Source organism: Myxine glutinosa, chromosome 12 (genome assembly GCF_964187855.1).
Source record: "Myxine glutinosa chromosome 12, kmMyxGlut1.1, whole genome shotgun sequence".
NCBI classification, from domain to species: Eukaryota; Metazoa; Chordata; class Myxini; order Myxiniformes; family Myxinidae; genus Myxine; species Myxine glutinosa.
This window is the reverse complement of record NC_136272.1, coordinates 34,215,913-34,504,270: the sequence shown is the minus strand read 5'-3', so window position 1 is coordinate 34,504,270 and position 288,358 is coordinate 34,215,913. Positions and strand designations below refer to the sequence as shown.

Genomic DNA, 288,358 nt, shown 5'->3' with positions numbered 1-288,358 from the left:
GAAAGGGTGAAATGTCGTACATGATCTTATATTATCACATACATCATGAAATACAAGTTTTCCAACAAATTTCAGAATCTTTGACCTTTGAAGGTCACAAAGGTCAAATTTTCAAAGTTGTCAGAATCGAACCGAATTTTCGGTATTGTGTAGCTAGCTAACCTCACAACTGATTATACATTATTTTCTATTTCATTTCGAGGTCAGTAACCTTCGTTTTGACATTTCCGGGCCTCGCCTGTCCGGGCCTGTTTCGGTTACAGTCCGTCCTTTATCATTGAATACCGCTCGCTCGTGAACCATCGTCGTCTCCTGACTTGTATAGATTAATATTGTTTTGTAATAACATTGATATTATACCACTATATTTAGTGTTGCTCGTGCTTTTGTTATTAGGAACGGCCTTGGAAAAACGCCACGATAAAACTATGTTAACACGGATATACACCTCAACGCGCAACCCCCTTGGTGGGGAAAACCCCTTTTGTTGGGGGGAGGGGGATTGTTGTTTAGTTATATCGCCACATCGCCACAACCTACATCGTGTAACCCTTGGTCTCCCTGTCGAGTTTGGTTGAGATTAGATAAGTAACGTTCAAATGTATCATGGTCATATATCGTCAGACACCAAATTGCGCATTTTAGTATGATATCAAATTGAGCCGTTTCAATGGCAATCTGTCGAAAATTGAAGTATTGCACCTATATCATTATCAGTAAATCAGGCATGTCTCACTAAATGTTAAAGATAGAATTACAGAACTGAATTACAGAATTACAGAACTTCATTTCTTTCTCCTTTTATCCCAGGTAGAGGTTACGTATTTCTCCTTTTATACCTAAATTACCTAAAATTTTACCTAAACTAAGATAAAATTCTAATAATAATAATATAATTCATAATATAATAATAATATAATTCTATATATAATATAATATAATATTATTATATTATCTATCTATAATTCCACTAATCTCTGTGTGTATGTTTGTTTGTACGTTTGTTTGTTTGTATGTCTGTGACCGCTGTTTCTCGACAACTACCGGTCCGATATACTTGAAACTTGCCAGGTATATTGCTGGGGACCCGAGGATGTGCCTTTTCAAGGTTTCATATTAATCGGACAATTACTTACCGAGCTATGTCCAAAAAACGATTCAACCAATCAGAGAGCAGCGAGCTATCGCGTGTGCCGAACGTGGCGGACACACTCTGCCTCGGATGGCACATTTGAGAGCGTATTCATTTATTTCACGTTTGCAAACTATGTTGCCGTTAAACTATGTTTTAAAACTAATAAAAACTAATTTGCGATTCATCGTAACTGCGATATACGACCTTCCGGACAGTGAGGACTGCACTTCCGGCATCCAATCACAGAACGCGTTATTGCGTAGGCGTGGGCCGATGTGAGAGCGAGCTGATGCTGAGCCCAGCGCGTGCGCCATTACGGTACGTAATTCGATTTCTTCCGGAGAAAATAATAATTTCTCGATTTCTTATGCGCATTATTTCTCCCAATTCAGTCAGAGCGAAGGGCGGAAGCGAAGAGCGTTGTTTTTTTTTGTTTACGGGCGTACGGGCGGGGGTAGAGTGTACGGGTAGCGTTTTTTTTTTTTTTTGGGCACATTTGAGAGCGTATTCATTTATTTCACGTTGGCAAACTATGTTGCCGCTATGTTGCCGTTAAACTATGTTTTAAAACTAATTAAAACTAATTTGCGATTCTTTCGCTTTCCTGCGCATTTGTGCACGCTATGGCGATTTCTTTACCAAACTCCGCTAGCCGTTAGCTTTGGACCAAACCATTTCATGTAAATAGAGGGGGGGGGGATTGTCACCGTACTCGCAAGCCGTTAGCTTTGGACCAAACCATTGCATGTAAATAGAGGGGGGGGGGGGATATACTTTTAGATATATATATAGTACGGGCATGCCCTAGTATATATAATATATTATAATATATTATAATATATTATAATATATATATATATATATATATATATATATATATATATATATATAATATATATATATATTATATATATATTATATATATATATTAGATTATTATAATATAATATAGATAATAATATAATTCTAAGATAAGATTCTAAGGTAGAGGTTTTTTATACCTAAATTTCTCATGTTAATTAACTAATTTGCATAATCATGAATATTGAGTATTCATTGAAATTACAAATGTTGGTTAAAAATCAGAAACTGTCAACTTCAACACCTCTGAGAAATTATTGAAGAGATTTATTGAAATCAAAATCTGCACCAATGCATTTCCAAATCAAAGGCAATTACAATTATACCCCATTTGGTGCTCTGGATTATGAATAATTAGGGCCAATAAGCAAAATCGAACCCTATGGCCCTGATGACCCTCACAAAACCATCTTCTCCTTCATTTCTTATTCGTTGCATTTAAGTGCTTGCATTGAGTTCTTGGAATAGCAGTTGCTCAATTTGTTACCCAAACTCCACTCACTTATCACAATTGTGCGTGCTCTTGTTAGCTCACCTGGAACGAAGTTCAGGTGAGCTTATGCGATGGCGCGTCGTCCGTCCGTCAGTAAACACTTGAAACTTCTTCTCCGAAACCGCTGTTGGGATTGCGACCAAATTTGGCACAAATGATATTTGTTGTGTTGCGACTAAAGTTTGTTCACGGCATTAAAAAAAATCGGGGTCCAAGGGGGTTTACTGGGGGAGCGGGGTTCAAAGGTTTGACCACCCCAAAATAGGAATTTACTTTTTTTCTCTGAAACTACACACAATATTTCGATGAAACTTCACCACACCCTTCATCACCCGTGATGTACCAATATTTATTCAAGGCATTAAAAAAAATTGGGATCTGAGGAGGTATACATGGGAGGGGGAGGTGGGTTTGCCCCCCAAATAGGTATTTTTTGTTTGTTTAAAGTCTTATGATTATGTTAGTATGATTCTCCATGCTGCCCTGTCTTCGAGCAACCATTGAAATTGGTTTAAAATACCTTTAGTCAGTGCAGTATACTGTTTATTCTACCAGGTGAACGCTAGGGGTATTGCCCCTATGTTTTTTATGGTTCCATAAGACAGTTTCACAATGTATAAAATTGTCATATATTGATCACGTCATCTTTGCAGGTTTTCTACCAACAATAACGTCTGCCGAGAGCTTTTTTCTGTCCCAACTTATGCTTGCTCCGCCACGAGAACTCTTTAAGAAGACGCCACGGCAGCTTTGTACTACAGACCTAACCTCCATTCCTGTCCAACCGATAGACATCAGTGGACTACAGTTGACGTTGGCAGGTCTGTTTTAACGTGGAAATCTACCTCCCTTCTTTGTTTCACCACCTACGTTTTTGTACACACATTGTTAGCCCCCTTTGGACTTGGTCTGAAACGGAGGGCTTATGGATTTGGTCTCGTCCGTGCGTCCGCAACCATATCTCGGAGATGTATGGACCGACTTTGTTCAAACTTGGCACAAAAGACAATACATGTAGGTATACATATGCACATCATTTTGTTTCACGATGTGATCAAAGATGGCTGACTGGTAGACTGGCGGCCATTTTAGTTGTAAAAAAACCCGATATTGGCCACATCCTCAAATATCTCGGACATGCATTTACTGATCTCGTTCAAATTTGGAACACAGATAAAGAATAATGGGTTACATATGCAAGTCTTTTTTTCGAGATCAGATCCAAGATGGCTGAATGGCGGTCATTTTGTTACTTAAACTTGGCCCCATCCATTTCTTGGACATGCATGGACCAATTTTCTTCAAACTTGGCACAAAGACAATACATGAGTATACATATGCAGAAGATTTTGTTTTGTAATCCGACCAAAGATGGCCGACTGGCGGCATTTAACTCCATATAGCAAAATTACTAAAACCACGAGGGTTGTGACATTGTGTCTTTTTCTTCTTGTTTTCCTTTTTTCTTTCAGTTTTCCAACATGTTTGTAATGCTCTCTTTTCAAAGAAACTATCACTTCTTTATTCTTCATGTATGACTGATAATTTATATCTGATTGTATTGATATTTGGGGAATAAAATGTGAAATAGAAGGTGATTATGTATAGTTCCTTTTGTTTGCTCATACCTGTGAAGCTACAATTTTATCCAAAATCACCGTGACGATTATCAGGCCACTGGGTTCAGCATTCAAATGGCATACCCAAGAAGATGTTGAAACTCCAAAGGCAATCGGTATTTTTGCCACTTTCGTAATATTTGTGAGGCTGACAAGATGAAAACTTCATCGCATCCTGAGCTTTAAGGCCACTTGACTCTTGAATGGTTATTTAATATCACTGTATATCTATCTGCTTGTGTTATGAGTGCAAAATATGGCGGACAAACTGTAAATGTTATGTGACACTAAAGGGACGTATCTAGCGTGTATATCCTGACATATGAGCAGATGAAAGAGACTTTGGTGCCTTGATGTCAACATTTGACGAATGAGGATTTTCCCAACTTTGGACCGATGCTGCAAGATCTGATGCTGCACTGCAAGTCTAGGAGCCTCCCATATTCTGCTGAGAATATACTCGTATAATATGTAGGACAAGTTCATGACATTAAGCCTGGTGTTGGCTTAACGGTTAAGGTGGCTGACTCGAGATCTCGGGGACCTGAGTTCAAGCCCCGGTCATGTTATTGAATTAACATCAGGTGGGTTGACTCGGCCTGTCTTCCTTCTGAGGTTGGCAAAATGAGTATCAGCTTACTGGGAAGAATGAGCCATTCGAGTATCCTGCGTCGGAGTGGCGACTCGTCCAGGATTGTGCCCAATAGCCTCGGAAACTGCTGTGGCATCCCTATGCATCTGAATATGCAAAAAGGAGTGCTCTCTCTCTCTCTCTCTCTCTCTCTCTCTCTCTCTCTCTCTCTCTCTCTCTCTCTCTCTCTCTCTGTCTCTCTCTCTCTCTGTCTCTCTGTCTCTCTGTCTCTCTCTCTGTCTCTCTCTCTCTCTCTCTCTCTCTCTCTCTCTGTCTCTCTGTCTCTCTGTCTCTCTGTCTCTCTCTCCTATTCACAAAGCACTTGTGGTTGCTCAATGGTTTGATGAGCATGACATAGATGTTATCCACATGTCATGGCCTTCTCGGTCACTAGATCTGAACCGACCTTTTACAACCATTTCTTGAACAAAAGGGGAAGACCACAATGATCTATTTCCTTGCTGTGTATTGTCTTCCATCTTTGCTTACCCCTTGTGCTCCTTCATCATCATTAAGTTGCTTTCCCTTCTCAATCTCCATATTTCTTTCAGGTAAAGATCAAATCTCTTTACTTGCGGGGAATTATAGGGCTTTATACCCTCACGCCCTTCTGCCCTTCCCCAACCCCCTCCCCCCTTCCTCCATGATATAATAAAAATAGTGAATAGTCCCAAGCGGGACAGGCACTCGTCTCCCAATGGAGGACGGCCGTAATCAGGCGGCAATAGGGGATAAAGAGGGTCTTCAGAGTCTTAAGGGTTGTTTCCCCTCAGCGAGCAGATGTTTTCACATGAAGTCTTGGGTGTCTTAGGGTCTTAAAGGGTATTGTGGGTTATTTCGGGTTATTGGGGTATTTAAAAGGTTTTTCAATATTATGTAATTGATGCATGTACTTGCGTTCTGTACAGACAGATAGACAAGCAGACCCAAATGCAATACCCTCTGTTCAGGTGAGGATAATTAACAGGTTTAAATTAAACAACGAAACATCTCATGAGATGACGGAATCTCGTGATATGTGATGGTCATACAAACATAGAATACATTTTGAGTTAATTAGCTAATTACCTCACCACCAGGATGGAATTTTTTTTGAAGGCCTCCATCAATTTTTGCACATCAATCTCATGAATCGTTATGCCGAGTTTCAAAACGATCCATTGAAACGCCTCATAAGACTAGGGAAAATCGAGAAAATGTTAATGGACCCACTGCCGGAGGGATTAACTGAAGGACATCGCATTATGGCCTTTACAGCTCTTCTCGACTTTGGCGCAGACAAGCTAATAATAGTGCAATCCTCGTCGAGACAAAAAAATGGTAAAATGAATCTATCTGTTCCTGATGAAGTATTACCAGTTTTTTATTTTTAGAGTCTTGTCTTTTGTTTTGCCATGATGTGCAGAGCGGCAGTCAGAGCTGCCAATGCAAGGTAAAGCTAGCGTGCCCAGCGTGTTGGCAGACCCAGACCACGATTCAGCCAACTCGGTGTATGACAGCAAAGCGGCCCACAAAGTCATCGAGGATCTGGTATTGGGATCCAAGCCACCTGTTGAGGGTGAGTCACAGCATCAATTTTCGTTTTTCACATTTATTTTATTTTCATTTTCTGCAACTGTTTGCTTTCCCGAGTCGTTTATTTTTCACGCTGAGGAGGATTAATTTAGATCATTATTATTAGGTCAACACAATTGTAATGAAATAATTGATTGTCCTCTGCGTGGGATTACATTGAAGAATATTTTTAATGCTCGGGAGAGGGAGTCTGACTTTTATGCACAAAGAACATACCAAAATACAAAGGTACTTGAAGTACCTATCAAAAAGTACATCAAAGGAACATCTAAATACAGAACAGTAACCTCATTTCGGCCAGGACCCTTCTCTACCAGTCGCTCTCATTGATTTCTATTTTATAGCCTCGAAAGCGGCCAATTATCTCATCGAGGCCACAGCAGATGTAATGTTTTGAATTATGCCGCAGTAGTCCAAAGGTTGTGTCACGTACAGGCGAGAGGAATTGCATACATCTTGTCGCCCAGGGGGAATCTTGACCTTTCTTTGTATGGACATGCATATATTCAGTTTTAAGGCCATTTTATTAACCAAAATACAATTACTAATTTGCTAACATTATAATTCAAATTCACAACCATTTAAAATGGTACACTATTTCGTTTAGTATTTATGATATAACATTTGTGATATGTGGGTACAAAGGTGCTTGCATTTATCAGTCGAAGACAGAGGCCGCTGTGCTCCAGACGACATCTGCAAACACTCCACGTGAGGAGTAGGCTGGCCTTCACCCCACCCTGCCATCTCGCCAACAGCCCGGCTGGGCCACAACACTCTCAGAGCAGGCTTTATTAACTAAATGAATGAATGAATGAATGAGCGTTTTAAGGCCATTTTTCCCCACTAGACCAGGGGTTAGCCTTGCGGGCCCCATGACAATCATGGTTCCCTGTTTGAGGCAATGTTTTTATGGCCGGATGCCTTTCCTGACGCCAACCCTTAGTCGCCTCTTACAATGCACAGGGATACAGTGTACCTATTCTAAACCGGGGTACACACCGTTATCATTCATCCCAGCAAGCTGGTACTCAATTTTCCGACCTCGGAAGGATGACAGGCTGAGTCAACCCCCCTGGCGTTAATTCGGCGATCGATCGGGATTCGAACCCAGGATCCTAGGATCCCAAGCCGGCACCCTAACCGCTAAGCCAACACCAGGCTAAACTAAACTAAACTAAACCAACTAAATAGTCTCCAATAATTAATCACCTTTATAATTATCCAATTAAAATACATTTCTCCTTTGTAACATGCTTGCTGAGTAAAAACAATGTCGGTGTTTGTTGGTGTGTGTCTGCCTGTACGTGTGGATTAAAATCTTCGACATCTCCTTCCTCTTGTCATGTAATGACAATTAATGAAGAAGATTTTTTCAAAATTTACTTTATCTTTTTAATTCTCATGGATACTTTTTTATTGATTGATGGGCCTGTACTTCACCAGACGTCCTCTGGGTGGGTAGCAGTGACATGTTTTTACCTCATACGCTGCCTCTCCATTGAGATTTCACCCATCGTCGGCTATCCAGATAGTTGTAATGCTCTTTCATCTGAAGGATCTGGCACCTGGTGAAGCCGCTGAATGAGGTCATGTTCCACACTGTCGAAACAGCTGGTAGAAACAGGGTGCAAATGGAGCTGAAAAGCAGGTCTGCCACCACATTGTCCCCTCCAGGTGGGAACTGGAGCTGAAAACCCACTCCGGCGAGGAAGGTTGGACCACTGGTGCATTCAGAGCAGTGTATGGTTTGTACCGCAGAGAGCCACCAGAACTGTGAGGGCTTGATGTGGAGGGAAAGTGGAGGGAAAATGCATGATTATACAGATAAAGTCTTACCCCAGTCCATTCCCAGGGCTCGTCCCTTCAGTGCTGCTGGTGGAGCGGTACCATTGTTGTCGAACACCAGGAACCGCATCAGGTCATGCTGACTGGGAAAGCAACTTCAGTTTCTGATGCTGGCTCCATATGGAGGCGTGGTGGATGGCCGTGATGTTGGACTGAAGCACAGAGATGCTGTTAGCCCAATCACTCTGTGAAGGTGATCACTGTGGACGAATAAGACAGGCCCATGTACATCAACAAATAATACTAAACTGAGTATGGGATGTTGTTGTATTTTAGCAGTTTAAATTAGCAAGGCTGTCAGCAGTTTCTTGCCGAGCATCTTCCAGTTCTTGACCAGCTTTTGCTGCGCTGTAGTTTGCAAAGAGCGTCATCACAAGATTGATATTTTCTGAGATGGTTCTTGGGGCTTGGCATAAGCAAAAGCATGTGAGATGCCACATAACTTCAGCATTGTCTCTTCAGTCATATGACATTGGCACAAGTCCAGCAACTATTCTTATTCACATATTTAGCATGTCGTAGAGAGATAATTAAATATGTATCAATCCCATACAAGCCTTGTCTTTATCCCTATGTGGCTGGTGTGTCTGTATGTGACCATGGTATGTGTGTGATTCTTCATTGATCATCCATAATTGCAAAATAACAATCTAACTATTTTTCTCGTTACCATTCCTTTTATCCATTGGTTCGAAGACCATTCCATCATCCATTTAAAAAAAACACTTGCCCTGCACTTGCCACTGCAAAATGCTCCATCCTATTGGACTTTTATTCACCATCTTAAGCACTCACATGAACCTACCAAAAATTATTTCGTTATTTGGTCAAAACAAACACAGTGTACATAAATCGATGAATTTACATTCCCAAAAAAAACACATGAAATTAACTATTCTTAAGACTAATTAATATGAACATGCAAAATCGCAAAGAAAGTTTCATCATTCTTAATCCCAAAACGCAGGCCCAAGGAGCCGCAATTTCAAAATAAACACACTGCTTGAGCTACAAGGTCATTTCTCCCAATATGTGCAAACGTAAAGTTTTAAAACAATTAAACATTTGCAAAATCTGACATCTTTAAGGTGTAGGTTTTTTTCCAACAAGTGTCTTTGCACACCTGCTTGAGGACTTTAGTCATTCTCCAGCATATTAAAACCCAAATTTCCTGTTTTATTTTCTCTTTTCAGCTAAAAAAACAAACAAAAAAAACTTTTAAGTTAGCAGGTGGTTGCAGATGAGCAAGAAACTAGCAAATTAAGATGCTATTCTGTATAAATGTAAGTAGCATATGCACAAAAGGTAGAATTTCAATCTGCCTTTTTTTTTTTTTTTTACTAATTAATTAACATCTTCCCCAACAAACTTAGAGTCCGTATTGAATCAAAGATAGCAATCTTTATCCCTGCACCGAACATGATACACTAGTTAACAGTACAGAACACATGCATTAGTAGATAGTGTACATTAACATGAATCACAAGGAGATTGATGGACAATGGACAAAGACATGATTTATAGCATTTAAATCGGGGATATCTGGATCAACATCCAATTAATCATAGTTGACTTGTCAAATTCTAAGTTAAAGGTTAAAGTTCCACCATTATTCCACTTTATAGCTGCAAAATGCTAGATTTTAACCACCAGCTCAGACACAGCTCTTCACTTTATCATCTGCATTCCTCCCTCACTTCCAGGCCAAAAAAATTCAAAGCTGTGACCTTCCTCTCATAACAGCCTCACTCGGCTGCATTTTACGCACTGGACTACAGGAATTTAAAAAAAACATTCTACTTGTCAAGCAACAGCAATATATATATACCACCATTTGAGGCCATTTTTCCCCGCAGAGCAGGGATTGGCCTTTTTTGGGCACCGTGGTCCCCTTTTTGAAGCAATGTTTTATGGCCGGATGCCCTTCCTGCCGCCAACCCTGTTAGTCGCCTCTTGCGACACCAAGGAATTACCAGTGAACTGGTACTCGATTTGCCGACCTCAAAGGGATTACAGGCTGAGTCAACCCCCCTTTTTTATTTATTTATAAGGGTTCTGGAAGAACCCGGAACATATAGGCATGCCTTGCGTACAATACCCATTTTAGTGTGTACAAAATTTGAATCTGATAACACAAATTCCATTTTGTGTTCCCAAAATAACTTTGTTTCATTAACATTGTTTAAATGAACTACGTCTTAATCATAGACTGACAATCACAAACTGATGAGGCTGACATGGACCTAATTTTGCACAATCGGTCTACATCGCACCAATTTCATTATTTGTGTCATTTTCCCTCGTATAATCGATTTTTTCTCAACTCCTTAAATTTTTTATCTTTCCTTCAATATGTAATCAATACATTTACTTGCATGGCATAAGCCTTGGTTTTCAATGAACAACCCTGTCTAACCTTGAAGTTCCACGAATTTGCTATTAATTGTGTTTCCTTTGAGAACAACCGAGCAGGAAAATATTATTTTCAAGTCCTTTGCTGAAGGACATAATTTTCCTCATTATTTTAGCTTCTCCCAATGTGAAGGCTGGAACCTGGCCCATTCCAAGTTTGGTAACGTCGTGTAAATGTGGGTGTTGCTGAAAAAGGTGTATGGATGTGTGTTCCATGAAGGAAAATAAGTTTTGCTGTTGCTAGGCGATGGGTGTAGAGCACGCTGCATGTTGAAAGAAGTGCAGTGTTTGGAAGACATGGGAGAAATCAGAAACCATTTTGGAAATGCAGAAAAATCAATGCAGACAAATTGATCAGGATATCAAAAAATCAACATAAGGTCACCTCTCATCAGCATAGCCTTAGTCGTCGTTCGCTCTCCCTTAGTGAAACTCGTGAATCAAAACTCGACGGCATTCCTTGAATTCCCTCCAAAATTCTGGTACTCGGGTGTATGTTCATTGCATTTTATGCAAATTGTGCTGGGGTGGCGGGGGGATGGGGGGGGGGGGGGGGAGGGCAGGGAATAAGTGTATGTGTTTGAGCTGCTCGCACTGTTTCCCAATTACCCGTCCACACCCTTTCAATTCACGTCATATCACCCTCTCAATGTTGAAAGATCACTCAAAATTTAATAATCAACACATACCCCATTTTACATTACATCCTCACCAATATTGAATTGACTTGTCGTCCCACACTCAGTTTGTCCATCAGATTTCATCCACATCTGTCCACAAACTTTTGAGATGCACACATAATCTGTCTACACCTTTCCACAGTGAGATGGGGCTGAGGGGCAGACCAACTGAATACAAAGGAGAACGAAGAGGGTTTTGTTCGCATTTTTGTCTCGAGAAAGATTATCTGATGGCACAGTGTAACAGACAGACAGACAACCAGAGGCGAACCCCAAGCCCTAGAATTTAATCAGATTATCCCCAGATGTTCCAAAGGACACCAGTGTCCACTTCCCCCATACTGGCACAGTCTCATCCACAGTTCGGATTAGCAAGCTTACTCACAAAATGAAATTCAAAAAATCGTTTGTCACTAAAGGCTAAATTTAGTCAACCTCATGCAAGAGAAAACCAGCACCCCACACATACAACATACAGACATGTGTTACGTGTTCCTCCCCGACCTCCTAGTCTCGGTATACCTCCGAACCCCAGGAGGAGTCACGGCAGAAACATATATATTACTTATTATAATATACTAGCAGAAGTACCCGGCATTGCCGGGAGGGGAGGGGAGGGGGAAGAGGAGGGGAGGGGAACGGAGGGGAACGGGGGAGAGGGGGGGAGGGGAGGAGAGGGGGGTAGGGGAGAAGAGGGGGGGGGGAAGTACCCGGCATTCCGTGTATAAACGTGAGGGAGAAGAGGGGGGAGGGGAGGAGAGGGGGGGAGGGATGGGAGAGGAGAGGGGTGGGAGGGGGGAGGGGGAAGGGAAGGGGAGGGGGAAGGGGGAGGGGAGGGGGAAAAGAGAGGGGGAGGGGGAAAAGGGAGGGGGAGGGGAGGATGGAGGGGGGAGGGGGAAGGGGAGGGTCAGTCAACAATGGCGTTGCAGTTCTCATGGTCGGAGAGCAGCACAACAATCGCGACATCGTCCTGAATCTTCGCAACAGCACGAAGCGGATTTTGGAGACTCACCGATCCTGTGACGCCCTCCAGTACCGGCGTTGCCGGGTGGGGGAAGGGAGACCCGTACATTCCCAACCCGTACATTCGCCCTCTCGACTCAAGCTCACTCGGACAAAAGCCTCGCACAAATTACACCGTGAAGGCCCAATGGCCATGTCTATGCCACAAATCAAGTACGTGAGCGAGTCGGGCGCACTGAATTGAAAATATATAGAACGCTCATACTCCGTGAAAAGTGAAGCCAACTGGCGGCGGGGATGGAATAACTCACATTATTTCAACCTGAAAGGTGTTTCACATCGCTCCGGTGGATTTACCTGCCGATGCGCTTATTACTTGGATTTGTCCCAATGGAGCAAGGTGATTAAGAGGTCAAAGGATACCAGAGTCAACGACTCTGAAGTTCAGCTACATCTTAGCTCAGCCGCAGCTAAATACAACACAAACTATACATGAATAGGCTAACAACGGCACGTTAACATTTTTTTTTTTTTTTTTTTACTTTACTTTAAACACTTATCGCAGACTCATGCGGCACACTCAATTGATTGTGCTTATTCGGAACATCACGTGATCGCTCTGAGCGAATCAGCGCGCTGCTCTGCCACCGGTCAGAATCCGTGTATAATATTCCTCGCTGAAAAAAAATCTAGGTGAAACATGCTACTATCTATGCTAAATCATGCTAAATCATGCTAAATGCTAATCATGCTAAAATAAAATCTATGCTACTTGCTGGCGGCAAGGAACATCACGTGATCGCGTCACGAACATCATTCGTGATCACGTCATCATGTGATCGTGATCGTCATCAATGAGCGCGAATGAGCGAATCAGCGCGCTGCTCTGCCACCGATTCAGATTCGCTGAAAAAAAATATGGATCTAAAGATGAAAGAAAAGAAAAAAACCTATGTGGTGTGAATGGCAATGTTCCTTGCTGAAATGTGAAAAAACGCAATCGCTTTTCGCTCTGAAATACGTGCGAACGCGTAACTGAGTTAATGGCGGCAAGGAACATCACGTGATCGCTCTGAGCGAATCAGCGCGCTGCTCTGCCACCGGTCAGATTCGGTGCATAATATTCCTCGCTGAAATGCGCTGAGGTAAAAATATGGTAAAAAAAAATTATGAAATAAATTTTTAGGTCGGCCATGTTCTTCCCAGGCTCAATGGCCATGTCTGTGCCAAATATCAAGTACGTGAGCCTCTCCGTTTAGGAGTCTATCGGTAACATTACACACACACACACACACACACACACACACACACACACACACACACACACACACACACACACACACACACACACATACACATACACACACACACACAAACTGTGTTTTATATACAGGGTGATTGAAAAGTAACTCACTATTTTAAAATACTTATAATTTATTTCTTAACTATAATTTTTACAAGAAATGGATATAAGAAGAAAGCGTATAGCATGAAGTTTTATTTAAAATTCGATATGGGCACCAGAATTCGCCACCAGCTTCTCAAGCCGCCCAGGAACCACGTCAACTGATTTCACCAGGAACTCTTGTGGGATGGAAGACATAACTTCTCGTATTCGCCCTTCAAGTTCTTCCAAAGTTGTTGGTTTGGTACAGTAGACTTGCTCTTTTACCCAACCCCAAAGAAAAAAGTCACATGGTGTTAAGTCAGGGCTCCTGGCTGGCCACTCATACGGACCATGACGACCCATCCATCTCCCAGGGAAGTGTGCATTCAGTCATTCACGAACAACAATAGCAAAATGTGGAGGAGCGCCATCTTTCATGAAAATAAAATCTTCAACATTCTCCGAAGCACTGATAATTGGCCAGATTTCGTCTTGCAGCATGGTGAGGTCCCTTTTGGCATTCATGGTATCGCGAAGAATGAAGGGACCTACAATCATTTCCGAAGTCATTCCACACCACACCGTTACCTTGGGCCGATATTGCGTTTTTTCAGAAATAACACGAGGATCTTCTCCTGCCCAGTAATAGCAGTTGTGACGGTTCACAAACCCACCGATGTGAAATACCGCTTCATCAGACCAGAGGATATTTTTAAAGAGATCAGACCAATCTTCATACCAAGCCAGCATCACTCCCCAAACTCCATGCGAATGTCGCAGTCTTCAGCAGAGAGTGCTTGACAGTAGTGCGGCTTCCAAGCATGCCATTTAAGCTCCTTTTTGAGCACAGTTCGTACTGTGTGAAAGGAGAGCCCACTTTCCCTTGCTGCTTGTCGAATTGACTTTCTTGGGCTATGTGTAAACATTTCTTGAACTGCTTGCACTGTCTCCGGGTCACTGGACTTGGAAGGGCGACCGCTTCTTCGAGTATCAGATACAGATCCTGTAGCCATGAGTTTTGCATGACAATTCTTGATCGTCTTTGCCTCAACTTGAGCATGTGCTCCTTTAATGGTCCTCCACCATCTTTGCACTTGAACAACGGATTTCCAAACTTCGTAATGTGCCGCTAGCTGGGCACGCTCCTGCAGGGTAAGACGTCCAGCCATGTTTGTAGGGCTTCCGAATTTCAAACAAAAAATAATCTGAAAAAAAACCAACACAGATTAAATTCTCATACATTAAGGAACAAACACTAAAAATTTGAGAAAAATATTACAATAAATAAATAATTTCTAAATATTTTAAAATAGGGAGTTACTTTTCAATCACCCTGATTTCACCCTGATATATATTATATAGTATTGTTACGGACACGACTTATTAAGATGTTATGCTGGGCCGAGCGGAATGGCCGCCGTGTTCGCACAAGTTACCCGATTATACTCGAACCTTGGCCGAGTCGCGCTACGCTAAATCAATTGAGGAAAGGACACAGCGGCTGGGTTAAAATGACACGACACCAGGGGTACGGTTCTCAAGACCTCCGGAGGAGGTTATAATATTGCGGAAGGTTAGATTACAAAGACAAGAGAGACAGCATAGAAAGGTGGGCACTTAAACACGGTCTTATCTTAGCCCCGACAGACGACAGATAAACGGGACAAGACTGACTCACACGGGGATTGATGGCAAGGAAAGGCAGGTAATCGATGGCTCAAGGTGCACTCTTGGCTCAGGGACGGAATCGACCCGGTCCGGTCCAGAGATGCGGGAGTTCTCACAGCGCTCGGAAGGTGACGTTCTTTCTCCGTGGCTGAGGCGCATCTGACGTCACGTCCGGTAAGTGGCTGCGTATATCCGGCGGGGAGTGACACGCCCTCGGCTAGTTAGCTCCGCCCCAGATGGAATCGGTCCGCCCTTCTTATTGGGTGCGGGGGGGTTACCGGGCTCCGCCCTTGACGAGGAGCTGACAGTGAGCCCCTTCGTGGTAACCCCGTCGGAGCGCATGGTCAATGGCGGCTAACCAAGCCGGTGTGAGGACGCACACTCCCCGCACGCCGTTGTTGTAGTTGTTGTTTCATGGGGAAGATGGGAGGAGGTATGGGGAGGTCCTAAACTCACTACTGGTGCCATACAATCACATTCTGGTGCAACGAAGAGTCAGAATTAATGGAAACGAGTCCTTAACTGACATAGACTAAGAATAACTAGCAAGAGGTCCGAAAGTTGTCTACGTGAGATGCGGTGGACCTCGGCACGACATTTAATGGGGGAAGAAGGGGGAGGTCGGTTCTACAGAGTGTTGTTTACAGACAGTGGGACTAGGGAATGGGGGATTGGGGATAGTTGGGGAGTATTGGGGAAATAGGGGAATATTTACAAGCGGATATGGAGGCCAAGTCCCATATCCGCAACATTGCACCCTTCTCTACCCTCGGGGCATCCCGACCCGATAAATTTTTACCTATTTTAGTGTGGCACTCAGATGTAGTTCCCTCTACTATTAACTCTACCCTGAGTGCGACAGTTTTACAGATATTCACAAATGAGTAAATATGTCCCCCTGCGACGTTGCACCCTTCTCCTCACAGAAACACACCCACAGGATAACCGAATCACGGAAAGAATTCGCAAACTAAACATACAGCCGGTAGGGAGCATTATTTACACAAGACTACGCTGATATTTACACTACGATCCAGGACCTGTTTTTGGAGGAACACATGCAGATGTTATGCATAGAGAGAGCACGCATGCCAGCATCGATACACCAACCCACGAGTGCCCTGTGGCCTTACGGCCTTTAATAATGTGCAGAGCACCCCTTCCAAGCACCAAAAGCACCACCCCATCATGTACAATCAGCACCATCCGGTGCACCAATAAAGCGTTCATAAATCACCGGTGGTGTCGCAGCCGGCCGATGTTCTGCCGCTGGTCTTGCCTTCGTGTGGTGCACTTGGCTTTCTTACTTCTTTCAAAAATAAAGAAAGGCGCCAACCGCGTCCATTTCTTTATTGTGGCCTCAGGGGGCCAACTATTAGTGGTTCACCTGTATGGCATAGGTGCCACTTTGACCCATAGGTCCATCCACGGGTGGTGCTTGGCCGCAAAAGAACTGCGGTCCATTGTGGGTGGCCACCAAAATTGCGGTCCATATGGTGTATCGATCCAGGCAGCAAGCAGCGAAAGTGCAGGCCCACAACTGCGGAGCCAGCACCTCTCTCTCTCCTCTCTCTCTGCCCCAAAGCCAGATCCTCGGAGGTGGGAGACAAAAGAAGCAGACAAGTGAGTAAGGTGGTAAGGGCGCAAAAGTGCACGCAATACAAGGTGATGCACACTGGGGGAACATGGGAACCAGGTGAGACAGGTACGTTCCTACCGTACGCCCCCCCCCCCCCCACCAGGTAACCTACATGGCCCCTCCCTTACCCCTTACTGTATCCACAAAACACAACACTACCCATAAACATCTATTTTACAAATCAACAAACGTCCCTACTGTCTTCCCCGTTCCTCCCATATACCAAATTCGTCTTCTCTCCCTCCTAACCAATCAAATTTGCCATTTTCAACTCAACATCATAATTTGCCATTTCCAATTCATCATCAGTCCCTCCTAGGGAGGGAGAGATGGAATCACCCCAATGTCTCATCCACGTCGTGATGCGTCTCACAAATCCACACAGCAATTCTCCTTCCTGCAACACAAACAAAGAAAACACAGGTGTGGAGTCATCATCACCACAGGTAAGTGGCTGCGTATGGTGCGACAGGTTCATCAATCCTAACTATTTCCTAAATGACTTTAACAACTTTACATTACCCGGGGTCTTTCTCCTGCCAAACCATTGGCCCTCTTACACTATGGGTTCTAAAAACCAATGCCCATTGACCAAACTGTGGTGCTTTTCAATTTGGGGTCTCACTCCCCCGATTCATCTCCCGGTGCCCTCGCACAATTTCTGGGCTGTGGCGTGTACCTCTCCCAGCGGGTCTACCCACCTGCACACCTCCACCACTGCAGTTGCCTCCGAGCTTACCTGCTCCTTACCCTAACCTAACTACCTGGGGAAGGCCCTCTGGCGCTCTCCCCACTCGGTGCCCTCTCTGGCACTGGGCTACCCGATCCACACCCGGGATCCTCAGGCACCCACTGACACTAACGGCTCCCAGAGCCCACCTGCGGCCTCACCTGGCCGACATCCTCACAGTGGTGGAGTGCCCAACCAACTACACACACTAACAGGCTACACGCCCAGCCATTTCCACAACACTAATGCACCCATCCACAACACCATTCTGCAACCGCACCACAAATGCCAATATCCAACCACAATTTACCTATACCCTCTACCTAACACTTACACTACCCGCCCCGGGTACTCGTGAAAGGGGTCCACTCTTCCCCCATCCACACCTTCGCACCATGCACACCACTCCGTACCACTTACTCCAACTCTCTCCACACACCTGTACCTGCACACCTGTGCTCTCACACCTGGTGCCACCTGCACCCTTCTCTCCCCAAGCGCATTCGCGCTGATCCACAACACTCATTACTCACACACTGCTCCACACAGCATCATCTCATCTAACTACTCCCCTCTGAAACTTGCGCTTCCCAGTCGTCCCTTTAAACTATTGCGCTCCCTCGTCATTATCATCCACACTAAACTACCTGCGTCCCCACTACAGGTATCCTTGTCACTAACTAACCTTAACGTTACCTAATGTCATCTTCGCTAGATCCCTACACACAATATAACCTAACCCACCCGGGCTAGTTTTCACTGCCATACACCCCATAAGCTATTGCGCATTTGCCCCCCCCATTTGTGAGGGATGACAGAGTTGCCATCCCACCACATCGGGCATCTCCCACTACCAATTTTTGCACATCAAATTTCAACAAATTAAAAATTTGCCAATCCCTACCCATCATCTGCCAATCACTACTGCCAATCCCTTGCCAATCATCAAATTTTGTTTTTCTCTAATTTTGGGTCTAAAACACTAACCTCATCACCCAGTCTACTCACTAATGCCTCTCGGTGCGCCAATTCCTGTCCAAAGCCCGGCTTCGTAAAGCCAAGCCATGAATGCGGGTTGTTCTGTGCCAGCGGCTGGATGCGTCCGGCACTCGGTGCAGGGACGGGGGCTTACCCGGGCCGGGATCCCACGCACCATCTCGGCGTGGAGCCATCCAATGTCCCGATCTCGACCTGCCGGAATGCCTCAACAAAAAGTGGTCGCCATGACGACCCTTCCTATCCAGCTGCCCGCTCCACCTAGTGGAGCCTGGACGCGGCCGTTCCACGCGAGGCCCGGCACGCACCGAGGGCCCGATTCGGCTAAAAGTCGACCTAACCTCTAAACCTGTTACCGTCGATGCTTCACCTGGACACTTACACCCCGCAGCCCGTTCCTTGCTCACACATCCAGCCGTTTCCATGCTCCTCGTACCTTTCCTTACACACCCAGGTACACCCATTCCACTCACAGCCTTGGTCACACACCTGACCACCGAACACTTTGGCACACATTCGTTGGTCGCACACCTCACCAACACACCTCTTCGCGCCCCCTCCTCGGTTACTTCCTCTGTGACAATCACAGGTGTGCTCTCATTCGCACACCCAACCACGTGCCTCACTACCAATTCCAGCGTGCATTCCCACTCACGCTCTACCATTCCAGGTGTGCATCCTTTCTCACCTGTCACAACCAACTCACGCTCCTTGTCACTCTCACTACTCTCACCTCCTTTCTTGACAGCGCACTCACCCTTACTCTTGACAGCGCACTCTTTCCTCATGCACCCGTCCGTTACACACCTTTCTCGCACACACTCTCCCGTTACACACCTTTCTCGCGCACACTCTCCCGTTACACCCTCTGTAACACTCACCACAGGTGTGCATTCTTCCTTGCCTTTGACAGCGCACTCTTTCCCCATGCACCTGTCCGTCACACACCTTTCTCGCGCACACTCCTGCGCACACTCTCCCGTCACACCCTCTGTAACACTTACCACACCGCGCTTCCATGTGCTCCCTCGCACACGCGCTACGACCGACTCGCTCTCGCCAGCACCCTCACTCCTTGGCACGCACTTTTTCCTCACACACCCCAGAGTCGGACTTTCTCGCACACCTCCTTTTTCGCACACCAGACCTGTCGCACACTTCACCAACGGCCTCTCACGAACACCCGGGTCCATCTCGACCCCCAAGCTTCTTAAATCCCCTGGCGCATCATACGCACGACCATATTGGTCACCACTTACACCGGGTCCTCTTCCTCTTCGCTTCTCCTCCATCACCTGCGAATCCCTCATCCGGTTAATGAGCACATCATCACGATCCAAACACAGACTTTGGACCAATTCTTTTATCTCCTCTTTTATCTCTTTCTTATCCCCTCTCCGTCGCTTCTTAATTTCGCTCACCCCTTCTTCCACTTCTTCTAATTTCTGCTTCACCTCTTTTATTCCCCGGTACGTCTCCTCAAGCTCGTCCTCCAAGGCTACCTTGACCGTTTCCATGTGCGTCCTCACCTGCCGGTCCTTCGTCTCCATTACCTCTATCACCTCGTCCAACCTCGTTGTCAATCCCTCACGTACCATCTGACATTCCCTCTTCGTCGCTACCAAGTCATTTTTTAGGTCATTTTGTGTCGCTTTTAACCCTCCTATTACCGCAGTGTTCCTTTGTACCTGCTCCACTAACTCCGTCTGTCCCACCGTCAGCTGCTCCACCTCCTGCGTCAGGTCCTCTATGCCCCCTTGTAACTTTACAGTCCCCTTTCTCACCTCCTTCTCCATGTGCTCCTTACAGTGCCTCACCTCCTCGCGCACTCCTCCGACCTCCTCACTCACTCCTCTTCTGATCTCTTCTCCCATCACTTGCATCTCCTGCCCAGATGCCACCCTCATCTGCTCCATTTCCTCCCTGTGAGCATCCAGTTTGGTTTCTACCCCCATTCTGACCCCCTCTATCCGCTGCTCCATTTGTTTAACTTCCCTTTCCGCTTGGTCCCTCATGTCCCTCAATTTGCCTTCCATACTGTTTTCTAACCCCTCTAACCCCTTTTGCATCCCTTCCATTTGATTCTCTTGAGCGGCCATTCTGTTTTCTACCCCCATTAACCCATTTCTCACCTCTTTTATCCCGTTGTCTAACCCCTCAAAATTATTGTCTAACTTCCCAAATTTCTTGTCTAACTTCTCAAAATTATTGTCTAACTTCCCAAATTTCTTGTCTAACCCCTTAAAATTATTGTCTAACCCCTCACCGGTACCCCTCGCTTCGACCCTCATTACCCCCATTTGGCCCTCTAATCGCTCACTATCAGCCCTCATTTGCTCACTCTGAGCATCCATCCGGTTCCCCATTACCCCCATTTGGCCCTCCAATCGCTCACCCTGAGCATCCATCCGGTTCCCCATTACCCCCATTTGGCCCTCCAATCGCTCACCCATTTGTTCCATAAGGGCCCTCATTTGCAACATAAAAAGGTTCGAATCCACCAGGGGCGCTGCCACGGTCGCGGGCGCGGTCGCCGTGACCAGCGAGGCGCCATTTTGTGCGTCTGCTACCCTCGCTGCTTCGCTCTCCTCACGTCCCTCAATTTGGTCCTGGACCGACCCTGCCTCACTCTCCTCTACCGGAACCCAGCCGACTTGGTCTGCCATAGCGCGACTTTCAAAATTCGGGTTTTTATTTTCGTAAAACAAAATCAAATTTCGCCGTTATAATTTCGAGCGCGGGAAACGCGCTCCGGATCGAATTCTACTTCCCAACACCAAAATGTTACCCTAATGGTACAATTGGTGTTCCAAAATTTGGGCCTAATAAATTTAGTCCCAGGTCCGAATTCCACTCCTCGACACCAAATGTTACGGACACGACTTATTAAGATGTTATGCTGGGCCGAGCGGAATGGCCGCCGTGTTCGCACAAGTTACCCGATTATACTCGAACCTTGGCCGAGTCGCGCTACGCTAAATCAATTGAGGAAAGGACACAGCGGCTGGGTTAAAATGACACGACACCAGGGGTACGGTTCTCAAGACCTCCGGAGGAGGTTATAATATTGCGGAAGGTTAGATTACAAAGACAAGAGAGACAGCATAGAAAGGTGGGCACTTAAACACGGTCTTATCTTAGCCCCGACAGACGACAGATAAACGGGACAAGACTGACTCACACGGGGATTGATGGCAAGGAAAGGCAGGTAATCGATGGCTCAAGGTGCACTCTTGGCTCAGGGACGGAATCGACCCGGTCCGGTCCAGAGATGCGGGAGGTCTCACAGGAGTGACACGCCCTCGGCTAGTTAGCTCCGCCCCAGATGGAATCGGTCCGCCCTTCTTATTGGGTGCGGGGGGGGGTTACCGGGCTCCGCCCTTGACGAGGAGCTGACAGTGAGCCCCTTCGTGGTAACCCCGTCGGAGCGCATGGTCAATGGCGGCTAACCAAGCCGGTGTGAGGACGCACACTCCCCGCACGCCGTTGTTGTAGTTGTTTCATGGGGAAGATGGGAGGAGGTATGGGGAGGTCCTAAACTCACTACTGGTGCCATACAATCACATTCTGGTGCAACGAAGAGTCAGAATTAATGGAAACGAGTCCTTAACTGACATAGACTAAGAATAACTAGCAAGAGGTCCGAAAGTTGTCTACGTGAGATGCGGTGGACCTGGGCACGACATTTAATGGGGGAAGAAGGGGGAGGTCGGTTCTACAGAGTGTTGTTTACAGACAGTGGGACTAGGGAATGGGGGATTGGGGATAGTTGGGGAGTATTGGGGAAATAGGGGAATATTTACAAGCGGATATGGAGGCCAAGTCCCATATCCGCAACAGTATATATCACCCTGATATATATTATCAGGGTGATATATACTATCACCCTGATATATATTATATAGTATATATAGATATATTACTTATTATTACTATTATTGTCAAAATCAAGATCTAAACCACACCAATGGTTATCAACAAAAAGAATGTATTAAAAATCACACAGGAATAATGATACAACCATGATAGCCAGCCACCATACAATCAATATCTTAGGATGGTACCATCTGTTAAAGTAATCGAACTCTCACTGTTCCTAGTACATGGAAAGAACCTCTTCAATGTCTCTATAACCTTCAAGGCGAAGTTGATTCGCTCCGGCGATCGTTGGAACAATGTCCGATCAAGAGCAACCGAGGCGTAGACAGTCGAAGCGACACAGAAGTCACGTGGTCCAACACCCAGCAAACTCGCGGGAGCATGGAAAATCTCCAAAGACTCGTGCCGACGTACACGTTTGCCGTTCAATCGGCGAATCGCCGTGTACTCCTCAAAGGCCGCTTTATTTCACAGCCGTCCCCGGCAAACCACCGGAGGATAAGCCCAGCCGACACGACAAAAACCTGTTCCGATGAAGGCAGCGCGTGGGGCGAAATGGCGGACGGCTCTCACTCGAGCCGGAGCTTCTAGGCAAGGATTCTCCAGAATCTCAATGCCGATACCTGACTACGCAGGCTCCACAATACTCAGGCGATATCACCAATCGCATGAGATTCTTTCCAGACTCAAAGTTCCCTCGACGCCGTTCGCTCGACCACGCTCGCAACGGAGCTTCAAGACACATTTCTTCTTCGACCTTTTCCTCACGACCTCTTCTTCTTCGCTCGTCGTTTTCCGGGGCACGATTTCCTGTATCATTTTAAGTTAACCTTTTAAACTTTAGATAGCTGTTCCTGAAGAATAAACCTTTTGAGAATAATAATAATACATAATATCAGAAACATGTCAAGTGGGTGACAACCACAACAGCGGAAGTGATGAATCCGTAACACATGCCCCTAGCACAATACCTGGGACACCCCCCATAAACACATTCCTTGCTCGCGCACGATAAAATCCACACAGAGCATACCTCCTCCAGGCGGAATTATTTATGTTCTGCATCCCACTGGGAGACACCATGCATATGTGCTTATACCAGCAATGGTACCCTGCAACGCACGTTGCAGGGCAACGCAAAGTTGCTTCATGATGAGAATAGGAAAAGGTGGGAGGAAGGGGAGGGTGGAAGGGGAGGGGTTCTGGAGAGCTATAGTTAGTTGTGGGAATGCTATGTGTCATATAATTATTTACTCAAATGCAAAGGCAAACAGGAATGCAAAATCTCAAAACCCAGGGAATTACTAATATTATCATCTAATTCACCATGGGATTATATCCGATTTTTTTTTGAAAGTTGTAAACCCACCTTTTAGCTCCTGCTTGGTTAATGTCATCAATCACGTCCAAGACTTCCCCTTGCTGTTAGCGTGTCAAATGACCTGATTTCTGATTTACCTGGAATAACACCTCGGTGTTAGTCAGCCTCTGACAGGCATTCTCCCTCACGTCAATTGTTACTGTCATTACGCATCGCATTGCGTTTTTTCATTTCCCAAAGCTTTTCCCATCCACATGCAAAGACGTTTAAATCCTAAAATATAATTACAACACAAATGCTAAGAAAACTCGATTTCACGAACCAAAGTATGAAGTAGAACTACATTGAAAAATACGTCTCAAATTCAAACGAGGGTTCTACCATGAATAACACCTCTGACCGCAACCTCATGTTAAATTAGTTCCTCCAGGCATGGGACCAATGTATCTCAACATCCAACATGCTTCGGACCGCACACCCTGCACCCGTACACTCAGACGAGCAAAGAGTGCGTGCTGTTAAACAACACATATCAACAGCTGAAAAGCAAAACAAAAAGTCTACCTCTCTAACCACTTCGCCTCGCTGCACCAGTGGATGCTCCGTCATGCGGCCTTAGTACAAGTCTTTTATGATTTTGACATTCCAAGTCCTACACGTTTTATATCCTCAATGAAACAATCGATCCAACTTCACACCCATTTTTTTTCAGCCAGCTATGGCCGCACGTGATTGGCCACCTCATTCGCTGAAGATGGCTGGGCCCTAGCCATCCTCAAAAGAGGTGAGGTGGGCAATCGTTATCCTCATTATCATAACACAGCTGTTCTCAAATACACTGGTTCTAGCAGTATTAACTAATTCAAAATTTTAAACATTATAACTCATCTCATATCGTTCCAGTATTTCCTTTTATTATCAAATACTTTAAAAACTTTTATTTTAAATTTTCAACTTTTTCAACTGTCGGTCCCCATCTCTGGCACGAGTACAACCTTTCGGCTGTGGACAAACCCGGGTCCCTTTGATGTTATCATCCTTCAGAATGTTTTCATTCCTCCCGTGCGTTAGTTCATTGAGCCCTTACAGCCTCTGGACTGAGCTTGTCTCAAACCATGTCTGTCTGAATGCTAATCGACAAATTGCTAGAACACACACACATAACCGTGTCTTCCCAAAACGAATGTTCTTCATTACAAGTTCAACAATCCTTTTTCGATTCCGATTCGTTTTCAATGTGAAATCTTTGTTTGATAAAATGCATTTTATTCTCTTTAAACTTTTGAATCAAATCATCCCAGTAACATTTTTACTGGTTTCTCAAATGAAAGCAACAATTTTGGGCTCTCAGTTATTTTTGTCTTTCCTGACACGAGTCATCTATGAGTCGTCTCGAGGTACGTTGTTATATGCATGTTCTCAGTCAGCCGCTCCAATTAACCCTGGCTTGATGGTGCACACATCACACCAGGGCATCACAGCGTCTGCGGACACTGTTTCTGACTGTTTTTTTTCATTACATCACCGATGTTTTTTCTTCTTCATTTAAATATACAACAACAACAACAAAACAACAGGCATTTTAAGGCCATTTTCCCTGCAAGAGCGGGGGTTAGCCGTCGGTTAGTTAGCCGGTTAGTCTTCATTTAAATATCTGAAACTGAAATCACACTTCGTCATACTTTATCCTGATTCTGATGCAGTTTTCTCTGCCTATGCCTACTATGGGTTTGAACATCGGTCTCACTAAAGACATTGTCAAAAAGACTATCGGTCTCATTGACTTTTCTATTATTGAGGCAATGTCCAATAACTTGCCTGTGATTTGAAACAAAACCCAAAGCTTTTTACTTCAGACCTACATTGTCCTGGGATGTTTTCACTCCCATTTCTTTTTCATACATGAAGTGCACGCAAGTACCTCTCATTGGTCTACTACTTCACTCTCCTTTCTCGAATGGTTTTCCATGTCACTTCATGGAGGCAAAATAACTTCACAATATAACAATGGATCCAAGTTTACAATTTACAAATACTGCACACAAACACACGTGCCAACCAATGACTACAAGATACAGGGAAAACAGTTATTCAAACAACGAGTACACACACCTAGTTTAAAACACTTTATCCAAACACTTTAAAACACTTTATCCTGGTGTGTACCCCGATTTAGAATAGGTACACCGTATCCCTGCGCATCGTAAGAGGCGACCAAGGGTTGGCGTCAGGAAGGGCATCCGGCCATAAAAACATTGCCTCAAACAGGGAACCATGATTGTCATGGGGCCCGCAAGGCTAACCCCCGCTCTAGCGGGGAAAATGGCCTTAAAACGGTCATTCATTCATTCATTCATTCATTCATTTCATTCATCCAAACAATGAACACACAACCACTTATTTTACGTCAGATTCGAGAACATCAAATTTCAATACGTTTCTGTTCTGGCTTCAAGGCGAAGCATCAATTCCCAATTGTATCAATCAGCACAATTTATAATTTTCCAGCTAACAACTTCAAGCAACACAACTTATCCACTCCACTCACACCTTGTGAGGAGTCAACAACTTGATTGTCTGATCAGGACAATATCTCAATCGATGAGAACCACCGCAACAGCACCACGGTAAATCAACTCGTACACCAGCATGAAACCGCACAAAATCAACTGTTCAACACATACTCAAACTTTACACATACCAACAATGACCAACGAGCACGAGCATTAAATCGCTTCACATTTTTGGGCGACGTTGCTCTTGGGGCTGGAGGAGGGCACAGCACATGACAGTGAAGTCCACATGTGGATTCGAAAGGTCCCTCGCCTGTTTACATAAGATTTGAGCGCTTGAGTTCACAATCGCTGATTGCTGGAACCTCCATCTCCAGCCGGTGAGCGTCAGTCGCCCCACGTTAGGCGCCATTAATTGAGGAGGATTAATTTTGATCATTATTATTAGGTCAACACAATTATAATGAAATAATCGATTGTCCTCTGCATGGGTTTACATTGAATAATATTTTTAATGATCGGGAGAGGGAGTCTGACTTTTATACACAAAGAACATACCAAAATACAAGGTACTTGAAGTAAGTACCTATCAAAAAGTACATCAAAGGAACATCCAAATACAGAACAGTAACCTCATTTCGGCCAGGACACTTCTCTACCAGTCGCTCAGTGATTTCGATTTTATAGCCTCGAAAGCGGCCGATTATCTCATCATCAAGGCCACAGCAGATGTAATGTTTTGAATTATGCCGCAGTACTCCAAAGCCTGGTGTTGGCTTAGTGGTTAGGGTGCTGGCTTGGGATCCTGGGATCCTGGGTTCGAATCCCGGTCGATCGCTGAATTAACGCCAGGGGGGTTGACTCAGCCTGTCATCCTTCCGAGGTCGGCAAATTGAGTACCAGCTTGCTGGGATGAATGATCTCGGTGTGTACCCGGATTCAGAATAGGTACACCGTATCCCTGCGCATCGTAAGAGCGTGACCAAGGGTTGGCGTCAGGAAGGGCATCCGGCCATAAAAACATTGCCTCAAACAGGGAACCATGATTGTCATGGGTCCCGCAAGGCTAGCTAACCCCTGCTCTGGTGGGGAAAATGGCCTTAAAACGATCATTCAGTCCAAAGGTTGCATCACGTATGGGCGAGAGGAATTGCAGACATCTTGTCGCCCAGGGGGCATCTTGACCTTTCTTTGTATGGACATGCATATATTCAGTTTTAAGGCCATTTTAGTAACCAAAATACAATTACTAATTTGCTAACATTATAATTCAAATTCACAACCATTTAAAATGGTACACTATTTCGTTTAGCATTTATGATGTAACATTTGTGAGATGTGGGTACAAAGGTGCTTGCATTTGTCAGTCGAGGACAGAGACCCCTGTGCTCCAGACATCTCCTGCAAACACTCCAAGTGAGGAGTTGGCTGGCCTTCACCCCACCCTGCCATCTCACCAACAGCACGGCTGGGGCACAACACTCTCAGAGCAGGATTTATTAACTAAATAGTCTCCAATAATTAATCACCTTCATAATTATCCAATTAAAATACATTTCTCCTTTGTTAACATCCTTACTGAGTAAAAAGTGTGTGTTAGTTAGTTGGTTGGTTAGTTGGTTAGTTAGTTGGTTGGTTAGTTAGTTCGTTGGTTAGTTGGTTGGTTCGTTGGTTGGTTAGTTAGTTGGTTGGTTAGTTGGTTGGTTAGTTGGTTGGTTAGTTGGTTGGTTAGTTAGTTGGTTAGTTAGTTGGTTGGTTGGTTAGTTAGTTGGTTCATTGGTTAGTTAGTTAGTTGGTTGGTTGGTTGGTCGGTTGGTTGGTTGGTTGGTCAGTTAGTTCGTTGGTTGGTTGGTCAGTTAGTTAGTTGGTTCGTTGGTTAGTTAGTTAGTTAGTTGGTTGGTTGGTTGGTTGGTTGGTTGGTTGGTTGGTTGGTTGGTTCGTTGGTTGGTTGGTTAACATCTTCGACAACGCATATAAAACGAAAATATTTGGCAGGGGCAGAGCTTGGACTGCACATGCGTGTTTGATCCACATTTGCTGTGCAAAGCTATTTTCACCTGGGGCAGGTCAACGTGACAATAAGAGCGTTCAATTCTTAATCAAATTGACATTAAAATGTAAAATGGAAATATTTCTTTTTTATTAGCACATGTATTTATGACCTTGCTTATTTATGATGGGGCACCTGCCTATCTATCTATCTTACAAAATATACCTTTTAATGCCAGCAACAAGAAAACATTTTTCCAGCACAAGTAGACCTCATGTCTGGAGTTCAATACTATAGCACATTTGTTAAATTAAAAGTCAAAAGTTGTGCATAATTAACTGTCGCTTGCAGGATTTTTAGTCAAAGTTAGATAAGCCTTCACAAATCCAGCTTTGATTAGTTCCCGTTTTAATTTAGTTTGTCATCTTAGTTCATATGCAGCCAAGAATCATTGCTGGGCGCACCGTTGTACCGCTGATGCAGTGTCACCTGCAGGTTAGCAGAAATTTGTAATTTGGCCAGGGTGTCGGCGATAACTCACCTGCTCTTTGTGAAAGGCACCGTGGGACATGTATTTTCCACCAACCAATGCCAGCAGATGGAACACAGTTTATCGAGGGATGGCGCAGTCTTTAATGCCTTGTCATACCCGTGAAACACCAGGATGGCATTTTATGGCCGAGTCGGGATTCTACCTGAGGCTAGACATCGTAGAGGCGAGGGTGCACGCCTCTCGGCCATCCTGCCAACCCGTTGGTGAATCTTGCTCGGTTTTATTAGGGTAAAAATTTTTTTTTATTTCTCGTAAGCACACATAAATTATTCCCATTGGTACATTGGCTCGAAGAAAGGAAACAAAAAATCCAAAAATAAATCTATAAGAAAGAAAACCAAAAATTCAAAAATTAACTAAACCTATAGATTTTCTGAAAGGTTTCTTTTTTTTTTTTTGACAATTTCTTAGCATAGATGTTCTAAAAATTTTTGCCTATGGCATGTCATTTGGAAACTTTCTATATATCTGGAAATTGTGGTAAAGATGGAATTGATAACCTCTACTTATAAAAACTGATGTGAGCAATATTTGTTTTAAATCCGATATGTATATACTGGTATATATAATGACTTAATTTAGTGTCTTTAGTCTTCACCTCGATTTTGCCTCTCAGGCCACCTGTGTCCTGAACTCATCCGTCTTGCACCCCCACTGCACATGTGCGAAGATGAGTTGGCATGGCTCAGCCCAGTTGAGCCAGAACACAATGTACGCTGGGACAGCACTGTTTGCGTGCACAGTAGCGCTGGCCTTGAGATAAAACGCCTCATGGCCAAGGCCTTTAAAAGTCCCCTGACAGTCACTCAACAGAAGCAGGTGAGCTCCAGCATCCTTTTGTACAAACATTTCGAAATCGCAGTGATTTAGACTATCGACACGTGTGTCCATCAGAAGGCACTTTGTCCATCATTGTCTGTCGTGCAGTATGGAGGTACCCATGTACATCATGAAGGCTTCACCTCAAAAGTCTTCACTGACTGACGTTGAAGGATGCTCACTCAAGTGCTTGCAATGTAGTTTGACAGTAGCTGTTGGTGCTTATCATTACCAATAATGGCTATGATATAACAACCAACACCAATGAAATTGACTGCCCCCATTAAACTGGTGATAATATCATGAGCAACCAAACAAAACGTCAAAAAGATCATTTCACATTCATGCTGCAGGATTTCCCATCTTCAAAAATATTATTCAACAAGAGCAATTTGTTAATCACTGAATTTTGCATAACGTTATCTGGAAAGCAATGTTTTCATGGGATTTATGTATATTTAGCGGAAAAATAACATCACGGACTATTTGTGAGCAGATTAGAACAATTTTTGACGAAGCACATTTGATAATCTGTTGGTCTAATTTATTAAGGAATGTTCCATAGCACCGTTACTATGTTGGTGATATTATCATTAAGTTGATTGCTGTATTCTGTTCTAAAAACAACACTGCGCAACGGTGGATTGCGACCTGGCTGTTATTTCTTCGGGAACTGTTAATTGAGCTTGTTTTCCTTGGCCTTCCGTTGTTCCTTGGCATGCTGGTTGAAGGGCCCACATGCCATGGCTGTTCTGGAAGTCGGCTGTGTTCAATCTCGCCGACACTGACTTCCCTCCTCCGGCTCTTCCTACTGCTCCAGATCTCCATATACTGCATCTCTGTATTCAGAGCAGTATCATTCATTAATTGGCTCACTTCCTAATTTTGCTAATCATCATGTAATGGTACCCGAAAAAGGCCAACCCCTGCTCTGCAGGGAAAAATGGCCTCTAAAGGTGGTTCTAGGCTTATTTAATCCTATGTCTGCTTTTAATTTTGTTTCTGCTCCAAGGTTTATGATCTTTAAAAAATTTAATTTCCACTTTTTTTGTTATAAATCCTCTTACCTACTGTTACATTTTAAAAATATTAACACCACAGGGTGAGGGTAGAGTCTAAAATCTGGAAAGGGCCACTGGGTGAAAAAGCAAAGATAGCCGATGGGAAATTGTGATGATTAAATGAGATCGAGACAACTGATTTGATGGCTAGACAAATTAGGATCACTAATCGGTCAGGCAGCCTTAGCTTTGACCTGATCTAGAATACCAATGATTGGAGGAGTGCCACCCCAGACATGGGAGCAGTATTCCATCGCCAATGTGATTTGAGTGAGTAGTTGATGAGCACTGAAGTATTTGTCTTGTTCTTTTGTGTGTAGCACAAGGCTATGGGGTAGTATCATTGTATGAGGGTGCGTCTCTGCCTCTGATGCAATTCCCACTGTAGAGTAAGGCAGGAATTTGGAATTTGGCCATGGTGTGGGCGATAGCTCGCCTACTCTTAAGAAAGGACACCATGGGATCTTTGCTGGGAGACGGGACGCCCAGTTGTTTAACATCCATCCGTGGGAAAGCACACGCATTAATGAATCGCCCTGCCTGTGAAACACTGCGATGACAGTTTATAGCTTGGTTGGGATTCAAACCAAGGCTAGTCAGCTTAGAGGTGAGTATGCGTACCTCTAGGCCTAGGCCATCCTGTCAGCCCAAAGTATTTGTGAGCTCTGAAGAAGAAACCAAGTTTCCTTGAGGCAGATTTGACGATGTTGAAGATGAGGGTGCCAGGAGACATTTATGGAGATGATCACACTGAGCATGTTTAAGTTTACCATTCCACTGAATGTTTATGATGCTATCTTCATCATTGTACCATACGCTTGAATTAGAGTGTCTGTGTTGCCGAAGCAGTTCCTGGGTAAAGGTTATGCTCGGTAATTTGCCATTGCCTTTCCAGCTGTCGTGGTGCAGAATTTTTTTCAAGGTGCTGGCGATAGCTTACATACTCTGTGAAGGCAATATGGGATCGCTAATGTCCACCACCTAATTCTAGCAGATGGGAACACTCAATTTAACATCCATCCGAGTGACCGTGCACTTTATTGTGCAACATCCAGCCTGTGAAGCACCAACCTGACAGATACCTCTTCACTCAGAGCGCATTGACATCTCGTCTCTCCTGCTCCCTCATTGGAGGCCGGGTGTTGACTTGGCTATGACGCAGCATGCCTGGTCCCCACCCCTCACGTCCCTCGGGTTTGATCTGTCCTTTGAAGCATTGTTCAAATACTTAGAGGGGGAGTAAAGGGGGCGAATGGGAGGCGGGGCTTGAAGAGAAACTAAGCCATGTAAAAGATGAAAAACAAAGGGGTTAGTGGGAGGAAAAGGGCTAGCCTGAATGATTATTATCACAACAAGCTAATCATAGGAATTTACGAGATACACTACCCAGGCACTAATGAGGAGAAAATTTATTTCTTTTATTGTTTTTTATTCATTTATTTATGCTGAAGGACCAGTCACAGACTGTATAGTCCTCATCGAGGCCAGTCCTTAAATAAAAGAGCTGCATTGATAGAAAAATGAAGAAAGAGAGAATAGTCGTGTATTTGAGGAAGAAAAAATCTGCTTTTTGAAAAGGAAAGATCATATTTGGAAAGACATGAGAAGGTAAAGAGGTCCAGAGTTTGGCAGTGGAGGGGAAGAAACAAACATAGCCCACCCTTGAGTTGCCAATGGCCACACAATAATCATGTGATGTGGTGGCTTGTCGAGTATTCCGTGGTCTCGCTAATGGTGGAGGTACACATGCAGCAAGTTCTTGGGAGCAGAAACTAAAGTAATATCTGTAGGAAAGAGGGCCAAGCTTGCAGCGTAATTCTAGCAGGTTGAGTTTTGAGATCAGATTGGGAGAGTTGATAAGTCGGATTCCTTTGGATTCAATTCTGTCCAGGAAGTATGTGGAGCTAGAACCTCCCCAGATATGAGAGCAGCACTCTATACAAGGACGAATTGATCATTTACATAGTTGAAGCAACTGTTGGGAGGAGAAGAATCTTTGACATCTGAACAGGACTCCTAGGTTCTTCGAGGCAGACTTAGTTATCTGTGTCATGTGTGGATTCCAGGATAAATTTTATGTTAGGGTAATACCTAGTAGAAATATTTTTTTTCAATACATAGTAGGTTTATTGAATCACATGGTGTAATTGTGGATCCTCCAAAGGAGGTTGGAGAGTTTAGAGGAGTTTTAGAGAGAGAGATAGGAAGAAATTGAGTTTTGGAAGCATTTAACTTAACCTGATTACATTTGCTGCACTGGGAAATGTTGTCCAAGCCTGAATTTAAAGAGGTGGCTGTGATCAAATGAGATGTAGATCGAGTGAGAGAATATGGGGCAGATGGGAAAAACATGGAGGAATGTAATGTCGAGTCATCAGCATATGAGTGCATTTGGTTATTTGTAGAAGAAATGTCATTGATAAAAAGAAGGAAGAGTGTTGAAGACAGGACAGAACCCTGAGGGACACCGCTGTTCATCGGGAAGGAGGAAGATGTTGAACCATCAACAATTACAGAGATAGAGTGGTCGGAGAGAAAGCTCGTTATGAGAAAGCAGAGTGAAGGAGGAAAGCCGAAAGAGGGAAGCTTGGATATCAGACCCCGATGCCAAACTCTGTCAAAGGCTTTTGGGATACAATGCCGACAACAAAGGATTCCCCAAAGTCTCTCAGAGAAGAGGCTCAAACATTCGTAATGTAAGAAAGGATATCACCAGCAGATCTTGCCTTGCGAGAAAGCCATGTTGATGGTCAGATAGAAGCATGAGATTCAAGAAACTTGAGGAAATGGTTATTGAGAAGACATTGAAAGACTTTGGAAATAGTAGAAGTCAGAGCGATAGGACAGTAGATGGAAGGGTTTGAACGATCACCCTTCTTTAAAATAGGCTGCACTAAGGCATGTTTCCAGGAAAGAGGAAAAGTTGGGGTTTTTAAACAAAAACAAACAAGCAAGCACGGGTGCAAGTTCTGAAGTGCACTCCTTCAAGACACGGAGGAATGCCATCTTGTCCGTATGCCTTGCTTGTGTCCAGAGAGGGGAGGACTTTTTGACTGCATGAAAAGAGATTATAGGGAGGGGTATAGGATTGGTGAGGGTGCTTCAGAGGGAGATCGAATGTTAGTCATCCATTGTGGAATTTGAGGAGAAAAGAGAACCAAAAAGATTTGCCTTATCAGTCGGAGAGACAGCGATAGTATCATCGAAATGGAAAAGTGAAGGAAAGGTAGAGCGACAGAAGTTGTTGGTGACACTTTTAGCCAAGGACCAGAAAGATCTATTAGTGGAAGAAGATGAGAGTTTGTCACATTTCTTTTGGATAAAGGAATGCTTGGCCTCACAAATAACATGTTTTCAAACATTTCTGGCAGATATGAAAGCTGAATGTGAGTCTGAGGAAGAAGTTTTTCCATGTCTGATATGCCGCATCTCCTGCACAAATGGCCGCAGAGCAAGGAATTATGACAGCCCCTTAAGAAATACTTCATTCCTTTTATAAATCAGATGCTGTGAGTGATCATTGCTTTTGCATTTAACTAATCTTTAAATTCTCTGGAGTATTCTTAGTAATTTGACGATGCAGATTTTTATTTTAGTATAATCCAAAGTATTGTATATAGGCTATATATAAACGTTTCTGTCTCCATATCTTTGTAAACATTATTGGTTTGTAAATCTAGTGTTTGTAAATTGGTCATCATGCATAATGCACCGCAGCATGAGGAGAGTTGGAATAGTGTGGTAAAGCTCATTAGTGGGAATGAGAGAGACCGTGACGTGGTGGTTGGCAGCAGACATAATAGCCTGTAGGGAAGAGCTCAAGACAAGACTGTTCCATAGGCGAGAAGAAAAAGCTCCACAGGCCAGTGTGATAGAATAGAGGTGGGTATTGAATGTACACTTGGGCAGAGAAACAAGGCAAAGATTTTTGCAGAGCTCTTTCAACCAGGAGGAGCACAAACCGCATGGAGAAATGAGAGGACAGGAGGTGCAAAACCAGAATAGAGCCAGTAATCCATCTTAAGGCCACCAACCTGCATACTACCGTTATGCTTCTGGATGTGAGATTCCATTGACACAGAAGGGCTTAGATTGTACAATCTCATGTTGGAGAAAGGGGGTGGGGCAAGACTGGAAGCAGTAGCACCAGACCACAGTGGGGGAGCATGTCTAACCCTAACACTCCAAATGAAGACCCTGTGGCATTATGGTTGGAAGCTTTAAGTGCAGGAAGTTTGCAGTTCCATTCCGGTTTCGTACTGTTTCCTTATTTGACGCTGCTCAGCATTGGGAGGATAAGAGCACGAATAAACCCTTTGGGTTAGCATCACTTGGAGAAGGAGATTTCTCCCTCAAAGTGCCCTGCTGGTTGCGGAAAGAAAAGCGCTGCAACTACATCCAGTAGTGTAGTTTAGTACGTAACTTCCCCTGAGGTCAATGGCCGTGCTTGTCTGGTTTTGTACACCGTTATATGCTCAGGACGGTAAAGTAAGAGCTTGGTCCTGTGAAGAATTCTGATGTAGTGGCAGGCATTTTATGCCAGCTTGACGATATGATCTGTCCAGGTACTCGAGACTAACTCTTCCAGAGGCTGAGCACTGAAAAATATTGGGGCATTTACCTGTGGTCCATTGTGGAGTAACAGTGAGAATGTGGCTTTTCGTTGCACTAAAAGGTATTCCAGGGAGATGACCAGTTGTTTATTTCCTCCAGTTTGCCAGAAAGAAAGATGTCCTTGAAGGATAGCAAGAACAGGATTGGTCCCAGAACATTACCTCTAAAAGTCAGGTATTCGGATGTCATTCCAACCAAAGTAACCGCACTACTTGCGACCACACAGGAAATCGGATAGCCAGTAGTATATGGTGATATGCATGGCCATTACTATAAAGGATGTATAACAAAGAACCCTGAATACCATTTGCTGAGAGTTTGGGAATGTATGTGGAGTACTTGATAGAATCAAATGCAGGAAAGGTGTCTACTTGGATAGCCCTCGCTTGAGACCTCGTTTGGGATTGAGAACAGCCATCCATTGCTGATGCAGAATTTCTCTATCATATGTTTGTTGAAGCTGAAAATGAAAGTTTACCCCGCCCTGAGAAACTAGGTGGGGCTGATGTTTCGGGCACTATAATTTGTTGGAGCCAAAGGATAATGCCGGAAGTGTCAGCCTCACCTTATTTCCCACAGTGGTAAACTTGTGCTTTCTCAACTTCTTTTTAGCGAAAATCCATCGTTGATGCATTCCATCACTCGTCTTTACCAATATTACTAAGCCGGGTGTTGCCTTAGCGGTTAAGGTGGCTGGCTTTAGATCTTAGAGCCTTGAGTTTGAGCCCCTATCGTGCCTCTGAAATAATACCAGGTGGGTTGATTCAGCCTGTCATCCTTCCAAGGTCGGCAAAATGATTACCAGCTTAATGGAAACTTGGGCACCATCAGCGGCACAGTCACGCTTCCAGAATATGATGCAACTCGCAGCCACTGGCTGCATCGGAAACAACAGCAACCAGGTTTACTACTTATTATCTTGAAGAAGCACACTTATCTGAATGACTCTACTGTAATAAATCCAGAAATGGTCACCAAGCTGAGTATTTGTTGATTCAAAACATTTAAATGAAAGTCAGAAATCATGGTAGATGCTGATATTCCTCATGTTAAGACTTTGACTATCATTAATGATTTCTTGGATACATCCAAGGTGTCTGCAAGATGGATCACGATAAACCACTGATTTTTAACGCATAGCCTGTTGGGCAAAGCCGTCGATAACAGCGTTTGTGTGTATGTATGTATTGTTACGTTTGAGTGGGTAAATGAAGAAATACCTGAAGAAACTTCAGAATGTGTAGATGAGCATGCTCCGAGTGTCGTGAAGAAGAAGAAGAACCCATCTTGATGTACATAAGTAGAGTCGAATGTCTGGTTAAGTGTTTTGGCGTCTCCACACGGAAGAGTGGAGTTGTACGATCAAAGGGAGGCGCAAAGCGCCCCTCCCTTTATATAAGGGATCTTTTCTCTGTATGCAGCTTTTACATGGGGACTGAAAATGCGTTTCTCGGCTTCTTTTGGATGAAATTGGCTGCAAATTTCAGAAGTAAATGCTTTGTGCGATCAGGTAATATGTTCCAAATTTCAGCAATGTCCGTTTATGCATTCTCGAGTTATATTTAGGAAACCCTCTAAATCACGTTTGTGTCTGTCCGTCCATCCGTCTGTCCATCCGTCCGCCCAAAATGTGTTGGCACTCATATCTCAAGGACTATACATCGAAACTTGGAATATATTTCAGCCAATAGGTCTAGTTAATGGCTTTCAAAACAAATTCCACCTAAGTGCAATAGTTTTTCCTTTAAAATTAAATATATATATACATAAATATATAAAAATATATACACACTTGAAACTCTTCAAAATGTTATTACACAAAACCTAATGTGCTGGCCCAATGGCCTAATGGATAAAACATCAGACTCCCAAGCTGGGAATTGTGTGTTTGAATCCTGTCCGGGTTGAATATTCTTTCCCCTTACTTTTTCAAGTATTTTATATCTTTTTTAATAATGCACATCTTGTACAATGAGCAAATTAATTTTGTTCGTATTTAAAGCATAATTATTCTTGAATCCGAATTTCAGCGTCATTATGAGTATTGTTAAAGTCGACATCATGTGCTTGTTGAAGTGGACATCTCTCTGGCCATTCCCAGAGAGCCTCTTCAGAGCCGACGAGTCTGGCATTTCACTCAGGCCGACTGGCACGGCTGCAAGCAGCCATCAATCATCTGGACTGGTCTCCCATCTCTACTGCCTCTGACATCAATTCTTCCTGGGAATTCTTCCAAAGCAAACTGCTCTCTCTCATGCACAGATTTATCCCATCTCATCTTCAGTTGTCCTACCCTTCCTCCCGTCTATGGTACACTGAATCTTGTGGTGAGGCAGTTGCCCTGAAACAACTTGCCTTTGCCTCTTGGAAGGCAAATCCAACTGAAGGCAATCTCAGTTCCTTCCACCAAGCTTGGCACAAGTGTGTGTCTACCCTCAGGAGTGCCAGGAATCACTATCTCTCCACATTCAAGAATGAGTTCTCAAACCTGTCTCCTTCCTCCAAATCCTGGTGGCGTCTGGTCAAATCCGTTTCTGGTGTTTGTTCCCCCTCCATCCCCTCCCTCACCTCAAATGGCCACACAGTTGACACCGCACGTGACAAAGCCGAATGCCTCAACTCTGTGTTTGCCTCTAAATCTTGTGTCCCAAACCCATCTCTCTGTTCTCACCTTACCCAGTCGAACCCAACTGCTCCTGGACTCTGTGTCCTTCTCTCCTGACAAGGTGGAGGAGTTTTTGTCAAACCTCAACTCTGATTCTGCAACTGGACCAGATGGCATCAGCCCACGGGTCCTAAGATCCTGCTCTGCCGCTCTATCTCACCCTCTCTCTGTTCTTTTCACCCTCTTTTGCTCAAGGTTATCTGCCAGCATCTTGGAAATCAGCAAACATTACCGCTTTACACAAAAAAGGTGCAAAAACAGATCCTTGCAACTGCAGACCAATCGGCCTGCTCCCAATTATCAGCAAAGTCATGGAATCCATCATTGTTTCAGATATCAAATCCTTCCTCTTCTCCAATGGCTTGATCTCCGATCATCAATTTGGATTCAGACCAAGTCATTCTACTCTGGACATGTTGTTTCTGCTGTCTCAACAATGGATGGAGGTACTCAATGCCAAACAGGAAATCAGAGCCTTCTCCCTTGACATATCACGTGCCTTCGATACGGTCTGGCACCCAGCTCTGATCACCAAACTCTCCTCCTATGGTATCCATGGAAATCTCCACGCTTGGCTTGCAGAGTTCCTCTCTGGTCGTAGTCAACTTGTGGCCCTGAATGGATTTCTCTCATCTCCCCATCCTGTTCTGGCTGGAGTTCCCCAAGGTAGTGTTCTGGGCCCTGTGCTTTTTCTGGTCTTCATCAATGATCTCTCCGACTCTGTGGAAAATCCTCTCTATCTCTTTGCTGATGACTCCACTCTGCCGCTCCATTCCTCATCCCTCAGATCGGCAGCCTGCAGCCTCCTCACTCTCTGCAGACCTGGACAAAATTACAGACTGGTCAAACAAGTGGAACATGTCTTTCAATCCTGACAAATCTCACACTCTTACTAGGTCTCTCCGAAAAGACCGACTGGAAAACCCTCCCATCTACTTTCGCAACAATCCTCTCCAAGAAGTTCTGTCGCTCAAGCTTTTGGGTCTCACTATCTGCCATGATCTTTCTTGGGTAACCTAATTTCCAAGTTGGCCTCCAAAGCCAGTCGCCGACTGGGCATCCTCCGCCGTGCGAAGTCCTTCCTTGGCACACCTGAGCTCACCACATACAAGGCTTTCATCCGCAGCTCAATGGAATACTGTTCCCCCCTCTGGGCCGGTGCTCCTGCCTCACACCTAGCTCGGCTTCACGCTATTGAAGCCAAAGCTTTCAGAATCATTAGAATCTCCTGCGATGAAGCTAACTCTGAGCTCTCTCTGTGCTCTGTCCCCCAAATATTCCTACAAGTCGCACAAGATCTGCCAGCAACCCTCTTATGGTTAAACTGCCAAAATCTCGGCTCTCTGCTCACCTTCACTCTTTCATTCCCCTTTTCTCCCGCCTCTGGAACAAACTCCCCCACTCCCTTCAATCCTACTCCTCCCTCCAGGTCTTTAAAACAGCTGTTCACCACCATCTCTTATTTCCCCCCATTGAAAAACCTTGATGTTTTCTACCCCCGCTAATTCACCCCAGATACACTTTTCGAAATTCCAACTTCTTTCCTGGAAGTCCTTGCAGTGTCCATATGTTTTATACCTCTCCCACCTCCCCCAAGCCCTCTTCCTCCCACAGTTCTCTCGATGTCCTTGCTCTCAAATGTTGTGTTTGTGTCCTTCCCCCTCTCTCCCCATCTTGTCTACCGCTCCCCTTATTTTGTGTTTTATGTCTGGCAGAGGGGCCAGACGGAAGCCTCTCCTCGGTGAAAGACACATAAAAGCCCGCTTGGAGTTTGCAAAAAAGCACCTAAAGGGCTCTCGTACTGTGAGAAACAAGATTCTGTGGGCTTTTATGTGTCTTTCACTGAGGAGAGGCTTCCGTCTGGCCACTCTGCCATAAAGCCCAGATCGGTGGAGTGTTGCAGTGATGGTTGTCCTTCTGGAAGATTCTCCCATCTCCACACAGGATCTCTGGAGCTCAGCCAGTGACCATCGGGTTCTTGGTCACCTCTCTTACCAAGGCCCTTCTCCCCCAATTGCTCAGTTTGGCCAGGTGGCCAGCTCTAGGAAGAGTCCTGGTTGTTCCAAACTTCTTCCATTTAAGAATTATGGAGGCCACTGTGCTCTTGGGAACCTTCAATGCAGCAGAAATGTTTTTGTCGGCTTCCCCAGATCTGTGCCTCGACACAATCCTGTCTCTGAGCTCTGCAGGCAGTTCCTTCGACCTCATGGTTTGGTTTTTGCTCTGATATGTTAGGTAGGAACTCTAGAAAAGTTCATATAAAGGGCCGCCCTACATCTGGCAAATAAAATGCATTTACTTCTTCATGCAGTTGTATGAATCAAATTGGTGCCCCTTTATATGAACCTTTGTAAAGCATTACTTGGTTCCTCAGAACACAAGGGTTGAATGAATGAGTTCCTTATAGTCAGACGACTTCTATATTTATTCGCATAAACTTGAAGGGATAAATGGAAAAGGTACATTGATGCTAAGTGACAAACCTGAACGTTTGATCTTGTGGCTATGTTGTTTGAATACCTAATTTTACAAACTATTTGGCTCCCTATTGCATCTGTTAAGCTCTTGTCCTTAACCCGGGCTGATGGCCACAGTTTGTGAGGTTATCTGTGACGTATTATGCTACTTGTATTAATACCTATGTGGTTATGTTGACTTGTGCGTTGTCTTCCTTTCCTTTTCTTTGTAATGGCGATGACATGACGTGACATTACTTGTTCTACTGCCTGCAGGTCCTTAATGAACTGGAAAAGGATCCTAAGTTAGTATATCACATCGGACTTGCGCCAAGCAAGTTACCAGACCTGGTGGAAAACAATCCTCTGGTGGCCATTGAAATGCTCCTGAAATTGATGCAGTCAAGTCAGATCACAGAGTATTTTTCCATCCTTGTCAACATGGACATGTCCCTGCACTCCATGGAAGTGGTCAACAGGTATAAACATTGCCTCATGGGCAACTTGGAAAAAGGGAAATGAAGAAGAGGTAGTCGATGTAGTCGATGCCCATCATCCCAAATGCATGCCAGATTTTTTTTATCGGAAGGTAGGATCAATAGATAAAATGTATCGGATATGAAGTTAATTGTAAAAAGAGAAGTACTCCATCGTTTCTTTTTAAGGGCATGCCAGAATGTTACTGGTGACTAGTTTTACAAGCGTACAGTGTTCTACTTCAAAATCCGTCGGTGTTGAAGCCCAACGTAAATTGTTTTTGAAAAAGCTTCCAAAAAGTCAAATGCGAAGTTGAAGGGGCAAATCTCGAATGATAACACAACATACCTGCTTGCCATGTCAGCATTGCGAACACACAGATGCTTATTGTGTTAAGGATCATCTCGATCAACCTCATACAATGGGAGCTACTGATACTAAAATCTACTCTGGGTTTTCTTTCAATACCATGTGTCATTGGCTTTGTTTTTTGTTGCAATACAAAGAACATGCAAACATAACATTTGTTGGAATGTAACCAAACCATTTTGGACCAAGATGTTTGGGAATTGTGGGTTTAGAGGGGGAGGAGGAGGGTTAGGGTGGGGTTGCCTGTAGTCGATGCCCATCTGAAAAATCGAGGAAGGAGTACATTGATATTAAATAGGCAACTTTTAAAATGATGTATAAATGCTCGGCGAGGCCTTTTGTGCATGCGCTTTGTGTTTAGTGATTTGGCTCTGCTCGCTGGGCACTTTTAACCAGCCGTTGCTAGCACGGAATCTGTGATTGAAATCGTCTTTTAAACAGAATTTTCAGCATTTAGACGAAGGAGTGGCAATTTCAAAATGGTTAACCATAATTGTAAGTCTGGTGTTGGCTTGATTGTTAAGGTGGCTGGCTTAAAGCCCCCGTCATGCCATTGAATTAACACCAGGTGGTTTGACTCGGCCTGTCATCCTTCCTTTAGAGGCCATTTTTCCCCACAAGCGGGGGTTGGCCTTTTTCGGGAACTGTTGTTGTTTTTCGGTCCCCTTTTTGAAGCAATGTTTTACGGCCGGATGCCCTTCCTGACGCCAACCCTTTTTGCCGCCTTTAACGACAAGCAGGGAATTACCAGTGAACTGGTACTCAATTAGCCGACCTCGGAAGGATGACAGGCTGAGTCAACCCCCCTGGCGTTAATTCAGCGATTGACCGGGATTCGAACCCAGGATCCTAGGATCCTAAGCCGGCACCCTAGCCGCTAGCCCAACACCAGGGTTTTCGAAGTCGGAAAATTGAGTAACAGCTTACTGGGATGAATGAGCCATTCAGATATCCTGCATTGGAGTGGCGATCCATCCAGGATTGTGCCCAAGAGCCAAGGAAACTGCTTAGGCAGCCCTATGCATCTGAAGATGCAAAAGGATGGTTGTGTTATTCTTCTTAACGATAACTGTCTGTTCCTAAATGTAAATCAGACTCAAGGAAATGTAGGAATACGAGAAATATCTGTGAATGCGAGGTGTCGGGTTCATACCATTTCCTGTTAGTACAAGCAAGTAGCAGCAGCAGTGTATATGATACAGATGCACACACAAGGAAGGATACTTTTCCTTTTAGTAATAGATGCAAAAATCTAGTATCATTTAGCTTGTGGCCACTGAACAAAACAAACAATCTATAACAGCCCTCACAACAAACAATCTATTTATAACACCCCTCACAGACAATCTATTTATAACAGCCCTAACACCAAACAATCTATTTATAGCACCCCTCACAACAAACAATCTATTTATAATACCCCTCACAACAAACAATCTATTTATAACAGCCCTCACAACAAACAATCTATTTATAACAGCCCTCACACGAACAATCTATTTATAACAGCCCTCAAAGATCTCATAACTCCATCTACCACCCTCCCTCCCCCTTTCCCAATATGATTAATGGTGAATATTTTAAACTTACCCTTTATATTCACAAGCCCCAGATGAGTCCTTCCCGTCGGTGTTCAGAAGCATCTTATACAGATACACATTCTATTCACTGGCAGTGATCCATGGTGGGTTTGTGTTGCACACGCCCGTCCACTCGGGCCTTGCACCGATCCACATGGTCGGAAGTTTGCAGTACGGGCAGCGGCCCAAAGTTCAGTCTTTCGTTGTGCAGAGGCACAGCACTTTTTCTCAGGTACTTTTCCAAGTATTTTCGACTTATTTTAGAGCTTTGTGAGACATTTCAGGTAACAATACTTATCCTGGACACATGATCCACTTTCTTTCGCCTCGATCACTCAAGTTCCCTGAGGTTTCTGCAGATGTGCACTTGGCTTTCTGAGGCGAATTATGTCATTTTGAAAGTCGCTTATTGACAAAGGAAAAAGGGAAGATACACATGTACCCACTCCACTGCCTGATATTTTCGACCATACCTCAGCATGCACATGTGGCCCATTACACGCATATTCCGACCTGTAACTGTCCCCAGGCACCTGATTATGTATTGTTGCTGCCTCAGTCTTTATCTGTTTCTAGGAGGGCAGCTGGCCTTGCAGCCACCACTCTTCCTGGCAAGTTATCCCACTTGCTAATTGCTCTCTCTTTTAATCTTGGTTCTCTAGTTTATTGCTCTCTAGTTTAAACAACCAAATTCCTGTGTAATGGACGTGTAGGGAAATTTACTCTAATGATGATTAATTTGGGTTTGTTGGTCGTTGTGGGCTCTGTCCCTGTATGCTCGATTCCATTTTTACCCTCTGTTTGTCTGTCTGTCTGTCTGTCTTTGTGCGCACAGAATAAATATGATTTTTTCTGCAACCGTTGGTCAGATTGACACGAAATTTTCACCAAAGGTGCGCCTACTCCTGTAGAATTTTTTTAAATGATAATTATGGCGTCATAGGTCATGTGGTATGGGCGCCATCTTGGAAAAAACGAAAAACTTTGCACCTCCATGTCTCTGAAAGTGCTGCATAGAAAAAAATTCGAGACGGCTCATTGTAAAGAACTCTCCATGGGGAATAACATATATTCACTAGAACGGCACTCAGCATAAAGCATACCTCCACCTGGTTGGCCATATCACTCAATGGTGAAGAATCACTTAAAAAATTATACTGGCTGGATCCGGATCCGAATCTTCACCAAAATTGAATCGATTCTTCCTTGTCTCACACACAACCTGTCCACCAAGTGATGTCATCGGTTCCTCCATTGCGACGTCATAATTCGACAAATACAAAACTTCATCCGATCAAGATGAAATTTCTTGAGTGTCATCTCTGGATAAATTGGTGGAGAAAAAAAATAAATGATGACGTCATTGGTTACGTGGTTCGGCTGCCATATTTGTTTGAACACAAAAGCCTTAAACACTAAAAACACGTCCTGGCGAGGGTCTGCGATCGCTGATTGCTCTTTCTTGTTATTTATGTAAAGCTCACTTTATTCTGGTGTTGGGGTCATTGCCTCTTCCTCTTTGCTAGATTGACTACTGCTGTTGACCTGCCACCAGAGTTCATTCACTTGTACATCTCTAACTGCATTTCCACTTGTGAAAACATAAAGGACAAATACATGCAGGTGAGTAAGCACCATTTTACCTTATAAGTGGAAGATTACAAAAACACGCTAATGCTGAGATTGTGCAGATGCATCATTTGTCTAACTGGATAATCCAGACATTTCCTGCTTGGCTTGATATATTTGGAGATGAGATGGGGTGGGTCAGGGTGGAAGAATTGTTATTTGTCTCCACTTCCATGATGCGATGTGCAGTAACAATAATATTGCAGTGCCTTGCTTACTTGAATAAGTTGGTTTTATTTGTTGACCGTTTTTTTTTTGTATACATATTCAAGGCTTGTGGAAGAGCTGGAACACAGAACGGATCAGGGTGCAACATAACAAAAGGAACAGCAGAATGAGTAGGCATGGAGGGAGAAAATAGGTGGAGACGGACAAACGGGTAATAGGTAACGATGATAGATAGGGTAGAACGCAAGGGGTGGACAACATGGACACAAAAGCAACATTTTGGGAGGGTGGGAGGTGGTTTAAATGGGTGTAGAAAATATTATGGATTGGTTGATGAATGATTTGAGATTGTGTTGACCAGCTGTCTTGAAGATGGTGGTGGAGTTGGAACTTGTGTAAGAGATTGAACATGGAAGATATGGATCTGAACAGTCAGGAGTGGAGGAAATGCAACAACACAGTGGGGTAGAGGAACACAACAGGGAAACACTTTGAGGTAGAATGTGCAAATGGAAGAATGCTGAATGCACACTCAAACAGCAGGAATGGTGCTGAAAGAAGAGGAAGGGGAAACCGGGATTGAAACAAATGATAGGGGTGTAGAGCATGAAGCAGATGGAAAGAGACCAGGAAGGAGACTGGCAGCCACTGGGTGTGTTGGACTAGCCACTGGGAGAGCTTTCAGTGTCTTGAACTTCTAGGCATTGCCCTAAGCCATGACCTCTCCTGGGCCGATGACATAGGAAAGTTGACTCCCAATGCCTGCCACAGAGTGGGCATCCTCTGTTGTTCCAAGTCATTCCATGACAAATCATAATTACTCATCGACAAGGCCTTTCATTGTAGCTCATTGTTGTACTTTTCTCCTCTATAGGCTGGTGCCACAGCTTCATGGCTGTCTCTCGTGGATGTTGTATCTAATGGTCTTACCATTATTGACATCTATGATGAGGCGGAAGCACAAGGCATATTTGGTGGCCTTTTTGTTTTCCCAAACTCTCTTCTCGTCCAGTTCCCTCTACTCATTCAGCCCTGTGACCCTCTGCTGCTGCCCCAGGGCTCCCTCATTCCTCCTGTAACCCACACTTGATTACACACTCCAAATCAATGTTCACTACACACCTTCACTCTTTTTTTTTCTTTCTTTTTTTTTCTATTTTCTCTCCCCATTTGTGAAACAGCCTTCTGGAGGCAGTTCATTTGCAGTCTTCTCTCCAGGGCTGCAAGCAGACAGAGCACCACAATTTCATGTCACCCCTAGTACAATACCTACCCTTGATCTGTCTTCGCACCGTTAACCCTACGCATAAGCATCGTGATCGGGGCAGGACGGGGCCACCGCCCTGAGCGCGAATGTGGATCGGGCGCCAAATGACCAAAAAAAAAAAAAATCCCCCTTTTAAGGCCATTTTCCCTGCTAGAGCGGGGGTTAGCCTTGCGGGCCCCATGACAATCATCATGGTTCCCTTTTTGAGGCTGCTTTTATGGCCGGATGCCCTTCCTGACGCCAACCCTTAAGTCACCTCTTCCGACACACAGGGATACGGTGTAACTATTTGCACCAAATGACACCCCCCCAAAAATTTCCATTTGGTTGTATATAAAAGTTATGCATTCTGTAATACGGAGACCGCCCATAGGCTGAAGGGATGGAGGGTTATAATTGTTGAACAGTTGTTTCGTGTAAATCTGATCCAGATCTCATGCTGTATGGGCCCAATTAGCAACTGGCAGGATCATGTGTCAAGCTAGTTTCTTCCTTGTCTGCCTCTCTTTTCCTTCCGATGTCTTGGATTGGAATCCCCACTTTCCTATAAATTCGCACTCTTTATAATGTGTGCGGCCTTCCGAGGATAATTGTAATCGGTACTCTTTCTTAAAATTTACTCTTTCACCGTAGAGTTTCCTTAAGCCCGGAATGTACACATGAGATATGCCATGACGTATGGTTATGACAAGCGTGTGAGTCTTATCCTTAGAAAGTGATATTGCCCAGAAAATTAATTTTTATGACGATCTGAATGTTTTTGCCACACTTAAAGCAAGGAGAGTGATTTGTACATACTAAGTGAATAGCTAAAGTAACTGAGAGACTAAATCGATGCCCAAACTATGCCACTGTCTGTCAATATACCAGGCAGGTTGATGTTGGTGTTTCATACGTAGCCTGTGGCTGCTGGTTGTATCATTTTCTGGAAGGGCAGCTGTGCCACCGATGCAGTGCCCTTGTTACCAGTAAGTTGGTACTCATATTTCGGACCTCGGAAGGATGACAGGCTGAGTCAACCCACCGGGTGTTATTTCAACAGCATGACAGCGGCTCAAACTCAAGACTCTAAGATCTTATAGACGGGTCAATATACTGCCTGACCCCAAAAAAATTGCAAATTTTTGTTTTATGCTTATTTCTAGTCGTTTATGAAGTGGAAGACAACATATTAAAAGTTGGACAATTTTGACGCATGGGAAAGTCCCTCAGTGACGTCAGAAAACAAGATGGCTGCCGGCAGATAAAACGTAAAAAAATTGACTGATAATAATCATCAGACCACTAACAATTTAAAGTTAATTTTGCACCAATATTTGTATTATGATCGTTGCTGGTAGTTTATGCAGTGCTAATCCTGAGACCATTCGCAATTTAAAGTAAATATTTGCACAAATATATGTTCTTTGATTGTTTCTGCCAGTCTATGACATGGAAAGCAACATATAAAAAATTGGACAATTTTGACACATGTGGAAGTACCATATGCCTTCTAGTCTTCGATTCCAGTTTCATCGTCCTCCTCCTCCTCCTCTATGTCTGGTTCAACACTCATATTGTCACAGTTGCTGTCCTGGCAATGTCCACATGCACTGGTGCACTCTAATCCATGCTTCCTACATGAACACCTTAGTGTTTTGCACCCCCCTGAACAGTTGCAGTGAATCATCTGAAGTAGTATGTCTGGAGCAGGGCTTTTGTCTGTCATCACTGGAACAAGTTTTCCTCCTTCTACCTTCCATCCCCACTCCGTTGGCTCCATTCCACAACAAAGGCCCATCCATTCCATTACCTGGTAATAGGTCCGCAGAGAATGAAACTTGCAGGCAGCGGATGTGGGTGGCAGTCTTTCAGGAGTGACAAATGCCTTAGCCCTTGCAACCTTTTTGCAGAGAATGTTGTATCTGATCGATGCCAATGAGTCGTTCTGATTTGCTTTAAACAATGCCACCATTGCTCTGCAGCCTGCAGTTTCAATAACATCCTGACTCTGCTGTGGTTTACAGAACACCTTTGAGCTGTCTATCAGTTCCTTTTCTTTCTTGATGATTCTTTGAAACCCTGACTTCTTTCCAATCCCAAAGACACGAGACGTTGCGTCACAGCCAGTTAATGCATGAAGGAACAATATATCTCTGCAGGCTGCATTTCCAAGTATCTGCTGAAGGACTTTGATATTGTAGACATTTGATTTTGCCGTGTCAGAACGGAAATAGAGTTCAATGCAGTTTGTCTCCACCATATAGAAGAGCAGGAGGAGAAGGAGATCTGTATCTTCTCCAATGAGGGTTGTAGATCTGGAAGCCGCATTTGCGACGGCCGCTTTTGCAATCTCAACATCAGCATCTCCCTCTGCTTGGATCACCTCACAGCCTTCCTTGTGCAACACCTCTATAATCAACAGTATCATTGCCTGCTTGTTTGACTCATTCGACAGAAAGTCCTCCTTTTTCCCAACAAATTTTGTTGACTCCGTAATGTTAACCTTGGTGGCATTCTTGTTTCTATTCCGACGTTGATGAGAACAGTCCTTTGTGCTTGGCCCAGCCTCATAACCATCAAACACAACAGTAGCTTTGCCATAGTGTCGTACTGTAAATGAGGCATATTCATCTGCAATGGAACTGTAGGTGAATCCCTCTGTCCACTTTAAGCGGTGAATAAGTGATCCCCCGTCAAGAACATAGTGATCTGTTCCTGGAACTGTCTGGTTGACAGCATTGTCAGATTTGGTTGTAGCATAATTCCTTATTGCCTCCGCCAACTGTGGTTTATCTGGCTGGCGCAGGATGTTTTTTGCCTCAAAAAGAGACATTGGGTATGGGCAGAGTTCATATTTCATCACTTCACCTATCTGGAGATCTCCCGTCTGTGACACCACTAAGAACCTCTGGAATAGTAACGCTGGATCTATTGTGCGGTCCTCAGCAACTTTGACTGCCCTGCTGAATGCAAGTGTCTTGGCTTTAGAACTCCTTTTGTGTGAATAGGAGTAAGCTGGGTGATCATCCATCTTCTTGACAATGTCACTACCTACTTTGAATAGGTCATGAACATTGACATCCTCATTTGCAGTAACCCCTGTGATGATATTGCGCAATGACTTGTCATCAGAAAATGGTGTGAAGCTGTCCAGTTTTTCGGCAACTTTGCCACGATCAGCTTCATCTCGACTCACCCTGGATGTTGTCAACTCCTTATGTTGTTCACTTGTTGAGTAGCTACTCGAGGTCAGTTCTTGCATAGCAAGGTTGTAGGAGGACGATATGGTTGAAGACAGAGTCCAAACTGCTCTCTGGTGCTCTGACATCCCACTTCCTCGAGTCAGCCCCCCTTGGCTTTTCAGTGAGCGCATTAATGTCTGTTCTATCACAAGATCAGAGCCTAGGCCAGCCCAGTATTGGTCACTGCGCCGGATTACATGATAACCAGATTGGAACTTCTGATGAACCTCAGGGTTGTCATCCTCTAACGCAAGCATCTTCTCGAGATAGAGTCGAGCTGACTTCAGGTAATTGGGATGGCCAGCAGCTGCAAATATCGGCAAGCAAGCTGATATGGCTTGGAGATGCATCTCCCAGGACCCCGTCCGATCAGCTGCCACAAGTGCCCTTGCAATTCCCAACATACGCTGGTAGTTGATCCAAAGTGCACTGGTTTTCGAGTCCTTTGCAAGTTTATTCCTTTCCTGATTCAATCTATTGTCAATGAAATGAATGCACTCTGATTGCAACACAGACTCTATAGTGTCACTTTCGACAGTCTCCAGGGAAATGTACAGTCGCTCCAGTTCTGCCACTTGTTCTTGAAACCCAGGGTCAACTTCCACAATCTTGCCAACAACCTGACGTGTAAGACACTGATCCACAAGCAAATGGCCACGAAAAGCACGTTGCACCGCCTTCCCACTCAGCATGTGCACAACAGCATTTTGACCATACACTGTTTCCAGGATCTCTTTCAGTCCACTTCCATCCATCAAACTTCCAATGGCACCCAACAAATTCATTAATGTGTGGAAGCTCCCAAGCAGTAGCACTGCATTATGGATTGGGTTATCAGCAGGAAGAGCATTCACTATCTCAGAGGCCTTCCAAAACAGCGGTTGGTCAAATGTGATGATTGCTGGCATGTTGTGTTTTGATGCAAGTTTGCTCAGGTAATCAAGAGTTGACAAGATGCAGGTTTTGTCACCTGGGTTCATATCAATCATTGGGAGAAACTGTATTGAGGCTTTCCCTGGGTGATCACACTCCTCATGCAGAAAGTGCATCATGCCTTGCCAATTTGGTGCACTCTTTTCGAAGCAAAATGACATCTCCCATAATATGTCAATTGGGCGATCACAAATTGATAACAAAGGGAGGGGCTGAAATTTGAGGTTGCGGTTGACGTGCTCTGCATAGCGGTAATCTATTATATTGATCTTCATCAGTTCGACGAGCTTCCTGTCAGACATTTTCTTTCTAGATATGATGTGGCTAGATTGACGCCCTGGTGTAATAGCTGCTATCATGCCCATCCCATGAAAGGTACCCTTTCCATCCAACGTTATGATGTTGTGGTCCACATTGTCTCCAGCAAATAACAAGGATGTATCAAGAATGTCGGTGTCACCTCCAAACACATCCGGAGCAAGAGAAGAGGCTGCATTTACTTCAAACCGTTGCACTTCGGAGTAAGATGAGGAAAAGCCAAAGGTTGATAGACTATCTATCAAGAAACGAGACCTATACAAGTGATGCATTTGCACTGCAAGACCAAGCTGCAATGGTGCAATTACAGCCCTTGGACGCACTGCTTGGATGACTGCTTGTCCAATACCAGCAACCTCCCTAGATGTATCTTTCCCGACCAAAAGATGCTGCAGCAAGAATCGCAGGCTAGTTGGGACATACCCCAATGCAGCAGTAAGGCTTAGGTCTGCAGTAGTTGGGTATGTATCCCCATGTGGTGCAACTGTTGTTTTTATGTCACTTTTTATTAGTTTTGCAGCAGTCTGAAGAATTGCACGTTTTTGTGCTTCTTCATCATCTTCTCGTGGTGCATTGTAGTGGTCACGGAGGATCTGGGACATTTTTTCTCTGAATGTCACAATGTCTTTTAAGCCTCTACCCTCTGCCATGAATATAGATTCACCATATCGTTTTTTAAGCTGTTCCTTCATGTATTGGTTCCCATATGCATTGGATTCACTATCGCCCAGGTATTGTTCCATTCTAGCCACGAGGTCTGTAATTGTTAACTGTTCCTCATCATTGTCTTCAAGAAAAGAGCACACCTTATCGAAAGCCTCATTCTGGTCACTGTCCTTAGGCCTTCCCATTTTTCGTCTCTTGTTTGACTCAGTCGGCTTGAACCGTTGTGGAATGTCTCACATTGTGCGGAAATTAATGTTGCAGGACTTGTGGTACACACAGTCAGCTGCATGGAGATCACCCTCAAAATATTCAATGCGGCCTTGAACAGCAAGGGCCCATTCATCGCTCCTTGTTTTGCAATGAACTGATATAGTTTTAACAAATGCGTCAGTCTTCACGTAGCCAAAACTGGCTGTTTCTGCATGGCCTCGCTTTGGGCCCTCTTCCTTAACTTCAGTGCCGCAGAAAAGGCAATGTGTTTTACTGTCATATGGTCCCAGGGAAATGCGAGCACTCCTCTTGACTGATGGACCTGATTCCGCATGATCCTTCTTGGTTAAAGCAATGTCCTTTTTGTTTATGTGATTCACTCGGCATGATTTGTGAACACTGGTACCAGCTAGAATTCTGATGTCAACACCCCTTTCGGCACTTGCACGGTTGATGCCTTCTGCTCCTTTCTCACGAACTGATACTGTTTCCTCACAGTCCAATCCCCTTTGGCATAAAGGGCAGGTCTCTTTACCATATAAAGAGTTCATTTTCTATCTCTGAAAATACAAAAATGAGATCTTTTAGAAGCATGCAGTCAATTTACATTGGCCATATACATTGAATGCCATCAGAGCATTCTCCGCCCCTGAAACTGAGATATTTATGTAAGATATATATTAGGAGGAAACGTACTATGGAATAATCTGCATAGTGGTCATCCCATTGCTTTCTGCATCTGAAATGAATTATATACAAGGGCTCTGTTGCTTAGTCACAAGGTGCACCAGGAAAAGATATGTATAGTCCAGAAGAAAAACATACTGATAGAACCCCCCCCCCCCCCTTCCCCCAATCAACTGGTCCCATTCCTATTAAATAAATATGCATCCCCACAACTCTAGAACCTGGAAAATAAATACCATCATACACTACAGTTGTAGGAGTACAAAATACATGTAGAATATATGGGGCAATTGTATGCATAGGCCTACCTGTCTTTTTGCTACTGCCTTGGCCTTGGTTGTATTGTACTGTATCTCCTTGGTTGTATTGTATTGTATCTCCAATGTTTACCATACAACGTTGTCCAATTGAGTCCTAATTAGGTGTAATTGACTCATTCATGTGGAGTTGTTACTCAGTCAAGCTGCACAACTACCAGTGAGGAATTAGGTCATTAGCCTACATGCTGGGAGGTCATATTGTTAAAGACATGTGTCAGGTAGCAGATGTAAACATTGTTAAAGACACGAAACAAGTGTTATAAAATGTTGCCTTTGCAGCTGGTCTCAGTGGAACAAATTAATTTATATAAACAAAAAGAAACAAAAATAAAAAACCAAAGACGTTTTCGACGTAGTGAATCGTGCATGGTTTTGTGACATTTTTATCATGTCAAAATTTTTTACTTTCCCATGGTCCATTTGTGTCCAACTTTTGATATGTTCCTAAGTAAGTCTTAAAATATAAGGAAATGCAATAAAACTAAAATTTGCAATTTTTTGGGGGTACGGCTGTTCTGGTTGTATATTGACCCGTCTATTAAGGCAGCCACCTTGACTGTTAAGCCAAGAGCAGGCTTTACCAGATAGGTAAACGAGCGTGATTTGGTGGTGTGTCGTTGTAAATGAAACCAAAAATATATGGTCCTGTTCAATTGCCTGAATGCTAATGATGAACCGGAAGTGACGTATGGTGAAGAAGATTCGCCTTAACGGCGATCATTGGGGCTGAAGTTCCGTGTTCATTACTGTCAAGAAAATACAAGAGTAAAAACGAATTGCAAATTAAAAGTTTTAACGTTTTATTTATATGTTGTTCTCTGAACCTTTTCTTTTGGTTATAATCTCTATTCTTTAGGTTTGAAGTCTTCTGAAATGTTTTCCATTTAAGGTAGGATATTCTAAATTTCGTTAACAGCTTCTGTGGGACTCTGCTGCTGAGCCCGTCGGGGAAGCTGAGAAGCTCTTTCATGTGGCCTCCCCAATATAAATTCGTGATTATGCCAGTGCCTGTGGGGTGCTAGTATTGACCTTTGGCCCTGGGTGCCGCAAACCCTACCTAACCTTTCCCTATTTTAGTTCCTCAGCTCAACCTTAACCTTTAACAAGTTAGTCAACCTGTGTTGCTCTATTCCTCTCCCTCGCTTCTTTTCCAGTTCATTGATTTTTTTTTTTCTTTAACTTTGGCCATACTACTCCACTGTCACTGCATTATCTTTTCACTCGATGCTACCTTGTTCTTCCTTCTTGAGCCTACCAGTCATCTGTGGAGACCTTGAATTAAAAAAAAAATCCTATCTGGAAGTCGGTGGTACTTCCTATGTTAGTTGGGATGGCACGGGCACACCATAATTTATACAGTCGGACCTCACCATTCGCGGTCCCAACATTCGCGGACCCCGCGTATTCGCGGTTCAGAACATGTGACCTGCTTTTACATTCACGCCTTTTTGTATTCGCAGTAAAAAAAAAAAAATTAACATCAGAACTGGTCTCCTATATCCACCACTGCTGATATCAATTCAGCCTGGGAATTCTTCCACATAAACGTGATCTCTTACACACAGATTCATCCTATTCACCCATCCTCCTGCTCTTGGTACTCTGAATCATGTGTTAAGGCAGTTGCTTTAAAACAACTTGCATTCTCCTCCTACAAGACAAATCCAACTGAAGGCAACCTCTGATCATTGCACAAAACTCGGTGTGTGTCTGTGTCTGTATGTGTATCTGTGTGTCTGTGTGTGTGCTTGTCGACTCCCTCGAGAGCCAGAAAACAACATGTGTCCATCTCAAGAATGAGCTTTCAAAACTTGTCTCCCTCCTCTACAACCAGGTGGTGCCTTGTCAAGACTTGCACCCTCTGCCCTCTCCGTGCTTTGTCCCCCTCAGGTATCTGCAGGACGCATGCCGTCCAGCAACAACCCCCTCCTCGTGAAGCTGCTTAAATCCAGAACCACTGCTCACCTCCACTCATTTATTCCTTTTCTTCCCACCTGTAGAACCACCATCTATACTCTTCAATGTCATCCTTCCCTCCAGGTCTTCAAGACAGCTGTTCACACCATTTCAAGTCATCCCTCATCCAAATTAATATTTTCTACACCTGTTAAACCACCCCAACCCTCCAAAAAGTGAAAAAAAACCAGCTACATAGAAGGATATAAATACTTCTTCAGTTACTTTTTGAAAGATTCAACTGTTTTTATATTTCTCGTTGAAAATGGAAGTTTGTTCCAAAACCTTGAGGCAATTGATTGATAGGAACTATAGGCTGTATTTTGGGGAATTTATGTGCAACAAGGGAAGGAGCTGCTGTAGAACAAAGCGAGTATTTATTGGGTTGCCGGACAAGGTCATTTGCATCAGTCAGAGCTTTCCAGTATGAATCCCATTGTAGTCGCTGGATCAATGGAGAACTTTTCATGATCAATTAATTTGTACCTTCACAGAACAAACACCTTTTGCAAGTGCTGGTCTTGTTCAGTTCAACTCGTTGTACCATGGAGTGATTGGTGTTGGTTTTGGTCAATATGACATGATTGTACGGGAGTCGCCATCCTTAGCTATCACAAGATTGAGGGTCAAGAATAGGCCCTAAGCGATACCAGTTGTTCAGAGTTCAAGGAAGCCAAAACTCTGTTGAACCTTCTCACCTCTGACTTTGTCGGGCAGTCAACATGGAGGTCGAAATCACCCATGACAATCGGTCTCCCTGGCAGCAGGTCCGTTGTTGAGTGACAGCTGAGTGACTCCTCCAGAGAATCTGTCGACTTCAATGGTCTATAAATGACCAAAACATTGACTTCTCCTTTGGAGATTAGAGCATACTCTAATCTAGTTGATGGTAGAATTTTAGTCCTCAGTCTAAGCTTGTATGAGGCCTACCCATATACTAAGGTCTTATTGTCCCCCTACCGGTGTACACCATAGGGGACTATAGGTTTGCACTCCGTCAGTCTGTCAGTCTGTCAGTCTGTCAGTCTGTCCGTCTGTCAGTCCGTCACGCAAAGAACAGCTTTCCGGACTTTTTTCCTAAACTCTTAATGCTAATGATTTCAAACTTGGTACATGGTTTCGTCATGATAAGTTACAGATCAAGCTCGAACTTCACGACGTTTCGATCATTTTTGACAAAGTTATGGCACTTCGAACTTTGGTAATTTCCCCAACAGTTTTCCGGACTATAATTTGGAGTGCGGTAAGTCATAATACTGTCTTCTATGACATTGCTACCCAATTCCGATAGGGGACATGTATTGCAGCGCAATACTCAGAATGCTTGTTCACACAGACTTATGAGGAACACAGGACAATTGCAAGAGGAGAAAGATAGATGAGTGAAGATGAGGGCTTCCCTTGATAGGTACCATGTAGGCAGGTAGCCCTGCGGTTCATGTTGCGGTTGAAATGACTCATACCTGCATAGATACTGCAGCACAACTACCACTCTGGACTCTGCAATGATATTGTATATGATATTGTATATGATATTGTATATGTGTTCATGTCATGAATGATGCTCGTTGATACATGGACCTGGGATGGTTTTCTTTGTTTGTTTTTTTCAGAATCGCCTGGTGCGCCTTGTTTGCGTCTTTCTGCAGTCCTTGATTCGAAACAAAATCATCAATGTGCAGGACCTGTTCATTGAGGTACAAGCCTTCTGCATTGAGTTCAGTCGTATTCGCGAGGCTGCTGGCCTTTTTCGTCTCCTAAAAACTCTGGAGAGCAGCGAGGGGCAGGCTGAGAGTAAGACGATAGCAAAGTGATGCAATATTGCATATTGGGAGTATGTGGCAAGACGACTCAAAAGTGATGCAATCCTGCATCCCGTGGACAGATGTATTTACATTGTTATATATTTTTTGTGACCTGAAATGTTTTAACACCTTATGCCCGATATGAATAAAATGAAAGGAATGAAGGTTTGTTTGTCGGTGAAGGTGCTTTATACGATGCGATGAGCATTTTATTGTGAGCCATGTTCGGGGCATTTGCTTCAAAGACAATTCGTCAATGATTGGTCCATTAATTGTTTTTGCCTTACGTAGATACAAAAAAGTCGCAGCTGATTCCATATTTTTGGAATTGGGAATCACAAGCAAGCAACCTTGAGAGCAGAAAATTATCAAATTCTTCCTCTTTCATCTGCGGCACATGGCTGCAGGTCGCATCATTTGCTGGGAGTGTGCATATGTTGCTGATGCAATGCCCCCCTGTAAGGTAGAGCAGGAATTTGGAATTTGTTCATGGTGCTGGCGATGCCTGGTCAAATCTTTGCACAGAACGGTGTGGGATCTTTAACGTCCACCGACGAATGCTGGTAGATGGGACGCCCAGTTTAATGTCCGTTCGAAGGATGGCACCCACATTGTTGAATCGGCCTGCCTGTGAAACACCGGGATGACAGTTTAGAGCTGGGCCAATATTTGAACCCAGGGTAGACTGCTGAGGTGAGTGTGCATACCTCTACGCTATCCTGTCAATCCAGTTATCAAATGGATTGAGTGCAACAATATAGGAGAAAATGAATGAGGTTGTCTTGTCTTTTGCATTAAAAGTGTTCCGTCTGCCTCCACACTACCAGTACTTTCAGTAGTGTTGAGAAACAGATAACTGATGGTATTTGTGATTTACTTAAGCCGATGCGATGCATACCTGATATACTCTAAAATGCATACCTGATATACTCCATGGTATCGGAAAATGGGATGATTATGTCATTGAATGATTTTTCCTCTTTTTATTTTTCTTTTTTAGAATGATGTCTGAGGTTGATGAGTTTGTCTTTACTTGGAGAAAGTGGACTTTGTCACATGAATGTATTATTTATGTTGCACTTCTTCTTAACCATCCCTGCCACATGTTTATCATGTTTGCCACACTTGATGCATTCACCACCTCCATGTGCATCATGTACCAGTTTAGAAACTCCCCTAGCTGTAAACATTTGCAAGTTTCTCTTCTGTGCTGTTATCAACGAGTTTCATTTTAAAAGCTTGTTATAACCTCCATTATGACGTTGAATTATTGATGCACTCATCATTGGTGAAACACTCTAAGTGTGGGAACAGGTGAGAAATGGCACCAACGAATTTACGAATGTCAATTTGGCCAAATTATATTTGGAATCACTTTTACATTTTGTATTTCCCATGTGAGTAAAGGAAGGGAAGACTGGTAAATGAAGATGCTGTAATTTCTGATTGAATACAAATCGATGGCCTTACTGTTTTGTACTCCTCCTGTTCCGATCTATTCCCTCGGGTCTTTTCATCCAATCCTTGTTTACCTTTTAAAACGCAGGCCCACTCGTAACCTCTTGCATTTATTAGTCCCCTACCGGTGTACACCGGAGGGGACTATAGGTTTGCACGCCGTCCCTCCGTCTGTCCATCCGTCAGCCCGTCAGCCCATCACGCAAAGAACAGTTTTCCGTACTTTTTTCTAAACTCTTAATGCTAATGATTTCAAACTTGGCACATCGTTTCCTCATGATAAGTTACAGATCAAGTTCGAACTTCACGACGTTTCGATCATTTTTGACAAAGTTATGGCACTTTGAACTTTGGGAATTCTGATAATTCTGATGATCCTTAACTCAGTGCCATTTTAAGTTTTAATTTCCTTTAAAAAAGATTTTCTCTGCAATAATAGGACCGATTGAGATCAAATTTTCACCATAGGAGGGACTCGGTCTGGAGAATATTTTAATGGTAATTATGACGTCACAGGTCACGTGGTTCGGGCGCCATATTGTTTTTCGTGAAAACACGAAACCCCCTTTTTCTCTGCAACGGCTGAACAGATCGAGGCCAAACTTTGCAGGCAGAATCGCATACCCATGACGAACAAAAAAGTCAGTGAGCATGACGTCATGCGTCACATGGTTTCAGAGTTATGACGTTTTTAAGCATGAACCTTTAAAACCGAGCCCCTCCCTCATTTTTGATCCAATCGAGGGGAAACCACAGATCTGTTCCGCATGTCAGTCTACTAAAATGTCCTTTTGGAATTTGCGATAGCTCACATGGTTTGGCAGATATCGTTAATTAAACGAAAATATTTAAAAAATGGATATCTCTTGAATCGCTTTATTGATCGACGTGAAACTTCATACTATAGTAGGTCATGAAGAGTAACAAGTGTGCAAAATTTCAAGATGATTGGATGTACGGTCTGGAAGCTAGAAGTTGTTATTGCGTGAAGAATAAGAGACGTCAAGTGTGCGGATTTAATTATTTATCACATGTACAGACGGAAAGCATCGTTGGACACGACTTGTCGCGGTCATTTTAACCTCAAATAAAATTCTAATTTAAGATTTGTCAATAGCTGAGGTATATTAACAAACGAATAAACAGATTTGGTCAAATTCTGACTTTTTTAACTCGATCGCATTTGACAGTTGTGACGAGCTGAGGAAGAAAAAACCTCACATTGGCTTCTCCAATGTGCCATAAAAAAAATGGATATCTCTTGAATCGCTAGTACCTCAGACCGTGAGTTGGTAATAATTTATATAATTCACACAGTGCAATACGTGCAGGCCGCTCCACGGAGCGACCTTGCGGGTTTATCAACGAGGCGAGGCGTGACACACGTGTCTCAGCATACCTCAGATCAAGTTTGAAAACCAGCATCAACCGTGCATGAATTTGCATATTCGATCATTTTTGACAAAGTTATGGCACTTTGAACTTTGGTAGGGGACATGTATTGCAGCGCAATACTCAGAATGCTTGTTCTTCTGTTCTTCTTGGGGAACCTCGTATTGGAACGGTGCTGGGTCTCCCTAACAGATGACTCAAGACCACAGGAGATAGACTACCAGGATGTGAATGGAGGCATTTCAGTTGCACCACCAGCGGTGGGTTTATAATTAAATGATCAGGTCTGTTGTGCCGAAGCTCAGCGTCTGTTTGGTTCAATGATTATTTAATTGCATCAGCGGCTCAAAACCAAAGCAAGAGGTATTAAAAACACTAATTTAATCATGATTTTTTGAGGGTGCCACAGTAATCAACAGTGAAAGAAAACAAATTGCAAGAACTGACAGCTAGTTTATTTATTAGGCAGATGGATTTGATGCCTACATGTGAACTGAGGTCTTATTCACAAAGACTCGTGTGAGGAACACAAGACAAATGCAAGAGATTGAGAATGAGGGCTTCTCTTGAAGTGCCTGAGAGGAACCTTGTCTGCGAGTGACCCCGCAGTTTGTGCCATAGTGACTGGTACTGCAGCTGGAGTGCCATTGGCACTCTGCACTCTCCACAGTTGGCCCTTGCCTATTGCTGGAACTGAACCCTGACTGGCACCCACCTTCAATTGGAATTGTAACTGTCTGTGCTGCAATCTTGACTCGTACTGCAACAGGCTGAAACCAGGTCATTTGGCTTCTCTACCAGCTTGTGTCATACTTCCTGACGCTTCACACTCCGTTCTCTCTGCTCTCCTCTTCTTGCTGTGTCCTTGCCCTCGTTAGACTAGCCTAGAAATACCCCTTTCCATTTATTCCCTTCCAATCTGGTCCAGCTCTTCCACGAGCCTCAATTACACATATATGAAAAAGATAACTATTGGAACAGCTGCCATCAGGTTAAGTGTGCTCTTGGGTTCTTATGTGATATTTATTTTGCTTCCTTGTTCTCCATCCCCATTATTAAACCTGTTTCTAAAGTATTTTCTGTGCATTTTGAGCCACCGGATCATCCTCCAGCATAATCCAATTCCTCTCGGAACCATGTGCATGCACTTAAATTGATTAATCCTAACTGCACACCACACTGTGAACTCAGTCATCTGTGCAGGACTCCTCCGCTTGGGAGTTAATCTCCGGCAATCTCGCATTACCTTTTGGGGAGATCGAGTCCGTTATAAAATATATATACTACATGACCAAAAGTATGTGGACACTCCTAATTAGTGGATTTGGCTGTTTCAGCCACACCCATTGCTGACAGGTGTATACATAATCAAGCACACAGCCATGCAATCTCCATAGACAAACATTGGCAGTAGAATGGGCCGCACTGAAGAGCTCAGTGACAACATGGCACTGTCATAGGATGCCACCTTTCCAATAAGTCAGTTCGTCAAATTTCTGCCATGCTTGAGCTGCCCTGGTCAACTGGAAGTGCTGTTATTGTGAAGTGGAAACGTCTCGGAGCAACAACAGCTCAGCCGTGAAGTGGTAGGCCACACAAGCTCACAGAACGGGACCGCCGAGTGCTGAAGCGCGCAGCCGTAAAAAAAGATCGTCTGTCCTCGGTTGCAACACACTGCCGAGTTCCAAACTGCCTCTGGAAGCAACGTCAGCACAACTGTTCATTGGGAGCTTCATGAAATGGGTTTCCAAGGCTGAGCAGCTACACACAAGCCTAAGATAACCATGCGCAATGCCAAGTGCCGGCTGGAGTGGTGTAAAGCTCGCCGCCATTGGACTCTGGAGCAGTGAAAACGTGTTTTCTGGAGTGATGATTCACGCTTCACCATCTGGGTTTGGCGGATGCCAGGAGAACGCTACCTGCCCGAATGCATAGTGCCAACTGTAAAGTTTGGTGGAGGAAGAATAATGGTCTCGTCTGTTTTTCATGGTTTGGGCTCGGCCCCTTAGTTCCAGTGATGGGAAATCTTAACGCTACAGCATACAATGACATTCTAGATGATTGTGTGCTTCCAACTTTGTGGCAACAGTTTGGGGAAGGTCCTTTCCTGTTTCAGCTTGGCAATGCACAAAGCAAAGTCCATGCAGAAATCGTTTGTCGAGATCGGTGTGGAAGAACTTGACTGGCCTGCACAGGGCCCTGACCTCAACCCCATCAAACACCTTTGGGATGAATTGGAACGCTGACTGCGAGCCAGGCCTAGTCGCCCAACATCAGTGCCCGTCCTCACTCATGCTCTTGTGGCTGAATGGAAGCAAATCCCCGCAGCAATGTTCCAACATCTGGTGGAAAGCCTTCCCAGAAGAGTGGAGGCTGTTATAGCAGCAAAGGGGGAACCAACTCCATACTAATGCCCATGATTTTGGAGGAGGAAGAAACATTAAAGCCAGCGCACCACAAACCAGAAATGCACTATGCACACACCTACACTGCCCTCTACAAGGATTGAAACAGTGGTCATATTTGTTGTTATTGCAATATACTCAATAAATTTGGATTTGAGATCAAAAGATGAATGAGGCAAGAGTACAGAAGGTCAGCTTTTATTGTCCCCCGTCGCACCGCAGAGCGAAAGTGGAACTATGGTTTTCCCGTCCATCCGTCCGTGCGTATGTGCGTGCGTGCATATGTGCGTGCGTAAGCGAAGGACGGCATTCGAATTCGGTGTGCGGGTGCAACCCACGTCAAAATCCAAGATGGCTGCCGCCATGTAAGTCTGACGCCATGTATGTCTGAACCTTGTGAGAGGAATATCTTGAAAAATAAGCGAAGTACCAACTTCTAATCTGGTGTGTGGGTGTATCTAGGCATAAGGAAGAACGCTATTGAAAATTGGGTCGCCATGTCAAAATCCAAGATGGCCGCCGCCATGTATGTCTGAACATTGTGAGCTGAATATCTTGAAAAATAAGCGAAGTACCAACTTCTAATCTGGTGTGTGGGTGTATCAAGGCATAAGGAAGAACGCTATTGAAAATTGGGTCGCCATGTCAAAATCCAAGATGGCCACCACCATATATATGTCTGAACCTTGTGAGAGGAATATCTTGAAAAATAAGCGAAGTACCAACTTCTAATCTGGTGTGTGGGTGTATCTAGGCATAATGAAGAACCCTATTGAAAATTGGGACGCCACGTCAAAATCCAAGATGGCCGCCGCCATGTATGTCTGAACATTGTGAGCTGAATATCTTGAAAAATAAGCGAAGTACCAACTTCTAATCTGGTGTGTGGGTGTATCTAGGCATAAGGAAGAACGCTATTGAAAATTGGGTCGCCACGTCAAAATCCAAGATGGCCGCCACCATATATATGTCTGAACCTTGTGAGCAAAATATCTTGAAAAATAAACGAACTACTAACGTCTGATCTGGTGTGTGGGTGTATCTACGCATAAGGAAGAAGGCTATTGAAAATTGGGTCGCCACATCAATATCCAAAATGGCCACCACCATATATATGTCTGAACCTTGTGAGCAAAATATCTTGAAAAATAAACGAACTACTAACGTCTGATCTGGTGTGTGGGTGTATCTACGCATAAGGAAGAAGGCTATTGAAAATTGGGTCGCCACGTCAAAATCCAAGATGGCCGCCTTGCGTCTTCCACTGTCAACTCGCATCACTTCACCAACGGGGGACCTAGGCGTAACGCTTGTTTCTTGATATTTTTATGCATATACGTTTTACCATTGTAGAACAGCACCTTTTATGTTCAGTCCCTCCATTTTAGGTAAGCATAAGTATTGGAACAAATAAATGGCAGGTGTATCTTGTTGCATTGATTGTTCACCCATAAAAGAGCTGTGAACGTTCAGTCTTGGTTTTAGCCTTTGCTTTTGCCTTTGGGGTGTGCCATCGGTCATTAAGCATAAACCAAGATGAAGTCCAGAGGAACTGTCTATGTAAGAAAATCAAGGAACCCGCTCCTGACCAAAGCCACTCCTGAGAAAAAGGCATATGACAGCACACTTGCAGTTTGCAAAAAGGGAAGTGAAAGATTCTGAGCATCAGGGAAAATATTCTGTGGACTGATGAGACGAAAATTGAACTCTGGCCCAAAAGCAAAGTGCTATATCTGGCAGAAACAGGGCACAGCTCATCACCCATCTAACACCATCCCTACCGTAAAGCATGGCGGTGGCAGCATCATGCCATGGGGATGCTTTTCAGCAGCAGGGACTGGGAGACTTGTAAGGATAGAGAGAACAATGAATGGAGCCAAATGCAGGCAAATATTTAAGGAGTACCTGCTTCAGAGTGCAAAAGACAGACTATGGCGAGGATTTATGTTCCAACATGACAATGACCCCAAGCATACAGCCAAAGCAACACTGGAATGGCTTCAGAACAAGAACGTGAAAGTCCTTGATTGGCCCAGCAAAGCCCAGACTTTAATCCCATTGGGAATCTGTCGGAAGGCTGGAAGATTGCTGTTCACCGACACTCCCCATCCAACATGACAGGGGTTGAGCAAATCTGCAAGGAAGGATGGGGGAAGCTCCCCAAATCCAGATGTGCAAAGCTGATACAGACATACCCAAGAAGACTCGAAGCTGTAATCGCTGCCAAAGTATTGACTCGAAGGGAGGGGAGTGAGGAGGGGGGGGGGGGGCGTGGGGAGAGGGGTTGAATACCTATTTACGAGATATTAATTTATTTCATTTTTAATCATTTTGTAGAAAAAAAAATTGACAGCTGGCTTGTCTCCGCTAAAAGCACATTGTACAACTCTACCATGATAGAGCAGCCATCGGTGTAAAGTATAAATCGAGCCTCTTTCTTGACGAATTATTTCGGTCACTTCTTGTTAACTTTAATTCAGCTCCACTGAGTAAACGTGAAAGAAGACGTTTACTCAGCCACGTTTTGTTCATGTTAAGTGTGTTTAAATACTCTGCACTCGATTGTGAAAATTATTGCAGAAAAGAATATTTCAGCCTTAAAAACAATCAATTTTTATTGATAACTCAAATCATTATACAGTACTTATTTACAATCGTACATTGTGTACATTTTAAAGCTGCCGTGAATTATTTTCTTTTAAAGAAGCAGGTGTTCCTTTTAAATTGTGTTAATGACTTGCTCCAAACTCAGGTAATCCGAATCCTCTCCAGGCAAACGAGAAAGATCAAAACCTATTCTCTGAAGGTGCCAGCCACGGAGCAAACCTTCTTACCCTCCGAGGTATGTCCTTGATGTCAGCCATGTTGACGAGCACGATCATAGTTGTGAAGTTTTAAGCTCAGAATATGATGCCAAACCACTTATGAGACAGCAGGATGAAAACGCCTTACAAAATGGTTCGTTTTATGGTTGCAGGACACAAAGACCCACCACAGAACAAGTAGAAAAGAACTCCACAAACCAGGTTGGCAAATCATTTTCACCATTTCTCTTTTTCCGAAGCTTCTTCCTTGGAGACGTCCACCTTGAACACCAGGCAGTGAGGACTTCTGCTGCAGTTTGGTTGTCCGTGGCTGCCTAAGGGTTGGATTTGGTAGGGGTCAATAACACAGTGGCATTTCCAAATTTGATTTGCCCATTTTATATGTTTATTGTGAGCTCCGGCTGTTTATTTCTCCTTCACTCACACTCACCATTTATAGGAACGTTTTTACACTGAAATGAAGTGCTTATTCATCAACGGAACCAAAAGTAGACAGCACAGAGATAAGCTTTCCTGAGATGCGTGGAAAGTACAGAAGAGTAGGAGTCATTGAGAATGATCTCCTGTGACAATGGAAGGGAACACAAGCCAAACGCAATGATTGGACGAGCTTCACATGTACGCCAGGCAGCTTACCCCCTTATGTCGTGAATTGTCGAATGTTTCTTGGTTTGGTTCAGCCTTAAACTGAAAGTTACTGTTATAGTTATTTAAAGGTAACTGCTTGCTACCTTTACCCAGAGGCGAAGCCACAACCTCCAGGATCCCATTCTGGTGTCCTCACCGATTGGACACCACTGTACCAACTGCTGACCCATCCAGCCATCCTGATAGTTCTTGAGAAACCTCTGATTATGATTATTTGATTTTTCATAATGTTGAGTAATCGAACCCGAACTTTATTTTGCGGTCTTCTTGAACTTTGACTGTAGTGTACAATTCATATTGATATGACCATCCATACAACTTGTTCCGAAGTTTGCTCATTTCCAAATAACAGCCATGACAATGTATCCTTCAACTTGGACCTTTCGCAGTCCTCTCACTTGATTTTCATTTTGCGTCATTTCAGATCAAAAAGTTTATTGTGGTGAAAAACAAATTTTTTTTTTCATTTTTGTATCAAGTCGACATTTTGTGCGCAAAAGTGTAATTGTTTTGGTATTTTTAAAAACTAATAAGAATAGTGTGGTTATTTTGCATAAATACAGTTGAATAATTCCTGACACTGACAATATTGAACTCGCCATCATCTTACTATAATTAATAACCAAATGTCCGTCCGTCTGTCTGTCCGTCCGTCCGTTCCCAGGTACCGCAAAAACGGCTGAACCGATCGCAACGATATTTTGGGTGGGTAATCCTGGGACCCCCTGGAGTAAAATAGGCTATATTGTTTTTCCAATTTCAGCTTTGGCCTCCAGCATTTTCAGGTTTGCACTCCCGCATAACGTTCGCTTCGCATCGCAGTGCCGGCGAGCACCAACATGGCGGCTGTAAGATTAACGTGTATGTGCATCTGATTACTTGATAAACGTACCAGAGAAAACAAATCGATTGGGCAATGGGCTCTCCAATATTCCATGTGTTCACAGTTTGAATTACGCAACGTTTGTGACGATGTTTTCATTGTGACGATGTTTGTGTTCACGGTAGTGTTTGACGTGACCGTGTGAACGTAATTTCGTAATATTTTTCGTTTTTATTTTCGTAATCGTTTAATGAACGTTTAATGTTTAATGAACGTTTAATGAGCGTAATAATAATGTTTAATGAACGTTTAATGTTTAATGATCACTAAATGAATGAATGAATGTAATGAATAATGCCATGGCGTCGCGTTGGCAGCAGTGACGATATAAAAATGTTTGCCAAGAACTTCAAAGAGAGAAAAGGAACTTTTATCAGCAATGTCGTCTATCCTGAAGTTCTAAGCTGAAGAACAAAATAATTCCATTTTTTCCCCCCAAAGAAAAGCGTACAGTTGATATCAGGATTTGAAACACGATGGAATAATATTTACCGATATGAACAGTGATGTGGTTTTTTTTGAAATTCTAAAAATACTGTTTAGATTTTGATGATTTACGTGTGATATTTAACGGATGTTTATATAAATCGTTTAAATAATCATTCGCGCCTCCCAATTGAAGCACCGCCCTGCGGGCGGGTACCGTTGCTAGTTACTAAAATATGTAATGTTGTGTCTGTCTGTCTGTCTGTCTGTCGTTGATGCATTCAGTTTTTACTGATCCAATCTCAGTCAAACTTGCTAGGGGGAATATAGCTCAGAAGACAAAGGTTGTAGATACTTAGTTTGTCCACACCCCATCCCCTTGGGGTTCTGAAGTTGGTGCTATCGCAAATTCTCTATGTAAATGTGTACCACGTAGAGCCGCTCGCAGTGCTGGTGGCCGGCTCGATGGCGAGTGGCGCTTCAGAGGTCTTCATTGTATAATTGGTTCAATTGAATTGAATTTAAGAGTTAAAGGAATTGTAAGAGAGATCTTAGTTTGCTTTAGACTCAAATGCAAAATATCAGGAAGAATTAATTACCATGTTTTATTGGCTTTTTTGAGGTTCCTCGGGCGAGTGAGGCGTGCTTCGAGCTCTCCACGGCATCGAAGTTTGAGTGTTTTCCCATTCTTGTCTTTGTCAAATTTCCACTGGTTATTTTGCTGTGTACGTGTTATTGTGTGTTTCTAGTTGGTGTTGGTTTGTGGTTCGTGCAAACTTGTGTGTAGTTAATCGTTTTCTGAGTCGTACCTCGTGCGCGGCCTGGTGACTTGGGGCTTCCCTCCCCCGTCGGTGTTTTGTCGGTTTGGGTTATTTCCTTCGCTGTATTGCTTGTTTCTTTTATTTTGTTTTCTCCCCCTCACCTCACCTCCCTAGACAAATAATTCTATATTGATTCTTTCTCTCCTCCCGGACACGTGCTTGTTCGCTCTCCTCCTCGTCTCGGCTTGTGCCCCGCCCCCTGTATCTCGTTTTCTTCCGCCTCTGCTCCTTCTTTCTCAAATCCACGTTCTCGCTTGGAGACTTTTCCCGGATTGTTTTTTCATCGTTCTGTTTGGATATTGTTGGAATATGTTTAAACCGCAGCCGTGATGCTGACGCCTCCCCCCCCCCCCCCCCCCCCCAGAATTTACATGTTTTAAACGTTTCCCAGTGTGTACCCTGGTCAGAATAGGTACACCGTATCCCTGCGTGTCGTAAGAGACGACTAAGAGGGTTGGCGTCAGGAAGGGCATCCGGCCATAAAAACATTGCCTCAAAAAGAGAACCATGACAATCACAAGTACATATGGGCAGGGTGCAGCCCGAAGTGGAGATCGGTTTCTGAGGTTTGGGACATGGAATGTGGGGACAATGACAGGGAGATCAGGAGAAGTGGTGGAAGTATTGGTCAGAAGAAGAGTGGACATATGTTGTGTGCAAGAGACGAGATGGAAGGGAAGTGGTGTGAGAATGGTGAAGGGTAGGCAGGGACAGAAATACAAGTTTGTGTGGCAAGGGTGCCCGGAGGGCGTGAATGGTGTTGGTGTCCTGTTTTCTGAGGAGTTTGTAGACAGTGTGGTGAGTGTGACTAGAGTGAGTGATAGGTTGATGATGGTGAAAATGATGATTGGAAAGCTCTTGGTGAACGTCATCTCGGGATATGCTCCGCAGGTTGGTCGAAGCGATGAAGAGAAGGACAAGTTCTGGTGTGCGATAGAGAAGCTGATGGAAAACGTGAAAGATGAGGAAGTTGTTGTGGTGGGAGGAGACCTGAATGGACATGTGGGAAGGAGTATGGATGGTTTTGAGGGAGTTCATGGGGGTTATGGATATGGTGTGAGAAATGGAGAAGGTGAAAGGATTTTGGAGTTTGCTGATGGAGCTGATTTGTTGATTTGTAATACTCAGTTCCAGAAAGAGGACAATAAGCTTGTTACATACACGTCAGGTGGGTCGACGACAACCGTTGACTACCTGATGGTGCGTCGGCGAGATAGGGGGCACCTCCGGGACACAAAGGTGATCCCGGGGGAGGAGGCTGTTTCACAGCACCACTTGGTTGTCTGCGACATAAGGGTGAAAGGTGCGAGGAGAGCTCGGCGGGTGAAGTACCAACCGAGAATGAAGGTGTGGAGGTTGAAAGAGGTGACAGTAAGGGAGGCATTAAAAGAGAGGCTGAGTAGGGTAGAGGATGATGTGGTTGAGCTTGAAAGTGGTTGGATGTCAATGAAAGCTAGTCTGTTGGGAGCCGTTGGTGAGGTATGTGGATGGACAAAAGGACCACCGAGGCACTCGGAAACATGGTGGTGGGATGTTGCGGTTGGAAAGAGGATTGACGAGAAGAGGAAGAAGTTCAAAGAGTGGCAGAAGGCGAAGGGTACGGGAGCAGAAACAGCAGAGCATGAAAGTTATAAGGCAGCCAGGAAGGCTGCAAAGAAAGAGGTAGCAAAGGCGCAGGAGGCATGTAGGAAAATGTTCGGAGAACGCTTGGATTCGGAAGAGGGTCAGAAAGCAGTATTCAGGATTGCAAAGCAGATAGCGAAAGAGAGGTGTGATGTGATGGGGGTGAGTTGCTTGAAGGATGAAGTGGGACAAATCGTTGTCGACCCAGATGGAATTAAAGGAAGATGGAAAAGCTATATGGAAATGCTGTTGAATACAGAGAATGAATGGGATGGCAACATAGAGAGTAACCCAGTTTTAGGACCGGCAGAGAAGATAACTGAGAAGGAAGTTGAGGAAGTGATAAAAGCAATGAAGAGTGGAAAAGCGGGAGGGCCGACGGGAGTTGTGGGAGATATGTTGAAGGCAGCAGGAAGTTGGGGTGTGAAGAGAATGACAGAGATCTGTAATCTGGTGGTGAAAGAAGGCCGCATTCCAGTGGTTTGGGAACTGAGTACCCTCGTCCCTCTATACAAGGGGAAAGGTGACCCTCTGGAGTGTGGCTCGTACCGAGCGATAAAGTTATTGGAGCATGGAATGAAGGTATTGGAAAGGGTGTTGGAGAGGAGGATAAGGAAGAATGTGAAGATCGACGAAATGCAGTTTGGATTTATGCCAGGAAGAGGAACGACAGATGCGCTTTTCATTGTGAGGCAGTTGCAGGAGAAGTACATGGATAAGAGGAAGAAGTTGTTTTTTGGGTTTGTTGATCTGGAGAAAGCATTCGATAGGGTTCCACGCAAAGTATTGACATGGGCATTGAGGAAGTTAGGAGTGGAGGAATGGTTGATCAGAGTAGTGATGGCAATGTACAAAAGAGCACGCACAGCTGTAAGGACGAAGGACGGGAACAGTGGTGAGTTTGAGGTGAAGGTGGGAGTGCATCAGGGGTCGGTACTAAGTCCACTACTATTTGTAGCTGTGATGGAGGTGCTGGCTCGGACCGTAAAGGAGGGTTTACCGTGGGAGTTGTATGCAGATGATCTGGTGTTGATTGCGGAAAGTATGGATGGACTGAAGGAAAAGATGAACAAGTGGAAGGAATGTATGGAGACAAAAGGTCTGAAGGTGAATATCGGAAAGACAAAGGTGATGGCAAGTGGTAAAGCATGTGGTGAGGTGGAAAGAACTGGGAAGTGGCCGTGTGCTGTGTGCAGGAAGGGTGTCGGAGTGAACTCCATTCAATGTACAATGTGTGCTGAGTGGGTTCATCAAAAATGTAGTGGTCTGAGAGGGTCATTAACCAGTGTGGCAGCTACATTCAAATGTAAGGTGTGCACAGAGGGAGCTGCAGATGGAGGAAATGTTGAGTTGGATCTTGGAGACGGCGTGAAGCTGGAAGGTGTGAAAACATTTTGCTACCTCGGAGACATGCTGAATGGAGAAGGTGGATCAGACTCGGCAACGGTTGCTCGAGTGAGATGTGCATGGAAGAAGTTTCGGGAACTGAGTGGCGTGCTGATGAGGAGGAGAGTGTCGCTGAAGCTGAAGGGAAAGGTGTATGCTGCATGTGTGAGAAGTGTTATGATTTATGGGAGCGAGACATGGGTAATGAACGTAGAGCAGCAACGAAGGCTGGAAAGGGTGGAAATGCGAATGGTTCGATGGATGTGCGGAGTATCGTTGAGAGAGAGGAAGACAAATGATAAATTGCAAAAGATGATGGGAATATTGCCTGTGATTGATGCTGTGAAGAGGAACAGGTTGAGATGGTTTGGTCATGTATTGAGGAAGGATGAAAGTGACTGGTTGAGAAGAGTGATGGAAGTTAATGCAGAAGGAAGTAGAGGACGGGGAAGACCGAGAAAGACTTGGCTAAAGATGGTGGAAGAAGAAATGCGGGCAAGGGGGTTAACAAGGAGAGATGCAGAAAATAGGGCAAAATGGAGAAGATTGTCATGGGGACCGCAAGGCTAACCCCCGCTCTAGCAGGGAACATGGCCTTAAAATGCATGTTGTTGTTATTGGCTTTTTTGCCTTGGAGAGATGCCCTGTTGAGGTGCACACAGAGAGCAGCTTGAGCGTCGTTCCACGTTATTGCGGCGTTTTTCCCAAGGGTGCTTTTGATCGTAAAAGTAACAACAATGACACTCGGCAAAGTGCATAACTCCACCAAGCTGAACAGTTTACGTTTTGTATCTGATAGGCCGGATGTGCATCTCGAATCGGCTTGTCCTTGTCACCTGCCCACCTCATCCACCTTTTTTTTTGGCATAATCCATCCACAACTTTTTGAAACACCGCGTGTTATATCGTTTTTGACCCTATCACTCAATGGTAAAGAATCAAAATTTTTTTATTGGATCCGGATCATCTAATCGAATCTTCCTTGTCACACACCCCACGTTTGCAAGTCTAAATTATCCGAAAACCTAACTTTGTCCAAATCCATCCACAACTTATTAACATATCCTGCTCACAGACAGACAAACAAAGGTGTGAAAACATAACCTCTGTCCACCTGAGGTGGTGGAGGTAATAATGATTCTAGCATAATAATATATTAACATTAATTATAGAAATAATAATTGGCAATAATAACAAGGATAATAACATGATTTCCCCCATCTCTCTGGCTATTCCCGTAGTGTGTGGGTGTTTCTAGTGCCCTAAATATACTGAACATCAAAAGAAACTTATCACTTTCATTTTTTGAAATATGCAGCTTTACAAACACGTTTCTTCAATTCTAATGGCTGATTATATAACAGGAACTTTACTTCAATCTCCTGGTTGATCAACAATGGCATGCTTGAGTGGTTCTGTATAGCGATCTTTCCCTTTAAATAATGACCCTCATAATGAAATCCTTCAGTTCTCGTGGTTAGAAATTCATTTACTGCTGTTTATAGTCACTGGAGGCTTCTGACAGGGAAAACAACAAGCAAATTCAGATGCCACGCCTGACATCTGAACAACGTTTAAGGGTAATTGAATGCTTGAGGCTGGTGTAAGCCAGCAAACAATTGCCCAACGTCTTGGTTGCTCACAGCCTGCAATTTCCAACCTGGCCAGGTGTTACGGTGAAACTGGAACTGTGAATGATGGTCCACGAAGAGGAAGACCACGGGTAACCACCCCAAACCAAGACCGCTGGATTGTGCTGCAGCATCTTTGTGATCGTTTCCGCCCTGCGATGCAAACAGCTGCAGTGACAAAAGGTCGCCACAACAACCGCATCAGTGTCTCTACTGTGCGGCGGCGCTTGAGAAGTCGGGCCTGGTGGCAAGACGTCCTTGCAGAGGTCCAGTGTTGAACGCAGTGCATCAGCAGAACAGACTAAGATGGTGTCTGCAGCATCGCCGCTGGACACAGAAACAGTGGAGGGCAGTCTTGTTCAGCGATGAGTCCACATTTTGCCTCTATGCTACTGATGGGCGTCAACGGGTATGGTGCAGAGGTGGGGAAAGGTATGCATCATGCTGTATTCGCCAGATCAATCATTGGGGAGGACCCAGTGTGATGCTATGAGCCGGCATTTCCACCTGTTTCAGGACACATCTGGTCGTCATCAAAGGCCATCTCACTAGTCAGCATTATGTCAATGAAGTTTTGAGACCTCATCTGCTGCCATTTTTCCAGGCTTATCCTGGCATCGCAGTTTTCCAGCAGGACAACGCTCGACCCCATGCTGCTTGCCTGACCACCAACTTCCTCGAGGAACAGGGTGTTGAAGTGATGCCTTGGATGCCGTATTCCCCTGACCTCAATCCCATTGAGCATTTATGGGATGAGGTTGGTCGACGTCTTGCATCGAGGAGATCAACGGCTGTCAATCGGCAAATGCTCATTCAAGGCTTGCAGGAGGAATGGGACAGACTTCCCCAGGACCGCATCAAACGCCTGGTACAGAGCATGCATCGGAGGTGTACAGCCTGCATCACAGCTCAGGGAGGACACACACGAAATTGAGGACTGCTGTCATTCTGTCCTTAACTGTTAGGAGTGTTGTGTCCATTCCTGTGTCATTTTGTTTTGACTGTATTCAGGTGCGTGCCTTTGTGTTGCAGTGCAGTGACTTTTGTTGCACCACCCCTTGTGATGTTCATGCTTTTTGCTTTTTGTGATTGAGGCAACCTCTTGTTTATTGACATGTGTTTAGTGAAGAAAGCTGAACTTTACCTCTGTGTTGAAATATTTTTCATTTTTGCGTGGACGATTTCAATGAGTGTCCTAAAGATTTGATGTTTCTTTTGATGTTGAGTATATACACTACCGGTCAAAAGTTTTGAACACCTCAATTTTTTCAGTTTTTATTGAAATTTACGCAGTTTAATGTCTCAATGTACTCTGAAATTAAGCATAGAACAAATAAACAATTGGAGATAAAAAGAAATCATAGAATCATTTTGTTTAACAAAATGTAATTTAAATTTTTGACTCCGCAAAGTAGCCACCTTTTGCAGATATAACCGCCGAACACACTCGTGGCATTCTTTCTGCAATGGAGATCAAATATTGTTCGGGAAGTTCTTCCCAACACTTGCAGAAGTACCCACAAATGTGTTGCACTTGTAGGTTGTTTTGTTTTCGCCCTTCTGTCCAGTTCATCCCAAACCAGCTCGATGGGGTTTAAGTCTGGAGACTGTGCTGGCCATTCCATGATTTGAAGCCTACCGTCTTGTTCTTTTCCTCGAAGGTAGTTTTGACATAGCCTGGAGGTGTGTTTAGGGTCATTATCCTGCTGTAGGATGAACCCCTGACCAACTAGGCATATACCAGAGGGTATTGCATGGTGCTGCAAAATGCTGTGGTAGCCCTTTTGGTTCAGGGTGCCAGTCAATCTGTGCAAGTCGCCGACTCTGGATCCAGCAAAAGAGCCCCAGACCATCACGCTTCCTCCCCCATGTTTGACAGTTGGTTTCACACACTGAGGAACCATCCTTTCGCCTACTCGACGGCGTACAAAAACCCTGCTTGATGAACCAAAGATTTCAAATTTTGATTCATCGGTCCATAAGACCTTCTTCCAGGCTTCAGTAGTCCACTGGCGGTGCTTCATGGCCCAGGCAAGCCTCTTTTTCTTATTTTGCCATCTTAGCAATGGCTTTCTTACTGCCACTCGACCTGTCAAACCTGCAGCTCGAAGTCTTCTCTTCACAGTTGGAACTGAGACTTGCTTACTTCGAGCAGTGTTAAGCTGTGCTTGAAGATGTTGTCCTGTGAGCCGCCTATCACGCAAGCTGTTGACTCTCAGAAACTTGTCTTCTGATTCTGTTGTGGCTTTGGGTCTGCCAGACCTCTTCCTGTCAGAGTTTCCTCCAGTTTCCAATATACGACTTCCTGCAGTGCAATATTGTCCAAATAATGCTTTATTTGGACATCTGTCCAAATGTAATAACAGTCTGTTCCAATACTGCTTTTATACAGACAGGGGGTTTGTGATCAAGTAATCAGCAGAGGTTGGGACACCTGTAGGAATTATTTGCATCAACTTTCAAGGCTTAATTTACTTACATTGCTGCAGAACAGCTGTAAGTTGTTAACCCATTACTTGTTCCCTCAAGAAGGCCTTTTTTACAATATAACTGTGCAATTTACATTATTTTCCCGTTTTTGCTAACCTAAACTTTTTTTTTTAACCTCGAGCAGTTTACTGCTTACCTTTGTACCATTTCAGGTTATTCACTGGACTTGAATTGTTTAAATTTCAATAAAAACTGGAAAAATTGAGGTGTTCCAAAACTTTTGACCGGTAGTGTATATATATATATATATTCTGGAATGGAGGTGTGCGCAGTAGTTTGAGGCTCACCTGCAAGATGCATTGAAAGGAATTGTGTTTTGTCTTTGGGATTTTCAAAGAGATTGAAGTGGCCATTGCAAGATACAGAAGTGTAACTGATGAAGAAGAAACCTCAACAACCTTGGAAGGCATCAAGATTATCTCGTGTGCTCTCAGAATAATCCTTTACTTTGAAGTTGATGTCACAGTGACCTATGCTGCATTTTTGATTACATTTGTGGAATAAGGTGTTGCAGCATTTCCTGCATATCATCATCTTGTACCTCCTTGTGCTTTAATCACATTCCAGACTCTTGCTCGAACATTTGTTACCACTTTTGATGTGATGGAGAGGGAATGGGTGCGAGTGAGCCCAAACTTTGCATGCATTTTTCTCGACCTCCAAGAGGGTGCATCGATGGAAACTGGGTGGTTGGGTGTTTTTGAAGATCATTTATGTCAACAGGCTTACCTTTCGTCAGCCTGCATTCTGGTTGCTCAGCTTGGGGTCTTAATTCCACCATTTTGTACACTTAACTCAAGTGTGCCTTGCCTCAGAACCTCAGAACTCAAGTATGCCTTTTTTCCTCGCTCCCACTCCCCTCCTTGCACCACCCCTCCCTCACGGAGTGTACAGCATAGCGACATGTGGTGAGGATTCACTCTCACCCCATCCATTCTCCCCCTTACCCTCTCTCTCTCTCTCTCTCCCTCCCCCACCCCCCTCTCTCTCTCTCTCTCTCTCTATCTCTCTCTCTCTCTCTCTCTCTCTCTCTCTCTCTCTCTCTCTCTCTCTTTCCCTCGCTCCCACTCCTCTCCTTGCACCACCCCTCCCTCCAATAGTGTACAGCATAGTGACATGTGGTGAGGCTTCGTTCTCCCCCATCCTTTCTCCCTCCCTTCTCTCTCCTTCCCTCTTTCTCTACCCTCCACACCTATCCCATCCTTTCTCCCCTCCCTCCTCCTCCCCATCCCTTCTCCCCTCCCCATTGCTTCCCCTCCACATCTACCTCCCCGCTCCATCTCCCTCCCCCTCTCCTTCCTCTCACCACCCCTCACTCCTGGAGTGTACAGCATAGTGACATGTAGTGAGGCTTCACTCTCCCCCTCCTTTCTGCCTCCCGTCTCTCAACTCCCTTTCCCTCTTTCTGCCTCCCACCATCACCTTTCCCCCCACTCTCCTCCTCTCCATCCCCTCTCCCTTCCACATCGCTTCCAATTCCCTCCACCTCTCCCTCTCTCCTCTCTCCTCCCTCCTCTCTCCTCTCTCTCTCTCACCCCTTCTCTTTATATTCCTGTCACGAAGAGACTCCTTTACCCGGTAATGCCGGGTACCCCTGTTGGTACTACATAAAGGAGATTTTATAAACTTGTGCTGTATAGGGATTACCACCATTTTTATTCTCATTATTATGATAATAATCTGTATTATACTAAGAATTTGCAATTGATTCACGAGCTTTGACACCAAAACAAATTTTTATTACGGAGCGTGGACGTCAAAAGGCTACATATATATATATATATATCGAACAAACAGTTTCAAAGGCTAACCCCCGCTCCTGCAGGGAAAATGGCCTTAAAATGCATGTTGTTGTGTTGTTGTAAACAGTTTCAAATGGAGCACTGCACCGCCATGAGAGCATTTAAATTGCATCAGATGTGGCAATAAGTGTGAATTGTTGCTCCCTGCTTGCTGCGGCGATCCCTACCCTGCTTACGATCCCATGTGGCCATGGGCAACTCGCTAATTACACATAAACAGACATTATGATCCTGATAAGTGTTGCACCAGGAAGTTAATTTCATTATTATGACCTCCACCAATGAAGGTGGAAGGAGATTATGTTTTAACCCTTGTCTGTTTGTCTGTGAACAGGATATCTCAAAAAGTTGTGGACGGATTCGGATGAAATTTGGTGGAGAGGATTGTTGTGTGACAAGGAAGAATTGATTCGATTTCGGTGAAGATGATACTGGAATTTTAAAAGTGATTCTTCACCATTGAGAGATGAGGCCAAACACAATATATAGCACGATATCTCAAAAGGTTGTGGACAAGTTATGACAAAACTTTGTGGATGACCTGGTTAGGTGACAAGAACAAGCCGATTATATTTTGGTTCACGTCTGGATACAGATCCAGTTTATCATTGGGATACAAAACGTGAACTGTTCAGCCTGGTGGAGGTATGCTCTCTACCGAGTGCCAGTCTAGTTAACCTTGTTTCCCGAAGAGTATCACAGTCAGTCCTCCAATTGATACCAGGATCAAAATAGCAACAAGCAGCCATATCAACAAGATCAGACTTGAACATATTAATTTCTAGGCACTTATTGGTCAATACTAACTCCGAGGGCCTTTCACTCACTCACCGCAGGCAGGTTGGTGGTCTTTCTGTCTTCTACCGACTCCTCTCCGGCCTTGCCCCCCCCCAGCTCTGTCTGTGCTCTGTCCCCCAAATATTCCGACAGGTCGCACAAGATCTGCCTGCAACCCTCTTATGGTTAAACTGCCAAAATCAAGACTCTCTGCTCACCTTCACTCCTTCATTCCTCTTTACTCCCGCCTCTGGAACAAACTCCCTCACTCTCTTCAATCCCACTCCTCCCTCCAGGTCTTTAAAACGGCTGTTCACCACCATCTCTTATCTTCCCCCATCCAAAACCTTGATCTCTTCTACCCCCGTGAATTCACCCCAGATCCACATTTTTTTTGAAATTCCGACTTCTTTCCTGGAAGTTCTAGCAGTGTCCATGTGTTTTATACAAACCGACCCCCCCCCCCCACCCCCCCCGCCTTCCCATGCCTCCTCCCCCAAAGCACTCTCCCTCCCACGGATCTTCCGTTTTCTCTGTTCTCTGCTGTTGTACTTGTGTGCTTCCCTCTCTCTCCCCATCTTGTCTCCCACTCCCTTTATTGTACGTTTTGTGTGTCCGTTTTTTGTCGGTTTCTTTTGTGATTGATGTTAGCTCTTACACGAGCCTCGATCTTGTATACAAAAATAATAATAAAATACGGTACTGTACTTACATTTGCTCTCTGATGAAGATTCATTTTCCTCCACTGCAGTCAAGTCCACACTTTCTTTGGTCTTCATGATTACATCACTGAAGGTCTTACTTGACTGAGAACAGGCTACTGTGCTTTCCTCTACAAAAGCACAGTTTGTATGGGCACTTGGGTCGTCAGAAGACGAACTCGTGGTTGGAGCAGCTTCCACATTCTGCTCGAGGTTCTCTGCTGTCGTCTCATCATCACGTACCTTGTGGAAACAAAAAACAAGCACAACCAGCAGTGAAAATGGGTTAAGAAGGTTTAAAGAGGGCAAGCAATTGCTTCACCCTGCTTTACGCCTCTCGTGTGGGGTAATTAAGTGCAAAAGTGTCAAGCCCCCAAGAAGGTTGCTATCCCCCTTAGCTGGGCATGCAAATTAGTAGTAGCAGTTAGAATCATCATCCTTTTACATTAGAGTGAGGAATAGAAAGAACTTTGACTTATACTAGACACAAGCTGAATGAAACAGCAAGAAGAATAAGGGGGAAGTGTGGATGATGGACCAAAAAGGAACAAACCAACCAACAACTTATCATATGAAAGGAGGTGAGGTAGAGTGAAAAAACCACAACTACAATCAGCACTCGGTAGAGCGCATACCTCCGCCAGCAAAAACCACAACTAGAATCAGCACTCGGTAGAGCGTAAACCTCCGCCAGGAAAAACCACAACTAGAACCAGCACTCGGTAGCGGGCATATCTCCGCCAGGAAAAAACACAACTAGAATCAGCACTCAGTAGAGCGCATACCACCGCCAGGGAAAACCACAACTAGAATCAGCACTCGGTAGAGCGCATACGTCCACTAGGAAAAACCACAACTAGAATCAGCACTCAGTAGAGTGCATACCTCCGCCAGGAAAAAACACTATTAGAACCAGCACTCAGTAGAGGGCATACGTCCGCCAGGAAAAACCACAATTAGAACCAGCACTCAGTAGAGGGCATACCTCCGCCAGGAAATAACACAACTAGAACCAGCACTCAGTAGAGGGCATACCTCCGCCAGGAAAAAACACAACTAGAACCAGCACTCAGTAGAGGGCATACCTCCGCCAGGAAAAAACACAATTAGAATCAGCACTCAGTAGAGTGCATACCTCCGCCAGGAAAAAACACAATTAGAACCAGCACTCAGTAGAGGGCATACGTCCGCCAGGAAAAACCACAATTAGAACCAGCACTCAGTAGAGGGCATACCTCCGCCAGGAAAAAACACAACTAGAACCAGCACTCAGTAGAGGGCATACCTCCGCCAGGAAAAAACACAACTAGAACCAGCACTCAGTAGAGGGTATACCTCCGCCAGGAAAAAACACAATTAGAACCAGCACTCAGTAGAGGGCATACCTCCGCCAGGAAAAAACACAACTAGAACCAGCACTCAGTAGAGGGCATACCTCCGCCAGGAAAAAACACAACTAGAACCAGCACTCAGTAGAGGGCATACCTCCGCCAGGAAAAAACACAACTAGAACCAGCACTCAGTAGAGTGCATACCTCCGCCAGGAAAAACCACAACTAGAATCAGCACTCGGTAGAGCGCATACCTCCACCAGGAAAAACCACAATTAGAACCAGCACTCAGTAGAGGGCATACCTCCGCCAGGAAAAAACACAACTAGAACCAGCACTCAGTAGAGTGCATATCTCCGCCAGGAAAAATCACAACTAGAATCAGCACTCGGTAGAGCGCATACCTCCGCCAGGAAAAAACACAACTAGAACCAGCACTCGGTAGAGGGCATACCTCCACCAGGAAAAACCACAACTAGAATCAGCACTCGGTAGAGCGCATACCTCCGCCAGGAAAAAACACAATTAGAACCAGCACTCGGTAGAGGGCATACCTCCACCAGGAAAAACCACAACTAGAATCAGCACTCGGTAGAGCGCATACCTGCGCCAGGAAAAAACACAACTAGAACCAGCACTCGGTAGAGGGCATACCTCCACCAGGAAAAACCACAACTAGAAGCAGCACTCGGTAGAGCGCATACCTACGCCAGGAAAAAAACACAACTAGAACCAGCACTCGGTAGAGTGCATACCTCCACCAGGAAAAACCACAACTAGAATCAGCACTCGGTAGAGCGCATACCTGCGCCAGGAAAAAACACAACTAGAACCAGCACTCGGTAGAGGGCATACCTCCACCAGGAAAAACCACAACTAGAAGCAGCACTCGGTAGAGCGCATACCTACGCCAGGAAAAAAACACAACTAGAACCAGCACTCGGTAGAGGGCATACCTCCGCCAGGCTGAACTGTTTATGTTTGTATCCCAATGATAGGCCGGATCTGGACCTGAACCAAGACCTAATTGATCTAACCTAACAAACGCATCCACCTAGTTTTGTCATAATGCATCCACACCTTTTTGAAATATTGTGCTCTATATCGTTTTTGGCCCAATCACTCAATAGTGAAGAATCACTTGTGAAATTGAAAAAAATTCTCGTATCCGGATCTGTGTTCGGATCTTCACCAAAATCGAAATAATTTGTCCACGTCACACAACCAACCTGTCCACCAAGTTTCGTCCGATTCCGTCCACAGTTTTTTGAGATATCGCGCTATACATCGTTTTTGCCCTATCACTTGAAAATACATTCTCAGATCCAGATCTGGATCTAGACCTTCACCAAAATCTAATCATTTCGTCCACGTCAAATACCCAACATCTCCACCAAATTTCGTCCGAATCTGTCCACAACTTTTTGAGATATCCTGTTCACAGTCAGACAGACAAACAGCAGTAAATGGGGTGAAAACATAACCTCTGCCCACCTTTGGTGGAGGAGGTAATAACCTCCAAAAGGGGGAGCTTAAGAATGAGGTAATTTGGGGTTGAAGAGTTCAAGAGTATGGATGGGAGATGACCTGAGGAAGTGGTGAACAGCTGGATTGAAGCCCTGGAGAGAAGAATGGAATTGAATAGACTGAGGAAGTTGGTTCCACAGGTCAGAGAGAGGAGGAATAAATGAGTGGAGGTGAGCAGTGGGCCTGGATTGTGGGAGTTTAACAAGAAGAGGGTAACTGGCACACCTTTTGCGCCTTGGAGAAGCCTGGGTGGGACAGAGCCAAGAGAGGGCAGAGTTTGCACAACCATAAAGGAGGCGGTAGATTACAGAGAAGCCACCAACTTGTCTGTGATGCGAAAGTAATAGGCCTAAGCACTCAGCTTTGTCGTAGGAGATCCTGATTATTTTGAAGGCCTTGCTTTCCACGGCATTGAAGGCAGGGTGTGAGGCAGGGAGCAGTACTCCATCGAGCTGGAAATTAAGGCTTCCTAGGTCGTCAAACGTCGATTGGCCAAGAAAAGATCTTGCACGACGAAGGATGCCTGGTCGACGGGTGGCTTTGGAGGCCATCTTGGAAATACGGCCTGCCCAAGAAAGATCGTGGCCCAAAGGCCCAAACGTTTGAGTGACTTAACCTCTTTCAGGGTTTTGTTTTACGAAGTAGATGGGAGCGTTTGCCAGACGGTCCTTTGGGAGAGACAGGGTGAGTGTGTGGGATTTCTCGGGGTTGAAAGACGTATTCCAAGTGGTGGACCAGCATTGGCAATGAAGAGCCTTTGTAAAAGCCAGAGAGCCTGGAAAAACATACAAAACCTTTGCTTTGTGTGTGCAAAGTTCCTTCTTGGAAATGACACCATTAACTGGAGATCAGAGTTCAGGTGATGTGCTGAGCATTCCAGTTCTTTATTTCTCTTGTTTGGTTCAAACAACCTGCTGGGTGGTTTACTCACGCACAGCATTGTTAAGGTCGTCAGAAACCAAGGGGTTTGTACAAACAAATTGCTCGACCTAAATGTGGTACTGAAACTCGGCAAGAAGAATATGGCCATCCCAAATGATTTATATGGACAATGTCAGGACATCGGTGCTACGCTCAACTATTTGAGCACGTACCCACAATGAAATATACCTATGTAGTAGCCTCCTCCCTCCCACCCCATCCCTATCTTCTGCTTCATCACTAAAAAAAAATCAGGGAAAATAATAAAAGTAAAATGTTTAAAATATATAAACAATGGTGTTGTGTACATATGCACTCTCCCTCAACAACTATCTGGACCACATACACTCACCAGATGAAACTCCTTTCCTAATCATGCGTATGTAATAAATGGATGGTTCAACATACGATAATACCCCCAAATGAGTAAACTTGCAGCAGTTTTATGATAGACTAGCAGAAGTACCCGGCATTGCCGGGCGGGGGAGGGGAGGGGGGAGGGGAGGGGAGAAGAGGGGGGGGAGGGGAGAAGAGGGGGAGGGGGAGAGGTGGGGGGGGAGGGGGAGGGGGAGAGGGGAGAAGAGGGGGGATGGGGAGGGTGAGGGATGGGAGGGGGAGGGGGGGTGGGAGGGATGGGAGGGGGGTGGGAGGGATGGGAGGGGGATGGGAGGGATGGGGGAGGGGGGGAGGGGATACCCCCAAATGAGTAAACTTGCAGCAGTTTTATGATAGATAATAATATATGGTAACTGTTTTACAGTGATTCTATGGTTCATGGTGGACCTTGAACATAAATTACATCAAAGACAAATATATTGGGGCACATCATCTGCTCTTCGGGCAATTGAGAGCAGAATCAACATTGTACGTGACATTTGAACATGCGATCCCAGAATTGTGAGCTACGTGCTCAGATGGCAGCACAAAATAAGCTAAAGCCATAATACTGAAATAATTTGAAATGAAAGGTTCATCAGATAAGTTTAGAATCTCAATTAACGTGACCTGGGCAGACAATTGATTGATGTGCACAATGAGTGTAACACACACATAGTATAAATAATTAGCATGTTCTTCGGAGAAGACGTACAAGTGCTAAACATCAGGAACTTGGTAACATGAGAGAAGCTTCTCGACATTTGCAGACTTCTACTACAGTAGTTATCTAACTACTGCATAACAATGAAGGCCTTCAAAGACGAGGCAACTGTTTGACTTTTTTGACATCAACTCCCAATGTCCATATAAACACAACTCCCACTTTGACCTTTCTATCCAATTTGGTGTCAGAACAATCACAAAGGAGCTCTTTGTTCAGAGGAAAAGGGGAATGACAGAGCAGTGTGAAACCACATGCTTCATCACTTATTTAATGCTCCTCATTCCCTCTTCAATGGCACAATGTTCCTTTTCACCTTCCGTGTGAACAACCCACTACCCCAACCCTAATCCAAAAGCCCTAACCATAATTCCAGAATTCTATAAACCATAATTCCAAAACCCTAACCCAATCTCAAAAACCCTGACCCTAGTCCTAATACCCAAAATCCTACACCCAAAACCCAAACTTGAGCCCTAACACCCAAACCCTAATCCCAATCCCAAAACACAAACCCTAGCCCTAATACCCAAAATGCTAATCTCAAACCCTAACCCAATCCCAAAACCATAATCACAATCGCAAAACCCTAACCCTAATCCAAAAGCCTGAACCCAATCCCTAAACCTTAATCCAAAAACTCAAACCATAGCCCTAATATCCAAAACTCAAACCATAGCCCTAATATCCAAAACCCAAACCCTAGTCCTAATACCCAAAATCCTACACCCAAAACCCAAACTCGAGCCCTAACACCCAAACCCTAATCCCAATCCCAAAACACAAACCCTAGCCCTAATACCCAAAATGCTAATCTCAAACCCTAACCCAATCCCAAAACCATAATCGCAATCACAAAACCCTGAACCCAATCCCCAAACCTTAATCACAAAACTCAAACCATAGCCCGAATATCCAAAACCCAAAACCCTAGCCCTAATACCCCAAACCCTACACCGAATACCCAAAACCCTAGCCTTCACACCCAAAACCCTGACTACAAGACTCAAACTCAATCCTATGATCCTAATCCCAAAATCTAAACCCAATCCCTTAATGCCAAATCCTTTCACTTCTGAAGTACAAAGCCTTTCTCATTCTTGTTTGTATTACACACAGATGGGTACAGGCAATGCTGAAACGAAGTCCTGATTTTAACGTCTCATTACAATCTATATCAAAGTTTCAACACTTCATGAGATAATCACACAACTAGTACGATGAGCTAACAGAAAAGTAACATGAAGATCGAGACAACCGTATTAGAGTTGGTTTTGGCGATGCTTTGATTCCGACAGCAAAACAAAAATGTCCAATAACGGAGAAACGTGGAATGAAGCATTCACAAAAATCACACCAAAATCGATGATACCTTGTTACAAGTCTTGTGACCTCACGGTGATCAGAAAATCACACCAAAATCGATGATACCTTGTTACAAGTCTTGTGACCTCACGGTGATCAGAAAATCACACCAAAATCGATGATACCTTGTTACAAGTCTTGTGACCTCACGGTGATCACAAAATCACACCAATACCTTGTTACAAGTCTTGTGACCTCATGGTGATCACAAAATCACACCAAAATCGATGATACCTTGTTACAAGTCTTGTGACCTCACGGTGATCACAAAATCGCACCAAAATCGATGATACATTGTTACAAGTCTTGTGACCTCAGGGAGATCACAAAATCACACCAATACCTTGTTACAAGTCTTGTGACCTCAGGGAGATCACAAAATCACACCAATACCTTGTTACAAGTCTTGTGACCTCACAGTGATCACAAAATCACACCAAAATCCATGATACCTTGTTACAAGTCTTGTGACCTCAGGGAGATCACAAAATCACACCAAAATCGATGATACCCTGTTACAAGTCTTGTGACCTCAGGTGATCACAAAATCACACCAAAATCGATGATACATTGTTACAAGTCTTGTGACCTCACGGTGATCACAAAATCACACCAAAATCGATGATACATTGTTACAAGTCTTCTGACCTCACGGTGATCACAAAATCACACCAAAATCGATGATACCTTGTTACAAGTCTTGTGACCTCATGTGATCACAAAATCACACCAAAATCGATGATACCTTGTTACAAGTCTTGTGACCTCACGGTGATTATAAAATCACACCAAAATCGATGATACCTTGTTACAAGTCTTGTGACCTCACAGTGATCACAAAATCACACCAAAATCCATGATACCTTGTTACAAGTCTTGTGACCTCAGGGAGATCACAAAATCACACCAAAATCGATGATACCCTGTTACAAGTCTTGTGACCTCACAGTGATCACAAAATCGCACCAAAATCGATGATACATTGTTACAAGTCTTGTGACCTCAGGGAGATCACAAAATCACACCAATACCTTGTTACAAGTCTTGTGACCTCATGGTGATCACAAAATCACACCAAAATCGATGATACCTTGTTACAAGTCTTGTGACCTCACGGTGATCAGAAAATCACACCAAAATCGATGATACCTTGTTACAAGTCTTGTGACCTCACGGTGATCACAAAATCACACCAAAATCGATGATACCTTGTTACAAGTCTTGTGACCTCACAGTGATCACAAAATCACACCAAAATCCATGATACCTTGTTACAAGTCTTGTGACCTCAGGGAGATCACAAAATCACACCAAAATCGATGATACCCTGTTACAAGTCTTCTGACCTCACGGTGATCACAAAATCACACCAAAATCGATGATACCTTGTTACAAGTCTTGTGACCTCATGGTGATCACAAAATCACACCAAAATCGATGATACCTTGTTACAAGTCTTGTGACCTCACGGTGATTACAAAATCACACCAAAATCGATTATACCTTGTTACAAGTCTTGTGACCTCACAGTGATCACAAAATCACACCAAAATCCATGATACCTTGTTACAAGTCTTGTGACCTCAGGGAGATCACAAAATCACACCAAAATCGATGATACCCTGTTACAAGTCTTGTGACCTCACGGTGATCACAAAATCGCACCAAAATCGATGATACATTGTTACAAGTCTTGTGACCTCAGGGAGATCACAAAATCACACCAATACCTTGTTACAAGTCTTGTGACCTCAGGGAGATCACAAAATCACACCAAAATCGATGATACCTTGTTACAAGTCTTGTGACCTCAGGATGAGGTCTCGGTAGGGTGTTCGTACTCACTTTAATGCCCAGGGTGTCCAGAATGTCAAGCTTGCACATCGGACATGTTCTGTGGTTAATCAACCATGGATCGACACAGTTCTTGTGAAAGAAATGTCTGAAAAAAATGAATTTGAAAGTGAGATCGTGTTTTGTTTCCCATTTCTTCAATAATTTGTGCGTTTGTAAATGTTGTCTGGTAATTCAATAGAACACTTTCCAATGCCATACTTGGGGAAACTACTCAATTTTGTGGGATCAAGGTTATTATAAAACAGGGAGGGATGGGGACGGATTCATTTTATCTGTCCATATTTTATCTTTCCTTTTTATTTGCAATCATTACAATTTGTCATCGGCGGAGGCATTATGTTTTTGGGTTGTCCGTCCGGCTGTCCGTCCGTCCGTGATAGGTTTTTGTTACCGCAATAACTTGAGATCGGCTGAAGGGATCTTATAGTCAAATTTGGTGCAGGTATCTATAATGAGGTAAAGATGAACCGATTCGAATTTGGGGTCACGAGGTGAAAGGCCAAAGGTCAGAGGTCATGTTAGGTAAAAATTCTGTTACTGAGCTAACTTGTGAACCAGTCATGCGATTTTCACCAAACTTGGTTTAATTATATGTTATGATGCAAAGATAAACTGATTCGATTTTGTGGTCAAGAGGTCAAAGGTCAGAGGTCATGTTAAGTCAAAATTATGTTGCCATGCCAACTCGTGAACCAGTGATGGAATTTTGAATAAACCTGGTATAAGTATATATGATGCAAAGATGAACTGATTAGATTTTGGAGTGAAGAAGTCAAAGGTCAGAGGTCATGTCAGGTAAAAATGTGATAACTTGAGAACAGCTGAAGGGATATAAATCAAACTTGGTACATGTATGTATAATGATGTAAATATGAACTGATTACATTTTGGGGTCAAGAGGTCAGAGGTCATGTTAAGTAAAAATTATGTTGCCGTGCCATAGTGTAAACAAGTGATGGGATGTTAAACAAACTTGGTATAAGTAAGTATATATGATGCAAAGATGAACTGATTGGATTATGGCATCAACAGATCAAAGGTCAGAGGTCATGTCAGGTAAAAATGTGATAACTTGAGGACAGCTGAAGGGATATAAATCAAACTTGGTACAAATATGTATAATGATATCACCCCCACGTTCTTGTTGAATCCTCCGCACACTCTGACTCACCCCAGCCTATATTAGCCACCGTACCTATCCCTTCTCTCCCTTTTGCTCCGATGAAGGGTTGCATGAGGGGGCATTATCAATAAATTCATCACAGTTGGAAGAGGGGGCAGACTTTGCACAAAGTAGTGAGGGAGGGAGGACTGTGGGTAGAGAGTAAAGATGGAGAAAAGTGAGAAGAAGCAGACAGGAAGTTCAAGCACACCCTGGGTGATCACATTGCCCAAGTGCCCAAACAAGCAACACCAAAGTGGATATATGAAGACGTACGGATCTTGCAGGCACAGTAACGGACCAACTAACATTTTACTACAATTTAACAAAGAAAATTGATCTGGTCAGCCCAACCGAGCTTAAGAGAAGTGAAGGCAACCATCACTTACCTATCCCTTCAACCATCACTGCTTAAGACAACCATCACTGCAACACTGCACCGATCTGGGCTTTATGGCAGAGTGGCCAGACGGAAGCCAAACAGTTCAATCTTGGTTTCATCAGACCACAGAATCTTGTTTCTCACAGTCTGAGAGTCCTTCAGGTGCTTTTTTGCAAACTCCAAGCGGGCTTTCTTGTGTCTTTCACTGAGGAGAGGCTTCCGTCTGGCCACTCTGCCATAAAGCCCAGATCGGTGCAGTGTTGCAGTGATGGTTGTCCTTCTGGAAGTTTCTCCCATCTCCACACAGGATCTCTGGAGCTCACCCAGAGTGACCATCGGGTTCTTGGTCACCTCTCTTACCAAGGCCCTTCTCCCCCGATTGCTCAGTTTGGCCGGGCGGCCAGCTCGAGGAAGAGTCCTGGTTGTTCCAAACTTCTTCCATTTAAGAATTATGGAGGCCACTGTGCTCTTGGGAACCTTCAATGCAGCAGAGATTTTTTTGTAGGCTTCCCCAGATCTGTGCCTCGACACAATCCTGTCTCTGAGCTCTGCAGGCAGTTCCTTCGACCTCATGGCTTGGTTTTTGCTCTGATATGCATTGTCAGCTGTGAGACCTTATATAGACAGGTGTGTGCCTTTCCAAATCATGTCCAATCAATTGAATTTACCACAGGTGGACTCCAATCAAGGTGTAGAAACATCTCAAAGATGATCAAGAGAAGTGGGAGGCACCTGAGCTAAATTTCAAGTGTCATAGCAAAGGGTCTGAATACTTATGTAAATGTGATATTTCAGGTTTTTCTTTTTAATCAATTTGCAAAACTTTCTAAAATCCTGTTTTCTCTTTGTCATTTTGGGGTATTGAGTGTAGATTGATGAGGGAAAAAATGAATTTAAACGATTTCAGCATAAGGCTGCATCATAACAAAATGTGAAAAAAGTGAAGGGGTCTGAATACTTTCTGAATGCACTGTATATATATATATACATACACGCACCTTTTAGAAATAGATTACAAGCAAGGAACTAATCTGAAGTATGCTTTGGTGAGAGCCCTGGGTAGAAGTCAGTGCTGTATACCAAAATAAAAGCAGAAAAAAACATACACTCTAGTTCAACACCATTCTGTTTCATTGTGGATTTTCCCAACACCATTCTGCAAACCGTGTCGATTGGACATGAAAAAACCTTCTCAAATGTGTTGATGAAACACAGCATTTGTGAAACTCTAAAAACAGCATCTAATTTGTTACCCCCTCCCTCAGCGATCCCGTGAAGAGGTTTCCTTGTTTCAGAGCCAGGTGAAGGTTCTGCCAGTTTTCCCTCTTCTTCTTCTTCGTAACCTTCAACATTTAGTGGCTCTCTGTTCATGACGAATCTCAGTAAAAAAAATTCTCACAAGGAAGTAGCAATGAAGACGTATCTCACTTGCAAGGTAAAACTCGAACCTCCTCAGATGATTTGTAGCCCTCGATACAGACAGCGCAGCTATCAAAGTCTGCTTCCGTTTCCTGGAGACAAAGGAAAAGTTGTCTGGTCAAGAACACACCAGGAAAATGTGAGAATATGCATTCCAGAAACGATGTTAGCGGATTATTGGAGGCAAACATATTTCAGACAAGGATGTTCTTATTCTACAATTGATTTGTATTCACAGGCCACACTTGAAAGTCACCGCGCACGTATTCCGCAATATCATATTTGTGGGCATGTTGGCACACCCACAGAGGGAAATGTGTGCTGTGTTGCCGAATGGTTGGCCTGGGACTTTGATGCGGTACTGCCTGAAGCTTTGGCAATGGGTTAAAGGGCACCGCATCAGCAATTGGCAATGAATTCCTGAGATAATTGTGCACCCTATCGACGTGACCTTTATTCTCCCCTCCGCTGGTCCAACCTGGCGCTGCCGGGCATGTTTGAACTGCGAGCAGGAGTTGTTGGGTTTTTTCATCACTGGAGCTTCTCCCAGGGCTGGGACATTCCCATTGGTGATCAGATCACTGCGACCTGGCAACCTCAACCTTCAATCATGCTTCATTCCATGGTTTTCCTTTTGTATACAAAGTCGAGGCTCACGTAAGAGGTTGAATACAGATTAGAATGGGGAGGGGGGAATGGGACACAACAACCTGGAAAGGAAAAGGGACTTGGGGGAAGGTTAATGACAGTGGAGAATATCATGAACATGAATGGCAGATGCCATGTTGAAGCCCTGGAGAGAAGATTGCGGTTGAACCAACTAAGTAGCAGGGTGGGAGAAAAGGGGAACAAGTGAGTGGAGGTGATGAGTGAGCGTGGATTCTTTATTGTTTCACTAGATATTGGTTACTGGCAGACAGTGTACACCTGCAGGAGGGCAGACAGAAATTAAAGGACAGAGGGTGCAAGGCCAGGGAGGAGGCAGTAGACGACAGATGCCACCGACCTGTCTATGGTGTGGGAACAACAGGCCCAGAGACAGCTTCATCACGAGCAATTCTAACGATGTTGATGGGTTTGGTCTCCATGGCATCAATATGTGAAAGGTGTGAGACAGGGGTACCAGCCCAAAGTGGAGAGCAGTACTCTGTTGATCTGCGGATGAAACCTTGTAAGTTGATGGAGCTCAGATATTTCAGGGAAAGATTTGGCACATTGGAGGATGCCCAGTCGGGGGTTTGACTTGGGTGCCAACACTGCAGTTTGCCCACGAAAGATCATGGCTGATAGTGAGGCTCAAAAGTTTGTGTGACTGAACTTCTTCATGAGATTTGTTGAGGAAGTAGATAATAAGGTTCGTCAGACGGTCTTTTTTGGTGAGACATTGCGAGATCTGTTGGTGTTGGAAGCCATATTTGAAGTGTTTGATGAGCTCTTGATTTTATCGAGGATGCAGAGAGTGAAGAGGCAGCTGCGTGCCTATCTGAAAGATGAGGGACGTCACGGCACATGGTGGAGGCGGCTTCGTGCCTATCTGAAAGATGAGGGACGTCATTGCACAGGGTGAAGAGGCGGCTTTGTGCCTATCTGAAAGATGAGGGACGTCACGGCACAGGGTGAAGAGGCGGCTTCGTGCCTATCTGAAGGATGAGGGAAGTCACGGCACAGGGTGAAGAGGCGGCTTCGTGCCTATCTGAAAGATGAGGGACGTCACGGCACAGGGTGAAGAGGCGGCTTCGTGCCTATCTGAAGGATGAGGGAAGTCACGGCACAGGGTGAAGAGGCGGCTTCGTGCCTATCTGAAAGATGAGGGACGTCACGGCACATGGTGGAGGCGGCTTCGTGCCTATCTGAAAGATGAGGGACGTCATTGCACAGGGTGAAGAGGCGGCTTCGTGCCTATCTGAAGGATGAGGGATGTCACGGCACAGGGTGAAGAGGCGGCTTCGTGCCTATCTGAAGGATGAGGGAAGTCACGGCACAGGGTGAAGAGGCGGCTTCGTGCCTATCTGAAGGATGAGGGACGTCACGGCACAGGGTGAAGAGGCGGCTTCATGCCTATCTGAAGGATGAGGGACGTCACGGCACAGGGTGAAGAGGCGGCTTCATGCCTATCTGAAGGATGAGGGACGTCATGGCACAGGGTGAAGAGGCGGCTTCGTGCCTATCTGAAAGATGAGGCACGTCACGGCACAGGGTGAAGAGGCGGCTTCGGGCCTATCTGAAGGATGAGGGATGTCATGGCACATGGAGAAGAGGCGGCTTCGTGCCTATCTGAAGGATGAGGGATGTCACGGCACAGGGTGAAGAGGCGGCTTCGTGCCTATCTGAAGGATGAGGGATGTCACGGCACAGGGTGAAGAGGCGGCTGCGTGCCTATCTGAAATATGAGGGACGTCATTGCACAGGGTGAAGCGGCAGCTTCGTGCCTATCTGAAGGATGAGGGATGTCATGGCACATGGTGAAGAGGCGGCTTCGTGCCTATCTGAAGGATGAGGGACGTCACGGCACAGGGGTGAAGAGGCGGCTTCGTACCTATGTGAAAGATGAGGGACGTCACGTTACAGGGTGAAGAGGCGGCTTCGTGCCTATCTGAAGGATGAGGGACGTCACGGCACAGGGTGAAGAGGCGGCTTCATGCCTATGTGAAAGATGAGGGAAGTCACGGCACAGGGTGAAGAGGCGGCTTCGTGCCTATCTGAAGGATGAGGGATGTCATGGCACATGGTGAAGAGGCGGCTTCATGCCTATCTGAAGGATGAGGGATGTCACGGCACAGGGTGAAGAGGCGGCTTCGTGCCTATCTGAAAGATGAGGGACGTCATGGCACAGGGTGAAGAGGCGGCTTCGTGCATATCTGAAGGATGAGGGATGTCATGGCACATGGTGAAGAGGCGGTTTCGTGCCTATCTGAAGGATGAGGAACGTCACGGCACAGGGTGAAGAGGCGGCTTCGTGCCTATCTGAAGGATGAGGGACGTCACGGCACAGGGTGAAGAGGCGGCTGCGTGCCTATCTGAAGGATGAGGGATGTCATGGCACACGGTGAAGAGGCGGCTTCGTGCCTATCTGAAGGATGAGGGATGTCACGGCACAGGGTGAAGAGGCGGCTTGGTGCCTATCTGATGGATGAGGGACGTCACGGCGCATGGTGAAGAGGCGGCTTGGTGCCTATCTGAAGGATGAGGGACGTCACGGCACAGGGTTAAGAGGCGGCTTCATGCCTATCTGAAGGATGAGGGACGTCACGGCACAGGGTGAGGAGGCGGCTTCGTGCCTATCTGAAGGATGAGGGATGTCACGGCACAGGGTGAAGAGGCGGCTTCGTGCCTATCTGAAGGATGAGGGACGTCACGGCACAGGGTGAAGAGGCGGCTTCGTGCCTATCTGAAAGATGAGGGACGTCATGGCACAGGGTGAAGAGGCGGCTTCGTGCCTATCTGAAGGATGAGGGACGTCATGGCACAGGGTGAAGAGGCGGCTTCGTGCCTATCTGAAGGATGAGGGATGTCACGGCACAGGGTGAAGAGGCGGCTTCATGCCTATCTGAAGGATGAGGGATGTCACGGCACAGGGTTAAGAGGCGGCTTCGTGCCTATCTGAAGGATGAGGGATGTCACGGCACAGGGTGAAGAGGCGGCTTCGTGCCTATCTGAAGGATGAGGGATGTCATGGCACAGGGTGAAGAGGCGGCTTCGTGCCTATCTGAAGGATGAGGGACGTCATGGCACAGGGTGAAGAGGCGGCTTCGTGCCTATCTGAAGGATGAGGGATGTCATGGCACAGGGTGAAGAGGCGGCTTCGTGCCTATCTGAAGGATGAGGGATGTCACGGCACAGGGTTAAGAGGCGGGTTCATGCCTATCTGAAGGATGAGGGATGTCACGGCACAGGGTTAAGAGGCGGCTTCGTGCCTATCTGAAGGATGAGGGATGTCACGGCACAGGGTGAAGAGGCGGCTTCGTGCCTATCTGAAAGATGAGGGACGTCACGGCACAGGGTGAAGAGGCGGCTTCGTGCCTATCTGAAGGATGAGGGATGTCACGGCACAGGGTGAAGAGGCGGCTTCATGCCTATCTGAAAGATGAGGGACGTCATGGCACAGGGTGAAGAGGCGGCTTCGTGCCTATCTGAAGGATGAGGGATGTCACGGCACAGGGTGAAGAGGCGGCTTCATGCCTATCTGAAGGATGAGGGATGTCACGGCACAGGGTGAAGAGGCGGCTTCATGCCTATCTGAAAGATGAGGGACGTCACGGCACAGGGTGGAGTCAACAGCAAAAAGATGGTGATCCAGTGCAACTTCTTATCTCTTCATTTTTTAATTAATAAATCTTTGTCATATTTATATTATTTTGCCCTCTTATCCCCAACTGTCATATTATACAGTATACGGTACTGTTGATTTTAACTGGAGTTTTACAGCTTTTCGTTAAAAACTTTTTTGACTCATTTATTCAGTTTCCTGACTTTCACTTTGTTATTCCTATCTTTTTTCTCCTTCAGTAACATTTCAGAATCTGTTCTGAATAATCTTAATATTAACAAATCTTTATTTGTAGTCGACTATAATCCTCCAAAGCATTCGATGGGTTAGGTCTCCATGGCATTAGGCCATGGGCCACATATGGTCCACGAGCATCCCCCCCACCTCTAAACCAAACCAACTTTTTTTGAAGCCCAGAGGCATACTAAACACGATTCCAAATGTTACCAAGAAAAATTTAGGGATGCAATGCCCATTTCGGCTCAACAAAGTAGGGTACCCTCATAATTATGCCGACGCTCTCCGACGTCGACCGAACTTTGACTACTGATTATAATCTTCCACCAGAGGCCTCAAATAGCTCCTATTTCAATATATGATATACCAAATGAAAGATTATGAGCTGTTCTTTTTGAATATGTGGTAAATGAAACTATTGGGACAACTAGTTAAATAAACAGCTCTGCGGAACACAATAATTCAACCCGCGACTGCTTCTTCAATGAAATATTGGTATTTATTTCACAATCAGATTTTTTAACATTTATTTACATGGAAACTTTTCAATGTTGTATTAATCTCTTCATCGTGTATTACATTTGCTTTCAGGCGATACCTTCATATTTTTTCTAACAATAGTCTAGTAGGAAGACTAGGTCCCTCTGCACCCCCCGGAGATATACTTCTAATCAGTGTTTCTAGATTGGAAAAAATGTGTAGAAAATGACTAGCTATGGCCCCAAGCTGAAAAAATGTCCCACATACCATTTTTATGCAAATTACTGCTGCAAATTTTATGCAAAATTATGCAAATTTTATGCAAATTTTTGATGAGGAGTAGAGTTGAGGGGTCTTTGAGGGCTTCATCGAGGTGCTCTCGGTTGCAAGACTGGGTCATTCTGAGAAGCACAGCAGGGTCAGAGATCATGATGTTCTCCTCCTCAGTGAATCTCTCCATCAACAGCCTCTCCATTGCCTCACACACTGTTTTGAGGCAAAAGAGGGACTTTGCGTAGGCCTTTCCACTGAGAACACCTTTGAGAGATCCACTTGTTACTAGTTGTGCCTCAAAGAGAATCTCTGCATATCCAGAACCACGCATCTTGTGTCCAGTGAGCATCCCGATGTAGTTCATGGATGTGTGGAAGGGTCCAATCGTTACTACATGACTAGCAAATTCATTTGGCCAGCGCCAGATGATGGGAAGGGCTTTCATGCAGACACCCAGATCAAATGTATTCAGGACCCATCTCTGACCCACCTCAGCAGTTGCTGCCTCGGAACGCTTCAGTAGCTCACGAACAACTGCGTTGTCTGTGATCGGTTGGTGGATAGGCGTGCAGTAGTCGACTGTTGATTTGCTGGGTGGGGGAGAACCAGTTGCAGAGGTGAAACCCCCTAGCCCAGGCACAGGCTGCAGGCCATTGCCATGCCATGCAGGCACCAGGCACAGACCGATCACAGACAACGCAGTTGTTCGTGAGCTACTGAAGCGTTCCGAGGCAGCAACTGCTGAGGTGGGTCAGAGATGGGTCCTGAATACATTTGATCTGGGTGTCTGCATGAAAGCCCTTCCCATCATCTGGCGCTGGCCAAATGAATTTGCTAGTCATGTAGTAACGATTGGACCCTTCCACACATCCATGAACTACATCGGGATGCTCACTGGACACAAGATGCGTGGTTCTGGATATGCAGAGATTCTCTTTGAGGCACAACTAGTAACAAGTGGATCTCTCAAAGGTGTTCTCAGTGGAAAGGCCTACGCAAAGTCCCTCTTTTGCCTCAAAACAGTGTGTGAGGCAATGGAGAGGCTGTTGATGGAGAGATTCACTGAGGAGGAGAACATCATGATCTCTGACCCTGCTGTGCTTCTCAGAATGACCCAGTCTTGCAACCGAGAGCACCTCGATGAAGCCCTCAAAGACCCCTCAACTCTACTCCTCATCAAAAATTTGCATAAAATTTGCATAATTTTGCATAAAATTTGCAGCAGTAATTTGCATAAAAATGGTATGTGGGACATTTTTTCAGCTTGGGGCCATAGCTAGTCATTTTCTACACATTTTTTCCAATCTAGAAACACTGATTAGAAGTATATCTCCGGGGGGTGCAGAGGGACCTAGTCTTCCTACTAGACTACAAGAGCCAATCTGAAATAACAGCCATTTGAATGTTTTAGATTCAACGTTGTGGAACGTTAACATGCACTATATTGAATCCAGTTATGCAGGCAATACCCATCGGCATGATCCCGTAATGTTTTTATATGCATTGTAATTAATTGATTCACTTTTTAGATCACAAGAAAAATTGTCACTAGCTAGCAAAATCCAAATTTGCCACCAAAAGTGACATGACAGTGCCCTCTCCTACAACTATGGGGATTGTCACTAAAAGAAATGAATATGTAACCCATGCCTATTTTAGTTGCATTTCAGATTCATTTTCCACAAATGAATGTTTTAAATACATAGTTAAGATCTCTCCTCAATATGGAAGAAAACAGGTAACAACCATTTGAATTAATTAAGTTTAACTGCTGTCAATTTACATATTTAAGTTTTCTATTTGCAGATTATACTAATTATAAATAATGGATATCTTGATATATGGATAAATAACCCCTGTTATTAACTTAAGCAAAATAGTAACTGCTTTTTTAATTCTTATTTTATGTGTACTTTCAGATGCGAGTAGGACTTAGACTGCGATGCTGACATCTATACTTGGAGAACCGTGCATCTAACCATGGCTTCGACATCCCACAAGAAGCGAAAGCATTGTACATCTGACACGGAACCCATTTGCATCATACACGTACCAGGGCTGAAGTATGGACCAATACAGCTGATGACGAATGTAAAGGATCCGGAACTGAAGATGGAAAAGTTGAAGGAGATCAAGCGTAGAAGAATGGCTGAACCTCAAGATTCACCCTATCGACTTGAAGAATCATGCAGAAAACTACCTGACATTATTGAAGAAGTGCATGGTTTTCACCGGGAATGCTATCAACGTTTTACGATGAATCTGAACCGCTTAAAAGAAGCAGAAACATCATCTTTGCCAGAATCCCGATCAACCCGCCGATCATCTAGTGATCACATTATCTTCCATGCTGATTGTATCTTCTGCAGATCAGAAGCAAGAAAGAAAGTAAAAATCCAAGGCAGCTGGACAACCGAAGGCCTCATAGACTTTGAACGGGAAGGCTGGAAACATGTCATTGATGTAGCAGAGGTGAGAAATGATGAAACTCTCCTTTTACGCATCAGGGGGCATGACCTCTTTGCATGTGAAGCAAAGTTTCACAGGTCATGTCGAAACAGATACACACAGAACCCTGAAAAATGGCGAAGTGATCGACTTGATGAACAAGAGAGACAGCGTGAAGTAGAAAAAGCTCACCAGATGGCAATGGCAGAAGTGACAAAAGTGGTTGACAAAGAAATTATTGCTGAGAAGAAAATTATGAAGCTATCTGTCTTGCTGAAGGTCTACACCAATAGGCTTCAGGACAGTCCACACCCGAATCCCAACTTCAGGAGCACCAACCTCAAGAAGAAGCTCGAGAAATATGATGCTTACCAAAGGAGCCTGGGATTTTGTCAAATGGGAGATTTCCAATCATACTTGGTATACAATACTCAAATTAATGTCGATTCAGCTGTTCGAAAAGCCTATCAATTAGCTTCAGAAGACACAGTTGCACTTGTCGGCACACAAATGCACCAGTCAATACAAGAGGCATACAATAACTCTACAGAGGTCAAATGGCCACCAACAGCTCAAGACTTTACCAACAACCAGATAGTAATTCCAGCAGAAATTGAACGTTTCTTACTCTATGCGATAACTGGCAAAGCAGTTCATACATCAGCAAGAGTTCATAGACTTGTTCAGTCAATAGGTCAAGACCTCTGTCGAGCGGCAACAAATGGATCATGGAAGCACCCAAAGCACATACTTCTGTGTATGACTATTCGGCACCTGTTTCGGAGTGAGAAGCTAGTAACACTCTTAAATCGTCTTGGTCATTGTGAGAGTTACAGCTTTTCTTTGGAGCTCGAGACAGCATTGGCTGAGGCTGTGACTGAAACATCCTCAATGCTGTCAAGTCAGATCGTAAGGTCACCCACAGCACCCAGTGTATTTCACTCAGAATTCGACAACTTTGACCAATTGCTTAATGATATGACTGGCAAGTCCTCTGTCCACACTGCTCATGGGATCATGCTCCAAGATATCGAAGGATCTGAGACAGGTGGTTCAAAACCAGAAATCCCAGCACTACCAAAGAACAAGCAACGATGATGATGCACTCATGGCTGAGAACAGTACCCTGGATGGAGATGAAACAGACAGTGACATAGAATGAACACTAAATCATGTTTATCCATGTTTCAAATTTGTCTATAATGTAATTGATTAACCAGATGTGTTCCTGTGTTTTATGTTATATTTGATATGTATAATTCAAAATGAAATGTCTGTGTGTCTGTGACCGCCGATGGCTGTGGGCATCACACCCGGGCAAACGGCTTATTGGTGGGTGGGTGTGTGTGTGTGTGTGTGTGTGTGTGTGTAGGTGTGTGTGTTTAGGGGTGTGTGTGTGTGTGGTTTTTTTAGTATTGTGTGTGTAACAAACATGTTTAGCAGAATATGTGTACATTCTCTTTGTCAAAGCTTTGAGGGTTAAGCGATTTTTGGCACTATGTGATGGCCATATTGGATAGAGTCACAACTATTGATTAAAATAAATAAACATGTTTGCTTAGTATCTTGTATTCTCAACAAAAGAAATTTAAAATCAGTTTAGTATATATGCATATAAAAACGTTATGTAATATAGGTATTGCTGTGCAACTGGATTGTTAATATAGTACATGTTAACGTTCCAAAACGTTGAATCTAAAACATTCAAATGGCTGTTATTTCAGATTGGCTCTTGTTAGAAAAAATATGAAGGTATCGCCTGAAAGCAAATGTAATACACGATGAAGAGATTAATACAACATTGAAAAGTTTCCATGTAAATAAATGTTAAAAAATCTGATTGTGAAATAAATACCAATATTTCATTGAAGAAGCAGTCGCGGGTTGAATTATTGTGTTCCGCAGAGCTGTTTATTTAACTAGTTGTCCCAATAGTTTCATTTACCACATATTCAAAAAGAACAGCTCATAATCTTTCATTTGGTATATCATATATTGAAATAGGAGCTATTTGAGGCCTCTGGTGGAAGATTATAATCAGTAGTCAAAGTTCGGTCGACGTCGGAGAGCGTCGGCATAATTATGAGGGTACCCTACTTTGTTGAGCCGAAATGGGCATTGCATCCCTAAATTTTTCTTGGTAACATTTGGAATCGTGTTTAGTATGCCTCTGGGCTTCAAAAAAAGTTGGTTTGGTTTAGAGGTGGGGGGGATGCTCGTGGACCATATGTGGCCCATGGCCTATCAATATGTGAATTGATGGGCCACCCTAAAAGGCCAAAGGCCTGCACAGATGCACTACATATAATTCATAGCAGAGGATTTCTTGATTTGATTTCTAAACTCCAACCTTAAAAAAATGCCCTAATGGAATCCTACAGAATTTCTGTAGAATTATTGAATCCATTAGGTATCTTATATAAGATTCCAAGAGAACATTTTGGTATGAGCATATAAATCATTGCGAATTCCTTTGAGCACCATCTGAACAAAACTATATTTGTCACAGCTGCCATCACAGGTGACAGATATTATTGGCCTTTTAGAAGTTTATAAAGTAGAGGGGGGAGAGAGAGTGGGGTCTCCATTTTGGTAATGTGTTTTGCGCCATCTAGAGGACCGGGGGTCAACTGCAAAAATATTGTTAAATATTTCATGTGTCACCCAATATTGATTGCATATACAAAGCTTCATTAAAAATATATTTTAAAATGTGTTCATAATTACATCTTACTATAATTCACCAAATGTCCGTCCATCTGTCTGTCTGTCCGTCCGTTCGAAGGTACCACAAAAGCTGCTGAACCAATCACAACGATATTTTGGGAGGGTAATCCTGGGTTCTCCAGGAGTAAAATAGGCTATATTGTTTTTCAATTTCAGCTTTGGCCTCCAGCATTCTCAGGTTTGGACTCCCACATATTACATTCGCGTTCGCATAACGTTCATTGTGACGATGTTTTCATTGTGACGATGTTGTTTTCCCGGGTGCCGCATAAACGGCTGCACAGATCGTTGCACGGCTGCACCGATCGGACTCGGTGACCTCGGACAAAGACCTTTTATAAGGACATGGGTTGAATCCCTGCTTGAGAGAATTCCATCCCCCTCCCCGCCATCACGGCCGTCTCTCCAACTCACAATCCCACGAGATATGCGGAAAGGACGACCCAAAACCAATATAAACATCATTCGTATATAAACATCATTAAAAGTAAATAATGACCTCGGCCAAAGTTCAAACGACGTTTAATCTCTACATGAGAGAATTACACATAGCTATTTGGGCGGTGTATACGCTAACAGATCGCTGTCTCCATCGATCTTGCCAAGGCCGTAACAGCTATTGGCTCAAAATCCTTTTAACTGTCGATTTGGTAGTTTTTACAATGAAGGAAACACATATCGGGAGTACATACGACATCGGGAGTACTAACTGCACGCGTCTTCAGTATCAAGCTTAAATCTCGCATGGCGGATCTGAACAGCGGAATGCTTGGAGAAGTGGTGGGCTACTTCGCCATGAAGGAGGATCAGAAACGTGGACTCCCACACTGCCACATCCTGCTGATACTTGCTCCCGCATGACGTTATTTTCACAAACGGCTGCACCGATCGAGATTTAACGGATGTTTATATAAATCGTTTAAAAGAAAAAAAAAAGCCTTCAATTTCCGATATTTCGCCTTTTCATTTGGGCCTCCCAATTGAAGCCCCGCCCCTAGGGCGGGTACCGTTGCTAGTTTTTAAAATGGGCCAAAAACATGCTGCTCTTGCACTTTCGTGCCATGTGGTGATCATAACGACCAAGGACCAAGTTTGGTGAATTTCTGCCGAACAGTTTAGGAGGAGATAACGTGACGGATGGAAGGACAGAGCTGATTGCAATATAGTTTTTTTCAAAAAGTGTGGGGATAATGGATGACAAAATGGATGCTGAGTATGCAGAATTGTCATGTTAGGCAAGGAAGAACTTACCCGATCCCCCTTCTTTATTGTTCTTGAAGGAAGTTGACTAATTGCCTTCTTGGCTGCATCTTCCAGCAGTCTCTAGGAAAATTGGAAAGAAGAGTATAAAGTGAAACAACAGCTCCTTCACCATATACATATAACATATACAAGGAAGAAAGAAACAAAATGAAGGCAACTAATAACTTGCATCAAAGATAACTCTACTCATCTTGCAGAAATCTTGCAACAACTTGCAACAACTTAAACGCGCTCCAGGGACACAGTGATGCGAGTATTTAGAGCTCGATGAACCGAATCGCGATTTAATAAAACTGAATAGCATAATAGTCAATTGTGCCCTGAAAGCAAGTCAGAAAACAACACCTGGCTTACAAACAAGCTTAAAAAATTATAATTATACCGGGAAATAAGGAGTGGAAGGGTCGACCACAAGAACAATTCCTAGACAGGAGAACACGACTCGGTCGCGTATCTTTGAATCTCATTTCGATGGGATGAACACAGATCAGAGCATTTTCATGTCGATCACATTCGGCCTGGTTTTTACATCTCCTTTGTGTATGTAACTATTCCAGGCAACCCGATAACACGCCGGATATCTAGTGATAATATGCCTATAATAGAGGCAGGTTAAGGCTTTGGGAGGGGGGCACTTAATATAGGGGGGCCCTTGTGGCCTCGGCCTCATTGCCAGCACATTCAATTAAAAGCTTGGATACATACATATATCTCTTATATGATAGTTGTAAATGGTAAATATTATTAAAAAGGCAGTCTGACTTAATCTGTAACTAATTTGAACATTCCAATTCCAAACAAACAGGAAAAAAAATGTTGTTGTTTTTCGAGAAAATATTTTCACTCTTTGATTAAAGAAATCATTCAGGCTCATACCATACCTTTAACTTTATTCATGTAAACATACCTTCAAGTAGAGCGGTACTCGGTAGAGCGCATACCTCCACCAGGCTGATCAGCTTACGTTTTGTAACCCACTGATAGGTCGGATCTGGATTGGGACCTGAACCAAAATCGAATCGCCTTGTTCTTGTCATCGAACCAACTCGTCCACCAAGTTTTGTCATAACTCATCCACAACTTAAGAAATTTAAAAAACCTCTTGTATCCAGATCCAGATCTTCACCAAAACTGAATCGATTCGGTCTTGTCACACACCTAACCTCTCGACCAAATTTCGTCCACATCTGTCCACAACGTTTTTGAGATATCTTGCTCACAGACAAAAAACAGCCAAACAGACAGACAGGGGCAAAACATAACCTCTGTCCACCTTTGGGGACATAGGTAAAAATTTAAAACTATAAAGATATGTAATAATATATTGATTACATATACAGTGTAAATAAATTACTGTAGACGTTCTGATGATGAACTGTCATCAATCTTTAAGAAACTACAAAAGAACAAAAATGTGTCTTTCACTTGAGTTTTCAGGAGACATATCTTCCTTTGGCAAGCTGAATAATTTATTGAGGAGATACTTATTTTATTTATCCAGATCTTGTGGATAATCCACAGTTGATTTGGTAGCCTCTTCCTTTTTATGCATCCGTAACTGGGGGTAATTTAGACACATGTAATTTTTTTCTCATGGAAACCAGGGGGGCCCCCATGACTAGGAGGGGGGCAGCACAATGCCCTTAAGCCCCTACGTTAATCCGGCTCTGCCCTCACCGTGCGCCTACGTCTACCTTCCTTCCTGGGACACCATCTTGTGTATGCAGTGACTTCACTATATCTTCTGAAAGCAGGCGGTGTACAATCATCTCATGTCAACCCCATCATTGTCCGCAGTATTTATTACACCCATTAACCCTTCCTAACCCAACTGTCTTACTTGCAGGTTACTGTTTCCTTCCCTCCTCTGTATCCTCTTTTTCTGTTTCTTCATTCCTTACATCATTGTGTCCAAGAGTTGCCTCACTGCCCGATTGTCAGTTCATACCCTCCATCATCTTCCTCTTCAATTAGTGTTTCATAGAAAAAACAAATGCACCAGACAGAAGTCATCGATGTCTTCTTCTTCTTCCTCTATTTAATTTTGTTTAATCAGAACTGAGTCCTTTTTCAAAGTTTAAAGATTTTTTTTTACATCACACGATTGATTTAACGTTTCAAATTAGAATTTTTAAATTTTTAAAATCCAACTTACATTGAAATGCCACTAAGCGATTATAAATCAACTGTATGGAACCTGTGTGGCATACTGAAAACATGGCACCCGGCATGACAGACTGGCGTGGGATGAGATGTAATGGCAAACCCCATGCGGTCACCTGGTGTCAGGGTCCAATCATAGGCTTGGCACGTGACCCGGCATACCGATGTGGGCGCCACGCGATCACACTTCCCCCACGACACACAAACATGAACATCAGCCAAAACAAAATGTCACCGGGTCACCCGACGACATGAAAGATGTGGATGAACGCATCAAGTTTCATCTCTTGTGTCCTCGCAATGTGCTGCCAATGCATTCGCATTCACCTGACATCACTAGTGCAGTGCGCGTGACCTGAATTTGGAACATCAGGATGTTGGGAAAACGTGAGTGATCACATACTTTGGGTAGAGCTGCTGGTGTTCCAGGTCCGTCATCCTCTGCCATTAGTTATATTCACTTTATCCATCAATATTACTTTAATGGGCTCATGTAGAAATGCAGTACAAGTCGCTTTTCCACGAATCGAGATCTTCTGTATAGAACAAAAGTACAATAGTAATTAATAACTAGATAATAACGAGACAAGGCAATAGCTCATGACTTATCCTTGGCTTCATCTGAAAATCAGGCAACAACAAAATTTCAAACTGAAACTACACACAGCACATCAAAATAATTAAATAACGTGACAGCAGTAAGTGAGACAGAAAGAGTTTAAGAGTTTTGTGCGATAATTCAATTCGGGATTGCTTTAACATCAAATGATGAGCAACATCTCGAAAAAGACAAAACGTACATTCTTAACAAGGTAACCCTCGGCAACACACCTGGGTGGCTGCACAGTAGCTAGTTTTTGAGAGGGGGGGAGCAAGTTAAATTTTAAAGACTTGCAGGAAGAGTTTTAAGCAAGTTTTTAAATACAGTGGCAGATGTGAAATATGAAGTTGATGAGTGGCAGGTTAAAGGGGAACCCAATCAATCGCTCAGACCGCCTCGATGCGCGAATCGATCCCTTGGTGCCCTAGAAAATAGATATGATGTGGGTTTTTTTGTGATTTACGATTTATAAAGTAGGAAGTTCTGCGATAAAAAGTCTATAATCTTCTTCTTCTTCGCAATTAGCCGTTGACGTCACACTCAGAAGTCGGCTGCCATATTAATGCAAACCGAGATGGTTTCATGCTATGTCAATAGCCGAAAGATCCGAGGGTTGCCAGAAATTGGACGAGGTTTGTCCGAATTAACGGAGTGTGGATCGGGCTGTCAATATGTTCGCCTTTGTGCTCGGACCATTTTACAGAGCATTGTTATGAAACAACACAAAGCTCGGAACAAGTGTGTGTCTACCCTCAGGAGAGCCAGGAAACACTATCTCTCTACTCTCAAGAATGAACTCTCAAACCTGTCGACCTCTTCCAAATCCTGGTGGCGTCTGGTCAAATCTGTTTCTGGTGTTTGTTCCCCCTCCTTCCCCTCCCTTACCTCAAATGGCTACACAGTTGACACTGCACGTGAAAAAGCTGAATGCCTCAACTCTGTGTTTGCCTCAAAATCTTGTGTCCCAAACCCATCTCTCTCTGTTCCCACCTTTCCCAGTCGAACCCAGCTGCTCCTGGACTCTGTGTCTTTCTATCATGACAAGGTGGAGATGTTTCTGTCAAACCTCGACTCTGATTCTGCAACTGGACCAGACGGCATCAGCCCACGGGTCCTACAATCCTGCTCTGCCGCTCTTTCACACCCTCTCTCTGTTCTCTTCACCCTCTCTTTTGCTCAAGGTCATCTGCCATCAGCTTGGAAATCAGCCAACATTACCACTTTACACAAAAACGGTGCAAAAACAGAGCCTTGCAACTACAGATCAATTAGCCTGCTCCCAATAAATCAGCAAAGTCATGGAATCCATCATCGCTTCTGCTATTAAATCCTTCCTCTTCTCCAAAGGCTTGATCTCTGATCATCAATTTGGATTCAGACCAGGTCATTCTACTCTGGACGTGCTGCTTTTGCTGTCTCAACAATGGATGGAGGTCCTCAATGCCAAACAGGAAATCAGAGCTGTCTCCCATTACATATATCATGCCTTCGATATGGTCTGGCACCCAGCTCTGATCACCAAACTCTCCTCTAATGGTATCCATGGAAATCTCGACGCATGGCTTGCGGATTTCCTCACCGGTCGCAGTCAACGTGTGGTCCTGAATGGAATTCTCTCATCTCCTCTTCCTGTCCAGGCTGGAGTTCCCCAAGGCAGTGTTCTGGGCCCTGTGCTTTTTCTGGTCTTCATCAATGATCTTTCTGACTCTCTGGAAAATCCTCCATCTCTTTGCTGATGACGTCACTCTCTGCCTCTCCATATCTAATCCCTCAGATCGGCAGTCTGCAGCACCTTCACTCTCTGCAGACCTGGAAAAAATCACAGACTGGTCAAACAAGTGTAATATGTCTTTCAATCCTGATAAATCTCACTCTCTTACGATGTCTCTCCGAAATGACCGTCTAGAAACCCTCCCTGCCACTTTCTCAACAATCCTCTTAAAGAAGATCTGTCACTCAAGCTTTTGGGTCTCACTAGCTGCCATGATCTTTCCTGGGAAAACCACATTTCCAAGCTGGCCTGCAAAGCCAGTCGTCGACTGGGCATCCTCCGTGGTGCGAAGTCCTTTCTGGGCACTTCTGAGCTCCTCACCACATACAAGGCTTTCATCCACAGCTCAATGGAATACTGCTCTCCACTCTGGGCTGGTGCACTTGCCTCACACCTAGCTCGTCTTCACGCTGTTAAAACCAAAGCTTTCAGAATCATTGGAATCTCCCACGATGAAGCTGACTCTGAGGGCCTTTCACTCACTCACCGCAGGCAGGTTGGTGGTCTTTCTGTCTTCCACTGACTCCTCTCCGGCCTTGCTCCCCCAGCTCTGTTTGTACTCTGTCCCCCAAATATTCCTTCAGGACGCACAAGATCTGCCATTCCTTAGGCATAATTTGACTTCTCTATTTTGGGGGGGGGGGGGGGGGGGGCAGGGGGGAAGGACTTAATATTAATAATGGTTAGCTAGGTCTGACTTCCAAAATTTTGTTTAGTGTACGTGAAATCACAAATACAGTTTACGTTCATTATTGTTACACTCATGTTTAAATATGGGATGTTTTTATCTGAATTGCAAACTACTGTAAAAAATTAAAAAAATTAAGGTGGGGCATTGCCCCCCCCCCCCCCCCCCCCAATTCTGTCGGTACTGCCGTCAACCCTTTTCCGGTGAAACTGCAAAAATCTAGACTCTCTGCTCACCTTCACTCTTCATTCCTTTTTTCTCCCACCTCTGGAACAAACTCCCACATTCTCTTCAATCCCACTCCTCCATCCAGGTCTTTAAAACAGCTGTTCACCACCATCTCTTATCTTCCCCCATCCAAAACCTTGATCTTTTCTACCCCCCGTTAATATTCCCCAAATCCACCTTTTTCAATCTCCGACTTCATTCCTGAGATTCCTAGTAGTGTCCACTTGTTTTATACAGTGTGCCCCTCCCCACCCATCCCCCACCCCAGCCATGTCCCTTCCACAGATCTCTCGATGTCCTTGTTCGCTACTATTGTTGTGCTTGCATGCTTCCCTCTCTCTCCCCCTCTTGTCCCCCGCTCTCTTTATTATATGTTTTATGTGTCCGTTTATGTTTTTTTGTTTAATGTGTTAGCTCAGACACGAGGCTCGACTTTGTATACAAAAAAACAACAACAAAAAAACAGAGATGGCTAGATCTTGTGGTTATCTGACACAATAAAGTGGAAGAAACAGCCATCACTCGATACTGTAAGACCATCTCTACTGAGCTACCAGCACATGTACACGGGCGATTTGAGCAGTGAATCAAACACCTGTGTTGGCTTGCCGGTGACCGATCTCACCTTGCCACCACCCTATACACCTTCTTCCCCCTCTACTGGGGCGGAACATCTACATGGCATGGATACAACACAGCACGGACACAACACAGCACGGACATGGCAGTGGGACACAGCACGGACACGACAATGACAGTGGGACACGACACAGCACGACCACAGGCACAAATGGCGTCCCAGAAAAGTTTGAAATGGGATTGCTCTATAACATTCAGGACACTAGGGCAGGCTGCTTTGGGGGAACAAAGCATTCATTGCTCATTTGGTTGGTGGTGTCCGAGTGTGCCTGGGCAGTATCAGAGTGTGCCTGGGCGGTGTCAGAGTGTGCCTGGGCAGTGTCAGAGTGTGCCTGGGCAGTGTCAGAGTGTGCCTGGGTGGTGCCAGTGTGCCTGGGCGGTGTCAGAGTGTGCCTGGGCGGTGTCCGAGTGTGCCAGGGCGGTGTCTGAGTGTGCCAGGGTGGTGTCCGAGTGTGCCAGGGCGGTGTCCGAGTGTGCCAGGGTGGTGTCCGAGTGTGCCAGGGTGGTGTCCGAGTGTGCCAGGGTGGTGTCCGAGTGTGCCAGGGTGGTGTCCGAATGTGCCTGGATGGTGTCCAACTGTGTCGTGTTGGGTCTTTACTGTGTCATGTCCACACTGTGTCATGTCTGTGCAGGGTCCTGCTCTGTTGTGTCTGTGCTGTATCCATGCTGTGTCATGTCTGTGCTGTGTCGTGTCTGTGCTGTGTCATGCCTGTGCAGGGTCCTGCTCTGTCTTGTCCGTGCTGTGTCGTGCCGTATTCATTTTGGAGATAAATAGCTGATTTCTCAATTAATACAAAACCCCTGATAAACAGTCAATTGAACAGAAAAGCAAAACCTACAAATCTGTAGTGAACATGTGACCGGCGCATTCATCTTCACTACTAACACCAACATCTTCACTAAAACCATCTTCGTCTGAATCGCTCGCATAAGGCTCGAAATGATAAGGCTCCACAACTCCCCTGAAAGCGTTTCCATCACTAATTTTGTCTCCAGTAGTTTCTTCAAAATGCCACTGATCAGTTTCAACAAACTGAGAACCTTCATAGTTGCTAATGATGGTGAAATAAGTATGAAAACAGCTCGACATGCACTGTTTTCTGTGTAAAACCACCATTTTGGATCAAGGTGAGTTCATAGTGTGACGTCACTGCTGAAATCTAAAATCGACACTTTATAGATTTTTTCGATACTTTGTGATTGGCAAAAAATATTTAATTTTTTTTTCCCTTCAAATTAGGCCACGATTAATGATTTTCAATGGTTTTCAGAAAAAAAAAATTGCATTTGGGTTCCCCTTTATGAGTCCTTAATATTAATCCGAATTCTGTGGAAGCAGCTCTTAATATAACTTAACTTTGAACTAAATTTCATGTATGGACCAATTTAGTCGGCCTCACATCGGTGTTTCAGAAGACAAATGAAATATAAATTCCCCATCCCACACTAAAACCTTCAAGGTAATGTTACATTTGTAGGGGGTAGGCAATACCGTAGTCCAGGTAGAATGCATAGATTAGTGTGCTCCGACTGCCGTGAAAAAGAAGAAACCTTGATGTATCATAAGTAGGAAATTTGTGTCGACCGGATGTTGTGTAAGTGTATCTTCGTCCTCATGAGCGGGGTGGGGTTTGTTAATTAGTGAGGGATTATGGGTAATTAATCCCCTGTATGTAATTGCCTCTGTAATCTTTTCCTGTGCTCCTTAGGACACCACACTACGGACACCGAGTAAGACATCGGCCATTGATGATACTAATTAAAAAACCAACCAGAAACCAGGCATCAAGCACGACCGCTGATAACACCGACTTGGTGAGCGCAGAGACACAAAAGCTCCGTAAAGCCACGCCTCAAAGAGCAGTGATGGGCAGGGATTTAATTGGCACAGGGGCTGGTAAGATGGGACTATGGGATTGGTGAAGCAGGCATGGATGACGTCAGAGCCGCGTGTACAAAATAGTTGGAGCGGCGAACATTGTTTTTCTTGGGTCCAGACTTTGTTGCTGAACAGTCGCTGAAAAGCTCTCTCTCAGCATCGACATTTTATCTCTCTCAGCATCGACATTTTATCTCTCTCAGCATCGACATTTTATCTCTCCTGGACACCACCCTGGCACACTAGAGCATCGACGTCCTTTTGGCTCTTCTCATTTTGGGATCTGGTGGTGAACAGTCGCTATTGCTCTTGCGAAAGGAAGCTTCATTGCGAACGGTCGTTGTCCGACATCTTGCTAGTGGTCGTGAGGAGGCGGAACTGTGGATGGAGAGCTGCGGTTTCCGTGCAGAGATCGTGAGTACAAGCACGGCTGGAGGAGTGAGCTGCATGCCAAGGCCATTCGCTTCGCGCACGGAGCCAGAAGTGAGCGGGCCGCACGGGAGGCCTACTTCGTGCCAATGAGCATGTTTCGCGCACAAAGACGTAAAGGCCTCAGACGATCTTTGATGATTCCTGACGAGATACACCAGCCGATTTGAGCTAAGTGCCCACTAAATAACACATATTTATTTTCCAGTTATTTTATCCTTTGTCTATATTTGGGTCTGTGTGGGAGCGCTCCAATTAGGAATATAGTTTCATTTATCTTGCATTTTCTTTGTTACTGGCATTTTTGGTTAATAAAGCCGGCATTTTCTTGTACATTTTAAACCTGTGTCGGTTTAATTAATTATTGCAGGTTTGAGGACTGCCGGTGGGATCAGTGAAGGTAAGTGCTCTTCTGTCTCTCCCCCCACGTGTATTCTCCGCTATATTTTGACTGAATGCCTCGGCGTTAAAGCTTGTTCGGCAATCCGTTTCCTTGGAAGATTTTTAATCAGCAGGAACACGACAGTATGTTGACATTCCTAAATTAATGAAAAGTAACAAGACCATATTAAATATTTAGGAATGATGATGATGAATGTTTCCAATGCCTTGTCTAGCACATCTATATCAAGCCAACAATCAGGTGTAAGTTCGTTTCAAGTTAGATCAGTGTTCAGTATGTGCGTCTTGTCAGGGCTATGTACAGGATTTGTACTCTCAGGAAACTATAGTTGTGCACAAAGTTAATTATTTATTATTGCTGTGCTATGTTATTGTCATTTATATTAGTCCCCAAACGGGCATCAGCCTGGCTGGGGGTTGTATTTTGGGTTCCGTCAGTCTGTCCGTCCATCCAGTCTGTCCGTCCATCCGTCCATCCACTGTCTCTACTCGAAAATGACTGGACACATTCCTTTCATATTCAACACATGCATGCAATAATATCGAAGCATGAGACACACACGTCAAATTTGGAATGTTGGCAATTAAATTTTTATTTTTATTTTTAGAGGAGAGAATAGTACAGAGATGTATATAATTATTATCTCACCATTATTTATTTATATACACTTTAACATCTCTACCAGCAACGCACAACTTTGAATTACCATCTCCACGACCTACATACTACCCTGAATTCTTTATTTATGTACATTTTACCATATCCACTATCTACAGGGTGGCCACAAATTGGGGAATCAGTATATTGGAATGAATGTTATCGAATTGATCCCACACTTGGTGGCTACCCTGTACAAGCACTTGTTTATTTATATATTTCAATGTAAAATCTACACGTCACATTTTAAGGTGTAGTTGTACAGGAGCTGTGTCCTCCTTGGATTGGAATAGTTAAAACTGTTAGCTATTAAAGTGGAGGCATCTCCTTTTCCTGCCATCATGCTATTTGGAATCACTTAAAGAACCGTTCGCAACAACGGGCTTTCTCCTCATATTTGCCTTTAAAATTAACTAATCACCACTCGGCTATTGAGAGCCATGTCTGTCCCATGTCTATGGGGATCTTGAAGACGTTGACACACACCATGGGAGCGACACTTGTCCGAATGGGATTTTATCCATCCTGTTCAAGGGAGAACTGGGACCATAACTGGTCAATACAAATAAATGAATGACATTCTTAAAATTTGTTGATGTAGTTATTTCTAATCTCCCCATACACATTGCCTTTAGAATGACAGTCAGCCAGGAATCAATGAAAATATACAAATATACAGACTTGGCATTTAATATGGAATTTTATTTTTGTGGGGGTGAACTTACTTTTCAAGATGTCTTTGAACCAAAAGTTCATTGGAATTATGTTGAAATTATTCTAGATTTTGTTAATGTGACCTTTAAAAGAAACAAAAACCACACTTGACATTTCGAAACAAATAAATTGATCCTTGAAAGTGATGTAAACTGATATTGAACTCAATTCACGGACAGTACTGTGTTAAGCTTCTGTACGTTTTCCAGAAGTATCTCTTTATTTTGCACATTAGCCAAATTTTTTTTTAACAAAAACAAAAGTTAAATTACGACTGGGATTACGGACAGTAAAATTACAGTTCAGTACTTCGTGTAACCCCCACGAGCATTCAGGAGAGCACGTACACGTTGAGGCATGCTGTTCACGAGATTTGCCAAGGTTTGGACAGGAATCACTTGCCATGCAGTGACAATAGCCTGCTGCAATTCACGCACAGAGGTCGGCTGCTGGTCCAAGTGGTCGATTTGACGCGTTAATTCTGCCCACAAGTTCTCTATCGGATTCATATCCAGGGACATGGCAGGCCACTCCATATGCTCTACACCACGGTCAGCAAGAAAGTGTTGGATCATGCGAGCACGATGAGGCCGTGTATTGTCATCTTGGAAGACAAAATTTCCTCGAAAGGCTGCACGAGCAAATGGAAGCAATGTTTCTTCCAGAATGGCCCTGTACTTGAACTGGTTCAGGTTTCCATTCAGAACAACCAGGTCAGTTTTGCCCCCTGCATGAAAAGCAGCCCAAACGGTCACCCCACCACCTCCAGCTTGGACTCTTGGCACTATACAATCTTTGTTGTAGGCTTCATGCACTTGTCTGCGCACTCGGACGCGGCCATCTTGACGATAGACCAGAAATCTAGACTCGTTACTGAAGATCACGTGATTCCAGTGTCCTGGCTGCCATTGACGGTGCTCTCTAGCCCACTGCAATCGGCGCTGGCGGTATTGTCTGGTCAGGCGTGCCTTTCTCAGGGGACGCCTGGCACGATAGCCTGCTTGAACCAGTCGTTGGTTGACTAGCCTTCTGGATACAGGCACATTTGTCAGTTGCTGCCACTCAGCCCTAAGCCGATTAGCTGACTTGGTACGGCCATTGCGGACTAACCGGTGCAGCTGGCGATCATCCCTCCTTGTGGTTCTGCGGACACGTCCTGGCCTCGGTATTGGAGTCGGGACACCCCTCTGAGCATTTCGTTTCAGGATCTTTGACACCTGACCTTGAGTGATGCCATACTGCCGAGCAATAGCACGCTGTTTCATGCCGTAATTTCGTAAAGCCACCACTCCATGACAAACAGCATTGTCGAGTTGACGGACCATCTCCAGAGGAAGCGACAATAACTTTTGGAGACGTGCAGCAGTTGTTTTCCACTAATACAGAACGCAATAACCCTTGTATACCCGACTGTGAAGCCAATCATCAAATGCACCTGTCCGTACATTTTGCCACGCCACCTGTGATATAATCCTGTTGTTGACTTCTTGCTGCGACAGACAATCAGTGACATGGTTCTTTCAACAAATAAATCACCAAAGTGTAAAAGAAACTCACCAGATTGATATACCGAGTTCAGAAAGTAAACCCAAGTCAAGAAAAAAAAAAATTCCATATTAAATGCCAAGTCTGTATATGCAATGGTAGGTGCAAAAGGAAAAACGAGTACCTGGTTACGGTAGTGCACAGTGGCATAGTATAACCTGTGAAAATAGTAGAAAATAAGCCAAGCGAGTGAGACGACCATGAGCAGTATGAAAGATATCGACACGAAGACCACCGAAGGACCACGGATGTACTGAGCATGCTGCGCTCCACACGTGATGCACACCCATGCAGTGGAATTTAGCATCAACTGCTGCATCATGAGGCCTTGCCAATGAGGAATCATCAGTGCTACGATGTCCCCGGTACCTGACAGGATAGGTGGCGGGGAACGGGAAGAGTTAAGATTTGGGTCTGTGTGGGGAAAAACATTCTACCTTAAATAATCATGCATCACTTAAAGTTAAAACAAGGGGGCAAAAAACACTTTTTTCAATCAAATACTATGTAGTACAAAGATGAAAACATTGACTAACGTTTCATGGATTTAAGAATTGTAATAATACCTGAAATCAATTAAAATGTGTCCGATATTATCAATTTTAATTAAAAATTTACTAAAATTGATTGGAATTAATTACAAAATGAAACACCTAAAAATTCACACATTCGTTTATCTAAATTTATTCACAGATAAAAGTTCACATGCCGGTATAGTAAGGAATCCTGTGGAGATAATGCTGTCTCTCGTGCCGGTAAAGAACCCCGTGGAAAGAAAGCTGTTTATCATGTCGGTAAAGAACCCATGGAGAGAATGCTGCTTATCGTGTCGGTAAGGAAACCGTGGAGAGAATGCCGTCTCTCGTGACAGTAAGGAACCCTGGGGAAGAATGCTGTCTCTCGTGATAGTAAGGAACCCTGGGGAAGATACTGTCTCACGTGATAGTAAGGAACCCATGGAGAGAATGCCGTCTCTCGTGATAGTAAGGAACCCTGGGGAAGAATGCCGTCTCTCGTGCCAGTAAGGAACCCTGTGGAGAGAAGGCCGTTTATCCTGTTGGTAAATAATCCCATGGAGAGAAAGCTATTTATCATGTTGGTAAATAATCCCATGGAGAGAAAGCTATTTATCATGTTGGTAAATAATCCCATGGAGAGAAAGCTATTTATCATGTTGGTAAATAATCCCATGGAGAGAAAGCTGTTTATCATGTTGGTAAATAATCCCATGGAGAGAAAGCTGTTTATCATGTTGGTAAATAATCCCATGGAGAGAAAGCTATTTATCATGTTGGTAAATAATCCCATGGAGAGAAAGCTATTTATCATGTTGGTAAATAATCCCATGGAGAGAAAGCTATTTATCATGTTGGTAAATAATCCCATGGAGAGAAAGCTATTTATCATGTTGGTAAATAATCCCATGGAGAGAAAGCTATTTATCATGTTGGTAAATAATCCCATGGAGAGAAAGCTGTTTATCATGTTGGTAAATAATCCCATGGAGAGAAAGCTGTTTATCATGTTGGTAAATAATCCCATGGAGAGAAAGCTGTATGTCGTGTTGGTAAATAATCCCATGGAGAGAAAGCTGTTTATCATGTTGGTAAATAATCCCATGGAGAGAAAGCTATTTATCATGTTGGTAAATAATCCCATGGAGAGAAAGCTATTTATCATGTTGGTAAATAATCCCATGGAGAGAAAGCTATTTATCATGTTGGTAAATAATCCCATGGAGAGAAAGCTGTTTATCATGTTGGTAAATAATCCCATGGAGAGAAAGCTGTTTATCATGTTGGTAAATAATCCCATGGACAGAAAGCTGTATGTCGTGTTGGTAAAAAATCCCATGGAGAGAAAGCTGTTTATCGTGTTGGTAAAAAATCCCATGGAGAGAAAGCTGTTTACCATGTTGGTAAATAATCCCATGGAGAGAAAGCTGTTTCTCGTGTCGGTAAATAATCCCATGGAGAGAAAGCTGTTTATCATGTTGGTAAATAATCCCATGGAGAGAAAGCTGTTTCTCGTGTCGGTAAATAATCCCATGGAGAGAAAGCTGTTTATCATGTTGGTAAATAATCCCATGGAGAGAAAGCTATTTATCATGTTGGTAAATAATCCCGTGGAGAGAAAGCTGTTTATCATGTTGGTAAATAATCCTCTGGAGTGAAAGCTGTTTATCATGTTGGTAAATAATCCCATGGAGAGAAAGCTGTTTATCATGTTGGTAAATAATCCCATGGAGAGAAAGCTGTTTATCATGTTGGTAAATAATCCCATGGAGAGAAAGCTGTTTATCATGTTGGTAAATAATCCCATAGAGAGAAAGCTATTTATCATGTTGGTAAATAATCCCGTGGAGAGAAAGCTGTTTATCATGTTGGTAAATAATCCTCTGGAGTGAAAGCTGTTTATCATGTTGGTAAATAATCCCATGGAGAGAAAGCTGTTTATCATGTTGGTAAATAATCCCATGGAGAGAAAGCTATTTATCATGTTGGTAAATAATCCCATGGAGAGAAAGCTATTTATCATGTTGGTAAATAATCCCATGGAGAGAAAGCTGTTTATCATGTCGGTAAATAATCCCATGGAGAGAAAGCTGTTTATCATGTTGGTAAATAATCACATGGAGAGAAAGCTGTTTATCATGTTGGTAAATAATCCCATGGAGAGAAAGCTATTTATCATGTTGGTAAATAATCCCATGGAGTGAAAGCTGTTTATCATGTTGGTAAATAATCCCATGGAGAGAAAGCTGTTTATCATGTTGGTAAATAATCCCATGGAGAGAAAGCTGTTTATCGTGTTGGTAAATAATCCCATGGAGAGAAAGCTGTTTATCGTGTCGGTAAATAATCCCATGGAGAGAAAGCTGTTTATCATGTCGGTAAATAATCCCATAGAGAGAAAGCTATTTATCATGTCGGTTAATAATCCCATGGAGAGAAAGCTGTTTATCATGTTGGTAAATAATCCCATGGAGAGAAAGCTGTTGATCATGTTGGTAAATAATCCCATGGAGAGAAAGCTGTTTATCGTGTTGGTAAATAATCCCATGGAGAGAAAGCTGTTTATCATGTTGGTAAATAATCCTCTGGAGTGAAAGCTGTTTATCATGTCGGTAAATAATCCCATGGAGAGAAAGCTGTTTATCGTGTCGGTAAATAATCCCATGGATAGAAAGCTATTTATCATATTGGTAAATAATCCCATGGAGAGAAAGGTGTTTCTCGTGTCGGTAAATAATCCCATGGAGAGAAAGCTATTTATCATGTTGGTAAATAATCCCATGGAGAGAAAGCTGTTTATCATGTCGGTAAATAATCCCATGGAGAGAAAGCTGCTTTTCATGTTGGTAAATAATCCCATGGAGAGAAAGCTGTTTATCATGTCGGTAAATAATCCCATGGAGAGAAAGCTGTTTATCATGTCGGTAAATAATCCCATGGAGAGAAAGCTGCTTATCATGTTGGTAAATAATCCCATGGAGAGAAAGCTGTTTATCATGTCGGTAAATAATCCCATGCAGAGAAAGCTGCTTATCATGTTGGTAAATAATCCCATGGAGTGAAAGCTGTTTATCATGTTGGTAAAAAATCCCATGGAGAGAAAGCTGTTTATCATGTTGGTAAATAATCCCATGGAGAGAAAGCTGTTTATCGTGTTGGTAAATAATCCCATGGAGAGAAAGCTGTTTATCATGTTGGTAAATAATCCCATGGAGAGAAAGCTGTTTATCATGTCGGTAAATAATCCCATGGAGAGAAAGCTGTTTATCATGTTGGTAAATAATCCCATGAGGAGAAAGCTATTTATCATGTCGGTAAATAATCCCATGGAGAGAAAGCTGTTTCTCGTGTCGGTAAATAATCCCATGGAGAGAAAGCTGTTTATCATGTCGGTAAATAATCCCATAGAGAGAAAGCTATTTATCATGTTGGTAAATAATCCCATGGAGAGAAAGCTGTTTCTCGTGTCGGTAAATAATCCCATGGAGAGAAAGCTGTTTCTCGTGTCGGTAAATAATCCCATGGAGAGAAAGCTGTTTATCGTGTCGGTAAATAATCCCATGGAGAGAAAGCTGTTTATCGTGTCGGTAAATAATCCCATGGAGAGAAAGCTGTTTATCATGTCGGTAAATAATCCCATGGAGAGAAAGCTGTTTATCATGTTGGTAAATAATCCCATGGAGAGAAAGCTGTTTATCATGTCGGTAAATAATCCCATGGAGAGAAAGCTGTTTATCGTGTCGGTAAATAATCCCATGGAGAGAAAGCTGTTTATCATGTCGGTAAATAATCCCATAGAGAGAAAGCTATTTATCATGTCGGTAAATAATCCCATGGAGAGAAAGCTGTTTATCATGTCGGTAAATAATCCCATAGAGAGAAAGCTGTTTATCGTGTTGGTAAATAATCCCATGGAGAGAAAGCTGTTTATCATGTTGGTAAATAATCCCATGGAGAGAAAGCTGTTTATCGTGTTGGTAAATAATCCCATGGAGAGAAAGCTGTTTATCGTGTCGGTAAATAATCCCATGGATAGAAAGCTATTTATCATGTCGGTAAATAATCCCATGGAGAGAAAGCTGTTTATCGTGTCGGTAAATAATCCCATGGATAGAAAGCTATTTATCATGTTGGTAAATAATCCCATGGAGAGAAAGCTGTTTCTCGTGTCGGTAAATAATCCCATGGAGAGAAAGCTGTTTATCATGTTGGTAAATAATCCCATGGAGAGAAAGCTGTTTATCGTGTCGGTAAATAATCCCATGGAGAGAAAGCTGCTTATCATGTTGGTAAATAATCCCATGGAGAGAAAGCTGTTTATCGTGTTGGTAAATAATCCCATGGAGAGAAAGCTGTTTGTCATGTTGGTAAATAATCCCATGGAGAGAAAGCTGTTTATCATGTTGGTAAATAATCCCCTGGAGTGAAAGCTGTTTATCATGTTGGTAAATAATCCCATGGAGAGAAAGCTGTTTATCATGTTGGTAAATAATCCCATGGAGAGAAAGCTGTTTATCGTGTTGGTAAATAATCCCATGCAGAGAAAGCTGTTTATCATGTTGGTAAATAATCCCATGGAGAGAAAGCTGATTATCATGTTGGTAAATAATCCCATGGAGAGAAAGCTATTTATCATGTTGGTAAATAATCCCATGGAGAGAAAGCTGTTTATCGTGTTGGTAAATAATCCCATGGAGAGAAAGCTGTTTATCATGTTGGTAAATAATCCCATGGAGAGAAAGCTGTTTATCGTGTCGGTAAATAATCCCATGGAGAGAAAGCTGTTTATCATGTTGGTAAATAATCCCATGGAGAGAAAGCTGTTTATCATGTTGGTAAATAATCCCATGGAGAGAAAGCTGTTTATCGTGTTGGTAAATAATCCCATGGAGAGAAAGCTGTTTATCATGTTGGTAAATAATCCCATGGAGAGAAAGCTGTTTATCGTGTTGGTAAATAATCCCATGGAGAGAAAGCTGTTTATCATGTTGGTAAATAATCCTCTGGAGTGAAAGCTGTTTATCATGTCGGTAAATAATCCCATGGAGAGAAAGCTGTTTATCGTGTCGGTAAATAATCCCATGGATAGAAAGCTATTTATCATATTGGTAAATAATCCCATGGAGAGAAAGCTGTTTCTCGTGTCGGTAAATAATCCCATGGAGAGAAAGCTGTTTATCATGTTGGTAAATAATCCCATGGAGAGAAAGCTGTTTATCATGTCGGTAAATAATCCCATGGAGAGAAAGCTGTTTATCATGTTGGTAAATAATCCCATGGAGAGAAAGCTGTTTATCATGTTGGTAAATAATCCCATGGAGAGAAAGCTGTTTATCATGTTGGTAAATAATCCCATGGAGAGAAAGCTGTTTATCGTGTTGGTAAATAATCCCATGGAGAGAAAGCTGTTTATCATGTCGGTAAATAATCCCATGGAGAGAAAGCTGCTTATCATGTTGGTAAATAATCCCATGGAGAGAAAGCTGTTTATCATGTTGGTAAATAATCCCATGCAGAGAAAGCTGCTTATCATGTTGGTAAATAATCCCCTGGAGAGAAAGCTGTTTATCATGTTGGTAAATAATCCCATGGAGAGAAAGCTGTTTATCGTGTTGGTAAATAATCTCATGGAGAGAAAGCTGCTTTTCATGTTGGTAAATAATCCCATGGAGAGAAAGCTGTTTATCATGTTGGTAAATAATCCCATGGAGAGAAAGCTGTTTATCATGTCGGTAAATAATCCCATGGAGAGAAAGCTGCTTATCATGTTGGTAAATAATCCCATGGAGAGAAAGCTGTTTATCATGTTGGTAAATAATCCCATGCAGAGAAAGCTGCTTATCATGTTGGTAAATAATCCCCTGGAGAGAAAGCTGTTTATCATGTTGGTAAATAATCCCATGGAGAGAAAGCTGTTTATCGTGTTGGTAAATAATCCCATGGAGAGAAAGCTGTTTGTCATGTTGGTAAATAATCCCATGGAGAGAAAGCTGTTTATCATGTTGGTAAATAATCCTCTGGAGTGAAAGCTGTTTATCATGTTGGTAAATAATCCCATGGAGAGAAAGCTGTTTATCATGTTGGTAAATAATCCCATGGAGAGAAAGCTGTTTATCGTGTTGGTAAATAATCCCATGCAGAGAAAGCTGTTTATCATGTTGGTAAATAATCCCATGGAGAGAAAGCTGTTTATCGTGTTGGTAAATAATCCCATGCAGAGAAAGCTGTTTATCATGTTGGTAAATAATCCCATGGAGAGAAAGCTGTTTATCATGTTGGTAAATAATCCCATGGAGAGAAAGCTGTTTATCGTGTTGGTAAATAATCCCATGGAGAGAAAGCTGTTTATCGTGTCGGTAAATAATCCCATGGAGAGAAAGCTGTTTATCGTGTCGGTAAATAATCCCATGGAGAGAAAGCTGTTTATCATGTCGGTAAATAATCCCATAGAGAGAAAGCTATTTATCATGTTGGTAAATAATCCCATGGAGAGAAAGCTGTTTATCATGTTGGTAAATAATCCCATGGAGAGAAAGCTGTTGATCATGTTGGTAAATAATCCCATGGAGAGAAAGCTGTTTATCGTGTTGGTAAATAATCCCATGGAGAGAAAGCTGTTTATCATGTCGGTAAATAATCCCATGGAGAGAAAGCTGTTGATCATGTTGGTAAATAATCCCATGGAGAGAAAGCTGTTTATCGTGTTGGTAAATAATCCCATGGAGAGAAAGCTGTTGATCATGTTGGTAAATAATCCCATGGAGAGAAAGCTGTTTATCGTGTTGGTAAATAATCCCATGGAGTGAAAGCTGTTTATCATGTCGGTAAATAATCCCATGGAGAGAAAGCTGTTTATCATGTTGGTAAATAATCCCATGGAGAGAAAGCTGTTGATCATGTTGGTAAATAATCCCATGGAGAGAAAGCTGTTTATCGTGTTGGTAAATAATCCCATGGAGTGAAAGCTGTTTATCATGTCGGTAAATAATCCCATGGAGAGAAAGCTGTTTATCGTGTCGGTAAATAATCCCATGGATAGAAAGCTATTTATCATATTGGTAAATAATCCCATGGAGAGAAAGCTGTTTCTCGTGTCGGTAAATAATCCCATGGAGAGAAAGCTGTTTATCATGTTGGTAAATAATCCCATGGAGAGAAAGCTGTTGATCATGTTGGTAAATAATCCCATGGAGAGAAAGCTGTTTATCGTGTTGGTAAATAATCCCATGGAGTGAAAGCTGTTTATCATGTCGGTAAATAATCCCATGGAGAGAAAGCTGTTTATCGTGTCGGTAAATAATCCCATGGATAGAAAGCTATTTATCATATTGGTAAATAATCCCATGGAGAGAAAGCTGTTTCTCGTGTCGGTAAATAATCCCATGGAGAGAAAGCTGTTTATCATGTTGGTAAATAATCCCATGGAGAGAAAGCTGTTTATCATGTCGGTAAATAATCCCATGGAGAGAAAGCTGCTTTTCATGTTGGTAAATAATCCCATGGAGAGAAAGCTGTTTATCATGTTGGTAAATAATCCCATGGAGAGAAAGCTGTTTATCATGTCGGTAAATAATCCCATGGAGAGAAAGCTGCTTATCATGTTGGTAAATAATCCCATGGAGAGAAAGCTATTTATCATGTTGGTAAATAATCCCATGCAGAGAAAGCTGCTTATCATGTTGGTAAATAATCCCATGGAGTGAAAGCTGTTTATCATGTTGGTAAATAATCCCATGGAGAGAAAGCTGTTTATCATGTTGGTAAATAATCCCATGGAGAGAAAGCTGTTTATCGTGTTGGTAAATAATCCCATGGAGAGAAAGCTGTTTATCATGTTGGTAAATAATCCCATGGAGAGAAAGCTGTTTATCATGTCGGTAAATAATCCCATGGAGAGAAAGCTGTTTATCATGTTGGTAAATAATCCCATGGAGAGAAAGCTATTTATCATGTTGGTAAATAATCCCATGGAGAGAAAGCTGTTTCTCGTGTCGGTAAATAATCCCATGGAGAGAAAGCTGTTTATCATGTCGGTAAATAATCCCATAGAGAGAAAGCTATTTATCATGTTGGTAAATAATCCCATGGAGAGAAAGCTGTTTCTCGTGTCGGTAAATAATCCCATGGAGAGAAAGCTGTTTCTCGTGTCGGTAAATAATCCCATGGAGAGAAAGCTGTTTATCGTGTCGGTAAATAATCCCATGGAGAGAAACCTGTTTATCGTGTCGGTAAATAATCCCATGGAGAGAAAGCTGTTTATCATGTCGGTAAATAATCCCATGGAGAGAAATCTGTTTATCATGTTGGTAAATAATCCCATGGAGAGAAAGCTGTTTATCATGTTGGTAAATAATCCCATGGAGAGAAAGCTGTTTATCGTGTCGGTAAATAATCCCATGGAGAGAAAGCTGTTTATTATGTCGGTAAATAATCCCATAGAGAGAAAGCTATTTATCATGTTGGTAAATAATCCCATGGAGAGAAAGCTGTTTATCGTGTTGGTAAATAATCCCATGGAGAGAAAGCTGTTTATCATGTTGGTAAATAATCCCATGGAGAGAAAGCTGTTGATCATGTTGGTAAATAATCCCATGGAGAGAAAGCTGTTGATCATGTTGGTAAATAATCCCATGGAGAGAAAGCTGTTTATCGTGTTGGTAAATAATCCCATGGAGAGAAAGCTGTTTCTCGTGTCGGTAAATAATCCCATGGAGAGAAAGCTGTTTATCATGTTGGTAAATAATCCCATGGAGAGAAAGCTGTTTATCATGTCGGTAAATAATCCCATGGAGAGAAAGCTGCTTTTCATGTTGGTAAATAATCCCATGGAGAGAAAGCTGTTTATCATGTTGGTAAATAATCCCATGGAGAGAAAGCTGTTTATCATGTCGGTAAATAATCCCATGGAGAGAAAGCTGCTTATCATGTTGGTAAATAATCCCATGGAGAGAAAGCTATTTATCATGTTGGTAAATAATCCCATGCAGAGAAAGCTGCTTATCATGTTGGTAAATAATCCCATGGAGTGAAAGCTGTTTATCATGTTGGTAAATAATCCCATGGAGAGAAAGCTGTTTATCATGTTGGTAAATAATCCCATGGAGAGAAAGCTGTTTATCGTGTTGGTAAATAATCCCATGGAGAGAAAGCTGTTTATCATGTTGGTAAATAATCCCATGGAGAGAAAGCTGTTTATCATGTCGGTAAATAATCCCATGGAGAGAAAGCTGTTTATCATGTTGGTAAATAATCCCATGGAGAGAAAGCTATTTATCATGTTGGTAAATAATCCCATGGAGAGAAAGCTGTTTCTCGTGTCGGTAAATAATCCCATGGAGAGAAAGCTGTTTATCATGTCGGTAAATAATCCCATAGAGAGAAAGCTATTTATCATGTTGGTAAATAATCCCATGGAGAGAAAGCTGTTTCTCGTGTCGGTAAATAATCCCATGGAGAGAAAGCTGTTTCTCGTGTCGGTAAATAATCCCATGGAGAGAAAGCTGTTTATCGTGTCGGTAAATAATCCCATGGAGAGAAACCTGTTTATCGTGTCGGTAAATAATCCCATGGAGAGAAAGCTGTTTATCATGTCGGTAAATAATCCCATGGAGAGAAATCTGTTTATCATGTTGGTAAATAATCCCATGGAGAGAAAGCTGTTTATCATGTTGGTAAATAATCCCATGGAGAGAAAGCTGTTTATCGTGTCGGTAAATAATCCCATGGAGAGAAAGCTGTTTATTATGTCGGTAAATAATCCCATAGAGAGAAAGCTATTTATCATGTTGGTAAATAATCCCATGGAGAGAAAGCTGTTTATCGTGTTGGTAAATAATCCCATGGAGAGAAAGCTGTTTATCATGTTGGTAAATAATCCCATGGAGAGAAAGCTGTTGATCATGTTGGTAAATAATCCCATGGAGAGAAAGCTGTTGATCATGTTGGTAAATAATCCCATGGAGAGAAAGCTGTTTATCGTGTTGGTAAATAATCCCATGGAGTGAAAGCTGTTTATCATGTCGGTAAATAATCCCATGGAGAGAAAGCTGTTTATCGTGTCGGTAAATAATCCCATGGATAGAAAGCTATTTATCATATTGGTAAATAATCCCATGGAGAGAAAGCTGTTTCTCGTGTCGGTAAATAATCCCATGGAGAGAAAGCTGTTTATCATGTTGGTAAATAATCCCATGGAGAGAAAGCTGTTTATCATGTCGGTAAATAATCCCATGGAGAGAAAGCTGCTTTTCATGTTGGTAAATAATCCCATGGAGAGAAAGCTGTTTATCATGTTGGTAAATAATCCCATGGAGAGAAAGCTGTTTATCATGTCGGTAAATAATCCCATGGAGAGAAAGCTGCTTATCATGTTGGTAAATAATCCCATGGAGAGAAAGCTATTTATCATGTTGGTAAATAATCCCATGCAGAGAAAGCTGCTTATCATGTTGGTAAATAATCCCATGGAGTGAAAGCTGTTTATCATGTTGGTAAATAATCCCATGGAGAGAAAGCTGTTTATCATGTTGGTAAATAATCCCATGGAGAGAAAGCTGTTTATCGTGTTGGTAAATAATCCCATGGAGAGAAAGCTGTTTATCATGTTGGTAAATAATCCCATGGAGAGAAAGCTGTTTATCATGTCGGTAAATAATCCCATGGAGAGAAAGCTGTTTATCATGTTGGTAAATAATCCCATGGAGAGAAAGCTATTTATCATGTTGGTAAATAATCCCATGGAGAGAAAGCTGTTTCTCGTGTCGGTAAATAATCCCATGGAGAGAAAGCTGTTTATCATGTCGGTAAATAATCCCATAGAGAGAAAGCTATTTATCATGTTGGTAAATAATCCCATGGAGAGAAAGCTGTTTCTCGTGTCGGTAAATAATCCCATGGAGAGAAAGCTGTTTCTCGTGTCGGTAAATAATCCCATGGAGAGAAAGCTGTTTATCGTGTCGGTAAATAATCCCATGGAGAGAAACCTGTTTATCGTGTCGGTAAATAATCCCATGGAGAGAAAGCTGTTTATCATGTCGGTAAATAATCCCATGGAGAGAAATCTGTTTATCATGTTGGTAAATAATCCCATGGAGAGAAAGCTGTTTATCATGTTGGTAAATAATCCCATGGAGAGAAAGCTGTTTATCGTGTCGGTAAATAATCCCATGGAGAGAAAGCTGTTTATTATGTCAGTAAATAATCCCATAGAGAGAAAGCTATTTATCATGTTGGTAAATAATCCCATGGAGAGAAAGCTGTTTATCGTGTTGGTAAATAATCCCATGGAGAGAAAGCTGTTTATCATGTTGGTAAATAATCCTCTGGAGTGAAAGCTGTTTATAATGTCGGTAAATAATCCCATGGAGAGAAAGCTGTTTATCGTGTCGGTAAATAATCCCATGGATAGAAAGCTATTTATCATATTGGTAAATAATCCCATGGAGAGAAAGCTGTTTCTCGTGTCGGTAAATAATCCCATGGAGAGAAAGCTGTTTATCATGTTGGTAAATAATCCTATGGAGAGAAAGCTGTTCATCGTGTCGGTAAATAATCCCATGGAGAGAAAGCTGCTTATCATGTTGGTAAATAATCCCATGGAGAGAAAGCTGTTTGTCATGTTGGTAAATAATCCCCTGGAGAGAAAGCTGTTTATCATGTTGGTAAATAATCCCATGGAGAGAAAGCTGTTTATCGTGTTGGTAAATAATCCCATGGAGAGAAAGCTGTTTGTCATGTTGGTAAATAATCCCATGGAGAGAAAGCTGTTTATCATGTTGGTAAATAATCCTCTGGAGTGAAAGCTGTTTATCATGTTGGTAAATAATCCCATGGAGAGAAAGCTGTTTATCATGTTGGTAAATAATCCCATGGAGAGAAAGCTGTTTATCGTGTTGGTAAATAATCCCATGCAGTGAAAGCTGTTTATCATGTTGGCAAATAATCCCATGGAGAGAAAGCTGATTATCATGTTGGTAAATAATCCCATGGAGAGAAAGCTATTTATCATGTTGGTAAATAATCCCATGGAGAGAAAGCTGTTTATCGTGTCGGTAAATAATCCCATGGAGAGAAAGCTGTTTATCATGTTGGTAAATAATCCCATGGAGAGAAAGCTGTTTATCATGTTGGTAAATAATCCCATGGAGAGAAAGCTATTTATCATGTTGGTAAATAATCCCATGGAGAGAAAGCTATTTATCATGTTGGTAAATCATCCCATGGAGAGAAAGCTGTTTATCGTGTCGGTAAATAATCCCATGGAGAGAAAGCTGTTTATCGTGTCGGTAAATAATCCCATGGAGAGAAAGCTGTTTCTCATGTCGGTAAATAATCCCATGGAGAGAAAGCTGTTTATCATGTCGGTAAATAATCCCATGGAGAGAAAGCTGTTTATCATGTTGGTAAATAATCCCATGGAGAGAAAGCTGTTTATCATGTTGGTAAATAATCCCATGGAGAGAAAGCTGTTTATCATGTCGGCAAATAATCCCATGGAGAGAAAGCTGTTTATCGTGTCGGTAAATAATCCCATGGAGAGAAAGCTGTTTATCATGTCGGTAAAAAATCCCATGGAGAGAAAGCTGTTTATCATGTTGGTAAATAATCCCATGGAGAGAAAGCTGTTTATCATGTTGGTAAATAATCCTCTGGAGGGAAAGCTGTTTATCATGTCGGTAAATAAGCCCATGGAGTGAAAGCTATTTATCATGTTGGTAAATAATCCCATGGAGAGAAAGCTGTTTATCATGTTGGTAAATAATCCCATGGAGAGAAAGCTGTTTATCATGTCGGTAAATAATCCCATGGAGAGAAAGCTGTTTATCATGTTGGTAAATAATCCCATGGAGAGAAAGCTGTTTATCATGTTGGTAAATAATCCCATGGAGAGAAAGCTGTTTATCATGTTGGTAAATAATCCCATGGAGAGAAAGCTGTTTATCGTGTCGGTAAATAATCCCATGGAGAGAAAGCTGTTTATCGTGTTGGTAAATAATCCCATGGAGAGAAAGCTGTTTATCATGTTGGTAAATAATCCCATGGAGAGAAAGCTGTTTATCATGTCGGTAAATAATCCCATGGAGAGAAAGCTATTTATCATGTCGGTAAATAATCCCATGGAGAGAAAGCTGTTTATCGTGTCGGTAAATAATCCCATGGAGAGAAAGCTGTTTATCATGTTGGTAAATAATCCCATGGAGAGAAAGCTGTTTATCATGTTGGTAAATAATCCTCTGGAGTGAAAGCTGTTTATCATGTTGGTAAATAATCCCATGGAGAGAAAGCTGTTTATCATGTTGGTAAATAATCCCATGGAGAGAAAGCTGTTTATCATGTTGGTAAATAATCCTCTGGAGTGAAAGCTGTTTATCATGTCGGTAAATAATCCCGTGGAGTGAAAGCTATTTATCATGTTGGTAAATAATCCCATGGAGAGAAAGCTGTTGATCATGTTGGTAAATAATCCCATGGAGAGAAAGCTGTTTATCGTGTTGGTGAAGTACCCCAAGGAGAGAAAGGTGTTTATCATGTCGGTAAATAATCCCATGGAGAGAAAGCTGTTGATCATGTCGGTAAAGCACCCCAAGGAGTGAAAGCTGTTTATCATGTCGGTAAATAATCCCATGGAGAGAAAGCTGTTTATCATGTCGGTAAATAATCCCATGGAGAGAAAGCTGTTTATCATGTTGGTAAATAATCCCATGGAGAGAAAGCTGTTTATCATGTCGGTAAATAATCCCATGGAGAGAAAGCTGTTTATCGTGTCGGTAAATAATCCTCTGGAGTGAAAGCTATTTATCGTGTCGGTAAATAATCCCATGGAGAGAAAGCTATTTATCGTGTCGGTAAATAATCCCATGGAGAGAAAGCTGTTTATCGTGTCGGTAAATAATCCTCTGGAGAGAAAGCTGTTTTTCGTGTCGGTAAATAATCCCATGGATAGAAAGCTGTTTATCATGTCGGTAAATAATCTCATGGAGAGAAAGCTGTTTATCATGTCGGTAAATAATTCCATAGAGAGAAAGCTGTTTATCATGTTGGTAAATAATCCCATGGAGAGAAAGCTATTTATCATGTTGGTAAATCATCCCATGGAGAGAAAGCTGTTTATCATGTCGGTAAATAATCCCATGGAGAGAAAGCTGTTTATCGTGTCGGTAAATAATCCCATGGAGAGAAAGCTGTTTATCATGTCGGTAAATAATCTCATGGAGAGAAAGCTGTTTATCATGTCGGTAAATAATCCCATAGAGAGAAAGCTGTTTATCATGTTGGTAAATAATCCCATGGAGAGAAAGCTATTTATCATGTTGGTAAATCATCCCATGGAGAGAAAGCTGTTTATCATGTCGGTAAATAATCCCATGGAGAGAAAGCTGTTTATCATGTTGGTAAATAATCCCATGGAGAGAAAGCTGTTTATCGTGTCGGTAAATAATCCCATGGAGAGAAAGCTGTTTATCATGTTGGTAAATAATCCCATGGAGAGAAAGCTGTTTATCATGTTGGTAAATAATCCCATGGAGAGAAAGCTGTTTATCATGTTGGTAAATAATCCCATGGAGAGAAAGCTGTTTATCGTGTCGGTAAATAATCCCATGGAGAGAAAGCTGTTTATCATGTTGGTAAATAATCCCATGGAGAGAAAGCTGTTTATCATGTTGGTAAATAATCCCATGGAGAGAAAGCTGTTTATCGTGTCGGTAAATAATCCCATGGAGAGAAAGCTGTTTATCATGTTGGTAAATAATCCCATGGAGAGAAAGCTGTTTATCATGTTGGTAAAGTACCAAATGGAGAGAAAGCTGTTTATCGTGTCGGTAAAGAACCCCATGTAGAGAAAGCTTTCTCTTGCGCCGGTAAGGAATCCCCAGAAAGAAAGCTTTCTCTCGTGCCGGAAAGAAACCCATGGAAAGAAAGCTTTCTCGTGCCGGAAAGAAACCCATGGAGAGAAAGCTTTCTCGTGCCGGAAAGAAACCCATGGAAAGAAAGCTTTCTCGTGCCGGAAAGAAACCCATGGAGAGAAAGCTTTCTCGTGCCGGAAAGAAACCCATGGAAAGAAAACTTTCTCTTGTGCCGGTAAGGAATCCCCAGAAAGAAAGCTTTCTCTTGCGCCGGTAAGGAACCCATGGAAAGAAAACTTTCTCTCGTGCCGGTAAGGAATCCCCAGAAAGAAAGCTTTCTCTCATGACAGGAAGGAACCCATGGAGAGAAAGCTTTCTCTCGTGCCAGAAAGGAACCCATGGAAAAAAGCTCTCTCGTGCCGCTAAGGAACCCCTGGAAAGAAAGCTTTCTCTTGCGCCGGTAAGGAACCCATGGAAAGAAAACTTTCTCTCGTGCCGGTAAGGAATCCCCAGAAAGAAAGCTTTCTCTCATGACAGGAAGGAACCCATGGAGAGAAAGCTTTCTCTCGTGCCAGAAAGGAACCCATGGAAAAAAGCTCTCTCGTGCCGCTAAGGAACCCCTGGAAAGAAAGCTTTCTCTTGCGCCGGTAAGGAACCCATGGAAAGAAAACTTTCTCTCGTGCCGGTAAGGAATCCCCAGAAAGAAAGCTTTCTCTCATGACAGGAAGGAACCCATGGAGAGAAAGCTTTCTCTTGCGACGGTAAGGAACCCATGGAAAGAAAACTTTCTCTCGTGCCGGTAAGGAATCCCTAGAAAGAAAGCTTTCTCTCATGACAGGAAGGAACCCATGGAGAGAAAGCTTTCTCTCGTGCCGGTAAGGAATCCCCAGAAAGAAAGCTTTCTCTCATGACAGGAAGGAACCCATGGAGAGAAAGCTTTCTCTCGTGCCGGAAAGGAACCCATGGAAAGAAAGCTTTCTCGTGCCGCTAAGGAACCCCTGGAAAGAAAACCTTCTCTCGTGCCGGTAAGGAATCCCTAGAAAGAAAGCTTTCTCTCATGACAGGAAGGAACCAATGGAGAGAAAGCTTTCTCTCGTGCCGGTAAGGAATCCCCAGAAAGAAAGCTTTCTCTCATGACAGGAAGGAACCCATGGAGAGAAAGCTTTCTCTCGTGCCGGAAAGGAACCCATGGAAAGAAAGCTTTCTCGTGCCGCTAAGGAACCCCTGGAAAGAAAACTTTCTCTCGTGCCGGTAAGGAATCCCCAGAAAGAAAGCTTTCTCTTGCGCCGGTAAGGAACCCAGGGAAAAAAGCTCTCTCGTGCCGCTAAGGAACCCCTGGAAAGAAAGTTTTCTCTCGTGCTGGTAAGGAACCCATGGAAAGAAAGCTTTCTGTCATGCCAGTACGGAAACCCCCAGAAAGAAAGCTTTCCCTCGTACCAGTAAGGAATCCCCCTCCCAACCCCCGGGAAAAAAGTTTTCTCTCGTGCTGGTAATGAACCTCGTGAAGAGAAAGCTGCCTCTCATGCTGGTAAGGAACCCCATGGAAAGAATGACATATGTAATGACGGAACAGTGCTGGAGCAAAGTCCGGGTGAACGAGGTGTGAATTATGGTGTGAATGGATAATTCACTCAAGGTTCAATTTCCTGTGTTTAGCACTCGGCGCGGTATTTTCAGAAAGCTGTGATCGTGTGAGTCGTTCGATCGTTCAAAAGACGGAGACATGATTATAATGTATAATGTTCATATGGACGGATGATCGGAAGCTGGGTTTTCGTAAACCGGGAAATGCTTGCATTTAAAATGTATATGGGGAAGAAGGAAAGACAAGATAATAAATAAATAAATAGAACAAATCTAGCAGTCAGCACAAGCAGATGGGGATGAAAGAAGAGAAAACATGTTCTTATGTACAAGAGACGTAACCCTGCTAATGGCAGCAACAATACCAGATTCAGACAACGATAAAAAGGGAGCAGGCAAGGATTTGTGCAGGCACGAGCGGGTCTTGGTCCAGGGCAACCGTGGTTGTGCAGATTGGTCTGGCACAGGGCTGGAGGATGAGAGGATGGATGGCAATGAGGTGCGCTCGCAGGAGATGGCATTCACTTCTCTTAGTGGCCCTTACCTCCGGAGCAATGACGCAGAGTGTACCGAGATGGCTTCTGATGTGCACACGTGGATTTTAACCCCACTGGGACCTCCTTCCTGGCACGTGGCTGCTTTTAACCCCTCTGGGACCACCTTCCAGCACACAGCTGGTCCCACAATTGGCCACCAGCTGCCTGTGGGTGGCAACATCTTATGGGACATCCTGCCCTGCCAGAGCGGCCCCTCGTTAAAGTATTCCTCCCTCAACCCAGACTTCACAGCTCACTTCACCTCCATGGCCTGCAGTCTTCTGGCCAAATGGCTCTGATGTTATCCATTTAAATGCTGGGTGCCAAAAGTCCTCCACCTGGCCTTGGCTGTGCAGGTTTTACATGATACACCCTGACCCTATTCTGCTCTATAAAGGGTGATCACTGCCTCCTTGGTGCACATATTACATACGACTTACCCCTGACAGATTCCTAATGCAGGAGTAGCCAAATTCTACCCTACTCAAGCAAACAGACCAAGCTATTATTACCACATTATATGGATCCTCCCCTACCCCTTCCATGCAACAGCATACATGTGTAATGATTGTGATATCTGGGAAGGGTCCACCTCACCCCCACGCCCACCCAAAAAAACAATATAAAATAATAAAAAACATTTATAGTAGTCTATACTACAAAAGAGAAATTGTATATTTATATATTTGTTTGTTTATATATGCTTCAAAAACTTTTTTTTTTAAAAACTTGTCCTGTTGGGTCCTGGGTCCTGCCTGGGTCCTGTCACACGTGATGATCTTTGCTGCTCTATACCGTATTCATGAATCCTTTCTTGTTTTCACCCTCCATAGTATCATAGTCGAGTGAGTAATAATATATTGTGGCGGACACGAAAGCTCACTGGCGTGATGACATCATTCCGCGCGCCAAGTGGGCGGCGGCCAGGCCCGAGGGGTAGGCGTGGCCACGGGATATACACCGGGCGCGCAGCCCGGAACGCTCCAGTGTTACAGTGGAGCTCTTGAATAAAGACTCTTACAACTTACCGCATTGTCCGCTTCCTCCTTGCTTACAAGCAGCGCGCGTAACACCGCACTTCATTGGTGACCTCCGACGTTCTGGTCAGTCGTCACTGACCACCCGAACCCGCCACAGCCATGGCAACCAACGCGGTAGCGATAAAGCTCCCCGAGTTCTGGGAAGCTCAGGCGGAGATCTGGTTCCTGCAGGCCAAAGCCCAGTTCAGGCTTCGAGGCATCACGGCGGACGAGACACGCTACTGCCACGTGGTCGCCTCCCTCGGGGCCGGCATGGCCGCCCGCGTCGTGTCGGTCCTGAGGAACCCACCGGCCGACGACAGGTACGAGGCGATCAAGCGTCTCCTCCTCGCCACGTTCGGCCTCACGGTGGACGCACGGGCCGATCGCCTCTTGGACCACCCCGAGCTCGGTGACACGCGACCGTCGGTCTGAATGGACCATATGCTGTCGCTCATGGGCGACGAAACCCCGAACGCTCTATTCCGGGCGTTATTTCGACGCCAGCTGCCGGCACGAGTACGCCTCGCGTTGGCCGGTTCTGCGACAACGGAACCCCGAGCGCTCGCGGCCAAGGCCGACAAGTTCTACGCGGCTTTGGACACGCAGGCGAGTTTCGGTGCGGCCATAGCGGCTCCCGAGCCCGAAACTGCTGCGGGTGCCCACCCCTACTATGCGACGCACCGCGTAGCCGCTGAACCTCCTGCGGGTGCCCACCCCTACTCCGAGGGGCGCCTCGTGGCGGCCACCACGCCTCGCCCACCACCACCGCGGAAACCGCGACCTCCGGCTTCGCCGCAAACCTGGTGCCATTTCCACGCTAGGTTCGGCCACGAGGCTCGGCAATGTCGCCCGCCGTGCTCATTCGGCAGGTCGAGAAAACGCCCGGGCCGGCCCTCGGTAGTGGCACTGAGCGCCGGCCGATTAAACAGCCTCCTGTACATAACGGACACCTTATCCGGGCACCGTTACCTGTGCGACACGGGAGCGCAGGTGAGTGTCGTTCCCGCCGGTACGTCCGACAAGCAGTCCGCGGGCCGGGGCCCCGCGCTGCTTGCTGCCAACGGTACGCCCATTCGCACATACGGAAAACGCTGCCTTTCTCTGCGGTTCGGAGGGCATGTTTTCCGATGGTCGTTCGTGACTGCCGACGTGCCTATGGCACTGCTCGGCGCGGACTTCCTCTGTGCCAATGGCCTGTTGGTCGACGTAAAGCACAGAAGGCTTGTCCAGGCTGAGACGTTCAGCTCGCTCGCGTGCGCGCTGCCCGCCTCGTTGAGCAGCTCAAGGAGTGGCTCATCGAGCGGCTTGCTGAGCGGTTCGGTTCCGGCCAGGTTCATCTGTACGCTTCCGGCAGTGGACGAATTCACCCGCCTCCTCGCCCGTTTCCCGGCCCTCACGCGGCCCACCTTCTTGGCGGGGACTGTCAAGCACGGGGTGGAACATCACATCCCCACCGCCGGGCCACCGGTCTACGCCCGGGCAAGCCGCCTCGAGCCGACGAAGCTCGCCGTAGCTAAAGCTGAGTTCGCTACGCTGGAGCGGCTCAGCATCGTGCGGCGCTCCGAGAGTGCTTGGGCGTCGCCGCTCCACATCGTGCCCAAGCCCGGCGGGGGATGGCGACCGTGCGGGGACTACCGCCGTCTCAACGACGCCACCACCCCCGACCGCTACCCCGTCCCCCATATTCAGGACTTTTCCGCCCGCTTGGCGGGCATGTCCTTCTTTTCGAAGGTGGACCTCATACGTGGTTACCACCAGGTCCCCGTCAGGCCGGAGGACATCCCGAAGACGGCTGTCATCACGCCGTTCGGTCTTTTCGAATTTCTTCGGATGCCCTTCGGTTTGAAGAATGCGGCTCAGGTGTTCCAGCGCCTCATGGACAGCGTCTTGCGCGACTTGGATTTCGTCTACGTCTATCTGGGTGATATCCTCGTCGCAAGCGCGTCCCGCGAAGAGCACCTACACCATCTCCGCACGCTCTTCGAACGTCTGGGCCAGCATGGCCTGATCGTGAACCCCGCCAAGTGCCGGTTCGGTGTCACTGAAATCGACTTTTTGGGGCACCGCGTCACCAGGCACGGGGCCGTCCCCCTACCGGCCAAGGTGGAGGCGGTGAAGGGGTTTCCGCGCCCCCACACGATCAGGGGGCTCCAGGAGTTCCTGGGCATGGTAAACTTTTACCATCGGTTCCTGCCCTGCATCGCCCAGCTCCTGCGCCCCCTGCACGAGGCCCTCCGAGGGAAGCCTGGCAAAGGTGACGTTACCTGGACCGAGTAGATGGACGCGGCGTTCGTGGGCGCGAAGCTCGCCTTGGCTAACGCCACCATGCTCGCGCACCCGGCGCCCGATGCACCGATCGCCCTCACCACCGACGCCTCGGACTACGCGGTGGGCGCGGTGCACGAGCAATGGGTGCGTGGAGCTTGGCAACCGCTGGCGTTCTTCAGCCGGCAGCTTCGCCCGCCCGAACGCCGGTACAGTACCTTCGACCGCGAGTTGCTCGGGCTCCACCTGGCGGTCAGGCACTTCCGCCATCTGCTCGAGGGCCGTGCGTTCACGGCCTTCGTCGACCACAAGCCACTGGTGTTCGCGATGGGCAAGGTCGCCGAGCCGTTGTCGGCCCGGCAGCAGCGTCACCTCTCGGCCGTGTCCGAATACACGATGGACATCCGGCACGTCGCGGGGAAGGACAACCCGGTGGCGGATTGCCTTTCCCGGTCCGTTGCCCATGCGGTCCACCTCGGCATCGACTATGCCCGGATGGCGGCGGACCAGGCCGCCGACCCCGACGTCCAGGCCTTGCGGACCGCCGTTACGGGCCTCCGCGTCACCGAGGTGCCATTCGACGGCGCGGGCACGGCCCTCTGGTGCGACGTCTCCCTCGGGCGGCCTCGCCCCCATCGTGCCCGCGGGCTGGCAGCGCCAGATTTTCGACGCCATCCACGGCCTGTCCCACCCGGGCACGAGGGCCTCCCAGAGGTTGATCGCCGACAAGTTTGTCTGGCATGGCCTCTGGAAGGCCGTCCGCAGCTGGGCCAGGACGTGCCTCGCGTGCGAAGGTGCACCGACACACCCAGAGCCCATTGGCCCCGTTTGCGGTGCCGGAACATTGGTTTGACCACGTTCACGTGGACCTGGTGGGACCTCTGCCCCCCTCGCGGGGTTTCACCCACGTCCTGACCATGATGGACCGCACCACCCGGTGGCCGGAGGCCGTGCCTTTGGCATCAACGACGGCGGCGGACGTCGCGCAGGCATTCATCGCCACCTGGGTCGCCCGGTTCGGCGCCCCCTCGGACATCCCGTCCGACCGCGGTCCCCAGTTCACCTCGGAGCTCTGGGGGGCGGTCGCGCGGGGGCTCGGGGTCCAGCTGCACCGCACCACGGCCTACCACCCCCAGGCTAACGGCCTGTGCGAGCGGTTCCACCGCTCGTTGAAGGCCGCGCTCCGGGCGACCCTCCGCGACGGCGGCTGGGTCGACAGGCTCCCCTGGGTGCTGCTGGGCCTCCGGACGGCGCCCAAGGACGACCTGCGCGTATCCGCGGCGGAGTTGGTCTTCGGGCAACCGCTGCGGGTGCCGGGCGAGTTCCTCCCCGACTCCACGGCACCATGGTCCGCGGCGCAGGAGCGCTCCGCGCTGCAGGAGACCGCCCAGAGGTTCGCCCCCGTGCCCACAGGCACCCACCTACGCACGTCGCCCCGCGGAGTACGTCTTCGTCTGGCACGACGCCCACCGGACACCACTGCGGCCCCCGTACGACGGGCCTTTCCGCGTGCTGGAGACCGGGGTGAAACATTTCACCTTGGACATCGGCGGCACTCCTGACCGTGTCTCCATAGACCGCCTCAAGCCGGCCCACCTCGACGTGGACCACCCACCGCCAGTGGCTCGGCCCCCGCGTCGGGGCCACCTCCCGACGGGCGGACCCCCGGCACCGCCCGGCCCCGCCGGCACGCCGCCCCCCGAGCCTGCACCCATCCCGGGTGCAGCCGGAGGCATCCCAGCTGGCATACCTGCACCCCGGACGCCGCCAGTCGCCAGAGGGCACTTCGGCCGGGTCATCCGTTTGTCCCGCAAACTGGCCCTCCAGGTGCGTGGGAATTCTGGGGGGGGGGGGGGGGGGGGGCGCGCGTGGCGGACACGAAAGCTCACTGGCGTGATGACATCATTCCGCGCGCCAAGTGGGCGGCGGCCACGCCCGAGGGGTAGGCGTGGCCGCGGGATATACACCGGGCGCGCAGGCCGGAACGCTCCAGTGTTACAGTGGAGCTCTTGAATAAAGACTCTTACAACTTACCGCGTTGTCCGCTTCCTCCTTGCTTACAAGCAGCGCGCGTAACACCGCGCTTCAATATTATTGTCTCTGTTTGATCGTATTCTGGTCAGTGGGCAAACTCTGCATTTTGACGTTCATAACAGTTCTCATAATGTAACGTTCGCCTTTTTTTTGCAATTTGAACTAGAACGCCACTCAGTGGAGTGCATACTCCCGCCGTGGGTCAAGTGGAATAATACGTTTTGTTTAACATCCCCTCTCCCCAAAACAATAAATGAAAAAGAAAGTAAGCCCTAACTGTCAGAGAATTTATTTCGATATATCTCGGAATTAGAGGAGAAAAACATCATTTAAGAATAAGAATAAAAGCTTTAATGCAGTAAAACAGAAAAAAAAAATCCCCAAAAACATTCCTGGCTCGGGAATAATATCCTGAGCTTCACCAAAAACTAATCAATTATTCCTGGCTACAGTTTTTTCCAGATATCTTGTTCACAAACACACGAACACACATAAACACACAAACAAACACACACACACACATAAACACACAAACAAACACACACACACACGATCGAATGCATTACTCCCTAGCGGGAGTAATTACTTTCCTCTGTTATGGATTGTGATTGCAGATTGGCAAACATCCAGTGGTTTGTTTGTTTTGTTTTCCGCCAGGCTGAACAGTTTACGTTTTCTATCCATTGATAGGTCGCATCTGGATTCGAACCTGAACCAAAATCGAATTGGCTTGTTCTTGTCACCAAACCAACTCGTTCTTGTCACCAAACCAACTCGTCCAACAAGTTTTGTCAGAAGTCACCCACAACTTTTTGAAACATCATGTTCGATAATCGCTTTTCACCCGATCACTCAATGGTGAAGAATCACGTAATAATTAAATAATTCTCATATCCGAATCCATATTCAGATCTTCACCAAAATTGAATCGATTACTCCTTGTCAGACACCCAACCTCTCCGCTAGGTTTTGTCCAAATCCGTCCGTAACTTTTTGAGGTATCCTGTTATGTATCATTTTTGGCCCTATCTCCCAATGGTGAAGAATCACGTAATAATTAAATAATTCTCATATCCGAATCCATATTCAGATCTTCACCAAAATCGAATCGATTAGTCCTTGTCAGACACCCAACCTCTCCGCTAGGTTTTGTCCAAATCCGTCCGTAACTTTTTGAGGTATCCTGTTATGTATCATTTTTGGCCCTGTCTCCCGATGGTGAAGAATCACGTAATAATTAAATAATTCTCATATCCGAATCCATATTCAGATCTTCACCAAAATCGAATCGATTAGTCCTTGTCAGACACCCAACCTCTCCGCTAGGTTTTGTCCAAATCCGTCCGTAACTTTTTGAGGTATCCTGTTATGTATCATTTTTGGCCCTGTCTCCCAATGGTGAAGAATCACGTAATAATTAAATAATTCTCATATCCGAATCCATATTCAGATCTTCACCAAAATCGAATCGATTAGTCCTTGTCAGACACCCAACCTCTCCGCTAGGTTTTGTCCAAATCCGTCCGTAACTTTTTGAGGTATCCTGTTATGTATCATTTTTGGCCCTGTCTCCCAATGGTGAAGAATCAGGTAATAATTAAATAATTCTCATATCCGAATCCATATTCAGATCTTCACCAAAATCGAATCGATTAGTCCTTGTCAGACACCCAACCTCTCCGCTAGGTTTTGTCCAAATCCGTCCGTAACTTTTTGAGGTATCCTGTTATGTATCATTTTTGGCCCTGTCTCCCAATGGTGAAGAATCACGTAATAATTAAATAATTCTCATATCCGAATCCATATTCAGATCTTCACCAAAATTGAATCGATTCGTCCTTGTCAGACACCCAACCTGTCCACCAAGTTTTGTCCAAATCCGTCCATAACGTTTTGAGATATCCTGTTCACAAACAGACAGGGGTGAAAACATAACCTCCATCCACCTTCAGTGGTGGAGGTAATGAGGTAAATGTTGGAGCTTTACAAAACATTTACATGTAAAGGAAATACGAAAACAATGTAGATTAACACTACAAGATAAGAGCGAGAGGTAAACATAAGCGACAACAGTTTTTTTTTAAAGTTGAGGAATAAAAACCAAGTGAGTGCAGATTCCATTTGGGTGATAAGGTATGAGACAGGTCATTACAAGGTAGCCAAAGTCCTCACACTTCCACCTTACCCCGACCAATCAGAATAGACGCCATATGCATAAAAAGAAGACAAAATGAGGCGTGCAAGGCCGTTCCACAATCTCAAGATAAGTGCTTGAACTTTGAGGCCCATTTTATATCAATCAGGCAAAAGGACAACGTGACGCAATACTTGTAGGTCGTCGACCGTGAAACCGCACCGTGTTACAGGTCAATCAGCAGGTAGTTGTGACAAGAACCAAGAATACAACTGCCAAAGCAAAAGAAGGCCTAAGTCCTGGATTAGGATTGCTCAGCCAGTTTCAAATCCGATTTATGAACATTCTTTCCTGAAATTGAAAAACCAAACTCCGAATACAACACAAGGTCGCTGTCTATAAAAGTGGTGTTTGAGTGGAGGTGATGTCCTGTTTGAGTGGAGGTGATGTCCTGTTTGAGTGGAGGTGATGTCCTGTTTGAGTGGAGGTGATGTCCTGTTTGAGTGGAGGTGATGTCCTGTTTGAGTGGAGGTGATGTCCTGTTTGAGTGGAGGTGATGTCCTGTTTGAGTGGAGGTGATGTCCTGTTTGAGTGGAGGTGATGTCCTGTTTGAGTGGAGGTGATGTCCTGTTTGAGTGGAGGTGATGTCCTGTTTGAGTGGAGGTGATGTCTTGTTTGAGTGGAGGTGATGTCCTGTTTGAGTGGAGTTGATGTCCTGTTTGAGTGGAGGTGATGTCCTGTTTGAGTGGAGGTGATGTCCTGTTTGAGTAGACGTGATGTCCTGTTTGAGTGGAGGTGATGTCCTGTTTGAGTAGACGTGATGTCCTGTTTGAGTGGAGGTGATGTCCTGTTTGAGTAGACGTGATGTCCTGTTTGAGTGGAGGTGATGTCCTGTTTGAGTGGAGGTGATGTCCTGTTTGAGTGGAGGTGATGTCCTGTTTGAGTAGACGTGATGTCCTGTTTGAGTGGAGGTGATGTCCTGTTTGAGTAGACGTGATGTCCTGTTTGAGTGGAGGTGATGTCCTGTTTGAGTAGACGTGATGTCCTGTTTGAGTGGAGGTGATGTCCTGTTTGAGTGGAGGTGATGTCCTGTTTGAGTGGAGGTGATGTCCTGTTTGAGTGGAGGTGATGTCCTGTTTGAGTAGACGTGATGTCCTGTTTGAGTGGAGGTGATGTCCTGTTTGAGTAGACGTGATGTCCTGTTTGAGTGGAGGTGATGTCCTGTTTGAGTGGAGGTGATGTCCGGTTTGAGTGGAGGTGATGTCCTGTTTGAGTGGACGTGATGTCCATATGCCTTACAGAGCGTTGGTGCTGCCGAAGCAGTTTCTTGGCGAGGTTTGTACTGGGTGTTTTGCCATCGACTTTCCAGCCTAGTTTGTCCGTGCTCTATCCTTTTAATAAAACAATGAGCATCAAGAAAGGAAGCCGCAGGAACCATTTTAAAGTCTTTGGTAGGGGTTTGAACCACCGACCTTCCAGACTCAGAGCGGACGCTCATATACAAAAGATGAGGGGCATATATCCAACAAGGTTAGACCCAGGAGGAAGTCAACTAAGTTATTCCTATCCCATTTTGACTAGTTCACTACTACTGGAGCAAGGTTAGACCCAGGAGGAAGTCAACTAAGTTATTCCTATCCCATTTTGACTAGTTCACTACAACTGGAGCCAGGTTAGACCCAGGAGGAGGTCAACTGAGTTATTCCTATCCCATTTTGACTAGTTCACTACAACTGGAGCCAGGTTAGACACAGGAGGAAGTCAACTGAGTTATTCCTATCCCATTTTGACATGTTCACTACTACTGGAGCCATGTTAGACACAGGACGAAGTCAACTGAGTTATTCCTCTCCCATTTTGACGAGTTCACTACTACTGGAGCCAGGTTAGACCCATGAGGAAGTCAACTGAGCTATTCCTATCCCATTTTGACTAGTTCACTGTTACTGGAGCCATGTTAGACACAGGATGAAGTCAACTGAGTTATTCCTCTCCCATTTTGACGAGTTCACTACTACTGGAGCCAGGTTAGACCCATGAGGAAGTCAACTGAGTTATTCCTATCCCATTTTGACTAGTTCACTGTTACTGGAGCCATGTTAGACACAGGATGAAGTCAACTGAGTTATTCCTCTCCCATTTTGACGAGTTCACTTCTACTGGAGCCAGGTTAGACACAGGAGGAAGTCAACTGAGTTATTCCTCTCCCATTTTGACGAGCTCACTTTTACTGGAGCCAGGTTAGACCCATGAGGAAGTCAACTGAGTTATTCCTATCCCATTTTGACTAGTTCACTGTTACTGGAGCCAGGTTAGACCCATGAGGAAGTCAACTGAGCTATTCCTATCCCATTTTGACTAGTTCACTACTACTGGAGCCAGGTTAGACCCATGAGGAAGTCAACTGAGTTATTCCTATCCCATTTTGACTAGTTCACTGTTACTGGAGCCATGTTAGACACAGGATGAAGTCAACTGAGTTATTCCTCTCCCATTTTGACGAGTTCACTTCTACTGGAGCCAGGTTAGACACAGGAGGAAGTCAACTGAGTTATTCCTCTCCCATTTTGACGAGTTCACTACTACTGGAGCCAGGTTAGACACAGGAGGAAGTCAACTGAGTTATTCCTATCCCATTTTGACTAGTTCACTATTACTGGAGCCAGGTTAGACCCATGAGGAAGTCAACTGAGTTATTCCTATCCCATTTTGACTAGTTCACTTCTAATGGAGCCAGGTTAGACACAGGAGGAAGTCAACTGAGTTATTCCTATCCCATTTTGACTAGTTCACTATTACTGGAGCCAGGTTAGACCCATGACGAAGTCAACTAAGTTATTCCTATCCCATTTTGACTAGTTCACTACTACTGGAGCCAGGTTAGACAGAGGAGGAAGTCAACTGAGTTATTCCTATCCCATTTTGACTTTTTCACTACTACTGGAGCCAGGTTAGACACAGGAGGAAGTCAACTGAGTTATTCCTATCCCATTTTGACTAGTTTACTACCACTGGAGCCAGGTTAGACACAGGACGAAGTCAACTGAGTTATTCCTATCCCATTTTGACTAGTTTACGACCACTGGAGCCAGGTTAGACACAGGACGAAGTCAACTGAGTTATTCCTATCCCATTTTGACTTGTTCACTACTACTGGAGCCAGGTTAGACCCATGACGAAGTCAACTAAGTTATTCCTATCCCATTTTGACTAGTTCACTTCTACTGGAGCCATGTTAGACACAGGAGGAAGTCAACTGAGTTATTCCTATCCCATTTTGACTAGTTCACTACTACTGGAGCCAGGTTAGACCCATGAGGAAGTCAACTGAGGTATTCCTATCCCATTCTGACTAGTTCACTACTACTGGAGCCAGGTTAGACACAGGAGGAAGTCAACTGAGTTATTCCTATCCCATTTTGACTAGTTCACTATTACTGGAGCCAGGTTAGACCCAGGAGGAAGTCAACTAAGTTATTCCTATCCCATTTTGACTAGTTCACGACTACTGGAGCCAGGTTCGACACAGGAGGAAGTCAACTGAGTTATTCTTATCCCATTTTGACTAGTTCACTATTACTGGAGCCAGGTTAGACCCAGGAGGAAGTCAACTAAGTTATTCCTATCCCATTTTGACTAGTTCACGACTACTGGAGCCAGGTTAGATACAGGACGAAGTCAACTGAGTTATTCCGATCCCATTTTGACTAGTTTACTACTACTGGAGCCAGGTTAGACCCATGAGGAAGTCAACTGAGTTATTCCTATCCCATTTTGACTAGTTCACTATTACTGGAGCCAGGTTAGACCCATGACGAAGTCAACTGAGTTATTCCTCTCCCATTTTGACTTGTTCACTACTACTGGAGCAAGGTTAGACACAGGACGAAGTCAACTGAGTTATTCCTATCCCATTTTGACATGTTCACTACTACTGGAGCCAGGTTAGACCCATGACGAAGTCAACTGAGTTATTCCTGTCCCATTTTGACTAGTTCACTACTACTGGAGCCAGGTTAGACACAGGACGAAGTCAACTGAGTTATTCCTATCCCATTTTGACTAGTTCACTACTACTGGAGACAGGTTAGACACAGGACGAAGTCAACTGAGTTATTCCGATCCCATTTTGACTAGTTCACTCCTACTGGAGCCAGTTTAGACACAGGACGAAGTCAACTGAGTTATTCCTATCCCATTTTGACTAGTTCACGACTATTGGAGCCAGGTTAGACACAGGACGAAGTCAACTGAGTTATTCCTATCCCATTTTGACTAGTTCACTACTACTGGAGCCAGGTTAGACACAGGACGAAGTCAACTGAGTTATTCCTATCCCATTTTGACTAGTTTACTACTACTGGAGCCAGGTTAGACACAGGACGAAGTCAACTGAGTTATTCCTATCCCATTTTGACTAGTTCACTACTACTGGAGCCAGGTTAGACCCATGACGAAGTCAACTGAGTTATTCCTCTCCCATTTTGACTAGTTCACTACGACTGGAGCAAGGTTAGACCCATGAGGAAGTCAACTGAGTTATTCCTATCCCATTTTGACGAGTTCACTTTTACTGGAGCCAGGTTAGACACAGGAGGAAGTCAACTGAGTTATTCCTATCCCATTTTGACTTTTTCACTCCGACTGGAGCCAGGTTAGACACAGGAGGAAGTCAACTGAGTTATTCCTATCCCATTTTGACTAGTTTACTACTACTGGAGCCAGGTTAGACACAGGACGAAGTCAATTGAGTTATTCCTATCCCATTTTGACTAGTTCACTACTACTGGAGCCAGGTTAGACCCAGGAGGAAGTAAACTAAGTTATTCCTATCCCATTTTGACTTGTTCACGATTACTGGAGCCAGGTTAGACCCAGGAGGAAGTCAACTAAGTTATTCCTATCCCATTTTGACTAGTTCACTACTACTGGGGCCAGGTTAGACACAGGAGGAAGTCAACTGAGTTATTCCTATACCATTTTGACTAGTTCACTACTACTGGAGCCAGGTTAGACCCAGGAGGAAGTCAACTAAGTTATTCCTATCCCATTTTGACTTGTTTACTACTACTGGAGCCAGGTTAGACCCATGAGGAAGTCAACTGAGTTATTCCTATCCCATTTTGACTCGTTCACTATTACTGGAGCCAGGTTAGACCCATGACGAAGTCAACTGAGTTATTCCTCTCCCATTTTGACTAGTTCACTACAACTGGAGCACGGTTAGACCCAGGAGGAAGTCAACTAAGTTATTCCTATCCCATTTTGACTAGTTCACTACTACTGGAGCCAGGTTAGACCCATGAGGAAGTCAACTGAGTTATTCCTATCCCATTTTGACTCGTTCACTATTACTGGAGCCAGTTTAGACCCATGACGAAGTCAACTGAGTTATTCCTCTCCCATTTTGACTAGTTCACTACAACTGGAGCAAGGTTAGACCCAGGAGGAAGTCAACTGAGTTATTCCTATCCCATTTTGACTTGTTTACTACTACTGGAGCCAGGTTAGACCCATGAGGAAGTCAACTGAGTTATTCCTATCCCATTTTGACTCGTTCACTATTACTGGAGCCAGGTTAGACCCATGACGAAGTCAACTGAGTTATTCCTCTCCCATTTTGACTAGTTCACTACTACTGGAGCAAAGTTAGACCCATGACGAAGTCAACTGAGTTATTCCTATCCCATTTTGACAAGTTCACTGTTACTGTAGCCAGGTTAGACACAGGACGAAGTCAACTGAGTTATTCCTATCCCATTTTGACGAGTTCACTTTTACTGGAGCCAGGTTACACACAGGAGGAAGTCAACTGAGTTATTCCTATCCCATTTTGACTAGTTCACTTCTACTGGAGCCAGGTTAGACACAGGAGGAAGTCAACTGAGTTATTCCTATCCCATTTTGACTAGTTCACTACAACTGGAGCCAGGTTAGACCCATGACGAAGTCAACTGAGTTATTCTTATCCCATTTTGACTCGTTCACTACTACTGGAGCCAGGTTAGACAGAGGAGGAAGTCAACTGAGTTATTCCTATCCCATTTTGACTTTTTCACTCCTACTGAAGCCAGGTTAGACACAGGAGGAAGTCAACTGAGTTATTCCTATCCCATTTTGACTAGTTTACTACTACTGGAGCCAGGTTAGACACAGGACGAAGTCAACTGAGTTATTCCTATCCCATTTTGACTAGTTCACTACTACTGGAGCCAGGTTAGACCCAGGAGGAAGTCAACTAAGTTATTCCTAACCCATTTTGACTTGTTCACGATTACTGGAGCCAGGTTAGACCCAGGAGGAAGTCAACTAAGTTATTCCATTTTCTAGTTCACTACTACTGGAGTTCACTACTACTAGTTCACTACTACTGGAGCCAGGTTAGACACAGGAGGAAGTCAACTGAGTTATTCCTATCCCATTTTGACTAGTTCACTACTACTGGAGACAGGTTAGACCCAGGAGGAGGTCAACTAAGTTATTCCTATCCCATTTTGACTTGTTCACGATTACTGGAGCCAGGTTAGACCCAGGAGGAAGTCAACTAAGTTATTCCTATCCCATTTTGACTAGTTCACTGTTACTGGAGCCAGGTTAGACCCAGGAGAAAGTCAACTGAGGTATTCCTATCCCATTTTGACTCGTTCACTATTACTGGAGCCGATGGAATCGGTGCTTTAATCCGCAAGACGTATTCAACTGTTGTGTGTAAAAATCAATTTGGAAGAGGATTTCTCCCACCTGGATCTCTTGCCAATTGGTCAATCCGATTTCACCTCACTGATATTTATTTTACTGTCATTTGCTCAGTACCTCATGCAATATGATGTCAAATAGCATGTAGGCCTAGCCAAAACATCTTGCATTTTACAAATTAATTGTAGTTCATGGTGATGCCTTTCAGAGAGAAACAGCAGCGATTATTGTACGACCATCATTGTGGTCTGCAGGAAACCGGAGAAGCCAAGGCCTTTAGGGTTATTGGAATCTCCCGCGATGAAGCCAGGTCTGTGGGCTTGTCACTTTGCATTCGCAGATAGGTCGGTGGTCTATCTGTCTTCTCCCATCTCATTTCTGGTCTTGCACCCTCTGTGCTTTCCATGCTTTGTCCTCCCTAGGTTTCTGCAGGGCTCACACGGCCCACAGAATCTTGTTTCTCACAGTCTGAGAGTCCTTTAGGTGCTTTTTTGCAAACTCCAAGCGGGCTTTCATGTGTCTTTCACTGAGGAGAGGCTTCCGTCTGGCGTATCTGGCCACTCTGCCATAAAGCCCAGCTCGGTGGAGTGGTGCAGTGATGGTTGTCCTTCTGGAAGTTTCTCCCATCTCCATACAGGATCTCTGGAGCTCAGCCAGAGTGACCATCGGGTTCTTGGTCACCTCTCTTACCAAGGCCCTTCTCCCCCGATTGCTCAGTTTGGCCAGGTGGCCAGCTCTAGGAAGAGTCCTGGTTGTTCCAAACTTCTTCCATTTAAGAATTATGGAGGCCACTGTGCTCTTGGGAACCTTCAATGCAGCAGAGATTTTTTTGTAGGCTTCCCCAGATCTGTGCCTCGACAAAATCCTGTTTCTGAGCTCTGCAGGCAGTGCCTTCGACCTCATGGCTTGGTTTTTGCTGTGATATGCATTGTCAGCTGTGAGACCTTATATAGACAGGTGTGTGCCTTTCCAAATCATGTCCAATCAATTGAATTTACCACAGGTGGACTCCAATCAAGGTGTAGAAACATCTCAAAGATGATCAAGAGAAATGGGAGGCACCTGAGCTAAATTTCAAGTGTCATAGCAAAGGGTATGAATACTTACGTCAATGTGATATTTCAGTTTTTCCTTTTTAATAAATTTGCAAAACTTTCTAAAATCCTGTTTTCTCTTTGTCATTATGGGGTATTGAGTGTAGATTGATGAGGGAAAAAATGAATTTAAACGATTTCAGCATAAGGCTGCAACATAACAAAATGTGTGAAACGTGAAGGGGTCTGAATACTTTCTGAATGCACTGTATGTTGTATGACCATGTGCATTTTGGTTTTATGGGCCAGGACACAGGTAATTAGATTCACAAGCAATGAATTTTGGCGTTTGAACTGCATCACATGTGTCATGTTTTAATACATGGATGTCACTCCTCCATTAATTATCCAATGGAAAAAAAAGAAAAATATCTTGATCAATTAATTTATTTAGAAAACTACAAGACAGACGGACAATTTTCTCTTCTTGGGAGGTTCACCTGATAATGATGAACACTGCCTTACAAAACTGGCAAATGCCATTTTCCCATGGTCCTATTCTTATCCTCAGAGGCCCGAGGGCCTGTATGCATAAAATATGCACCGCATGATTAAGGGGAATACCAAAAATAAATAAATGAAAACCCCAACTGTGATTGCAAACCATGGTCTGTTAAAAGGCTTAACGAGTAAACACCTTTGGTGGAAAGCACACCTTGAGAACAGAAACACAAATGACAAGCAAACAGAAGTGAAACCTCAATTTGTGGTTTGAAATGATGTCAACAAAATGGCGACACGTCCAATTTTCAAAAACAGCAGAGGAAAATCGGGAAAGAAAACACAAGTAGGCCAAAATCAACATCACTGAAAGGACATTTCCAGTATTATTTTCACAAAAGAATTAAATATTTGGACCCCTTCCCCCTCAACATACCCCCTATTGTGTGCATAACATGGAGGTGACCCCTAAACATATTAAACGCACACGGGTACATGTGTAAGCACCCTCTTGGAAAACTAACTCATTCTCATCGCAAAGCATTCCATTCCTCTGCTGCGTTCTGAGGTGTGAGTGGGACAGATCGCATCTGCTACCTGGCGAGCTGTCGCGGACGTGATTGGATTGCAGTTTGTACCCGACACCTCATACGCTGCACCCACTCTTCATTCTACTTTGAGGAAGAAGACTGTTGGGAGAGTTCAGCCCTCATTCATCAGGAGAATTTCTCCCATTTTGGGAACAAGTGTGAGTGGTCCAAAATCCATCCAAAATGGATTAACCCTCGAAATGGAATATTTTTGTTAAGCATACAATACCCAGGGTTGCAGTAGTAATTTGAATGAAGGGATAAGTGACATTAGAATGGAGATCTTGAACATTGGTGGTTCATACTGGTAGGGCAAGGAATATAAGCTGAAGGACAAGAGGAAGAATGTGGGGGCAGTGGGCGAGAATAAGGTTAAATTTTGGTTTGGGGGGAGGGGATTGGGGGAGGAAGGGGTTGGCGATTGGACACGTGATGGCGGAGGTTATGTCGGGGGTGCAAACATGAAAGGGTTAATGGTCATGAGTCCACACTCACTACAAACCGAGTTTCCTTTCTGTATCACCAGTTCAGACAAACTAAAGGAGACTTTGTGACCAGGTTGGAGGAAATGGTGGTTTGAAGTATGAAGGAAAGTTGCACTATATGGTCGCACAATGAGTTGGCGAGTGACTTAAAAAGGAAACAAAAGAAGAAAAGAAAGAAGAGGAGGACCTGCACGCCACCGGGCCGGAAGGGGAGGCGGAGGATCCGCATTCCACCATGCCGGGAGGGATGGTGGCATGGAGGGGTGGCAGAGGACCCGCACGCCACTGTGCCAGGAGGGGTGGCAGAGGACCCGCACACCACTGTGCTAGGAGGGGTGGCAGAGGACCCGCACACCACTGTGCCAGGAGGGGTGGCAGAGGACCCGCACGCCACTGTGCCCGGAGGGGTGGCAGAGGACCCGCACGCCACTGTGCCAGGAGGGGTGGCAGAGGACCCGCACACCACGGTGCCAGGAGGGGTGGCAGAGGACCCGCACACCACTGTGCCGGAGATCCCGCACACCACCATGCCAGGAGGGGCAGAGGAGGACCTGCACACCACCGTGCTGGAAAAGGAGGCGGAGGACCTGCACACCACCATCCTGGGATGGGCGGTTGAGGATCCACACCTCCACCGTACCCAGAGTGATGGCGGAGGAACCGCAGGCCACCGTGCCAGGAGGGGCACGGAGGACCTGCATGTCATGGTGCCATGAGGGGTGGCAGAGGACTTCATCTACTGTATCTTCATCTCAACAAAACATTTATTTGCAGCCAAAAGGAGAGAAAGATGGGGCTGAGGGGAGGGATGAGTGAGAGGGATGTTATTGTGATGAACTTCAAAGGAGTGGTTTGGTGTTACTTGATATTATAGTAACGCAAGAGGTGTCAATATTGGCTCATGTTGGTTTTGTGTGTGAGAAGTTGAGAGAGCTGGGAAGTCACCTCAATACTCTGTATAGAGTTCGTTAAACCTGTTCTGTTCTTCAAGATTATCATGATGCTTGCAGGCCTTTGTCCACTAGGCCGATCATGGAGATGTAACAGTGCCAAGAAGGTTTCTAACTGCCAACATATAACTACGGTGTTGGGTTTTCCAGGTCCGAACACATTTATAAAGGAGGGATGTCCACGTTTTACATGAACATGTACAATGAAGGAATTGCAGGAATTGTAGCAGGAATAGAGGCTCATATCCGTCTCTTTCAAGTCGATCTCTTCTACCAATTCTTGGTTCAATAATTCCTGCTCTGTGGCCATTCGTGCAAGGGATGTGGCATATCGGACATGGAAAAACTCTTCTTCCTCCGACTCACATTCAGCTTTCATATCTGCTGGAAATCATTGCAAACATAATTATTTGTGAGGCGAAGCATTCTTTTATTCAAAAGAAATGTGACAACCTCTCATCTTCTTCCACGAATAGATCTTTCTGGTCATTCGCTAAAAGTATCTCCAACAACTTCTGTCGCTCTACCTTCCCTTCACTTTTCCATTCCGATGATACTATCGCTGTCTCTCCGACCGATAAAGCAGCTATTTTTGCTTCTCTTTTCTCCTATAATTCAACACTGGATGACTCTAACATTCCATCTCCCCCTGATGCACCCCTTACCAATCCTACACACCTCCCTACAATGTAAAGTCCTCCTCTCTCTGGACACAAGCAAGGCATACGGACAAGATGGCATTCCTCCTCGTGTCTTGAAGGAGTGCACTTCAGAACTTGCACCCGTGCTTGCTTGTTTGTTTGTTTTGTTTTTGTTTAAAAACCCCAACTTTTCCTCTTTCCTGGAAACATGCCTTAGTGCAGCCTATTTTAAAGAAGGGTGATCGTTCAAACCCTTCCAACTACTGTCCTATCGCTCTGACTTCTACTATTTCCAAAGTCTTTCAATGTCTTCTCAATAACCATTTCCTCAAGCTTCTTGAATCTCATGCTTCTATCTGACCATCAACATGGCTTTCTCGCAAGGCAAGATCTGCTGGTGATATCCTTTCTTACATTACGAATGTTTGGGCCTCTTCTCTGAGAGACTTTGGGGAATCCTTTGTTGTCGGCATTGTATCCCAAAAGCCTTTGACAAAGTTTGGCATCGGGGTCTGATATCCAAGCTTCCCTCTTTCGGCTTTCCTCATTCACTCTGCTCTCTCATAACGAGCTATCTCTGTAATTGTTGATGGTTCAACATCTTCCTCCTTCCCGATGAACAGCGGTGTCCCTCAGGGCTCTGTCCTGTCTCCAACACTCTTCCTTCTTTTTATCAAAGACGAAAGACCTTCTTTCTTCTACAAATAACCAAATGCACTCATATGCTGATGACTCGACATTACATTCCTCCATGGCTTTCCCATCTGCCCCATCTTCCCTCACTCGATCTACATCTCATTTCATCACAGCCACCTCTTTAAATTCAGACTTGGACAAGATTTCCCAGTGCGGCAACTGTAATCAGGTTAAGTTAAATGCTTCTAAAACTCAATTTCCTCCAATCTCTCTCTCTAAAACTCCTCTCAACTCTCCAATCTCATTTGAAAGCTCCAGAATTACACCATGTGATTCAATAAACCTACTAGGTATTACCCTAACATCAAATTTATCCTGGAATACACACATTACACAAACAGTTGAGACTGCCTCGAATAAACTGGGAGTCCTTTTGAGATGTTGAAGATTCTTCTCCTCTCACAGTTGCTTCAACTATATAAAGGATTGATTTGTCCTTGTATAGAGTACTGCTCTCACATCTGGGGAGGTTTTAGCTCCACATACTTACTGGACAGAATTGAATCCAAAGTAATCCGACCTATCAACTCTCCCAATCTGACCTCAAAACTTGACCCGCTCGAATTACGCCGCAAGGTTGGTTCTTTTTCTCTTTTCTAGGACGACTCATTGCGGTTGAACGACTCATTGAAGACAATCAATAAACTAGAAAGGCACTCAATAGAGAGAATACCTCCGCCTGGTTGGCCATATCACTCAATGGTGAAGAATCACTTTTAAAATTATATGAGCTGGATCCGGATCTTCACCAAAATTGAATCGATTCTTTCTTGTCACACACACAACCTGTCCAACAAGTTTCGTCCAAATCCATCCATAACTTTTTGAGATATCCTGGTATGTATTGTTTTTGGCTCAATCTTCCAATGGTGAAGAATCACTTAAAAAATTTTAGTAGCCGGATCCGAATCCGGATCTACACCAAAATCGAATAATTTCGTCCTTGTCACATACCCTACATCTCTGCCAAATTTCGTCCGAGTCCGTCCACAACTTTTTGACATTTTGTTCACAAACGGACAGACAGGGGTGACAAGCGTTACGCCTAGGTCCCCCGTCGGTGAAGTGATGTTAGTTGACAAAGTGGAAGACGCAAGGCGGCCATCTTGGATTTTGACGTGGCGACCCAATTTTCAATAGCGCTCTCCGTTATGCATAGATACACCCACACACCAGATTAGAAGTTAGAAGTTCGTTTATTTTTCAAGATATTTCGCTCACAAGGTTCAGACATATATATGGTGGCGGCCATCTTGGATTTTGACGTGGCGACCCAATTTTCAGTAGCGTTCTTCCTTATGCCTCGATACACCCACACACCAGATTAGAAGTTGGTACTTCGCTTATTAGTCCCCTACCGGTGTACACCGGAGGGGACTATAGGTTTGCACGCCGTCCCTCCGTCCGTCAGTCCGTCAGTCCGTCAGTCCGTCAGTCCGTCAGTCCGTCATGCAAAGAACAGTTTTCCGGACTTTTTTTCTAAACGCTTAAAGCTAATGATTTCAAACTTGGCACATGGTTTCCTCATGATAAGTTACAGGTCAAGTTCGAACTTCACGACGTTTCGATCATTTTTGACAATGTTATGGCACTTTGAACTTTGGGAATTCTGATAATTCTGATGATCCTTAACTCAGTGCCATTTTAAGTTTTAATTTCCTTTAAAAACCAATTTCTCTGCAATAATAGGACCGATTGAGATAATTTTTTCACCATATGGACTCGGTCTGTAGAATATTTTAATGGTAATTATGACGTCACAGGTCACGTGGTTCGGTCGCCATATTGTTTTTCGTGAAAACACGAAAACCCCTTTTTCTCTGCAACGGCTGAACAGATCGAGGCCAAACTTTGCAGGCAGAATCGCATACCCATGACGAACAAAAAAGTCAGCGAGCATGACGTCATGCGTCACATGGTTTCAGAGTTATGACGTTTTTAAGCATGAACCTTTAAATCCGAGCTCCTCCCTCATTTTTGATCCAATCGAGGGGAAACTTCACAAATCTGTTCAGCATGTCAGTCTACTAAAATTTCCTTTTGGAATTTGCGATAGGGCACGTGGTTTGGCAGATATCGTTAATTAAACGAAAATATTTAATTTTTAAAAATGGATATCTCTTGAATCGCCAGTACCCCAGACCATGAGTTGGCAATAAATTATATAATTCACACAGTGCAATACGTGCAGGCCACTCCACGGAGCGACCTTGCGGGCTTATCAACAAGGCGAGGCGTGACACACACGTGTCTCAGCATACCTCAGATCGTTTGAAAACCAGCATCAACCGTGCATAAATTTGCATATTCGATCATTTTTGACAAAGTTATGGCACTTTGAACTTTGGTAGGGGACATGTATTGCAGCGCAATACTCAGAATGCTTGTTTTTCAAGATATTCCGCTCACAAGGTTCAGACATACATGGCGGCGGCCATCTTGGATTTTGACGTGGGTTGCACCCACACACCAAATTAGAATTCGGTCCTTCGCTTACGCACGCACGTACGCACGCACGGACGGACGCACACACGGACGGAGGGGAAAACCATAGTCCCCCTTTCGCTCCGCGGTGCGACGGGGGACAAAAACATAACCTCCATCCACCTTTGGTTCCGGAGGTAATAAACCAATGATCGATGAATGTATTGAAAACAACATTTCACTTCTCTCTTCTGATCCAGTGTTACATTTGCTAAAAGACTGCAGGTATCACAACCTTCACCTTCACAGACTATCACGATAAATCCCTCAACGATTTACCAAACAAAGCCACATCATGCCAATGACCCCATGACAGATATTGCATCATTTTGGTAAAGTTATTCGAAAATAGGACAACGCATCGTGTCATAATTCAAGTTGTTTGCAATCTAACAATGAATAAAGAAAACAACTTTTAATATCTACAGAAGCAAAGGGTAACGGCACAGCGCGCACGAGACCTCATCTGCATGGGTCATGGCACAGCACGCACTAGACCTCACCTGCATGGGTCATGGCACAGCACGCACTAGACCTCAACTGCATGGGTCATGGCACAGCACGCACTAGACCTCATCTTCATGGGTCATGGCACAGCATGCACTACACCTAACCTGCATGGGTCATGGTGCCGCGCACTAGGCCTCACCTGCATGGGTCATGGTGCCACGCACTAGGCCTCACCTGCATGGGTTATGGTGCCACCCACTAGATCTCATATGCATGGGTCATGGCATAGCATGCACTAGACCTCACCTGTATGGATCATGGCACAGTGCGCAGTCGATCTCACCTGCATAGGTAATGGAACAGCATGCTCTAGACCCCACCTGCATCGGTCAAAACACAAGCGCTCACGAGACCCCACCTGCATGGGTCATGGTGCCATGCACTAGACCTCACATGCATGGGTCATGGTGCCACGGACTAGACCACACCTTCCTCGGTCATGGTGCTGCGCACTAGACCTCACGTGCATGGGGCATGATGCCATATACTAGACCTCATCTGCATGGGTCATGGTGCCGCACACTACATATCACCCACATGGGTCATGGTGCCGCACACTAGACCTCACCTGCCTCAGTCATTGTGCTGCGAACTAGACCTCACCTGCATCGGTCATGTTTATGTGCACTGGACCTCACCTGCATCGGTCACGTTGCTGCGCACTAGACCTCACGTGCATGGGTCATGGTGCCGCACACTAGATCTCACCTGTATGGGTCATGGTTGCACTCACTAGATCTCACCTGCATGGGTCATGGCACAGCACGCACTAGACCCCACCTGCATGGGTAACGGCACAGCACGCACAAGACCTCACCTGCATGGGTCATGGTGACCGTGGTGTTTCCATATCCAACGTTATTTGACACCAACACCGCGGTAGCATTTTGTCCCTTCGCCAGGAGGATCTTCTCACGGAACGTGCAACCACCTCGTTCAACGAGGGCGACCCATAGACGAGGTGCACGCTGTCCCTCCGGGAAGAATCTGGTCTCGTCCCCACAGCAGGCGTTCGGACAAGATGTCGGTGTTACGAGTTGACCATCCACATCCTCCTTGGGCGAGTCCCGTCCGTAATGACCACTCTCGGCGTATTCCCACGTCAGGTAGTCGTTGACCCACGAGGTGATGTTCAGGAACGCCGAGTACCATTCTTCGGTCTGCGTCATCGTCGCTCCGGGAATGGCCACGATCAACAGCAGAGCGACCATGAAGACGTAACACCTCAAATACGTCCCGAATATCATCCTCACAGGAAGAACTCAACAGCAGGTACCTCTGAGCGTGGTCACACGACTAAAATCCGAGCACCTCGAACCCCAAAAGTCAAAACGCACTCCGACTCGCACCTTGTACCCGGCACCAACTCTCGGGACTGAAACAGCTCTGATTAGTACGGGGCAACCCTCGCACATCTCAATTTTAGTGCGTAGGGGCCGTCCACTTATTACGTAACGCATTCATCAGCATTTTTAGCCCCCACCGGCAACGCTGAGCCAACGACCCATCCGCCCCCTTTGCGTACGTAATAAATGGACAGCTGACCAGGCAACCTTCACTCTCGGTGCATTCCGGCCTTCTCGGTTTCGGCGCCAGATATGGACCCTGACGAGAACTCTGACAACTGCTTGGAGTGACGTCACGTGGCAATGACGTCAAAGCCTTCCCCGACAGGCTGAACTCAAGTGGGTCGACACGGTGGCGTGCGCCCAGCCGAGGAAGCAAGGCACAGTGAGGGATTCTCATCGTCGACATTTGGTCATCATGGAAGCGATTCCACTGCCTATTATCTGAGCAAATGTCCAGGTAGCGCACCCTAGTGGAACAACCTGAGCTTCGTGCTGAACGTGACCGTGGTCTAAGCTCTAAGGTATTAAACTTAAACTTCATTAACCCGTGTTTGAATGTGATATATAAGTGGTGTAAACTGCAAAAGGCATCATGGGTGGTGTATTTTATTTTTTACTGTAATTGTAACGGTCCATGTGATTCAAGTAGGTTAGATTGCCATGTAACAGGGACCTGGCCGAGTAAGTCATTTGTTACACGTGATGCTGAGGGGGCAGCATATGTAATTTATAGATAGGATAGACAAGACTAAGGTTGTAAAATGTCTCATCTATAAGGCGAGGCCAGGTGAGGAATTGGAAGTTTCAAACCACATTGAAGCGGCTCGATAGGACCGTCATGATGTCTGGCCAATGTGTGCGAACCATGGCAGTGAAACAGGCTGTGGTGCCCAGAAGACTGCTTTTTATTGGGGCTGCCCTGCGTACCTCCCCCAATGATCAGGAAATCAATGATGGGGCCCATGGGACAAAGGTCCCAAAGTACATAAGGCAAGCCAGCAGACAGGGAGGAGGAAGGAGATTGAGACAGTCACCAGGAGTTGGAGGCTGGGGCTGAACTTTAAGCCACTCATCATCTCATGCCCTACCTCTGTTTGGCCGCCATATTTTCTCTTCTGGTCTTCCACCGCACCATCATCTTCTGCCTTCAACCAGATCATTCTTGTGACACTTCCTGTCCCGAGCAGCACTTTGCCTGTGCAACGTCAGCGGCCTAAATATACCCGTCGGTTTGTGCCATCCAAGACCGCAGTTGCCCCAATGTTCTTCATGTGAATCGGTATCGTCGGTGCCTTAGCAGGGTATATTTATTAGTCCTTACACATGTTTGCGTGCCCCCTCTATCCTATCTGTGTCCATTGATCGCTTCGTTCGTAGTCTCTTTTACCCTCTTGCCTGTACTTTCTTTACAAATAAACGCTTCAAAAAGGAAAGAAAACACGTTCGAGCCATCTGCTTCCGATACCTGTAACATCAATTCCGGCTCTTTTGTAAGACCTTGTGGAATGGCAAAGAAAAATAACTGAACACATTGCAGTAATAGACCATTTGGTCATTTCCTGGGATGAAAGGTCCCGATGGTGAGGTATACTATGTCAACGGAGCCTCAGACGTGACAATATGTATGGTGCAGAAGAAAGCATCTAATCTAAACCTTTGTACATAATGAAAACGTTTTTAAAAATTACTTTTAATCGTACTACGACCAATTTATCCACCACTTAGCGTGGTTGCTCAATCCTATGATTTTGGGCATGGCCCTCATAAATTCTCCCTCTCTGGTACAATTATCTGGCCGGGTAGTGTGGCCTCGTGTCAGGGCTCCATTTTGCTATGGCTCCCGCGACCTTGAGGCTAACCTGGAGCATCTACCCCGCACTCCCAAACTAATTGGGAGGCCCTCAAGGGAATCCTCCACTCCCCGAGGGCGTTTCTTGACACCCACTGTACCCACAACTCCCTCTAGGGCATAGGTTCTTAACCAGGGGTACCTGTACCCCCTGGGGGTATGAAACCTCCAAGCTGGGGGTACGACACCCCAAAATAAATTTCAATTAAAAAAGAAGGGTATAACGGTATTTAAAGAAAAAAAAAGAAGAAGGGGAAAACAAAAGAAACTTCAACAGGTACCCTTGTCAAACGACATTATCCATTCCAGGATTGGTGACATGAGTAGAGATATCTTGCAGCAGGTGATCACAGACATCAACGCTAGTCCTGTCAAAGTGAGTCTTCAGTTAGATGAGTCAAATGACGTCAATTTTTGTAGTCAGTTGTTGGTATTTGTGCGGTACGTGAAGGAGAAAGAATTCTTTTGTGAACCGCTGACAACCACAAAAGCAATCGATGTGTTCAATCTCGTGAAATAATCTACTTCAACAAACCTATTTGTGCGAGACAGGTTTTTTTAACACTCCTACACAACAAAACAAAGGCCAGGAACTGTTTGGATGCAAGTGACGACATGCGTGTGGCTATTTCAAACAAAGAACCTCGTTTCAGCATCATCATTGATGAAAAACAACAACAAAAGAGCCACTAGAAATGAGTCTGTGTGTACTGTGTAGTATGCTTTTTCTACAAAAGTTATTATTGTACTGTAATCTACTTCAACAGTGACTTTTCAGCAAACACGATGCATTATGATTATCGTTTCCATAAATGTTTTTTTAAATGTGAAAATAAAGAAACTTTATTAAACTATTATTGTAGTTTTAAGTCATTTTTGAAAATATTATGAAAACTCAAGGGGTACGGGAACTTTACCCTTTGAGTACGGGATTTTTTTTTGATAAAAATACCCCCGGTACGGGATTAATTTGGCATTTTGGTACGGGAATGCAACCACGTACTGACGATCTATTTATAAGTATAGTCGATGACGTGCGGCCCACGTCATCCGTACACAAAACTTTTTCGCGGGTTGCGGCACTGGACGTCATCCGTACTCAAAGGGTTAAAAAGGTTAAGAACCACTGCTCTTGGGCATGGCCACTCGAGCCGGAAACTCTGCACTTCTAAACTAACTCGCACCTCTGGTGGCTCCCAGCCGCTCAGGAGGCCCTGAGGCTCAGTGCCTTCAAAAACACTCTCCTTAGTCTCTGGCTACACTCCCAACCTACACGTTGGCACACCCATTATTAATTCCATTACCAATTTGCCATGGATAACAAGAGATATCCATTTAAAAAAAAAAATTTTTCGTTTAATTAACGATATCTGCCAAACCACGTGCCCTATCACAAATTCCAAAAGGAGATTTTAGTGCTGAACAGATCTGTGAAGTTTCCCCTTGATTGGATCAAAAATGAGGGAGGAGCTCGGTTTTAAAGGTTCATGCTTAAAAACGTCATAACTCTGAAACCATGTGACGCATGACGTCATGCTCGCTGACTTTTTTGTTCGTCTTGGGTATGCGATTCTGCCTGCAAAGTTTGGCCTCGATCTGTTCAACTGTTGCAGAGAAAAAGGGGTTTTCGTGTTTTCACGAAAAACAATATGGCGACAGAACCACGTGACCTGTGACGTCATAATTACCATTAAAATATTCTACAGACCGAGTCCATCATATGGTGAAAATTTGATCTCAATCGGTCCTATTATTGCAGAGAAATTGGTTTTTAAAGGAAATTAAAACTTAAAATGGCACCGAGTTAAGGATCATCAGAATTACCAAAGTTCAAAGTGCCATAACTTTGTCAAAAATGATCGAAACGTCGTGAAGTTCGAACTTGTCCTGTGACTTATCATGAGGAAACCATGTGCCAAGTTTGAAATCATTAGCATTAAGTGTTTAGAAAAAAAGTCCGGAAAACTGTTATTTGCGTGACGGACTGACAGACTGACAGACGGAGGGACGGCGTGCAAACCTATAGTCCCCTCCGGTGTACACCGGTAGGGGACTAATAAACAGAAGCTTTCCAGCCTCCATTTCTCAAATATAACCCTCTACCTCACCTACACTGAGTGTGGAGGCTCCCTCCAGAAAGGGCATTGCTCTGACAACTATTCACCCCTTTTGGGCCACACCCATTCAATAGCACCCACTGCCTGGGGGCGGCACCATCCTCCGGCACCACACTTGCGGGGCAGTCCCTCGGAAAGGTGTTCCACCACTCTCCAGGGCCCTACAGATCGGTCTTCTGTTGTGGCCTGCTGTCTTCAGGTCAAACGGCCCGTGTTGTCATTTAAAACGCATCGTGCTTCCAGCGTCCCTTCTGCACTCAAGACCTCCACCTCACCTCGCATGTACAGGAGGTTTTACACAACACAACCTTATCGTGCTTTACTCTATTGTTTACAATCATTGCCCCATCAGTGCACATATTACATACGACTTACCCTTGCCAGATCCCTACCTAATACAAGAGTAATTCTAACCTATTCAATAACACGATTCATACTGTTCTTGACATAAACCCTCTATGGATACCCTCTCGCCCTGCTACATACCAATTATATATACTAGTGTGGATCAACGCACCTCACACCCCTCACCACATATCGCTGCAGAAGCATAGGCATCTTTGACCATGCCTGCTTTCTCCGGGAGTGAGGATAGAAGGGGAAAGATGGGTGTGGGTTAGTGGGGGTGATGGTGGATCAGGGGTTGTGGACGAAGGATGGGCTGGATGGTGCTAGGGAGATGTTGAGGGAGGTCGGTCAAATATATTTTGTGCTCTGACCTAATATTTACTGTAAATCAGAAGTCAGAACCCAACACGTATAAATAAAAAGGAACAGAGCACAAATTTATATTTATTTTAAATTATCAGTTAAAGCTGGACGACAAAGACTGGACAGTATAAAAAAAAACTGGATGGGAAATTCGAACTGCCAGCCTTATAGAGCAGATGTACTGCCAATGCACCGCTTAACTTGGTCTATTCATGGTCAAAGTAACAAAAAGTTAGCGCTGATGAATACAGGTAAGTCACAAATTTTGTTTCTTAGGTTAGCTTTTTATATATAAACAACATGGTGGAATGTGTTAAAGAAAATTTGCAGAAGTTAAAGAAAATTTGAAGAAGACATTTTGGTCACAAATTTGAATACATATTATAACCACATACATTTGCGCCATTATAATAAGATTTATAACTAAAAATGTTGATCTGTCTGTCTGTCTATATGTTACCTATACAATCCTACACATCTGGATAGATTTGGACCAAATTTTCTCAGAGGTAAAATATTATATTTGGCCGCCGTCGTTTGGCACTTTTGAAGTGGCGCAATCCACCCTGGATTGATCGGTGTGCATGTGCAGAAACCCCAAGTGACAAAGTCAATCAGGGGTGCCCTGGACATATTTCATGCCTGCCAGATAATCGTTGTAGAATGAAAGGACTAAAAAAAAAACCCTCTAAAGAATCAGAAAATACTTGTAAATGTTCCTGCGAGAAAGGTGTGTGCCTCTGCGCAATGAAACAGTTGGTGAACTTCCTGATCAACACATCCAAAAAGTTTATATATTGCAGTCTCCATTGCAAAATCTCACGACTATGTGTGCCCATGAAAGGACGAAGGTTCATAGATGGGTGCTTTCTAACCAAACCTTCGTACTTCTCAAAACAAATGGGAAGGTCATATGAGACATGTCGATGCACAAGGTAAATTTTAAATGCTACTTACTATTAATCATGTTTTGGAGGAGGGGTACGGGATGGTGGGAGTGGACGTTGTACGAGTTGCGAGTGTCATTACAAGTACACTTTTGTTTAGTCACTCGAGAAATTATACAACATTTTTGCATCTATTGGTGAAAGGAGAAGCATCCGTACGTGTGTGCGTATGCGTGTGTGTTATAAGTTATAACTTATAACCACAGCTGCAAATAGCTAATTGTATTAACAGGAAATGATAAGAACCTGACTCCTATCATCGACAGATATTGCTTGTATTCCTACAGTCATGTAAAAAGTAAGTACACCCCATGTAAAGTTTTGACTTTTTCAACATATTTCAACATACAGCTATTTGATCTTCATTTCAACAACATTGATAGATAAAGGTGATATAATATAACAAATATCATGAAACATTTACATTTTGTAGTCCATTGTATAATTTAAATAAATATGAATGCACATTTCACATGTGGAAAAAGTAAGTACTATATTATAGTTTTATATAGATTCGTTTATATACGAATCAAAAATAAGATAATTGGTTTTGGGTCGTCCTTTCCGCATATCTCGTGGGATTGTGAGTTGGAGAGACGGCCGTGATGGCGGAGAGGGGGTTGGAATTCTCTCAAGCAGGGATTCAACCCGTGTCCTTATAAAAGGTCTTTGTCTGAGTCCGATCGGTGCAGCCGTGCAGCGATCGGTGCAGCCGTTTGTGCGGCACCCAGGAAAACAACATCGTCACAATGAACGTTATGCGAACGCAAATGTTATGCGGGAGTCCAAACCTGAGAATTCTGGAGACCAAAGCTGAAATTGGGAAAACTAAACAGCCTATTTTACTCCTGGAGATCCCAGGATTACCCACCCAAAATATCGTTGTGATTGGTTCAGCAGTTTTTAAGGTACCTTCGAACGGACAGACAGACAGAGACGGACATTTGGTGAATTATAGTAAGATTAATGAGTCGGTCTGCATATTTTTGAGACTGGAGACAATTAAAGTACACCATATGATAAAAAAATAAACCAAAGCATTTCAGAAGGTACAGATCACTTTTATATCTTCTGATAAATTAAAAATAACAGAAATAGCAAAAATGCGTTTACCAGACCCAGGGGATTCACCAAATTTTCTTCAAATACCCTGCTGCTTTTCAAGATAGTAAACAACAAAAGGATCAATCATTAAGGCACCAAAACAGTAAGGCAGAAACAAAAATGAGGATACCCAAAGCTACCATTGAATAAACTTTCAATTAGGTGGGGGAAGTGAAAACGAACACAACATTCTCGTAATTTAAGCCCCTGAAAAGTAAGGTGGGATACACTACAACTTTACCACTCTGCGATACAACTGTTGAGAAAGAGAGATTCAAAGTTCAGGATTCTGAATCCCATTAAACAAAGATCAGTATCAAAACTTCTGTTCTGAATCGCCATTAACACTAAGGAAGTAATGACCTTGGTAGTTTACTTTAGTGTACTTCACTCTTTAGCGCTGGATGTGTGGTAGCACGGTTTACTTCTAAGCGGCCCATTTGTACGATAGCCATTTCAAAAGTTGTCATTCATGTTGCTTTCCTTTTCCCCCTTTAACAATTGCACATCTATGAGACAACAGTATGCTAAATGTCTTGCCAAAAAGCCGATTACAAAATGGACACTTGCGGGAGTTACGTATAATCCATGCAACAAATTTTCAACACGTGCCTTTTGTCCACAGCTTTATCCACTGGAATACGACGGACCAAGATTCATTCCAGCAAAAGTAGCATTTATATTCTTCCCCTTTTCAAGCTCCTCTTCTTTATCATCATCATCATCATCCTCATCAGCTTCATCATAATCTTCCTCTTCGTAGTCGGCATCCCCTTCCAATAGAGGTTCCGTGTTTGTTGTCCAAGAGAGATCGTTACCATAAGCACCGTAATCCTGATCACTATCATCACCATGTCGACCGAACTTGAGGTTCCGTGCTGTAAACAACATGAACATCAGATAAATCTTGATGACTTTACGGCGGTTTGTTTTGACTTGAACAATGTAATAATAATAATGTGTCATTATTTTGCAACTCATCAACGGACTGAAACCAGAAATACACACAAACCAAGATCTCTCACAAGTAGGTTAAAATGCTGGGCCTGCAGACTTTCATTGAAAGTCTTTACTCGCTTCTCAGCCCACATCAAGGTTACACGATAGCTGGTTAAGTCTCAAAGTATAATGGGAAAAGGCCCAATCGCAGCTTGACACCACATGCTCTAGTCAGTCTAGTGCTCCACGTTTGCCACATAGGCTTGTAGGTTTCCGATTCCACCATCTTCCACTTGTGGAAGTTTTCTGATGTTAGGAGTAGATTAAACACCAATCTCAAGAAGAAGCTGAGGCATGCTGGTTCTGTCTTCCACAGCTTTGACAATGTGAGGTTGCGCACAGTTGCTATCTCCCACCCTGCCCATTGTCTCTACTCAGACTAGCAAACACCCAATCTTTTCTTCTTCCATCTCATGCCTTCCCTTCACATCCTATTTCTTCTTGAACTCATGTGCTCACATACCACTTGGTTCCTGTTCAAGGAACAGGCAAGGTCATCCTTATGACAGAGTCGGAGGAACTGGGCAAGGGCAAGGACAAGCTGGTGTTGCACAGTACAAAATCGTCCACCAGTGATGTCGTAATCACAGTTTGGCTGAAGAACCATAGGTGGCAATGCTCATCAGTGTTCCTGGGACACTGAGCCATTTGCACACATAGCCAATCACTTTCCATTCCATGCCTTATATCCATAATCACAAACTTTATATTTACCTGTAGAAATCTTATTCTTCCCATCAAGTCTCAAGACAGCTGTTCACCATCATCTCAGATCGTCCCAAATTCAAATCCATGATATTTTCTACCTTCGTTACACCCACCTCACACCAAGCCCTCCCCCTTCCAAATTTCAAGTTTTCCCTCCCGAGTTTCCTTCTGTATCCATCTCGTCTACCCTATGAATCCTCTCCTTCCCCCCACCCCACATTCCTTCCTATGCATCCTCTCCTAGCCCCCACGCTATTCCTCCGCACACCCATCGTTTGTCGAAGTCTCCCTCTATCTTGGCCTTCAACCCTGCTGTTGGTGTTACGCCCCCTCTCTCTACTGTTCCTCCTTTTTCATATTGCATCCTGATCTGTTCAGTGTACTGGTACTTGTTCTTTCATGAGCATCGACTATCGTTACAAAAAAAGCCAAAGGATTCCGTGTGAAGTATCAAAGCAAACTTGAAACAACAGAATATGACGTCCAAAGAGACTACTGTTGTTGATGGTTTGAAACCCTCAAGCTAGCTCTGTTTGGATGACTTTTTTCCCTCTATCAGTCTGTAAGTGGAAGTGAATAGCAACACGCAAAGCTTTTGACTTGATCTTCCTTTGTGGTTGGAATTCTCTCCGCTCCAATGAAGAAATTGATCTTTTCTTTATGCCCTCTATCCAATGTCATACTTCGACTCTTCTTCACCTTCAACGCCATCCTGCTCCATTTCTCTTTGAGACCTCTCACCAAATGCCTGGCAACATACACTACTCCATCAGCAATTTATTTTCCTGTCTTCCAAGAAGGCTCTCAATTGTGGTAAAACTACTCGAGGGACAAGCTGCATACCTCTGGCAGCACACATGGCACCACTAAAGACCAGCTAATCGGTATACCCAGATCCAACATCTTCCACTTTATCAAGTAGTCCTTTGTTGTGAAACGCGTGACAAAGTCGCTACAATAGGACAGGATAAATCTACCAACTTCCTCAGGAATACAGAATGTTAGGGTTTACATAATAAAGGCCTGAGGTATAGAACCATAAGCGTTTGCAACGATGAGCCACATCACCACTACAAGGGTTTTCTTCTCAGGTCTGCCAAAATCCAACCATGGTGTTCACAACGAGGAGATGAACTATTGCCGGCATCCTGTCCAAATTCGAAATTCCTGCCTAAGACCTACCGTCAATTCGCACTTGGCAAGCGTCGCAAGTATGCCCATACCAAACACGAGTCGAGGAAGTAGTCTTGTGGCCGCCCTTATATGTCCTTTATGAGACCCTGCAATGTTAACTACTGCAAACGTTTTTCACGGAAATGTGTTCTATATAGTTAGGAGAGTCAAATTAGCTTGGTTGCTACTTGTGCAACGTTGAGCATTTCTCAGAATTCAAGATGGCGGCCGCCGCTATCTTGGATGTTGGCCAATTTTCAACTTTTGATCTCGATGACCTAGAGGGTCGTGTAATACCTCTTTCTAGGGGTTTTAGAGTACGGGGAGTCCATTTCTGGAGTTATTTTTTGGACACGGGGTCAATGTCAAGGTCAAAATGAAGGTCAAAGGTCAAACTAAGAAACTTTAATGTATTGTTATTGTTCATAAGACATGACGATGGAACCGGAGCACGTAAAGTGGTTTTCAACACTAGCATAAGAGCAAAAAGTGCTTTTCAACACTAACCCAAGTGCAAAAACTGGTTTTCAATGCCATCACAAGTGTGGAAAGTGGTTTTGCAACACTAACCCAAGTGCGAAAACTGGTTTTCAATGCCATCACAAGTGTGGAAAGGGGTTTTGCAACACTAACCCAAGTGCGGAAAGTGGATTTCAACGCCAGCACAAGTGCGGAAAGTGGTTCTGCAACACTAGTATCCAAAAAATAACTCCAGAAATGGACTCCCCGTACTTAGGGTCTTGAGTTTGAGGCCCTGTCAAGCCGTTGAAATAATACCAAGTGGGTTGACACAGCCTGTCATCCCTCCGAGGTTGGAAAAATGAGTACCAGCAGACTGGGCGTTCGAGTGATTTGCGTCAGAGTGGTGACCCATCCAGGGTTGTACGCCTCAGGATATGAAATGACCTCGGCAGCTCCTATATGCGTCGCAGTGTGAAAGCAATGGTTATTATTTACAATAATTTTTCAGTGACTCACTTGACACGCTCAGGTCTTTGGTTTCTTGGGTTTCACGTCCACATTTTGGGCAGGGAGGAGATTTTCTTTTTTCTTGTTTATATACTTTGCTGCGAATATGCTCATCACAAAAGCATGCCTGAATGTCAAAAAAGATGCATAATTGGGGGACAAAGGTCAGTGAAAAAAAAAAAAAAAAGGAATGGCAAAGATGCATTCAAATTGAAAATGATTAAAACTCGAATGAAACATTCACAAGCGAATGGAACGCATCTCCACTAAATACACACTCCCCGTCAACAAAAATAATGAAACAATAACAAGGTGAAAAATCTGTGTTCTAGCACCCCAACATTCTTAATCCTATGCTGTGAAGGATTTTGACTTTAACCCATGTATAAACGAACCTGCCCCCTTGGAAATCTTATAAATCAGAACTGAGAAAAATGTATGAAAATAATTAAAATATTGTTGGTCAATGCCAACAGTAATGCTAAGAGTAGCCATGCAAAATAGGTGGCCACACAATCAAGGTTATTGAACGTCGATGCAAAACTGAATGCCAGGTATTGTGGCCACATAAGACAGGATTAATGATGGACAGTTGAAAGGTCAAACCACAGCATAAATATGCTAGCATGACCTAGTTTGCAAAAAGGGCTTCGACAACACGCCAAAATACATCAGCACCTACAGTGCACAAAATAAAATGTTCACATTTTGTTGTGTTACAGGCTGAAATTAAAATGGATTATATTGAGATTTATTTGTCACTGACCTACACATAATACCCCAATATGTTAGTGGAATGTTTTCAAAGGATGTGAAAAGTCAAGGGGTGTGAATACTTTCTGAAGGCAATGTATAAACAAACACATAAATCGTTGCCAAACGAAGAAATCAAATTGAATTGTTGCTTTGCCAAATAAAAAAAACCCAAAAATGTAGCTCAGTGGGGACTGACAGTTATTTCCCACGGTTTCTGAGAAGCTTTCAAAATAAATTACCTGAATTTGAGGTGAAACCCTCCGTTGGGGGAAAACCCCCCTTTCACACCATTTAAATAGGCGGATCCGGATGGGGAGCACAACCCCATGATACCTTACTGTTCTGATGCATTGTACCAAATTTGGTCCGCATCACTCAGATAATTGTGGAGAAGAAGAGGTTTTAGTGAAAATAAGGGATTCACGGAGGAGCCCGTGGTTCTCTTTCCGGGGGAGCTACGGCCATGAGGAGCACAACTTAAGGTTAGGGCGTGGTCCCGATGCCTCGTGGCGAGTCTGGATCTATCTGGCGGTTTCTGAAGAATATTTTTGAATCAAATTCCAAAATATACATATATTTTTTGTATATAAGATCGAGGCTCGTGAAAGAGCTAACATTAATCACACAAAAAGTCAAACCGACACATAAAACACAAAATAAGGGGAGTGGTAGACAAGATGGGGAGAGAGGGGGAAGGACACAAACACAACATTTGAGAACAGGGACATCGAGAGAACTGTGGGAGGGAGAGGGCTTGGGGGGAGGTGGGAGAGGTATAAAACATATGGACACTGCAAGGACTTCCACGAAAGAAGTTGGAATTTCAAAAAAGTGTATCTGGGGTGAATTAGCGGAGGTAGAAAAAAAGGTCAAGGTTTTGGATGGGGGAAGATAAGAGATGGTGGTGAACAGCTGTTTTAAAGACCTGGGAGGGAGGAGTGGGATTGAAGGGAGTGGGGGAGTTTGTTCCATAGGCGGGAGAAAAGGGGAATGAAAGTGAAGGTGAGCAGAGAGCCTAGATTTTGGCAGTTTAACCATAAGAGGGTCGCTGGCAGATCTTGTGCGACCTGTAGGAATATTAGGGGGACAGAGCACAGAGAGAGCTGGGGGAGCAAGGCCGGAGAGGAGTCGGTAGAAGACAAAGACCACCAACCTGCCTGCGGTGAGTGAGTGAAAGGCCCTTGGAGTTAGCTTCATCGCAGGAGATTCCAATGATTCTGAAAGCTTTAGTTTCAACAGCGTGAAGCTGAGCTAGGTGTGAGGCAGGAGCACCGGCCCAGAGGGGGGAACAGTATTCCATTGAACTGCGGATGAAAGCCTTGTATGTGGTGAGGAGCTCAGGTGTGCAATATTTGAGTCAAAGCCTCCATTTTATCCCCATAATAGGGGGTGCATGTGGACCCCATTATAGGGTGACATAACCCCTTCATTTTACATTTTTTTACTTTTACTTCATTTTACAGCTATTCTAAGAGCCTTAAGCTTTGTTTTTTGAAAAGGAAAATAAAAACATAGGGGCAATACCCCTGGGCACTCACCTGGTAGAATAAAGCAGTATTCTACACTGACTAAAGGTATTTTAAACCGTATGATGGCGTTTTTAACCAATTTCAATGCTGGCGAGAAAACAGGGCAGCATGTACAATCATACTAACATAATCATAAGACTTTAACAAACAAACAAAATAAAAATACCTATTTTGGGGGGCAACCTCCCCCCCCCCCCGCCCCCTAGACTACCTTAAACCCCGCTTTTTTAATGCAGTGAACAAACTTTGGTACATCATGGGTGGTGAAGGTTGTGGTCAAATTTCATCGTAATTGTGTGTGTAGTTTCTGAGAAAAAAGGAAATACCTATTTGGGGGAGGGGGGGGGGGGGAGGAGCAACCCTCCCAGTAGACCCCTCAGGGCCCGATTTTTTAATTTTATTCCATGAACAAACTTTGGTACATCACAGGTGATGCAGGTTATGATCAAGTTTCATCAGAATTGCATGTGTAGTTTCTGAGAAGAAAGAAAATACCTATTTTGGGGGGTAATCCCCCCCGCCCCCCTCCTGTACATTTCCCCAGAGGGGCAGATTTTTTTAATGCCATGAACAAACTTTAGTCACAACACAACAAATATAATTTGCGCCAAGTTTGGTCACAATCGCATCAGCGGTTTCGGAGAAGTTGCAAGTGTGCAAGTGTGCAAGTGTGCAAGTGTTTATGGACTGACGGCCAGACGGATGACCGGATGACGCGCCATCGCATAAGCTCGTCGTTCCAAGTCTAACAGCGACGTAGCTGGGCTTGTAAAATATTATAAATCACAAACACACATGATTAGCTTTTTAAACAGTCGCTAATACAGACATCGAATGCAGACATCCGTGAGGTAACTTTTACTTACAGAACTGAGGGAAGATCTACTGGAATCTAGATTATACCCCACAGGGTTGGGTACCTACCGTTTTGTTGGTAGAGACGTAACGCCGATGCTTTCAATATTGATGGTAATTTTAACAATCGGTTTGTTTGTGTTTCACACTGAATGAAAAACGTAAAGGTAGAGCATGGTGATTGTGATATGACAGGTTCGACAATATGTTCGGCATGAACGGCATATAAATCCAAATGGCGGTGTGCGTCAGAGTTCATACCGCTGAGAGTCAGCCGCCGTACCGACATCAGACGTAATCACATCACCCTGTCATGTGACCAGATCCTCAGCTCTGATTGGTATACGTTTGAGGGGACATACATACATACATACATACATACATAGACGGACAAACACTGTTCTAGACGGCTTTGCCCTATGGGCTACGTCGTAAAAAGAGTGGCTCAATAAGTTCCAGTGGGGGAGGTCATCAATTACCTTGCATCGCAGACAGGAATGCTGACCCAGACGACTACAAGACCCACCTGAAAGAACAAAAAAATGTATATGAATGATTGCAGGAGAAAGAAATTGGTTAATATTTGAAAACTGAAGATAAATGAGAAATTCAAGTCAATACATATGGCCCTCTGACTTGAGAGAGTTGTGTCCAGTCTCACACGTGAGCAGAAAACAAAATTTTAATATGCATGTACTAGAAAAGTAAAATTGTACATTTGCTCGTTTATATTATGTAACTAGCAGGAGTATCCGGCATTGCTGGGGAGGGGGGGGAGGAAGCAGGAAGCAGGAGAGGGAGGGGTGAGGAAGCAGAAGAGGGAGGGGTGAGAATGGGAGTGGGGGGGAGTGGAAGGGGGAGGTGAGGGTAGAGGGAGGGGAAAGATATCTACTATAAGAGAGCCATTGGTCTGTGTGTCTGTATGTGTCGCCATTTTTCTCAGAGATAGCTGAACGGTTCTTCGTCAAACTTTCAGAGGTTCATCAGTGACTGCTTGGGAGTGTTTAGGCAAAAAAAAACAAAAAAAAAAAAACTTTTTTTTTGAAAAAAAAAAACGTTTGGTTTTTTTTTGGATGTAGTATTACAAAAAAAAAATTCGCTCAATAGTGCCTAAGCCTTTTTGATTAATGACAGTTATATACAAGTACACATTTGCATAGATAAATACAAAACAATCACCAGACATTTGAACACAAATAATAAAACAATTCCGGAAGCGGTTGAGTTTGTGGTCAAGCTTCTTCTTCTTCTTCTTCTTCCTTGAACGTCGTCATACTTAACTCAGAAATGTGATGAATGGCACATTCACCAGCATACATTCAACGAAAAGGTAAAATGATGATTTGACATTTGTGATGGATTCTGATTTGGATGTGCTTTTCCATTATATTTGTCCTCATTTCAAATATGTGAATGTTTATTTTTCGCTTGAGCAACACTGGGTACTCTAGCTATAAATGCTTTTATACTTTACTCAGGGTACAAATACAAATAAAACTTTGTCTGGGGTTATCATAGGCTATGTGACCGCGGCCTCATTCGGGGATGTGAGGGACTGGGAGAGGGGCATAAATTCTCTATGTAAATGTGTACCGTGTAGCGCTACCTGGTGATGGCGGCAGAGGGTATTACAATTTCCTGTTTTACCTGTGCAACACTGAGGTTATGAAGCACTCTTTGCATGGGAAATTTTTTCCTCCTTCCCTCCCTCCCTCCCCCAAAACGGAGGGGCCGGTCAAAGTTTTTTTTATAATAAAGTCCCCCCACCACCCCAAAGATGTATATGTCGTATATCTTTCCCCTCCCTTTCCCCTCCCTCTCCTGCTTCCTCTGCCCCAACCCCCCGGCACTGCAGAGTACTCCTGCTAGTACTACAAATACATCTGTTGAGGGGGTCAGGGGGAAAGGCTATGACAGGAGTATGGATGAAAGAAATAAAATAGGTAGGACAGGCAGACCGTGTACCATGTACCAAAAAAGTAGTTCACAAATGCAAAGAAAGACACATGAGACTTCCAGGTACAGTAATGGACACACTATAAATTTACATTTACTTAGTAAACTAAATGTAAACTTAGTAAACTAAACTAAAAGTAAAGCAAGGAAGAGTAGAAAAGTGGGAGGGCCGATGAGAGTTGTGGGAGATATGTTGAAGGCAGCGGGAAATTGGGGTGTGAAGATAACTTATTTTTTTTGTATGTACAGAATCGAGGCTCGTGAAAGAGCTAACATTTATTTCACAAACAAATCAAACAGACAAACAAAATATAGAAAAAGAGGGAGCGGTAGACAAGATGGGGAGAGAAGGGGAAGCACACAAACACAACATTTGAGAGCAAGGACATCGGGAGATGTGTGGGAGGGAGAGGGCTTGGGGGGGAGGAGGCATGGGAAGGGGGGAGGGGGTGGGAGAAGTATAAAACACAAGGACACCAAGGACTTCCAGGACAGAAGTTGGTATTTCAAAAAAGTGGATTTGGGGTGAAATTAGCGGGGGTAGAAAAGATCAAGGTTTTGGATGGGGGAAGATAAGAGATGGTGGTGAACAGCTGTTTTAAAGACCTGGAGGGAGGAGTGGGATTGAAGGGAGTGAGGGAGTTTGTTCCAGAGGCGGGAGAAAAGAGGAATGAAGGAGTGAAGGTGAGCAGAGAGTCTTGATTTTGGCAATTTAACCATAAGAGGGTTGCAGGCAGATCTTGTGCGACCTGTAGGAATATTTGGGGGACAGAGCCCAGAGAGAGCTGGGGGGCGGGGGGGGGGGGCAAGGCCGGAGAGGAGTCGGTAGAAGACGGAAAGACCACCAACCTGCCTGCGGTGAGTAAGTGAAAGGCCCTCGGAGATAGCGTCATCGCGGGAGATTGCAATGATTCTGAACGCTTTAGTTTCAACAGCGTGAAGACGAGCTAGGTGTGAGGCAGGAGCACCAGCCCAGAGGGGAGAGCAGTACTCCATTGAGCTGCGGATGAAAGCCTTGTACGTGGTGAGGAGCTCAGGTGTGCCAAGGAAGGACTTCACACGACGGAGGATGCCCAGTCGGCGACTGGCTTTGGAGGCCAGATTTGAAATGTGGTTTTCCCAGGAAAGATCATGGCAGATAGTGAGACCCAAAAGCTTGAGTGACAGAACTTCTTGGAGAGGATTATTCAGAAAGTGGATGGGAGGGTTGTCCAGTCGGTCTTTTCGGAGAGACATCGTAAGAGTGTGAGATTTGTCAGGATCGAAAGACATGTTCCACTTGTTTGCCCAGTCTGTGATTTTGTCCAGGTCTGCAGAGAGTGAGGAGGCTGCAGACTGCCGATCTGAGGGATGAGGAATGGAGCGACAGAGAGTAGAGTCATCAGCAAAGAGATAGAGGATTTTCAAGAGACTCAGAGAGATCATTGATGAAGACCAGAAAAAGCACAGGGCCCAGGACACTGCCTTGGGGAAGTCCAGCCTGAACAGGGAGAGGAGATGAGAGAAACCCGTTCAGGGCCACACGTTGACTACGACTAGAGAGGAAGTCCGCCAGCCATGCGTGGAGATTTCCATGGATACCAAAGGAGGAGAGTTTGGTGAGCAGAGCGGGGTGCCAGACCGTATCGAAGGCACGTGATATGTCAAGGGAGACAGCTCTAATTTCCTGTTTGGCATTGAGGACCTCCATCCATTGTTGAGAAAGCAGAAGCAGCATGTCCAGAGTAGAGTGACCAGGTCTGAAACCAAATTGATGATCAGAGATCAAGCCAATGGAGAAGAGGAAAGATTTCATATCCAAAGCAATGATGGATTCCATGACTTTGCTGATAATTGGGAGAAGGTTGATTGGTCTGTAGTTGCTAGGATCTGTTTTTGCACCTTTTTGACAGAGACCTGCAATCTGGTGGTGAAAGAAGGCCGCATTCCAGTGGATTGGGAACTCAGTACCCTCGTCCCTCGATACAAGGGGAAAGGTGACCCTCTGGACTGTGGCTCGTAGAGCAATAAAGTTATTGGAGCATGGAATGAAGGTATTGGAAAGGGTGTTGGAGAGGAGGATAAGGAAGAAAGGGAAGATTGACGAAATGCAGTTTGGATTTATGCCAGGAAGAGGAACGACAGACACACTTGTTATTGTGAGGCAGTTGCAGGAGAAGTACATGGAGAAGAGGAAGAAGTTGTTTCTTGGGTTTGTTGATCTGGAGAAAGCATTCGATAGGGTTCCACGTGAAATAGTGACATGGGCATTTAGGAAGTTAGGAGTGGAGGAATGGTTGATCAGAGTAGTGATGGCAATGTACAAAAGAGCGCGCACAGCTGTAAGGATGAAGGACGGGAACAGTGGTGAGTTTGAGGTGAAGGTGGAAGTGCATCAGGGGTCGGTACTAAGTCCACAACTATTTGTAGCCGTGATGGAGGTGTTGGCTCGGAACGTAAAGGACGGTTTACCGTGGGAGTTGTTGTACGCAGATGATCTGGTGTTGATTGCAGAAAGTATGGATGGACTGAAGGAGAAGATGAACAAGTGGAAGGAATGTATGGAGACAAAAGGTCTGAAGGTGAATATCGGAAAAACGAAGGTGATGGCAAGTGGTAAAGCATGTGGTGAGGTGGAAAGAACTGGGAAGTGGCCGTGTGCTTTGTGTAGGAAGGGTGTCGGAGTGAATTCCATTCAATGTACAATGTGCGCTGAGTGGGTTCATGAAAAATGTAGTGGTTTGAGAGGGTCATTAACCAGTGTGGCAGCTACATTCAAGTGTACGGTGTGCACAGAGGGAGCTGCAGATGGAGGAAATGTTGATTTGGATCTTGGAGACAGCGTGAAGCTGGAAGGTGTGAAAACATTTTGTTACCTAGGAGACATGCTGAATGGAGAAGGTGGATCAGACTCGGCAACAGTTGCTCGAGTGAGATGTGCATGGAAGAAGTTTCGGGAACTGAGTGGCGTGCTGACGAGGAGGGGAGTGTCGTTGAAGCTGAAGGGAAAGGTGTATGCTGCATGTGTGAGAAGTGTTATGATTTATGGGAGCGAGACATGGGTAATGAACGTAGAGCAGCAACGAAGGCTGGAAAGGGTGGAAATGCGAATGGTTCGGTGGAGGTGCGGGGTATTGTTGAGAGAGAGGAAGACAAATGATGAATTGCAAAAGATGATGGGAATAGAGCCTGTGATGGATGCTGTGAAGAGAAACAGTTTAAGATGGTTTGGTCATGTGTTGAGGAAGGATGAAAGTGACTGGTTGAGAAGAGTGTTGGAAATGAATGTAGAAGGAAGTAGAGGATGGGGAAGACCGAGAAAGACTTGGCTAAAGATGGTCGAAGAAGAAATGCGGGCAAGGGGGTTAACAAGGAGAGATGCAGAAAATAAGGCAAAATGGAGAAGATTGTCATGGGGACCGCAGGGCTAACCCCCGCTCTCGCAGGGAAAATGGCCTTAAAATGCCTGTTGTTGTTGTTGTTGGTAAACTGCAGCATCAGGCAGACGCAAATATGTTCAGCATGAAGAGTTTAGCTTAAGGATTAGTGAAGCACACAACATCCACTCATTCCCTCTGACACCGAAGGTGGGTGGAGATTATGTTTTCACCCTTGTCTATTTGTCCATGTGTGAACAGGATATCTCAATTTGTGGACAGACTTGGAGGATATTTGGTGGAGATTGGTTGCATGACAAGGACCAAATGATTATATTTTGGTGAAGATCTGGATACTAGAATTTTTAAAAAGTGATTCTTCACCATTGAGTGATGGGGATAAAACCGATATATAGCAGGATATCTCAAAAAGTTATGGACAGACCCAGACCACATTTCCTGGGAAAACCACATTTCCAAGCTGCTGGTCTCCAAAGCCAGTCGCCGACTGGGCATCCTCCGTCGTGCGAAGTCCTTCCTTGGCACACCTGAGCTCCTCACCACATACAAGGCTTTCATCCACAGCTCAATGGAGTACTGCTCTCCCCTCTGGGCTGGTGCTCCTGCCTCACACCTAGCTCGTCTTCACGCTGTTGAAACCAAAGCATTCAGAATCATTGGAATCTCCCGCGATGACGCTATCCGAGGGCCTTTCACTTACTCACCGCAGGCAGGTTGGTGGTCTTTCCGTCTTCTACCGACTCCTCTCCGGCCTTGCTTCCCCAGCTCTCTCTGGGCTCTGTCCCCCAAATATTCCGACAGGTCGCACAAGATCTGCCTGCAACCCTCTTATGGTTAAACTGCCAAAATCAAGACTCTCTGCTCACCTTCACTCCTCTTTTCTCCCACCTCTGGAACAAACTCCCTCACTCTCTTCAATCCCACTCCTCCCTCCAGGTCTATAAAACGGCTGTTCACCACCATCTCTTATCTTCCCCAATCCAAAACCTTGATCTTTTCTACCCCCGCTAATTTCACCCCAAATCCACTTTTTGAGGTGCCGACTTCTTTCCTGGAGGTCCTTGGTGTCCTTGCGTTTTTATACCTATCCTGCCCCCCCCCCCCCCCCAGGCCCTCTCCCTCCCACACATCTCCCGATGTCCCTGCTCTCAAATGTTGTGTTTGTGTGCTTCCTCCCCTTCTCTCCCCATCTTGTCGACCGCTCCCCTTTTTATATACTTTGTTTGCTTGTTTGTTTGATTTGTTTGTTTGATAAATGTTAGCTCTTTCACCAGCCTCGACTCTGTATACAAAAAAAAAAAAAAAAAAAAAAAGACAAAACTTGGTGGGCAGGTTTGGTGTGTGACAAGTACGAATCGATTCGATTTTGGTGAAGATCCGATTATGGATCCGGATACAAGATTTTCAAAGTGATTCTTCACTATTGAGAGATAAGACCAAAAACGATATATAGCATGTTATCTCAAAAACGTGGATGGATTATGCCAAAACTAGGTGGATGAGTTGGTTAAGTGACAAGAACAAGCCCATTGGATTTTGGTTCGGTTCGGTCCCATATCCGGTCTATTAGTGGGATACAAAACAAACTGTCCAGCCTGGCAGAGGGAGGTATGCACTCCACCAAGTGCCGTTCTAGTTTCAAACTGAAACTGGGAACCAATCGACTTCCCCTCTGTACCCACCAGCCCCAAACCCACCTCAGGGTCCTGAGTTTGAGCCCCTTTCATTCCGTTTAATTAAGACCAGGTGGGTTGACTCAGCCCATCTGATTGGTAATAGGGGGCATTGCATCAGTGGCACAGCCACGCCCCCAGAGTGATGCTGCCAGCAGCTACAGGCTGTATACGAACCACCACCACTAATCTCTACCCTGCATAAATTACATGCAAGACCCCAAAATCATACATCTGTGGCCCAATGGTGCAAAGAGACATGTGTAACTGGTGTCAGGTTAAGGTGAAGGATGATGGCCTTACTTACACTTGAATGTCTCAGCCTCCAGCACTTGGCAGCTTGCCTGATGTTCAAACTGATCATCTTCACAGAGGAAATTGCCACAAAAACAGCAACGGAAGACACGGCCACCTGAAAGGGAACACGAGACCAGGCTGTAGGACAATCCAGCTAATAACAAAAAAGGTTAATGTATGTATTCCTTTGTAAGCTCAAGAATGATCATCGTTTGCTGAAAATAATTAAACTTTAATATTCCTATTTCAGTCATCCACAAGACTCGTCGATGTGTGCATAAGTTTGCGTAATTAGCGCCCATTTATTAATCCGCACGAGTGGGGTCACCCATGGGAATCCCACGGGCATGGACGTGAGTGACATTTCGACACCTTCATTTAGTTGCTGCACATTCAGTTTTACAAAATGGTTACTGGCAATTTATCAGATTCACAAACGATGTAATCTACACAGTTTATTTACTTCTGATAACATGTGCATGCATGTGCATGCACATGGGAAATACAGTTTGAAATGTGTGATTACATCTCATGTAAAATGTGACTTCAAGAGCTCAAATCCTCTCCCTCCCCGCCCCCATCCCTCCCACATCACACACACAGCACCAAGGAGTGGATCTATCATGCACACAGCACCAAGGAGTGGATCTATCATGCACACAGCACCAATGAGTGGATCTATCATGCACACAGCACCAAGGAGTGGATCTATCATGCACACAGCACCAAGGAGTGGATCTATCATGCACACAGCACCAAGGAGTGGATCTATCATGCACACAGCACCAAGGAGTGGATCTATCATGCACACAGCACCAAGGAGTGGATCTATCTCACACACACACACACACACACACACACACACACACACACACACACACACACACACACACACACACACACACACACACACACACACACACACACACACACACACACGTCACTGCCTGGTTTCCTTTGCTTGAGTTGTAATCAAAATGTACCTTTGTTTCTTAGAAAAGTAATTTATGATCGAAGACGTGTTGATTCAGTCTTAAAACGAACATCATAGGCCTGTCAGAGGCCTATGGACCCCATGACTCTTCTTCATTTTTAAACTTAAATGTATCGGAAACTTTTCGCTTTACAAAGTAAAAATAGATTAAAACCAAACGTTATTAATAAATATTGTATTCCATAGTTAGTTCACATTATTATGTACATTTTTGAAGTACTGTATTGTTTAATTCCATGGTTGGAAAAGAGTGGACTCACTTTAAACAAACTCTGTATATACACCCCAGGAATATGTAAATATATAATTAGACTTTGGTTTGATCCCAAACTTCAGTATTCAGTCGCTGTACTTTTACCAAGTAATATAAATAACGAAGTCCTGGGAACGTTCTCTCCTCTCCTTCCCATCTCTCCTTCCCATTTCTGCTTCCCATCTCTCATTTCCCTCTCTCCTTCCCCGTGCCCACAACTCATCCAACCAGTCGACACATTCAAAACGGCTGTTGGAATACATTGCCGATTTTCTCAACTTTAGCTGAAACTGAGACTTGAACTATCCCAGCGACTGTGATGGTGTATTACAGTCGAGATAAAGCTGTGAGGGAGCCTGAATGAACTTTATGTTACAGGCCTTCAAAAATGCATTTCGTTCGAGAAACGTATATATAGGTATCTCGGCCTTTTCCCATCTGTGTCATCTTGGGCGGTGTAAGATATATATATAGTCGTGAAAAGCCGCGATTATGTAATATATCTTCGCATTTTCCTGTCTGTGTCATCTTGGGCGGTGTAAGATATATTGAGTCCGTGAAAAGCCGTGATTATTTAATATATCTCGGCAATTTCCCGATTCCCGTGTGTGCGTTTATTTTCTCAATTATTGCTGAAACCGAGTCTAAAACCATTGATAAAAATGAAATCAGATGGTGAATTTGAGAAGAGATAAAATCGTGAGGGTGACTCAATGAATGACCTTTATGTTACAGGCCTTTGAAAATGCATTTTGCTCTATAAACGGTAACTTTCATCGAATTTTATTGCCATTTTTTTTTTTTCAACCAAGTCTAAAACCATGTTAGCGACTGTGAAAAATGAAATGAGATATCGAATTAGAGTTTAAATAAAACTGTGAGAGAGAACAAGACACCACTGGCCTAAGAAAAGAGGCCTCAAAGCTATGCGAATCAACAAAATGGTGGATATTTGTTTTTGATTATTTAATCAAACCCCCCCCCCCCCCCAAACCCCCTGCCAATGATGGAGAAGATGTCTATATATTATAGAAATATATAGACAAGCAAAGTGAAAAGTGGGGTTAAACAATTGGTTCACTTCTGTCTGCATGTCTCGGTCTGTCTTTCTGTCTACAAACGGCAATTTATGATCGAGAGGAGTAAGATTTATTTTTTTTACTGTCTGCCTGCCTGCCTGGCCATCAAACAAAATTGAAAATCATTCCAAACAGGAAACTTACTGTTTTTAAGGACGTCATAAAAGGACATAAACAACAGGCACGAAGAACTAATACAACGCGCTAAATGAGGTGGCATAAAAGACGCATATCAACGGCAGTAGTGTATATATGTTGCTTCTGGGACACTCTCATTTTCCCATTGACTTACATGTTAATTTTTCCCCTCCCTCATTGCCCCTAAACACCTCTATTTCTCTCACCCTGTTCTTTACGAACCTTCTAACCTTTTGACATGTTATCCTTATTCATTAGACCACTTAAACAATGGTCCTTCTGTGTGAACCTGTGATCCTTCTGACCTTATGGACCTTTTAACCTTTTACTCTTAATATCATCTGGTGAATCATCTTTGACCCACTCAAACAACGACCCTACAAATATTTGTTTATGTGTGGGAAATAATTTAATTCTCCTACAACTCTCCTCACCGTCTAATACATTAACAAAAAATATGTTTGAGTTTGGTTCTTTATCAAGATATTTTAACTGAGCTAAAATAAAATGATAAACCTCCCTCAATGTTCTTGTCTGAGCGCCTCCTCTCCCACATACCATTTTTAAATTAATGTATATATTTTCCTGACAACCATCAAAGTTTTCCGTCCACTCAAAAATATTTTTATCTTTTTTACCCAACTCACCGGTATTTAAATTAATTCTCTTATTTGTTTTGTGAACTTTTTTACCAGTTGCCTTTTCAATTATACCTATTTGATATTTTTCACATTCATTATGTTTTCCATTTATATACCAAGGTTGATTACACCTCCACTCTTTAGTCTGGTTGATACTTGGTTCTATCATTTATATAATAGTAAAAAAGGCGGCGGTAGCCCGTTAAAATCCCCAACCCCCCCTTTTTAACTTATCACTTATATATATCTTATCACTTATATATATCTTATCAGTTATCACTTATGTATATCTTATCACTCATATATATCTTATCACTTATATATATCTTATCACTTATATACTTATATAACCATAAGGGAGACTATCAATTCCATTTTCTAAAATAAACCTCTTATCATCAAAAGCCCCCAATGCTTTCTTATTTATCTCTTCTGAATATAATTGATGTTTATAACTTCTTATTCCATTAATCTTTCTAAACTCTTCTTTCTTTGTTGTTAAACAGTTATAATAATCCTTAAAGTTTATTGTTTCTTTAATAACATTTTTCTTTACACCTTTTAACTTCTTATCAGTCTTTTCAACGTTATTCACAATGTATTTATAAGCATAAGCCTTTGACCTCAATCCCACAAATTCACTCATAACATTTCCTCCTAATTCATCCTTGAACTTTCCAATCACCTTTTTATTTTTAGAAGAGAACAACTCACTCTCTGGACTGTAATTACTAGTGTCATAGATATTAATGTCCTTTTTCATGTCTGAATAAACATCATCGGTATTAATTTGCAAAATAAAACTATCTGTATCCATATAAAGTAGATTAACATCATTTTGATATTTCTTCCTCAAGTTATTATAAAAGTAATCATACATTAATGACTTTGATAAATCAAGAATTGATGTTCCAATATAAATAGGTTTGTCCATTTCAATACTCTCTTTAATCAAATGGATCGCACAAAAGTTCTCAGTAAAGACCTCAGCTCTAGTAAAACTCGGTCTATTAATTAATTTTGATGCTTGTTTCCAAGATGTTGATAGTCTGATATTTTGTCTTTTCCTCACATTTTCCATGGTCTTACCAAAGACCGCATTATTCATCCATTTATAAAAGTCTTTCTCAAAATCTGTTTTTGACTCTGTTCTTCTTTGTGTATTAAAATCAATGTACCCCTTTAACCAATAACCAATGACTTTGATTGAACTTTAGAACCCTATGGATCTTCTCTATTCTTAGACCTTTTGATAAATATTGTCGCAAATTTCTTTGGTGTAGAACATAATTTTTCTTGTTATATAATGTAGTAAGTAATTTTTCTGTTGATTCACCTATATTAAATGATTGTTGATAATCACTTAACCACTCCTTCTTTGGACTTTCCTTTTCACAAGCAAATGGGAGATCTTTGTGTAGGTTATGAAGTTCCTCTGGATATTTCAAATCGACCTCAAAATAATAACCAACCTTTGAATCATCCAATTCTTTTTGTGTAGAGATACATACATCTTGTAAAACCTTTTTGTAATCTTTTTCCTTTACCCATCTAAGTTTTCCATAAGGAAGAGCCTGAGACATTGCCCAGCCATACAGGTTGTTCGCATCATAATACATCAAGTAGGAGCTCTCTACCGATGGATCATAATTTGGAATGTACTTGTTATTTGCTTTAGCATATCTCTTTGAACAGACTTGTGAAATTCCTCCTCTCTTTGCCTTTTCAATCATCAAAAGCATATCAACATCGGTTATCAAATCCAAATCTTGTTTTGTCATTTTTAACATCACGCTCCAAGCCAATCCAGGAGCAGTGTAATAGTGAGGAGGATCCAATCCATATCCAGAATGACAGATTGTTCTGAAAGCCTCAAACACATCAGCCAACAAAAGCACATCAGTTTTGAGGTACAAATCGTGATACTCACCAAGATTCTTAATGTTATATTTTTTCCAAACATTTTGTGCGTGTACATAATCTTTATCAGATATATGACTATTATTTAATTTGTTATAGAAATTTTCTTTTAAAGGAAGTTGTGTTTCATTGAATCTCTCAAATGAGTCCATATAGTCATAGGGGTAAATTCCCTTTTGTGTTAGAAAATCTTTATCTAAAAAAATACTCTGAAAGACATGAAAACTCTTTTAGATTTTGAACCAAGTTAGCCAATGGACTTGCCATGAATTTAAATGTATCAAGAAATCTGATATGAGTAATAGGAGATGTGTGAATTGTTTTTGTGAATGAAATGTATTTCTGATCCGTGTTTGGAATTGCTGAGATACTTCCAGAAGTCTTTGAGAGTTCCTTGATAAATAGATGTGTATCATAATGAGCGTTGTTATGAAGAAAGACAGGAATGAAAGAGGGGAGTTGATAATTAATATTACAACTTTGATGAGCCGGACCTCTATATTTACCAGTGAGATGACAATGGTCTCTAACCTTTAGACCTTTACCAATTTTCTCCTCACAAATATGACAGACATTGTTTTTTATAAATTCTCTTTTTTCTTTACTTGTTAAGGACATTGGTTTATTGGTTTCTCTCATTATCTTGGTTAATCGAACACAGTCTTTTTCTAGTCGTTTCACAAACTCCTCTGGGGTATTTGAGCCTCTATACATCTCTAACTTGTTATATTTATCACCAACGGATGATTTGATATAATAACAAAAACCACAAGGAGTATGTTTTTGATATTCATTTGTGTATGATTCTTTTGGATCTGGAGAAGCAGTATCAATTTTTTCTAAAATACTTTCAAAATCAGCATATATAACAAATGGATGTTTTATTGTTTTCTTTTCATCTTTGAATGTGATCTTTGAGCCTTTTTTAGGCATGTTGATTACCGTTGATTTATGTTCACCACAATAATTTGAATGTTTATCTAATCTTTCTTGTGTATGGAAGAAGTTAAGACAATGCATACAAATATATATTTTATTTGTTCTTTTACATACTTGTGGTTTTATTAATTTTGTAATATCTTTGATGTATGTATAATGTGAATTTTCGTCTGAATTAAAATATAGAAGATTAATATGAGTTTGTTTACAATTGTCAGAAAGCTTTAAAACCTGAATGTTGTTTGTTTCTGTTAGACCATAAACATTAACTGATAAATTATTCAACTTTTCAAATTTAGGAATATCATTTAAAGTCATCGGAAACTTTAGATCTTTCGTATTTAATGTATTCTCATATTTTTTATAATGAGATACTCTTTCATCATGAAAATGTGGAGGATGTAAGTGTGCTAGAATAGACCAGAGAAAACATTTATTGTCTTTATTTTTGATATTGATAACTGCTTTTCTATTTTTGATAACACTGGGTAAATCAATGTAAGAAGAAGCTTTTAGAGGATCTGATTTAAGAATATGAATGTCTATGTAAATAATTTTTCCTATATTGAATCCACTTCCTACGATTGAATTATCCACATCTTGCTCTTGTTTAATAAGTTCATCATAGACTCCTGATGTTTTAAAATCTTGATATGAAGATATAAAGTGTGGCTCAGTTCTCATGTATGGTGTATCTATAACTCCTTCGTCCTTTGTCATTTCTAATTTTACTCCCATATAAAATTTAAGTGGTTTCATTTCTTTTAGTGTTTTTTCAATCAACGTTTGAACAGCAGGTTTAACTATTTCTACAGCATCAACTATAGACTCTGGTTCAGGAGGTTTGAAGTTAAAGACTCTTATTTTAATGTCCTTTGAATGCACCATCAGAGTTTTTAATAGTAAACAATTTTGACAAGTGTTTGTTAGTTTTAAGATGGGCTTTAAACCCCTTCTTGAGGATGGTTGTTTTACAGACCTTACAATGTTTTGTTTTAGGTGGAAGAGGGGAAAGTTTGTTAAGAATGTTGTATGTATGTTTTGCGGTGAGAATATGTTGTTTATAATATTTTACTTCCTTCTCGCAAGTATCACAATAAACCATATTTATAGCGTGAGAAAACGTGGTGTTTTATATATATCACTGTGCTTAAAATAAAACACTTTTGAGCTTTACAGCTCTGTTTTATATATATCGCTGTGCTTAAAATAAAACACTTTTGAGCTTTACAGCTCCGTTTTATATATATCGCTGTGCTTAAACTAAAACACTTTTTCACTCAGAATCATCTAAGTCATAACTATCACATGAATACTCAGAATCATACTCAGAGTCATCAATAAAGCTACTCTCATAACTATCATTTGAGCACAAACTATTAGTATCATAACTATCATCTGTGTTCAATGAAATACTATCATCACCATCGTCCGAGTTCAATGAAATACTATCATCACTATCGTCCGAGTTCAATGAAATAGTAAAATCTTCACTGCTGTAATGACTCATATTTAATTAGCAGAAAAAACCTTTCCATCTATACCAATATACTTTCTTTCATTAACGGATTCAATCTCTACATTTTTAATATCAAAAGTTATCTTTAAATAATCTCTAACTATCATAGAACGAAATGACATTTCACCAGAAATATTAACATCATTCATTTTACTTAGATCTACACCCTTTGGATAATTAAAGTAAATACAAATTTCTCCACGAGTATTGTTGATGGTCTTATCATTCTTTTTCAAAGTATCGCGATCGATCACTTTTTCAAGCTTTGAATAAATTGCCAGGAGTAGAGGAGAAACTTTTGTTAGATTTACTTTAATGGATGTCTTTCCAGGTATAGTTAGAGCTCTTCCTTTAAATGAAATAGAGGGGCTCATGTTATTTTGCATTACTGGTTTTACCCAAAAATGTCCATATTTATCTTTGTTCAATTTAACATCTTTGACATATTTTTCTATATCTTCCACCGAAGTAGAGATTGATTGAAATTTGTCTTTTGTGCTTTGAAACATTGTATTTATTAATGAATAAACTTGCGTTTAGTTTAAGAAAAAATTTACCATATAAATATGATAAGTTCTGAAGGATATTTAGAATTTCCAGACTCTCCATATGATAAATTAGAGAATTGTCCGGCTTGTGATAGAGTGGGGCTTAATGATGAGGATTCATATAAACAATGTTTATTCTGTGATTATATTCTAATTACTGATAATAAGAAATATAAAAAAAACATATAACTCTTTTAAATTAGAACCAAAAATGAATTACTTTACAAGATTAATAAAAGAGATGAATGTTAAGCATTATGGTGATAATACACCATTTCTTACAAGGAAAGAGACTTTGTATTGAGGAAATGTATAAGGGTTTAATGATATTTATTATTCAAAATAATTTTAATGGAAATGTTAATACAAGTTACTACATAAATAAAATAATGAATTATTTTGAAATTAAACCCGAACTCAGGATAAAATATAGAGTTTCTAAAATAGCTCAAAAAAAGTTAGATGACTTGTTTTCCAAATATATAAATGAATGATTTTTTATCCGTTTGGGAAAATAAGATAAAATTTAATAACCATAAAAACATTCCAAATTCATTGAGATGTCTAATAGTTGGTTCAAGCGGATGTGGAAAAACCTGTTTACTTTTAAAGATGCTCCTTGGTCCTAATTTTTTAGATTATGATAATTTAATAATTTTTACAAAGTCGAGTTTTCAACCCGAGTATCAACTACTCTCACAGGGTTTTAATGCAGGTCTTAAAAAGGAAGACATTATCGGTTTATTTAAACTTCAAAACAAACTAAATGATTATAATATTGAAGATATAATACAATTATTTTGTGATACACAGAAATCAAAATCGAAACCAAAACCCATAACTTGTATTCTCAGTGATAATACGGATGATATACCTTCACCTCAAGATTTAGATAAATCAAAAAAGAACCTCGTCATCTTTGATGATTGTGTTAATGAGAGAAACCAAACAGTAATGGATAGCTACTATACAAGAGGGAGACATTCTTCTTGTAATTGTATATATCTTAGTCAATCATATTTTCAACTCCCTCGACGCTCAATAAGAAACAATGCCAATACTTTTATTTTATTTAAGTTAAATTCAATAGATGTAAATAATTTTTGGAGAGATAATTGCTCTACGTTATGTCGTAAAAAAGAATTTGAAAATTATATGAAACACACGATTGAAAAATATAAATATATTGTTGTGAAACAAGATGAGATATTAAAGGATGTATTTTTATTTTAAACATAATTACATATATATATGATAACTATTATTATTAATCTTGTGGGTAAATCTGCTTCAGGAAAGAACTTTCATAAATCTAAACTCTTGAATAGTAAAAATGAAAAGATTGTAAGTTTTTTTTAAAAACACCCTATGATTCGTTTTGTGAGTACTACAACCAGAGCAAAGCGACCAGAAGTAGAAGGGAAAGATTATTACTACATTTCAATGGAGGAACATATGCGATTGAGGAACGAAGGTCAAATATTTGAGGAGGTCTCTCTTGGTTCTACAAAATATTCACATTGTAAGAGTGAGTTAAATAAAGTAAAATCTAATGGTCTTGGGATTTTAGAAACTAATCCTGAAGGAATGAGACAAATTATTACACAATTGTGTGGTGATGGAGTTAAGATTTTATCATTCGGTTTTGATATCGATGAGGAGACTCAACGCAAATGTATGAAAAGCAGAGATACAAGTATTAGTGAAGAAGAAATAACAACTCGTATTAATACCAATAAAGAATTTGATGAAATATTTAAAGAAAAGGATTTATTTCAACACATTTACTATAATGACAAAGAAAAGGAAAATTTTCCCATTGACCTTTACAATTCATTAAATGATATTTTTCAATAAATAAATACAGAAAATGAATACCGAAGAAAGAGCAAGAAAGTTTAAAGAACATCAAGAGTTGGTTTCAAAAGTTGTAAAGCAACAGGAAGAGATAAAGAAGAAACGGAGACAGAAACTAACTGGTGAAGAAGCCTTTGAAAGAAAACAAGAGAAATTTTTTAAACCGCTTTTAAAAACTCAACACCCTACAGTTCCCACGGTAGAATTTACTCCGAAAAAACTTCAAATGCTCAAAGATTTTAGTCAGATAACAAAACAAGAACTTGGAAAATTAGAATATAATGATGAAGAATTATTTCAGAAACTTGAGGAGGTAAATCAACCCCCTAATTATGTAGTGGAAGCTCTTCAAAACAATGAATATTTGGCAGATTCAAAAACCAGAGCAGGTCTCATTCCAACAGAAGCACCAGCAGTGTTCCATCTTGTGAAAGAAAAGGTATTGATATTTAATGATGAATTGATGTTCTTGAGTTCTACTCAACCAAATGTTAAATTAACTCCAAGATTAATGTTTCTTCTAACAAACCCCGGATTCAGCGGTTCAAAATATTTTGAGGAACCACTTGATATGGAAAGAGAGGAAGATAGGGTATATATTGAGTTGCTAAATGCACTTGATTATGGAGTTTCTGTTGCTGGTAAAAGTAAGAAGAATGAGAAGGAGAAACATATTATTGATGCTTTAAGTAAGCTTGGTTCGGGTGTTAGTTTTCTTCCAAATGACCCATCACAATTAGTTAATAGGCTATTATTGTTGTTAGGTAGTAAGAAGGCTGGAAACAACAATTGTTTTAATGAATCCTCAGCCATTTTAGATCAGTTGATGAATATGAAAATAATTAATAAATGTCAATACAAAGATATTTTATTAGATATTAAATAAGATGAGAAGCACAATTCTTAGTTTTAATTTCACAACGAGCGATTACACAGCTTCATTCCCTTACCCACTACAACTTGACCCCCTTACCTCATATGAGGCATCTTTATTGTCGATGGAAACTTATAATACCTTGTTTAATATCACAGAGAAAAACAACAAGTTTAGTTATAATCCAGGAAGTGGATATAAAACTATAACCGTTTCACCTGGAGCTTACGAGATTTCTCAAATATCTTCAGAAGTCTCTCGCCTTATGAAAGAAAAAGGTGATGAACCAAAAAATATGGTAATAGATATTCAAAAACACACTTCAAAATCAACGATTAAGCTTAAAAATAATTATAAAGTTGATTTCACGATTGAAAATTCGTTCAGAGAGCTATTGGGTTTCTCTTCAAAAAAGATTGAAACTAACGGGACGTTTTACAGTGATAATGTTATCCAAATATCCTCCGGTATAAATTCAGTATTAATTCATTGCGATTTGATTGATGGTGCTTATAACGATGGAATAAGAACAAATACAATATTTTCATTCAGTGCATACTCAACCCCGATTGGTTATAAATTTAATATGGAACCAAAAAATCTTGTCTATTTACCTGTGTCAGGAAAAACCATATACAGAGTAAATTTTAGGATAACCGACCAAGATAATCGTATGATATCCTTTAATGATGAAATTATATCCATCAGAATTCACCTACGTGAAGTTTTTCAATAAATAAATAATAGTTATTGTGAGAAAACACGAGTTGGGAAAATATAAAATAATTACAGGGGAGGGCATGTACCTTTCACCATACTATACAAGGTATGTGGGTAGAGGATACTATAAACCAAAGAGACAACGGGGTGTGGGTCATCAATTTCGAAATAAAGGAGATGGGATAATTGATACTCTAATGGGTTTTGGTTCAACCATCCTTAAACATAAAGACCTAATTGGTTCAACTGCTTCTGCCGTGGGTTCAGTTGCGGGTGCTATAAAGAGTATAAAAGATGCTCAAAAGGAGTCTCATAAATTACAAGCAATCAAAGAAATAAAAAAAGGTAAAACTCAACTATCTTCACAAGAACGACAAAAAATCATTAAAATACTTGGGTCAGGGTTTCAACAATTTTAATGCTATATAAATACAAGTATGGAAGCGATTGATAGTATCTATGATTTGGATGATACGATTATCATTTCAAACTCCACTAAAAAGGAAGACTATTTTAAGGTAGATCTCGCGGGAGATCTCGCGAGATCTTGGAGACGGCGGCAGGGATTTTCGAAGCTCCACACGGTCTCCACGTTTTTCGAAGTTAAGTCTGTTCACAATTGTATTTTGTCGAAACTGTATTTATCTTTCGGTGTGTGAAGTTATTGTGTGCAACTTTGGTTGTTTCTCGGTGTTTATCTTTCATAAATTGATCGTCTGTTTGCCGTGTCGCGAGCAAGGCCTTGTACAGTGTGCACTGTACAACCTTGAGGCTTTGTTTTTCTGTCAGTGGTCCGTCGTTTGTGATCCAATAACTTTCGTTCTCTGTATTCCCAGGCTTTTCACCCATAGCCTACTTCCTTGTGTAAATCTCAACTCAAAAAAAAAAAAAAAAAAAAAAAAAAAAAAAAAAAACATTTCCTTCCCTGTTCTCATTCGTTTATTCATTCTTATTCGTTCGTTCGTTCTTCGACCACGTGTTTCTCCCCCATTTCCCCAGATAGTTTTCACTCATTAACCTTCAATGTTTACACTTTCCCCTCAAGTTATGTATTCCGTCATATTTTATAACACCTTTTTCTTCTTCTTCTTTAAAAGGCTGCTTTCGACTTGCTCACCAAATCAATTCATCCCAAAAAAAATATCCATCTCCTATAGTGCCTTTTTTCTACATTCCCTAAACTCTCCTGCACTCCATCCTCCATCCAGCGTCCTTAAACGTATTTTTAACTCGAAGGTCACAAGAAACTCATTTTGCAATAAATGTTCGTTTCCCATAAATCGTACACTTTCAAAAATCCAATCTCACCCCTCCCCTCCAAATCTTCCCCATAACCCCTCCTCTCCAAATCTTCCCCATCACCCCTCCCCTCCAAATCTTCCCCATCACCCATCCCTTTCAAATCTCCCCCCTTGCCCCCTCCCTCCAAAACGACCCCCTCACCCCTCCCCGCCAAGACGCCCCCTCGCCCCTCCCCTCCTAGACTCCTGCCTCACCCCTCCCCTCCAAATCTCCCCCATATCCCATCCCTTTCAAATCCCTCCCCTTGTCCCTTCCCTCCCAAACTCCCCCCTCACCCCTCCCCTTCAAATCTCCCCACCCTCATTGCTTCTCAATTTCCCCCCTCTCACTCCCCCTCCTCAAAGCGTCCTCCCCGCTTCTTCCCCCTTCAACCTCTCACCTCCATCTCCCCCAACCTTCTGCCTTGCTCTTCCCCCTCCTCAAATAACACCTCATTGTGGCTCACCCAATCACCATCAAACCTTTTGTCCGCCCCATCCTTCCCTTTCTCCGAGCTATTCTGAAATCTCTGACACACCTTCAACAGCTCTCCCTACCTCTTCCACCTCTTCCACATCTTACCCTACCCCTCCTCCCCCCTGTTCTGTATCTGATGCTCCCCCTTCCTCTTCATTAACGGTATGGACCTCAAACATCCGGGGCCTTCGTTCAAACTTAACTGATCTCTCCATACAGGTTGCTTCTGTCAAACCAGACGTGATCTGCTTAACAGAAACTTTCCTCCTTTATGATGTCTCTGATTCCATAGTATCTCTCCCGGGCTACTCCCTCCTCCGGTATGATAGACCTGAGCCTCGTCCTGGAGGCGGGGTTGCTATCTTTATCAAAAACTCTCTTCCTCACTCGCCCTGCACTGCACTCTCTCCACCTCACCCCCAGGAATACCTCTGGCTACGGCTTCCCCTTCGCTCCCACCTCTTGTTCATATGTGTGTTGTACCGTCCACCAAACAGTGATGACTCCATCTACATCTCGCTGTCTGATGATATGGACCAACTTCTATCTACTCATCCCAACTCTCTCTTCCTCATATGTGGTGATTTCAACTGTCATCATGCCAGTTGGCTGGGTGTGGGTACCTCTCTCACCAGCCATGGCTCCTCAGCAAAGGACTTCTGCGACTCACTGGGACTGACACAATCTGTCAATTTCCCGACCCGGATCTCAGTCAACGGAACATCTTCTCTTCTGGACTTGGTTATGACTAACTTCCCTGAAAATGTCTGCTGCTCTTCTTCTGCTCCGATCGGATCATCTGATCATGTCCTTGTTAAAGTGGACATCTCTCTGACCATCCTCAGGGAGCCTGCTCAGCGTCGACGAGTCTGGCATTTCACTCAGGCCAACTGGCACGGTCTTCAAGCAGCCATCAATCATCTGGACTGGTCTCCCATCTCTACCACCTCTGACATCAACTCATCCTGGGAATTCTTCCAAAGTAAATTGCTCTCTCTCATGCACAGATTTATCCCATCTCGTCTTCAGTTGTCATACCCTTCCTCCCGTCCATGGTACACGGAATCTTGTGGTGAGGCTGTTGCCCAGAAACAACTTGCCTTCGTCTCCTGGAAAGCAAATCCAACGGAAGGAAATCTCATTTCCTTTCACAAAGCCCGAAACAAGTGTGTGTCCACCCTCAGGAGAGCCAGGAAACAATATCTCTCCGTTCTCAAGACCGAACTCTCTTATCTGTCTCCCTCTTCCAAATCCTGGTGGCGTCTGGTCAAATCCGTTTCTGGTGTTTGTTCCCCCTCCATCCCCTCCCTTACCTCAAACGGCTACACAGCTGACTCCGCACGTGAAAAAGCTGAATGCCTCAACTCTGTGTTTGCCTCTAAATCTTGTGTCCCAAACCCATCCCTCTCTGTACCCACCATACCCAGTCGTACCCTGCTGCTCCTGGACTCCGTGTCCTTTCCTCCTGACAAGGTGGAAAAGTTTCTGTCAACCCTCGACTCTGATTCTGCAACTGGACCCGATGGCATCAGCCCACGGGTCCTAAAATCCTGCTCTGCTGCTCTATCTCACCCTCTCTCTGTTCTCTTCACCCTCTCTTTTGCTCAAGGTCAACTGCCATCTGCTTGGAAATCAGCCAACATCACCGCTTTGCACAAAAAAGGTGCAAAAACAGATCCTAGCAACTACAGACCAATCAGCCTTCTCCCAATTATCAGCAAAGTCATGGAATCCATCATTGCTTCTGATATGAAATCTTTCCTCTTCTCCAATGGCTTGATCTCTGATCATCAATTTGGTTTCAGACCAGGTCACTCTACTCTGGACATGCTGCTTCTGCTGTCTCAACAATGGATGGAGGTCCTCAATGCCAAACAGGAAATTAGAGCTGTCTCCCTCGACATATCACGTGCCTTCGACACGGTCTGGCACCCCGCTCTGCTCACCAAACTCTCCTCCTTTGGTATCCATGGAAATCTCCACGCATGGCTGGCGGACTTCCTCTCTAGTCGTCGTCAACGTGTGGCCCTGAATGGGTTTCTCTCATCTCCTCTTCCTGTTCAGGCTGGAGTTCCCCAAGGCAGTGTTCTGGGCCCCGTGCTTTTTTCTGGTCTTCATCAATGATCTCTCTGACTCTCTCGAAAATCCTCTCTATCTCTTTGCTGATGACTCCACTCTCTGCCGCTCCATTCCTCTTCCCTCAGATCGGCAGTCTGCTGCCTCCTCACTCTCTGAAGACCTGGACAAAATCACAGACTGGTCAAACAAGTGGAACATGTCTTTCAATCCTGACAAATCTCACACTCTTACTATGTCTCTCCGAAAAGATCGACTGGACAACCCTCCCATCTACTTTCTCAACAATCCTCTCCAAGAAGTTCTGTCGCTCAAGATTTTGGGTCTCACTATCTGCCATGATCTTTCTTGGGAAAACCACATTTCCAAGCTGGCCTCCAAAGCCAGTCGCCGACTGGGCATCCTCCGTCGTGCGAAGTCCTTCCTCGGCACACCTGAGCTCCTCACCACATACAAGGCTTTCATCCGCAGCTCAATGGAATACTGTTCTCCCCTATGGGCCGGTGCTCCTGCCTCACACCTAGCTCGGCTTCACGCTGTTGAAACCAAAGCTTTCAGAATTATTGGAATCTCCCGCGATGAAGCTATCTCTGAGGGCCTTTCACTCACTCACCGCAGGCAGGTAGGTGGTCTTTCTGTCTTCTACCGACTCCTCTCCGGCCTTGCACCCCCAGCTCTCTCTGTGCTCTGTCCCCCAAATATTCCTACAGGTCGCACAAGATCTGCCAGCAACCCTCTGATGGTTAAACTGCCGAAATCTCGGCTCTCCGCTCACCTTCACTCTTTCATTCCTCTTTTCTCCCGCCTCTGGAACAAACTCCCTCACTCCCTTCAATCCCACTCCTCCCTCCAGGTCTTTAAAACAGCTGTTCACCACCATCTCTTATCTTCCCCCATCCAAAACCTTGATCTTTTCTACCCCCGCTAATTCACCCCAGATCCACCTTGTTTGAAATTCCAACTTCTTTCCTGGAAGTCCTGGCAGTGTCCATATGTTTTATACCTCTCCCACTGCCCCCTTCCCACGCCCCCCCCCCCCCCAAAGCCCTCGCCCTCTCTCAGATCTCTCGATGTCTCCATGTCTCTCGGTCCCTGCTCTCAAATGTTGTGTTTGTGTCCTTCCCCCTCTCTCCCCATCTTGTCTACCGCTCCCTATGTTATATGTTTTATGTGTCGGTTTGTCTTTCTGTGTGATTAATGTTCGCTCTTTCACGAGCCTCGATCTTGTATACAAAAAAAAAAGAAAAAAAAAAAAAAAAAAAAAAAGGTAAATGCTATAACAGGAACAGACTGGAATTCAAACGGAACAAAAAGTTTTGAAATAAATAATCAACAAACTTACTTGAATATAGCTGATAGTTTCTTGCTGTGTAAATTTAAATTCACTAAGGCTGCGAATAATACTAATGCTATACTCGTAAATGATTTCTTCTGGAAAATGTTTGATAGTGTTCGCCTGTATATTGGAACACAAGAGGTTGAAGCGGTTGATTATGTCTCTGATACATCTGAAATGATGAAATTTACACTATATTCGTTTGGTGATAGAATGGGTAAGGGAGCTGTTGAAGGTTTTATTCCTGATATGTCAACGGGTACAAACACAGACCCTGGTTATAGTCAAAGGAAGGCAATGTATAATGATGACACAAAACCAGAGAATAGTTTTACCGTAGCAGTACCTCTGAAAGGTATATTTGGATTTTGTGATTATGACAAAGTTTTGTATGGTCTTAAAATTAGATTTCAACTACAAAGGAATGATAATGTAAATAGGTTGCTTTTTGGGGTTGAAAATGCTTTTGGAGACAACAATATATTTGTTATTAATGATTTGTGTTGGTATATCAGTGAATATACTCCTAATCTTAAAACGGAAGAGATGTTAAATAGAAGACTTAACTCAAAGAAACCGCTAAATGTATCATACCTTAAAAGAAGATGTCAACACGTTAAACTGGAACACACTACCTACACTTGGAATTTGGGTGTTCTTCAAGGAAAGCCACGATACCTCTGGCTCATTTTTTAAAAACCAGATGGAGAGGACGGTACTAATAAGAATAATGCGCTGAGTGATAATGCTAAGGTGAAACAACCTCGGGTTTCTCTTGATGGCACATTTTATCCGCGAGATAGATTGGAAATTGATTGGGAAAAAAATGATTATGCGGAAGCCTACAAGTCCTACCAAAAGGTGTGTGAAAGTAATGGTAATAATGATCCTATTTTGGATATGGTTGCGTTTCAAAAACTTTATACAATCTACGCAATTGACCTGAGCTCTCAAAAGGAAACTATAAAGTCTAATCGAGTGGATACTTCTCTATACATTGAAAGAGGGGAGAGTGAAGAGGTTAATGCATATTGTTTGCTTTTGGAGGAAACAGAATTACAGATTAATACAGATAATGGTGTTATGATTAATATCACATAGGTTTTTTCTCATAAATAAATGGTTGGGGTATATGTTAATCAAATCAATCTTAATAAATTAACATCTTGTATTCAAAATCAAAAGCCTTGTATTATTAATGTTAATACAATTCAAAGAAAAGGAGCTGTAAGAATTGATATTTTACTCACACACACACAAGTAAAAACACTAAATGATGTTGGATCTCTTAAAATTAAAATGACGAAACCTATGTTAAAGAAATATTCAATAGACGAGTCAAGAGGAGGATTTCTCCCGTTTCTAATTCCTTTATTTGCTGGTTTAAGTGCGGCGGGAGCATTGACTGGTGGTATTTCAGCAGCGGTAAAAACTGCTAACGAAAGGAAGGCACAACTAAAAGCTCAAAAAGAATTGGAAAGACATAACAAGGAGTTGGAGAAACAAATTAGTGGAAATGGTGTAATTGTAGATTTTGCTCAAAAACTTGAAAGTCTACCTGATAAAGCTAGATTGTTGGTTAGAGATATGCTTTCCTCTATCGCTCAAGCGGGTGTTAAACTAACTAAACGGGGTAATGGATTGTATCTTTCTCATAAATAAATGGATAAATGGTTTAAACAATTTGGAAAGAATACAACGTCAAATATAGAACTAGCTAAGTATTGTAAAACACTAAAAATTGATAATGTGGTTATTTGTATGAGAGATGAATTAATACATATAAATAAGAATACAAAGAATATTATTATGAATTTAGACACACAGAATGGTTCTCATTGGGTTTGTATTCATAATAGTCAGGATAAATATTATTTTGATAGTTATGGTATGCCACCACCTGTTGAAGTAATACAATTCTTACAGAATGGTGTTTATCAAACATTTCAAGTTCAAGAAATTAATTCTAAATGTTGTGGTCAATTATGTTTATATGTATTATTTCAACTCAACAATAATGAAAATTTTTATGATATCATTTTTAATCTAATATAAATGACATGTTGGAAAAGATGGTTCTATCTTTGGAAAATCCTCTCAGGATATTGATTTATCAAATTATTATACAAAGGCACAGGCTGAACGACAAAAATATAGTGTAAGTAAAAATATTAATATGAAGAATACTTATAAATTAATCAATTATCCAAACCCTACAGATGCGAATGACTTAATTAGATTAAGTGATTTATCACAATATATATTTTTAAAGAAAACAGCACGTTTTGTTAAACAAGTAAAATTTACAACCACAACACCTGGTTATACTGACCATACACCTTTCCTCATTGAATTTAACTACCTGCTTACAATTGAATTTTATAAAGGACATTTAGTTAATATGCGAATTAATATATAATTGGGGGTATGATATGCCTGATTTAGGGTATAATTGGTCTTTTTCAATAAACATAGAAGACCTACATGATTTTAATCAGTCTCGTAAAGAAGAATATTATCCACTTGGTGAGGATAAGGATTTATGTGGAAGTACAATTAATAAACAACAAATACATGGTTTTAAGAAAAGAAAAATATATGATAGTATAGCGATGGTTAGCATGACAAAGAAGGAAGGTCATGAGATAAGGATAGAAAGCCAAGGAATACAAACCAATTTGGTAGTGGGAAGATGGGGTGGTATTACCTGTCATAATATTAATCTCACATATATTTCTGATACATAAATGGCAGGAAGAAGACTACAAGAGAATTATAATTTTTGTATTCAAGGATACCTACAAGAAAAGGGTGCTCGGTATTACATACCTTATGATTTGGAGCATATACATGGGAATTTTGTCATTAAAAACTGGCCTTATACTGATATTGTTAAACCCACAAATAGAGACTTGTTTAAAATATTAAATAAAAATGAACTTCTCAAAGTTATGAAATATAAAACTTTTAGAAATCGTCAACAAATCTTATTGGTATCCTATTATGAGAAAAATAATTATAGATACAAGAATATCTCAAAATCCAGATGAGTATATGTATAATATTCTTTGGGGCTCAAGCTCAAGTGTAGCAAGGGATGAGGAAGGAGTTAAAGAAGAGAAGGAGGAAAGAGAGAAGGAGGAGAAGGAGGAAAGGGAGAAAAAGAAGAAGGAGGAAAGGGAGAAAAAGGAGAAGGAGGAAAGGGAGAAAAAGGAGAGGGAGAAAAAGGAGGAGGAGAGGGAGAAAAAGGAGAGGGAAGAAAGGGAGAAAAGAGAGAAGGAAGAGAGGGAGAAAAAGGAGAAGGAGGAAAGGGAAAAAAAGGAGAGGGAGGAAAGGGAGGAAAGGGAGAAAAGAGAGAAGGAGGAGAGGGAGGAAAGGGAGAAAAGAGAGAAGGAGGAGAGGGAGCAAAGAGAGAGGGAGGAAAAATATAAAAAGATGGAAATCAGTGAGATTAATAAAAGATTGAAGGTATTACAGCAAATAAATCAAACAACGCACTGAGGAGGAAAATAAAGAAATGAAAAGTCTAATGGAAATATTATTTTCAAGAATAACGGCGTCAATGTCTTCACTTTCAGGGAGGAGATTTAAACGAGAAAGTGGTAAAGAAGAAGAAGAAGGAAAAGATTATGTGGTTGATGATGTTGGTGTTATTGACTTTAGTTAGTTTTATTTGTAAATAAATGGAGGAGAGAGTGAAGGCATTCCTTAGGATTCTTTGTTTTAAAAATTAAGATAGAAATGTATATGTTGAAAACCAAAAAGGTTTTGATCCTCTGTCGGAATTTTTCTGATAAATAAATATGAGTTATTGTCTCAAATGTAAAAAGAAAACTAAATCTAAAAATATCTCTTATGTTAAAGCTAAAAATAATAGAGTTTATCAAAAAGGAATATGTCAAGTGTGTGGCTCTAAAAAGTGCCAATTCATCTCTCCTAAAAGAGGAGGAGACATACAAAGGTTTCTCTCAGGAAGTATATTTACAACAACTGGAATTCCAGGGGAATTACATCTACCTGGATATTCGTTCTGTGGTCCTGGAACAAACCTAGATAAAAGATTAGATGAGGCTGACAATCCTAAATCTTGGTCTAAACCTATAAATAGGGTTGATGAAGTGTGTATGAAGCATGATATTGCTTATGGGAAAACCGCTACATTGGATAAAAAACATGAAGCAGACAGAGAAATGTTATATAATTTGTCTTTGATACAAAATCCTACATTGAGAGAGAAAGTTGATAGGTTTATTGTTAAAAAAATGATGTGTCAAATTGAAACTTGGTCTTGGTTATTCACCCTCAAAAAACTATTAGACTCCAATGATGTTATCAAGACTGAGGAGCTTTTGGCTAATGAATTACACAAACCTATAATCACAAAGTTTAAAAGAAGGAAAGTTTATTCTAAATACACCGACCACATATGGTCCGCTGATTTAATTGAATTGAATAATGACAGGGGATACAGGTATGCTTTAACCGTTATTGATTTGAGGAGTAGATTTGCCTGGGTTGTTCCGTTGAAAAACAAGAGAGGTAATACTTTAATGTTAGCCTTTAAGCTAATATTTGATAGGGATAAAAGGAAACCAAAAAAGTTATGGACCGATGAGGGAACAGAGTTCTATAACAAAATATTTATGAAATTTCTTAAAGGGGAGGGTATTAAATTATACAGCACCTTTAATGAAGGAAAAGCAGTTGTTATTGAGCGTTTTAATCGCACTTTGAAAGAGAGACTATATAAAAAATTCACACAGCTCGGTTCTCAAAAATGGGTGTATTTAATTCAGGATATTGTAGATAATTACAATAATACAGTTCATTCATCAACAAAATCAAAACCATCGGAAACATTTACAAAATTAGAATATGAAAAGGAGATTAATTTGAGAAAGCCCAAGTTTAAAGTTGGTGATATTGTAAGAACTAGGGCATGCCCGTACTATATATATATCTAAAATTATATCCCCCCCCTCTATTTACATGAAATGGTTTGGTCCATTCGCAAAGCCAAAGCGAACGGCTTGCGAGTACGGTGACAATCCCCCCCCTCTATTTACATGAAATGGTTTGGTCCATTCGCAAAGCCAAAGCGAACGGCTTGCGAGTACGGTGACAATCCCCCCCCTCTATTTACATGAAATGGTTTGGTCCATTCGCAAAGCCAAAGCGAACGGCTTGCGGAGTTTGGTAAATAAATCGCCATAGCTCGGTAACTACTTCTCCGATTAATATGAAACCTTGAAAAGGCACATCCTCGGGTCCCCAGCAATATACCTGGCAAGTTTCAAGTATATCGGACCCGTGGTTGTCGAGAAACAGCGGTCACAGACAAACGACACACACACATACACACACACATACACACAGAGATTACTGGAATTATAGATAGATTGTAAGAATATACAAATGGAAAAGTCATTTTGAGAAAGGTTATACAAAGAGATGGACTAATGAATTATTCAAAATCGTTGATGTAATGGATACTATGCCTTGGACTTACAAATTATATGATATGAATTGGGAAGAAATCTTGGGTTCATTTTACTCACAAGAATTACAAAAAACAAAACTGATAATTCATTAAACAACAACCATCCATACTTTCATCCACCCAGATTAGCTAATTTAATTAGTAGTAATAAAAAAATTAAAAAAAATTAAAAAAATCATAAGCCACACCCACACAGACCCCGCCCACACAGACCCCGCCCACACAGACCCCGCCCACACAGACCCCGCCCACACAGACCCCGCCCACACAGACCCCGCCCACACAGACCCCGCCCACACACACCCCGCCCACACACACCCCGCCCACACACACCCCGCCCACACACACCCCGCCCACACACACCCCGCCCACACACACCCCGCCCACACACACCCCGCCCACACACACCACGCCCACACACACCACGCCCACACGGACCACGCCCACACGGACCACGCCCACACGGACCACGCCCACACGGACCACGCCCACACGGACCACGCCCACACGGACCACGCCCACACGGACCACGCCCACACGGACCACGCCCACACAGACCACACCCACACAGACCACACCCATCATCCCCCACCCCTGTGCGCCCCCACCCTTGATCCCCCCTCATCCCACCCCCACCTTCCCCACACACACAAGGGGGGGGTGAATTTGTGGGATTGAGGTCGAAGGCTTATGCTTATAAACACATTGTGAATAACGTTGAAAAGACTGATAAGAAGTTAAAAGGTGTAAAGAAAAATGTCATTAAAGAAACAATAAACTTTAAGGATTATTATAACTGTTTAACAACAAAGAAAGAAGAGTTTAGAAAGATTAATGGAATAAGAAGTTATAAACATCAATTATATTCAGAAGAGGTGAATAAGAAAGCATTGGAGGCTTTTGATGATAAAGAGGTTTATTTTAGAAAATGGAATTGATAGTCTCCCTTATGGTTATATAAGTATATAAGTGATAAGATATATAAGTGATAAGATATATAAGTGATAAGATATAAGTGATAAGATATATAAGTGATAAGATATATAAGTGATAAGATATATATAAGTGATAAGTTAAAAAGGGGGGGTTAGGGATTTTAACGGGCTACCACCACCTTTTTTCTATTATATAAATGATAGAACCAAGTATCAACCAGACTAAAGAGTGGAGGTGTAATCAACCTTGGTATATAAATGGAAAACATAATGAATGTGAAAAATATCAAATAGGTATAATTGAAAAGGCAACTGGTAAAAAAGTTCACAAAACAAATAAGAATTAATTTAAATACCGGTGAGTTGGGTAAAAAAGATAAAAATATTTTTGAGTGGACGGAAAACTTTGATGGTTGTCAAGAAAATATATACATTAATTTTAAAATGGTATGTGGGAGAGGAGGCGCTCAGACAAGAACATTGAGGGAGGTTTATCATTTTATTTTAGCTCAGTTAAAATATCTTGATAAAGAACCAAACTCAAACATATTTTTTATTAATGTATTAGACGGTGAGGAGAGTTGTAGGAGAATTAAATTATTTCCCACACATAAACAAATATTTGTAGGGTCGTTGTTTGAGTGGGTCAAAGATGATTCACCAGATGATATTAAGAGTAAAAGGTTAAAAGGTCCATAAGGTCAGAAGGATCACAGGTTCACACAGAAGGACCATTGTTTAAGTGGTCTAATGAATAAGGATAACATGTCAAAAGGTTAGAAGGTTCGTAAAGAACAGGGTGAGAGAAATAGAGGTGTTTAGGGGCAATGAGGGAGGGGAAAAATTAACATGTAAGTCAATGGGAAAATGAGTGTCCCAGAAGCAACATATATACACTACTAACGGCAGTAAAGTTCCAGATTTTATTTCTACAACCTTTAACATTCAATCAAATTATATACCTGAACAATGTAGAACACCTTTTTGGCACTTTAAAAATCCAGTTTTGCAGCTCTTGGACAATACATTATGGCATTCTATGTCATCATGACCAATCAAATTTGCAACTCATATAAATATTTATGAATCTCCAGCATACAAGTAACAGCCTGCGACAACAGCAGTAAGAGCAAGTTTGAAATAGGGCTTACCATGATCCCAGACTCCACGTTCACATTCTATGCAGTCCGCATTAGTCAATGGGCAGGGGCATGAGTGCGTCGTTAAACATTTCCTGCCATGACAGATCCAAGTTTCACAAAAATCACAGATTGCTCCCTGGTGGTGAGAGAGAGACGGTGACTCAGAACGCCTTCAAAATACACTTTACAGAGGGTTCAAGCATTATGAAAAGAAAAAAACTTGATTATGTATTTTCTATAAAACCAGAGCGATCAAAATTTTAAACTCTTGGGAGAGAGGGGAGGGGACAGGGGTGGGGGGGGAGAGGGGGAGGAGGAGGGAGGAAAAAATAAAGGAATCAAGATGAACACAAATTAAGGTAAAGTTATTCACGGAGCTAAATAAGGTAAAGTAAGGCCCAAAAACGAGCACAATTCAGCAATGTGTACATGGTGAGGTGCAGAGTACTTTCCCCCCACTGTCGAAAAATTTGGCAAGGAAAGGTGAACCGGGTAAGAGGAATGAATCCTTGGTGTCAATGACAAAGTACTGTAGTAGCATAGTGGAACTGCACCAATCTTCTTAAAACTTAGTAGTCTACCTTTGTTCTTTCTTTGGGAATCCCGCTTAGTCTGTCCTTTTGCTTTTTTTCTCCTTTCCTGTTCGTGCTTGGGTACGCCAGTGTCAATTTCCACCTCATTTTGTTCCCAACACAGACCGAGGATATTTTACTATCCTAATACTATCAATCCTCTTTATCAGCCTGCAGCTCACCTAAGCACCATTAATGAAACCTGTCGAACAAAATCATATTCAGCCTTTCCTGCAGATTCAGAAAACCCACATGTACTTTTACCACACTGCTCCACATCCACAAGCCAGATAACATCTACTAAAAGTGGATATGGAATCCTGTGGGGGAAATCGGTTGCTGTCAAGCAGCTTTGATTTCTCAACATGGATAGTGATAACTTGAATGAGAGCAACTCTATATCATTCCATAAAGTTCGCCACAAGTGTGTCAACCGTGAAGCAAGCCAGAAAACATCATTTTTACAGGTTCAGCAATCAAAAGTCCACATCAACCATGAACCTCTCACGTGATACATCTATCTAATTAGTCAGACCTTCTCATCCCATCTCTACTATGCCGGTTACCATTTAAACAGATTTTTCGGAAAAGGTTACATTTCATCTCCAGAGAAGGCCAATAACTTTTCTTTATTCCATAGGGGGAAAAAAAAAATCAAGGAGAAAGGGGTGAGGGGGAAACCACACACACACAGACACACACATTAATCTCAATTAAGGTAAACCAAGGCTTTTAGAATCATTGGAATCTCCTGCAAAAAGTTGAATCTGAGGGCCTTTCACTCTCTCACCACAGGCATGTCGGTGGTCTTTCTGTCTTCTACAGACTCATCTCCGGCCTAGCTGCCCCTGCTCTGTCTGTACTCTGTCCCCCAAATATTCCTGCAGGATTCACAATATCTGCCAGCAACCGTCTTCTGGTGAAACTGCAAAAATCAAGACTCTCTGCTCACCTTCACTCTTTCATTCCTCTTTTCTCCCGCCTATGGAACAAACTTCCACTCCCTCTCCTCCCTCCAGTTCTTTCAAACAGCTGTTAATACCCCCATCACACCAAACTAGTTCTCAATACGTTCGTGAAAATGTTGTCGAACGGGCTCCAACTGTGTATGAACGTAGTGGACGTCGTAGCAACTATTTACAGTCTTTTTACGAACTCCATGGACGGGCTCGGACGGGGAGGGTGCTCTAGAACTTTGAGCCTGCTCAAAATTTCATCCCGTCCATCCCGTTCTCCAATTAGACGGATTGACAACGTACTTAAAATGACATAGACGTACTACGAATGGAATTGCCGTACTTCGAACCTACTAGGGACGTGTTACGACGTGGTGCAGTCGGACATACATTTCAGTACTTCTTGTTGCTCTGTGGTGAGATGGGTGTGGGTCTTTGCTTTCTTTTTCTTTGCCTTCTGAGTCTGATCTGCTTCTTCCTCAGACATATCCCCATCTGACTTGGAGGCATCAGAGGCTCCAGGGGATACAGCTCTCTCCATCTCCCTCTCTTGAATTTGACCTTCATGGGCAGGCTCAATAGTCTCAGCAACTTCAGGGGGATCTGCATGGCCTTCAGCAGGGCTATTTGTGCTTGATTTTGCTCGCCCTGTCTTTCTGAATCGACTTCTCTTTGGAGGCATGATGATCGGAGATTGTATTGTAGATGTGTACAGTTCAGAGCCCTGAACTTGAATGAGGACTGGCTACAACGCGCTCGGGATTCATAGCAGTCGGGCCAGGACGCGAGTACACACGCACTAGGGACGAGATGAGGACGTAGTGCGAACGAGTTGGTCGGGTTAAGAATTAGTTAGAACTGGCTTGGACGTATTGTGAACGAGGTAGAATGAGGTAGAACGAGGTTGAACTGGTTAAGAACGGGTTGAGAACGGCTACGGACGGGCTCGAACTGCTTCGAAACGTTGTCGGCATGAGGTGAACGGGCACTTTTACACGATCTGAACTGGATACAAACGGACTGCAGACTGGCTAAGAACGAGATAGACGTATTGAGGACTGCTTATGAACGAACTAGCATCGTATTTTACGCCAAACTACGTATTCTACCGTGATCACAGCCCGTTCTAGTATTTTTTTTAGAACGAGGTAGAACGGGATAGAACTACTTTGGTGTGATGCTAGCCTAACCACCATATCTTATCTTCCCCCATCAAAAACTTGATTTCTTGATCTTTTCAACCCCTGTTAATCCACCCCAAATCCACCTTTTTCAAAATAAGTTATTTTTTTCTTTAAACTCCTTGTAGTGTCCATATTGTTTATCCCATGTACAGTCACGTGAAAAAGTAAGTACACCCCATGTAAAGTTTTGACTTTTTCAACATATTTCAACATACAGCTATTTGATCTTCATTTCAACAATATTGATAGATAAAGGCGATACAATATAACAAATATCATGAAACATTTACACTTTGTAGTCCATTGTATAATTTAAATAAACATAAAGGCAAATTTTGCATGTGGAAAAAAGTACACCCCATGAAATGTTTTTAAAATCTTTTTAACATATGTGGACACTGGACATATCAATATTTGATCTTCATTTAAACATTATCTATAGATAAAGGTGATCTAATTGAACAAAAAACAATGAAAAATTGACTTTGCAATAATTTATTCAACAAAAAATTGTTGCACAGCATGCACAATTGCATGCACAGCTCGTTTCAAATCCCCCCACAACATCTCGTTGGGATTTAGATCCGGGCTTTGACTTGGCCATTCCAGAACCCTCCATTTCTTTCTTTTCAGCCATTCCTTGGTGGATTTACTGTTGTTTAGGGTCATTGTCATGTTGCAAGGTCCACCTTCGGTTGAACTTCAACTTTCCGACAGATGGCCTCACAATATCCTCAATTACCCTCTGGTACAATGAAGAATTCATGGTGTATTCCATGATGGTGAGCTGCCCAGGCCTTGATGCAGCAAAGCTGCCCCAAACCATATTATTTCCACCACCATGCTTTACAGTTGGTATCAGGTTCTTGTGGTCAAATGCTGTCTTTGGTTTTCGCCAAACATGTCTTCTGGTACTCTGGCAAAATAGCTCTACCTTTGACTCATCTGTCCAGAGCACATTGTTCCAGAAGTGCTGGTCTTTGCCTAGGTGTTCATTAGCAAGCTTTAGTCTTGCCCTGATGTGCTTTCTGGACAGCAAAGGTTTCCTCCTGGCACACCTCCCATGTAGATCAAATTTGAGCAGCCTCTTTCTAATGGTAGACTCGTGCACTTTGACATCAACAGTGGCAAGAGCTACATGTAGGTCCCGTGATGACATTCTGGGGTTCCTAGAGACTTCTTTCAGCATCTTGCGGTCTGCTCTCGGGCTGAACTTGCTGGGGCGGCCTGGCCTGAACAAGTTGGCAGTTGTTTGGAATCTTCTCCACTTGTAGATGATCTTCCGGACAGTCGAATGATTGATTTCAAATTGTTTGGAGATCTTTTAAAATCCCTTCCCAGACTCGTAGGCATCTACAACCTTTTTTCTGAAGGCCTCAGAGAGCTCTTTTGATCTAGGCATGGTGACGCCGCACACTTCAACAACAAAGAGCAAACCAAACTAAATGTCTGAGGCTTAAATAAGACAGGTTCCTCCAATATCCTCTCTAACGATGTTCTAATCATTTGCACCTGAGCTGGTGCACCTGATTCTAATTTTAGGTATTTGAAGTAGTGATAAATGTAGGGGTGTACTTACTTTTTCCACACGCGAAATTTGCACTTATGTTTATTTAAATTATACAATGGACTACAAAATGTAAATGTTTCATGATATTTGTTATATTATATCACCTTTATCTTTCAATATTGTTGAAATGAAGATCAAATAGCTGTATGTTGAAATATGTTGAAAAAGTCAAAACTTTACATGGGGTGTACTTACTTTTTCACGTGACTGTACCTCGTCCCAGCCCTCTCCCATCCACAGAGCTCCCGATGTCCCTGTTCTCTACTGTTATTGTGCTTCCCCCTCCCTCCTCTTGTCTCCCGCTCCCTTTTTTATATGTTTTATGTGTTTGCTCTTACACGAGCCTCAACCCAGTATACATTAAAAAAAAAATCGTCAGCAAATGTTATGTAGATTATCACCACCGAAAAACTCAGAACTATCCTCTTTGCCGACTCCTTAATCATTGACCATTAAGGTGACTTTCATCCTGGTTTAAGTACCCTATATATGCCATCCGTTTCTCAACGACTAATGGATCACCTGATCTTTGAAAAAAAGGAGGTCAGGGTAGTTCCGCTCAACATTGTCTGCTTTCTCATCAAATGATACACAATTCTTTGCAAACTGCGTGTATCTTGTATCGAAGGCTCACATTTGAGTGATGAAATATTTTATCTTTTGGCTGGATTATCAGATTCCAAACTTTCCATACTGTTGCCCAAAAGTTTCATGTCAGTATTTTAAATCTCCATAGCAGCAATGTCTCCTGGAGGTACTGTTCAAAGTCAGATAGATTCAAGACTTTGACATTTGATTAATTAACAATCTGTATTATAAAAGGAGCCGTATCTGTCTGTCTGTTTGTCGTGTTAAAACTTGAGAATAGATTAATGGATTTCAATAAATCCAACTACGGTGGATTCAGGTAACTCCCGGGAATGTTTGTGATCCAAAAATTTTTAAAAAATTTTTGTTTTTATTTTTATGGGTACATGGATATGCGTGTCAAAACTACAAATGCCAACACGTGATGTTGGTTATCGCTGCACTAACCGGCGGCATTGATAGCTCTGTTTCGTCTGGCGGCACTGACTGCCACTGGTGATTTTGGGACTCCCAGGACTTCCCAGGAATCCTTTTTTTTTTTCCCCCCCCCCCCATAGATTAGCCATCGCAGCAAAGATTGGTATTTCCGTCAGCGAAGCGACGGGTCTTATATAGTGGTAATAAAATAGAATACTGTACATTAATATTTTCACATACCACCATGGCCATTCCGGTAGTGTATACACCGGGATGTTTGATCACACAGTCTGAAGATCGCTGCATGCATTTTGTCTTGCCTGGAACAAAATAAATGTGCATCCACAACTCCATTATGACTTTCCCTATTACCTTCTTGAGATAAAAACTAAATTAGACAGTGGGGTCCCGTTATAACAGTTATTTTAATGAATATCCTCATAATGATGGCACTATTGGTGGTAAACTCATTTTTAACAAACAAAATACAACTGTAAATAGCGAAAAACAAAATGAAGAATTTGTTTCCAAGAAAAACTTTCAAATCCATTGAGCCATTGATGACAAATTCAATAAACCAAATGCAGGTTAATCACATCAGGAAAAAAGCAAGTGTTTTTGATTTTTTGATTGTTTTGATAGACGAGTAGGGGTGGCACCACGGCAGTATATCATGCTCACAAACTTTGAACTCAAGGGGGTGACTCTTTTTGGAGGTGATTGTGATCTGTACTCCATTGGGTTATTTACAATGGCCAGTCAATAGAGTACAAGTTTGCTATACAAGATTCTACTGTGTATCTTAAAAATACATCAGTGTGACACCAATGTAGGCATCAGTGCACAGAATCTGCAGACAGCTGTGTCCACTTTGGACATCAAGGGCATCCGTCATCACACCGACGACCTGGCCAGTCTGCTGCGCCTATGTGCATCAGAATTCACATCGCATACACTGCACCTGCATCCAACGATGTTCATATAAATAGGGAGTGGGAGAGGGGATAGCACACACCTCTATCACTTTAATCACTTCTCTGTGTAGGGTTTTCCCTTTATTGGCATTGGCTCACTTGCTCACCTGCTCGTCACCTATTTTTACCTATACAGCCATCGCACAATGCACAATGCTGAGTGAGCACACCAAAGAAGGGAAGAGATTCGTCGAAAGCAACGACTCACACCACCATCATCATCATCTTGAAAGGGCATAATGAGCTATGGTGTTAGATATTATGAGGGCTATCAGATCTATTGATTTTGTACATAAACTATATCTTACTTTTATAGAATTTCCTTTTTGTTTTTGCTGGAACATCTCATCCTTGTCTTTTATCTGGACTTTACCCATGCATTTATTGGATGTAAAATAGCACCACTCGTTGTTTTGGATCAGCTGAGCAAACATATATTTGAGAGAACTTAATTGAGGGTCATTTCCAGATCATAAAGAGATGATGCAATGGAAACTGCAATGTCCCTGGACATTCCAATAATAATAATTCCAAAAAGGTTAAAATATAGGAGAGGTGGGGTATTTATTAAGTAATGGCCTGAAAGGTTCTGAAGAGGGATGGCAGCGTTGCTGAGTCTGTTGTAATATAATGGCTGTCAAGCTTCAGCAGAAATGAGCAACTTATTACAATGGTAGAAAACAATTACAAAAATACAGGCTTATTGGCCACCTCCATTCTTCTGTTCCTCTTTTCTCCTTTGGCAGCATCGTGAGCTCCGACTCATCTGGCGGCATCTCGCTCGATAGCTCCGACTCGTCTGGAGGCATCTCGCTCGATAGCTCCGACTCGTCTGGCGGCATCTCGCTCGATAGCTCCGACTCGTCTGGCGGCATCTCGCTCGATAGCTCCGACTCGTCTGGCGGCATCTCGCTCGATAGCTCCGACTTGTCTGGCGGCATCTCGCTCGATAGCTCCGACTCGTCTGGTGGCATCTCGCTCGATAGCTCCGACTCGTCTGGCGGCATCTCGCTCGATAGCTCCGACTCGTCTGGCGGCATCTCGCTCGATAGCTCCGACCCGTCTGGCGGCATCTCGCTCGATAGCTCCGACTCGTCTGGCGGCATCTCGCTCGATAGCTCCGACTCGTCTGGCGGCATCTCGCTCGATAGCTCCGACTCGTCCGGCGGCATTGATAGCTCTGTTTCGTCTGGCGGCACTGACTGCCACTAGTGATTTTGGGACTTTGGGACTGCTGATCGTTCATTGGCCTCAAATTGTCACAATTGGGTCGTTCATTGGTCTCGATTCCGCAACAAACAGATTGTTCATCAGTCTTGCCTTATCACTCAAGCTTGGGTATTTTATAACGCAGCGCTCCAAAAAGTATTTGCGTGCCTGAAGTCCTTTGCCATTGGGAATTGCTGTGTACAGATATTTGAAATCCATCATGAATAAAATTTTACTATTGGTCGAAACCTAAAGTGGTCAAAGATATAAAATGCATTTTTTTTTTTTTTTTTGTATACTGAATCGAGGCTCGTGAAAGAGCTAACATTTATTTCACAAACAAATCAACGAGACAAACAAAATATACAAAAAGAGGGAGCGGAAGACAAGATGGGGAGAGAAGGGGAAGCCCACAACCACAACATTTGAGAGCAGGGAGAAGTGTGGGAGGGAGAGGGCTTGGGGGGAGGAGGCGTGGGAAGGGGGGGAGAGGTATAAAACACAAGGGGACCGAAATTAGCGGGGGTAGAAAAGATCAAGGTTTTGGATGGGGGAGGATAAGAGATGGTGGTGAACAGCTGTTTTAAAGACCTGGAGGGTGGAGTGGGATTGAAGAGAGTGAGGGAGTTTGTTCCAGAGGTGGGAGAAAAGAGGAATGAAGGGGTGAAGGTGAGCAGAAAGTCTTGATTTTGGCAGTTTAACCATAAGAGGGTTGCAGGCAGATCTTGTGCAACCTGTAGGAATATTTGGGGGACAGAGCCCAGAGAGAGCTGGGGGGGGGGGGGGGGCAAGGCCAGAGAGGAGTCGGTAGAAGACGGAAAGACCACCAACCTGCCTGCGGTGAGTGAGTGAAAGGCCCTTGGAGTTAGCTTCATCGTGGGAGATTCCAATGATTCTGAACGCTTTGGTTTCAACAGCATGAAGACGAGCTAGGTGTGAGGCAGGAGCACCAGACCAGAGGGGAGAGTAGTATTCCATAGAGCTGCGGATGAAAGCCTTGTATGTGGTGAGGAGCTCAGGTGTGCCAAGGAAGGACTTCGCACGACGGAGGATGCCCAGTCGGCGACTGGCTTTGGAGGCCAGATTTGAAATGTGGTTTCCCCAGGAAAGATCATGGCAAATAGTGAGACCCAAAAGCTTGAGTGACAGAACTTCTTGGAGAGGATTATTCAGAAAGTGGATGGGAGGGTTGTCCAGTCGGTCTTTTCGGAGAGACATCGTAAGAGTGTGAGATTTATCAGGATTGAAAGACATGTTCCATTTGTTTGCCCAGTCTGTGATTTTGTCCAGGTCTGCAGAGAGTGAGGAGGCTGCAGACTGCCAATCTGAGGGATGAGGAATGGAGCGACAGAGAGTATAGTTGTCAGCAAAGAGATAGAGAGGATTTTCAAGAGAGTCAGAGAGATCATTGATGAAGACCAGAAAAAGCACAGGGCCCAGAACACTACCTTGGGGAACTCCAGCCTGAACAGGAAGAGGAGATGAGAGAAACCCATTCAGGGCCACACGTTGACTACGACCAGAGAGGAAGTCCGCCAGCCATGCGTGGAGATTTCCATGGATACCAAAGGAGGAGAGTTTGGTGAGCAGAGCAGGGTGCCAGACCGTATCGAAGGCACGTGAAATGTCAAGGGAGACAGCTCTAATTTCCTGTTTGGCGTTGAGGACCTCCATCCATTGTTGAGAAAGCAGAAGCAGCATGTCCAGAGTAGAGTGACCAGGTCTGAAACCAAATTGATGATCAGAGATCAAGCCATTGGAGAAGAGGAAAGATTTAATATCTGAAGCAATGATGGATTCCATGACTTTGCTGATAATTGTGAGGAGGCTGATTGGTCTGTAGTTGCTAGGATCTGTTTTTGCACCTTTTTTGTGCAAAGCGGTGATGTTGGCTGATTTCCAAGCAGATGGCAGATGACCTTGAGCAAAAGAGAGGGTGAAGAGAACAGAAAGAGGGAGTGAAAGAGCGGAAGAACAGGATTTTAGGACCCGTGGGCTGATGCCGTCAGGACCAGTTGCAGAATCAGAGTCGAGGGTTGAAAGAAACTTTTCCACCTTGTCAGGAGGAAAGGACACAGAGTCCAGGAGCAGCTGGGTACGACTGGGTACGGTGGGTACAGAGAGGGATTGGTTTGGGACACAGGATTTAGAGGCAAACACAGAGTTGAGGCATTCAGCTTTTTCACGTGCAGAGTCAGCCATTAGGCCGTTTGAGGTGAGGGAGGGGATGGAGGGGGAACAAACACCAGAAACAGATTTGACCAGACGCCACCAGGATTTGGAAGAGGGAGACAGATAAGAGAGTTCGGTCTTGAGAACGGTGAGATATTGTTTCCTGGCTCTCCGGAGGGTGGACACACACTTGTTTCGGGCTTTGTGAAAGGAAATGAGATTTCCTTCCGTTGGATTTGCTTTCCAGGAGACGAAAGCAAGTTGTTTCAGGGCAACAGCCTCACCACAAGATTCCGTGTACCATGGACGGGAGGAAGGGTATGACAACTGAAGACGAGATGGGATAAATCTGTGCATGAGAGAGAGCAATTTACTTTGAAAGAATTCCCAGGATGAGTTGATGTCAGAGGCGGTAGAGATGGGAGACCAGTCCAGATGATTGATGGCTGCTTGAAGACCGTGCCAGTTGGCCTGAGTGAAATGCCAGACTCGTCGACGCTGAGGAGGCTCTCTGAGAATGGTCAGAGAGATGTCCACTTTGACAAGCACATGATCAGATGAGCCGATTGGAGCAGAAGAGCAGCAGACATTTTCAGGGAAGTTAGTCATAACCAAGTCCAGAAGAGAAGATGCTCCGTTGACTGAGATCCGGGTCGGGAAATTGACAGATTGTGTCAGTCCCAGTGAGTCGCAGAAGTCCTTTGCTGAAGAGCCATGGCTGGTGAGAGAGGTACCCACACCCAGCCAACTGGCATGGTGACAATTGAAATCACCACATATGAGGAAGAGAGAGTTGGGATGGGTAGATAGAAGTTGGTCCATATTATCAGACAGCGAGATGTAGATGGAGTCATCACTGTTTGGTGGACGGTACAACACACATATGAACAAGAGGTGGGAGCGAAGGGGAAGCCGTAGCCAAAGGTATTCCTGGGGGTGAGGTGGAGAGAGGGCAGTGGAGGGCGAGTGAGGAAGAGAGTTTTTTTATAAAGATAGCAACCCCACCTCCAGGACGAGGCTCAGGTCTATCATACCGGAGGAGGGAGTAACCTGGGAGAGATACCAATGCATCAGAGACATCATGAATGAGGAAAGTTTCTGTTAAGCAGATCACATCTGGTTTGTCAGAAGCAACCTGTATGGAGAGATCAGTCAAGTTTGAGGTCCATACCGTTAATGAAGAGGAAGGGGGAGCATCGGGAACAGAACAGGGGGGGGGGGGGGGGAGGGGCAGGGTAAGATGTGGAAGAGGAGGAAGATGTAGGGAGAGCTGTTGAAGGTGTGTCAGAGATTTCAGAGATTTCAGAATAGCTTGGAGAAAGGGAAGAATGGGGCGGACAAAAGGTTTGATGGAGATTGGGTGAGGCACAGTGAGGTGTTATTTGAGGAGGGGGCAGAGCGAGGCAGAAGGTTGGGGGAGATGAAGGTGAAAGTTGGAAGGGGGAAGAAGCAGGGAGGATGCTTTGAGGAGGAGGGGTGAGAGGGGAGTCTAGGAGGGGAGGAGCGAGGGAGAGTCTCGGAGGGGAGGGGTGTGGGGGGAGTTTAGGAGGGAGGGGGGGAAGGGGCAAGGGGGGAGATTTGAAAGGGATGGGTGATGGGGAGGATTTGGAGGGGAGGGGTGATGGGGAAATTTTGGAGGGGAGGGGGGATGGGGAAGTTTTGGAGGGGAGGGGTGAGATTGGATTTTGAAAAGTGTACGATTCATGGGAAACGAACATTTTTTGCAAAATGAGTTTGAGACCTTCGAGTCAAAAATACGTTTGAGGACGCTGAAGGAGGGGTGGAGTTCTGGAGAGTTTAGGGAATGTAGAAAAGAGGAACTGTAAGAGATGGTATTGTTATTTTTTTTTGGAATGAATACATTTGGTGAGCAAGACGAAAGCATCCTTTTGTAGGAGAAGAAGAAAAAGGTGTTATAATATATGAGAGAAAACAGTTGTTCAGGGGAGAGATTATACATTTCTAACCACGTGATCGCGTGATCGCGAACAACGATGTCTGCTGCTAATGTCTGCTGCTCTAACTTCCCTGCTAATGTCTGCTGCTCTTCTTCTGCTCCAATCGGTTCTTCTGATCATGTGCTTGTCAAAGTGGACATCTCTCTGGCCATTCTCAGAGAGCCTCCTCAGCGTCGACGAGTCTGGCATTTCACTCAGGCCGACTGGGACGGTCTTCAAGCAGCCATCAATCGTCTGGATTGGTCTCCCATCTCCACTGCCTCTGACATCAATTCTTCCTGGGAATTCTTCCAAAGCAAACTGATCTCTCTCATGCACAGATTTATCCCATCTCGCCTTCAGTTGTCTTACCCTTCCTCCCGTCCATGGTACACTGAATCTTGTGGTGAGGCAGTTGCCCTGAAACAACTTGCCTTTGCCTCTTGGAAGGCTAATCCAACTGAAGGAAATCTCAGTTCCTTCCACCAAGCTCGGAACAAGTGTGTGTCTAACCTCAGGAGTGCCAGGAAGCACTATCTCTCCCCACTGAAGATTGAACTCTCAAACCTGTCTCCTTCCTCCAAATCCTGGTGGCGTCTGGTCAAATCCGTTTCTGGTGTTTGTTCCCCCTCCATCCCCTCCCTTACCTCAAATGGCCACACAGTTGACATCGCACGTGACAAAGCCGAATGCCTCAACTCTGTGTTTGCCTCAAAATCCTTAGTCCCAAACCCATCTCTCTCTGTTCCCACCTTTCCCAGTCGAACCAAACTGCTCCTGGACTCTGTGACCTTCTCTCCTGACAAGGTGGAGGAGTTTTTGTCAAACCTCGACTCTGATTCTGCAACTGGACCAGATGGTATCAGCCCACGGGTCCTAAAATCCTGCTCTGCCGCTCTATCTCACCCTCTCTCTGTTCTTTTCACCCTATCCTTTGCTCAAGGTCATCTGCCAGCATCCTGGAAATCAGCAAACATTACCGCTTTACACAAAAAAGGTGCAAAAACAGATCCTTGCAACTACAGACCAATCAGCCTGCTCCCAATTATCAGCAAAGTCATGGAATCCATCATTGCTTCGGATATGAAATCTTTCCTCTTCTCCAATGGCTTGATCTCTGATCATCAATTTGGTTTCAGACCAGATCACTCTACTCTGGACATGCTGCTTCTGCTGTCTCAACAATGGATGGAGGTCCTCAATGCCAAACAGGAAATCAGAGCTGTCTCCCTTGACATATCACGTGCCTTCGATACGGTCTGGCACCCAGCTCTGCTCACCAAACTCTCCTCCTATGGTATCCATGGAAATCTCCATGCATGGCCTGCGGACTTCCTCTCTGGTCGTAGTCAACGTGTGGCCCTGAATGGATTTCTCTCATCTCCCCTTCCCGTTCAGGCTGGAGTTCCCCAAGGCAGTGTGCTGGGCCCTGTGCTTTTTCTGGTCTTTATCAATGATCTCTCCGACTCTCTGGAAAATCCTCTGTATCTCTTTGCTGATGACTCCACTCTCTGCCGCTCCATTCCTCTTCCCTCAGATCGGCAGTCTGCAGCCTCCTCACTCTCTGAAGACCTGGACAAAATCACAGACTGGTCAAACATGTGGAACATGTCTTTCAATCCTGACAAATCTCACACTCTTACTATGTCTCTCCGAAAAGATCGACTGGACAACCCTCCCATCTACTTTCTCAACAATCCTCTCCAAGAAGTTCTGTCGCTCAAGCTTTTGGGTCTCACCATCTGCCATGATCTTTCTTGGGAAAACCACATTTCCAAGCTGGCCTCCAAAGCCAGTCGCCGACTGGGCATCCTCCGTCGTGCGAAGTCCTTCCTAGGCACACCTGAGCTCCTCACCACATACAAGGCTTTCATCCGCAGCTCAATGGAATACTGTTCTCCCCTATGGGCTGGTGCTCCTGCCTCACACCTGGCTCGGCTTCACGCTGTTGAATCCAAAGCTTTCAGAATCATTGGAATCTCCCGCGATGAAGCTATCTCTGAGGGCCTTTCACTCACTCACCGCAGGCAGGTAGGTGGTCTTTCTGTCTTCTACCGACTCCTCTCCGGCCTTGCTCCCCCAGCTCTCTCTGTGCTCTGTCCCCCAAATATTCCTACAGGTCGCACAAGATCTGCCAGCCACCCTCTGATGGTTAAACTGCCGAAATCTCGGCTCTCTGCTCACCTTCACTCTTTCATTCCTCTTTTCTCCCGCCTCTGGAACAAACTCCCACACTCACTTCAATCACACTCCTCCCTCCAGGTCTTCAAAACAGCTGTTCACCACCATCTCTTATCTTCCCCCATCCAAAACCTTGATCTTTTCTACCCCCACTAATTCACCCCAGATCCACCTTGTTTGAAATTCCAACTTCTTTCCTGGAAGTCTTGGCAGTGTCCATATGTTTTATACCTCTCCCACCCCCCCCCCCCCTTCCCATGCCTCCCCCCCAAAGCCCTCTCCCTCCCACAGTTCTCTCGATGTCTCCATGTCTCTCGGTCCCTGCTCTCAAATGTTGTGTTTGTGTCCTTCCCCCTCTCTCCCCATCTTGTCTACCGCTCCCGATGTTATTTGTTTTGTGTGTCTGTTTGTCTTTCTGTGTGATTAATGTTCGCTCTTTCACGAGCCTCGATCTTGTATACAAAAAAAAAAAAAAAAAAAAAAAAAAAAAAACCGTGAACGAAGAACGAACGAACAAATAAGAACAACAAATAAACGAATAAGACCTGAGAAGGAAATCTTTTTTGGGGTTTTTTTTTTTTTGAGTAGAGATATTAAACAAGGAGGTATGGGGTGAACGATTGGGACGAAACAGAGAATGAAAATAATTGCAGCGCATTCGACGAACCGCTGAGAGAAAAACAAAACCACAAGGTCGGAGACGGTACAGTAGCCTAAGCCTACGAGTACTAGGCCTCAGAATACTCGATACGCATTAACCGACGATTGTGTATACATGTAAGAAAAATTAGCACCGAAAATTTTCCTAAAGATACACTATAGGTACACACACCGAAAGATAGATACAGTCTCGACAAAAAAACACAATTGTGAAAGGTTACTTAGCTTCGAAAGCGTGAGCGCATGGAACAGCTTCGAAAAGACGTGACCTCGCCGTGATCTCGCGAGATCTGCATTATCAGTGTCCATGATGATTGAAGGGAGGATGAATGACAGGAGCAATCTCCTTAAATTTAAACTACAAAGCAGCCGGAGTTTTGGCCCTATTCATCTTCGGCAAATAACAAAGATGCAACATTATTGGAATAGTGGCAATGATGGTTTAAGGAATAAGTGCAAGTTCCTATTTAGAAATAAGCTCTTTAGCGGTCTCCTTCATAAGATTTTGATAAGCAGCAGTGAGGTCTTTCTTAACCACAGTGTTAAAATCAGTGTTGGTAAGTTGCTGGAAAGCTTGTTTATAACAAACAGCATAGATTATGTGGGTGCCACTGCAAACAGGTTAAATCCTATACACCAAAGTTGCATTCCTTTAACTAATTTTAAACAGGTGATTGCAAAAAAACATGCATCAGGTTGTAAATGAGCAAAAACAGTGGAGACTTTGTCACTTTATCAAATGATTTGATATCATTGCGAAAATGACAATAATATAATGTTAATGACAGAACTATAACTTTGGAGACCGAGAGAGAGACCGAGAGAGAGACCGAGAGAGAGACCGAGAGAGAGACCGAGAGAGAGACCGAGAGAGAGACCGAGACCGAGACCGAGACCGAGACAGACAGAGAGACACAGAGAGAGAGAGAGATCAACGCAAGAGAGACCAAGACACCCGAATCATAAGATGTTGGAGGCAAGCTTACCACAATTTCCACATATTGGCAACTTCTGCAATGAACTGCAGAAATAGCAAAAGGCTCTGTTCTTCTGACGTCTGGATAGAGACAAGGAATCAAATATGTCAAAAAGTAAATGTCCACAACTAATCCTCTCATTGTTTTAATTACTTTAGGACCAATACAACAACAACAACATGCATTTTAAGGCCATTTTCCCTGCTGGAGCAGGGATTAGCCTTGCGGTCCCCATGACAATCTTCTCCATTTTGCCCTATTTTCTGCATCTCCCCTTGTTAACCCCCTTGCCCGCATTTCTTCTTCCACCATCTTTAGCCAAGTTTTTCTCAGTCTTCCCTGTCCTCTACTTCCTTCTACATTCATTTCCATCACTCTTCTCAACCAGTCACTTTCATCCTTCCTCAACACATGGCCAAACCATCTCAACCTGTTCGTCTTCACAGCATCAATCACAGGCTCTATTCCCATCATCTTTCGCAATTCATCATTTGTCTTCCTCTCTCTCAACGATACTCTGCACATCCACCGAACCATTCGCATTTCCACCCTTTCCAGCCTTCGTTGCTGCTCTACGTTCATTACCCATGTCTCGCTCCCATAAATCATAGCACTTCTCACACATGCAGCATACACCTTTCCCTTCAGCTTCAACGACACTACTCTCCTCATCAGCACGCCACTCAGTTCCCGAAACTTCTTCCATGCACATCTCACTCTTGCAACCGTTGCCGAGTCTGATCCACCTTCTCCATTCAGCATGTCTCCGAGGTAGCAAAATGTTTTCACACCTTCCAGCTTCACGCCGTCTCCAAGATCCAACTCAACATTTCCTCCATCTGCAGCTCCCTCTGTGCACACCTTACATTTGAATGTAGCTGCCACACTGGTTAATGACCCTCTCAGACCACTACATTTTTGATGAACCCACTCAGCGCACATTGTACATTGAATGGAGTTCACTCCGACACCATTCCTGCACACAGCACATGGCCACTTCCCAGCTCTTTCCACCTCACCACATGCTTTACCACTTGCCATCACCTTCGTCTTTCCTATATTCACCTTCAGACCTTTTGTCTCTATACAATCCTTCCACTTGTTCATCTTTTCCTTCAGTCCATCCATACTTTCCGTAATCAACACCAGATCATCTGCATACAACAACTCCCACAGTAAACCCTCCTTTACATTCTGAGCCAGCACCTCCATCACAGCTACAAACAGTAGTGGACTTAGTACCGACCACTGATGCACTCCCACCTTCACCTCAAACTCACCACTGTTCCCGTCCTTCGTCCTTACAGCTGTGCACGCTCTTTTGTACATTGCCATCACTACTCTGATCAACCATTCCTCCACTCCTAACTTCCTCAATGCCCATGTCAATACTTCGCGTGGAACCCCATCGAATGCTTTCTCCAGATCAACAAACCCAAGAAACAACTTCTTCCTCTTCTCCATGTACTTCTCCTGCAACTGCCTCACAATAAAGAGCATGTCTGTCGTTCCTCTTCCTGGCATAAATCCAAACTGCATTTCGTCGATCTTCACCTTCTTCCTTATCCACCTCTCCAACACCCTTTCCAATACCTTCATTCCATGCTCCAATAACTTTATCGCTCGGTACGAGCCACACTCCAGAGGGTCACCTTTCCCCTTGTATAGATGGACGAGGGTACTCAGTTCCCAATCCACTGGAATGCGGCCTTCTTTCACCACCAGATTACAGATCTCTGTCATTCTCTTCACACCCCAACTTCCTGCTGCCTTCAACATATCTCCCACAACTCCCGTCGGCCCTTCCGCTTTTTTACTCTTCATTGCTTTTATCGCTTCCTCAACTTCCTTCTCAGTTATCTTCTCTGCCGGTCCTAAAACTGGGTTACTCTCTATGTTGCCATCCCATTCACTCTCTGTATTCAACAGCATTTCCATATATCGTTTCCATCTTCCTTTAATTCCATCTGGATCCACAACGATTTGTCCCACTTCATCCTTCAAGCAACTCACCCCCATCACATCACACCTCTCTTTCGCTATCTGCTTTGCAATCCTGAATACCGCTCTCTGACCCTCTTCCGAATCCAAGCTTTCTCCGAACATTTTCCTACATGCCTCCTGCACCTTTGCTATCTCTTTCTTTGCAGCCTTCTTGGCTGCCTTATAACTTTCATGCTCTGCTTTTTCTGCTCCCGTACTAGTCAGGTTCACTATGTCAATAAATTATATTTCGTTCAAAATCATGGTAGATTAGCAAACCTATACATTTTTGGAAAGGTTATAGCATAAGGAAACTAAAAATCAATGTTTACATTTGGAGAGATACCTGTATGGCGGCCATTTTGGATTTTCAAAATGGCCACTGTAAAATACATATTTTGTTCTATTTCTGCCTCTAATTACCCTAAAAACTTTTTAAAATATACTAAACCTATATTTTCAGGGACAAGGAATCCAATGAAAGTATCAAATTAGTGCTATGGGGAATGGTAAGACACGAATCAAAGGTTTTGAATTGCAAAATACTGTCTTTATATTCGCGATAAGTTGCATAATCAAATCCATGTTATCATTTTGTACAGGTAGTTAATAACATCAAAATGTGTCACAATAATTCATATCACCAAACATACACAGGCAGTCAGCAAAATCATATATACACATGCAGTCAGTATAACTTCACATCTACACAGGCAGTCAATGACAAAATATACACAGGCAGTCAATGGCATCAAACATACACGATTACAGAATATGCCATTTAGAGTTCGTCATCACTGTCCTGTGTGTCGTATCCGACAATATAGTCCACATCGTTTTCACAGTCCGTTCCACACAAGCAAAGGTCGGTCAAATTGATTGGCAAATCGAATTGGTCGAATGGTCGATCGAATCGAATCGAATCGATCGAATGGTCGATCGAAGCGATTGGTCGAATGGAATTGGTCGATTGGTCGATTTGGTCGAATCGAATTGGTCGGAATTGGCAAATGTAAACATTGATTTTCAGATTTTCCATGTAATAACGTTTCCAAAAATGTATAGCTTGGCTAATCTACCATGATTTTGAACGAAAAAACATAGTGAACCTGACTATACCCTTCGCCTTCTGCCACTCCTTGAACTTCTTCCTCTTCTCGTCAATCCTCTTTCCAACTTCTTCATCCCACCACCATGTTTCCGAGTGCCTCGGTGGTCCTTTTGTCCATCCACATACCTCACCAACGGCTCCCAACAGACTATCTTTTGTTGACATCCAACCATGTTCAAGCTCAACCACATCATCCTCTACCCTACTCAGCCTCTATTTTAATGCCTCCCTTACTGTCACTGTCACCTCTTTCAACCTCCACACCTTCATTCTCGGTTGGTACTTCACCCGCCGAGCTCTCCTCGCACCTTTCACCCTTATGTCGCAGACAACCAAGTGGTGCTGTGAAACAGCCTCCTCCCCCGGGATCACCTTTGTGTCCCGGAGGTGTCCCCTATCTCGCCTACGCACCATCAGGTAGTCAACGGTTGTCGTCGACCCACCTGACGTGTATGTAACAAGCTTATTATCCTCTTTCTGGAACTGAGTATTACAAATCAACAAATCACCTCCATCAGTAAACTCCAAAATTCTTTCACCTTCTCCATTTCTAACACCATATCCGTAACCCCCATGAACTCCCTCAAAACCGTCCATACTCCTTCCCACATGTCCATTTAGGTCTCCTCCTACCACAACAACTTCCTCATCTTTCACGTTTTCCATCAGCTTCTCTATCGCACACCAGAACTTGTCCTTGTCTTCATCGCTCCGACCAACCTGCGGAGCATATCCTGAGATGACGTTCACCAAGAGCTTTCCAATCATCATTTTCACCATCATCAACCTATCACTCACTCTAGTCACACTCACCACACTGTCTACAAACTCCTCAGAAAACAGGACATCAACACCATTCACGCCCTCCGGGCACCCTTGCCACACAAACTTGTATTTCTGTCCCTGCCTACCCTTCAACATTCTCACACCACTTCCTTTCCATCTCGTCTCTTGCACACAACATATGTCCACTTCTCCTGATCTCCCTGTCATTGTCCCTACATTCCATGTCCCAAACCTCAGAAACCGATCTCCACTTCGGGATGTACCCTGCCCATATGTAGTTGTAATTGTCATGGTTCTCTTTTTGAGGCAATGTTTTTATGGCCGGATGCCCTTCTTGACGCCAACCCTCTTAGTCGCCTCTTACGACACGCAGGGATACGGTGTACCTATTCTAACCAGGGTATACACCGGGATACTTTAGGACCAATAGAGGTGAGGAAAATATTTCAGAGTCAAATTGAAGAGTAGACTACTGACAGAAAGCAGCACTTAAAAGTTCTACTCGATGCAGCCCTTCTACTCGATAGTCCGCAGGATCACCTGGTCTTGCATGTTTTGATTTTGAATCAGGGGGCCTCCCAGGGAATAGCGGGTCTCCCAGAGGATTGGGGAGTCTCCCAGAGGATCAGGGGGTCTTCCTAGGGGATCAGGGGGTCTTCCCAGGGGATCAGGGGGTCTTCCCAGGGGATCAGGGGGTCTTCCCAGGGGATCAGGGAGTCTCCCAGAGGATCAGGGAGTCTTCCCAGGGGATCAGGGGGTCTTCCCAGGGGATCAGTGGGTCTCCCAGGGGATCAGTGGGTCTCCCAGGGGATCAATGGGTCTCCCAGGGGATCAATGGGTCTCCCAGGGGATCAGGAGGTCTCCCAGAGGATCAGGAGGTCTCCCAGAGGATCAGGGGGTCTCCCAGAGGATCAGGGGGTCTCCCAGAGGATCAGGGGTCTCCCAGAGGATCAGGGGGTCTCCCAGAGGATCAGGGGGTCTCCCAGAGGATCAGGGGGTCTCCCACAGGATCATGGGGTCTCCCAGGCAAGTTCCAAAAATCACCAGTGTTCTGAACTACAACCTCAAGAGATAACCCTCACTCGGAGCTATTTATTTTTATAATGCCCAGTAGGGCTGTCAACCGAGCCGAGACCGGGACGAAATCCCGGCGGTTTCGGCTTTCGAGACGGTCTCGGGACGGTCCCGAGATAAATTGATTGACGCAATTTCTCGGTAAAAAAATCCCGGTTAAAATTCCAACTTCTTGCAGATATTTTCCATAATAGAGGCATTTATTGAGCCTTGCTTTCATTACTCTGCTTCTGCACAAGCATCATTTTTCGCAAGTGCAGCTGAACTGACACAAACGATGATAGATAAAGTAAACTCACTGTTCCAGGATTTTCCCCTCGTCAACAAACAATGCACTGCAAACGAATCCGAATTCGGAATCCGGATCTTCACCAACATCCAATCATGTCGTCCTTGTCACACACGCTGCATCTCCACAAAATTTCGTCCGAATCCGTCCACAACTTTTTGAGATATTGTGTTCACAAACAAACGGACAAACAGACAGGAGTGAAAACATAACCTCCATCCACCTTTGGTGGCGGAGGTAACGAAATCAGGATGAAGGTCCCAATGAAAATCCGCCGCGTCGCGGCTTTATTTAAACTGTTGAATCCTTCCGCTGTATCACTCCGCCTCGCCCCGCCCCGCTGCGGTCACGTGTCCGTCCTTGGAGACGAGTTACGGAATGTGGTTGCTATGGTCTTTAGCACATTAATATCGAGGGACTCGCTCGAGGCCCCGTGATTGGAGGGACGATGTTTATTTAGATTAAAAACACGTTTATAACGGATTATTCTACACACAATGTATTAATACAAGTACAATACATTATGTAGTTTTATGAAATGAGTTTTTGATGAACGTTTATGTTTAATTGCAACGCTAAATCTATAAATTGTAAGAATCCCTCGGGGTTTGGTTTGACGGTTTGAATGTGAAAGTATTTTGGTTATCTTATCTCCACTTTAGGCCTGATAAGTTGATTACGTTTACTTTAGTCACAGAGTCAAAATAAGGAGGGGGGGGGGGGGTGATCACTACACCGCCTGCTTTATAATTTACTAGCAGAAGTACCCGGCATTGCCGGGCGGGGGAGGGGAGGGGAACGGGGGGGGGGGGGGGGAGCAAGCCCCTTGGCAATCACAACTCACAAAATGATAATGAAACTCCAACCAGGACTCGAATATGCCTGGGCAGAAACATTTTCTCCCTCTCTGACATTCCGAGCAAGAAATTACACGACAATACAAACTGTAATGAGATAACCCGGTCACATCGGTGGCCGATCATCTGCATGTAGGCGGTGTATTTTATTTCATCCCGGTAAATAATAATATAATAATAATAATGCATTTATTTTATATAGCGCTTTTCAGGAAGCCCAAAGACGCTTTGACAGAGTGCAAAACATAATGCATAGCAAAACATAAAAACAATTGCAAAAAAAGAAGAATCAATAGGGAAATATTCAAAGCACAAAGGAGGGAGAAGGAGAGGAGATAGTCAGGGGTTAGATGCTGTGGGTTAAATGTTGAATGCAGTGTTGAATAGGTGGGTCTTGAGTGATGTTTTGAATGTGGTGAGTGAGGAGGAGTCTCTGATGGTGTGAGGTAGCGAGTTCCAGAGGGTGGGAGCAGCGATGGAGAAGGCCCTGTCCCCCCAGGATCTAAATTTGGTCCGGATGGGGGGGGGGGGGGGGGGTCAGGAGGTTGGTACCAGCAGAGCGGAGGTTGCGGGTGGGAGTGTGTCTGGAGAGGAGGTCAGCCAGGTAGGATGGGGCCAGGTTATGGAGGGCTTTGTAGGTCAAGAGGAGGATTTTGTACTGGATTCTCTGGGAGATGGGGAGCCAGTGAAGCTTGTAAAGGACGGGGGTGATGTGGTCACGGGTCCGGGAATGGGTGAGTAGACGGGCAGCGGAGTTCTGAATGTTCTAAATGTTCTAAATGGAAGCTAAGTCGGAATTTAAGTACTCAACATCAGAAATGAATTTTTTTCATTGTTGTTTATATATTGTAATGAAATTCCATTATTTGTGAAGCCTTATTATTATTATTATTATTTTTTTTTTTTTTTTTTTTACTTTGCCGGGAACCGAGCCGAGCCGAGATCCCGTTATGAAAATTGAAAATTTATCGAGACGGTTCCGAGACGGGATTTTGAATCTAGCTAACAGCACTAATATTGCCCAGGTATATCCATCAATAAATCGTTATTTTTTAATAAAGCTGCACATTTTCGATGCACCTTATGAGACAATGTAAACTTGAGATATAACTGAACGACTTGAAAAAGGGGGTTTCTCAACCACTCACAAAAAAGTGTTCACCCAGCTGGTAAAATAAGCAGAATATCTCATAACATAACTTAGAGAACACATTTTAGCAGGTAGGCCAGAAACTGCTGTTTATACTTTTCAAGTTTAAAATCAGACCAGTTAACCCATTGTATTATAACGCAAAGGTCTCCTCCCCATTCAAACCTAAAATCTCCTCCCCAATCAAATCACGTGACTTAGACGTCCAGGGAACAGTGCCGAAAACTATTTGAAATATCTCGCTTGCCCATCTTCTGGTATAACCTTTTTCAAAACGACATTCAATTATATGTATAAATTCTTGCATTATTCACCTTGAATTTAGGTTTCTTAAAACAGAATCATTTTAAATATTCAAATTTTGTAAAGATTTACAAAGGTAGTTTCTGTTAAGGAATGGACTGTTATTTTACACATCCACAAGACCTCAAATGATAAAAACCCATTTCTGTGTTTCTACTTCTCGTGAATATTTTACTCTATCTGTCTGGCTGGCAGTCAAAGAAAATTGAAAATCATTCCAAAGAGAAAACTTGCTGTTTTTAACGATGTCATAGAACACATAAACAACAGCCACAAATAACTAATGCCAAGTGTTAAATAAGGTGATGTAAATGACACTATGTCAATGGCGGTAAACTCCCATAATTATTTTTAATACGAACTTGAAAATCGTAATTTTATAGATATTGAATTATATACTTGAACACTGTAGAACATAAATCGCCTTCTTTCCGCTTCCAAAGACCTCTAGTTTTGCAGTGCATGTACTTGGACATATTAAAGAAGGTGGTGTATAAGATACTGCAAAATGGCGATAAACTTTCCCGAATTATTTTTTTATACGAGCTGTAAAATCATTTTATTTCATGGAATTTTAACATAAACACTGCGTGGGGTAAGGTGTTCTACGAACTCTCTAGTTGTCTTTTGTTTGCTCCTCAGTCTTGCAACATGCAGGTTTTATGACCATCGGAGCTCAGAGGTTTGTTTTTCATGGCATCTTATACGTGGGATTACCTAGCCCCAATCTCAATTTAGCCCCCATTAGTTTTCTGCAATAAACCTATCGACCTTTTAACATGTTGATTGCTGACTACGAGTATACTTGTGGTGCTGGGTGACCCAGATTCTGCCACCGTGAGTATAAAAGATTGCGCCATTGTATTGTAAACAGAATATTCCGGGGTGCCAGATAACACAACAAATGATATGCTGCCAGTTTGGTGAACATAAATCGATGTAATAATCATGATCAAATTTGTGTTGTACCATTATACGCAAAGTTGAAAATCACTGGAGTTCGCAAATCTGATATCGACACAAAGCTCACTTCAGCTCAACTAGGACTACAGAAGAGATGGTTACAACGCGAAAATAAATGACAGTGGTGAAAGAATCTTGTATGGTGAGAGTTGGCAGTCAACGTGTTAAAAATTAATGTTGGACAGATTATAGAGCACTTCCCTATCGGCCTCACGTTATTCATCCAATGTCGTGCTATTGCCATAATAGCACTTTTCATACAAACTTCATCAACCCTATTGCTGGGCCTACTCTAGGGAATACGATTTCCATTTTGATCTCATCTCCCATTTAAGTTTGTTCCTGTGTCTGCAGAAAGAATACCCAGGCAAGTGTAATTCCCCATGAATCACAGTTGTTGTAAATCGACTTACAAATTAAAATCTCCTGGACATCACCATCTGTTCTATTTTTAACAAATTGATAATTTATTTAATCCACACACCACACAGGTTCCTGTTCTTATGACTTTATTACACTTCGTTTTAACAAAGGAAATATTTTTAGTATCAGTTTTCTTTTTGCAATTACGATAAAAAAAAAAATTTTTTAAGATATACAGTGGAACCTCGACTTACGAGTGCCCCAACTTACGAGTTTTTCGAGATACGAGCCGTCACTCTGGCAGTTTATTGCTTTGAGATGCGAGCCGAGATCCGAGTTACGAGCTTTCGCCACCCGGTCACGTGGTTATCTTGCCGTGCACGTACAGTATCTCTGTCGTAGTATAGCGCTGCATTTTAGATTTCGCATTTCGGTTATTTTGAGTTTACGCCGCCAGGTGGGCTCCGGTCACGTGGTTAACTTGCCGTGCACGTACAGTATCTCTGTCGTTTCGCGCTAATGATATATAAAGCCGCCGATAATGATATGATAATTTATGATAATCTATGCAGCACGACGTGGTCCTCACGTCACACAAGGCGCCTTTGCCGGCGCAAAACGGCTCTCTCAGGGTCAAACTCGGTATCGTTTTGAGCGCACGGTTCAGACCTTCAAGAAAAAGTTTATTTTGTAAAAATCGAGCCACGCGTTCAAAAGATATGACCGGTTTTGTTCGCCGGCACGTCGGCGCTCGAATCGAATCGAGTTAAAACGAACACTGCCGTTGTCGGGTCCGTCTGAGACAACCACCGGGCCTAGAACGCTGGGACCGGTCTCGTTGGATAGGCCTGGATCAGATCTCGAAACGCTGGAAGCTGCACCTCTCTGTGATAATCTTGTGGACCATGACAAGAGATCGTGCGACACGTGGTTATCATGCCGTGCAAGTACAGTATCTCTGCCGTCAACTTGTTCAGAGTGCCGGCGATAGCTCGCCTTCTCTTTGTGGAAAACACGGTGAGATCCTTAACATCCAACAACTAATGGGACGCAAACGGGGCGCCCAGTTTAGCGGTACACCCATTGATGAATCACCCTGCCTGTGATTCACCCATGACAGGTTATAGCTGGGTCGGGATTCAAACCCAGGCTGGACAGTTTAGACTTTAGAGTCAAGTGTGCGTACCTCCAGTCCAGGCCATCCTGCCAACTTGTATGCTGCATACAGGTGAAATATAAAGCGCGAGATATTTTTATATATACCGTACTGTATATTTAAAAAAAAATTGGTGTGGTTTTTGGCGGGCTGGAACGGATTAATAGCATTTCAATGCATTTCAATGGGGAAATTTGATTTGAGATACGAGCAATTTGACTTACGAGCTCGGTCACGGAACGGATTAAACTCGTAAGTCAAGGTTCCACTGTAGTTGTATTTATTAGTTGGAAATTTTTAAATCAAAAGCAGGCTTCTTACATAAATAAATTATTTATTTCCATTTCTATATTATACTGTCAAATATTTCCTCAGTCTTTCATCCCTTTCACTTTGCTATTTATTACATAAACATATTTACGTATTCTCCAACAAAATTTCTAGCCAAATTTACAACCACATTTGTATCCTTTTTGGTATCTGGCTCTCAAAATGTATTTCCAATTTTTAATATATATCACCCATCTTAAAGATTAATAATATGCGATTTCTCACATTACCAAAACACTCTCCAATTTCTAAAATGAATTATCGGAATTTGTTAGACATTACAAATTCGTCTTTGGGTCTTTGGGCTTCTTGAAAAGCGCTATATAAAATAAATGTATTATTATTATTATTACCAATGATTAGGAATAAAATTCATTATTTGGTCTTTCAATCCCAAATTCATAAAAAATCTAAATTGCTATGAATACCGTATTAGCTTCATGTAATTTTCACCATTTTCTTGCATTTCATTCTCACCTTAACCTCAAACCTCCTTTTCACTTTCTTCACATTACACATCTTCTCCTTCATCCTGACCTTCCACACCAGTGTCCTGGCTAATCCTCGAACCCTCATTGCTTTCATCCCAGAGCATAGAGCTGGGGTGGGGAACCTCCGGCCTCCGGGCCGTATACGGCCCGCGAGACCGTTTGATCCGGCCCGCGAGGCAATTCATCTATCTATAATTCCAGTAATCTCTGTCTGTCTGTCTGTACGTTTGTTTGTCTGTGACCGCTGTTTCTCGACAACCACGGGTCCGATATACTTTTAACTTGCCAGGTATATTGCTGGGGACCCGAGGATGTGCCTTTTCAAGGTTTCATATTAATCGGACAATTACTTACCGAGCTATGTCCAAAAAACGATTCAACCAATCAGAGAGCAGCGAACGATCGCGTGTGCCGAACGTGGCGGGCACACTCTGCCTCGGATGGCACATTTGAGAGCGTATTCATTTATTTCACGTTTGCAAACTATGTTGGCGTTAAACTATGTTTTACAACTAATAAAAACGAATTTGCGATTCATTCGCTTTCCTGCGCGTTTGTGCACGCGATGGCGATTTCTTTACCAAACTCCGGAAGCCGTTCGCTTTGGACCAAACCATTGCATGTAAATAGAGGGGGGGGATTGTCACCACTCGCAAGCCGTTCGCTTTGGACCAAACCATTTCATGTAAATAGAGGGGGGGGATATAATTTTAGATATAGATATAGTACGGGCATGCCCTAGTCTATCTATAATTCCAGTAATCTCTCCCTTTTATTTTATTTTTTTCTTCTTTTTTTTTGTATACAAGATCGAGGCTCGTGAAAGAGCTAACATTAATCACACAAAAAGTCAAACCGACACACAAAACACAAAAAACAAGGGGAGCAGCAGACAAGATGGGGAGAGAGGGGGGAGGACACAAACACAATATTTGAGAGCAGGGACATCGGGAGGACTTGGGGGGAGGTGGGAGAGGAATAAAACATATGAACACTGCAAGGACTCTGGGGTGAATTACCGGGGGTAGAAAAGATCAAGGTTTTCGATGGGGGAAGATAAGAGATGGTGGTGAACAGCTGTTTTAAAGACCTGGAGGGAGGAGTGGGATTGAAGGGAGTGGGGGAGTTTGTTCCAGAGGTGGGAGAAAAGGGGAATGAAAGAGTGAAGGTGAGCAGAGAGCCTAGACTTTGGCAGTTTAACCATAAGAGGGTTGCAGGCAGATCTTGTGCGACCTGAAGGAATATTGAGGGGACAGAGCACAGAGAGAGCTGGGGGAGCAAGGCCGGAGAGGAGTCGGTAGAAGACAGAAAGACCACCAACCTGCCTGCGGTGAGTGAGTGAAAGGCCCTCGGAGTCGACTTCATCGCAGGAGATTCCAATGATTCTGAAAGCTTTGGCCTCAGCAGCGTGAAGCCGAGCAAGGTGCGAGGCAGGAGCACCAGCCCAGAGGGGAGAACAGTATTCCATTGAGCTGCGGCTGAAAGCCTTGTATGTGGTGAGGAGCTCAGGTGTGCCAAGGAAGGACTTCGCACGACGGAGGATGCCCAGTCGGCGACTGGCTTTGGAGGCCAGCTTGGAAATGTGGTTTTCCCAAGAAAGATCATGGCAGATAGTGAGACCCAAAAGCTTGAGCGACAGAACTTCTTGGAGAGGATTGTTGAGAAAGTAGATGGGAGGGTTTTCCAGTCGGTCCTTTCGGAGAGACATTGTAAGAGTGTGAGATTTGTCAGGATTGAAAGACATGTTCCACTTGTTTGACCAGTCTGTGATTTTGTCCAGGTCTGCAGAGAGTGAGGAGGCTGCAGACTGCCGATCTGAGGGATGAGGAATAGAGCGGCAGATAGTGGAGTCATCAGCAAAGAGATAGAGAGGATTTTCCAGAGAGTCGGAGAGATCATTGATGAAGACCAGAAATAGCACAGGGCCCAGAACACTACCTTGGGGAACTCCAGCCAGAACAGGCAGGGGAGATGAGAGAAATCCATTCAGGGCCACACGTTGCCTACGACCAGAGAGGAAGTCCGCAAGCCATGAGTGGAGATTTCCCTGAATACCATAGGAGGTGAGTTTGGTGAGCAGAGCTGGGTGCCAGACCGTATCGAAGGCACGTGATATGTCAAGTGAGACAGCTCTGATTTCCTGTTTGGCATCGAGGACCTCCATCCATTGTTGAGACAGCAGAAGCAACATGTCCAGAGTAGAATGACCTGGTCTGAATCCAAATTGATGATCAGAGATCAAGCCATTGGAGAAGAGGAAGGATTTGATATCCGAAGCAATGATGGATTCCATGACTTTGCTGATAATTGGGAGCAGGCTGATTGGTCTGTAGTTGCAAGGATCTGTTTTTGCACCTTTTTTGTGTAAAGCGGTAATGTTTGCTGATTTCCAAGATGCTGGCAGATGACCTTGAGCAAAAGAGAGGGTGAAAAGAACAGAGAGAGGGTGAGATAGAGCGGCAGAGCAGGATTTTAGGACCCGAGGGCTGATGCCATCTGGTCCAGTTGCAGAATCAGAGTCGAGGTTTGATAAAAACTTCTCCACCTTGTCAGGAGAGAAGGACACAGAGTCCAGGAGCAGTTGGGTTCGACTGGGAAAGGTGGGAACAGAGAGAGATGGGTTTGGGACACAAGATTTTGAGGCAAACACAGAGTTGAGGCATTCGGCTTTGTCACGTGCGGTGTCAACTGTGTCGCCATTTGAGGTAAGGGAGGGGATGGAGGGGGAACAAACACCAGAAACGGATTTGACCAGACGCCACCAGGATTTGGAGGAAGGAGACAGGTTTGAGAGTTCAATCTTGAGTGTGGAGAGATAGTGCTTCCTGGCACTCCTGAGGGTAGAAACACACTTGTTTCGAGCTTGGTGGAAGGAACTGAGATTGCCTTCAGTTGGATTTGCCTTCCAAGACGCAAAGGCAAGTTGTTTCAGGGCAACTGCCTCACCACAAGATTCAGTGTACCATGGACGGGAGGAAGGGTAAGACAACTGAAGACGAGATGGGATAAATCTGTGCATGAGAGAGAGCAGTTTGCTTTGGAAGAATTCCCAGGAAGAATTGATGTCAGAGGCATTAGAGATGGAAGACCAGTCCAGTTGATTGATGGCTGCTTGCAGACCGTGCCAGTTGGCCTGAGTGAAATGCCAGACTCGTCGGCGCTGAGGAGGCTCTCTGAGAAGGTTTTAAATTTTTCCTTTTCAATTTTCAATTTTTCCTTTTCAAGGTTTTAAATTAATTGGACAAAGGGTAACCAAGTTATGGCCAAAAACGATTCAACCAATCAGAGAGGAGCGAGCTTTCACGTGTTGTAACAGTCAACGAATGCCGAACGTGGCGAGCAGACGCTGCCTCGGACGGCACATTTGAGAACTTATTCATTTATTTGACGTTGGCAAAATATGTTGGCGCTAACAGAATAATTGCCATCAAATTAAAACTAATTTGCGATTAATCGTAACTGCGATATGCGACTTTCCGGACAGTCAAGTGAGTTCCGGACAGTCGTAACTGCGATATGCGACCTTCCGGACAGTCAAGTGATCGCGTGATCTCATGTCATCATTTCATTCAGTATATGCAAACATGGCGACTAACAAGAAAAGAAAGGTAGATGCGGAATGTCGCGCTTTCCAAGAGAAATGGGCAAACGATTATTTCTTTGTGGAAGTAAAAGGCAAGCCAGTATGCCTAGTTTGTCGGGAAGCGCTATCGGTGATGAAAAAGGCCAACCTCGAGCGTCATTACAGCTCGAAACATGCTAAACTGGACGAGTTGAAAGGACAAATGCGCTTGGATAAAGTTAACGTTCTTCGGCGGAGTTTTGGTGCTCAACAAGCAGTCTTCATAAGACCACAATCTGACCGAGACAACACTACGCATGCTAGTTTTGTGGTGAGTGAGCTAATCGCTAAGAAGCTGATGCCGCATTCAGAAGGAGAATTTGTGAAGGAGTGCCTTGTTGCCGCTGCGGAGCTGCTCGCACCGGACAAAGTAAAATTGTTCCAAAGTGTCAGTTTGTCTCGAAGAACTGTCTCAGATCGGATTACTGACATGGCACAAGATATTGAGAAAACACTGAAGGACACCGCAAGAGATTTCCAGTTTTTCTCTCTGGCCTGCGATGAGACAACGGACATAACAAACACCGCCCAACTAGCCATTTTTGTGCGTGGGATTACAGCTGAGTTTGATACGAGGGAGGAGTTGCTGTCTTTGCAAGCCATGCATGGCACCACCAAAGGTGAGGATTTGTTTGAGCAAGTTGTTTTGGCTATGAACAAATTCGAACTGCAGTTTGACAAGTTAAGTGGCCTGGCCACGGATGGAGCACCAGCCATGGTTGGCGCACAAAAGGGATTGACTGCATTGTTAAAAAAAGAAATTAGTCGTCTCAGTCTCGATCCAAGTGAGTTCGTTGTATGCCACTGTATCATACACCAAGAGAATCTGTGTGCACAGTCCCTGAAGCTCAACAATGTGGTGACAACTATCGTTTCCACCATAAACGTCATCAAAAGCAGAGGGCTGAACAGCCGCCAGTTCAAGGAGCTACTGAGTGAACTAGAGTCAGAGTACGGAGATCTGGTTTACCACTGTGAGGTGCGGTGGCTGAGTCGCGGAAATATGCTCACACAGTTTTACTCACTGAGAGAAGAAGTGAAACAGTTCATGGAGATGAAGGGGAAACCTGTCATGGAACTCAGTGATAGCAAGTGGCTGTGTGATTTGGGCTTCATGGTGGACATTACCAAGTACCTGTCAGAGCTGAACGTTAAGCTCCAAGGTCCCAACCAGCTTCTCAGCTCTCTGCAATCACATGTGAAATCATTTGAAGCTAAACTAAAGCTGTGGCAAGTGCAACTGGAAAGGGGAAACACTATCCACTTTCCCACTCTGCAAGAACAAAAGCCTGCTGTGACATCTGAATATGCTGCTGAGTGTGCAAAACTCCTCCAGGCATTTGGAGAGAGGTTCCAGGACATGAAAAGTAAACAAAGGGAACTGAACATATTTGCCACGCCGTTTAATGTGGAACCAGCTGATGTGCCTGACAACCTACAACACAAAATCATTGAGCTGCAAAGCAATGACGAGCTCAAAGCTAGGTACAACAACCTCCCTTTGCTCGAGTTCTACAAACTGTATGTACGTGCTGAGGATTTTCCCATTCTGAGGAGACATGCACTGAAGTTTGCATCACTGTTTGGGACGACCTACAGCTGTGAGCAGTTCTTTTCAAAACTGACTCTTGCAAAGACTCGGTTCCGCTCAAGACTGACTGACCCAAACCTGCAAAACCAGCTGCGAGTAGCATCATCATCACTACCACCTGACACCAAATGCCTCGCCAAAGAGAAACAGTTCCAGCCATCGCATTAGGTGAGTCCGATATATGTATTCAATAATTTAGCATGGCCCTCGAAGGATGTTCTAAAAATCGAAATGGCCCTTGACAGGAAAAAGGTTCCCCACCCCTGGCATAGAGGCTGACATTTGTTTCTGCCAGTGGGTAATAATAAATGTATTATGGAGGGGGGGGGGGGGGGGGGTGGAGGGTCATATGATATAATTATTTAATTAATAATCATGACTGATTCTGCAACTGGACCAGACTCTGATTCTGCAACTGGACCTGACGGCACCAGCCCACGGGTCCTAAAATCCTGTTCTTCCGCTCTTTCACTCCCTCTCTCTGTTCTCTTCACCCTCTCTTTTGCTCAAGGTCAATTGCCATCTGCTTGGAAATCAGCCAACATCACCGCTTTGCACAAAAAGGTGCAAAAACAGATCCTAGCAACTACAGACCAATCAGCCTTCTCCCAATTATTATCAGCAAAGTCATGGAATCCATCATTGCTTCGGATATGAAATCTTTCCTCTTCTCCAATGGCTTGATCTCTGATCATCAATTTGGTTTCAGACCAGGTCACTCTACTCTGGACATGCTGCTTCTGCTGTCTCAACAATGGATGGAGGTCCTCAATGCCAAACAGGAAATTAGAGCTGTCTCCATCGACATATCACGTGCCTTCGATACGGCCTGGCACCCTGCTCTGCTCACCAAACTCTCCTCCTTTGGTATCCATGGAAATCTCCACGCATGGCTGGCGGACTTCCTCTCTCGTCGTAGTCAACGTGTGGCCCTGAATGGGTTTCTCTCATCTCCTCTTCCTGTTCAGGCTGGAGTTCCCCAAGGCAGTGTTCTGGGCCCAGTGCTTTTTCTGGTCTTCATCAATGATCTCTCTGACTCTCTTGAAAATCCTCTCTCTCTTTGCTGATGACTCCACTCTCTGCCGCTCCATTCCTCATCCTCAGATCGGCAGTCTGCAGCCTCCTCACTCTCTGCATACCTGGACAAAATCACAGACTGGGCAAACAAGTGGAACATGTCTTTCAATCCTGACAAATCTCACACTCTTACGATGTCTCTCCGAAAAGACCGACTGGACAACCCTCCCATCTACTTTCTGAATAATCCTCTCCAAGAAGTTCTGTCACTCAAGCTTTTGGGTCTCACTATCTGCCATGATCTTTCCTGGGAAAACCACATTTCCAAGCTGGCCTCCAAAACCAGTCGCCGACTGGGCATCCTCCGTCGTGCGAAGTCCTTCCTTGGCACACCTGAGCTCCTCACCACATACAAGGCTTTCATCCGCAGCTCAATGGAATACTGCTCTCCCCTCTGGGCTGGTGCTCCTACCTCACACCTATCTCGTCTTCACGCTGTTGAAACCAAAGCGTTCAGAATCATTGGAATCTCCCGCGATGACGCTATCTCCAAGTGCCTTTCACTTACTCACCGCAGGCAGGTTGGTGGTCTTTCCGTCTTCTACCGACTCCTCTCCGGCTCTGTCCCCCAAATATTCCTGCAAGTCGCACAAGATCTGCCTGCAACCCTCTTATGGTTAAACTGCCAAAATCAAGACTCTCTGCTCACCTTCACTCCTCTTTTCTCCCGCCTCTGGAACAAACTCCCTCACTCTCTTCAATCCCACTCCTCCCTCCAGGTCTTTAAAATGGCTGTTCACCACCATCTCTTATCTTCCCCAATCCAAAACCTTGATCTTTTCTACCCCCCGCTAATTTCACCCCAAATCCACTTTTTGAGGTGACTTTTGTCTTCTTTCCTGGAAGTCCTTGGTGTCCTTGCGTTTTATACCTATCCTGCCTCCCCCCAGGCCCTCTCCCTCCCACACATCTCCCGATGTCCCTGCTCTCAAATGTTGTGTTTGTGTGCTTCCTCCCCTTCTCTCCCCATCTTGTCGACCGCTCCCCTTTTTATATAATTTGTTTGCTTGTTTGTTTGATTTGTTTATTTGATAAATGTTAGCTCTTTCACGAGCCTCGACTCTGTATACAAAAAAAAGAAGAAAAAAAAAAGTGATTAAAAGGTCGAAATCCGAAACTAGCTGCATATCTGTTTTCATTGACTGGACACAGTTTCCATCGTCACTTTGCTCCATATTCAGAACTATATTTTTTAGTATTCTAGTTATTTTATATGCTGGTGCAGTATTTTCCATGCAGATAATTACATATTCTATCTCATTACAGAAGATGCTAAGCATCCCAAAAATCTCTTCCAGCTACAGATTTTATGCACATTCTTTACAAATGATGGTCGGGATGTCGGTGACTAAACCCTCACTGGTTTTACTAGTGGGGAGGGTGGTGACTGTGACACCCTGTCAGGGCTAAAAACAACACCTGACAAAGGACGGATGAGCTCCCTTCAGGAGCCAATGGTCATCCAATACAGAGATCGTTTATCCTAACAAACACCCAATCAGGGTAAGAAAATTTATTTTTCCACTTCGCCTAGTTACACAAAGTTCAAATTGGCCAAGGAAAGACCTTGCACGACGGCGAATTCCCAGTCGGAAGCTGACTTTGGAGATCATCTTGGAAATATGGTCTGCCCAAAAAAGATCATGGCTGAGGGTGAGGCCCAAACGTTTGATCGACTTAACCCCTTTCAGTGGTTTGTTTAGGACCTAAACAAACCACCGAAAGGTTAGGAGGTTGATGGAAGGGTTTGCCAGATGGTCCTATTGGAGATTGGGTGAGCGTGTGGGATTTGTTTGGGGTTGAAATACATATTCCCAGTTTTGGAACAGCTCCTGATTCCATCAAGGATCGAGACTGTTCAATCACACGCTTTCTTTCAGAGCTTGAGCAAGCGGCGCACCACCATTTAATGTCATCCCTCACATCTCTACATAATCTAAACCGTCATTAACTCTAACCAACCAAACCATCTTACTTAAAGGTTACATGTTCCTCCCCTTATCTCTCTGCTTTCCTTTGTTATAACCACCTGTGGCTCTACTGATCACACTACCAGCAAGTAGCCATTTTGCCCTTTATTACCTCACACTTACATGAGCTGAGATTTTGCATCCAAAAAAAAGAAAAGAAAACAAGCTAAGAACAATAAACACGTTGAAAACGTTTTTCTCACCTTTGGCATTTTTCGCATTCCTAAAAAAAACCAAAAAAAAACATTAGTCACAGATATAATTCAAGAATATGATTTTCGCTGTGGAAAAGCAAGCAAATTATTCCAGCATTTCCCAAAATTGGGATTCCAGTTATAATTATGATAAGCGGATATCTCTGGCAGGTAGCCAATGCACTACATATAAAATATATATATATAGGATGTCAGTCGGGATATATATATATATATATATATATATATATATATATATATATATATATATATATATATCTCTCTGGCAAGATAGTCGAGAGGTAGCACACCGCTTTTGAGCTTTAAGGGGGGGTGGTGGGAAGCAGGGATGTTAAAGGAGGAAAGGGGGATGGGAGGAAGGGTGTTAAAGGGGGAAAGGGGGAGAGGGAGGGGGAGTAGGGTTTGGGGAGGGAGTAGGTTTAGTGGGGGGGGGGGGGGGGGGAGGAGTAGGGTTAGTGGGGGGGGGGGGAGTAGGGTTAGTGGGGGGGGGGGGAGTAGGGTTAGTGGGGGGGGGGGAGTAGGGTTAGTGGGGGGGGGAGTAGGGTTAGTGGGGGGGGGGGAGTAGGGTTAGTGGGGGGGGGGGGAGTAGGGTTAGTGGGGGGGGGAGTAGGGTTAGTTGGGGGGGGGGGGGAGTAGGTTTAGGGGGAGTAGGGTTATGGGGGGGGTAGGGTTACGGAGGGGTAGGGTTACGGAGGGGTAGGGTTGCGGGGGGGGGGGGGGGGGGGGGTAGGGTTACGGGGGGGTAGGGTTGCGGGGGGGGGGGGTAGGGTTACGGGGGGGGGGGGGTAGGGTTATGGGGGGAGTAGGGTTACGGGGGGAGTAGGGTTGCGGGGGGGGGGGGGGGATAGGGTTACGGGGGGGTAGGGTTGCGGGGGGGGGGGGGGGTAGGGTTGCGGGGGGGGTAGGGTTACGGGGGGAGTAGGGTTACGGGGGGGGGGGGGGGGTAGGGTCACGGGGGGGGTAGGGTCACGGGGGGGGGTAGGGTCACGGGGGGCACGGGGGGTAGGGTCACGGGGGGGTAGGGTCACGGGGGGGCACGGGGGGTAGGGTCACGGGGGGGGGGGGTAGGGTCACGGGGGGTGGGGGGTAGGGGGTAGGGATACGGGGGGTAGGGATACGGGGGGGTAGGGGGTAGGGATACGGGGGGGGTAGGGATACGGGGGGGTAGGGATACGGGGGGGGTAGGGATACGGGGGGGTAGGGTCACGGGGGGGGGGGGGGGTAGGGTCACGGGGGTTACGGGGGGGGGGGGGGTTACGGGGGGGGTGTCACGGGGGGTGGGGTCACGGGGGGGTGGGGTCACGGGGGGGGTGGGGTCACGGGGGGGGGGTAGGGTCACGGGGGGGGGTAGGGTCACGGGGGGGGGGGTAGGGTCACGGGGGGGGGGGTAGGGTCACGGGGGGGTAGGGTCACGGGGGGGGGGGGGTAGGGTCACGGGGGGGGGGTAGGGTCACGGGGGGGGGGTAGGGTCACGGGGGGTGGTAGGGTCACGGGGGGGTAGGGTCACGGGGGGGTAGGGTCACGGGGGGGTAGGGTCACGGGGGGGGGGGGGGTAGGGTCATGGGGGGGTAGGGTCACGGGGGGGGTAGGGTCACAGGGGGGTAGGGTCACAGGGGGGTAGGGTCACGGTGGGGGGGGGTAGGGTCACGGGGGGGTAGGGTCACGGGGGGGTTAGGGTCACGGGGGGGTTAGGGTCACGGGGGGGTAGGGTCACGGGGGGGTAGGGTCACGGGGGGGTAGGGTCACGGGGGGCACGGGGGGTAGGGTCACGGGGGGCACGGGGGGTAGGGTCACGGGGGGGTAGGGTCACGGGGGGGCACGGGGGGTAGGGTCACGGGGGGGGTAGGGTCACGGGGGGGGTAGGGTAGGGGGTAGGGATACGGGGGGTAGGGATACGGGGGGGTAGGGGGTAGGGATACGGGGGGGGGTAGGGATACGGGGGGGTAGGGATACGGGGGGGGTAGGGATACGGGGGGGTAGGGTTACGGGGGGGTAGGGTTACGGGGGGGTAGGGTTACGGGGGGGGTAGGGTTACGGGGGGGTAGGGTTACGGGGGGTAGGGTTGGGGAGGAGAGGTGGAGAGGGAAGGTGGAGGGAAGAGGCCTGAAAAATATGACAAGATGTCTATGAAAACACAAGGGAAGCCGATTTCATTCGCTCACCATGATCACATTGCAGGGATGCTTAGCTACATCCACTTGATCCCGACCCAAACGTTGTAGCTTCTGCCGCTCTTTTCTGCTTTCTGCTTTCTTACGCGACCCCGTCTTTTTCTTCGGCATTTTGAAAATACTCTGACGAAAAATAACCAACACGTCACATTGAAAGTAAACCAAAACTCGACACCAAATGCTGCTTACTCAAAGGCAAAATTAAAAGAGCGTATAAAATATTGTTAGAATCCCTCACCTTTAGCCTATCACCTTCAAAATAAAGGAAAGAGCATGCGACAGAAACACCACCCAGCGCTCGCAGTGCCGAGCTCTATGATTGGTTCACGGGTAGTAAGCGAGCTTCCAATTGGCTCGTAACTTTCTTGACACGCGCTGGCTGTCTGTGGTGCATTGGAGTGAATCGTCGAAACAGGATTATAATTAAATTGTATAGTATACAAAATGGTTTGGTTGTCAGACGAGGCTAGTGATTTACATCCACCCAATCTGGTGAATTTTAATAGTTTCTGGTTGGGGATCGTGTTCTGGGGCGCTGCAATCGTACAGAACGTTGTTGTTCGCAGACCGGCGTTTAAATCAGGTACGAATCCAGCACGATGTTGATTTTGCAATATGAAGCACCACGATGTGTCGTTTTAAATATTTTTTCAGTGTGGTTCTTATCTGTTTCTAAATCATGACTAAACATTGGGATTCGATTAATGCAGAGGTTGAACTTGACCTCTACACGGATACGACATGTTTAATGCTTCCCAGATGTCTGTTTGCCATCTGGAACATGGCACAAACTTTGAGGAATTGGTGTGTGTGTGTGTGTGTGTGTGTGTGTGTGTGTGTGTGTGTGTGTGTGTGTGTGTGTGTGTGTGTGTGTGTGTGTGTGTGTCCGTCCAGTGTGTGTCAGTGTGTGTGTGTCAGTGTGTGTGTGTCAGAGTGTGTCTGTCAGTCAGTCATAGTCACGGGAAGGTAGAGTGGAGACGCAAATTCTCTCCTTAAATGTAAAACTGCTGGACGAAATAATTTGAGAAGTGCTGCTTGTACTCTGAGTATGTTAATGTATGGGAACGTTATATTTATAAGTTGAGATGGCCACTTCCAACTAAGTTCCACCCTCCCCCACCCCTTGCTACACCTGTAGGGATTGGGTGTTTCTAGTTTATTTTATTTAACATTCCCTACCATGTCAGCCAAAAATAAACCATTGTATGAAAGGTTCCAATCATGTAATGGAATGCACTGTAAAACACGTGTTTGGCATGGTGATAAATAACTTTTTAAGGGGGGTGGTGGGAAGAGGGGATGTTGAAGGGGGAAAGGGGGAGGGGAGGAAGGGTGTTAAAGGGGGGAGGGGGAGAGAGAGGGGGGGAGGGGTGGGGAGGAGAGGTAGGGAGGAGGGTTAGGGGGGAGAGGTGGGGAGGAGAGGTGGGGAGGAGAGGTAGGGGGGAAAGGGAGAGGTCGGGAGGAGAGGTAGGGGGGAGAGGGGGTAGGGGGTTAGTAATTTATCACCACATTAATTTTTTGATTGAATTTTGTTGTTTTCGCCGTACCTCTCAGAAACACTTAGAAACTGTGTATTTATACTTTAAATGTAATTTCTATTTTGGCTTGGGCTTTATTAATTTTGCAAATTTTTGGGAGTGAGTGGAAACGTCATGGACACTTCAAGGTCATTTTATACTCGTGACTTGTATTGTAGTCGTACCTAATATTAAGCCTGGTGTTGGCTTAACTGGTAAGTTGGCCGGCTTAATATCTTAGTCTTGAGTTTGAGCTCCTGTTGCGCCTTAAATATCAGCAGGTGGGTTGGCTCAGCCTGTCACCCCTCTGAGGTCGTCAAAATGAGTACCAACTTACTGGAAACGGGGCACTGCATCAGCGGCACAGCCACACTCATAGCAACGATGCAAAAAGCAGCCACAGGATGCATACGAAGTAATAATAAGTGCCGACTATTGATTTTCGTGGATACTTGGTCATTTTATACTCGTCCCTTGTATTGTAGGGCCGAATGCCGGTTTTCATGGATACTTGCTCATCTAATACTCATTCCCTGTATTGCAGGGCCGAATGTTGATTTTTCATGGATACTTGCTCATCTAATACTCATTCCCTGTATTGTAGGGCCGAATGTTGATTTTTCATGGATACTTGCTCATCTAATACTCATTCCCTGTATTGTAGGGCCGAATGTTGATTTTTCATGGATACTTGCTCATCTAATACTCATTCCCTGTATTGCAGGGCCGAATGTTGATTTTTCATGGATACTTGCTCATCTAATACTCATTCCCTGTATTGCAGGGCCGAATGTTGATTTTTCATGGATACTTGCTCATCTAATACTCATTCCCTGTATTGCAGGGCCGAATGTTGATTTTCATGGATACTTGCTCATCTAATACTCATTCCCTGTATTGTAGGGCCGAATGTTGATTTTTCATGGATACTTGCTCATCTAATACTCATTCCCTGTATTGCAGGGCCGAATGTTGATTTTTCATGGATACTTGCTCATCTAATACTCATTCCCTGTATTGTAGGGCCGAATGTTGATTTTTCATGGATACTTGCTCATCTAATACTCATTCCCTGTATTGTAGGGCCGAATGTTGATTTTCATGGATACTTGCTCATCTAATACTCATTCCCTGTATTGTTGGGCCGAATGTTGATTTTCATGGATACTTGCTCATCTAATACTCATTTCCTGTATTGTATGGCCGAATATTGATTTTTATGGATACTTGGTCATTTTATACTCATGACTTGTATGGATACTAATTCCTTGTATTCTATGGCCTATTGTTGGTTTTTGGGATACTTGGTCATCCTATTTCCCTAGTATCTCATTAAACGGCCTATTTTACTCCAACCGCTCAGAATCCGAGCCACAACCTGCTCCTTGACGTGGGGTGTGGTTACCATCTTTTTGTGCGGTTATCCGACTGCTACATGTGGATGGTTGCAACCCCTGAGCATGTAACTGTATCAAGGCAGTTTTATAGTTGTTTTTATTATTGCATAAGAGTACTTGTGGTGCTTTTACAGTTTTCACTCTTGCCTGTGCTGTTTTAGGTATTCACAAACAGGCGCTGCTCTTTACGGTTGGATATGTGTCTGGGTATCACCTGTCAAAGCGGGAAAACTTCATCAATGCCACATTGGCACGAGATGCAAAGGAGTATGTGGCGAGACATCCTGAAGATTTTCCAAAGCCAAGTAAATCTAAGGGCCTAGTTTCATTGTCTGCATGCGTGCTATTTTTGATACTTGTATTTGAATTTGACTTGATGAAGTTACCTTTTGCTTATTTTTATTTAGTCAAAAGCAGGTTTCTGCAAAACTAAGACGATGCTCATGATTTAATAGCTGTTGCTGGCATTATTGTCATAAAGTGCCAATCCACACGGCCATCTCACAACTTGTTGAAGAAACACAATCATAGTTCATATCCACATCTAACATCATGGATATCTCCTTTTACCTTTTTACCTGAGATGGTTTAAAAGGTTCTTTTTTTTGCCAGAACGTGACATCACTTCTGCTTTGGGATCCGATGACGTCAATGCCAAAGTTCTCAAATATTACTCTCCTGAACTGCAGCCTCTATTTCCCTGCCATATTTAACGGGCCCTTTCTCGCTTGGCCACCTCCCATCCTCCCTGAATACATGGAAAAAATACATCACCCTTGTATTCAATAAGAGGAGGGGGGGGGGGGCAATACCAATCTTAATTAAGAGACTGGTTTCTAAATTGAAGCAAGGTAATGAAGGCAATAATTGATGCTTACATAGTCGTTTCTTCTTCTTTTATATTGAGCCCTGGACACTACACCTTAGATATGCTCGTTGTGCTAACAGCAATGGGTGGATACTAAACCTAAAAAAGGTCAGCACAGTCTCATTGGATACCTGTCAAGTATTCAATACCTTCTGACACTCATCCCAGATCATGAAACCTTGTCAAGAGCACCCAGGGTCCTCTCCTTGATTAAGTGGTGGTTTTCTCCATGCTCTCATTGGCATTGCGTTGCACTAGATGGCATTCATTTACTGCTCCTTGATTCGAGCTTTCCTCCAAGAATGATTCCTTGGGACTTATCACATTCATCGTTTACATTAATTGACTCCTTGGCGTTTTTGGAAATCCCAGTTTATCACTTTGCAGGTAATTCAACTAACAGATTATTTTTAATTCAACGCTGGTCCATTAATTTCATCAACAAACTGATTCCTTTTTTCATCAAATCTAAGAAATATGAAGAAAAGAAGGAGCTTCTTAACTTTTACAAATGCCGCTTCTTTCAAAATAGAGATCTCTCGAGCCATCCTCTGTATAAGGTGGACCGCTCTTGTAAAATGGACAAAGAACACGTTTTGCATAAATGGTAGAAAACGTTAGTCTTCTTTTGTGAGCCTCACCATACTCATTTATTATGTACCAGCCGAAGAAACGAAGATTGTTAATTTTTCTGAATAATACAATAATTATAAAATGTATATTTTGATCTGATTACTCTATAGGTAAACCAGTCTCGGTAGTGTAATAAATCGTAAGAACGTCTGCTGTGAGGTCGGAGATTTAAACTCCAGCCGAGTCGTACCAAAGGCTTTAAAAATGGTACGTGTTCCTTCCTTGCTGGATGATCAGCATTTAAAGAATAATAGACAAAAATTCTGGGAAGGCAATGGCAAACCACCCAGTGCAATCCTTGGCCAAGAAAATGTTTTGGCAGCACGTTGCTCTGTAAAAGAGTCTGATGCTCATCAACATCAACAAACTTTATAGGTTGATTGGATTAGGTCTTTATTTGTATTTTATTTTTTAATTTTGACTTGGTAACTGCTTCATGCACCAGATGTGCTTTTAGTCCTTGAGCCAACCGGCCATATTTTGAAGTGAATGCTCCGGCGGGGGGAGTAATTCTCATTATGATTTTCCATTAGACCAATGTCTCAAGTGTCAGAAAAGGTGTGATGGACATCTGAGAACGGTAGCTTAGTGCCCGGATGGACGCCATCTTTGAAACCACCCAGCTCGAAAATGCCCATTTGGTGGGGTACATTGTTGCACGTGTATCTGGACTTCTATACTAGCTATCGATGTGCGGTTGACGACTAAATATACGTCCGATGTGTACCGTCTAAATAAAAAATAATATGAAGCATTTTGTTTTAGATTAATTATTATAAAAATCAATTATCGAAAAAAAATCATATATTTTTCAATATTTTATTATTAGACTTGTACTTTTTTTAGTGAAACAACACTGGTATGATTTTCCAAATTATGCATTGTGCTACACCGTTTATCTGTCTATAAAAATAACTCAAAAACTAAAACATATCATCCACCACGAGTTTACACAAAAAATATATGAAAAGGCATGCACTTTCCACAAACCGAAACTATGTCAGTTGGAATTTCCCGCCGATAATCAACCCACAGAACCCAGTGCCGAAAGTGACGTCAGTCTATTCTATATCTATATTCTATATTCTATATCTCAGTCTGAGATTTGTTGCGGTGACCTGATTAATTTCTGAGGGGGGGGGGGGGGGGGGGGGGGTGGGTGGCTTAAGAACTAAAAGTGAACATGTTAGATGGCGCCACATACAACTCTATAGAGTTGTATTGTGGCGCCATCTAACATGTTCACTGACTTGGATGAGTATGTCTATGTAAGCTGGCGAGCTTTTCGGATATCGGAGTAATCTAACGTCAGTCTTTTTGTTCTTTCAGCTGAGATGGCCGGTGTCGAGGCGAAACGGGCGAAGATTGAACCTGAGTCCGGAACGTGCATCCTGTGCAGCAAGAAGTCGCCACTCTCTGAACTAAGCAAGGCAGCGGGCAACAGTTCTTGGAAGACATTGTGTGACGCAGCCGCAGTTAGAAACTTTTATCCAATTCTAAAGCTAGTCCAAGAAGGCGCAGTTGAACTTCCTAATATTCCAATATTATACCATAGGGCTTGTAGATCAGACTTCACTCACAAAAACCACCTAGCTACTTTGACCAATGCAGCTAGAAGTTCTTCAGTTGATACTGGCGATGCGGTGCGATGGCGATCATCACGGGAAGAGACAGGATCAACTTCAACGGTCTACGATGATAAATGCATTTTTTGCCAGCGTGCTTCAAAATTCATAAAAGGCAGTCGTACCCGTGAAACAGTTGTCTTGGCTGTTGAACTTCGAGCAGATAAGACAATAAGAGATGCTGCGACAGCTCGCAATGATGAGAGAGGTTTGGCATTGACTACACGAGATATGGTTGCAGCTGAGACTCACTACCACTTCTCCTGCTATAGAAACTACACACGGCCCCAAAAACCTCAAGTAGAAACTGACATTGAAGATAATATCGAGAAAAAAGAAATGATACGATGTATATTCAATTTCATTCGCACTGACTTGTTCTTGAACCCGAGGATTGTTCCAATAGTTGATGTTGCAACAGATATCCTGTCTTCAGATACATTTTCAGTTGATGTTCGTGACTCCATCAAGAAGAATCTGCAGCGCACATTACAAAGAGAGTTTGGAGAATCGCTCATCTTCTTCAATGTGAAACACCGTGTATACTTGATGCCCGATAATCTGACAAAGCGAGAGATTGCTGCAGAGTGCGTAAACCTGAAAGCAGAAGTGAAAGCATTTGAACGAACGGACGGTGAAAGTAACATTGTGCGTGCAGCTACTTCACTGCGACACCAGATCAAAGATGCTCATTACAATGAACGTTGGCCGCCTCAGCCAGCAGAACTCACTTCAGATTACGTGAAGATACCAGATTCTCTTCGTGTATTTCTGCATACTTTGATTTGCGGGAGTGGGGGTAGCTCTGCGCGTGCCGACACACTGGTATGGTCGATGGCTCAAGATATCATCAATGCTGTACCATCAGAACCGGTAAAAATGTACCATCAGAACATCGAAGCATGTCCTACTTCCGTGGGTCATGAAAACGCTCACCGGTAATACAGAGGTCATCAGAATATTGAATCGACTCGGGCACGGATGTTCGTACACAGTTCTGGAAGAAATCGAGACAGCGCTATGCATAGACAAATTAGCAAGTGTGGAGAAAGATACAGTACCACTTCCGTCACATGTGCACCCTTCGGTCCCGACTGTATTAGCATTCGATAACATCGACAGGCTAGAGGAATCGCTGAGTGGTGGCGGAACATCGCATCGCGTCAACGGTATCATCGTCCAACCGAAGTCGCAGTCGTGTTTGCCGCCCCAACCTCCATCGGCAGTATCCAAAGCAGATAAGAAGCGATCTATCCCGTCATCCAGCGATTTAGTTCCAATATACGGCGGTGGGAAACGAGAGGGCCCACCTGCAATCAAGCCTGCAGATCTTTCTGACACTCTTGCAGGCGCAACATCCCTTGCGCAGCGCCGAAATCACGTATGGATTATGACTCGCATGCTGGAACCATGCGACCAGACAATCAGTTCGTGGACTGGTTTCAACATCATGACTAGAGATCGTGTTCAGGTGACGGAAGATGTATTGGCTACCTGCCGACTATAAACGCGCCTGCCACAGATATGGCAACAGTGCAAGAAATCCTCAGAGAAGCTCTGAACATCATGTCATCACTTCAGCTTGAGCGTATACCGGTGGTGCTAGACCAGGCACTATTTGCTAAGGCGACCAAAATAGCATGGAAAGATGTCGATCGATATGGGAGAATCGTGCTCATGATGGGGAACTTCCATACCATCTGTAACTTCATGTCGAGCATTGGGAAAATGTTTGGAGATGCAGGCCTTCGGGATGTAGCTGTTGAGTCAGGAGTAATCGCTGAAGGTTCCATCAACAGGGTTCTGGAAGGCAAGCAATACAACCGTGCTGTGCGACTCCACAAGTTGATGTACGAGGCACTAATGCGCATCATTTGGAAGGGCTTCCAGGTGTGGATAGAAAGCAATCATCCTGACAAGGAACCCCAGATTCGAAGCACTGACCTCAAAATTCGCAGCATCAAGGAGGATGTTTGCCACGAGACTCTCGCTGCTGCTCTCGATGATGATTCATGTGTACAGAGCTTTGACATGTTCGCGAAATACCTACATTTTCTGCGAACCAAACATGGAGACCTGGCTCGCTTCTGGATGATGTATATTGATATGGTAGAGACCCTGCTGGGGTTGATTCGTGCGGATAGAGAAGGCGACTGGATGCTTCACTTGGCTTGTGTCAGAAGAGTGATCCCTTGGTGTTTCGCAATGAACAAGGTGAACTATGCTAGATATCTACCAGTGTACTATGCACAGATGACGCAACTCCACGAAACATGCCCCGAGTTGTACAGGCATTTCAATCAAGGCTACTTCTCCGTACAGCTTAGACCAGGGAATCCATTTGCCAGAATCGCTGTTGATCAGACAACAGAAGAAACAGTAAACAAAGATACGCAAACAGCTGGAGGAACACGAGGTTTTAGTCTTCGACAAGGGGCTGTGTCACGATACTATCTAACTGCAGAAAATCGGGCTACTGCACTGAGGCAACTACGAGAAACTATCCTTGTGAATGGCAGCGACACATCTCACGCCAAGCACCCTGACTTGTCTACTTCTCGCATCAAACGTGATGAGTCTGGCGTCACAGCTATCTGTGATCTACTGGAAAATGACTGGACCAATCCATTCGCCGATGATCCGTCATGTCTTCTCAGTATATCTACCGGGGCGGCTGCGAGGGAGGACGTTTCTAATGACCTACTCAACACCCTGCAAAAGGGGGAAGCGGCGTATCAAAGCTTCCAGAAACGTCTTGAAGAGGGAACAGGCTTTCATGACACATTGAACAAGCTAAACTTGAAGACCTTTGGTAGATCAAGCAGAAAGTTGTGAAGGGCACAAACAAGGAGATCGTCCTGAGAGCTGACAGACAACTGTTTGCCACCATGATACTCATCGCCAAGACAAGGAACCTCGACATGCAACTTGTCCTTTGTCACCCACTAGGGCCGTTACCATGGATGATGCTATCGTGGCTCAGGATGCCAATGACTCTGATGGTGACTCTGATGATTAACTTTGTGTGCACTGTATATTGTATAGCATATGTTGTTCTCTATTATAATGCAGGCCAAATTGCCTGAAAATCTTTATAGACAGATAAACGGTTTAGCAAAATGTATAATTTGGAAGATCATACCGGTGTTATTTGACTAAAACATGACATGTTCAATGATACCTCCGCTTGCTTATTAGGAATATACATCGTATGGTGTTAAAATCAGCTCCATACGTCTTTCCAAACTCTAGTAATGAATAATTAATATAATTGGCGGCCATTTTGAAATCCAAGATGGCCACCAAAGTGCAGATTTCCTATGTAACAATTTCCGCCTGCTTATTAGATATCGTATGGTGTTAAAATCCTCTCCGTACGACATTCCTAACTTGCGTTATCGTCAGAATAGATAATGCCAGCGGCGGCCTAAGTCATTTTATGCCTCTTTACATTTATTTGTTGTAAACTCGTGGTGGATGATATGTTTTAGTTTTTGAGTTATTTTTATAGACAGATAAACGGTGTAGCACAATGCATAATTTGGAAAATCATACCAGTGTTGTTTCACTAAAAAAAGTACAAGTCTAATAATAAAATATTGAAAAATATATGATTTTTTTTCGATAATTGATTTTTATAATAATTAATCTAAAACAAAATGCTTCATATTATTTTTTATTTAGACGGTACACATCGGACGTATATTTAGTCGTCAACCGCACATCGATAGCTAGTATAGAAGTCCAGATACACGTGCAACAATGTACCCCACCAAATGGGCATTTTCGAGCTGGGTGGTTTCAAAGATGGCGTCCATCCGGGCACTAAGCTACCGTTCTCAGATGTCCATCACACCTTTTCTGACACTTGAGACATTGGTCTAATGGAAAATCATAATGAGAATTACTCCCCCCGCCGGAGCATTACTTTTGGTCTGGCTCAAGGACTATTTTATTCTTGGTTAGTTTGTGTAAACTTGCACAGTTGTAACTATTTCACGTAATTGTGGGTTCACTGACATTTAAATTTTCCCTTTCAGTGTCGAGGACATTTGCAGAGCAACTGGAAGGATACAACCAGATTCGTTAAAAGAAGATATTATGGCATATGATATGCAGCAAAGTTATTCTCAAGATTTTCTGCAAATTGATACTTTGCGTACATTTGGATTTGTGAAGGGGTTAACAAGTATATTTCGAATGTTCATGATGATCACACAAGTACGTTTTGTTTTAAATTGTCGATAGGTTAGCATTGTTAACCCTTGTTTGCCCAAATAAACAACATAAGTATTTGGTTTGTGTTCACGTTTCTTTCACACAGGAATTATATATTTTTGATACAAAATATCGGCCCATGGACGAATAAGATGATAGAGGGTGGAAGGCAACCCACTGAGAGCCGGGCAGTGAGATAACGTGGACTCGACAAGCAAGGGGACGACCGAAGAGAAGAGAAGAGAAGAGGAAAGGAAACCTTGTAATCTGCAGGTAGATGGAGAGAGTGAGCAGAGCATTAAAGGTGGTTAAAAAAGGTCACAGGTAGAGAAGGAGCATGAGCGGAGATGCCAGCTTGCAGCACCAAGGGAAAGAGTATGATTGTGCATATGGAGGAAGGCAGTTTACAAGTGAGAGAAAAAGAGGGGAAAGAAGTGGAGAGGAGTAGTGAGCTTGGATTTGTGGGATGTCACAAGATGGGGTTATAAGGAAACGTGTAAACTGGAATGACTGGGGAGGGACAGAGGAATGATAGAGCTAAGGGAGAAATACTAGAAGTAAAGTATCATTAGGTGCTTTGTTTAAAAAAACAAAATCGCACCCGTGTCTAAAGGGCAGTATGTGTGCAATCCATGTGAGTGAGAGGACTTCCAGATGCTGACAACTTTAGAATTTCCCTTTAGAACCCTTTAGAATTTAGGATGTAAGGAAGGACATTGTGATATATTGAAGCAGCTTCTCCGCTTAAAAACGAAATACCCTCGCCAAGGGAGAGGGTATTGCATTTGGGTCCATTTGTTTGTTTTGTTTGTGTGACTATTGTCCACACAGAATGTGTTGGCCACAAACACCACCTAGTGGTAGCCAGTAGTACACGTTCTCTCTTTCTCAAAAGAGTATTTATAAAGTACTGTATGTACAATTATAATGTGAGTATGTCAATAAAGTATCTACAATTAGAATATAAGTAACTCTATAAAGTCACACAAGATAAGTCGAGGGGAGGATTTGCAATCTTTGATTGCTCATGCTAATTTTTAATTGTTTTTGAAATGAGAAAACACCGCAATTAATTGTTTTAATAGAAATAACAAAGGGCAAGGCTCAGGTGAGACGTTTTGACCAGTCTTGGTCTTCATGAGAGACTAAAGGCGCAAATTGACGCAAGCCCGTGTTAAATAGACTTCCATGAGAGAGGGGAATTGTGCCATTCGCAATCGACATTTTTAGCTCAACTGACTCTAGTCCGGTGAGCTTATGCGATCTAGCAGTGTCCGTGGGTCAGTCAGTGAGTGAGTGAGTCTGTAAACACTTCAGTCATCACTTCAACTACACACACATTTTCGACGAAACTAGGACACAAGCCTCATATCTGATGCCTGACCAAGATGTATTGACTGCATCAAAATCTCTGCTCATTTAGGGGTCTATGGGGGTGAGGGGGAGGGTTTGACCCCCCCCCCCCCCCCCCCAAAAAAAAATAGGTATTGGCCCTCTTCTCGGAAACTACACACACAATTTCAATGAAACTTGATCACAACCTTCATCGCCCATGACGTACCAAAGTTTGTTCACGGCATTAAAAATATCAGGGTTTGTGGGGGGTTTGAGTGACTTGCTCCTGACCCAGGTGAGCTTCCATGGTCCTATTTTATGACATTGCATTGTGGGGTATGTTGCATAGCTGGATGAAAATGTGAAGTCAATATATGGACGTGTTGGGGGGGATTTGGGTACATTTTACTTCTATTTTGTAAAATATATCCTGTTTTGAGTTTCCATTTTTTTCTTCTATCTATAATGCCAGTAATCTCTGTGTGTCTGTCTGTGTGTCTGTGTGTTTGTCTGTGACCGCTGTTTCTCGACAACCACGGGTCCGATATACTTGAAACTTGCCAGGTATATTGCTGGGGACCCGAGGATGTGCCTTTTCAAGGTTTGTAATTAATCGGACAAGTACCTACCGAGCTATGTCCAAAAAACGCTTCAACCAATCAGAGAGCAGCGAGCTATCACGTGTGCCGAACCGTTAATGCAATGCAAGCGTTAATGCGTTAATGCAAGGCTTTTCTTTTTTTCCCTCTTCTCTTTCTACTTTTCCTTGCGATTAAATTGCAAACAGCCAAAATACGTTGGCGCTAATTGAATAATTGGCCATTAACACTAAAATAATCGTAACTGCGATATGCCAACTTCCGGACAGTGCAGCCTTCCATGTTGTTGTTGTTTGCAGCAGCTGTTTGCAGCAAGGCAAGGCTTTTCTTTTTTTCCCTCTTCTCTTTCTACTTTTCCTTGCGATTAAATTGCAAAAAGCCAAAATACGTTGGCGATAATTGAATAAATGGGCATTAATAGATAGATAGATAGATATGCGATATGCGAACTTCCGGACAGTGTGCGCGTTACGAGCTGACCGCCATTACGGTACGTAATTCGATTTCTTATGCGCATTATTTCTCCCAATTCAGTCAGAGCGAAGGGCGGAAGCGAAGAGCGTTGTTATTTTTTGTTTACGGGCGTACGGGCGGGGTAGAGCGTACGGGTAGCGTTTTTTTTTTTTTTTGGCAAGGAACGGGCACCCACGTACGGGCAATGCCCTAGTTTTAATAATCCATGCAAAGGAGACTGGTGTCTTTTTCTGCTGATTCCTCATTTTCCTGATCACAGGTATTAATGGTTCCAGAATCTCAACTGTGTGCTCTCAATTCAGTCCATATCAATTTTGGGTGCCATGCTTCGAGAACTCACCTCCTTTGTTTGTTTAGGTCACTGTCCAGAAATTCTGTGAATGACTGAACTTCAGATGTCCAGTCAACACCATGAGACATGCTGTCACATAATGCTCAATTGAATGCCTCAGTCTAACTTCCTTTTCGTGCTCCTTAATTCTATCGACGAGTTTCCAGCCACCCATGCACCCATGCACCCATGCACCTTTATCACTAAAATAGATCATCTCTGCTATAGACCGATCCGACGAAGGGTTCAATGGACGGGCGCCCTCTATAGACGCCGCCATAGCTGGGGGGGCGTCAGCTTCATTCGGCTTGTAGTCCATGGGCTGGACCCCAGATTATAGCCAATCGGTACCAACCAGAGGTACCAGATAAAAATACACTTTTATTAAAGCTTATTATCTGTCCTTTTCAAGTACTTTGCTGGACCACTATAGCTTGTAGCTTTTTTAGGCAAAATGCTGTCAAACAGACATACTGTCAATCAAGATTTGAAAGCAACGGCTTGAAGATGTGCGCTTGATAACACACTCTAATATCTCAAATAGGACGCAAAACATAACTTTACAAGTCACAAATTCATGTATTTATTACGCAATTAAGCATCATAAATCCATGTAAACAAGAAAATCCACAGTTTCACATGTCAAACAGAAAGCTGACTTGTAAACATCGCACCTGTACATGTACATGATCATCTACATTAAAAATCTTAATTGTTTGAGTGGCCAAGTTACACTTGTCAATGTATGTTCATAAGGCATTCAAATATACTTGTACAGAGTGTGGGTTTGATGTTTAGTCAATATCCTCATCATCATCAAGATCTTCAGCATCACTGGTATTCTGGTCTGAATCATCTTCATCAGCATCCATCAAGTTGGTACAGCCTTGAAGTTTGCACTCAATTGTGCACTTTCGTCTATTAGACAGACACTGGCAGTTTGGTAGCTGACAAACACGCCGGCATGTACAGGATATGAATACCATGATGACCTGTGGTGCAGGAGAGCCAGTCATCCACAGAACATCAAGTGTGCCATCCTCTCTTGCAGTCCATCCATGGTTGTCCTGGGGATCTGGTACATCTGGATCTGCTACTAGGCTACGTTGCCATATGGCACTTCGATAGTTGGCTCTCAAGGCATGTTGGTGAAGGCGGTCTTCACAGGGTGGTGTTTTTAAAAATGTTTTTATAGCGATGTTTTTGTGCTTAGCAGTTTTGACTTCTGCCATTTGTGCCTCGTCAGGCTGAAGTGGTGTGATTGCTGGAGGACTTCTTCTGTCGCCACAGTTGTAATTGGGTGACACAAAGGGTTTAGGAGGAATAGAGCGTCTTCTGTCCTGCATTCCTTCTCTGTTTGTGGGGAGCTGGGCTGTTAATACTTGTGGTTGCACAACAATCCCATTAACTCGATGTGATGTCCCTCCTCCACTGAGGGTTTCCTCCTGCCTGTCAATGTTGTTCTATGCTAACACAGTAGGAACCCCAGGATAGATATTTGATGGCAGCACAATATCATTTTCTGGTTGTGTTTGCAATTTCTGCAGACACAAAGCTGTGTCTATTTCCAACAATGTAGAATATGATATCCCATGACCTAGACGGTTCAGAATCTTTCTGATCTCGACATTACCAGTCAGTGATTTTTCTGTCCAAGGCAATGGTCCAATGTGCTTTGATGTCTTTACTTTGCCTGAAGTTGTTCCATATTTGAGATCTTGAGCGAATGACCACACCAATCACTGAACACGAGTTGTGCTACTTGAGCTCTTTGTTTCACCAGTTAACAATTTTGTTAGAAACGCTTTGAGTGATGATGGGATGTCCACATATTTGTCATCTAGTTCATTTGGGCAAGGTGGCCAAGGCTGTTCATTTTTGGCTTCCTTTATTTCATTCCGCAAATGTAAAGCTGCTTTAGAGAGCCATGCCTCAATATCCTGATCATGCTTTGAGTACATGTCAAGTTTCTCCTTCATGATCATATGTTCTGCTAATTTTTGGAAGGGGGCTCGGCATGGCGTCGTATAGGGTATGCGGTTGCTAACAAAATATGTTTGGTGCAGGTGGAAGTGGAAACCGCGTACCCCCAGGTGCCAGGTGCCTTCAGGGTGGCATGGCCGTGCGCCTACGGCGCCCGGCGATATCGCCGAAAACGGGGTTTGTATCGTGTGCCTTCAGGTGCCAGGTGTCCACAACCGCTCCACACGTATAGAGCAACACTTGAGAACGATTATCACGGACACTTTTCATGTACGATCGCGATGATAGTTGTGCTGGCGCAGACAGCTGGAGTTAAGTTTGGATCGGGACGCTCCCCATTAATGGTGGACGCAAGAGCGCCGCCTATCGGCGAGGGGGCCCGATCGTCCTTATCGAATCGGTCTATAGGGCCAGTAGGCTTCCTTGTCAATATGGAATTTTCGAAATGACGTATAAATGCCAACAAGGCCTTTTGCGCATGCGCTGTGTGCATTTTCAGTGACCTGTTCACCAGACACTTTATCAGATGTCTGTACTCCCCTTCATAAGGGCAAGTTTTAAAGGCCAATCTTTTTAAAGGCCAATCTTATAGTTAAGTGTGATGCCGATAAGGAAGAAGAAGAAGAAGCCATACTTCCAAATTCTTACACTTCCGGAATTGTTCGATTTATTTGCATTCAAATGTCTGGTAATTGTTTTATATTTATTTATGCGAATGTGTACTTATATATAACTGTCATTAATTTTAAAAGGCCTAGGCACTATGGAGCGATTTTTTTTTTTTTTTTTTTTTTTTTTTTTTTAACTCCAAAAAAACGAACTTTCCATTTTCAATTTTTTTTTTGGCCTAAAACACTCCCAGCACTCACTGATGAACCTCTGAAAGTTTGATGAAGATCCGTTCAGCCATATATATAATAATAGCGTAAGCACTCGACTTTGTTATCCCTTTTACGCCGCACCCAGTGACCGGATGCCCACGGCACTAATGGATTTACGATCTACGAACCGCGCTCTTTGTTTATCGGAGCGGTAAAAATATTTACGATCTACAGCCATACTCGAAAAATCGGAATTAACCGACGTTGGGGCCCAAAAGCATCCGATTAACTGCCGATACGACGCCATCGTATTGGCGTCTGCTGGGCGAAGGCGAAGCAAGCCGTCTGCTGATTGGACAGGCGAAGGCGAAAGCAAGCCGTCCACTGAGTGGACAATCCAGAGCATGCATTTGTGCCGGTGTCGGCGATCGTTGTTCATATAAGCACTCTTCATTCTCATCTTTCTTCCTAACTCTTACTCGGACAAGCAAATCCCTCTATGCCATCCATAATGGTACACTCTATCCATACACCACATCCTCCCTTCCGTGGATGTTCCACGGGTTTCGGCTAGTCTCTGAATAAAATGCGGACACACAGACAACTCGCGTTTATCTATCTATATATATATATATATATTGTTACAGACACGACTTTGATGTTATGGTGGGCCGAGCGGAATGGCCGCCGTGTCCGCACAAGTTACCCGATTATACTCGAACGTTGCCGAGTCGCGCTACGCTAAATCAATGAAGGAAAAGGACACAACGGCTGGGATTAAAATGACACGACACCAGGGATACGGTTCTCAAGACCTCCGGAGGAGGTTATATTAGGGCGGAAGGTCAGATTACAACGACAAGAGGGACAGCATAGAAAGGCAGGCACTTAGACACACTCTTATAATAGCCCCGACAGACGACAGATAAACAGGACAAAACTGACTCACACGGGGATTGATGGCAAGGAAAGGCGGGTTGGTCGATGGCTCAAGGTGCACTCTTGGCTCAGGGACAAATCGACCCGGTCCGGTCCAATAGATGCGGGGAGGTCGCTCAGCGCTCGGAGGTCGTGACTTGTCTTCTCAAGCTGGGGGCGCATCTGACGTCACGTCCGGTAAGTCGCTGCGTATATCCGGCGGGGAGTGACACGCCCTCGGCTCGTTAGCTCCGCCCCAGATGGAATCGGTCCGCCCTTCTTATTGGGTGCGGGGGGGGGGGTTACCAGGCTCCGCCCTTGACGAGGAGCTGACAGCCAGCCCCTTCGTGGTAACCCCGTCGGAGCGCATGGTCAATGGCGGCTAACCGAGCCGGTGTGAGGACGCACACTCCCCCGCGCCGCGCCGCCCCCATTCTCCTCTGTTGTTGTAGTTGTAGTTGTTTCATGGGGAAGATGGGAGGAGGTAGGGGAAGGTCCTAAACTCACTACTGGTGCCATACAATCACATTCTGGTGCAACGAAGAGTCAGAATTAATGGAAACGAGTCCTTAACTGACATAGACTAAGAATAACTAGCAAGATGTCCGAAAGTTGTCTACGTGAGATGCGGTGGACCTGGGCACGACATTTAATGGGGGAAAAAGGGGAAGGTCGGTTCTACAGAGTGTTATTTACAGGCAATGGGACTAGGGAATGGGGGATTGGGGATAGTTGGGGAGTATTGGGGAAATAGGGGAATATTTACAAGCGGATATGGAGGCCAAATGCCATATCCGCAACATTGCACCCTTCTCTACCCTCGGGGCGTCCCGACCCGATAAATTTTTACCTACTTTAGTGTGGCACGCAGATGTAGTTCCCTCTACTATTAACTCTACCCTGAGTGCGACAGTTTTACAGATGTTCACAAATGAGTAAATATGTCCCCCTGCGACGTTGCACCCTTCTCCTCACAGAAACACACCCACAGGATAACCGAATCCGGAAAGAATTCGCAAACTAAACATACAGCCGGTAGGGAGCATTATTTACACAAGACTACGCTGATATTTACACTACGATCCAGGACCTGTTTTTGGAGGAACACATGCAGATGTTATGCATAGAGAGAGCACGCATGCCAGCATCGATACACCCCCACGAGTGCTCTGTGGCCTTACGGCCTTTAATAATGTGCAGAGCACCCCATCCAAGCACCAAAAGCACCACCCCATCACACCGTCAGCACCATCCGGTGCAGTCACCATTGTTCAATGAATAAAAATAACTTCAACAACCCCTAACCCTGCAGGTGTCTCTTGCTCTTCGTGTGGTGCACTTGGCCTTCTTGCCTCTTTCAAAAAAATAAAGAAAGGCGCCAACCGCGTCCATTTCTGTATTGTGGCCTTCAGTGGTGTCAACTAAAAGTGGTTCACCTGTATGGCATAGGTGCCACGTTGACCCATAGGTCCATCCACGGGTGGTGCTTGGCCGCATAAGAACTGCGGTCCATGGTGGGTGGCCACAAACATTGCGGTCCATATGGTGTATCGATCCAGGCAGCAAGCAGCGAAAGTGCAGGCCCACAACTGCGGAGCCAGCACCTCTCTCTCCTCTCTCTCTGCCCCAAAGCCAGATCCTCGGAGGTGGGAGACAAAAGAAAAGACAAGTGAGTAAGGTGGTAAGGGCGCAAAAGTGCACGCAATGCAAGGTAATGCACACTGGGGGCACATGGGAACCAGGTGAGACAGGTACGTTCCTACCGTACGCCCCCCCCCCCCCCCCACCAGGTAACCTACATGGCCCCTCCCTTACCCCTTACTGCATCCACAAAACACAACACTACCCATAAACATCTACTTTACCAATCAACAACGTCCCTACTGTCTTCCCCGTTCCTCCCATATACCAAATTCGTCTTCTCTCCCTCCTAACCAATCAAATTTGCCATTTCCAACTCTCATCAAAATTTGCCATCTCCAACTGAACATCAAAATTTGCCATTACCAATTCATCATCAGTCCCTCCTAGGGAGGGAGAGATGGAATCACCCCAATGTCTCATCCACGTCGTGATGCGTCTCACAAATCCAACAGCAATTCTCCTTTCTGCAACACAAACAAAGAAAACACAGGTGTGGAGTCATCATCATCACAGGTAAGTGGCTGCGTATGGTGCGACAGGTTCATCAATCCTAACTATTTCCTAAATGACTTTAACAACTTTACATTACCCGGGGTCTTTCTCCGGCCAAACCATTGGCCCTCTTACACTATGGGTTCTAAAAACCAATTCCCATTGGCCAAACTGTGGTGCTTTTCAATTTGGGGTCTCACTCCCCCGATTCATCTCTCGGTGCCCTCGCACAATTTCTGGGCTGCGACGTGAAGCTCTCCTAGCCGGTCTACCCACCTGCACACCCCCACCACTGCAGTTGCCTCCGAGCTTACCTGCTCCTTACCCTAACCTAACTACCTGGGGAAGGCCCTCTGGCGCTCTCCCCACTCGGTGCCCTCTCTGGCACTGGGCTGCCCGATCCACACCCGGGATCCTCAGGCACCCACTGACACTAACGGCTCCCAGAGCCCACCTGCGGCCTCACCTGGCCGACATCCTCACAGTGGTGGAGTGCCCAACCAACTACACACACTAACAGGCTACACGCCCAGCCATTTCCACAACACTAATGCACCCATCCACAATACCATTCTGCAACCGCACCACAAATGCCAATATCCAACCACAATTTACCTATACCCTCTACCTAACACTTACACTACCCGCCCCGGGTACTCGTGAAAGGGGTCCACTCTTCCCCCATCCACACCTTCGCACCATGCACACCACTCCGTACCACTTACTCCAACTCTCTCCACACACCTGTACCTGCACACCTGTGCTCTCACACCTGGTGCCACCTGCACCCTTCTCTCCCCAAGCGCATTCGCGCTGATCCACAACACTCACTACTCATACACTGCTCCACACACCTGTCCAGTTGCACACCTGTGCAATCACACCTGTTCAATTCTCACACACACGGCATCATCTCAGCTAACTACTCCCTTCTGAAACTTGCGCTTCCCAGTCGTCCCTTTAAACTATTGCGCTCCCTCGTCATTATCATCCACACTAAACTACCTGCGTCCCCACTACAGGTATCAGTCACTAACTAACCTTAACGTTACCTACTGTCATCTTCGCTAGATCCCTACAATATAACCTAACCCACCCGGGCTAGTTTTCACTGCCATACACCCCATAAGCTATTGCTCCTTTGCCCCCCCTATATGGGAAGGGTGGCAAGGATGCCACCCTTACCCACCGGGCCCATCGCTCACTACCAATTTTGCACATCAAATTTCAACAAATCAAAAATTTGCCAATCACTGCCCATCATCTGCCAATCATTACTGCCAATCCCTTGCCAATCATCAAATTTTGTTTTTCTCTAATTTTGGGTCCAAAACACTAACCTCATCACACAGTCTACTCACTAATGCCTCTCGGTGCGCCAATTCCTGTCCAAAGCCCGGCTCCGTAAAGCCAAGCCATGAATGCGGGTTGTTTGGTGCCAGCGGCTGGATGCGTCCCGCATTCGGGGCAGGGACGGGGGCTTACCCGGGCCGAGATCCCACGCACCATCTCGGCGTGGAGCCATCCAATGTCCCGATCTCGACCTGCCGGCACGTCTCAACAAAACGTGGTCGCCATGACGACCCTTCCTATCCAGCTGCCCGCTCCGCCTAGTGGAGCACGGACGCGGCCGTTCAAAGCGAGGCCCGGCACGCACCGAGGGCCCGCTTCGGCTAAAAGTCGACCTAACCTCTAACCTGGTTACCGTCGATGCTTCACCTGGATTCTTACAAGCATACGCTACCCCTTTCTTGCTCATACATGCAGCCGTTTCCATGCTCCTCGTACCTTTCCTTACACATCCAGGTACTCTCATTCCACTCACAGACTTGGTCACACACCTGACCACCAAACACCTTGGCACACATTCGTCGGTCGCACACCTCACCAACACACCTCTTCACGCCCCCTCCTCTGTCACCTCCTCTGTGACAATCACAGGTGTGCTCTCATTCGCACACCCAACCACGTGCCTCACCACCAACTCCAGCGTGCATTCCCACTCACGCTCTACCATTCCAGGTGTGCATCCTTCCATCCCAGGTGTACATCCTCGCTCACCTGTCACAACCAACTCACGCTCCTTGTCACTCTCACTACTCTCACCTCCATTCTTGACAGCGCACTCACCCTTACTCTTGACAGCGCACTCTTTCCTCATGCACCTGTCCGTCACACACCTTTCTCGCGCACACTCTCCCGTTACACCCTCTGTAACACTCACCACACCGTGCTTCCATGTGCTCCCTCGCACACGCGCTACGACCGACTCACTCTCGCCAGCACCCTCACTCCTTGGCACGCACTTTTTCCTCACACACCCCAGAGTCGGACTTGCTCGCACACCTCCTTTTTCGCACACCAGACCTGTCGCACACTTCACAAACGGCCTCTCACGAACACCCGGGTCCATCTCGACCCCCAAGCTTCTTAAATCCCCTGGCGCATCATACGCACGACCATATTGGTCACCACTTACACCGGGTCCTCTTCCTCTTCGCTTCTCCTCCATCACCTGCGAATCCCTCATCCGGTTAATGAGCACATCATCACGATCCAAACACAGACTTTGGACCAATTCTTTTATCTCCTCTTTTATCTCCTTCTTATCCTCCCTCCGTCGCTTCTTAATTTCGCTCATCCCTTCTTCCACTTCTTCTAATTTCTGCTTCACCTCTTTTATTCCCCGGTACGTCTCCTCAAGCTCGTCCTCCAAGGCTACCTTGACCGTTTCCAGGTGCGTCCTCACCTGCCGGTCCTTCGTCTCCATTACCTCTATCACCTCGTCCAACCTCATTGTCAGTCCCTCACGTACCATTTGACATTCCCTCTTCGTCGCTACCAAGTCATTTTTAAGGTCATTTTGTGTCGCTTTTAACCCTCCTATTACCGCTGTGTTCTTCTTTACCTGGTCCGTTAGTTCTTTTTGTCCCTCCGTCAGCTGTTCCACCTCCTGCGTCAGGTCCTCTATACCCCCTTGTAACTTTACAGTCCCCTTTCTCACCTCCTTCTCCATGTGCTCCTTACAGTGCCTCACCTCCTCGCGCACTCCTCCGACCTCCTCACTCACTCCTCTTCTGATCTCCTCTCCCATCACTTGCATCTCCTGCCCAGATGCCACCCTCATCTGCTCCATTTCCTCCCTGTGAGCATCCAGTTTGGTTGCTACCCCCATTCTGACCCCCTCTATCTGCTGCCCCATTTGTTTAACTTCCCTTTCCGCTTGGTCCCTCATGTCCCTCAATTTGCCTTCCATCCTGTTTTCTAACCCCTCTAACCCTTTTTGCATCCCTTCCATTTGATTCTCTTGAGCGGCCATTCTGTTTTCTACCCCCATTAACCCCTCCTGTATTTCCCCTAATCTATTGTCTAATCCCTCTATTCTACTTCCTAACCCATGTTTCACCCCTTCTATCCCATTGTCTAACCCCTCTAATTTCTTGTCTAATCCCTCACCGGTACCCCTCGCTTCGTCCCTCATTACCCCCAATTGCTCACTCTGAGCATCCATCCGGTTCCCCATTACCCCCATTTCGTTTCCCATTACCCCTATTTTGCCCTCTAATCGCTCACCCTGAGCTTCTATACTGTTTTTCAAACCTCCAATTTGGTCTCCCATTTGTTCCAGAAAGGCCCTCATTTGCAGGAGGAAAAGGTTCGAATCCACCAGGGGCGCTGCCACGGTCGCGGGCGCGGTGACCAGCGAGGCGCCATTTTGTGCGTCTGCTACCCTCGCTGCTTCGCTCTCCTCACGTCCCTCAATTTGGTCCTGGACCGACCCTGCCTCACTCTCCTCTACCGGACCCCAGCTGTCTTGATCCGCCATAGCGCGACTTTCAAAATTCGGGTTTTTATATTTTGTAAAACACAATCAAATTTCGTCGAGCGCGGGAAACGCGCTCCGGATCGAATTCTACCTCCCCAACACCAATTGTTACCCTAGTGGTACAATTGGTGTTCCAAAATTTGGGCCTAATAAATTTAGTCCCAGGTCCGAATCCGACACTCCTGACACCAATTGTTACAGACACGACTTTGATGTTATGGTGGGCCGAGCGGAATGGCCGCCGTGTCCGCACAAGTTACCCGATTATACTCGAACGTTGCCGAGTCGCGCTACGCTAAATCAATGAAGGAAAAGGACACAACGGCTGGGATTAAAATGACACGACACCAGGGATACGGTTCTCAAGACCTCCGGAGGAGGTTATATTAGGGCGGAAGGTCAGATTACAACGACAAGAGGGACAGCATAGAAAGGCAGGCACCTAGACACACTCTTATAATAGCCCCGACAGACGACAGATAAACAGGACAAAACTGACTCACACGGGGATTGATGGCAAGGAAAGGCGGGTTGGTCGATGGCTCAAGGTGCACTCTTGGCTCAGGGACAAATCGACCCGGTCCGGTCCAATAGATGCGGGGAGGTCGCTCAGCGCTCGGAGGTCGTGACTTGTCTTCTCAAGCTGGGGGCGCATCTGACGTCACGTCCGGTAAGTCGCTGCGTATATCCGGCGGGGAGTGACACGCCCTCGGCTCGTTAGCTCCGCCCCAGATGGAATCGGTCCGCCCTTCTTATTGGGTGCGGGGGGGGGTTACCAGGCTCCGCCCTTGACGAGGAGCTGACAGCCAGCCCCTTCGTGGTAACCCCGTCGGAGCGCATGGTCAATGGCAGCTAACCGAGCCGGTGTGAGGACGCACACTCCCCCGCGCCGCGCCGCCCCCATTCTCCTCTGTTGTTGTAGTTGTAGTTGTTTCATGGGGAAGATGGGAGGAGGTAGGGGAAGGTCCTAAACTCACTACTGGTGCCATACAATCACATTCTGGTGCAACGAAGAGTCAGAATTAATGGAAACGAGTCCTTAACTGACATAGACTAAGAATAACTAGCAAGATGTCCGAAAGTTGTCTACGTGAGATGCGGTGGACCTGGGCACGACATTTAATGGGGGAAAAAGGGGAAGGTCGGTTCTACAGAGTGTTATTTACAGGCAATGGGACTAGGGAATGGAGGATTGGGGATAGTTGGGGAGTATTGGGGAAATAGGGGAATATTTACAAGCGGATATGGAGGCCAAATGCCATATCCGCAACAATATATATATATATATATATATATATATATATATATATATATATATATATATATATATATATATATATATATATATATATATATATATATATACAGACTTGGCATTTAATATGGAATATTTTTTTTGTGGGGGTGAACTTACTTTTCAAGATGACTTAGAACCAAAAGTTCATTGGAATTATGTTGAAATTATTCTAGATTTTGTTAATGTGACCTTTAAAAGAAACAAAAACCACATTTGACATTTTGAAGCAAATAAATTGATCCTTGAAAGTGATGTAAACTGATATCGAACTCAATTCATGGACAGCACTGTGTTAAACTTCTGTACGTTTTCCACAAGTATCTCTTTATTTTGCACATTAGCCAAAAAAAAATTCAACAAAAACAAAAGCTAAATTATGACTGGGATTACGGACAGTAAAATTACAGTTCAGTACTTCGTGTAACCCCCACGAGCATTCAGGAGAGCACGTACACGTCGAGGCATGCTGTTCACGAGATTTGCCAAGGTTTTGGACAGGAATCGCTTGCCATGCAGTGACAATAGTCTGCTGCAATTCACGCACAGAGGTAGGCTGCTGGTCCAAGTTGTCGATTTGACGCGTTAATTCTGCCCACACGTTCTCTTTCGGATTCATATCCGGGGACATGGCAGGCCACTCCATATGCTCTACACCATGGTCAGCAAGAAAGTGTTGGATCATGCGAGCACGATGAGGCCGTGCATTGTCATCTTGGAAGACAAAGTTTCCTCGAAAGGCTGCACGAGCAAATGGAAGCAATGTTTCTTCCAGAATGACCCTGTACTTGAACTGGTTCAGGTTTCCATTCAGAACAACCAGGTCAGTTTTGCCCCCTGCATGAAAAGCAGCCCAAACGGTCACCCCACCACCTCCAGCTTGGACTCTTGGCACTATACAATCTTCGTTGTGGGCTTCATGCACTTGTCTGCGCACTCGGACACGGCCATGTTGATGATAGACCAGAAATCTAGACTCGTCACTGAAGGTCACGTGATTCCAGTGTCCTGGCTGCCATTGACGGTGCTCTCTGGCCCACTGCAATCGGCGCTGGCTGTGTTGTCTGGTCAGGCGTGGCTTTCTCAGGGGACGCCTGGCACGATAGCCTGCTTGAACTAGTCGTTGGTTGACTAGCCTTCTGGATACAGGCACATTCGTCAGTTGCTGCCACTCAGCCCTAAGCCGATTAGCTGACTTGCTAGGCCATTGCAGACTAACCGGTGCAGCTGGCGATCATCTCTCCTTGTGGTTCTGCGTGGAAGTCCTGGCCTCGGTATTGGAGTAGGGACACCCCTCTGAGCATTTCGTTTCAGGATCTTTGACACCTGACCTTGAGTGATGCCATACTGCCGAGCAATAGCACGCTGTTTCATGCCAGAATTTCATAAAGCCACCACTCCATGACAAACAGCATTGTCAAGTTGACGGACCATCTCCAGAGGAAGCGGCAAGAACTTTTGTAGACGTGCAGCAGTTGTTTTCCACTAATACAGAATGCAATAACCCTTATATACCCGATTGTGAAGCCAATCGTCAAATGTACCTGTCCTTACATTTTGTCACGCCACCTGTGATATAATCCTGTTATTGACTTCTTGCTGCGAAAGACAATCAGTGACATGGTTCTTTCAACAAAGACATCACCGAAGGGTAAAAGAAACTCACCCGATTGATATACTGAGTTCAGAAAGTAAACCCAAGTCAAGAAAAAAAAAATATTCCATATTAAATGCCAAGTCTGTATTTATATATATATATATATATATATATATATATATATATATATATATACACACACACACACACACACACACACACACACACACACACACACACACACACACACACACACACACACACACACACACACACGAGCTTGGCTCGGCTCGTTGCGCTCGCCTCACCAAGCGTCGTTACTGAGGAACGGGCTTATTTTAGTTGAGGCTAATGACTGTACCTGAGTTGCTGTGTTGTCATGATTTACACCAATCATAATACAAACAATTACTTTGCACAAATGTATTTGTTGTGTTTGTGATATTACATTTTTATAGGCAATTTTGGTTGAAGATTTAGGTTGAATGTTTTTTTTTTCAAGAAAGAACCCCTCAGCACACACATAGGGGAGGGGTAGGTGCAGACTGGAAGTTTGGGACGATTACACCTCACCACCACGTAATTCAAAACAGCTCACCACCACAAAATTAAAAACACCTCACCACCACGTAATTAAAAACACCTCACCACCACGAAATGCAAAACACCTCACCACCACGTAATTAAAAACACCTCACCACCAGGTAATTCAAAACACCTCACCACCAAGTAATTCAAAACAGCTCACCACCACAAAATTCAAAACACCTCACCACCACGTAATTCAAAACACCTCACCACCATGTAATTCAAAACACCTCACCACCACGTAATTAAAAACACCTCACCACCATGTAATTCAAAACACCTCACCACCACGTAATTAAAAACACCTCACCACCAGGTAATTCAAAACACCTCACCACCAAGTAATTCAAAACAGCTCACCACCACAAAATTCAAAACACCTCACCACCACGTAATTCAAAACACCTCACCACCATGTAATTCAAAAGACCTCACCACCACGAAATGCAAAACACCTCACCACCACGTAATTAAAAACACCTCACCACCACGTAATTCAAAACACCTCACCATCAAGTAATTCAAAACACCTCACCACCATGTAATTCAAAACACCTCACCACCACGAAATGCAAAACACCTCACCACCAAGTAATTTAAAACACCTCACAGCCATAAAACACATAATAAAAACACCTCACCACCACAAAATTAAAAACACCTCACCACCACGTAATTAAAAACACCTCACCACCACGTAATTCAAAACACCTCACCATCAAGTAATTCAAAACACCTCACCACCATGTAATTCAAAACACCTCACCACCACGAAATGCAAAACACCTCACCACCATGTAATTCAAAACACCTCACCACCACGAAATGCAAAACACCTCACCACGCAAGTAATTTAAAACACCTCACAGCCATAAAACACATAATAAAAACACCTCACCACACAAAATTAAAAAACACCTCACCACCACGAAATTGAAAACACCTCACAGCCATCAAACACATAATAAAAACACCTCACAGCCATAAAACACGTAATAAAAACACCTCACAGCCCATAAAACACGTAATAAAAACACCTCACAGCCATAAAACACGTAATAAAAACACCCCCACAGCCATAAAACACGAAATAAAAAACACCACCACCACAAAATTAAAAACACCTCACAGTCATAAAACACGTAATAAAAACACCTCACAGCCATAAAACACGCAATAAAAACACCTCGCAGCCATAAAACACGTAATAAAAACACACCACCACAAAATTAAAAACATCTCGCAGCCATAAAACACGTAATAAAAACACCTCACCCATCACGAAATTAAAAAACACCTCACAGCCATAAAACACGTAATAAAAACACCTCACCCACCACGAAATTAAAAACACCTCACAGCCATAAAACACGTAATAAAAACACCTCACCATCACGAAATTAAAACACCTCACAGCCATAAAACACGTAATAAAAACACCTCACCACCACGAAATTAAAAACACCTCACAGCCATAAAACACGTAATAAAAACACCTCACCACCACGAAATTAAAAACACCTCACAGCCATAAAACACGTAATAAAAACACCTCACCATCACGAAATTAAAAACACCTCACAGCCATAAAACACGTAATAAAAACACCTCACCACCACGAAATTAAAAACACCTCACAGCCATAAAACACATAATAAAAACACCTCACAGCCATAAAACACGTAATAAAAACACCTCACAGCCATAAAACACGTAATAAAAACACCTCACCACCACAAAATTAAAAACACCTCACAGCCATAAAACACGTAAAAAAACACCTCACAGCCACGAAATTAAAAACGCACCACTACGTCATTTAAAAACACCTCACCACCAAGTAATTCAAAACACCTCACTACCACGTAATTCAAAACACCATCACCAACTAATTAAAAACACCTCACCACCACGTCATTTAAAAACACCTCGCTACCCCGTAATTATAAATACCTCACCACCACATAAATCAAAACACCTCACCACCACGTCATTTAAAAACACCTCGCTACCACGTAATTATAAATACCTCACCACCACATAAATCAAAACACCTCACCACCATGTGATTTAAAAACACCTCACCACCACATAATTCAAAATACCTCACCACCACGTGATTCAAAACCACCACAACCTTATCAAAAACACTTCACATCCACGGAAACAAAAGTTTGAGGGAGTCGTTAAGTGACAACACAGACACTGCCCAGATGTGCAGATATCTATCTATAATTCCAGTAATCTCTGTGTGTATGTTTGTATGTTTGTATGTTTGTATGTTTGTATGTCTGTGACCGCTGTTTCTCGACAACCACGGGTCCGATATACTTGAAACTTGCCAGGTATATTGCTGGGGACCCGAGGATGTGCCTTTTCAAGGTTTCATATTAATCGGAGAAGTAGTTACCGAGCTATGTCCAAAAAACGATTCAACCAATCAGAGAGCAGCGAGCTATCACGTGTGCCGAACGTGGCGAACAGACTCTGCCTCGGACGGCACATTTGAGAGCGTATTCATTTATTTCACGTTGGAAAACTATGTTGCCGTTAAACTATGTTTTAAAACTAATTAAAACTAATTTGCGATTCATCGTAACTGCGATTTGCGACCTTCCGGACAGTGAAGACTGCACTTCCGGCAGCCAATCACAGAACGCGTTATTGCGTAGGCGTGGCCGATGTGAGAGCGAGCCGAGCCGAGCGCGTGCGCCATTACGGTTCGTAATTCGATTTCTTCCGGAGAAAATAATAATTTCTCGATTTCTTATGCGCATTATTTCTCCCAATTCAGTCAGAGCGAAGGGCGGAAGCGAAGAGCGTTGTTTTTTTTGTTTACGGGCGTACGGGCGTACGGGCGGGGTAGAGCGTACGGGTAGCGTTTTTTTTTTTTTTGGCAAGGAACGGGCACCCACGTACGGGCATGCCCTAGTATAGATAAATGACTGTACCCGAGTTGCCGTTTTGTCATGGTTTAAACCAATCATAATTCAAACAATTATTTTGCACAAATGTATTTGTAATATACGTGATATCACATTTTATAAACAATTGAAGTTGAAAAAAAAAAATTCTCAAAAAAATTCCAAAAAAATAAGACAAATAGGAAACTTTACCCCCAAAAATACCCTTAGGACATACCGACGGGAGAGATATGTGCATACAAGAAGTTTGGTACGATTTCACAAAAGTTTGAGAAAGTAGTTCAGTGACAAGACAAGACAACACAGGACAGACGCTGCACAGATATATATATATATATATATAAAACACTGTGTGTGTGTGTGTGTGTGTGTGTGTGTGTGTGTGTGTGTGTGTGTGTGTGTGTGTGTGTGTGTGTGTGTGTGTGTGTGTGTGTGTGTGTGTGTGTGTGTGTGTGTAATGTTACCGATAGACTCCTAAACGGAGAGGCTCACGTGCTTGATATTTGGCAATGACATGGCCATTGAGCCTGGGAAGAACATGGCCGACCTAAAAAAAATTATTTCATAATATTTTTTTACCATATTTTTACCTCAGCGCATTTCAGCGAGGAATATTATGCATGGAATCTGAGGCGGTGGCAGAGCAGCGCGCTGATTCGCTCAGAGCGATCACGTGATGTTCCTTGCCGCCATAATCTCACAGTTACGCCTTCGCACGTAATTCAGAGCGAAAAGCGATTGCGTTTTTTCACATTTCAGCGAGGAACATTGCCATTCACACCACATAGGTTTTTTTTCCTTTCATCTTTAGATCCATATTTTTTTTCAGCAAGGAATATTATACACGGAATCTGAGCCGGTGGCAGAGCAGCGCGCTGATTCGCTCAGAGCGATCACGTGATGTTCCATCCCCGCCGCCAGACCATTGAACATAAAACACAGTTTGTGTGTGTATAATGTCATGTTACCTCCCCTCCCCCCTCTGTCCTCCCCTCCCCCCTCCATCCTTCCCTCCCCTCCCCTCCTCCCCTCCTCCTCCCCCCTCTTCTCCCCTCCCCCCCCTCTCCTCCCCTCCCCCCCCATTCCCCTCCCATCCCCTTCCCCCTTCCCCTCCCCTTCCCCCTTCCCCTCCCCTTCCCCCTCCCCCGCCCGGCAATGCCGGGTACTTCTGCAAGTATATATATATATATATATTGTTGCGGATATGAGGATTGTGTTTTTTTATTGTGTTGTATTGTATAGTAAATTGTTGTGAAATATTGCTTTATTCTGGACCCTCCTTACTCCAGTTATGTATAAAGGTCAAAGGGCGTCCCATAATTAGGTCATAAACAATCACGTCAGCCAATCATAGATTTCCCCCTGGTTGATAGTTATATCTTTATTATGTGTATTAGGGTAAGGCCTTGTCTTCCATTAAGATGACACTCCATTGCACCAAGTGAAATAGAGTAGATTCCTTTCACATTCCCCTTTCATCATTGCCAAGCCTCAATTGCCAATTACATCCCCTCCAAGCCTCCATTGCCAACTGCACGGAACACAGGTTTGTTACAGCGGTGGGTTGCTGATTTCACCCCAATAGCCGCCATTAAGCATGTGCTCAGCTCGGGGTCAGAGGGCCTGTGCCCACCAATCAGGGCCGAGGCGAGCTGACCGATGGGCGTGTCCAAAAGGCCGGCGGCTTGATCGCCGGAGGCGCTATAAAAGCGCGCGCGCAAGGTACTGCAAAAAGATATCCAGGGAAGCACAAAGCCTGCTATTCGTCGCCTTGCTCGCCAAAGTTGGTCCAAAAAAAAGGAGTTAACAGCAAGAAGCCTGGAGGAGTTGGACAGGGAGACGTGCGTGTTGTTGAGTTGAGTGGTTGGACCAGACGAGTCAGACGAGTCCTGGAGAAAGCACGCGACGTCCACGCAGCAACACAGCAGCTTCAACAACAGCAGCTTCAGTAACCGCAGCTTTGGGCCTGGACGGCAGTTTTGAGCGGGGCCGCGAAGGAACGGCGGCTGCCAAACGCGCCGATCGTGCTGCAGCATCCTTGGACCTTCCTTTCCCTCCAGCCATCCACCTCCTGCCTTTCCATCCTTCTTGTGTACGTGAGTTTGTTTTGTTTGTTCTGTCCTTGGGTTAATTAAGACTGTAAGTAAGCTAGGAATTTGCACTGTGTCTCTGATTCTTCTGTAAATTATTTTCTTATCTTTCCTTCTTCCTTGGTTACTTTGAGCGTGTAAATAGTAAGAATAAATTTAGTAGTATTTCCAACCTTTTCGTCTTCTTCTTCTTCTTCTTCACATCCGTGTCGCTTTTGTCTTTTCCATATTGAATATCTGTGGCGCGATCCGGCCAACGTTCAGGAATCGGGTTAGTCGGGGTAACTGTTCGGCCGCGGTGCCATCCGCTCGGCAAACCAACATCCATATCCGCGGTCCGTAACAATATATATCGGGATTTAAATTTAATTCAAAAATTGATCCAGACGTCTATTCTCTTTCAAACAGACAGATAAGAGGTAGTTATTTATCACAGCATCTGTAGAATTTTCACCCTTTTACTCAACTCCATTTCGCTGTTATTTGGTGGAGCAAAATTCAACTGAGCTTTATAGATATTTAGATTCTACAAAATCACTTTTTGCAGATTTCCCCCATCAAACATTTATCCCTGACAATTTGCCCAAAATCCATCCATTTCCATCTTTCCACAATGGTGCATGGCAGCTCGTTCGCTGATCTCCAATAGACATCATTCGTTCTCCTTGTCCGTGGAATACAGAGTAGGTTTCACTCGGTGCACCATCAACACCTTTCTGATGAAAATCCCGAATTGCTGCTCACCTCCACTCATCCGGACCTTTTATCCCACCTGTGGAACCAACTTCCTCACTCTCTTTAATTTCATTCTCTAATATTCTGTCCAAATCAAATAGTCTTCTTCCTTCTTTAAAGGCTGCAATTACTCCCACGTTCTTGTGGGGTCGGCCGGTGGGGTGGGGTTGCCCAAGTCCTCCACGAACCTGCTGGCCAGGCCTGACGTTCGATTAGTTAGGGCAGGAATTTGTAATTTGTTTATGATGCTGGTGATAGCTCGCCTTCTCTTCGTGAAGGACACCGTGAGATCTTTGGCGTCCACCAACTAACTCCGGCAGACGGGACATCCGAGGGATGGCACACACACACACATTGATGAATCACCCTGCAGGGTCAGGATTCAAACCCAGGGCTAGACAGCTCCATGGAGGCCATCCTGCCAGCCACAAAAATTAAATTGTCTAATTAAAAAAAAAAAAGAAGCTAATTCATTAATCTCGTGCGTGTTGGCATTTCACCATTTTCATTTTGTAATGATATTGAACAATCAAAACATCCATTAACCATTTAAAATATATATTCGGTCCAAGCTTTTCAATAACAATTACTTGCTCCCTCGTTATATATATAATACCAAATTTTTTTTTTCTTACAAGGCCCAAACTTCCCATATCTCAACATCAGTTGAAAACTTTCAGTTGCCATAAATTACCAAATCAATCTTCTTCTTTTTTTTTTACAGAAATCAAAGCTATTAATGGAAGGACTGACGCTTTCAACATCCAGACTCCCTCTTTGAAAGTATTGCTCGTTTTTCTTTTAATTAAAAACTAAATCAACTTGCCTCAATCCCTCATCTCCACCAAGTTCTCACATATCCTGAGTTTGGTCTCACCGGAACGGCAGGTTAGCCGATTCGAAAGCAAGCAAAATCGCTCGTCCAAACCTGCCAGGTAAATGTAATTCGATTTCTACCAAATAGGAATTGTGGAGCTTGCAATTCAAGCTTCAACTACCTCCAGCCTCTCCTAGATCATAACCTATGGTCATGATGAGGCCTCGAGTTCTCACTGTGCCTGGTTTTCATCAAACTTGCACCATAACGTGTCTCGATTGGCTTGCGCCCCACATGGTGTTGATTCTTTTCCTGCACAAGGTGTTCAGCTAAACTACTAAATGGGGCTTTAAAACCCGTTTGCTTACAAACTCATCATGCTAGGTAATGACAGCCTGCTCAGGCCTCAGTACAGGCATTTTTGCGTAAGTTATTTTTGTTTTGACAAAATCAATGTTTCTGATCTTTTATGTGTGGGAATTTGGTCTTTTTATTAGGTAAGATATAATTTATCGGAATAAGATGGGAACTAGAAAATATAATTTGAGTCTTCGCTCGCGTTAGATGTCAACCCACTGTTAGGTTTGATCTCAATCAAAGGGTCATATGAAAATCAGAGAGAGGGGGGAAAGAGGGAGGGGAAAAAGAGAGATGGGAGAAAGAGAGGGGGGAAAGAGAGGGGGGAAAGAGAGAGGGGGGAAAGAGAGAGGGGAGAAAGAGAGAGGGGAGAAAGAGAGGGGGGAAAAAGAGAGGGGGGAAAAAGAGAGAGAGAGGAGAAAGAGAGAGGGGAGAAAGAGAGATGGGAGAAAGAGAGAGGGGGGAAAGAGAGAGGGGGGAAAGAGAGAGGGGGGAAAGAGAGGGGGTGGAAAGAGAGGGGGGAAAGAGAGAGGGGGGAAAGAGAGAGGGGGGAAAGAGAGAGGGGGGAAAGAGAGAGGGGGGAAAGAGAGAGGGGGGAAAGAGAGAGGGGAGAAAGAGAGAGAGAGGGGAGAAAGAGAGAGAGAGGGGAGAAAGAGAGAGAGAGGGGAGAAAGAGAGAGAGAGGGGGGGGAAAGAGAGAGAGAGGGGGGAAAGAGAGAGAGGGGGGAAAGAGAGAGAGAGGAGAGGAAAGGAGGAGAGAAAGGGGAGAAAGAGAGAGGGGAAAAAGAGAGATGGGAGAAAGAGAGGGGGGAAAGAGAGGGGGTGGAAAGAGAGGGGAGAAAGAGAGACAGGGGAGAAAGAGAGAGAGGGGAGAAAGAGAGAGAGAGAGGAGAAAGAGAGAGAGAGGGGAGAAAGAGAGAGAGAGAGGGGAGAAAGAGAGAGAGAGAGGGGAGAAAGAGAGAGAGAGAGAGAGAGAGGGGGGAAAGAGAGAGAGAGGGGGGAAAGAGAGAGAGGGGGGAAAGAGAGAGAGAGAGGAGAAAGAGAGAGGAGAGAGGGGAGAAAGAGAGGAGAGGAGAGGAGGAGAGAGGGGAGAAAGAGAGAGAGAGAGGAGAGAGAGGACAAGGAGAGAGGGGAGAGAGGGCTAGGGAGAGATAGAAAGAAAGAGATAAGTATAAGAGAGAGAACTTCAGATGCTTCTAACTCGAGTTATGATCTGCAAATTGGTTTTCAAAGGGCACATGACCTGTTGAACCCAATTTGAATCAGTTCATCTTTGTATAATAATACATACCAGTGCTAAGTGTGGTTGAAATCCTTTCTCTGGTTCACAGGTTATTGCGGTAACGAAGAATTGACACATGTACTGATGCACACCGAGTATGTAATAATAAGAAGGACATTGCCTCTCCAGAACTCACATAACTCAAATAATCCTGTGAGGTTATGCAGGGTGTGGCAATGTATATATTTGTAAGAAATATGTGTTTGTTTAATTAATTATTTTTGAGTGTTGCACGTGAAGCCCTGAAGATTTGAATGATGAAACACCATGATGTGCCAACACTGACTAACATTGTAAAACTCTATATTAAAGTAGCCTCTGTCCAGCTCAGCAAGCATTCAGGAGGGAATGCCCCGTGTCGTAACACCTTTCTCTCCTTTGTCGGAAAATTTAATGAAGATGGTAGTGTTCGTCCATCTAAGCACGTGAGCCATTGTACAGTGAGGACACAAGAGACAATTATTGATGCAACAATTGCCCGAAGTTCGAAGAAGTCGATCCCTTTCAGCAGAAAGTGTTGTGAGCCGAAGTCTCGGATGTGTACTCCATGAAGATCTTCACCCATGGCCATACAAAATCCAGCTTTTTCAGAAACTTCACAATGCTGATTTTGGAAAGCGTCGGAATTTTTGTCGTTGGTTACTTGACAGATGTGAAGACGATGGCAATTTAATAAACGGTTTGTTACCCTGCGCTCGCAAAGCGAAAAGTGGGGTTAAGCATTCAGTTGCATACATGTGCCATGTGCCGTACGTGTCTGCATTTTAAAAATTCATTTTCTCAGCAACTGTTGGTCCGATTGATACGAAAGTTTACCGTAGAAGCGCCTCTGCCTGTATAATTTTTTTATTCATAATTATGACGTCATAGGTCACGTGGTACAGACGCCATCTTGGAAAAACGTTACACCTCCATATCTCCCAAACCGCTCCGTGGAAAAAATTTAAACATGGCTCATTGTCAAGGACTCCCCATGGGGAATAAGATATGTTAATGATGATGTCATTGGTGCCTTCGTTATGACGTCATAATTCGACAAGTACAATTATCCGATCATTGTGAATTTTTTTTCTCAGCAACTGTTGGTCTGATGGGCACGAAATTTTCACCATAGGAACGCCTCCTCATGTATAATATTTTAATGATAATCATGACGTCAAAGGCCATGTGGTACAGGCGCCATCTTGGAAAAACCGAAAAATGTCACACCTCTATATCTCCAAAACCGCTGCATGGAAAAAATTGAAACATGGCTCATGGTAAAGAACTCCATATGGGGAATAGGTGTTGTTAACGATGACGCCATTGGTGCCATAATTATGATGTCATAATTCGACAGGGACAACGCTTAGTCTGATCAGTTTGAAATGTATTGAGCGTGATCTATGCAATAATTATATTAGAGAATATACATTTATGATGTCATCACTCACGTGGTCTGGCAGCCATATTGGATAAAATAAAATAAATGTTCAAAAACAGAAGACTTCGCTCACACTAAGTTGACGACCCAGGGTAAGTATTCTATGAATACCATCTAGTTTAAAAGAAGTGTTCAAGATCTGCCAGTAACCCTATTCTGGTGAAACTGCCAAAATCAAGACTCTCTGCTCACCTTCATTCCTCTTTTCTCCTGCCTCTGGAACAAACTCCCACACTCTCTTCAATCCCTCTCCTCCCTTCAGGTCTTTAAAACAGCTATTCTCCACCATCTCTTATCTTCCTCCATCCAAAACCTTGATCTTTTCTACCCCCATTAAAACACCCCAAATCTGCCTCTTTAAATCCCCAACTTGTTTCCTGAAATTCCTAGAAGTGTTCATTTGCTTTATACCGTGTACCCTTCCCTCTTCCTCCAACCCTCCCCCTTCCACAGATCTACCGACGTCCCTGTTCTCTTCTGTTGTTGTGCTTGTGTGCTTCCCTCTCTCCCCCTCTTGTCTCCTGCTCCCTTCATTGCATGTTTTATGTGTCTGTGCATGTTTTCATGTTCAATCTGTTAGCTCTGACACGAGCCTCGATCCCGAAGAGTTGCGTCAAATAGGGCTGCACCTTGGGAATGTCACGGTGTGGTGTGCTCGATCTGCAGAATGCATTATTGGGACATATTTCCTCGACGAGAATAAAATGACTGTGACAATAAACTCTGAAAGCTCTCTGGATATGTTGCAGAACTTTCTCATTCCTGAATTGCGAAGTAGAAATACAGTGTTCGCAGACACATGGTTTCAACAAGTTGGAGCAACGTGCCACACTGCAAGAATTGTTATGCAATTTCTAAGGGAACAGTTTGGGGGAAAAGAGAATCCCTCGGATTTGTAATGGTTCATGGCCACCCCCAGATTTGACCAGATTTGATTTGATTTCATGATCCTCAGATTTGACCCCAGTGGAATTCGTCCTTTTTGAAGAGCCAGGTTTACAAGCCACATCTCACATGCGTAGATGAACTTAAGATGATGATCATTGAGGCCATCACTGCTATTGATAATGACACATTGACATCAGCTATGAACAATGCACTGGTTCGATGCAGGGAGTGTATCAATTGTAATGGATAGCATTTAAAAAAGGTGATTTTAAGAAGTAGAGCTGGGTTGTGTATACTGTTAGATGTCACACAGACTCCCATACCTGTACTTCACTTGTGTATACTAAAAGCCTGATTTACTTTGTTCACTGTTGTTTTATTACATAAATAGATGTCAGATATTAATGCCTCGCCCTGTAAAAAAATAACTTTAACACAGGAGGATGTCATTTGGCCCGTCATGCCTGCGTTATATCAAAACCATGCCATCAATCTAATCTATTAGTTTAGAAGAAGAACAGAAACAGAACCACCTTTCGAGGCCATTTTTCCCCACAGAGCAGGGGGTTAGCCTTTTTGGGGCACCTTGGTCCCCTTTTTGAAGCAATGTTTCATGGCCGGATGCCCTTCCTGCCCCTTTTTGGGGGCACCGTGGTCCCCTTTTTGAAGCAATGTTTCATGGCCGGATGCCCTTCCTGCCCCTTTTTGGGGGCACCGTGGTCCCCTTTTTGAAGCAATGTTTCATGGCCGGATGCCCTTCCTGCCCCTTTTTGGGGGCACCGTGGTCCCCTTTTTGAAGCAATGTTTCATGGCCGGATGCCCTTCCTGCCCCTTTTTGGGGGCACCGTGGTCCCCTTTTTGAAGCAATGTTTCATGGCCGGATGCCCTTCCTGCCACCAACCCTGTTGGTCACCTCTTGCGATACCACAGGGAATTACTAGTGAACTGGTACTCAATTTGTCGACCTCGGAAGGATGACAGGCTGAGTCAACCCCCCTGGTGGTAATTCAGCGATGACCGGGATTCGAACCCAGGATCCTAGGATCCCAAGCCGGCACCCTAACCGCTAATCCAACCCCAGGCTGCTAATCCATTAGTTTATATGACTAATTTTGCTGGGAGGGGAAAGGATGGGGTGTGGAGAAAACAGTGGGCTAGCACATTGGTGATTATATATACTGTATCACCTACAATGAATAATGAGTTACTTGTAAAGCCATGTGTCAATGTTAGTAGACAGGTAGAGCAATAGATGAAATCAACAAGATGTTGATTGAGGTATGCTAACCATCGTGGGTAGCAAGCAGAAGGTGACATTTCGGGTGTTATATTTTCGTCAGAAATCGGACCTGTTTTGTTACGAGGGCAGGACTACGGTAATGACTCTTCATACCCGTGTACTTCCTTTCTTCTACATGCTACTTCTGCTCTGTTCATCATCTTCAGTCTGCTTGGAAGTCGGCGAACGTCACTGCATTACATAAACAAGGTACAAAAACCGATCCCCCTCAACTACAGGTATACGAGCTTACTTCCAATTATAAGCAAAGTCGTGGAATCCATCATCGTTGTTGACATCAAATTCTTCCTTTTCTCCAGCTGCCTGATCTCAGACCATCAGATCGGATTCCGACCGGGTCACTCTTCCCTGGACATGCTGATTCTGCTCTCCTGATAATGGATTGAGCCCATGAATCTCAGACATGAGATCAGGGCCGTCCCTGTTTAAATATCTCGAGCATTTGACACGGTCTGGCACTCTCAACCTCCGACATCTGAGAACACCTCCTCTCATGGCTTGCTGATCTCCTCCACTGTCAAAGTCACCATGTAGTTCTCCACAGGATGCTTTCATTTGCTGTACCTGTCGAGGCTGCAGTGCTCCATGGCAGTGACTTGGTCCCCGTCCTGTTTGCCTCTATCTGCGATCTTTCTAATTCTCTGGAAAATTATCCTTTTGCTAATGACTCAATAACCTTTGCCATGACATCCCTCGTCCTTCATATAGGGAGGCAATAGCCTCTTCCATCTCTGCATCCTTGCTAAAATTAGGATCTGGTCAAACACCCGGAATATTTTCTTCAACCCCGACAAATATCACCTCGTCTCTCCAAAAGAACCGTCTGGTGAACACTCACATCTACTTCCTTAACAAACCCTTTGGAGAAATTCAGTCACTCAAACTTTTGTGCCTCACCATTAACCATGATCTCTTGGGCAAACCATCTAAGTTGGCATCCATACCCAACCGCTGACTGGACATTCTCCATTGTGCCAAATCTGAACTTTTATCAACTTACAAGGCTTTCATCCATAGCTCAATGGAATACGGCTCTCTTTGGGCTGGCGCCCTACCTCACACACCTTACACATCTTGATGCTGTGGAAACTAAGGCCTTCAAAATCATTGAAATCTCCCATGTCTCCCGGGCCTGCTACTCTCACACTGCAGACTGGTCGGTGGCCTCTCTGTCGTCTACCACCTCCTTTCTGGGCTCACACCTTCTGCCCTTTCTGTGCTCTGCCTTCCAACCACCACTTCCACCCAAGGTTTCTGCAGGGCACACATGATCTGCCACTAACCCATTTGTAGTGGAACTCCCAGAATGCTCACCTCCACTCATTTGTTCCTATTCCCTCAGCTGTGGAACCAACTCTCTCTGTCTATGCAATCACATCCTTTCTCTCAAGTCTTCAAAAGATGACTGTTTAACACCTCCTTAGTTCTTCCCCCATCCATACTCATCTTTTATACCCTCATGAACCCACCCCATGCTACCCCTTCCATTCTCGGTTATTATGCCCCAACCCTCTCTCTCTGTCTCTGTCTCTCTCTCTCACCCTTTTTTTTTTGTTCTATACTTCTACTGTTGTTTCATCTCCTTGAAATTGATTTTCTTTGTTCTGTGTGTTCAGCTTGTATCCAACTTGTATCCAGCTTGTTCACTCCCTGTGCCCTGACTCTTCCTCCAAGTATCCCTCTACCCTGCTTTTGATGTGTTCCCCCCTCCCTCATTCCATTGTTTTCTCCACCACCAAAGGTGGATGGAGGTTATCTTTTCACCCCTGTTTGTCTGTCTGTGAACAGGATATCTCAAAACGTTGTGGCCGGATTTGGACAAAATTTGGCGGACACGTTTGGTGTCATTTTGATGAAGATAAGAGATCCGGATACTAGAATTTTAAAAGTGTTCTTCACCATTCAGTGATAGGGCTTAAACGATACATAACACAATATCTCAAAAAGGTGTGGACACATTCGGGCAAAACTTGGTGGACATTGTGTGTGTGTGTGTGTGTGTGTGACAAGGACGAATTGATTTGATTTTGGTGAAGATGTGGATCCGGATTCGGATTTGAGATTTTAAAAAAATTTTAAGTAAGTGATTTATCACCATTGAGAAATGGGTCCAAAAACGATATATAGCATGATATTTTAAAAAGTTGTGGATGAGGTACAACAAAACTAGGTGGATGAGCTGGGCAATTGACAAGAACAAGCCGTGGGATATTGAGAGCGTTTGATATTGGCCATTTATTCGAGAGCGCTTGATATTGCCGTGCTGGGCCATTTTGACCAGTTTTTGCATGTTGTAGGCCTAAGTAAAAAAGCAAATGCTTTTTCTGTCTCAGAGAATTTTATTTAAAGTCCCACAGACTTGAAAATACACTCACTTGTACAGAATTCAACCCTGAAACAAAAATATAAGTTCCATTGACCTATCATATACATATCGTAAAGAAATTGGGAAAACGGGCTGCTTTTCCCCTTTTCGAAGCAAGTGAGAATGCACATGTATGAGGCGTGATAAGGTTAGTGGGATAAAAAAATTGTAAACTGCTCAGCTTGGTGGAGCTATGCGCTCGACCAATTGCCATTCTAGTTCTTTCTGTTCTGTGTTCTAGCTTCAACTTTGTACACATACACACCCCAAAGCTGATTGAATGACCCCTACCTTAGTACCATCCTAATTCTCCTATTCAGTAGTCTCAGGTTGTGACCCCTGGTTCTGTCACTGTCATTTCTCCTGAAAACTTCTGCATTTATTTTGTCTATCCTCTTCCTCATAACATCTCTATGAGATCGGCTCATAAATCACTCACCAACAATAGGACAAAAACAGGTAGCAACACTCACGAGTGTCATGTGTTGGATTCAATATCAAAATATACAGATGTGAAACAATAACAATGTTTAAAGGGTAACAAAATTACATATCTGCAATAAGATCACAGAAGAGGTCGTCCAACCAACTGCTATGTCCATTCTCGAAGAATATTTGATATGTTTGGGTGGGGAGAGTGACCCACAGTGCGGAAGGAATTGCAATCCAATGAGCCAATAAAATAAAGCACAAGAATAAAATGACATCCAGGAATTGATGTGATAAGAACAGATCGTTTAATGTATGTATTGTACAGAGGCATAGGTCACAAGGCACCCGTTTTTGTTGGTCACAATGGCACAGATGAAGGTGATAGCAATGGCCGACACTCGTGAGTGAAAGTGACCCCGATACAGCTCAGCAATGTGAGCAGGCAGTTATTCTGGGCTGAAGGAAAGGGTTTGAATGGCAGTTTGTCAGGCTGCCAACATTCCCACTGGTTACTAGTAAATTATCCCAAACATTGATGCGGCTAGTGCGCCGCTGTCAAATTTGCAGAACTCAGACGAAGTTCTTTATCTCGTCGTAAAGGACGAGGACGAAGGCCCCACCAGCCCCACGCAACACGTTGGACCAAGCTCCCTTGAAGAATGCCCGCCATCCCTCCTGCCGACCAATCTTCTTCCAACAGTCGATGGTTCCCGTGTACAAAATCTCAGCTGCGCACAAAGCATCCGATTCCAACAATATAATACTTTATCATAAAACCTTTATTCGCTATCTGATAAATTATCATACTAATTGTCACCACGTCCTTCCTTGTATCTATAAAAGGTTATGCACGATTTTCAAATAAAAAAAAATCCACAAACTACTGAGGTTTATCATCCAAAAGAATGGAGCAAGTTTCACCACCATAGTTGTATCATGGTTTCGATGGAATTTGACTAACTGTGTGGGAATTTGAACTCCTCAAAGGTGATCCAGATGGTGAAACAAACAAAAGCCTGAGCTGTACTCTGCACACATTCAATGGAGATTGCAAAAGGTAGCAGGGTGGAAGGCCGAAATGAAGGGCAAAGATAGGCAAACAATGTTGCATTGCTCATACACCTCCTCCCAAATCCCGCCATGCCGCACCTGCTCGCTCCTTCACCACACATTACAAGGTCGTTAACATGCAACAACAAGCACACGAATGCATAAATCACACCTGCTTGCTCGCAAATTACACAACCAGCTTTGCCAAAACCGTCCAGGGGGTTAGGTAATGGGGTTGAAGGTTGTATGGGGTGCATATTGCTGCAATATAATTACATGAGCGAAGTCGTTCTTCATATCCGACCGCTCATGAGATTCGTTTTGCACCAGATCATACAGATTGCTATAACTCAGATCGAGTAGACTATCACTGATGGTGTACATACAGCTGAATGCTAATTTCATCCTTACTCTGGCTTCTGAATGGAAGCGTATTGCAAAGGGAATCAAAACACGTACAGATACATTCAAAGTACATGGCTCCCAAGCCAAATAAATAAATAACATCCTCCAGTGCGCGGCATTGCCAGGGTGCACGGCGATGCCGCCATGCAGCATAGAGACAGTATTGGGAGGGAGAGGTGTACAATAATTGATTAATTGCATAATTAAAATAAATAAATAATAATCGTAAAATAAAAAAATTCTTAATCAATTGGCGAATAGCATACGTAAACCATTAGTGTTTCATCTGACACTGTAGCTTTTTGAAAATTAATTAATTTGTCTAAAAAAAATTGATATTTAATTGATTAATTGGTTAATCATTAAATAACTGATGAATTGGTTAATCAATAAATAATTAATTGATTAATTGGTTAATCAATAAATCAAACATACACTTTATCGCCAAATCGCTTGGTCATTGTCGTGTCCAGCTTCCGAGCTCAAAAGGTGCCTGAGATATTGCCCAGATGAGAAAGAAAATAAATAAATACTTAAAAATCAATAATAGTTAATTTATTAATCGATTAATTAAAAGTAGAAAATACCGTTTTTGACAAAGCACGTGCTCAGTATTGTGCCCAGATTTCAGCTTCCTAGCTCAAAGGATGGCCGAGATATCGCCCGGCTAAACAAACAAACAAGCAAGAAAGAAAACAAACGGAGTGAAAACTGAGTACTCCCTTTCGGTGCACGTCATCGCTGCCGGGCCCCCTTCGGTGCCCGGCGATGACGTCATGCAGCACCTGTAGATGGAATTGGAAAGCAGCGGTGTACAATGATCACGTGCCAGATGTTATGTTTTGCAGACAGGCATAAGAGGTATTTTAATGCGACATGAGCAAACATGAATCTACCAAGTGAATCTTTGTTTGTGGGACTTTGATTTGTGACATATGACTAAGGGTAAGGACACACCTGACCAGGAAGGAAGAAATTTGATATATTTTCCAATATAATGTTCAACAGACTGCTCTTCCAAAATAATGGCAATTTATTTTATATATTCATGAATAAGAAACCTTTTGTGGTAGTTAAACACCACACTGTTAAGCTGTCTGTGGACAGACTCATCACCTTGTTTTCGGCCAGATTGCATCATCATCCGTCGACGCACTGTGTCAAATGGGTATGAGATGAGACCCGACACCGCTGTGACGCTCTGTGCAATCATCCAGCTCACCACAATTGGTGTACTCTTCGGATTGGGGAGCATTCCTGCCGACATAATCGCACACCATCACTGGCGCACACCTAACAGCAAAACGAGTTCATCGACACACACATTTACTGGTTACAAGTCTCTCAATCACAATCATATTTTAAAAGTATTCCAAAATTATTATTGTTTGATTTGATTTCTCACTCCAATTTGAATGAAATTAACGACTAAACATCAAAATGAATTTTTTCAATAATATTTTGATGCTGTTCGATTGTGACCATTTTTAAACAACACTTATGTTTATAATTATACAGCATAGAGGACAGAACATAAAGAGGCCACATCAAATGAAGAAACATTCAGTGCTTTAACTTTCACCAACAAACAATGAGGCAAATATTGTAAAACTTATACAAATGAACAATTACTAAATACAGTACCACAAAAAAAAAGTACCACTAAAGGTCATTAATGGTTAATACCCAATATATCCCACAACGGTCAGTACCCTAGGTCCCGTATGATTGATTACAGTGTAGTGGTAATCCGTATAATTGATTACAGTGTAGTGCAAATCCCTGTGATCGATCCAGGTGTATGGGGTGGTCTGTATGATCGATCCCAGTTGTTCTCTTCTTCCTTTATAAGGGGCGAGGTCCGATGGCACCAAGCTCCTGCCCTGCCATGACCACAATACTCCTCCACTCCCTTCTGTCCTCAGCCAACTCTCTCCTTTCTCCAACTACTCCCACCTTACTGATACCCCTCCTCACACAATTCTCCCATCTCAAACGTGGTCTACCTCTTTTCCTCGTACCTCGTTCCCTCAACCTATCTGCTCTCTTTGCCATTCCCTCTTCCCCCATCCACACCAAATGTCCAGCCCATCTCAGCCGGCATTTCATTAATCTCCCCGTCAACCTCATCTGCACACCAACCTCCTCCCTCAGTTCATCCATTCTCCTTCTATCCAACCTCTTCACTCCTGCAATCCTCCTAATCCAGTTGTTTTCACAAACCTGCAGCCTCTGTTGTTGTCTCTGTCAGTGCCACCGTCTCCAGACCGTAAAGGTAGGCCAGCGTTATGCACGACATCAGAATATTTTCTTTCAATCCTTGAAATCTTTCTGTCTGCTATTACACCCTCCACACTCCTCCACACATTCTTCATCAAAACAAATTGCTTGCAATAGATATTTGACGGACAATTATTTCAAAAATTTCTAACTTGTTTTCACTGGCAAAATACAATAATAACGTATATGACGTTCAGTTTACTCTGAACACCATACAATAATATTGTCGTGTGAATGCCATCCAGTTAATACCAGGGCTTGCGAATGACCAAACAGCTTTAATTGAGGCGACGACCAAACACGGATTTTGCTATCACAGCACGGGAGAAAGAATGAAGAAGAAGAGGCGGAAGCGCTTATCTGGAGAGGGAACAAACTCAAACGGGAATCCGGGTTTAGAAAGAAATGGAAAATAATACAAGGGTTTATTTTACAAGAGATAGCGGGACAGGAAAATACGCGCCGGTAATAAAATGTCCAAGATCGGGACATCCCCACACACCGATTTCGGATACGAGACGAGGGAAAGAATTACGAAAAGAAATGTCTCGTCGTGCAATGTTCTGTGGGTGCGGCCTTATTTGTCCGCAGTCTGCAGTGTAGTGTCCAATGCGGCCCCGCCCGGCCCCGAGCTCCGGCGTGAAGAAACCTCAGCCTCCTCGCTCGCACACCCCGCGGCCCCGAGCGACTCGCTTCGCGGCGAGCCACGAGGTCCCTCGCTCCAGTACCAACAGCACCGGATCCCGCTCCAAGCACCACGATAAAACCAACGTCACCCAGCACGAAGCACGAAGGTCCAGCATGCGAGAAAGAAGAGCCAACGAAGACCAGGCACAAATGAAACGAAGCACGATCTCCAATCCCAGCGAAGAAGAGAAGGGGCCCGCGCATGTCAGCGAGCCCTTTTCAAATCTGGCTTCTCACGTCAGCTCTGGTGCGCCGCCCAATCAGTGCCTCGTCTCTCGATCTCTCGAATCTTCTCAATGCGCTGGTGCTTTCTCATTGGCCAAGTGCTTCCTGCCCTCCATGTCACGCCACCCTCGTGGCCAACCACCAGTCCTTCCCTTCCTTCCAATCACAGGCAGTTCTCTGTTCCTCCTAGGGACCAATCAACAGTCCTCCTGGGCATGGCTCCCAGCCTTGCCATGAGGCTGTTTGCTCGGCCAGCTGGTGGTGTGGCTGGCTGCGGCCCCATCGGCGGTGCCCCGGCCTGGCTTCCTGCCTGTTTTCCAAAGTCATTGTGGTAAGGGAGGGGAATTATTTAATGTTGCACTAAAGACCTATCTAAGTGTCTATATGAGTGCGTTGCCATAAGGGACAAAGGAAGGATTACCAGGTCTGACACACAGGGGTCTCACCTTAATCCCTACAACTATTTAACACACGAACATCCTTGTATGTTCACAGGTATACACTTACCCTAACAAACCACTTAAAACAGAAATTACAGGTAGATTCCCTATCACGACAGTCGGATACCCACCTATACAGATCTATCTGGCTCTAGATATTGCTCTACCCAAATTCATAACAATATTGTATTTTGTGATTTTGCAACATTTAATCATTTGGCATCAGTGAAAGCGAGAAAGGCAAATAGAAAGTAATGCCACAAAATAAAATGTGATGACAAAAGCTCAAATGGTAAACTAGAAAGCATCTTAAAATGCAAGCGGACAAAGTAGAAACACCAAAGCGATTATAAAACAAGAACAATGCGACTGTGTCGCCAATATGCCTCCGCATAGTCCCACTATGGGTAGATGCCATCACTCTGCATATGTATGGGTAATGGATCACGTTTGTGAAGTTTCGTGTTGATCGGATAAGGTTCATTTTTCTATCCAAGATGGCTGCCAAACCACGTGACCTATGCAATCATCATTTTCAAACTATATGCAACAGTGCTGTTGGATGATATTTGTAAAATTTTGCATCAATAGGGTGAGCGATTTCAGAGATAATGATTAAATATTTTCCTTCAATCCAATATGGCTGCCAAACCATGTGACCTATGATGTCATAAACTAAATATTTCAATACAAATGGGTCATAGATCATGTGCATGCAATTTCAGATTTTTAGGATAAGGAATTCGATTAAAATATTTTTGGCTGGTATACCACTTCACCTATGATGTCATCATTATCATGCTTTTGTTCCCCATTGGGAGTACTTGATGTGCCAAGGTTCAAATTTTTCCATTCAGCGGTTTCCGAGAAATAATTTTTTAATTATTTGCTTTTAATCCAAGATGGCTGTCATACCATGTGACCTATGGCATCACATTTATCATAAAAACATTCTGCACTCCTACCCTGAAAGTTTCGTCTCAATCGGAGATATGGTTGCTGAGAAAAACGAGGTTTAGCCCGTACGGACGGACGGACGTACAACCCGAAAACATCATGCCTCCGGCGACTTTGTCGGCGGAGGCATAAAAACCAAATCCGGCCAAGCGATCTAATGTTGAACAGCGGGCCGACGGGCTAATAAGCGCTACTTGTTCTTGCTGTGATTTTGCCCTTTGACACTTTGGCCCAATTATTAACCGTTTGCATGCTGTTGGCCACGATCGTAGGCTCACGGGAACGTGCTGTTGGCATGTTTTGTTTTTTTCTTTTCTCTTTGCCATATCTCATCATAAAGGTTTGTTTGATAAATCAAACGAGAAAAGCTCGAATGGTAAAAACGACTTTGACCACACGCTGGCCCTGGCCAGGAAGAAAAACACACAAACACACACACACACACACACACACACACACACACACACACACACACACACACACACACACACACACACACACACACACACACACACACACACACAATGGTGGCATGGGGGAGGTGGCACACCTTCCTGCCTCCCCCTCATCGAGGACAGGTCGGACCATACACAACAACTTCGACAGGAGCGAAGACCGCGACAAGGGCAGCAGCTTCAATGGGAACGAGGACTGCACACGAGGTACCCGGTATCCCGCCGTTTGGACCCAGGATGAGACTGAAGAAGGATGAGAACGAGAAGGAAGAGATCGTGACTGAAATATGGTGGGACCACGTGCGGAGATGATGACCTGTGGCAGCGGGGCGCTGTGTCCGAGTAGGCAGGCGTGTCTCTGGGTGTGATTGGGCAAACCTGAAGGTCGCACGGGAGGTGATGCGGATTTACATCATTGCTATTTCAAGGACGGAGGAGGAAACGGAGCAAGGATAAGGAGACGGCTTGGTCCGTGAGTCGTGGTTTTTTTACTCGGGTTAATATGGATGCCTCAGGGCTCAGGACTCAGGAAGGCTCCATGTAGTCGTGGAGACACACGAGTATAGATGACAACCGGTGGCGGCGCATACACTCACACACATTAATCGTGATTACACACATATACACACTGATTATACATGACGTATTATACATATTTCACACACACATGCACACGCTAACATGCGCTAACGGAGGTGGTTACTTTGAGACCTGGTAGGTCTCTGGTCCATCTCCTGAAACCCACCCCCGTGTGCAGATAGCAGCCAACAACAGCAACTTACATGCATACACACATATACATTGTGTACACACACACATACACATATATACATTGTACACACACACACACACACACACACACACACACACACACACACACACACACACACACACACACACACACACACACATTCACGTGAAAAAGTAAGTACACCCCATGTAAAGTTTTGACTTTTTCAACATATTTCAACATACAGCTATTTGATCTTCATTTCAACAATATTGATCGATAAAGGTGATATTGTAGCGGCTACCGCTGGGTTTTCACAATCGCCTTGCACCTATCAAGGACGCGGAGCGATCACCATGCCGGGCTCGTCCAGGACGCCCGGGCAGGCTCGCCCTCAACTTGCCAGGCCGCAGCCAGGACGCTGGGCCACGCCCCCTCTCGCCTTTCCTGGGCAAACGCTCCGGGATAATATGTATATATATTGCTGCCCGATAAACGGGCTTTTCAGAGTGCCTGAGTGTTTGGTTTGATTAAAGCAACTCGGATGAATTCCAGCTTTTTGTCGCGTCCATTCTTCCGATCGACGTGGGAGCCCCAGCTCCTTCAATATAATATAACAAATATGAAACATTTACATTTTGTAGTCCATTGTATAATTTAAATAAACATAAATGCAAATTTCGCATTTGGAAAAAGTAAGTACACCATTGGCTTACTTTTTCACGTTACTGTACATGTGCATTTTTATCTAAAAAAAATTCCAGATGATCACATGACAAGGTCAATGGTAACTCCAATATGTGCATTTGCATTCTTACCTTTAGCTGTGTCATAAACACCAAAATAGGCAGCACGGTAGATGATTATTCCTTGCACAGAGACGTTGAAGCCCTGGTAGAGGCCACGAAAACCATCCGATCGGTAAATCTTGGTGAGGCAGTTACCGAGGCCCTGAAACTCGCGCTCGCTAAGCCCTTTTCCGACATCTGCTGCAAGCCGCGTTCGGGCAAAGTCTAGAGGGTACACAAAGCAGAGCGAGGTGGCACCGGCTGCTCCGCCCGATGCTAGATTTCCAGCAAAGTAGCGCCAGAACTGTTTGTTCTTGTCCACGCCGCCCAAGAAGACTTGCTTGTACTTATCCTTGAAAGCAAAGTTGAGTGCCTGTGTTGGAAAGTACCGGATCACATTGGCCAAATTTCCACGCCAGAAACTTATGAATCCCTGTTCCTTGGGGATGCGGACGATACAGTCGATGATTCCTTTGTACTGATTTTCTACTGCGATCTGCTTGCTGACATGTTGGACCTATAAGACAAAAGATACAAAAGTGTGAATGTCTTTTATTATGAGCAAAGACATATGTACGAAGACATAGTTGCACACTTTACATGTAGAACAGCACTCGGTAGAAAGACCATACCTCCACCAGGCTGAACAGTTTACGTTTTGTAGCTCATCGTTAGGCCAGATCTGGATCCGGACCTGAACCTAAATCCATTCGGCTTGTTCATGTCACCTAACCAACTCATCCACCTCGTTTTGTCATAATCTATCCATTTTGAGATATCATGCTATGCATCATTTTGGCCCCATTCCTCAATGATGAAGAATCACATAAATTTTTCAAAAAAACATCGTATCTGGATCAGGGTCAAACTCGAATCAATTCGTCCTCGTCACACACCGAACCTCTCCAACAAATTTTGTCCAAATCCATCCATAATTTTGGTATGTATCATTTTTGGCCCTATCTCTCAATAGCGACAAAACACTTCGAAATTCTCAGATATAAATCTTCACCAAACTCGGATCAATTCGTCCTCGTCAGATACCCAACCTGTCAACCAAGTTTCGTCCAAATCCATCCATCATTTTGAGATATCCCGCTATATGTCGTTTTTAGCCCGAACTCTCAATAGTGAAGAAACACTTTTAAATTCCCAGATCCAAATCTTCACCAAAATCGAATCAATTTGTCCTTGTCGCACACCCAATCCGCCCACCAAGTTTCGGCATAATCCGTCCACAACTTTTTGAGACACCGTGCCATATGTTCTATTTTGGCCTTAATCTCTCAATGGTGAAGAATCACTTCAAAAAATCTAGTATCCGAATCCTGATCTTCACCATAATGGAATCAATTCATCCTCGTCACATTCCCATCCTCTCCACCCAAGTTCATCCGAATCCTTCCATAACTTTTTGAGATCTCCTGCTCACAGCCAAAATAACAGGCAGGGGTGAAACATGACCTTCGTCCACGTTTGGTGGCAGAGGCAATCATAAAAAACACACATCATTCTACAACGCCATACCTCCCCGCACACAAATAAACTCATTTCTGGGGAACAAGTGTAATTCTGATTTTTGTTTGCAATGGTGCTAACACAGGTAATCTGCCAATTCCTTTATGTGTCACATTCATCAATTTGCCAAACTCCCATCAGAAAAACACCTTCATTGCAATATTCCTTTTATCTCCCGGTTCAACAGCAATATCATCTGATCCTCTCATCCGATGGACCATAAATCTAAGCACACGTGTGCTGCGACCCAGCACGTTAACATCCATAAACTCTTTTGGCACTTCAGCCGGCTGCATACAAATCGGGAGGATGAAACTGCTCAACTAGATCACTCCGGTCCGCATCCAAACACAACACCTGCCAATACTCTTGATGAAGAGATGAAATGATCATGACGAGTTGTGCACACTAAGGCTACAATTTATCCTGGACAGGGCACCACTCCACTCTCTGCTTAACAACCATGGAAATATAACCCGCAACAGTGCGGGCAATGCAAGAAGGCTGTGCCTACTCGACCACATCCAAAACTAGGTTCGAAAAAAAAAGAACATTTTTCCAAATTTTGACAACCTATCTCATACACATCCAAATATGGAATGTCTTGTTTTAAAATTGATCTGAAATCAATTCACACAAGACATTCCATATCAGTGGCAAGTTTTTCAAGGCTCGTCTTGAATGGTGTGCGATTTCTCTCGCACACCTTATACTCGCCTTGCATTCGATTGTGGCGAGTAATTTGTCACTCATCTTTTTGTTAATAGAGATAATACTCGTGGAAGAGCAAGTACACTGATCAGATCGGGACGTGACAAGACAAAAGGAACAGTCGAGAGAGGGGGGTACCAATAGTAGAGTTGAAGGACAAGATAGAGGGAGACTTGGACAAATAATGGGTGCAGAGAGGTATGGGGGGGGGGGGGGGGGCAGGAAAGGATGCATGGGGTGGATGGATATAGAAGGAAACTCTTAGGAGGGGGAAACTAAAAATTTGGAAAGAGGAGGGATTGGAGTGAGGTGGCTAACGAAGATAGAAAAGATCATGGTTTTGGATTGGGAGTGATCTGTAATGGAGGTGAACAGCTGTCTTGAAGACCTGGAGGGAAGAATGTGATTGAAGAGAATGTGGAAGTTGGTTCTGCAGGTGGGAATAAAGAGGAATGCCTCCATCAATTTATTTGTTTTTTATTAGTCCCCTACCGGTGTACACCGGAGGGGACTATAGGTTTGCACTCCGTCCCTCCGTCCGTCAGTCCGTCAGTCCGTCCGTCCGTCAGTCCGTCACGCAAAGAACAGTTTTCCGGACTTTTTTTTCTAAACTATTAATGCTAATGATTTCAAACTTGGCACATGGTTTCCTTATGATAAGTTACAGATCGAGTTCGAACTTCACGACGTTTCGATCATTTTTGACAAAGTTATGGCAATTTGAACTTTGGGAATTCTGATAATTCTGATGATCCTCAACTCAGTGCCATTTTAAGTTTTAATTTCCTTTAAAAAAGATTTTCTCTGCAATAATTGGACCGATTGAGATCAAATTTTCACCATGGGGGGACTCGGTCTGCAGAATATTTTAATGGTAATTATGACGTCACAAGTCACGTGGTTCGGCCGCCATATTGTTTTTTGTGAAAACACGAAAACCCCTTTTTCTCTGCAACGGCTGAACAGATCGAGGCCAAACTTTGCAGGCAGAATCGCATACCCATGACGAACAAAAAAGTCAGCGAGCATGACGTCATGCATCACATGGTTTCAGAGTTATGACGTTTTTAAGCATGAACCTTTAAAACCGGGCCCCTCCCTCATTTTTGATCCAATCGAGGGGAAACTTCACAGATCTGTTCAGCATGTCAGTCTACTAAAATGGCCTTTTGGAATTTGCGATGGGCACGTGGTTTGGCAGATATCGTTAATTAAACGAAAAAAAAAAAATGGATGTCTCTTGAATCGCTAGTACCTCAGACCGCGAGTTGGTAATTATATAATTCACACAGTGCAATACATGCAGGCTGCTCCACGTAGCGACCTTGCGGGCTTATCAACAAGGCAAGGCGTTACACACGTGTCTCAGCATACCTCAGATCAAGTTTGAAAACCAGCATCAACCGTGCATAAATTTGCATATTCGATCATTTTTGACAAAGTTATGGCACTTTGAACTTTGGTAGGGGACATGTATTGCAGCACAATAGTCAGAATGCTTGTTTATTTATGGTATTTACTACTATTATTACCCACGCCAGAGGAGAGGGTATTGCATTTGAGTCCGTTTGTTTGTCTGTCTGTCTGTTTCTCCGCATAGAATAAATATGATTTTCTATGCAACTGTTGGTCCGATTGACAGGAAATTTTCACCATAGGTGCAACTCCACCTGTAGAATTTTTTAATGATAATTATGACGTCATAGCTCACGTGGTACGGGCACCATCTTGGAAAAACCGAAAACCTTTGCACCTCTATATCTCCGAAAGCACTGAATAGAAAAAATTGATCCATGGCTCATTGTAAAGAACTCTCCATGGGGAATAAAATATGTTAATGATGATGTCATAGGTGCCTCCATTATGACGTCATAATTCGACAAGTACAAAACTTCATCCGATCAAGATGAAATTTATTGAGCATAATCTGGGAAAAAATTAGTTTAGGAAAAAAATAATGATGACGTCATCGGTCACGTGGTTCGGCCGCCATATTTATTTTAACACAAAAGCCTTAAAAACCACTGAAAATACATCCTGCGGAGGGTTAATCTCTGATTGCTCTTTTTCTTGTTATTTATGTTGTTATTTGTTATTTTGTTAAAATTTCTAAAAAAAACAATTCCACTTTTACATAATGGGGTATTATGTGTAGAGCAGTGACAAAAAAAATCTCGATTTAATCCATTTTAATTCAGGCTATAACAACTAAATGTGAAAAAAGTCGAGAGGTGTGAATGTGTGTGTGTGTGTTTATATACACACACACATACAGTATAATATATAAGAAAGCAGGCGTGTCTGTCTGACCGTCCATTCCTGAGCTACTCCCTCAGTTTTGGGGATAGCCCCGTCAAACTTTCTGTGAAACCTTTTGGGGTCCCAACGGGTGTCCCAAGGTCAGTGGGCGGTTTCATAAATTCCTCAGTACAATTGTGATTTGAGTTTCCCTCCGTACGAAAG

At 44.0% G+C, this 288,358-nt stretch overlaps 5 protein-coding genes across 10 annotated transcripts in view; 2 read left to right on the top strand and 3 right to left on the bottom strand.

The window, feature by feature from the left end:
* Positions 1-57,586, top strand: part of CNOT11 (CCR4-NOT transcription complex subunit 11) — a 58,847-nt gene extending 1,261 nt beyond the window's left edge. The window contains exons 2-9 of one of the 4 annotated variants that reach the window (XM_078766730.1): positions 3,143-3,310; positions 6,145-6,297; positions 29,510-29,712; positions 36,173-36,289; positions 40,785-40,987; positions 44,461-44,557; positions 55,926-56,009; positions 56,409-57,586. In XM_078766730.1, coding sequence (XP_078622856.1) covers positions 3,143-3,310; positions 6,145-6,297; positions 29,510-29,712; positions 36,173-36,289; positions 40,785-40,987; positions 44,461-44,557; positions 55,926-56,009; positions 56,409-56,429 — 1,046 coding nt within the window. In that variant the 3' untranslated portion in view covers positions 56,430-57,586. Of the gene's footprint in view, positions 1-3,142; positions 3,311-6,144; positions 6,298-29,509; positions 29,713-36,172; positions 36,290-40,784; positions 40,988-44,460; positions 44,558-55,925 lie in introns of all 4 variants that reach the window. The other 3 variants (XM_078766731.1, XM_068132776.2, XM_068132777.2) reach the window with 3 other exon arrangements.
* Positions 57,587-63,969: 6,383 nt separating this feature from the next.
* On the bottom strand, positions 63,970-153,183 carry LOC137437973 (RING finger protein 150). Of its 2 annotated transcripts, none has more exons than XM_068132779.2 (7): positions 152,198-153,183; positions 111,985-112,229; positions 100,132-100,203; positions 88,458-88,540; positions 85,474-85,570; positions 77,397-77,628; positions 63,970-64,511 (listed from the first exon to the last, which is right to left on the bottom strand). In XM_068132779.2, the coding sequence occupies exons 1-7, from the start codon at positions 152,625-152,627 to the stop codon at positions 64,414-64,416; spliced, it is 1,257 nt and encodes a 418-aa protein (XP_067988880.1). In that variant the 5' UTR covers positions 152,628-153,183; the 3' UTR covers positions 63,970-64,413. The 2 variants fall into 2 exon arrangements, with proteins under 2 accessions (XP_067988880.1, XP_078622858.1); XM_078766732.1 differs by lacking the exon at positions 152,198-153,183 and adding an exon at positions 151,664-151,771.
* Positions 153,184-159,393: 6,210 nt separating this feature from the next.
* ZNF330 (zinc finger protein 330) lies at positions 159,394-235,371 on the bottom strand. Its single transcript, XM_068132780.2, has 10 exons — positions 235,116-235,371; positions 234,869-235,000; positions 232,695-232,714; positions 213,385-213,455; positions 203,506-203,585; positions 197,988-198,114; positions 173,760-173,864; positions 166,926-166,972; positions 163,316-163,433; positions 159,394-160,335 (listed from the first exon to the last, which is right to left on the bottom strand). Exons 2-10 carry the CDS (start codon positions 234,986-234,988, stop codon positions 160,085-160,087), a joined length of 939 nt encoding a protein of 312 aa, XP_067988881.2. The 5' UTR covers positions 234,989-235,000; positions 235,116-235,371; the 3' UTR covers positions 159,394-160,084.
* On the top strand, positions 235,229-245,214 carry NDUFC2 (NADH:ubiquinone oxidoreductase subunit C2). The gene is made up of 3 exons (XM_068132783.2): positions 235,229-235,460; positions 237,953-238,096; positions 244,958-245,214. The coding sequence occupies exons 1-3, from the start codon at positions 235,322-235,324 to the stop codon at positions 245,005-245,007; spliced, it is 333 nt and encodes a 110-aa protein (XP_067988884.2). The 5' UTR covers positions 235,229-235,321; the 3' UTR covers positions 245,008-245,214.
* A 30,721-nt stretch (positions 245,215-275,935) lies between these two features.
* The window catches only part of LOC137437969 (ADP/ATP translocase 1), a 41,167-nt gene continuing 28,744 nt past the window's right edge, over positions 275,936-288,358 (bottom strand). For both annotated transcript variants that reach the window (XM_078766735.1, XM_068132771.2), the window contains exons 2-4: positions 283,697-284,183; positions 278,221-278,361; positions 275,936-276,377 (exon numbers count right to left, since the gene is read on the bottom strand). In XM_078766735.1, coding sequence (XP_078622861.1) covers positions 276,220-276,377; positions 278,221-278,361; positions 283,697-284,183 — 786 coding nt within the window. In that variant the 3' untranslated portion in view covers positions 275,936-276,219. The remainder of the gene's footprint in view (positions 276,378-278,220; positions 278,362-283,696; positions 284,184-288,358) is intronic.

What these genes read in the sequence shown, in the direction of transcription:
- NDUFC2 (XM_068132783.2), top strand. Translation starts at nt 235,322, where the DNA reads ATGGTTTGGTTGTCAGACGAGGCTAGTGATTTACATCCACCCAATCTG. An exon ending in CAGACCGGCGTTTAAATCAG is followed by an intron (nt 235,461 to 237,952) that starts GTACGAATCCAG and finishes GTGCTGTTTTAG; the next exon opens with GTATTCACAAACAGGCGCTG. An exon ending in TGAAGATTTTCCAAAGCCAA is followed by an intron (nt 238,097 to 244,957) that starts GTAAATCTAAGG and finishes TTTCCCTTTCAG; the next exon opens with TGTCGAGGACATTTGCAGAG.
- LOC137437973 (XM_068132779.2), bottom strand. Translation starts at nt 152,627, where the DNA reads ATGATATTCGGGACGTATTTGAGGTGTTACGTCTTCATGGTCGCTCTG. An exon ending in GGTCACCATGACCCATGCAG is followed by an intron (nt 112,230 to 152,197) that starts GTGAGGTCTTGT and finishes CTATCCTGTCAG; the next exon opens with GTACCGGGGACATCGTAGCA. An exon ending in TGGACACCCTGGGCATTAAA is followed by an intron (nt 77,629 to 85,473) that starts GTGAGTACGAAC and finishes TGTTTCCACAAG; the next exon opens with GTACGTGATGATGAGACGAC.
- ZNF330 (XM_068132780.2), bottom strand. Translation starts at nt 234,988, where the DNA reads ATGCCGAAGAAAAAGACGGGGTCGCGTAAGAAAGCAGAAAGCAGAAAA. An exon ending in GCCAATATGTGGAAATTGTG is followed by an intron (nt 203,586 to 213,384) that starts GTAAGCTTGCCT and finishes ATTTTGTTCCAG; the next exon opens with GCAAGACAAAATGCATGCAG. An exon ending in ACGTGGAGTCTGGGATCATG is followed by an intron (nt 173,865 to 197,987) that starts GTAAGCCCTATT and finishes GTTCCCTTTCAG; the next exon opens with GTGGCCGTGTCTTCCGTTGC.